This window comes from Oncorhynchus gorbuscha, linkage group LG13 (assembly GCF_021184085.1).
Source record: "Oncorhynchus gorbuscha isolate QuinsamMale2020 ecotype Even-year linkage group LG13, OgorEven_v1.0, whole genome shotgun sequence".
NCBI classification, from domain to species: Eukaryota; Metazoa; Chordata; class Actinopteri; order Salmoniformes; family Salmonidae; genus Oncorhynchus; species Oncorhynchus gorbuscha.
The window spans coordinates 56281565-56569922 of NC_060185.1; positions in this window are offsets into that span (position 1 = coordinate 56281565).

Consider the following 288358-nt stretch of genomic DNA (forward strand, 5'->3'; position numbering starts at 1 on the left):
AAGAAAGCTAAGGTAACTGAGCTAAATGACTACCGCCCCGTAGCACTCACTTCCGTCATTATGAAGTGCTTTGAGAGACTAGTCAAGGACCATATCACCTCCACCCTACCTGACACCCTAGACCCACTCCAATTTGCTTACCGCCCAAATAGGTCCACAGACGATGCTATCTCAACCACACTGCACACTGCCCTAACCCATCTGGACAAGAGGAATACCTATGTGAGAATGCTGTTCATCGACTACAGCTCGGCATTCAACACCATAGTACCCTCCAACTCATCCCTTCCGTCTTCAAGAGAGCGAGAGTTGCACCCCTTCTGAAAAAACCTACACTCGATCCCTCCGATGTCAACAATTACAGACCAGTATCCCTTCTTTCTTTTCTCTCAAACTCTTGAACGTGCCGTCCTTGGCCAGCTTTCCCGCTATCTCTCTCTGAATGACCTTCTTGATCCAAATCAGTCAGGTTTCAAGACTAGTCATTCAACTGAGATTGCTCTCCTCTGTATCACGGAGGCGCTCCGCACTGCTAAAGCTAACTCTCTCTCCTCTGCTCTCATCCTTCTAGATCTATCGGCTGCCTTCGATACTGTGAACCATCAGATCCTCCTCTCCACCCTCTGCGAGTTGTGCATCTCCAGCGCGGCCCACGCTTGGATTGCGTCCTACCTGACAGGTCGCTCCTACCAGGTGGCGTGGCGAGAATCTGTCTCCTCACCACTCGCTCTCACCACTGGTGTCCCCCAGGGCTCTGTTCTTGGCCCTCTCCTATTCTCGCTATACACCAAGTCACTTGGCTCTGTCATAACCTCACATGGTCTCTCTTATCATTGCTATGCAGACGACACACAATTAATCTTCTCCTTTCCCCCTTCTGATGACCAGGTGGCGAATCGCATCTCTGCATGTCTGGCAGACATATCAGTGTGGATGACGGATCACCACCTCAAGCTGAACCTCGGCAGACGGAGCTGCTCTTCCTCCCGGGAAGGACTGCCCGTTCCATGATCTCGCCATCACGGTTGACAACTCCATTGTGTCCTCCTCCCAGAGCGCCAAGAACCTTGGCGTGATCCTGGACAACACCCTGTCGTTCTCAACCAACATCAAGGCGGTGGCCCGTTCCTGTAGGTTCATGCTCTACAACATCCGCAGAGTACGACCTGCCTCACACAGGAAGCGGCGCAGGTCCTAATCCAGGCACTTGTCATCTCCCGTCTGGATTACTGCAACTCGCTGTTGGCTGGGCTCCCTGCCTGTGCCATTAAACCCCTTCAACTCATCCAGAACGCCGCAGCCCGTCTGGTGTTCAACCTTCCCAAGTTCTCTCACGTCACCCCGCTCCTCCGTTCTCTCCACTGGCTTCCAGTTGAAGCTCGCATCCGCTACAAGACCATGGTGCTTGCCTACGGAGCTGTGAGGGGAACGGCACCTCAGTACCTCCAGGCTCTGATCAGGCCCTACACCCAAACAAGGGCACTGCGTTCATCCACCTCTGGCCTGCTCGCCTCCCTACCACTGAGGAAGTACAGCTCCCGCTCAGCCCAGTCAAAACTGTTCGCTGCCCTGGCCCCCCAATGGTGGAACAAACTCCCTCACGACGCCAGGACAGCGGAGTCAATCACCACCTTCCGGAGACACCTGAAACCCCACCTCTTTAAGGAATACCTAGGATAGGATAAGTAATCCCTCTCACCCCCCCCTTAAGTTTTAGATGCACTATTGTAAAGTGACTGTTCCACTGGATGTCATAAGGTGAATGCACCAATTTGTAAGTCGCTCTGGATAAGAGCGTCTGCTAAATGACTTAAATGTAATGATGTAATGAATGCTAGGGAGTGGTGCACGGTGTGCCCGTCTCCGGAGTCTGACCAGAAGACCGCCTCGTTTACCTCTTTTTCGGAGTCGTTTTTTTGGGTCGCTGCATGCGATACGTGCTTCTACACCTGCATTGCTTGCTGTTTGGGGTTTTAGGCTGGGTTTCTGTACAGCACTTTGAGATATCAGCTGATGTACGAAAGGAAAAACATATTCTTGGTCGTACTGATGGTGAGTTGACGCTGATCTTATATTCAGTAGTTCTTCTCGACTGTATGTAATGAAACCTAAGATGACCTGGGGTACTAATGTATCGTATTGCCTGAGTTGATCATGGAGAAGGATCATGCCATGGAGAATTAGCTAGACTGGCTCCTTTGTCACACTCTTCCGCTAAGGTTTCACAAGTTATGGCTGTCACGGGAGTTCACACGCATGCAGACAAAGAGCATTTGGGCATTCTTTCATGCTAATTTCATGGGGTATTGCCTCAATTTATCCCTTTGTGCTACGTATGTTTCTCAGAAAAAGAATATGGTTAGTCGACGTAACTCTAGATCAGATTTTATCTGTAGGATATTATCCACGTTTCCTAGCTGGGTCATAGTTAGAGGCTGTTATTTTGACATTTAAACCTCTACAGGATTGGTGGGTCCCCCATGGCACGGTTGCACTACCGTAGGCTAATGCGATTAGCATGAGGTTGTAAGTAACAAGAACATTTCCCAGGACATAGTCATATCTGATGTTAGCAGAATTTTTGTTGATCTAACTGCACTGCCCAATTTACAGTAGCTATTACAGTGAAATAATACCATGCTATTGTTTGAGGAGAGTGCACATTTATGAACTGGAAAATGTATTAATAAACCAATTAGGCACATCTGGCTGTCTTGATACACATTTTTGAACAGAAATGCAATGGTTCATTGGATCAGTCTAAAACGTTGCTCATACATTGCTGCAATCTAGTTGCAAAATATAAATTGTGCCTGGGCTGGAATAATACATTATGGCCTTTCTCTTACATTTCAAAAATACTAAAAAAATCATGATTTTTCTTTGTATTACCTTTTACCAGATTTAATGTGTTATATTCTTCTACATTCATTTCACATTTCCTCAAACTTCAAAGTGTTTTCTTTCAAATGGTATAAAGAATATTCTTATCCATGCTTCAGGTCCTGAGCTATAGGCAGTTAGATTTGGGTATGTCATTTTAGGGGGGAGCTTTTATTTTTGTATTTATTTTTTTCAATTTTATGTTATTTAAATAATTGTCATTATCTTTTTATTATAATGTTATTTTCTTTTAACAGGGGTTATACAGACAAAAGAGTGCACCACACAGACTAAGTACAATAAAATTAATATGGATATAGCAAAATCTTATGCAAAAAGGCAGTCATAAAAATATATACAAACATCACAATATTAACATGGGCATTTGTGATGTTTTCTACAAAGGACCACAACAAATATAACTTAGGTGAAAAAGCAAATTGTCTACCCAAGATCTTCTGGAGGTGTAAGTGAATATCATTCCAATAAGACTGGATTCTGCTACAGTACCAAAGAACGTGCATGAAGGTGCCAGTGTCCTGTTTACATTTGAAACATAAATGTCATGCATTGGAAAACACTCTGTGAAGGCGGACGGGTGTAAAGTAGGTTCTATGAATTGTTTAAAAATTTAGCTTGAATACTTATGGAGGTGCATTTGGGGTAGACCATTTTGCAGATAGAAGCCCATTCTTCCTCACCAAATGCATGTCCAATGTCTCTCTCCCAAACATGTCTCAACGCATCATAGGATGAGGTACTTCTGTTTGATAAAATAGAATATATGTCAGAGATTAAATCTCTCCGAACAGTAGGATTCGTAAATTGTTTTTCAACTTCAATCATTTGAAAATGTTGCTTATCAACTATCTTCTGACCCTCTATGAAGTGTTTAAGTTGTAGGTACTTAAACTTTTTTTTATCTGTGGGAACGATTTAAGAGTGTCCTGAGTAAATAAAGGCATGAGGTCAGCAAGACCCTTCGACTACCAGTCCAGAGGTCCAATACTCCTTATTTGGGGGTACATCTGGATTAAGGGCAATCGGTGACCAGAGTGATATATGGTCTGGAATCTGCAGGTACCTCCTTGCATCCTTCCAAGCTAAGAGTGTATTATGCATTGTAAAATTGTCAGATAAGGGCTGGATCTTTTCAAAGCTATTAATAAATGGTAAGGAAGCTAATGCTCTTGGATGGCATGCTATTGATTCCATCCCAACCCAAAGTGAGTGGCGTCTGTCTAGGCACCAACTAATCATGTGCTTGATCTGAGCAGACCAGTAATATAGTTGCAGATTTGAGACCCCTCTTGAATTCTTAGGCTTAATTAGTTTGGTAAATTTGATTCTAGGTTTCTTATTGTTCAAGTTATATTTAGATATATTGACATTTATTTTCTGAAAAAAGAAATGATATAGATGGCAGGGCATATTTTGGAACAAATAATTTAGCTGGGGAAGGATATTCATCCTAACGACATTAATCCTGCCAAAAAGAGAGTTTGGTAGGGTAGACCAGTTAATCAGATTCTGTTTAATCCTTGTGAGCAAAGGTATATCATTTGAAGTAAACTGGTCTTTAAGATTTGGAGTATCGTACAAGTATTTTAAGCCTGTTTCAGTCAATTGGAATGGAGATATTGTTTCTAAATTGATTGTAGAGGGGATATTCGAAGGTAATGCCATGAATTTATCCATGTCATTTTGTACCCTGACAAGTTACAATATTCAGATATGATTTCCATTACTGCTGTGACAGAGGTCTCTGGTTTAGACATGTATAAAAGCACAACATCAGCAAATAATGAAATTCTATGCTCTTCATCACCCTTAGAGATGCCCCTGATGTTATTACTAGACCTTATTGCCTCATCCAGTGATTCTATGAATTACGAGAACAGAGCAGGAGATAAAGGGCAGCCTTAACGACAGCCCCTCCATTTGTGTTAACTACAGCTGATGGGTCAGAATAAAGTCATTTGACTAAATTAGTAAAATGGCCACCCAGATGAACTTTTTCTAATTCAGCATACAATAATTTCCACTCAACTCTATCGAAGGCCTTTTCAGCATCGAGAGAGACAATGAGTGGAGCGTCTTTAATTCTGCCAAGGTGGTTTATGATATTCAGAGCACGTCTCACATTGTCCGTTCCAAATAAGGCTTTGACAAAGCCAGTCTGATCAGGTTTAATGAGGTCTGGAAGAGGACCTCCAACCTGCAGGCAAGCGTCTTGGTGACTATTTTAACATCAACTCCTAGAAAACTGATAGGTCTAAACGAAGAGCAGTTTAATGGGTTTTTGTCCATTTATTTAGTGTCAGGCTAATGGATGCAGTTATCCAAGACTCTGGTATGATGTCTCTTTCGAACATATCATTTAGAGCAGGCCTGAAGATAGACCATATCTCAGGCCAGAACTTCTTGTAGAACTCTGCCGGGAAGCCGTCTAGGCCAGGTGCCATGCCAGAAGGCATTGCCTTAATAGTTTCCCAAACCTCTTCAGGAGTAAAGGGAGCATTTAGTCTATTTCTGTGTTCATCTGATATAGTGGGAAATGTTGTCTTATTCAGATATTTTGTCATTTCGTTGTTCGATCTTGTACATTGTGAAGTATAAAGAGATTTATAGCAATCGCAAAACATATTATTGATAAGCAATGGATCATAAGAAGTGGAGCCATCTGCCATTCTTATAGACTTAATACATCTTTAATTTTGTTATTTTTTAAGTTGGTGTGAAATTAGACAGCTCTGTTTCCAAACTCATAATATTTTTGCTTGGTAAAAAAACAAGTAAAAAAATATTATTTGACATGTTTGCATGCTCTAAACTGAGTTTGGCTTTAGCACAAGCTAGTGAATTCCGGTTCGGTTATTATTTATGAAAAAGTTCTAAATGCTTTACTTCAGCCTCCAATTTTTCCCTATTTTCAATTCTAAGCTTCTTGATCAGAGAGGCTTGGGAAATGATATGACCCCTTGTGGTTGCTGTAGCAGCATCCCAGATAGTTGCAGCTGAGACAGGAGAGAGTTGGTTGTCGAGCCAGTAATGTGATAATGTATCTTTTATCACAGAGGAGAATCCTTCATTGTTAAGCAGAGACCTATTAAGTCTCCAATATATTGTTTTGGGAATTGTTTTGCCAATTTCAATATCTATATACACTGGGGCATGGTCGGAAAATACTACAGAACCAATAGCACATGACTGGACAACATGCAGGTAAGTAGAGGGAATAAAAAAATAGTCCCTCTTCAGTTTAGCATGTTCTGTTGCAGATAAATGGGTCTCCTGTAGCATAGCAATTGAAACCCTTTCCTTTTTTAAGAATGTTAAAATGTTCTTCCTCTTGACCACATGCCCACTGCCCCCGAACATTCCAGGAGACTGCTTTAAATGAACTATTTATGTTACAGTATTATTAAAGAAAAACTTAACTCAGACTGAGTAGTGCATCACAAAAACGAAACAATTAATAAGACCTTTGTGTAACTCTAAACCAAAACAAAACATACAGTACAAATAAAGTTTAGAAAACCGCCACTGCCGAGTCTCCCAAATGAAACGACAGACCCCCAAAACCCTGTTTCCTGTCACTTTACTAAGAGGAAGCCCACTAAGGGTTTTTACGAAGAAAAAAAAGTTTCACTATGTCCTATGTTGTATAAAGGGGAAGTAACGTAAATCTATGGACATGTGGACGAAAAGGGAATAACCTAAATCTTTTAAATTGTCCTAAGCATTATCGCTATTGCACTCATATGCAAGTACCCAAACAGACACACCATACAATCACATGTAGCCTATATAATAAAAACAATACAAAATTGCGGGCCTTTAGTCAATTAATATAGCCTAGTAAATATGCCCCTTTGCCCACCTTGAGGCCCGACTTAATGAGCAAATTAACAAGAACATCATTGGGATTTGGCTTGTTAATTCATAAAAAAATAAAAATAGAACCTCACTATAAATGAATAGCTTAGTTAAATTACACCATAAATGAAAAGCTTAGTTACACTACACAATAATGCTTATGAACGATTACTTTGAATACCATGGCATGGTAGATGGTTCTGTCCCAAGGTATTCAGCCATCTATATGTGGTGCATTATCTTGCTAGGGCAAATAACAGTTACTCACATTCATGTCTTTACACTGACCATGTGTGCACCCTAATAACACAATTAGCAACCTTCACGGATCTGGGTTCTGTGCTGCTGTAGAGTGGATGTTGTCCCGGACGAAGGTGATTGCAGACTGGGGATCTTCAAATGTGTAGTTAGCTCCCTGGAAAGTAATCCTCAGTTTAGCCGGGTGTATCAGGCCAAATCTCACTCCAGCCTTATGAAGGTAGGCCTTCACATCTTTGTATGCAGCTCTGCGTCTTGCCAGATCTGCCGAGTAATGTGGGAAGATATGGATCTGATTGCCATTGTAGTTCAGTTGTCGTCTTTCACAGGAGACCCACATTTTTTAAATCTTTGATCTGGAAGTAATGTAGGCGGACCAGCATTGCTCTGGGAGGTTGACCGGGCTGTGGTTTTACTGCTAGAGTGCCATGCATCCTGTCAATGACTGGGGGCCGGTCAAACGTCTCTCTGCCGAGGACTTCAAGCGGCCATGAACTCGGTAGGATTGCGTCATTCTGTCCCTTCTGTGATTCTGACCACACGTATGATCTGTCTCTGGGAACGGTTTTCCTGTTCATCTAGACTAACCTTTAACTTCACGTTCTCGGAGGTAAGCTTGTCGTTTTTTGTTTCCAATTTGGTAAGCCGTTTATCTATGTTGGTCAACGATGTTTCCATATCCTTTATTTTTTGGGTTTGTGTCGCAAAAGTTGTTTGTAGTGTCGGCATAGTTGACTGGACTTCTGTCATAATTCCAGCTCGTAGACTTGACACAGAGGAGCAAAGTTCAGTCATGAAATCAGAGCGTAGTGCAGCCATTTCTTCAAAGTGCACTGTTTTAAATGTAGACCACCAAAGAAATCACCACAGTAAATGAGTAGCTCATCATCTTCAAATAATATTTTTGCAGTAATCTCCTTGCGAATGATTTTGCCGAAGATTGTATCACTGCCGGGCTGGGCAACCTGAGCTTAGAGCAGGGACACAATAACAGGACAGGCTAATATTTTAGCTCAGTAGTACTAGCTCATAGTATTAGAAGGAGTAGTAGAGGGTACGGTGGTGGCTCAGTGGAGGGGCCAGGGGGGCCTGGTGGATGGTACCTGGGGAATGGCCCTATACAGAGACAGAGGCTCCCCTGGCCTGTCCACTGAGCCACCACCATACCCTCTACTACTCTAGGCCCAGATCTGTCTGCTGAGCTGCAGGCTGCTGTCAGAAGGGACCAGGTAGGTCAGGTCTGTCCACCCACAGATATCTCCATCCTGGAGCCCCCTCATGATTTATGGCCCTCCAAATACCACTTCCTATTCCCCCCTCTACTCCTACCCCAAAATGATCTACATTTGTCCAGGCAACTATGTTTCCACATTCAGACCCAGCCAAGTGTCCAGGAATGGAATGCCTGACTGCAGCAGAAGATCACCTTTAAAAGACATCAGTTCCCTGTTTTAGAATGTGGCATTTTTTAAACCTTAGGTACTGGATAGTATGGGTCAAGGCCCATGGAGCATTTCAGTAAACAATAAGGTTTTCTGTGCCCAAGAGTATGGACTGGAAAGCTGGCAGCCTCATGTGCAGGATTATATACTGTTACAGCTCAGCTTCTGCTGCAGTCAAACCAGGAAATTCCTTGATAAAGAATGGTAACACATGGCATTGGTTTCCTCAGTTCATTCACCTATCCTCCAGGAGATGGCTCTCCACTCCACTCAAAATATTTGATGTCCTCTTAGTAGACTGCACAAGGCTACATAACAATATTTCATAAAAGCCCAGAAACTCTGTTATATTTATATACAGTGTGTTCAGAAAGTATTCAGACCCCATTACTTTTTCCACATTTTGTTACGTTACAGCCTTATTCTAAAATTGATTAAATAGTTTTTTCCCTCATCAATCCACACACAATAACTCATAATGACAAAGCAAAAACAGGTTTTTGAAATATTTGCAATGTATTAAAAATAAAAAACAGAAATATCACATTTCCATAAGTATTCCGCCCCTTTACTTTGTACTTTCTTGAAGCAACTTTGGCAGCGATTACAGCCTCGAGTCCTCTTGGGTATGATGCTACAAGCTTGGCAGACCTATATTTGGGGAGTCTCTCCCATTCTTTTCTGCAGATCCTCTCAAGCTTTGTCAGGTTGGATGGGGAGCATTGCTGCACACCTATTTTCAGGTCACTCCAGAGATGTTTGATTGGGTTCAAGTCTAGGCTCTGGCTGGGCCAATCAAGGACATTTGGAGACTTGTCCCAAAGCCATCCCTGCATTGTCTTGGCTGTGTGCTTAGGGTCGTTGTCCTGTTGGAAGGTGAAACTTCGTCCCAGTCTGAGGTCCTGAGTGCTCTGAGCGCTCTGTGCTTTGCTCCGTTCATCTTTCCCTCGATCCTGGCTAGTCTCCCAGTCCCTGCCCCTGAAAAACATCCCCACAGCATGATGCTGCCACCACCATGCTTCACCGTAGGGATGGTGCCAGGTTTCCTCCAGACATGACACTTGGCATTCAGGCCAAAGAGTTCAATATTGGTTTCATCAGACTAGAGATTCTTGTTTCTCAAGGTCTGAGACTCCTTTAGGTGCCTTTTGGCAAATTCCAAGTTGGCTGTCAGGTGCCTTTTATTGAGGAGTGCCCTCCATCTGGCCACTCTACCATAAAGGCCTGATTGGTGGAGTGCTGCAGCTATGGTTGTCCTTCTGGAAGGTTCTTCCATCTCCATAGAGGAACTCTGGAGCTCTGTCAGAGTGACCATCAGGTTCTTAGTCACCTCCCTGACCAAGGCCCTTCTCCCCCGATTGCTCAGTTTGGCTGGGCACCGTCCTCTACGAAGAGTCTTGGTAGTTCCAAACTTCTTCCATTTAAGATTGATGGAGGCCACTGTGTTCTTGGACCTTCAATGCTACAGATATTTTTTGGTACCGTTTCCCAGATCTGTGCCTCGACACAATCCTGTCTTCGAGCTCTATGAACAATTCCTTCGACCTTAGAGCTTGGTTTTTGCTCTGTCAACTTTGGGACATTATATCATCCCCATCACAGAAATTGGAAGATAAAATCAGAGGCCCTGTCTTTCAGACAAGCCCGGAACCCCTCCTCCCTCTCTCTCTCACACTCACGCATGGTCACACACACACTCATCTTATCTTTTCCAGTTTTGCCAATATCATACTCTCCCCATCTGCTGTAAATCCCAGCAACGGGGGAACGTATGGTTGAGATGATTGAAGGTATGATTGTGTTTGGTTAGCCTCCCTCATCTTAGGGATGAGCCCAGATGATGTCATATCAAATGAGTGTATTGCTCTATGGGTAGATTCATAAGGTCCACTGTTGTGTTTGTACTTGGATCAGTTCTCTATTTGAGATCCATGTCTGTGCGTGCTGCTCCGCCTCAGATCTGCCAGTCAAGCCCAGCTGGCTTCTGTGTGCTGTGCATGCCTCCACTGGGCTCTCCCTGGGTGGATTGGGGTGTTGTGCTGATACTCCCAGGCAGATCCATGACTCTCACCTTCTCAACTGACAGCTGCCAATGCTGCAGTCTGTCTCCCCTGGCGAGTGTCCCACTCTGAACCTCCCACGTCACAAACTTAAGCCCCGTTGGCACGTGTTGCCTCCATAAACTTCCCCCACAGCTCACTGCTATCCTCTGGTGACTTCTCTTAGTGGGTTTGGGTATATATCAGATATTTCCTCCCTCATGATTTGGTTTGTTTTCCTCATCTTGTTCTGCATATCCCTGCTAAGGAGAAAGTCAGCACTTCAGTGGTGGTGTTGCTGTTATGCGTGGTGTGGCTGCTCAGTCTGGGGCCAGGGTCCTCTTGTGTTAGAAGGCAGAGAAGCAGGGGAGGTTAACACAGCCTGGTGTGTGCCTGAAGGGGATAACTGTCTGTCCCCCCTGCCACAACATCATAGGGAACACCTACTGTATGTTTACAAAACACTGCCATCTTTTTTTGGAAAGCAAAAACACACTCAAACATGAAAGAGCAGCAGATTTCCATTCAGGCTAATACATCTGTGACCCTCTGAGTCCTCAAAGCTGGGGCAACACAATTATCCTCTAGGACGTGTTTCTCACAGTTTTTCTCATGCCTTGCGGCATGAATACATTATTGCAGTGCTTGTGCTCGTCAAGCCTCTTATGGCAGGGCTCAAAACTGTTACCAAAACACTTGCATTTGCGACTCTTTGACTGGCAGCGTGACACCAATTATTTATTGGCCGCTAGGGTGCCAGTAAAGAAAATGTAGATGGTCATGTACATTTTTGGTTCACAATTTGCTTGCTTTTTTATTATCAAGATTTATTCAAGCAGCAATGGGTATAGGCAACAATGGATCTTCAGATCAGGTATTCAACAAGTTTGATATGAAGTCTTGGTTGAATCTTTGCTATGCGCAACCCCGCCCCCAAAATAAAATCAACGTTGACTGCAAAGTAGGCCTACCTGGCAGAATGATATCATGATGATTTATATCAGTCACGGTGCATTTGTTTTTGCAAAATCTGACATTACATGTAGGCCACAGAAAAACACTGATAGCCAAGCACAATGGTCTCTTGCTAGCTGCTTGATTTAAAAGGCAACTACACCTGACCCTCCACTTTTTATTTATTGTTCCCAGACCTCAAAAGCGGTCTCCTGAAGTGAATAAGAATTTTTCAAAACATCCAATTTGTTTTGTAAAAAAAAAAAGTTTTTGAAAGTGAAAACCTGAAAAACTAGGAAAACTTGGAAACCTGGACAAATACAACCGGGAAAATGGAAATTACCACAGATTTTATAGGGCCCTACAACTATAGAGTGACCGTTCCAAATTGCTAACAACAACACCCTTTGAGATTGCTCAAAGGTTACATTTTTTTCCCTACAAACAATCAATGTAAATATACTATTGTCAATGTAAAATGTAATTATTTGTGAATGGAGGGTAAGTCATTATAGGCTACTTGCTCTGCCCATAAATTAAAGATAACATTTTATGCACACATCATCCACGTTTAGTATTCTTTAAATTCGGGCCACCAGCTTTCAGTTGGCACAGTGCGACTGTCAAATATTTACCTGAATGTCAAGCCCTGCAAGGGCATGCTGATTTAAAAGATGGCAAGTCATTATGGAATACTGGTACATTATCGGACACAGGTCAAGTCATTATCGTTGCACAGCTGATAAAAATTGGTGCGACCAAATGATGTACTGGTGCCATCAACGGAAAAAGTTTGCAGCACTAGTGCCACCAGTAGAAAAAGTTACTCAAGAGCCCTGTATGGTGAAATTATACTAAATTCCTTTGTCATGCAGAGGTCGAACTCAGTTGCAGTTCCTTTTAAGATTGAAAATGATATGCACATATTATAAAAATAGTAATTTTCAGTTGCACAACCTCTGCAGAAATAAACAACAACCCACATTTCAATTTTCTATCATGTGAATTTTCCAGCCAGCCACATTATTTTTACTTGACTGCTCCCTCGTCCTTCACATTACTTACACCGTGTTAATCATTTTGCTTCCAAATGAAAACAGACTCATTTTCATTTCATGGTTTGTTGGCATTCTTGTCTCATTCAGTAGGTGTCGCTGTGTCTCTCTGTTTAACTCATGTTGCCCAGGCGGCACTGCTGTGTACAAAGTTTCTGACCTCTCCAGAAAATCGAACAAAGGGCAGTAACAATAGGTGGGGCTTGAAACTCCCCTTAATCTGACTGATCCCTTTCTGCTGAGTGGAGACCTCTCCTCTGTTGTTGGACCAGCGGTTGTTATTGAACCCTGCTATGCCCCCAGGGCTCTTATAGGTCTGAACCAGGTACATCAGGCTGGGTGCTGGTTAGTGGTGCAAAGGTAGTTACTAGGTAAGGACGGACACTTCCTGACATCATAGCTCTACACTCACCCCATTGTGTAAAATGTGCTATCATTAAAAACCAGAGGGAAATTACAATAACCGCCACCAAGCAAATTCATTACACGCTTCTGCGCCTTCCTTATACTGTGTTATTAACTCTCATTATGAACACAATGCACACTGCGCAGAAGGGGAGGGAGCAGGCTCCACATTTTTTGGCTGCTGAGTGAGGCAAATAAAGTAACATTTTATTTATCACATGCTTCGTAAACAACAGGTGTAAACTAACAGTGAAATGTTTACTTATGGGTAAATTTCCAACAATGCAGAGTTAAAGATAAATAAACAATATGAAGTAAAAAATAAATATTGACATGACGAATAACAATACAATATACAGGGATACAAGGTCATTGATGTGGCTATGGACATACAGTGGGGCAAAAAGTATTTAGTCAGCCACTAATTGTGCAAGTTCTCCCACTTAAAAAGATGAGAGGCCTGTAATTTTCATCATAGGTACACTTCAACTATGACAGACAAAATGAAAATAAAAATCCAGAAAATCACATTGTAGGATTTTTAATGAATTTATTTGCAAATTATGGTGGAAAATAAGTGTATCTCAATACTTTTATATACCCTTTGTTGGCAATGACAGAGGTCAAACATTTTCTGTAAGTCTTCACAAGGTTTTCACACACTGTTGCTGGTATTTTGGCCCATTCCTCCATGCAGATCTCCTCTAGAGCAGTGATGTTTTGGGGCTGTTGCTGGGCGACACGGACTTTCAACTCCATCCAAAGATTTTCTATGAGGTTGAGATCAGGAGACTGGCTAGGCCACTCCAGGACCTTGAAATGCCTCTTACGAAGCCACTCCTTCGTTGCCCGGGCAGTGTGTATGGGATCATTGTCATGCTGAAAGACCCAGCCACGTTTCATCTTCAATGCCCTTGCTGATGGAAGGAGGTTTTCACTCAAAATCTCATGATACATGGCCCCATTCATTCTTTCCTTTACAAGGATCAGTCGTCCTGGTCCCTCTGGAGAAAAACAGCCCCAAAGCATGATGTTTCCACCCTCATGCTTCACAGTAGGTATGGTGTTCTTTGGATGCAACTCAGCATTCTTTGTCCTCCAAACACGACGAGTTGAGTTTTTACCAAAAAGTTATATTTTGGTTTCATCTGACCATATGACATTCTCCCAATCTTCTTCTGGATCATCCAAATGCTCTAGCAAACTTCAGACGGGCCTGGACATGCACTGGCTTATGCAGGGGGGACACGTCTGGCACTGCAGGATTTGAGTCCCTGGTGGCGTAGTGTGTTACTGATGGTAGGCTTTGTTACTTTGGTCCCAGCTCTCTGCAGGTCATTCACTAGGTCCCCCCGTGTGGTTCTGTGATTTTTGCTCACCGTTCTTGTGATCATTTTGACCCCACAGGGTGAGATCTTGCGTGGAGCCCCAGATCGAGGGAGATTATCAGTGGTCTTGTATGTCTTCCATTTCCTAATAATTCCTCCCACAGTTGATTTCTTCAAACCAAGCTGCTTACCTATTGCAGATTCAGTCTTCCCAGCCTGGTGCAGGTCTACAATTTTGTTTCTGGTGTCCTTTGACAGCTCTTTGGTCTTGGCCATAGTGGAGTTTGGAGTGTGACTGTTTGAGGTTGTGAACAGGTGTCTGTTATACTGATAACAAGTTCAAACAGGTGCGTTTAATACAGGTAACGAGTGGAGGACAGAGGAGCCTCTTAAAGAAGAAGTTACAGGTCTGTGAGAGCCATAAATCTGTGACCAAATATTTATTTTCCACCATAATTTGCAAATAAATACATTAACCTCTCTGCGCACCGAACCCGTTAGCGAGATTAAATTCGACAATATAGGTGATCCCTACATAAATAGTCATATTAAACATTCATGAAAATACAAGTGTCTCACATGGATCGAAAGCCTAGAATCTTGCTAATCCAACTGCGTTGTCAGATTTAAAAAATGATTTATTGCGAAAGAATACGCTGTGATTATCTGACCACAGACCTCCATATCAAACTACTTATTCAGCCAGAGCTTGCGTAACAAAATCACAGATTTCATTGAAATAAATTGTTTACCTTTGAAGATCTTGCTCTGGTTGCAATCCCAAGGCTCATTGTTACACAATGAATGGTCTTTTGTTCAGTTAAATCCATTTTTTTATAGCCTAACACAAAACATTTTGAACTCTTATCTCGATGAATTTCGTGTCATTCAATTTTCGACGTAACATCCAACATAAAATAGACAGACTTTCCCTGACTTTATCCAGTCATGTTTGTTTTCCTTGCAATCAACTGTTTGTTTGTAACACAACCAAACCTGATGGGTCATTTTGTGGGACGTATTGACCCCACAAAAAAACGATTGGAAGACAACAAGTGACGAGCCCATTGTGTACCAATTATATGACCACTGTCTCGTTGATTGACTGTCTTTTAACCCAATGACCACTGATCGTCTTGAAATCTAGCTGGGTAGATAGCCAATGAGCAGAGGTAAACTGCAATATCCCATGATTCTTTGTTGCAGGACAAACCTTTCCATTGAACGCTGGCGTAATGACCATTCTTTCGCTATTGCCAATTCAACCGCGAAGGACCAAAGCTTATTACGCACAGCAGTATTTTGGTGACTTGCATCTTCAGCTGTTTATTTATCCAACATCATGGCGAATAAGCCAGGGAAAGCTAATTCTAAGACTAGATATACGAATGTAGAAACAATTTGAGGAAATTCATCGTGAAAGTGAGACAGATCTGCTTTTTGAAGACTCCATTTTGAAGAGTGAAACTGAGGCATCTTTTTTCAACGGAGAGTACATTGTTTTGGACTGGTAAATTGCTCTCATGCTAATGCCGTTGTTTGAAATTAATATAAAATATTATTTGTGATTGTTTTTACATTTTATTTGCAATATATAAAGATGTAATGAAATGGGTAAAGTACACATTAACTAGTCATTGTGAGTGAGGGTCTGTTTGTTTGTATGAGAATGACTTTTGAATGAGAATTTTTTTTGGGGGGGGGCTTAGGCACATCCATGCCTGCACAAATATATTTTGGCAGATGAACACTTGTGGCAGGAGCAGAAGGGACAGGGCTTGGTGCAGTGGTGCTGTAGTCAGCAAGCTCCCTGATGCTCTCTCTAATGTAGACTGATTGGAGATGTATGGGTTTGCATTATACACAATACCATTTTATATAAAATGGGTTTGCATTATACACAATACCATTTTATATAAAATGGGTTTGCATTCTACACAATACCATTTTATATAGAATGTAGAATGCAAACCCACTTGTAGAATGCAAACCCTCATTATGTTATATCTGGAGTACTTTTCTTATCCGGTGTCATGTGTGAATTTAAGTCTGCTCTCTCTTTCTCTCCTTCTTTCTCTCGGAGGACCTGAGCCCTTGGACCATGCTTCAGGACTACCTGCCATGATGACTCCTTGCTGTCCACAGTCCACCCGGCCTTGCTGCTGTTCCAGTTTCAACTGTTCTGCCTGCGGCTATGGAACCCTAAACTGTTCATTTTTACTCTTGCAGTGCTGTCCTGTTGCACCCTCTACAACCACTGTGATCTCCACCCGGCACAGCCAGAAGAGGACTGGCCACCCCTCATAGCCTGGTTCCTCTCTAGGTTTCTTCCTAGGTTTTTTCCTTTCTAGGGAGTTTTTCCTAGCCACCGTGCTTCTACACCTGCATTGCTTGCTGTTTGGGGTTTTAGGCTGGGGCTAAATAAATTGATTTGATTTGATAGAGGACTGAGGGTCTTCAAAATATTGAAAGTGTGTAAATATTTACCCATGTTATTTTGTAAATGTGTATATATATATATATATTTTCCCCTCTTTTTTCATTTTTCTATTTTTTTCCGGGGGGTGTGTTAGAATACCATTTTGGTATTTTGTATATAGTTATTTGTTTCAAAATATATACCTTCACCAATTTGGCCACTTGTGTACATTTGGGCTACTTGTGTGGGGCACCTGGGTGACTTCATGATAAATGTCATGAAGCACACTCATTTTGGAAGTTATCATTCTGAAACTTTGCACAAGTACTGTTGCCCTCTCCAATTTTTCACTGAAATGGTCCCCATCATCCTATCTCAATGTTAGTTTTATCTTGTTCATTTTAAAGATGATGATACAAAAAAAACGTATGGTGTTTTTCATTGAGTTATATTCTCCTACATTCAATTCACATTTACACAAACTTCAGAGTGTTTTCTTTCAAATGGTACCAAGAATATGCATATCTTTGGTTCTGTGCCTGAGCTACAGGCTGTTAGATTTGGGTATGTCTTCATGCGGAAATTGCACAAAGTAGGGGGGAGCTCTAAGAGGTTTTAACAAACTATAGTTTTGGCAAGTCAGTTAGGACATCTACTTTGTGCAGGACAAGTAATTTTTTCAACAATTGTTTACAGACATATTACTTCACTTATAATTCACTGTATCACAATTCCAGTGGGTCAGAAGTTTACATATACTAAATTGACTGTCTTTAAACATATTGGAAAATTCAATAAAATGATGGCTTTAGAAGCTTCTGATAAGCTAATTGACATAATTTGAGTCAATTGGAGGTGTACCTGTGGATTTATTCAAGACCTACCTTCAAACAGTGCATCTCTGCTTGACATCATGGGAAAATCAAAAGATATCAGCCAACACTGCAGAAAAAAAATGTAGACCTCAAGAAGTCTGGTTCATCCTTGGGAGCAATTTCCAAACGCCTGAACTACCACGTTCATCTGTACAATCAATAGTACGCAAGTATAAACACCATGGGACCACACAGCCGTCATACCACTCAGGAAGAAGATGCGTTCTGTCTCGTAGAGATGAACGTACTTCGGTGCGAAAAGTGCAAACCAATCCCCAAACAACAGCAAAGGACCTTGTGAAGATGCTGGAGGAAACAGGTACAAAAGTACCTATATCCACAGTAAAACGACTCGACAAAACCTGAAAGGCTGCTCAGCAAGGAAGAAGCCTCTGCTCCAAAACCACCACAAAAAAGCCAGACTACGGTTTGCAACTGCCCATGGGGACAAAGATGGTACATTTTGGAGAAATGTCTTCTGATCTGATGAAACAAAAATAGAACTGTTTAGCCATAATGACCATCATTATGTTTGGAGGGAAAAGGGGGAGGCTTGGCAGCATCATGTTGTGGGGTTGCTTTGCTTCAGGAGGGACTGGTGCACGTAACAGAATAGAAAGCATCATGAGGGGGTAAAATTATGTGGATATATTGAAGCACCATCTCAATACATCAGTTAAAGCTTGGTTGCAAATGTGTCTTCCAAATGGACAATGACCCCAAGCATACAGTGCCTTGCGAAAGTATTCGGCCCCCTTGAACTTTGCGACCTTTTGCCACATTTCAGTCTTAAAATATAAAGATATAAAACTATTTTTTTGTGAAGAATCAACAACAAGTGGGACACAATCATGAAGTGGAACGACATTTATTGGATATTTCAAACTTTTTTAACAAATCAAAAACTGAAAAATTGGGCGTGCAAAATTATTCAGCCCCCTTAAGTTAATACTTTGTTGCTGCGATTACAGCTGTAAGTCGCTTGGGGTATGTTTTGCACATCGAGAGACTGAATTTATTTTCCCATTCCTCCTTGCAAAACAGCTCGAGCTCAGTGAGGTTGGATGGAGAGCATTTGTGAACAGCAGTTTTCAGTTCTTTCCACAGATTCTCGATTGGATTCAGGTCTGGACTTTGACTTGGCCATTCTAACACCTGGATATGTTTATTTTTGAACCATTCCATTGTAGATTTTGCTTTATGTTTTGGATCATTGTCTTGTTGGAAGACAAATCTCCGTCCCAGTCTCAGGTCTTTTGCAGACTCCATCAGGTTTTCTTCCAGAATGGTCCTGTATTTGGCTCCATCCATCTTCCCATCAATTTTAACCATCTTCCCTGTCCCTGCTGAAGAAAAGGAGGCCCAAACCATGATGCTGCCACCACCATGTTTGACAGTGGGGATGGTGTGATCAGGGTGATGAGCTGTGTTGCTTTTACGCCAAACATAACGTTGTTGACAAAAAGTTCAATTTTGGTTTTATCTGACCAGAGCACCTTCTTCCACATGTTTGGTGTGTCTCCCAGGTGGCTTGTGGCAAACTTTAAACAACACTTTTTATGGATATCTTTAAGAAATGGCTTTCTTCTTGCCACTTCTTCCATAAAGGCCAGATTTGTGCAATATACAACTGATTGTTGTCCTATGGACAGTCTCCCACCTCAGCTGTAGATCTCTGCAGTTCATCCAGAGTGATCATGGGCCTCTTGGCTGCATCTCTGATCAGTCTTCTCCTTGTATGAGCGGAAAGTTTAGAGGGACGGCCAGGTCTTGGTAGATTTACAGTGGTCTGATACTCCTTCCATTTCAATATTATCGCTTGCACAGTGCTCATTGGGATGTTTAAAGCTTGGGAAATCTTTTTGTATCCAAATCCGGCTTTAAACTTCTTCACAACAGTATCTCGGACCTGCCTGGTGTGTTCCTTGTTCTTCATGATGCTCTCTGCGCTTTTAACGGACCTCTGAGACTATCACAGTGCAGGTGCATTTATACGGAGACTTGTTTACACACAGGTGGATTGTATTTATCATCATTAGTCATTTAGGTTAACATTGGATCATTCAGAGATCCTCACTGAACTTCTGGAGAGAGTTTGCTGCACTGAAAGTAAAGGGACTGAATAATTTTGCACGCCCAATTTTTCAGTTTTTGATTTGTTAAAAAAGTTTGAAATATCCAATAAATGTCGTTCCACTTCATGATTGTGTCCCACTTGTTGTTGATTCTTCACAAACAAATACAGTGCTATATCTTTATGTTTGAAGCCTGAAATGTGGCAAAAGGTCGCAAAGTTCAAGGGGGCCGAATACTTTCGCAAGGCACTGTACTTCCAAAGCTGTGGCAAAATGGCTGAAGGACAACAAAGTCAAGGTATTGGAGTGACCATCACAAAGCCCTGACCTCAATCATATGTAAAATTTGATGGCAGAAGTGCGTGCGAGCAAGGAGGCCTACAAGCCTGACTCAGTTACAGCAGCTCTGTCAGGAGGAATGGGCCAAAATTAATCCAACTTATTGTAGGAAGCTTGTGGAAGGCTACCCGAAATGTTTGACCCAGGTTAAACAATGAAAGGCAATACTACCAAATACTAATTGAGTGTATGTAAACTTCTGAACCACTAGGAATGTGAAATTAACTTTGATTTGATGAAAGAAATAAAAGCTGATTAAATAATTCTCTCTACTATCATTCTGACATTTCAAATTCATAAAATAAAGTGGTGATCCTAACTGACATAAGACAGGGAATGTTTACTCGGATTAAAACTGAGTTTAAATGTATTTGGCTAAGGTGTATGTTATCTTCCACCTTCAACAGTCGGTAGGGGTAAAGTGACGAGGCAACAGGATACATAATAGACAATAGCATAACTAACACTGGGTGTCATGTACCTTGTCCCTCTGCTCTGCTGGGACCCTTATCAAACATTGTTTAGTCATCAGACGTGGGCTTTGTCATGGCTAGGTCTGAACTGAGGCAGGGATGTGTCCCAAATGGCACCCTATTTATTTGGTGAACAATAGGCAAGTAAATAAATAAAAAGACAGTGAAAAACAACAGTCGCGAGGCTATAACAGTAGCTAGGCTACATACAGGCACCGGTTAGTCGGGCTGATTGAGGTAGTATGTACATGTAGATATGGTTAATGCATCTGCTGTGTCATATTTCAAAAAAGCTTTACATAAAAAGCAAACAATGCTATATTCTGAGTACAGCACTCAGACACAAAATCCAGCCATGCAGATACCTGCCATGTTGTGGAGTCAGTTAAAGTCAGAAATAGCATTTTAAATATTCACTTACCTTTGATGATCTTCATCAGAATGCACTCCCAGGAATCACAGATCCACAATAAATGTTTGTTTTGTTCGATAAAGTCCATCATTTATGTCCAAATACCTCCTTTTGTTAGCACGTTTAGTAAACAAATCCAGGCGAAAGTTCAGACGAAAAGTTGAAAAAGTTATATTACAGTTCGTAGAAACATGTCAAACGATGTATAGAATCAATCTTTAGGATGTTTTAACATAAATCTTCAATAATGTTCCAACCGCAGGTCTCTCTCACAGTTACACACGTGATCAGCTCATGGCCTTCTTCCAGACCTCTGGTTGAAACAGCTCTCATTCGCCCCCATTTCACAGTAGAATCTCCAAACAATGTTCTAAAGACTGTTGACATCTAGTGGAAGCCTTCGGTAGTGCAATATGACCCCATAGACACTGTATATTCGATAGGCAATTAGTTGAAAAAGGACAAACCTCAGATTTCCCACTTCCTGGTTGGATTTTATTATCTCAGGTTTTCGCCTGCCATATGAGTTCTGTTATACTCACAGACATCATTCAAACAGTTTTAGAAACTTCAGAGTGTTTTCTATTCAATACTACTAATACTATGCATATATTAGCCTATATTAACGTGCCCCCTATCCCAAACAGGTTAAAGTGACTATGTGATGAACAGAGAGTTGCAGTAGCGTAAAAGAGGGGTTGGCGGGTGATGGGTGGTGGGACACAATGCAGATAGCCCGGTTAGCCAACCACTGGTTGGTTTGGCTAATTGAGGTAGTATGTACATGAATGTATAGTTTGTAACAGTATTTTTATTGAAATTTCAAAATTTTCACCCATATTAAGAGATACAACAGAGACAAAGCAGACAGAACAAAAAGAAAAACAGCCCCCACTTACCCATATCTACGTGCATATATATACACATACATACATACACATACACATATACCCATGCATATACACACACCTATGCATACATACACGCACACACGCACACACCTATACACACCCATACATACGCACACCATTTTCCTCTTCCCGCTCTGTGCCTCTCTCACCCCATCACCATCATTGCGTCTCTCAATACATACATTTTAAACAAACTTACAAACAGAAATTAAACAAAAAAGCTCAGTTTAAACCAAGAGGTTAGGTTCCACACATGGAACGTACAGTGTAGTTCTGAAATACATAGATCCCCGCCATTCTAAGAGAATCCTTGCAGCATAATAGTTGATACCTCAGGTTCTAGATAATTTAGATAAGGTTCCCATACTTTGTAGAACTGATCTGTTTTATAATGCAATGTACATGTCAGATATTCCAGAGGCACCCATTCAAATAGTATCTTATGCCAGTCTTTAATAGAAGGAACCTTATCACTAATCCACTGTAAAAGGATGTTTTTCCTCGCTGCGAAGGTAAGGATGTTGTAAAGCCTCCTTTTACAGACAGAAGTAACATGCCTACTAGGGAGACCTAACAGTAAAGAAACTGGGTCCAATTCTAGATCAACCCCTAGGATCTTTTCAATTTCTTGCAGGACACCAGACCAGTATCTTTGTATTTTGGTACATGACCATAAACAATGTGTTAGGGTGCCTGTATCAGTTTTGCATTTAAGACACTGAGGGGAAGAGGAAGTGGGGCTAAAAGCATGTCTGCGATTTGGGGATATATGCAATCTGTGTATTATTCTTAATTGGATTGCTCTAGTATGGTTACATATAGATATTGTTTTTGCATATCTCCAAATGTCCTCCCACATCTCTTCGTCAATAGTAACAGACAATTCTTTCTCCCACACTTTGATTCATCCTCTGTGTGTTGACAGCAGAAAAGGACCTTAAAGTATCATAAAACAGACTTACAGACATTTTCCTTTGTGGGAAAAAAAGCATTCTTTCAATGACAGACACATCAGGGTTACCAATTAAGGTGGTGCTCTCCAGAATATAATGTCTTACTTGTAGGAAGCGGAAAAAGTCCTGCTTTGGGAGTTGATATTTCTCGACCATCTGCTCAAATGACAACAAAATCTTATCAGCAAATAAGTCGTTTAGCCTGCGTATGCCCTTATTAAGCCATAAGTTAAAGCCAGCATCCAGAAATCCTGGGCTGAAATCTGGGTTGTTAAGAATTGGGGTAAGAGCAGAGGTTAGTTTGGACCTTCCCAGGAAGCGTTGAACTGACCTCCATACTTTGAGTGTGTTAAGTGTAACTGGATTATTGCAGTGTTCTTCTACATACTTGAAACTTCTGAAAAATAAAAGATCCTGTAAGAGGTATTTTGAAAGAGAAGTCTCAATGTCTAACCAAACAGAGGAGTCATCATTTGTGATCCAGTCAGAAATATAACAAAGGTGGGCACACCATTGATAGAACTTGATATTGGGCAGGTCCAAGCCGCCCATAGAACTTGGCAGCTGCAATATTGCCATCTTAAGTCTTGGCTTGCGATTACTCCATATAAAGGAACTTAGCCATCCATTTTTATTGGAGAGTAATACTGGGATCATTTGGATTGGGTAAAGTAGTCTAGGTAAAACGTTCATTTTCAAGAGGGATATTCTACCCAACCAAGAAATGGGGAGAGAGTTCCAGCGCTCCAGATCCTGTCTTATTGTATCAAACAAAGGAATAAAATTGGCTTTGTACATTAGCTGGAATTTAGGAGTTACAAATATACCCAGATACATGAAACATGAGGGAGACCATTTAAAAGGGAAGGGGGGAGAAGTATTAGGTACAGAATGCAGGCTACCAAGTGGCATAGCCTCTGACTTAGTAAGGTTAATCTTGTAGCCGGAGAATCCGCTGAATAATTCAATAATATTAATAAGAGATGTAATTGAAGTCTCAGGACTAGAGATGAATATCAGGACATCATCAGCATACAAGCTTATTTTATGGTGAACATCACCAATGAGCAGCCCCTGTATAGCAGGCGTTACCCTGATGGCCTCGGCCAGTGGTTCCATAACGAGTGCAAAGAGGAGGGGGGATAAAGGACAGCCCTGTCTGGTACCTCTGTGTATAGGGAAGCTATTTGACCGTAGCCCATTAGTAAGGACAGCAGCCTGAGGATCATCATATAAAACTTTCACCCATTTTATAAAGTTGTCCCCCAGACCAAATTTATTTAGAGCAAATAATAGGTAAGACCACTCCACACGATCAAATGCTTTCTCAGCATCTAGGGAGAGCACAAGACCATCCACAGCACTTTGTTGGTAGGCTTGAATTACATTAAGAAGCCGCCTGACGTTGTTGCATGACTTACGGCCCCTAATGAAGCCAGTTTGGTCTCCTTTCACAATTAGTGGCAATGAGTCCTCTAATCTTGTGGCTAGAATTTTAGAAAGCAATTTTCTATCCACATTCAGAAGGGAAATTGGTCTGTACGAGGAACAAGACTCTGGACATTTTCCCTTTTTGAGAATAAGTGAAATGTTGGCTTCTCTCAGCATTTGAGGGAGTTGGTCATTTGAAAATGAGTGGTTAAACATATCACGCAATGGCTCAAGGATCAGGCCATGGAACTCTTTATAGAACTCACTACAAAACCCATCTGGTCCTGGGGCCTTACCATTTTGCAGATTCTTAATTGCGAACATTATCTCCTCCTTGGTAATAGGGGCATTGAGGAGGGACCTCTGTAGATAGTAGGGAGCTCAATCTTACCAAAGAAGTTCTCCATTAATTTGGGTGCATCCTTTGGCAGTTCTGAGGCATAAAGGTTTGTATAAAATTTCTTAAATGAGTCACTTATCAATTTATTTTCATATAAATGATTACCATCAGAATCAGTAATAGTAGCAATTGACTGAGAGTCAGCCCTCTTTTTAGCTAGGTATGCCAAGTACTTTCCTGGCTTATCGCCATGTTCATATAGCTTTTGCCTGACAAATCTCATTTTCTTTTCAGCGTCCTGTGTTAGGAGAGAGTCTAACGTTGATCTAATGACTGATATTTCCTTTAATAGGGCAGGAGTGGGCGTTTTAATGTAGTCCTTCTCTTTAGTTCCTAATTCACCCTCTAACATTTTTTGCTTTTCCCGCTTTTTCCGTCTCTTAGTAGCTGTGTATGACATAATCAGACCCCTGGCATACGCTTTACAGGTCTCCCAAAGGAGCGAGGGGTTATCTGTTGATTGAGAGTTAATAGAGAAAAATGCTTTAAACTCTGTTATAAAATATGATGTGAATGTATGGTCTTTAAGAATGGTTGTGTTCAACCTCCAATGTCTTGACCGATTGAATGCCCCGTTGAGTTTTATGTCCAGGATCACCTCAGCATGATCAGATATGACTATGCTTCCTATCCTAGCAGATAAAACAGACTGCAAAGACGTCTTGGGCATAAAAAAATAGTCTATTCTAGTCTGACATCCATGAGGTGCAGAGAAAAAATTGAACTCTCTGTTGGAGGGATGGAAAGCTCTCCAGACATCCGCATACCCCAGATCATCACAAATAACTTTACGTGACTTAGCTTGAGGAGAGAGTGAAGCTATACCGCTGGGAGACTTATCAATACGGGGGTTCAACAAGCAGTTAAAATCTCCTCCGACCACTGCAGTGTCTGAGTTTAATTCTGAAAAGTCTAGAAATGCTTTAGTGAGGAAATCAGGGGGGTGAGCAGGGGGGAAGTAAATATTCATTATGGAAATGTTCTGCCCTTGTAAAGTACCATTAATTATAACAAAGCGACCAAATTTATCTTTCACACAATTCAAGACCTTAAGTGGTAAGTTCTTTTTCACCAGAATTGCTACACCTCTACTTCTGGATGTAAATGATGAGAAAAACACTTGACCAAACCCTCCTTGTTGTAATTTCAGGTGCTCCTTATCATCCAAATGGGTTTCTTGTAACAGGGCAATATCAATATTTTCTTTTTTCAAAAAAGACAATACTTTCTTCCTCTTAATGGGGTTATGGCTCCCTTTAATGTTCCACGTACATACACGCAGTCTGTTATCTGCCATTGTATCTTGACCATTCAATATTCAGACTGGATCCTACTGTAAAAGCGGGGTGGTACCTTTTTCCATGTGTTGAACCATCTCACTGAGCATAAACAAAAAATATGAACCCTGAACTCGAACTATACTGAACCCAAAAATTAAACATGTAAAAATCCAAAAGGGGGTTTTCCCACTAGCTAACATACAGGGGATTTCAACTCTCCAATGTAGACTCTTAAGTCCGCATTGCCGCTCAATAGCCTCATCCTTTATATATATGGAAAATAAAATCAATAGAAGAAGATTGAGGCTCTTCCACCTAGCCTGGGCACCAATATGGATTCACACATATCTCAGCCTGAGCTATAGTGGCTATTACTTTAGCAAGAAAAATAATAAAGATACGAATATTACTGAGCCGGAGTACGTGAGGACTCACACCACTGTTTCATGATCAGATTCAACCAAAAATAAGCAAAGTTATTCAATGCTGTGGAGGTGCAGCTTAGAGTTATTTACCCGAGAGAGTCAATAAACGCAGCAGCCTCTTCAGGTTTGTAGAGCTTTTTAGGTGATCCGTTGACCATAATCTTCAATGTGGCCGGGTACAACAGTGCGTAGTCCATCTTCATTCTCCTGAGTCGAGCCTTCGCCTCATCAAACGCTTTGCGTCTTTGTACAACCGCTGTGGAGTAATCATTGAAGAATGAGACCTTTGGACCTTTATGTTGACTACCAACAGAGCCGATGTTTCTAGCCGCATCCATGACGCGCTGCTTGTCGGTGAAGTTGTGGAACTTTATAACCACCGGCCGTGGGCGCTGATTGGGGCCCGGTATCGGTGCTTGAGAGCGATGGGCTCTGTCCAGCTTCACACGACGAGCCTTAGTGTCCATTTGTAGGTAGCCAGGGATCCATTCCTCAAAGAATTTTACTGAACGTGTCCCTTCAGAATTTTCCGGGAGTCCCACAACACGAATATTGCATCTGCATCCTCGATTATCCAAGTCGTCAATGTGCTCTGCCATTTCGCGCACCTGTTTCTCAAGTGCTTTTATCTTAGCGTCCATAGATGTAGTTGAAGTTTCCACTGCAGCAATTCTTCCTTCCGCCTCAACAACACGTTTCACAACGCTCTGTATTTCAGCTGAATGGCTTGCTATTGCTTCCAAGACCGTTCTTATCTTAGCATCGATCACTTTAGTAATGTTATCAGTCATCTTTTGAATTATCAGGTCCATTGTGCCTGGGTCCGCAATGGTGTTAGCTTTGCTAACGTTATAGCTAGCTCCTCATGCACATCCACAGGGGTGGTGGTTTTGGTCGACTTCTTAGTAGTTCTATTGGGCATGTTGTCGGAGATTTTTGCGAAATAGTCGTCAAGACTCATTATATGGTAACTTATTTAGCCAATTCTACCACTTTTTCAAGCTAGGAGATTAATGTAAGAATATAAATTTACGAATGCCACGAGAGCTCGCTGAAACACCGTGTTCTCTCTATGGTGCCATTTTGTTCCCCACATGAATGTATAGTTAAAGTGACTAATCATATATGATAATCAGAGAGTAGCAGCAGCGAAAAATATGGGTTGGGGGAGGCACACAGAAGCAGCTAGGGAATCAGTCACTAGAGTAACAGAGAAGCAGCCTAGGGGAGTCACAGAGAAGCAGCAAAGGATGTAGTTACTCGATTCACAGAGAAGTGGCTGTTGATTTGGTCAGGTACTCTACCTAGCTACACTCACATGTATAGCAATGCATGTAGTGAGACTTCTTGCTGCCTAGCTGGGTTATAGGACTCCATTCTATACTCTACTTGCCTACTGGTTGGTTACCATGGCACCTGACTGCTTTCATTCTGGTCTCGGGGAGCACAGCAGATAATTAAATCAGACCGTGGTGGGTTGGTGGAGTGGTGGTGGGGGTGGAAAGGTTTTCCTTCTGTTGATGTTATGAACATACTTTGTGTAGGTGAATGCACATCATGTCCCTAGATAGCAGAATTGTGAGTCACATTGTACGCGTGGAGAAGGATGAAATCTTAGGGATACTTTCATTCTACTCTCTGGGTACATAACAACAGCATGAGGCACACAGATTGTCTGACATTGGATCGGCTGGTAAAGGGGGGAAAAAAGCTTTTACATGACAGATTTTCATCACAAAGTGATCGATTTGCTGGGTTTTTCCTTTTGCTCAGTAATGTTGTTGGCTTCTGAAGCTATACACACTTGAGGGGAAATAAATAAATATAACTTTGAGTCAATGGTGAGCTGAATTAATATCAGTTACCTTGGTAACGGGAGGATGTGATATGCAATACGGGGGAATATATTCAGTACAGTCGGCTTGCTGAAGAGCAAAGATTCTCTCTGTTTTTGTTGTAAAAATTCAAGTGAATGTTGCAAAACTTAGACAAGGGAAAGAGATGAATCCAAATCTGTCAGTTTTACAATATCATTCATAACCCCTGTTAACATCCTGGATGCCAATCCCAGTCAATACTATTTTTGATTTCCAATAATCAAGGCCATTACAGGATGCAAGTATAGCTAAATACAATTGAGATGGACAGCTGATACACGTACAGTAACACAATTAGTTAGACTTAATTCAAATATCAACAGATGGAGGAAAAATAGATTAACTGCATATTTTGAGCAACTGTGTGCCAGTGATTGGGGCAAGATTTTTCTCTCTTGTTTTGGAGGGGCAGTCCCCAGGCTGCAGTGACGATGCAGGGGAAGGCCCGTGCCAGGTATCGAACTCCGGGGCATGGTGGGTTTTGGCCCAGACTCTAGCAGAGGGATTGATCGGCACTTCTGCAAGAGTGAAAGAGCAGCCACGCAGTTTATTGAGTGGAGGGTGGGGGTTAGGGAGGATATTGTGCCCAGCTCAGCAACTTTTCACTCCCTGTTTCGGGCAGGCACTCCCCTTTCTACAGCCCCATGGTATTTGGAGCGTAAGCCCGAGAGACGCATGGCTGAGGGTGATAGATTTACTACTTAATGATCTGTCAATGTACAGATGGAGGGACAGGACAGAATTGGAGACAAAGCATGTCTATGGAATCCATTGCAGTGGAAGCAATGAAGAGAAGCAGCAGGACACTGTATTCTATTGGTTTGTTTAAATTCCTTTTAATTAAACTCTTCTTCGACATCGATACACGAAGTAGAGATTTGCTCTTAAAACCCACATCCTTGAGAGCATGAGTCATAATGGTGTTGTTTATTTATTAGCTTGGCAGGGACTTGTTTCAACTCATGCTGTATGATGCTCCAGAAATACCTGGCATGTCAGCCCATTCTCATCCACCCCTAGCTGAGCTATTCTTAGCATCTGATTAAACATGCTCTTTGTGCCAATTGACTCACCCATTTTTTCATACAATTTGTGTTCAGTAGTCGTAGATCTGTAAATGCATTTCCACACCAAGAAACATTGCATTGTGCAAAACCCTGAAAGGCACACGCATGAGTGTAACAGCTGTTGGAAGGAGAGGACCAAGGTACAGCGTGGTACGTATTCATACTTCTATTAGAACTGAACACTGAAATAATAAAGAGAATGAACAAAAACCTAAGCAGTCCTGTCAGGTGCAGAAAGACACAAAACAGAAAACAACTACCCACAAAACACAGGTGGGAAAAGGTTACCTAAGTATGGTTCTCAATCAGAGACAACGATAGACAGCTGCCTCTGATTGAGAATCACACCTGGCCAAAAACACAGAAATAGAAAAAAATGGAACAAAACATAGAATGCCCACCCTAACTCACGCCCTGACCAAACCAAAATAGAGACATAAAAAGGATCTCTCAGGTCAGGGCGTGACAATGAGTGTATCTATCAGAGTTGACATATTTAGGCAGACAAGACACGTAATCCCTTCTTGCATGTAATTCATGTGAGGCGATTTATTTATTTGTGCATGATGACGTCAGAATAAAAAATCCATCTGGCGAACAGAGTTGAAATGATCATGCTCTGGGATATAGGTGGCTAGAAGCCGGAAACGGACATGGATAGCTTTCGGAGGAATGTGGTTATCTTGATTTCATTCTAAAGGCATCCTTTGGGATCCTTTCTCCCTTTTATCAAGGAAGCACAAAGCTCACTGTCGAGGATTAACACAGCGGAAGGTCAATCAAGGGAACTGGAAAGCATTCCCTTTTACTGTCACAAATCAGAGCCTGCGGGACCTGAGCTTGTGTGTGGGCTTTTGTGAGTGTGGTAGTGTGTGTGTACAATATATATGTGTGTGTGTGTGCGTACAGTGTGTGATTGTACTGTTAGGGCTGGCACAATTACTGTATAACATTGTTTTAGGAATGTTTTTAACCTTATTGTTCCACAAAATTCTACTTTATCAGGTAAACACATGCTATGATTTATTGATGATTTTAGTGAAATTGTGAAAATATGTTTGCCTGGCTACTCTATCCCCCTGGTAGCAGTGGTGTGACTACTGGGAGAGAAAGATACAGACAAAGATAAAATGTTTATTCTTATTACACAGGAGTGGACATCAAAGCTCTAGTCTAGAGCACACGCGTAAATTGTGTTTTGGATAAAAAAAATTGGGCCCTCCTCCCATAAACGTCTCTGACCTCATATGTATTCGTGGATTTAAAGTTTAAGCCATCATTCAAATAAAAGCCATCCCCTATTGCTATTTAGAAACGGATTTGTTGAAATGATCCATTCAAAAAAGTGTTGTTTCCTTTTCCATATTGGGCATCTACCGAATAATATCACAGATATAAGTTGATAAATGGCTATGACAGCTTGTCGTCTATCGACATACTCTATATAACTGAACAGGAATATACTGTAAATGCAACATGCTACAATTTTTAACAGGTTTTATCAGGAAATCAGTCAATTGAAGTAAATTCATTATAACCTAATATAAAGTTTCTGGATATTGGTGGGAACTGGAACACGTTGTCATCTGTTGAGTATGCAGGCCATGGAAGAACTGGGACATTTTCAGTTTCCAGGATTTCTGTATGGATCCTTGCAACATGGGGCCATGCATTATAATGCTGAAACATGAGGTGATGGTGGGGGATAAATGGCATGACAGTGGGCCTCAGGATCTCGTCACGGTATCTCTGTGCATTCAAATCGCCATTGATAAAATGCAACTGTGTTCGTTGGCCGTAGCTTATTACTGTCCATAGAATATCTTGCTCCTTTGCACCCCAGTATCTCTACTTGCACATTCATCTTCTGCACATCTACCATTCCATTGTTTAATTAATTGCTGTATTGTAATTACTTCGCCACCATGGCCTATTTATTGCCTTAACTCCCTTATCTTACCTCATTTGCACTCACTGTATATAGACTTTTACTTTTCTTTTGTTCAACTGTATTATTGACTATGTTTTGTTTATTCCATGTGTAACTCTGTGTTGTTGTATGTGTCAAATTGCTATGCTTTATCCTGGCCAGGTCGCAGTTGCAAATGAGAACTTGTTCTCAACTAGTTAAATAAAGGTGAAATAAAAATAAAATACAAATCTTGACATTAGCAAACTGCTCACCAACACAAGGCCATACACAATGTCTACCATCTGCCTGGTACTATTGAAATTGGCAGTCATCCGTGAAGCGCACACTTCTTCAGCAATGCCAGTGGCAATCAAAGGTGAGCATTTGCCCACTGAAGTCGGTTATGACGCCAAACTGCAGTCAGGTCAAGACCCTGGTGAGGATGACAAGTACGCAGATGAGCTTCCCTGAGATGGTTTCTGACAGTTTGTACAGAAGTTATTTGGTTGTGCAAACCCACAGTTTAAACAGCTGTCCGGGTCGCTCGTCTTATGCCGTCCCTCAGTTGAAGAAGCCGGATGTGGAGGTCCTGGGCTGGTGTGGTTACAAGTGGTCTGTGGTTTTGAGGCAGGTTGGATAGTTCTGCCAAGTACTCCAAAATGACGTAAGATGAGGCTTATGGTAGAGAAATGAACAATCAATTCTCTGGCAACAATTCTGGTCGACATTCCTGCAGCCATCATGCCAACTCCACACTCATTGTGTTGTGTGAAAAAACTGCAGATTTTAGAGTGGCCTTTTATTGTCCCCAGCACCAGGTGCACTTGTGTAATCATCATGATTGACATGCCACACCTATCAGGTGGATGGATTATCTGGCAAAGGATATATGCTCACTAACAGGGATGTAAAAATAATTGTGCACAACATTTTAGAGATGGAACATTTCTGGGATCTTCATTTCTGCTAATGAAACCAACACTTTCCATTTATGCTCAGTATTACTTAATTTTTTAAACATTTATTTAACTAGGCAAGTCAGTTAAGGACAAATTCTTATTTATGTTGATGGCCTACCGGGGAACAGTGGGTTAACTGCTTTGTTCAGGAGCAGAATGACAGATTTGAACCTTGCTAGCTCTGGGATTCGATCCAGAAACCTTTCAGGTTTCAGCCCAACGCTAATATAATAATAATAATAATATATGCCATTTAGCAGACGCTTTTATCCAAAGCGACTTACAGTCATGTGTGCATACATTCTAACCAATAAGCTACCTGCCGCCCCAAACATAATATACCCAAGTTCATTGAGGTTTGTCTGTTAGAAGAGCACAAACGGTACATGTCGATATGGTTATTATCCCAGTTCCATTGAGTTCAATAAAATATCTATGTGAGTGATTAATTTGTGTGCGCTATTGATTCTAATAGAAGTAGCTAAAGAATTCCAGTCTAGAGTGACCGCCTGGTAAATATTGGTGCATGTGCAGTTTACAAGGTACTATTTTAGCAAAATACAAGTGTGACACGCGTGTGTAGGAAGTAACTATTATGTATTGGTCTTCACAACTTATTTCAGCATATATATATTATGAATGTGGACATCTAAAACCGATGTTTTGAGACTTGGCCATAAATCAAAAAGCCATGAAAACAGGAAGCAGCAACAATATCATTTTCAATGTGTGTTTTATTTATGTAAATTGTACTTTATACATTATTTTCCAACAGGATTCTACTTTATCAGGTAAAAACTAGCCAAAAAACGTGCTATGATTTATTGATTTTGATTATGTTACAGGCATTATATTCCTCTATGTTTTAATACCCAATTAAAATTAAACACTCTGTCAATTCCTAAGAATTTGTAAGACTCTTATTTGCATAAAATGGACAGAGACCAGTCTCCAAAATCAACCAGCTGCATTTATTCTTGAGAGTACTGAACATGATACAGTTTACCACAGATTATAAACTGAAAATGATGTCATTAGTTTTCGTAACAACTCTAACACATGAGACGGGGTCTCATCAACCAGCAGTACAATGGCTGTATAGTTCTCAAGCCTTCCCACATCGTCTCTCCCTACTAAGATAATTTACGACGCAAGCCAAGGTCTGCCTGTGTAGATAAGCATTCTAGCCAGTCTGGCTATAAATTCATTCATTTCTACCAAGGAACAGACAGTCATTGTTCTACTTCTTGATTATATTTACACACATTATATTCAGTACTAGTGTAAAAAGAAAATTCATACATCTATACAGTAACATAATAGTATTCTGATTAGTCAGTCCTGATTGAAATGTATACATAATTAGTCATTATTGATAAAAAAAATCCCTTAACAGATTATAATTAGTGAAATATATGAAAATAAGTGATGGCTACTCTTTTCCTCTGGGAGCAGGCGTGTTGCTTAATGACTACTGGGAGAGAGATACAGACAAAGATACAAGTTTTATTCCTATTATACAGGAGGGGACATCAAAGCCACACAACCACTGCCTGCATTTCAGAGTGATTTGATTCTCTCATTGTATTCGCAAAAAAATTGACATGTCCACTAACAATGGTCCTGGGGCATCTTTTGAAGTTTCAATTGAGGCATTCAGACATGTATGAGGGAGATTGCACCGCAAGGAAAGCACCGCTTTCCCCACAAATTGTCCATATCATTAACATTGACTTCAGACTTCGAGAATAGGATACCTACCACACATTTCTTTCAGTCCTTGAAAGAGAAACTTGCAGTAATGTCACTCTCCTCCCAAATTCACCACACAGTGCATTCAGGCCCTCTACAGCCAGCCAGCCAGCCATTCAGACAGGGCTTCTCTCTCTTTCTGTGCGTCCCAAATGGTATCCCATATCCTATATTGTCCACTACATTTGAGCCCTACACAAAAGTAGATCACTATACAGGAAATAGGGTGCCATTTGGGACACAGCCTCGTTCATTCACCCAAGAGAGGGGGATTAGAGCCAGTTCCAGGGAGGATCCACTGAACCGGGGAGAGGGGAGATCGGAGTGGTGCCCAGAGCCCAAATAGCCTCTCAGACAGAGCACACCTGGCAGGGTGACAGGCTAATGACAGGACAGCAGGACATGGCTGAGCTGCTGCCTCATATCATAAGGCGTGCTGTTCACTCTGACTCCATCGCACATAGAGCCTCACGTTGATGCTTACTGTCCCTGCTCCGACTGTCCACCAGGCTGGGTTCCTAAACAGAGGTCCCCCTTGCACAATGGTAATTGGCCTCTGTAAACAGAAACAGCAGCCCCTCACTCCCTCACTTCCTTCTCCACCTCCCCCCTCCTATTCCCCCTCTCCTGTCCCTCATTCCTGCAGCAGAGGTGGGAAGTAATTGGATAGATATCCATTGGAAACAGGCTGTAGTGTTGTGCCCAAGACCACATGAGATGCCTGCACCCCTTCCTGGAGCAGTAACACAGCAGGTTGTCTCCTCGCCTTCCTCAACCCACTGGAACTGCTGCAGTGTTCCCTTGCTATACTCTAGGGCTTACTGTACACACACACGCGCCGGATGGACACACACGTGTAAAATATGTCCCAAGAAGACACGAGGACTGACACGAAGACTGGTCTTGAAGACTGTCCAGCCTGCGATCCCAATTGATGGGTGTTTATTCTGACTACAGACAAAAGGAAGCACATTAGATATGCAGGAAAACAGTAATTTAATTACCTTAGATTTGTGATACATTGCTTGCATGTCAATATCAGATGAAACATATCAATGACAAAAATATTACAAAATATCTAAGTACCTGATGAGACAAAAGGAAGCACATTAGGTGTGTAGGACAAAAGTATGTTGATGGCTGTAGATTTGTGATTGGTCTGTTAGCATGGAAATAACTGTGAATTAGCAGGGAGCTAATGCAACCATTACAATTAGAGCATGCTAGCTAACTCGCTCTTACAGCAATAACATACAAAAGCACATCCCAGGAAACTCCCAATATCTAACAGGTACATACACAGTGCTTTCAGAAAGTGTTCACACCCCTTGACTTTTTCCACATTTAGTTGTGTTAGTCAGAATATAAAATGGATTAAATTGAGATTAAATTGGTCTACACACAATGCACCATAATAAGTGGAATTATGTTCATAGAAACTTTTACAAATGAATTAAAAATGAAAAGCTGAAATGTATTCAATAAGTATTCAACCCTGTTGTTATGTTAAGGAGTACAAATTTTCTTAACAAGTCACATAATATGTTGCATGGTGTTATGGGTGTTTGAAGAAGAGGACCAAGGTGCAGCGTGGTATGTGTTCATGATATTTAATAAAACTGAACACTAGAACAAAAAAATAACAAAGCGGAACAGACGAAACAGTCCTGTCTGGTGCAGACACACAAAACAGAAAATAACTACCCACAAAACACAGGTAGGAAAAGGCTACCTAAGTATGGTTATCAATCAGAGGCAACGATAGACAGCTGCCTCTGATTGAGAACCACACCCGGCCAAACACACAGAAATAGAAAACATAGAACAAAACAAAATGCCCACCCCAACTCACCACCTGACCAAACCAAAATGGAGACATAAAAAGGATCTCTAAGGTCAGGGCGTTACAGTACCCCCCCCCCCCCAAAGGTGCGGAATCCGGAAAACCTTAACCTATAAGGGAGGGTCTGGGTGGGCATCTATCCGCGGTGGCGGCTCTGGTGCGGGACGTGGACCCCGCTCCCCCTTAGGCTTGGACCACTTAGGAGGCACCTCTGGGGAGGTGACCCTCGCAGCGGGCTCTCCGGACAGGAGGGAGACTCTGACAGCTCCGGACAGGGGGGAGACTCTGGCAGCTCCGGACAGGGGGGGAGACTCTGGCAGCTCCGGACAGGGGGAGACTCTGGCAGCTCCGGACAGGGGGGGAGACTCTGGCAGCTCCGGACAGGGGGGGAGACTCTGGCAGCTCCGGACAGGAGGGAGACTCTGGCTGCTCCGGACAGGAGGGAGACTCTGGCTGCTCTGGACAGGAGGGAGACTCTGGCTGCTCCGGACAGGAGGGAGACTCTGGCTGCTCCGGACAGGAGGGAGACTCTGGCTGCTCCGGACAGGAGGGAGACTCTGGCTGCTCCGGACAGGGGGGAGACTCTGGCATCTCCGGACAGGAGGGAGACTCTGGCAGCTCCGGACAGGGGGGAGACTCTGGCATCTCCGGACAGGAGGGAGACTCTGGCTGCTCCGGACAGGAGGGAGACTCTGGCTGCTCCGGACAGGAGGGAGACTCTGGCTGCTCCGGACAGGAGGGAGACTCTGGCTGCTCCGGACAGGAGGGAGACTCTGGCTGCTCCGGACAGGAGGGAGACTCTGGCAACTCCGGACAGGAGGGAGACTCTGGCTGCTCCGGACAGGAGGGAGACTCTGGCAGCTCCGGACAGGAGGGAGACTCTGGCAACTCCGGACAGGAGGGAGACTCTGGCAGCTCCGGACAGGAGGGAGACTCTGGCAGTTCCGGACACGAGGGAGGCACAGGACTCACAGGGCTGGGGAGACACACAGGAGACCTGGCTCTGGGAGCAGGCACAGGACTCACCAAGCTGGGGAGACATTCAGGAGGCCTCTTCCTTGGCCAAGGCACCGGATACACTGGGCCGTGGAGGCGCACTGGCGGTCTCGAGCACAGAGCTGGCCCCACCCGTTCTGGCTGGATGCCAGCTTTCACCCGGCAAATGCGGGACGCTGACACCGAGCACACCGGCCTGTGAATGCTCCTCCTCGACACCCATTGCACGGGGCCTGACCTGTCCCATGCTCGCCACGGTAAGCACGGGGAGTTGGCTCAGGTCTACTACCTGACTCTGCCACACTCCCCGTGTTCCTCCCCCCACAATTTTTTGGGGCGGCTGCTTCTTGGGCTTCCTTGTCAGCCGTTTTCGTGTCGCCAACGCCATTCTCTGGTATCCCTGCTCGCACTGTTCTAGAGAATCCCAGTCGGGCTCCGGCACTCTCCCTGGGTCAACCGACCACCTCTCCATCTCCTCCCAGGCTACTACGATAGAAAACTGCCTCTGATTGAGAACCACACCTGGCCAAACACACAGAAATTGAAACCAGAACACAAAACAGAATGCCCACCCCAACTCACGCCCTGACCAAACCAAAATAGGGACATAAAAATGTTCTCTCAGGTCAGGGCGTGACACATGGACTCTGTGTGTAATAATTGTGATTAACATGATTTTTGAATGACTACCTCATCTCTGTACCCCACACATAAAACACAGACGAGGGAGGTTTTCTAATGTCTCACAAAGGACGCCACCTATTGGTAGATGGGTAAATAGCAGACATTTATTATCCCTTTGCGCATGTGGAAGTTATCAATTACACTTTGGATGGTGTATCAATACACCATGTCACTACAAAGATACAGTTGCGCAGAGGATATAAACCACTCAGTGATTTCACCATAAGGCCAATGGTGACTTTAAAACAGTTATTGTTTAATGGCTGTGATAGTTAAAACTAAGGATGGATCAAAAACATTACTCCACAATACTTACCTAAATAGATTGAAAAGAAGGAAGCCTGTACAGAATAACAATTATTTTCAAACACAGGCATCCGGTTTGCAATAAGGAACTAAAGTAAAACTGATAAAAATGTGGCAAAGAAATTAACTTAATGTCCTGAATACAAAGCATTATGTTTGGGGCAAATCCAACACAACACATCACAGAGTACCACTCTTCATATTTTCAAGCATGGTGGTGACTGCATCATGTTATAGGTATGTTTGTCATCTGCAAGTTTTTTTAAATGATACAAATAAATGGATTAGAGCTAAGCACAGTCAAAATCCTAGAGCAAAACCTGGTTAGAAGACAAATTCACCTTTCATCAGGAAAATAACCTAAATTTAAACAAATAATAATGTGCAAATAGTGTACAATCCAGGTGTGCAAAGATCTTAGAGACTTACCCAGAAAGACTCACAGCTGTAAATGCTGCCAAAGATGATTCTAACATGTATTGATTCAGGGGTGTGAATACTTATGTAAATCAGATATTTATGTATTTATTTTCCTATACATTTGCAAAAATATGTAAAAACATGTTTTGACTTTGTCATTATGGGGTATTGTGTGTAGATTGAGAGAAAATTGAATTCAGAATGCAACAACAAAATGTGGGTCATGGGGTATGAATACTTTCTGAAGGCACTGTGTATATCAAGAAATGCATATCGTGACCTCGTACACATTGTAAATAGAATGCACTATTTCAGAATGTGACCTACCACTTGCATGTCAATATCAGACTGAGAATAGTTGACGTTCGTAATATCCCGCTATCTGCAAGCATGAGCAATGGCATAACATCTTATTGATATGTAAATTCAACCAACCAATAGGAATACATAATCATCAAATACATATTTCTGCAGTTTTGAGTGGAAACATAACCAACCCTGTTACACATGCACACAAACACGACACACACATGGGCAAAAAGATACAACAACTATTTACAGTACAAGGCCAGTATGTTGAGAAGGAGATTTCAGCATGGCCCCTTCCACGTCTGACGGATTGTTTCTGTAAATTACAGACTTTTTCTTTGCACTTTTTAGGCCGAAATAAATCACAGGACTTTCTTTCACGCTATGCTGAGGAATGCCTGCTGCATTTGCCAACAAAGGCACAGGCTCTAATTCACTAACTGCTCACACAAAAGTGTGCATGCACTCACATTCAACAGCCAAACCACTTCTGTGCTGTCTTGGTTTGTTGCAGTGGTTGTATTTTTTTCTACAGTCGCCTCTCCTCTCTCCCAATGTTCTGCCATCTTACCCAGGATGAGGGATGCAATGCAGTCTGATTAGGCTCTGCTGTGCTCTGCCATGGCTGTGCCAGTTTAAATAAGGAGCCACACAATTAGGCCCCTCTTGGCCCTGGGCCCCATAACGAATCCCCTAGCAGATGAGTAATGCATTGGCCTGTCTGTCACTTAGGTAACATAACTTTGTCTCCTTTAGCTCTGCACCGGGCTCCCCACTTCATCAACAGACGCAAGCATTCATATAAGCATATTTAGGCTAGCCATGGTTGGATGGTAAGGACCGCAATCCACTAAGTTTTGCGAGCATTAGGCCTACGCCCATAATGAACGCTATCATTCTAGTTCTAGAAAATGATAAGCTGTAATTCCTTCTTTATCTACCTGGACATTGTTTTATTTTAATAATTAGCCTGAGCCCTTTGAGTTTTTTTACTGGTCTCTAATGAAATGTCAAGTCCACCGTCTGCGGCTCCAGAACGAGCCACCAGAGAACTCCATATGGGCCCCTTCAGTGCCCAGAGTAATGATCCTGTCCTCTGTCGCTACAGCAAGATCCGTGTCAATTACCACAGCCTTAATTACACAGCAGTCAGTGAGTCCTGATGCTCTCCCTCCCCCTCATCATCTCTCTGCCCCCGCAGCCTGTTTTCTATCTCAGGCTCATCCATACCCGTTAGTTTACAAATTCTGGCTTTCTTAACATGGTATCAATTTCTTCCTCCATTATCAGACAGTCGGTCCCTATTTAACTGATAACAATTTATAATTTCGAGCAGCCAACACATTTTAAATTAATTCCATCTGAGAATGAATCTGAAAATCATACTTGTAGATCAGCATAGCCATGCCCCCTCACACACGTAAGTATCAGCTTTTGGATGAGGAGGCTCTTGAATCCGACATAGCACAATCCGATTGGTAAATGTAACACTTTGGGTGTTCAATTTAACACTTTGAAGTTTATATATGATAACCATCAGAAAGTGTTTCCCTTTTAACACTGATACTGACAGAGAGAGAGAGAGACACAGCTGCATGTGAGCTCACATTTTTCAACATGTTTTTTTACATGCCTTGATTGCATTACTGCTGATGATATCTGGAAATGTGCATGTACACCCTGGCCCATCTACTGTTGCTAACCCCAATTCTGACTTGTGCTCTGATATCTGCTTTTGTAAAAAGTCTGGATTTTCTGCACGTTAACACTAGAAGCTTATTACCTAAAATGGATCAATTGAAACTGAGAGTTCACAGCTCCAATCCAGATGTGTTGGTCATTACTGAGACGTGGTTAAGGAAGAGTGTTTCGAATACTGATGTTAACCTTTCTGTTTGCAATCTTTACCAAGGATCACCTTCAGTGCTCGGTTGTGTCCACCAAGTCTTTCCCCAAACAATTTGATTTTGTCACGCCCTGGTCTAAGTATTTTGTGTTTATCTTCATTTATTTGGTCAGGCCAGGGTGTGACATGGGTTTTTGTATGTGGTGTGTATGTAGTGGGATTGTAGCTTAGTGGGGTGTTCTCGGTAAGTCTATGGCTGTCTGAAGTGGTTCTCAATCAGAGGCAGGTCTTTATCGTTGTCTCTGATTGGGAACCATATTTAGGCAGCCATATTCTTTGGTTGTGTTGTTTATTATTCTGTGTTAGTCTGCACCAGTTTAGGCTGTTTCGGTTTTCATTACGTTTATTGTTTTGTTGAGTTTGTGTTTTGATTCGTGTTACGTTTGTTTTATTAAACATGGATCGCAATCTACACGCTGCAGTTTGGTCCGACTCTCCTTCACCATATGAAAACCGTTACAGAATCACCCACCACAGGACCAAGCAGCGTGTCAACAGGCAGGAGCCGCAGGAGAAGCAACAAAGGCAGCAACAGTGGCGCAATGAGGAATGGACATGGGACAATATATTGGATGGCAAGGGTTGCTACACATGGGAGGAGATCCTGGCGGGAAGGGATCGCCTTCCATGGGAACAGGTGGAGGCAGCGAGGGGAGCAGAGGCAGCTGGAGAGATGAGCCGGCGATATGAGGGAACACGGTTGGCAAGGAAGCCCGGGAGTCAGCCCCAAAAATGTATTGGGTGGGGGCTCACAGGGAGTATAGCTACGCCAGGTAGGAGACCTGCGCAAACTCCCTGTGCTTACCGGGGGGCTAGAGAGACCGGGCAGGCACCGTGTTATGCTGTGGTGCGCACTGTGTCTCCAGTGCAGGTGCATAGCCCGGTGCGGTATATTCCAGCTCCTCGTATCGGCCGGGCTAGATTGAGCGTCGAGCCAAATGCCATGAAGCCGGCTCTACGCATCTGGTCCCCAGCGCGTCTCCTTGGGCCGGCTTACATGGTACCAGCCTTGCGCTCGGTGTCTCCGGTTCGCCTGCATAGCCCAGTGCGGGCTATTCCACCTCGCCGCACTGGCAGGGCGACCGAGAGTATTCAACCAGGTAAGGTTGGGCAGGCTCGGTGCTCAAGAGCTCCAGCCAGAGCTGTCAGTCTGCAAGGAGCTGCCAGTCTGCAAGGTGCTGCCAGCCTGCATGGAGCAGTCAGAGCTGCCAGCCTGCATGGAGTAGTCAGAGCTGTCAGTCTACATGGAGCAGCCATAGCTGTCAGTCTGCATGAGGCAGCCAGAGCTGTCAGTCTGCATGGAGCAGCCAGAGCTGTCAGTCTGCAAGGTGCTGCCAGCCTGCATGGAGCAGCCAGAGCTGTCAGTCTGCATGGAGCAGTCAGAGATGTCAGTCTGCATGAAGCAGCCAGAGATGTCAGTCTGCATGAAGCAGCCAGAGATGTCAGTCTGCAAGAATCTGTCAGTCTGCAAGGAGCTGCCAGTCTGCAAGGAGCTGCCAGTCTGCAAGGAGCTGCCAGTCTGCAAGGAGCTACCAGTCTGCAAGGAGCTGCCAGTCTGCAAGGAGCTGCCAATCTGCACGGAGCCGCCAGAGCTGCTAGTCTGTAAGAAGCCACCAGAGCTGTCAGCCTACATGGAGCAGCCAGAGCCGCCAGTCAGCGTGGAGCAGTCAGAGCCGCCAGTCAGCATGGAGCAGCCACATCTTCCAGATCTGCCAGTCAGCCAGATTCTTCCAGATCTGCCAGTCAGCCAGAATCTTCCAGATCTGCCAGTCAACCAGACTTTTCCAGATCTGCCAGTCAACCAGACTCTTCCAGATCTGCAAGTCAACCAGACTCTTCCAGATCTGCCAGTCAACCAGAATCTTCCAGATCTGCCAGTCAACCAGACTCTTCCAGATCTGCCAGAACTGCCAGTCGGCCAGGATCTGCCAGTCGGCCAGGATCCGCCAGTCAGCCAGAATCCGCCAGATCCGCCAGTCAGCCAGGATCTGCCAGTCAGCCAGGATCTGCCAGTCAGCCAGGATCTGCTGAGACCACCAGCCAGCGAGGATCTGGTAGATCTATCTACCTGCCTGAGCTTCCTCTCACTCCTGAGCTTCCTCTCACTCCTGAGCTTCCTCTCACTCCTGAGCTTCCTTTCACTCCTGAGCCTCAGTCCCGAGCTGCCCCTCAGTCCCGATCTGCTCCTCAGTCCAGTGGGGTTCTGGGTGAGGACTACTAGGCCATGGTCGGCGGCGAAGGTGGACTATCCAAGGACGCGAGGAGGAGGGACTAAGACAGTGTTTGAGTGGAGTCCACGTCCCGCGCCGGAGCCGCCACCATGGATAGACGCCCACCCGGACCCTCCCTATTGTTTTGAGGTGCGTTCGGGAGTCCGCACGTTAGGGGGGGGGGGTTCTGTCACGCCCTGGTCGAAGTATTTTGTGTTTATCTTCATTTATTTGGTCAGGCCAGCGTGTGTGACATAGGGTTTTGTATGTGGTGTGTATGTAGTGGGACTGTAGCTTAGTGGGGTGTTCTAGGTAAGTCTATGGCTGTCTGAAGTGGTTCTCAATCAGAGGCAGGTGTTTATCGTTGTCTCTGATTGGGAACCATATTTAGGCAGTCCTATTCTTTGGTTGTGTTGTGGGTGATTGTCCTTAGTGTCTTGATGTCCTTGTTCTGTGTTAGTTTGCACCAGTTTAGGCTGTTTCGGTTTTCATTACATTTATTGTTTTGTTGAGTTTGTGTTTTGATTCGTGTTACGTTTGTTTTATTAAACATGGATCGCAATCTACACGCTGCAGTTTGGTCCGACTCTCCTTCATCATATGAAAACCGTTACAGATTTGCTGGTTTTAAGAATTAAACTTTCAAATAGCTCTTTGTTGACTATCGTCTTCCATCAGCACTGGCCTGTGTCCTACCTGCCTTAAACCATCTGACCCAGTCCTAAAGCAATGGAATTCAATTAAAAATTTAAAACAGGTTCAAACTGGTTCGACCGTGATCTTGTAGAGTTACGCCACCTCAAGAATTGCATTTGGCGAAAGGTTCTGCACACGCATACTCAGGCTGACTGGCTCTCGTTCAGGCAAATGAGAAATAAGTGCACTCAGGCTATCCGGAAGGCCAAAGTTAGTTACTTTATGGAGCAGTTCTCTCTCTGTGGGTCTAACCCTAAGAAGTTATGGAAAATGGTTAAAGACTTTGAGAATAAACACTCCTCCTCACAGCTGCCCCTTAATGTTGACGATGTGGTTGTTACTGACAAGAAGCACATGGCTGAGCTCTTTAATCACCACTTCATTAAGTCAGGATTCCTATTTGACTCAGCCATGCCTCCTTGCCCGTCCAACATTTCCTAATCTCCCACCCCTTCTAATGCGACTATCCCCGATGCTTCTCCCTCTATTTCCCCTGCCCCACTACAAAGTTTTTTCCTGCAGGCAGTCACTGAGTCCGAGGTGCTAAAGGAGCTCCTGAAACTTGACCCCCAAAAAACATCTGGGTTAGATGGTTTAGACCCTTTCTTCTTTAAGGTTTCTGCCACTATCATCGTCAAGCCTATCTCCAACCTTTTTAACCTGTCTCTCTTTTCTGGGGAGGTTCCCATTGCTCGGAAGGCAACCACGGTTCGTCCTTTATTTAAAGAGGGAGATCAAGATGATCCTAACTGTTATAGGCCTATTTCTATTTCGCTCTGTTTATCAGAAGTGTTGAAAAACTTGTCAGTAATCAACTGCCTGGCTTTCTTGATGTCTACAGTATTCTCTCTGGTATGCAATCTGATTTCCGCTCATGTTATGGATGTGTCACTAACCTTAAAGATCCTCAATGATGTCATCATTGCCCTTGATGCTAAGCAATGTTATGCTGCTATTTTTATTGACTTGGCCAAAGATTTTGATGTGGTAGACTATTCCATTCTTGTGGGCCGGCTAACGAGTATGGGTGTCTCAGAGGGGTCTTTGGCCTGGTTTGCTAACTTCCTCTCTCGTAGACTGCAGTGTATAAAGTGAGAAAATTTGCTGTCTCAGCCACTGCCTGTCACCAAGGGAGTACACCAAGGCTCGATCCTAGGCCCCATGCTCTTCTCAATTTACATCAACAACATAGCTCAGGCAGTAGGAAGCTCTCTCATCCATTTATATGCAGATGCTACATTCTTATACTCAGCTGGCCCCTCCACAGATTTTGTGTTAAAGGCTCTATAACAAAGCTTTCTTAGTGTTCAACAAGCTTTCTCTACCCTTAACCTTGTTCTGAACACTTCCAAAACAAAGATAATGTGGTTTGATAAGAAGAATGCCCCTCTCCCCACAGGTGTGATTACTACCTCTGAGGGTTTAGAGCTTGAGGTAGTCACCTCATACAAGTACTTGGGAGTATGGCTAGATGGTACACTGTCCTTCTCTCAGCACATATCAAAGCTGCAGGCTAAAGTTACATCTAGACTTGGTTTCCTCTATTGTAATCACTCCTCTTTCACCCCAGCTCCCAAACTAACCCTGATTCAGATGACCATCCTACCCATGCCAGATTACGGAAACATCTTTTATAGATCGGCAGGTAAGGGGGCTCTCGAGCGGCTAGATGTTCTTTACCATTCGGCCATCAGATTTGCCACCAATGCTCTTTATATAGGTCACATCACTGCACACTATACTCCTCTGTAAACTGGTAATCTCTGTATACCCATCGCAAGACCCACTGGTTGATGGTTATTTATAAAACCCTCTTAGGCCTCACTCCCCCCTATCTGAGATATCTACTGCAGCCCTCATCCTCCACATACAACACCCGTTCTGCCAGTCTCATTCTGATAAAGGTCCCCAAAGCACACACATCGCTGCTCTTTTCAGTTCGCTGCAGCTAGTGACTGGAACGAGCTGCAGAAAACATTCAAACTGGTCATGTTTTATATCAATCTCTTCATTCAAAGCCTAAATCATGGACACTCTTACTGACAATTGTGGCTGCTTTGCATATGTATTATTGTCTCTATCGTCTTGCCCTGTTCTTTTGTCTGTGCCCAATAATGTTTATAACATGTTTTGTGCTGCTATCATGTTGCGTTGCTACAATGTTATTATCATGTTGTGTTGCTACCATGCTGTGTTGTCATGTGTTGCTGCCTTGCTATGTTGTCTAAGGTCTCTCTTTATGTAGTGTTGTGTTGTCTGTTGTGATGTGTGTTGTGTCCTATATTTGTTACATTTTTTACATTTTGTTTTTAATCCCAGCCATTCCATTTTATATATATATAAAAAATCATTATAAGAAAACCTCAATGTATCCTATAGATAAGAAATAAACATTTATGGATTGTTAATGCATTGTTTTCTCTTTATTCCACCTGGTTAAGCTACAGTTTCTGGGCCAAAGAGCATCACCAGTATAGTCGATCTATAAGTGACTTCTTGGCAACTGTCCTCTTCTAGATGTACGACTTCCTCCGAAGTCGGTCCCTCTCCTTGTTCAGGTGGTGTTCAGCAGTCAACGTCACCGGTCTTCTAGCCATCGCTGACACACCTTTCATTTTCCATTGTTTTTGTCTTTCTTTTCTACACACCTGGTTTTCATTCAACCAGGATCTCAGCGACCACTGCCTCATTGCCTGTATCCGCTACGGTGCCGCAGTCAAACGACCACCCCTCATCACTGTCAAACGCTCCCTAAAACACTTCTGTGAGCAGGCCTTTCTAATCGACCTGGCCCGGGTATCCTGGAAGGACATTGACCTCATCCCGTCAGTTGAGGATGCCTGGTCATTCTTTAAGAGTAACTTCCTCACCATTTTAGATAAGCATGCTCCGTTCAAAAAATGCAGAACCAAGAACAGATACAGCCCTTGGTTCACTCCAGACCTGACTGCCCTCGACCAGCACAAAAACATCCTGTGGCGGACTGCAATAGCATCGAACAGTCCCCGCGATATGCAACTGTTCAGGGAAGTCAGGAACCAATACACACAGTCAGTCAGGAAAGCTAAGGCCAGCTTCTTCAGGCAGAAGTTTGCATCCTGTAGCTCCAACTCCAAAAAGTTCTGGGACACTGTGAAGTCCATGGAGAACAAGAGCACCTCCTCCCAGCTGCCCACTGCACTGAGGCTAGGGAACACGGTCACCACCGACAAATCCATGATTATCGAAAACTTCAACAAGCATTTCTCAACGGTTGGCCATGCCTTCCGCCTGGCTACTCCTACCTCGGCCAACAGCCCCGGCCCCCCCGCAGCTCTTCGCCCAAGCCTCTCCAGGTTCTCCTTTACCCAAATCCAGATAGCAGATGTTCTGAAAGAGCTGCAAAACCTGGACCTGTATAAATCAGCTGGGCTTGACAATCTGGACCCTCTATTTCAGAAACTATCCGCCGCCATTGTCGCAACCCCTATTTACCAGCCTGTTCAACCTCTCTTTCATATCGTCTGAGATCCCCAAGGACTGGAAAGCTGCCGCAGTCATCCCCCTCTTCAAAGGGGGTGACACCCTGGACCCAAACTGTTACAGACCTATATCCATCCTGCCCTGCCTATCTAAGGTCTTCGAAAGCCAAGTCAACAAACAGGTGACTGACCATCTCGAATCCCACCGTACCTTCTCCGCTATGCAATCCGGTTTCCGAGCCGGTCACGGGTGCACCAGCCACACTCAAGGTACTAAACGACATCATAACCGCCATCGATAAAAGACAGTACTGTGCAGCCGTCTTCATCAACCTTGCCAAGGCTTTCAACTCTGTCAATCACCATATTCTTATCGGCAGGCTCAGTAGCCTCGGTTTTTCGGATGACTGCCTTGACTAGTTCACCAATTACTTTGCAGACAGAGTTCAGTGTGTCAAATCGGAGGGCATGTTTTCCGGTCCTCTGGCAGTCTCTATGGGGGTGCCACAGGGTTCAATTCTCGGGCCGACTCTTTTCTCTGTATATATCAATGATGTTGCTCTTGCTGCGGGCGATTCCCTGATCCACCTCTACGCAGACGACACCATTGTATACACTTTCGGCCCGTCATTGGACACTGTGCTATCTAACCTCCAATCGAGCTTCAATGCCATACAACACTCCTTCCGTGGCCTCCAACTGCTCTTAAACACTAGTAAAACCAAATGCATGCTTTTCAACCGATCGCTGCCTGCACCCGCATGCCCGACTAGCATCACCACACTGGATGGCTCCGACCTTGAATATGTGGACACCTATAAGTACCTAGGTGTCTGGCTAGACTGCAAACTCTCCTTCCAAACCCATATCAAACATCTCCAATCGAAAATCAAATCAAGAATCGGCTTTCTATTCCGCAACAAAGCCTCCTTCACTCACGCTGCCAAGCTTACCCTAGTAAAACTGACTATCCTACTGATCCTCGACTTCGGCGACGTCATCTACAAAATTGCTTCCAACACTCTACTCAGCAAACTGGATGCAGTTTATCACAGTGCCATCCGTTTTGTCACTAAAGCACCTTATACTACCCACCACTGCGACTTGTATGCTCTAGACGGCTGGCCCTCGCTACATATTCGTCGCCAGACCCACTGGCTTCAGGTCATCTACAAGGCCATGCTAGGCAAAGCTCCGCCTTATCTCAGCTCACTGGTCACGACGGCAACACCCATCCGTAGCACGCGCTCCAGCAGGTGTATCTCATTGATCATCCCTAAAGCCAACACCTCATTCGGCCGCCTTTCGGTCCAGTTCTCTGCTGCCTGTGACTGGAACGAATTGCAAAAATCGCTGAAGTTGGAGACTTTTATCTCCCTCACCAACTTCAAACATCAGCTAGCTGAGCAGCTAACCGATCGCTGCAGCTGTACATAATCTATTGGTAAATAGCACACCCATTTTCACCTACCTCATCCCCACAGTTTTTATTTATTTACTTTTCTGCTCTTTTGCACACCAATATCTCTACCTGTACATGATCATCTGATCATTTATCACTCCAGTGTTAATCTGCAATATTGTAATTATTCGCCTACCTCCTCATGCCTTTTGCACACATTGTATATAGACTCCCCTTTTTTTCTCCGTGTTATTGACTTGTTAATTGTTTACTCCATGTGTAACTCTGTGTTGTCTGTTCACACTGCTATGCTTTATCTTGGCCAGGTCGCAGTTGCAAATGAGAACCTGTTCTCAACTAGCCTACCTGGTTAAATAAAGGTGAAATAAAAATAAAAAAAATAAAAAATTCCCCAATTACATGTTCCTGTATTTAACCCTCTGTTTTCACCCGTGCATAATATTTACCTTGTGCCTTTATTTTTGAGTTGCTCACTCATTTTGCTCTCCTGCGCCTGACTTCATGCACCAGCTACACTCACCTTCTGACAAGATGGTTGTAAAGGTTGAGTCACATCCCTTCTAATGGTTGAACTTCCCTGATGATGACTTGTCTGGGTCTCTGAACTTGTCTCATGTGGCTTTGTTGGGGGTGTACATTTTCTTTGTTTGTAGGCCAGGAATTATAGTTTTCAGCCACCCTACCAGTAGCGGCAATGTAATGGTTCCATAGCATTAGACAAGTACTCATCACTGTACTTTGAAACAACAGAAAAGGTTGTGGTTTCATCTACAAAATGTAATATAGACATTTTCTGCACAATGTGTTTGTTGTATTCAGTAGGTTGGAGCTTCTGTTTGTTGAATAATAATCCTGTTGCTTTAAGAATAAATTAATGTCAAGTAATGCTTTGAAGTAAAAACATTTGCATTTGATTACTTTCTGTGTGTTTGTTAGAGTAGTTCAGTAACTTACATAGCCTTTCTTGTATCCAGGCACTCTCAATGACTGGAACATTGATATGATTCGCAATATGTACCTCTCTTTTGTCTGACGACGAGAGAGATGTCAGGACCCAGTTACGAACCCGGGTCTACAGAGTGAGAAACAGTCACTTAACCAACTGAGCCACGAATAGTCGGCAGAACCCAGAAGATGAGGCAGACACAGCAATACTTGAGACGGTGTATTTAATGAAGTAAAAAGTGAAGTTCTTCAGGAACACATGTAACTCCACAACCTCAAAAGGAATCCTCCAAGACAAAAAAGGCAAATCCACAAGGTGGAAGGTAAAGCACAAAAAGCCTCAAAAGATACTCAAAAAACAAACAAACAAGAACAAAAAACAGAATTCCACAAGAGAGTCCACCGGGATCAACAAGAGTTCTCAGAGTACTAGGGCTGGGTGCTAACATACAAACACAGAGCAAAGAACAGAGGAAAACAAAGGGTTTAAATACAATCAGGGGAAACGAGGCACAGGTGCAAATAATAATGGGGATCAAGAGAAAACAAAAGGTCAAAAGGCACAATGGGGGCATCTAGTGACCAAAAACCGGAACAACCTTGGCCAAATCCTGACAAGAGACTCTTGAAAAAAATATCTATGGCAGGTTTAAAGGAATATTATACTCAAAATACAATCTAACATGATTTTATCAGTTACCTTGTCTGTATTCAACTTACCAAGAGAGTTTATATATGCAGTCAAGGCAAATTGAAAAATCATGTTGAATTGTATTCGGTACATACCAAGCACAATAACATCCTGTAATAATCAAAAAATAAAAACATACCCCTCAACTTCTATCATTTGCTGGCCGATGAAATTGTTCCAGTGTCTTCATATTCCTTTATCACTTCTGGACCCCCCAGTTTTGCATCAAGAATGTCTTTTATCATCTGAATAGAAATTCTAATTAGATTTCCAGCAACAAATCAAGCAGCTGATAGCTACTTTCCATGAAAATAGTTGGCAACACTGAGTAAACAAATTTATTTAGCCAAAAGACTCATCAACATTTACTCTTCTTTTCAGAGTGTTGGCTTGTCATGTTTTGTCATATATTGTCTTGTCCTTGTGCTTTCCCTTCTGTTCGTTTCCCCCTGCTGGTCTTATTAGGTTCGTTCCCTTTTTCTATCCCTCTCTCTCCCCCTCCCTCTCTCTCTTCTCTCTATCGTTCCGTTCCTGCTCCCAGCTGTTCCTCATTCTCCTAACTCACTCATTTACTCTTTTCACACCTGTCCCCTATTTTGCCCTCTGATTAGAGCCCTATTTCTCCCCTTGTTTTCCGCTTCTGTCCTTGTCGGATCCTTGTATGATGTTCGCTGTTCTGTGTCCTTGTCTCGCCCTCTCGTGTTTTGTCTCCTTCAGATGCTGCGTGTGAGCAGGTGTCTTAGTCTGCTACGGTCGGTGCCTTCCCGAAGCAACCTGCAGTCAATGGTCGAGTCTCCAGTCTATCCTCGTTACTACGAGTGGATTTAAGTTTTTTCCTGTTTTGTTTTCTTCTTGATTTTTCCAGGATTATTACTTTTGTCATATACTGGAATAAAGACTCTGTTTTCGTTAAGTCGCTTTTGGGTCCTCATTCACCAGCACAACAGAAGGATCCGACCAAGAATGGACCCAGCGACTATGGATTCTCTCTACTCTACTCTCGACTTCCAGGGAGCGATGCTCGGCAGACACGAGCAGGAATTGTCTGCTGCTCGGCATGCCGTTGAGACCCTGGCCGCTCAGGTCTCCGACCTCTCAGGACAGGATCAGAGTCTTCGTCTCGTGCCACCAGCTACTTCTGGGTCTTCCGAGTCTCCGGAACCTAGGGTTAATAACCCACCATGTTACTCTGGGCAGCCCACTGAGTGCCGCTCCTTTCTCACCCAGTGTGATATTGTGTTCTCTCTCCAGCCCAACACATACTCAAGAGAGAGAGCTCGGATTGCCTACGTCATATCACTCCTTACTGGTCGGGCTCGGCAGTGGGGCACAGCTATCTGGGAGGCAAGCGCTGAGTGTACTAACGATTATCTGAACTTTAAAGAGGAGATGATAAGGGTTTTTGATCGTTCTGTTTTTGGGAAAGAAGCTTCCTGGTCCCTGTCTTCCCTATGTCAAGGTAATCGATCCATAACGGATTACTCTATAGAGTTTCGCACTCTTGCTGCCTCCAGTAACTGGAACGAGCAGGCGTTGCTCGCTCGTTTTCTGGAGGGACTCCACGCTAAGGTTAAGGATGAGATTCTCTCTCGGGAGGTTCCATCCAGCGTGGATTCTTTGATTGAACTCGCTATTCGCATTGAACGACGGGTAGATCTTCGTCACCGAGCTCATAGAAGAGAGCTCGCGTTAACTGTGTCCCCCCCTCTATCCGACACTACCATCTTTCCCCACTGACTCAGGTGTTGAGCCCATGCAGCTGGGGGGTATTCGCATTTCGACTAAGGAGAGGGAACGGAGAATCACCAACCTCCTCTGTCTCTATTGCAGTTCCGCTGGTCATTTTGTCATTTCATGTCCAGTTAAAGGCCAGAGCTCATCAGTAAGCGGAGGGCGACTGATAAGCGCTACTAGACTGTCCTCTCCGTCAAGTACCTGTACTACCTTGCCGTTCCATCTACGCTGGACCGGATCGGCAGCTTCCTGCAGTGCATTAATAGACTCTGGGGCGGAGGGCTGTTTTATGGACGAAGCCTGGGCTCGGGAACATGACATTCCTCTCAGACAGTTAGGGGAGCCCACGGTCATGTTCGTCTTGGATGGTAGTCCTCTCCCCAGTATATTATGTGAAACACTACCTTTAACCCTCACAGTATCTGGTAACCATAGTGAGACCATTTCTTTTTTGATTTTTTGTTCACCTTTTACACCTGTTGTTTTGGGTCATCCCTGGCTAGTGTGTCATAATCCTTCTTTTGATTGGTCTAGTAATTCTATCCTTTCCTGGAACGTTTCTTGTCATGTGAAGTGTTTAATGTCTGCTATTCCTCCTGTTTCTTCTGCTCCCTCTTCACAGGAGGAACCTGGTGATTTGACAGGAGTGCCGGAGGAATATCATGATCTGCGCACGCTCTTCAGTCGGTCCAGAACCAACTCCCTTCCTCCTCACCGGTCGTATGATTGTTGTTCTGATCTCCTCAAGAAGCGTTTTGCATCCGCTCCTATCCTTGTTGCACCTGACGTCACTAAACAGTTCATTGTCGAGGTTGACGCGTTGGGGGTGGGCGTGGGAGCCATTCTGTCCCAGCGCTCCGATACTGACGATGGGGTCCACCCTTGCGCGTATTTTTCTCATCGCCTGTCGCCGTCGGAACGTAACTATGATGTGGCTAACCGCGAACTGCTCGCCATCCGTTTAGCCCTAGGCGAATGGCGACAGTGGTTGGAGGGGGCGACCGTTCCTTTTGTCGTTTGGACTGACCAAAGGAACCTTGAGTACATCCGTTCTGCCAAACGACTGAATGCGCGTCATGCTCGTTGGGCGTTGTTTTTCGCTCGTTTCGAGTTCGTTATTTCTTATTGCCCGGGTACTAAGAACACCAAGCCTCATGCTTTATCCCGTCTCTTTAGTTCTTCTGTGGCTTCTACCGATCCCGAGGGGATTCTTCCTGATGGGCGTGTTGTCGGGTTGACTGTCTGGGGAATTGAGAGACAGGTTAAGCAAGCACTCACTCACACTCCGTCGCCCGCGCGCTTGTCCTAGTAACCTTCTTTTCGTTCCTGTCTCTACTCGTCTGGCGGTTCTTCAGTGGGCGCACTCTGCCAAGTTAGCTGGCCACCCCGGCGTTCGGGGTACGCTTGCTTCTATTCGCCAGCGGTTTTGGTGGCCTACTCAGGAGCGTGACACGCGCCGTTTCGTGGCTGCTTGTTCGGACTGCGCGCAGAATAAGTCTGGTAACTTTTTTTCTGCTTCTGCTCCTGGTCTTGCTGGGTCTCAGTCTGTCCCCAGCCACCGCATCTCTCCTCCCCTTGCTGTGTCTCAGTCTGTTCCCTGCCACCGCATCTCTCCTGGTCCTGCTCCTGCACTTGCTGTGTCTCAGTCTGTCCACAGCCACCGCCTCTCTCCTGTTCCTGGTCTTAGCCTTGCTGTGTCTCAGTCTGTCCCTAGTTGTTACTCTCCTGGCCTGTTTGGTCCTGTTTGCTCTAAAGCTTACAGTTCTCTACCCGTGTCTCATTTTTTTAAGAGTAGTAGCCCTAGATTCCCTCTTCTTCGTCTTCCATTACGGTCCTGAGGAGAGGAGTTGGGTTCTTTCTCGGGACGTGCTGGATCGTTTGTGATCTATGATTTCCTCCGTTGCCGCCAGTGTTCCTCCTCGAGTGCGCCAGGAGGCGCTCGGTGAGTGGGGGGGGTACTGTCATGTTTTGTCATATATTGTCTTGTCCTTGTGCTTTCCCTTCTGTTCGTTTCCCCCTGCTGGTCTTATTAGGTTCGTTCCCTTTTTCTATCCCTCTCTCTCTTCTCTCTATCGTTCCGTTCCTGCTCCCAGCTGTTCCTCATTCTCCTAACTCACTCATTTACTCTTTTCACACCTGTCCCCTATTTTGCCCTCTGATTAGAGCCCTATTTCTCCCCTTGTTTTCCGCTTCTGTCCTTGTCGGATCCTTGTATGATGTTCGCTGTTCTGTGTCCTTGTCTCGCCCTGTCGTGTTTTGTCTCCTTCAGATGCTGCGTGTGAGCAGGTGTCTTAGTCTGCTACGGTCGGTGCCTTCCTGAAGCAACCTGCAGTCAATGGTCGAGTCTCCAGTCTGTCCTCGTTACTACGAGTGGATTTAAGTTTTTTCCTGTTTTGTTTTCTTCTTGATTTTTCCAGGATTATTATTTTTGTCATATACTGGAATAAAGACTCTGTTTTCGTTAAGTCGCTTTTGGGTCCTCATTCACCAGCACAACATGGCTGAACTGTCACTGTTATTCTCGCGACTAGATCTTGACTTGACAGTGAAATTGTATCCGTCAAGATGGGTGAGAACTAGGCAAAGGGCACCTCTCAAACAACACAACAGTAAATAAATACTGTATATCTGTATAAAGATTAGGCTACTTTAACAGCAACTCATACGTTTAACAGCGTCTCATGACATGCACTCCCGACAGAGTTAACTCGCGTTCCAGTGCTATTCTCCGGTTGGAACATTATTGATGTTTTATGTTAAAAACATCCTGAAGATTGATTCCATATATCGTTTGACATGTTTCTAAAGGACTGTAACGGAACTTCTCGAGTTTTTGTCTGGATGAAGTGCCTGCTCCTCATGAAGATGGATTACTGGGCTGAACAGGCTAACAACAAGTCGCTATTTGGACATAAATTACGGACTTCATGGAACAAATCAGTCATTTATTGACGACCTCGGATTCCTGTGCGTGCCTTCAGATGAAGATCATCAAAGGTAAGTGAATATTTATGGTGTTGTTTCTAACTTTGTTGACTCCAAAATGCCGGATATTCCTCTGGCTGTTTTGTGTTCTGAGCGCCATTCTCAGATCTTTTTCCGTAAAGTTTTTTGAAATTCGACACAGCGGTTGCATGAAGGAGAAGTCTATCTTTAATTCTGTGAATAACACTAGTATCTTTTATCAATGTTTATTATGAGTAGTTCTGCAAAATCACCAAATGTTTTAGAATCAAAACATTACTGCACGTAAGGCGCCAATGTAAACTGAGATTTTTGGATATAAATATGCCCATTATCGAACAAAACATACATGTATTGTGTAACATGAAGTCCTATGAGTGTCATCTGATGCAGATCATCAAAGGTTAGTGATTAATTTGATCTATATTTCTGCTTTTTGTGACTCCTATCTTTGGCTGGAAAAATGGCTGTGTATTTTCGACTTGGCTCTGACCTAACATAATCATATGTGGTTCTTTCGCTGTAAAGCATTTTTTAAATCGGACACGATGGGTAGATTAACAAGATGTTTACATTTGCTGTATTGGACTTGTTAATGTGTGAAAGTTACATACTTCTAAAAAATATTTTTGAATTTCGCACGCTGCCTTTTCAGTTGTCGAGGGGTTCCGCCTGCCCCAGAAAGGTTAATGAACAGAAGATTGGCAAATACATCCTCGTCTACTTCTGTGCCAGTTGTATCAGTCCAATTGGTTGGTTTCATCACAAATAGAAGACTTCAGTTTCACTGGAATATGAAAAATAGCAAGATCATTTTTAACACACATAGTTAGGATCTTCATCTGTGAACAAAATATCAATGAATACAAGAAATCCTTCAAGAACATGTACGTTGCCTCAGCAAGTTTGATGTGTTATCTTTATCATGATAATGCATTGGAATCATCATTGTGGTTCTGGTTCCAACACCAGTCTATAATGGAAAAATATTTTGAGTAATCATGGTCAAATCAAATCAGTGCAGTAATATCTAACAAGTAATCTAACAATTCCAATTGATGTCGCTCTGATATCCAATAGTTATTCCCAGCTGTATGTAATGACACTTCAGATTTTCTGGGCCATCAGCTAAATAATGCATAGTTTCCCAAGGACGAGAAGGTGAACTTCTCTGTTGAATAGTAAAGGTTTCTTTACCCAAGGGGACATGGCTCGCCATCCAGGACCTCTATAACAGGCGGTGTCAGAGGAAGGCCCTAAATATTCTCAAAGACTCCAGACACCCAAGGCATAGACTGATCTCTCTGCTACTACACAGCAAGCGGTATCGATGTACCAAGTCTGGAACCAACAAGGCGCTGAATAGCTTCTACCCCCAAGCCATAAGATTGCTAAATAGTTAGTTAAATAGTTAACCAATAGCTACCCAAATGATCTGCATTGACCGCTTTTGCACTCACTCTTTTGACTCATCCCATACACTGCTGCTACTGTTTATAATGTATCCTGTTGCCTAGTCACTTTATCCCTACCTATATGTACATATCTACCTCAATTACCTCGTACCCTTGCACATCTACCCAGAACAGTCTTAGTTTGTCAGGGTACAGGAAAGGAAGACCCAGAGTTACCTCTGCTGCAGAGGATAAGTTCATTGTTCAGTGTTAACAGCCTCAGAAATTGCACAAGTGTGCCTTGAATTCTCAATAAATCACAGACAGTGTTACCAGCAAAGCACCCCCACGCCATCACACCTCCGACCTCCATGCTTCACGGTGGGAGCTACACATGCGTAGATCATCCGTTCACCTCCTCTGTGTTTCACAAAGACTTGCGGTTCAAACCAAATATCTCAAATTTGGACCCATCAGACCAAAAGGACATATTTCCTCCGGTCTAATGTCTATTGCTCGTGTTTCGTGGCCCAAGCAAGTCTTCTTCTTATTTGTATCCTTTAGTAGTGGTTTCTTTGCAGCTATTCAACCATGAAGTCCTTATTCACACAGTCTCCTTAACTGTTCAGGAGTCAGAAGTCTCTGCAGGTAACTCTGGGTCTTCCTTTCCTGTGGCGGTCCTCATGAGAGCCAGTTTCATCATATCGCTTGACGGTTTTTGCAACTGCACTTCAAGATACTTTCAAAGTATTAATTTCTTGTGTTATTGTTTTTCTATTATTTTTCTTTTTTTTTCGCTCTGCTTTGTTGAGGTGGGCCCGTAAGTAAGCATTTCACTGTTAGTCTACACCTGTTGTTTAAGAAGGAGGTGGCAAATAACATTTGATTTGAATATCATTTGATTTGACTGTGCTATTTACTATTGACTGTGTTCTTAACCTCCCTGCATCATCAATGCAAACAGAGCTCTCATAAAGAGAATAAGCCCAACAACAAACAAAACATATCCTGGAGCTAATATTTGCAGAGTGTGCGTGTCACATATTTGAACTGGAATGCCTGGGTTTCAGTGGGGTTTGTTGTGCCGAATGCAGTGCAGGGGGTTTGAGCTGGCCACTAATGCGCTTTGTGTTTATGGGGCTGCTGCCATATAATGTGCTGATACATACTGGATGCCTGCCTGTGCCCCTGGGTGGAAGACACACTTCTCAGGCTGCACAATCGATTGGTTACGCATGATTTAAGAGATTTGGGGGGATGGTTATTGCAGATGGAAATCCTAAGCTGTCTTTCTTTTCCCTGTTGAGGCTGTGATTACTGCTGGAAGCACCACTTTGGAAAACATCTGACCTCCACCACTCTGTCAGTGAATACATTTTTCATTCAAGTTAATCGCAACTGATTAGTATGTACGTCTACAGTGACATGTTCTGTTCTTCAACACAGAACATTAATTAATTGATTTTAGCTTGTGCCAGGTACATCAAGTATTTTTGTTGCTGCAGTTCCTCTTGCTGTTCGCACTTCTCACTGTGATGCTCCTATCCCATTTTCAAACCTTGCACAATATGGGCAACATGGGCTTGGTCTTGTCATCTTATTGGTACCCAAAAACAGTAAGGACAGTGGAACCCTTGACAATGAGACACAATATAGGCTGTGGTCCAGTCTCTCCACTCGAGCCTTTGATAATAGGGGCACTTGCAATGATGTGCAATGTCCCATCCTTAGTAACCTAGAACAGTTAGGGGCGCTGCCCTCCTCTTCACTAACAGCACAATAATGACTTTGGTGATCTGAGAGAGCTGACATCTGGTGTTGTTTGGAATAGCAACATGGGGGTAGAGAGGACCCAGACATGGAACCCCAGGAGAGGGGGGGGGGATGTGACAGAGTGCCACTGTCCAATTACGGTGACCTCCCAGTTCTGATGGAGTGGCAGATGATGGGCCTCCATGCCAGATCCAGGCTCCCTGCGTGTGATAGACATTCTATTGATGACGCTCTCCTCTGGGGAGATAGCATGAGGACATGGTCCTTTGCTAGAGTATAATTTTTCGCTCCTTCCACCATGAATCACACACACAGAGAGAGAGAGAGAGAGAGAGAGAGAGAGAGAGAGAGAGAGAGAGAGAGAGAGAGAGAGAGAGAGAGAGAGAGAGAGAGAGAGAGAGAGAGAGAGAGAGAGAGAGAGAGAGAGAGAGAGAGAGAAGGCTGGATAGCGAGAGAGGAGGGATCGCGAAATAGAGAGGGAGATATTTGATCAGAGGCTTTTTTTGTGCTCCAGCTTATAAAGTGTTGAATACACTACAGATGGTAACCGAAAGGTTACTGGTTCGAATACCCGAGCCAACAAGGTGAAAGATCTGTGAGCAAGACACTTAAACATAATTTGCTCCAGGGCACGCTTTACTACTATGGCTGACCCTGTAAAACAACACATTTCAATGCACCTATCCAGTGTATGTGACAAAAGGTTGTATTTGTTTTACAAAACCTCCATTCTCAATTAAAACCATATCAGAGGCCCTTTGAGAAACAACTGGAAATATAGTGTTTTCCATGGAGATACGTTTCATAGCCTTTTTCTAGAATAGCTAAGATACTGTACAAAATGACAATAATTAATAAAACTAGACATACTGCATCTACTTAAGCCACTTACAATGTCTAGCTTGAGGATTTAGTTATCCTTTTGACTAATATTCACACTACAAATACAGGCTACTGATGGAGTAAGATGGCACCAGAGAAGAAGGCTGACGTTTTACGTGTTCCTATCCAATTGTGTTTTTTGTTTGTTTCATTGCGTGGGTTGTAACTTATTTTTTTACTTATTTTGTACATAATGTTGCTGCTACCGTTGCTGCTACTGAAAATAACTTCTGACAGAAACGTTTTTTTCCTTTAACGAATCTGACAAGCCCGACATGAATAATATACAGCTTTCCCGGGTACAGGCCCAGATCCCCGTCATTTGCGTGAAAGAGAAGGCAGAAAAAAGGGGCCGGAGGGCGGGCTTCCTTCGGAGAAGTCATAGGCGATTGAATAAACCGCCAATGCCTTCCGTTCTGCTAGCAAACGTGCAGTCATTGTAGAATAAAATCGATGACCTACACAGAAGATTAAACTACCAACGGGACATTCAAAAACTGTAATATCTCATGCTCCACGAAGTCGTGGCTTAATGACGACATTATCAACATACAGCTGGCTGATTCTACGCTGTATCGGAAGGAGAGAACAGTGGCGTCTGGTAAGACAAGGGGGGCAGACTATGTATTTTTGTAAATAACAGCTGGTGCACGATATTAATGAGGAAGTCTCAAGGTTTTGCTTGCCTGAGGTAGAGTATCTCATGATAAGCAATAGACCACACTATCTACCTAGATAGTTTATCTGTATTTTTCGTAGTGGTCTATATACGACCACAGACTGAGGCTGGCAGTAAGACTGCACTCAATGAGCTGTATTCCTTCATAAGCAAAAAGGAAAACATTCACCCAGAGGCGGCGCTCTTAGTGGCCGAGGACTTTAATGAAGGGAAACAAATCGGTCACACCAAATTCAGCATGTTAAATGTGCACACACTGAGACGCATACAAAGCTCTCCCTCGCTCTCCATTTGGCAAATCTGACCATAATTCTATCCTCCAGATTCCTGCTTACAAGCAAAAATTAAAGCAGGAAGCACCAGTGACTCAATCAAAAAAAGTCTTCAGATGAAGCAGATGCTAAGCTTCAGGACTGTTTTGCTAGCACAGACTGAAATATGTTCTGCGATTCCTCCAATTGGCATTGAGGAGTACACCACATCAGTCACTGGTTTCATCAATGAGTGCTTCGATGATGTCGTCCCCACAGTGACCATAAGTACATACCCCAAACAGAAGCTGTGGATTACAGGCAAAATCTGCATTGAGTGAAAGGCTAGAAACGCCACTTTCAAGGAGCGGGACTCTAATCTGGAAGCTTATAAGAAATCCCGCGATGCCCTCCAACGAACCATCAAACAAGCAAAGCCTCAAATCAGGACTGAGATCGAATCATACTACACCGGCTCTGACGTTCGTCGGATATGGCAAGGCTTGCAAACCATTACAAACTACAAAGGGAAGCACAGCCGAGAGCTTCCCAGTGACACAAGCCTACCAGACAAGCAAAACTACTTCTATGCTCGCTTCGAGGCAAATAACACTGAAACATGAATGAGAGCACAAGCTGTTCCGGAAGACTGTGTGATCACAGTCTCTGCAGTCGATATGAGTAAGACCTCTCTTGGCTAGATGGGACGCTACCGTCCCACCTGACCAACATCCAGTGAGAGTGCAGGGCGCAAATTCAATCTACAGAATGTTAAATATTTAACTTTCTTAAAAATACCCATGCATTATGTAAAAATAAAGCTAAACTTCTTGTTGAGCCAGACATGGCATCAGATTTCAAAAAGGCTTTACAGCGAAAGCAAACCATGCGATTATCTGAGGACAGCACCCCATCAAACAAACACAGACAATCAAAATTAATTCTGCCAGGCGTGACACAAAACTCAGAAATAACAATATAATGAATGCCTTACCTTTGAAGTGCTTCTTCTGTTGGCACTCCAATATGTCCCATAAACATCGCAAATTGTCCTTTTGTTCGATTAATTCCGTTGTTATATCTCCAAAATCTTCATTTATTTGGAGCGTTTGATCCAGAAAAACACTGCTTCCAACTCCCGCAACATGACTACAAAATATCTAATAAGTTACCTGTAATCTTTGTCCAAACAACTTTCCTAATACAACTTTAGGTATTTTTTTAATGTAAATAATCAATAAAATTTAAGATGGGATAAATTGCGTTCAATAGCAGATAAAAACAAAGTCGTGCGAGCTTTCAGGTCGCGCGCCTCAACCACAACAGTACACTAGACTTGACCCTCGTTCCGAAGAGCCCTACTTCTTCATTACACAAAGGAAAAACATCAACCAATTTCTAAAGACTGTTGACATCCAGTGGAAGCGATAGGAACTGCAAGCAAGTGCCTTAGAAATCTAGATCCACATAGAAAACACATTGAAAAGAGAGTGACCGGTGTGTGGGGTGCGTACTCAGTCCCGTCCTGTACTCCCTCTTCACGCATGACTGCTTGGCCAGGTACGACTGCAACACCAACATTAAGTTTGCCAATGACACAACAGTGGTAGGCCTGGTCACCGATAACGACGAGACAGCCTATAGAAGACCTGGCCGTGTGCTGCCGAAAGCACCACACGACCAGGATAACAACCTCTCACTTAACGTGATCAAGACAAAAGGAGATGATTGTGGGCTACAGGAAAAGGAGGACCGAGCACGCCACCATTCTCATCTATGGGGCTGTAATGGAGTAGGTTGAGAGCTTAAAGTTCCTTGGTGTCCAAATCACCAACAAACTAACATGGTCCAAGCACACCAAGACAGTCATGAAGAGGGCATGACAAAACCTATTCCCCCTCAGGAGACTGAAAAGATTTGGCATGGGTCCTCAAATCTTCAAAAGGTTCCACAGCTGCACCTGTAAGAGTATTGGTGCATCACTGCCTGGTAGGGCAATTGCCACGCCTCCGACCTCAAGGCAGAGAGGCAAGGCATTACAGAGAGTAATGCCTACGGCCCAGTCCATCTCACTGGGGCCAAGCTTCCTGTCATCCAGGACCTCTATACCAGGCGGTGTCAGAGGAAGGCCCTAAAAATTGTCACAGATCCCAGCCACCCTATTCATAGACTGTTCTCTCTGCTACCAAACGGTAAGCGGTACCGGAGTGCCAAGTCTAGGTCCAAGATGCTTCTAAACAGCTTTTACCCCCAAGCAATAAGACTCATGAACATCCAATCAAATAGCTACCCGGGACTATTTGGATTGTCCCACACCCCCTGTTTCACACAGCTGCTAATCTCTGTTGTTATCATATATGCATAGTCACTTTAACTCTACCTACATGTACATATTACCTCAATTACCTCGTCTAACCGGTGCCCCCGCTCATTGACTCTGTACCGGTACACCCTGTATATAGCCTCACTATTGTTATTTTACTGCTGCTCCATAGTTACTTGTTACTTTTCTTATTCTTATACAAATGTTTTATTCTTTAAACTGCATTGTTGTTTAGGGGCTCATAAGTAAGCATTTCACTGTAAGGTTGTATTCGGCGCATGTGACTAATACAATTTGATTTTATGAAGTTGAGGAATTGATGCATTTTACAGTCTGACTGACTGAAAGACCACAGATGCATTGAATGCTTTCTCACAGTAGATGGCATGTGCGTGTCTGAGTGCGTCCATATTTTAAATGACACCGTTTTTCCCAAATGAATTGGGGGAAATCAAATTAACGTGAAAAAAAGAGCCTTGGTGAAGTTTGAGCTTTAGAAATAAAAATATTATCCTTCATAAGCTTGCCTGAGGAATCTACATAAGAATGCTGTTTGTTATTATATTTCATAACAGCATTGTGTGTCAGTGTAAAAAGCTCCCCTCTATTCTGTGTGGGCATGGGGAAAGAGATGGGTCTCTGTATTCTAAATGCTGTGGATAATCGGAGCACAAACAAGCCAGTGTTTGAATGAATTACTCACAGCACTCAATGAAAGCTAAATGCCGTTTGAGTGACTGGTCTTGACTTGGAATCAGTAGACAGCCATGCTGTTGCTATGCTACTCGGCTCAGTCATTAGGTGATTACTATGCCTACGTCAGACAGACGAGTGGCCCCAATGGTCCTAGGCATCCTTGTGAATGTTGAAGTGAGCATAACCTGAGCATGTTTCCATTTGCTATGGGATCAATATGAAGTTATTAATCCCTGAGTATTACAATCATGTAATACCACAATATTACATTTATTTATTTTCATTTCAGAAATAAAACACCATGTTGAAATATGTGGTTTTAGGCTGAATTTCTTCTGTACATCGGCTGATGTAAAAAGGGCTTCATAAATTTTTTATTTGATTGATTGAACTATCAATCCCTTGTGTCGTAATGTCAGGTACACTTGCTTGAGGCAGGATGAGCTTCATCTTCGCACGTAGCAGTGTGAACCCAGCCGTACCCCCGGGTGCAATCAAGGCTCCGCCCACAACCGTAAGGCTCTCCAGAAGGTAGTGAGGTCTGCACAACCCATCACCGGGGGCAAACTACCTGCCCTCCAGGATACCTACACCACCCGATGTTACAGGAAGGCCATAAAGATCATCAAGGACATCAACCACACGAGCCACTGCCTGTTCACCCCGCTATCATCCAGAAGGCGAGGTCAGTACAGGTGCATCAAAGCTGGGACCGAGAGACTGAAAAACAGCTTCTATCTCAAGGCCATCAGACTGTTAAACAGCCACCACTAACATTGAGTGGCTGCTGCCAACACACTGACACTGACTCAACTCCAGCCTCTTCAATAATGGGAATTGATGGGAAATGATCACTAGCCACTTTAAACAATGCTACCTACCCTACATTATTCATCTCATATGCATACGTATATACTGTACTCTATATAATCGACTGCATCCTTATGTAATACATGTATCACTAGCCACTTTAACTATGCCACTTTGTTTACATACTCATCTCATATGTATATACTGTACTCGATACCATCTACTGTATCTTACCTATGCTGCTCTGTACCATCACTCATTCATATATCTTTATGTACATATTCTTTATCCCCTTACACTGTGTATAAGACAGTAGTTTTAGAATTGTTAGTTAGATTACTTGTTGGTTATTACTGCATTGTTGGAACTAGAAGCACAAGCATTTCGCTACACTCGCATTAACATCTGCTAACCATGTGTATGTGACAAATAAAATTTGATTTGATTTGAACTATATGAGTAGCCTAATCAACCAACTGTGCTAATATGCACTGAACTTTATTATGATAACCACCAAAGCAATAGATTGTGGGCTGAACGCCGAAATACCGAACTATATAAGGCATGTTACTTGCATATGAACTCATCACTTCTGGCATTCAAAATTTCCTTGGCGTTTAATCTAATATAGCGTTCATAGGAAGCATAGGACCACGCCATCAGTGTGGATGCAGGGACAGAGAGAAGCCGTTGAAGCAGTGCCTATGCGAAATTAATGGCTGCGTATAGCTCAGGAGATAGCCCGCAGCATTGGCAGAAGAGACGGAGCCGTGATGAAAACCAGTATTTCGTCATTGGTTTGCCAGAATCAGTGATGAATAATGGATCAACCGGCGTGGCCAGTGGTTACCATTGCAGGTCGCGTAACATGGAAGAGAGGACAAAATGCAGTGTTAGTTTGAGCAATGATACCTGGCATACATTTACCCTTCCAATTAGTTTAGAAATGCTTTACCAACATGGTGAAAGTGTGAGTGTACACAAATGAATTCAGAAAATCATGAGATCATGCAATGATTAAAGAAAAATGAATACAAAGCGTATTTCCAACCTTAAAAAAACAGTAGAAAGCCATTAGATGACTGCCTCTCATAAAATCATTGTACGAGTTTAAAGACCCTTCCCTTAACGTGAATAAATGTTTTGCATTGAGTGTGGGTGATGGTTAACCTTTGTTATTGCCTGAAGATTGCTCTTTTGAAGCCAATGATACAGAAAGAGCTGTCATCTTGGTGCATGAAGATATTTTACCTATGCAAATAGGTAATAGCCACAGGCTGACAGAACTTTGATCAAATAGCAATACTGCAAGAACTCTGGTAGTTTTCCCAATATCAGAATAAATCAATTGTAACATCATAGCAGCAGAGAATCAGAGTGAAACCAGGCTCAACTGAAAAGCAGTAGTAGTGGCGATGCAGAATTGGGTGCCAATAGCTCAGAGCTAGCCCTCAACACTGACGAAGGAACCAGAGCGGTTATGAGCTCCAGTTTCTTGCCATTCGTTACCAGCATCAATGTTGAACAGAGGTGCTGCCCATGCTCAGCTTGCAGGCAATATAACATATAAATATAAAGCAGTATTAGTTCTAGAGGTCGACCGATTAATCGGAATGGCCGATTAATTAGGGCCGAGTTTCAAGTTTTCATAACAATCGGAAATCGGAATTTTTGGCCTTTATACCTTTATTTAACAAGGCAAGTCAGTTAAGAACATTCTTATTTTCAATGACTGCCTTTTCACCTTGTCAGCTCCGGGGATACAATCTTGCAACCTTACAGTTAACTAGTCCAACGCAATAATGACCTGCCTCTCTCTTGTTGCACTCCACAAGGAGACTGCCTGTTACGCGAATGCAGTAAGCCAAGGTAAGTTGCTCGCTAGAATTAAACCTATCTTATAAAAAACAATCAATCATAAATCACTAGTTAACGACACATGGTTGATGATATTACTAGACTGACTGAGCATACAAGCATACAAGTATCTAAGTATCTGACTGAGCGGTGGTAGGCAGAAGTAGGCGCGTAAACATTCATTCAAACAGCACTTTCGTGCGTTTTTGCCAGCAGCTCTTCATTGTGCATCAAGCATTGCGCTGTTTATGACTTCAAGCCTATCAACTGAGGCTGCTGTAACCGAAGTGAAATGGCTAGCTAGTTAATAGCATTTCAAACGTCACTCGCTCTGATCCTTCAAATCAAATCAAATTTTATTTGTCACATACACATGGTTAGCAGATGTTAACATCTTGCGCCGAGCCATCCCGGATCCGGTATCGTGACTACAGCTTCAAGCTCATTACCATAACGCAACGTTAATGATTTCTAAAAATCACAAATGAAATGAAATAAATATGCCTGCTCTCAAGCTTAGCCTTTTCTTAACAACACTGTCATCTCAGATTTTCAAAATATGCTTTTGAACCATAGAAAATCAATCATTTGTGTAAGAGTGTTGATGGCTAGCTTAGCATTTAGCGTAGTATTTAGCACGCAACATATTCACAAAAACCAGCAAAGGAATCAAATAAAATAATTTACCTTTGAAGAACTTCAGATGTTTCAATGAGGAGCCTCTCAGTTACATAGCAGATGTCCAGTTTTTCCTGAAAGATTCTTTGTGTAGGACAAATCGCTCCGTTTTGTTACTACGCATTTGGCTACCGAAACTAACCAAAAATTCAGTCACCTAAACGTCAAACTTTTTTCCGAATTAACTCCATAATATCGACCGAAACATGGCAATCGTTGTTTGAATCAATCCTCAAGGTGTTTTGTCAAATATCTCTTCATTGATATGCCGTTCGTGGAAGCATGGTTTTTCTCAGAATCCCATGGAAAAATACCAGCAGCTGAGTTTTGCGCACCAATTTCCACGCAGGACACCGTGCAGACACTTGTCAAATGTAGTCTATTATGGTCAATCTTCCAATGATTTGCCTGCAAATACGTCACAATGCTCCAGACCCCTTGGGGAAACGATAGAAAGGGTAGGCTCATTCCTGTCGCATTCACAGCCATATAAGGAGATAATGAAAAACATAGAAATCCTGTTCATTTCCTGGTTGCAGAAACATCTTGGTTTTGCTTGAAGCTTTTGTTCTAGGGCACTCACAGTGAAAATCTTTGCAGTTCTGGAAACGTCAGAGTGTTTTCTTTCCAAAGCTATCAATTCCATGCATAGTCGAGCATCTTTTCGTGACAAAATATTGCGCTTAAAACGGGCACGTCTTTTTATCCAAAAATGAAATACTGAGAGAGGTTAAGGGTTAATCCGTGCATTCTGTACTAACTTGCCAGCTTCTTCCAGATATCTAAGAGAGAGACAACAGCTCACTGAACATTACTCACCCTGGCAGACCTGGTTAGGCTGTTACAGTATGTTATCCAGTGCGTTGGTGACTGCAACTGTGCTGTCAGATTGTCCATTTGTAAATTCCGAGCGCTTTGCGTTCAGAGTGCACACTGGACACTCTGGCCAATAAGTAGGGTTGTTCCGAAAGCTCTGACCTCACAATGACAGTAAAGCACCCATGCTAACTGGCTAACAGTGGCTCGCTACTTCCAGACGCAAAATGAGAGAACACCCCACTGACCATTTTACTCCCCTAGCAGAGCTCGTTAGGCACTATTCTCCAACTAGAATTTACCAGCTAGTATGCCTTTCAACAGTTGCAGTGACATTCTATTTAAATGGATACTTGCATGGAGTCTTTTGTTAAGACATGTAATAAACGCTAACCCCATTCCGTACAAATGGGCGAAACCGCGACATTCAAACGAGGCTGAAAAGAAAACGAATGGGACTGTAGCGACTGTGTTGACATCAAAATCTGGGGTGTGAACTACGTTTCTATTCAAGCATTGATTGACATGGTAATGGCTCTATAGTATTGGAGAAATGTTGAAAAAAACGGTCCCCTCCAACCTGTACGTTACATCGTGATGTGTGTCATGGCGTAACGTACAGCACGCATAAAGCAACTAATATTGTCTTACAGCCTGTCTCCACCAGGTGTAGCACTTCTCTCAACTTTTAGTAACAAGACAGGGACAGTGTGAGTCATATTTTGCGTCATCACTGCAAGCTATCATGACTCTCAAAAGCCACTGCTTACTTCTGAAGATCAATTTAGCACTGCCCTAAAAACCTGATTCAAATTCGACACAAACCTTCAAATAGGTATGTAATGACACGTTATATTAACTCTTTACAGTGTTTTATTTACATTTTAGAGGCGATAAGGTGATAAGTTGGACAGAGTGAAAAAAGCTGTTTCCCCAAGCGAAGCTAAACCTATCACGCAATAGGTTTAGCTTCCCCACCTGCCATTTTTCAAAAGATCCGACGGAGCTCAATGCCTTCTTGAATCATGCAGAGATGGGCATCATGATTTTGTTGGAAAGGGGAGAAATTGTGCTTTACAATGGTATTGATATTACAGTTGATCTGGAAGTATTACGTTTTATGGGCCCTAAAATATGGTTGATTGTACAGACCGGCGTAATGTGCAAAAGGGAGTTACTTTACGTTAGCTAGCTAGCTAAACAATGGACCATAATCTCAACTCATGACATTACTACCCTGCATGAATCTGCATGTAGCTAACCAACCAGGTTCTATGGCATTAAGGTACGAAGAATAAGATCATACAGCCAACTAACGTCAGCTGGCTAACAGTACACTTGAAATTAAACCACTTTCTGTCAAAATTATAAACGTGTAATATTTGAAAATGTAGCTCGCTAGACTATTTTACCAGTACACATCATGGTTGGATGCGTCTCCTGTCTGATGCCATGCGTGGTTGCCCTTAGTTTGACGATGTATTCCAGACTGGTGTTTTCTCCATCTCCTTAGCTATCATACTCAAATTCCACTGATTTCAAAACTTAGTCCTCCAGAAAGTGGAGAGCATACACATAAATTTCGCTAGCAAGCCAGCCAGCTAACGTTAGCTAGCTAACAGTACACTTTAACTTGACATTAGGTTTATGCAGTTTTACTACATGATACATTTAAAAAGCCACGTTTGACACAATTACCTAGACATACTGACCAGCTCCAGTAGACAGACGTGTGCTATATGGCAGAACAATCCAAACTCACCTCTCGGCATGTCCAGCCCGCTCATGATCTCAGCCAATCATGGCTAGTGGGAAGGTTGCTGACCTTTTCTCTGGCTAAACCAACTTGGCTTGTAATTTAACCAACTAGGCTTGTAATTTAACAATTTTATTCATATTTACAAATGGCATACAAGTTTGATATTAAGGCACATGAAAGTGAACATGTTCGAGAAGGCATTTCTGTCAAAAAACACATTTTGGATTTTTTTAAATTGTATGTTCAAACAGCTCTCCTGTGAAGTTGTGACTTGCGACATATGCCTAATTTCCTGAATCGGGTCACAAATATCAGAAAACAGCACTGTAGTGAGAAACATCTAGTTACACAGCAGCGTTGAAAAAATAACAAGAACCAGCCCATAGTAGCAGTAGCTGCAAACGGCAGTAGAATGACAGGGCAGATCTGTAAAGCTTAAATAGCTACCCAATAAGGTAGACGTAATTGATACTAGCCTTTAATTGTTACCATCTCAGCTGATGTGTCAGCTGAGGCGGGGCACTCTGGTTTCCTTTTTGAACTGTTTCCGCTTCATATATGAGGGTAAAAAATCTGAGATGACAAACTGGATTTATGTTCTTGGGCACGTGGGATGTAAATACTAACAAATCAAATACTGACAAAGATTTTGTCCAATATATCTCCTTGGTTACTAAATTCGGTAAGGCTCAGGGGACTTCTCACAAACCTCAGATCGCTTCTCTGTGAAGAAGAGTGATGGAACAGCCAAATTATAATTCCAGACAGCTAAACTCTTGATCTGTCTGCAGCACACTTACCTCTGAGGCTTTGATCCTTGATCTTTCAGCTGAGTTAAAAGAAAAAGAACCATTAAATTAAATGAGCTCACTTGGTCTTTTTTTCACCAAGGAGGGTGAAAAAATCCCATTATATTCTGTTTTGTTTTAAGGGACCCAAAGTCCCAGGCTCATACGGAATACTAGTGTTCTCCCTCCTTCGCTTCCCAGCCCTCCTTTTGGACTGAACGGCTTTATGGAAGCCAGAATTAAAATGTCCCTTCTGACCAAGTTACTTTTTTTAATAGCAAGGCAACATAATGTGTTTAGCTCTATTACCCACATAATGAGTTGGAACATGACACTTGCACGGTATATTATTAGTACACAGATATAGGAAAGGGTGAACACCCGGGAATTATTTTAACATGTGTATATTGGTGATAAGCACATGGCACATTAGGTAGGAGAAGTAGTTCATTATTCTCAGGTGCAATGTATCGTCAGCCCAGGAATCGGTTTTTCATGTTGTCTACCAGCCAGGCTCCTAAACAACAACAAACCTATCTCACAGGGGACTAATTAACCATGAAACCCAGTCCTGAAACTTACCTCTTCTAGCACATTCCACTGACACAAAATTAACAATTGCACTGAAACAAGTGTGCTCTCTATAGGGTCACCAATGGTAAAAGGTATTAACTTCTGACTGAATCATGTGGACTGACTGTAAAATGCTTGAGGATGATTAATGATATAACTACAGTAGGGCTGGCATATGTGGTCTTCTGCTTCTTTTCCACATTTCATTGTTATTTAAAGGCCCAGTGGATTAAAAAATGTGATGTGTGTTTTTATATATATACACTGCTCAAAAAAATAAAGGGAACACTTAAACAACACAATGTAATTCCAAGTCAATTACACTTCTGTGAAATCAAACTGACCCCTTAGGAAGCAACAGTGATTGACAATACATTTCACATGCTGTTGTGCAAATGGAATAGACAACAGGTGGAAATTATAGGTAATTAGCAAGACACCCCCAATAAAGGAGTGGTTCTGCAGGTGATAAACACAGACCACTTCTCAGTTCCTATGCTTCCTGGCTGATGTTTTGGTCACTTTTGAATGCTGGTGGTGCTTTCACTCTAGTGGTAGCATGAGACGGAGTCTACAACCCACACAAGCGGCTCAGGTAGTGCAGATCATCCAGGATGGGACATCAATGCGAGCTGTGGCAAGAAGGTTTGCTGTGTCTGTCAGCGTAGTGTCCAGAGCATGGAGGCGGTACCAGGAGACAGGCCAGTACATCAGGAGACATGGAGGAGGACGTAGGAGGGCAAAAACCCAGCAGCAGGACCGCTACCTCCGCCTTTGTGCAAGGAGGATGATAGAGGAAATTATGGTTGAAATGACTAATTATGTATACATTCCAATCAGAACTGACTAGTCCAAATGCTATAATGTACTGTACATATGAATTTTCTCTCTTGCTCCCTTTCCCAATTGTATATAATGTAGTCAGGAGTTAGTAACAATGAAGGTCTGTTCCTTAGTTGATTCAGTTGTACAAATCTCCAGGTGGTGGGAACGGGCCATCTCCAGATTGTCGGGAATGTTGATTTATGCTGACTGGCCTTGACTTCGTGCTGATAACGCGAGGGCTCAAGAGCTAGAGGGGCCCTCTGTTTGTGAAATGGAACGTTTGGAAAACGCTGACGTCATTTTCAGTTTATAACCTGTGGAAATGTGTGTAAGCATTTAGTACTCTCTTGTAATAAACGCTGTTACTTTTGGCTTTTAAGACTGGTCTCAATCTACTTCATGCATAATTCATGAACTTACAATTAATTAATGAATTAGAAATGAGTGCGAATTGGTTTTGGCAATAAACCATAAAGGAATTTAGAATTCCTCTATCAGAGGATCACTGCCAGAGCCCTGCAAAATGACCCTCCAGCAGGCCACAAATGTGCATGTGTCTGCTCAAACGGTCAGAAACAGACTCCATGAGGGTGGTATGAGGGCCCAACGACCACAGGTGGGGGTTGTGCTTACTACAACCCAACACCGTGCAGGATGTTCGGCATTTGCCAGAGAACTCCAAGATTGGCAAATTCGCCACTGGCGCCCTGGGCTCTTCAGAGATGAAAGCAGGTTCACACTGAGCACATGTAACAGACGTGACAGGCTGGATACGCCGTGGAGAACGTTCTGCTGCCTGCAACATCCTCCATCATGACCGGTTTGGCGGTGGGTCAGTCATGGTGTGGGGTGGCATTTCTTTGGGGGGGCCGCACACCCCTCCATGTGCTCGCCAGAGGTAGCCTGACTGCCATTAGGTACCAAGATGAGATCCTCAGACCCCTTGTGAAACCATATGCTGGTGCGGTTGGCCCTGGGTTCCTCCTAATGCAAGACAATGCTAGACCTCATGTGGCTGGAGTGTGTCAGCAGTTCCTGCAAGAGGAAGGCATTGATGCTATGGACTGGCCTGCCCGTTCCCCAGACCTGAATCCAATTGAACACATCTGGGACATCATGTCTTGCTCCATCCACCAACGCCACGTTGCACCACAGACTGTCCAAGAGTTGGAGGATGATTTAGTCCAGGTCTGAGAGGAGATCCCTCAGGAGACCATCCGCCTTCTCATCAGGAGCATGCCCAGGCGTTGTAGGGAGGTTATACAGGCACGTGGAGGCCACACACACTACTGAGTCTCATTTTGACTTGTTTTAAGGACATTACATCAAAGTTGGATCAGCCTGTAGTGTGGTTTTACACTTTAATTTTGAGTGTGACTCCAAATCCAGACCTCCATGGGTTGATCAATTTGATTTGATTTTTGTGTGGTTTTGTTGTCAGCACATTCAACTATGTAATGAAAAATTTCATTCATTCAGATCTAGGATGTGTTATTTTAGTGTTCCCTATTTTTTTGAGCAGTGTATATATATATATATATATATATATATATATATATATATATATATATATATATATATATATATATATATATATATATATATATATGTACTGTATACAGTACCAGTCAAACGTTTGGACACACCTACTCCAGGGTTTTCTTTGTTTTCACTATTTTCTACATTATTATTCTACAATGAAGACATAAACTATCAAATAACACATATGGAATCATGTAGTAACTGAAAAATTGTATAATTTTATATTTGAGATTCTTCAAAGTAGCCACCTTTGCCTTGATGACAGCTTTGCACACTGTTGGAATTCCCTCAACCAACTTCATGAGTTAGCCACCTGGCATGTATTTCAATAGGTTAAAAGTTCATTTGTGGAATATCTTGAGCCAATCAGTTGTGTTGTGATATGGTAGGGTATACAGTAAGTGGCGCAGTGGTCTAAGGCACTACTCCTCAGTGAAAGCGGTGTCACTACAGTCCCTGGTTCGAATCTAGCCTGAATCACATCTGACTGTGATTGGGAGGTGCACAATTGGCCACAGTGTTGTCCGGGTTTGGCCGTCATTGTAAATAAGAATTTGATCTTAACTGACTTGCCTAGTTAAATAATAATACAAATGTATATTGCATATTTCATGCAATATATGTTACAGGAAAAATAAAAGCTGAAATATACAAAACATGAGAGAAAATACTAAATAATGTCAAACTGAACCACTAAAAAGCACCCAAGGGGAAAGCAAAGTTAAAAATGTGTTTTAAGATCGTTTTGAAATATGTCCAGATTCTCTGTCAGGCTATTCCAAAGGCTGGGGCATAATAACTAAAGGCTGCCTCTCTACGCCTCTTGGTCTATTTAAACAATCAGAATGTCCACAAACAAGGTTCTGGATAGACAACTTGTTTCATACAACTGTTCCCTTAAATTTTGTCCATTTTTTATTTTGTAACTCGATGTCATTGGATAGTTAAAAGGCCAGTGACAGAAGACATGAGGGACCTGCTGGATCCATAACTAAAAAGCATGTCTGACATTTATTTTGGTGCACAATACCAAAATAAAAATCTTTAAATTAATTCTAAAACTCACAGGCAGCCAATTTAGAGAGCTTAAAACCGGTGTAATCTGTGCTCTCTGTTTGGTCTTGGTCAGTACCCATTCTGCAGCATTCTGTATGTTTTGCAGTTGACCTTGGCAATGTTCCTCAGGTGGTAAAACGGTATTTTGGTCACATTCCTAATGTGTGATTCTACATTTATTTCAGAACCTAAAATAACACCTAGGTTTTTTACCTGGTGTTTTGTCTTTAATTCCTGTGAATTAAAATGTGTGGCTAGTCTCTCCCTGTGCTTTGGCCCCAACAATAATTACGTCGGTCTTGTCTTGATTTAGCTGGATGAAGCTGTATTTTAATTCCAGTGGGTCAGAAGTTTACATACACTAAGTTGACTGTGCCTTTAAACAGCTTGGAAAATTCCAGAAAATGATGTCATGGCTTTAGAAGCTTCTGATAGGCTAATTGGCATCATATGAGTCAATTGGAGGTGTAACGGTGGATGTATTTCAATGCCTACCTTCAAACCCAGTGCCTCGTTGCTTGACATCATGGGAAAAATTTAAAGAAATCAGCCAAGACCTCAAAAAAAAATGTAGACCCCCACAAGTCTGGTTCATCATTGGGAGCAATTTCCAAATGCCTGAAGGTACCATGTTCATCTGTACAAACAATAGTAATCAAAGTATAAACACCATGGGACCATGTAGCTGTAATACCACTCAGGAAGGAGACGCATTCTGTCTCCTAGAGATGAACATACTTTGGTGCAAAAAGTGCAAATCAATCCCAGAACAACAGCAAAGGACCTTGTGAAGATGCTGGAGGAAACAGGTACAGAAGTATCTATATCCACAGTAAAACGAGTCCTATATCGACATAACCTAAAAGGCCAATCAGCAAGGAAGAAGCCACTGCTCCAAAACCGCCATAAAAAAAGCCAGACTACGGTTTGCAACTGCACATGGGGGCAAATATGTTACCTTTTGGATAAATGTCCTCTGGTCTGATGAAACAAAAATATAACTGTTTGGCCATAATGACCATCATCCCAACCATAAAGCACTGGGGTGGCAGCATTATGTTGTGGGGGTGCTTTGTTGCAGTGCACTTCACAAAATAGATGGCATCATGAGGGAGGAATATTACGTGGAAATGTTGAAGCAACATCTCAAGACATCAGTCAGGAAGTTAAAGCTTGGTCGCAAATGGGTCTTCGAAATGGACATTGAACCCAAGCATACTTCCAAAGTTGTGGCAAAATCGCTTATGGACAACAAAGTCAAGGAATGGGCCAATATTCACCCAACTTATTGTAGGAAGCTTGTGGAAGGCTACCCAAATCGTTTTACCCAAGTTAACCATTTAAAGGCAATGCTACCAAATACTGATTGAGTGTATGTGTTAGGAGTTTGTATTGGAGGCGAAGTCAGGTGCAGGAGAGCAGAGTGTAGTGAACAGGCGCACTTTTTATTTTTATATGACTAATGTATTTAGGTCATGAGAGACTTGTCAAGGATTATATCACCTCCACCTTACCGGCCACCCAAGACCCACTTCAGTTTGCATACCGCCCCAACAAGTCCAGAGGCGGCACAACACCATCACACACCCCTATCCCATCTGGACAAAAGGAATACCTATGTAAGAATGCTGTTCATTGACCACAGCTCAGCATTAAGCACCACAGTACCCTCCAAGCTCATCATCAAGCTGGAGGCCCTGGGTCTCAACCCCGACCTGTGCAATTGGGTCCTGGACTTTGACGGGCCGCCCCCAGGTGGTGAAGGTAGGAAACAACATCTCCACTTCGCCGACCCTCAACACTGGAGGCCCCACAAGGGTGTGTGCTCAGTCCCCTCCTTTACTCCCTGTTCACCCACGACTGCATGGCCATGCACGCCTCCAACTCAATCATCATGTTTGCAGACGACACAACATTAGTGGCGTTGATTACCAACAACGGCGAGACAGCTTACAGGGAGGAGGTGAGGGCACACAGAGTGTGGTGTCTAATTTTGGATAGAGCAGACATTTCCATCTTTTTTGTTAGCTGCATGTGTGGCAAAACTCCACCAGTCCTATTTATGACAATTTACAAACATTATACTGATTTAAACATTTTTTTTACCCATTTTAAATTCAGGCTGTTTACACAACAAAATGTGGAAATTGTCAAGGGGTGTGAATACTGTCTGAAGTCACTGTATACACACGCAAGCACGAACGCACACACAAACACAAGTCAATTTAATGTGTAACAGATCTCATTCAGATAACCCATACTGTCACGATCGTCGTATGGAGTAGACCAAAGCGCAGCGTGGTTAGAATACATTCTTCTTTATTAATGAAGAACACTGAAACAAAAACAACAAAACGAATAAGACAACCGTGACCGCTACATTACATTACATTTACATTTAAGTCATTTAGCAGACGCTCTTATCCAGAGCGACTTACAAATTGGTGCATTCACCTTATGACATCCAGTGGAACAGTCACTTTACAATAGTGCATCTAAATCTTAAAGGGGGGGGGTGAGAGGGATTACTTATCCTATCCTAGGTATTCCTTAAAGAGGTGGGGTTTCAGGTGTCTCCGGAAGGTGGTGATCGACTCCGCTGTCCTGGCGTCGTGAGGGAGTTTGTTCCACCATTGGGGGGCCAGAGCAGCGAACAGTTTTGACTGGGCTGAGCGGGAGCTGTACTTCCTCAGTGGTAGGGAGGCGAGCAGGCCAGAGGTGGATGAACGCAGTGCCCTTGTTTGGGTGTAGGGCCTGATCAGAGCCTGGAGGTACTAAACATTGTGCTAACATGCAACATAACAGACAATAACCCACGAAATTCCAAAAGAAGATGGCTGCCTAAATATGGTTCCCAATGAGAGACAACGATAAACACCTGCCTCTAATTGAGAGCCAATCTAGGCAACCAGAGACCTACATAAACCCCTAGATGGAAAAAAAACCTAGACAGTACAAACACCCTAGATGAGACAAAAACACATATCACCCATGTCACACCCTGACCTAACTAAAATAATAAAGAAAGCAAAGAATACTAAGGTCAGGGCGTGACAGTACCCCCCCACAAAGGTGTGGACTCCGGCCACAAAACCTAATCTAAAGGGGAGGGTCCGGGTGGGCCTCTTTCACGGCGGCGGCTAGGGTGCTGGACGTGGACCCCACTCCACCATAGTCTTAGTCCACTTTTGTGGCCTCCTAAGAACGGCGACCCTCGCCGCCAACCTAAGACTGGCAGCCCTACTAAAGGACCCCACTGGACTGAGGGGCAGCTCCGGACTGAGGGGCAGCTCCGGACTGAGGAGGCGGACTGTAGGCCTGGTGCGTGGTGCTGGAACTGGTGGTACTGGGCCGAGGACACGCACCTCAGGGCGAGTGCTTTGGAAGAGGAACCGGGAGAACTGGGCTCTGGCAACGCACAGGAAGCCCGGTGCGGGGGGCTGCCACCGGAGGGCTGGTGCGTGGAGATGGCACCGGATAGACCGGACCGAGAAAGCGCACTGGAGATCTGGAGCACCGAGCCTGCCCAACCTTACCTGGTTGAATTTTCCCCGTAGCCAGGTCAGTGCGGCGAGGTGGAATAGCCCGCACTGGGCTGTGCAGGCGAACCGGGGACACCATGCGTAAGGCTGGTGCCATGTATTGCCAGCCCGAGGAGACGCACTGGAGACCAGATGTGTAAAGCCGGCTTCATGGCACCTGGCTCGATGCCCACACGCACCGGGGACACCGTATGCTCCACCGCATAACACAGTGCCTGCCCGGTACAACACCCTCTCTCTCCACGGTAAGCACAGGGAGCTGGCGCAGGTCTCCTACCTCACTTCTCCACACTCCCCGTGTGCCCTCCCCCAATACATTTTTGGGGCTGCTACTCGGGCTTCCAGCCGCGCCGCCGTGCTGCCTCCTCATACCGGCAACTCTCTGCTTTCGCTGCATCCAGCTCTGCTTTGGGACGGCGATATTCCCCTGGCTGTGCCCAGGGTCCTTTGCCGTCCAGAATCTCCTCCCAAGTCCAGAAGTCCTTTGATTGCTGCTGATGTCCGTTACCACGCTGCTTGGTCCATTGTTGGTGGGTTATTCTGTCACGATCGTCGTATGGAGTAAACCAAATGCAGCGTGGTTAGAATACATTCTTCTTTATTAATGAAGTACACTTAAACAAAAAGAATGAATAAGACGACCGTGACTGCTATATAAACAATGTGCTAACATGCAACAAAACATAGACAATAACCCACTTAATACCCAAAGATGGCTGCCTGAATATGGTTCCCAATCAGAGACAACGATAAACACCTGCCTCTAATAGAGAACCAATCTAGGCAACCATAGACCTACATAAACCCCTAGATGAAAAAAAACATAAATCTACAAAACCCCTAGACAGTACAAACACCCTAGATGAGACAAAAACACACATATCGCCCATGTCACACCCTGACCTAACCAAAATAATAAAGAAAACAAAGAATACTAAGGTCAGGGCGTGACACATACTGTATGCTGTTTTCTCATTACATTGGAAGCAGTGCACTTTTATATCACATAACACGCTTAGAGGTGATGGTAACTCTTATGTCCTCAAAATGGTCACCCGCCAGATTGCTTACATTGTTTACCAATGGCAGGCCACAGAATTTTTTAATGGTAAAATGTGTAGCTTTTCTTTTCCAATGCACTCTGTCAGGCTTATCACTGTGCTCAAGTGCATAGGGTGGACAGCTTTAATCTGTGCTGCGGTAGCTGCCATGGCTCCTGCAGGATTTAAAGGCTCACTGCAGCTCCATCCGGACCTGGTTCCTCACCGGCTGCTGGCTCCTTCCTGCGAGCAGAGCAGGGCCCTAAGCTCCTCACATGACATAATGAACAACACATAACGGCGAGCGTAATGTCTATTCACAAAACAAACAAACAAGGGGGACCCAAACAATAATCTATCTGAGAAACATAATTGCGTAATAGATTTATGGGTACTTTGGGGCTTGTTGTTCATTGGGTAGGGGGCGATCTTCGTCTGTTATTTATTCTCTTCAAATAAAATAAAATATTATTGGTCAAATACACATGGTTAGCAGATTGTATTTGATGTGTAGCGAAATGCTTTTGCTTCTAGATCCGACAGTGCAGGAGTATCTATCAGGTAATATCTAAGAACGCCACAAGAAAGCATAATATCTAATACACACAATCAAGTAAAGGAATGGGACGAGGATATATAAGTATAAAATATATGGATGAGCAGTGACAGAGCGGCAAAGATGCAATAGATATTGAAGGATACAGTATACACATATGAGATGAGTAATGCGAGACATGTAAACATTATTAAAGTGGCATTATTAAAGTGACTAGTGATCCATGTATTAATGTGGCTAATGACATCAAGTCTGTAGGTAGGCCTCTGCCTCTCTGTGCTAGTAGTGGCTGTTTAACAATCTGATGGCCTTGAGATTTTCAATCTCTCTGTCCCAGCTTTGATGCACCCGTACTGACCTGGCCTTCTGGATGGAAGCGGGATGAACAGGTAGTGGCTCGGGTGGTTATAGTCCTTGATGGTTTTGTTTGCCTTCCTGTGACATAATCCGTTATTGTCTGTAGACCCTGCCACATACGTCTCTTGTTTGAGCCATTGAATTGCGGCTCCACTTTGTCTCTATACTGACACTTTGCTTGTTTGATTGCCTTACAGAGGGAATAACTATACTGTTTGTATTCGGGCCTTGTTTCCAGTCGCCTTGACATGATTAAATGAGGTGGTACGTGCTTTCAGTTTTGCGCGACTGCTGCCATCAATCCACGGGTTCTGGTTAGGGAAGGTTTTAATAGTCACAGTGGGTACAACATCTCCTATGCACTTCCTTATAAACTCGCTCATCGAGTCAGCGTAAACGTCAATGTTATACTCTGACGCTACCCAGAACATAGCCAAGTCAATGTGATCGAGGCAATCTTGAAGCGTGGAATGTGATTGGTCAGACCAGCATTGGATAGACCTAAGCAAGCGCACCTGTTTTAGTTTCTGCCTTGAGGAGGGGAGCAACAAGATGGAGTCATGGTCAGATTTGCCAAAAGGAGGGCCTTGTATGCATTGCGGAAGTTAGAGTAGCAGTGGTCGAGTGTGTTACTCGCTCCTGTATTGTAATCGATCTGCGGATAGAATTTATGTAGCCTAGTTCTCAGATTATATTTATTAATATCCCCAGCTACAAAAAATGCAGCTTCAGGATATATGGTTTCCAGTTTGCATAACGTCCAGTGAAGTTCCTTGATGGCCGTCTAGGTATCCGCTTGTGGATATGAGAACCAGAAAGTTTGTTTGACTGATGGCTATTGCAGGGCTGACATATGGTGTCTGCTTCCTCATTGATTTCTCCATAGGTGTGGTGTAGATTGGTTCTGGGTCAACGGATCCATGCCTCAAAGTGGTTCCCATCTCAACATGATTTCTCCAGGCATTCAGGGCTCCACGCTGACCTTTTTTACAAGGAGCACGTGTGCGCCAAAGTTGATAAATGTAGGTGCGCACAGAGAAATGTAGGAGAACAATGCCAAATATTTGAGGGAATAAAGCTAGAATCTTAAATTATTTTGGTACTAAATACCAATTCCAGGTCGCACAACAAAATATTTAGGCACATATGAAAGTAAAATGGTTGTACTGTAGATAGACGCAGGAGGGAAGAAAATAGGGTGGATCTGTCAAGTGCACCATATTAATCAGAGACAGGTAGCAGCAGGCCTCACCGCAATGCACGTTTTAGTGATGATTTTCAATTAAACGAATGAAGATCTGGGGGAGTAAAGTTAACCTCTCTGCGCACGGAACCCGCTAGCGGGCTCAAATTCCACAACATACGGTGATCGCGACATAAATAGTAATATTAAACATTCATGAAAATACAAGTGTCTCACATGTATCGAAAGCCTAGAATCTTGCTAATCCAACTGCTTTGTCAGATTTAAAAAAGAATTTACTGCAAAATAATACTGTCACACCCTGACCACAGTTTGCTTTGTATGTTTCTATGTTTTGTTTGGTCAGGGTGTGTTCTGATTGGGCATTCTATGTTGGATGTCTAGTTTGTCTGTTTCTGTGTTTGGGCCTGATATGGTTCTCAATCAGAGGCAGGTGTTAGTCATTGTCTCTGATTGGAAACCATATTTAGGTAGCCTGTTTTGTGTTGGGTTTTGTGGGTGGTTGTTTCCTGTCTTTGTGTATGTTGCACCAGATAGGGTCGTTTCAGGTTTGCCACATTTATTGTTTTGTATTATGTTCATGTTGAGTTTTCCTATATTAAAAACATGAACTATAACCACACTGCATTTGTCCGCCTCCCCTTCCCAGGAGGAAAGCCGTTACAAATACGATGCGATTATCTGAGCATAGAGCCCCATTAAAAAAAAAAATTCACCAGCAGAGGCGTAACATATTCACAAACTGCATTAAAATAAATTGTTTACCTTTGACGATCTTTGTCTGTTTGCAATTCCAATGCTCATTGTTACACAATGAATGATCTTTTGTTTGATAAAATCTGTTTTTATATCCTAACACGAAACATTTTGTGAACCGCTTGTGTTGTGAATTTCATCTCATTCCATTTTTGCCGACACATTCCAGGTAAATAACCCACACAGAACGTGACTTTTCCAGTCATGTTTGGTTTCACTGCAATCAATTGGCTTGTTTGTAACACAATGAAACCTGATGGGCCATTTCGCGGGAGGTATTGACTGAAATAAACTGATTTGAAGACAACAAGTCATGACATCATTGTGCACCAATGATTTGCCCGCTGTTTCGTTGATTGACTGTCTTCTAACCCAATGATCACTGATCATCTTGAAATCTAGCTGGGTAGTTAGCCAATGAGCTGAGGTAAACGGCAATAGGTCATGTTTATGTGTTGCAAGTCCAACCCATGTAGTAAGCTCCAGCGTAAAGAGAGTCCTTCGCTATTGAAGTTTCATACCAGAAGGAGAAAAACATATTGAGCATTGCATTGTTTGGTAAACGTGCAGATTCAGCGGTTTATATATCAATCATTATGGCAACTAAGTCAGGGAAAGTTAAATCTAAGTCTAGATATACAGATGTACACACAATTTTAGAATAAATTGATTGGGAAGGTGAGACAGAGATTGTTGTAGGAGGATTCATTTAGCGATTTTGGAGGAATGTTTTTTGAACGGGAGAGGACATCGTTTTGGACTGGTAAGTTCTTATCATGCTAATGCCCTTGTTTGAAATTAATAATATTTAAAAAAATGATTTTTTTGTACATTTTAGAAGCAATATATAAACATGTAATGTCATTTAATGTGAGATGCGTGTCTGCCGCCCGATCCCAACCCACATGAAATAGCCAATTTGAGGCTGTTGAGGGGAGGGCAGGCCCACACAACAATGGCCAAAGTGAAATGGAGACAGTACATACAGCTGGTCTGTTGTAATATAATAAAGACAGTAGATCGAGCTGGTCTGTCATAATATAATAGAGACAGTAGATCTAGCTGAAATGTCATAATATAATAGAGACAGTAGATCTAGCTGAAATTTCATAATATAAAAGAGACAGTAGATCTAGCAGGTCATAGTAATGTATTCGACCTTATGTTCCCTGTAATCTGTTTATTATACCTGTTGATACAGGGCTCATTTGTGAAACTATTCTAACGGAACATTTACTTTCACAGTGACACTGACTCCGAATGGGAGTCTTATCCGGTGTCCTGTGTGAATTTAAGTATGCTCTCTCTAATTCTCTCTTTCTCTCTCTCTGAGGACCTGAGCCCTAGGACCATGCGTCAGGACCACCTGGCCTTGCCGCTGTTCTGCCTATAATTATAATAATTTTGCACGCCCAATTTTTCAGTTTTTGATTTGTTAAAAAAGTTTGAAATATCCAATAAATGTCGTTCCACTTCATGATTGTGTCCCACTTGTTGTTGATTCTTCACAAAAAATACAGTGTTATATCTTTATGTTTGAAGCCTGAAATGTGGCAAAAGGTCGCAATGTACAAGGGGGCCGAATACTTTCGCAAGGCACTGTATATACTTTTTTTCATATATTTTTTAATCAATAATTCATTTTTCCCTCCATTTTTTTTCTCCATTTTGTTATATACCATTTTGGTATTTTCTATATAGTTATTTGTTTCAAAATGTATACCTTCACCAATTTGGCCACTTGGGTAAATTTGGGCTACTTGCGTGGGACACCTGGGTGACTTAATGATAAATGTCCTGTAGCACACTCCTTTTGTAAGTTATCATTCTGAAACTTTGCACAAGTACTGTTTTTTTCACTGAAATTGTCCCCATCATCCTATCTGGATGTTTGTTTTATCTTGTTCATTTTAAAGATGATATAAAAATTAAAAAACGTATGTTTTTATTCATTGTTTTATCTAAACCAGATCTATTGTGTCATATTCTCCTACATTCAATTCACATTTCCACAAACTTCAGAGTGTTTTATTTCAAATGGTACTAAGAATATGAATATCCTTGGTTCTGTGCCTGAGCTACAGGCTGTTAGATTTGGGTATGTCTTCAGGCAGAAATTGCACAAAGTAGGGGGGGGGGCTGTAAGAGGTTTTAACAAACCATTCAAAATGCAAGTGCACCGAATCTCAATGATCACAAGATCTACAGTAGAAAGGATATTGGGCTTCAGTCCAATTTAGGCACTTCACAACCATCCCCTCCCACCAAGGATGAAATAATGACTTTGAATAACAATGATGGATTTGACAAAGCATGCCATGTGTATTATAGGCTGTATAGCCCTGTCGGACAGGGTTGTCATCATAGGAGCATGAGGAGCAGTAATGGCTTGTGACACAGAGGTCCTAGAGGCCTCACCCCTGGGAATAGGCTAGTCTCAGGAGACTGACTCTTCTCCCTCCTCTCCTCTTCTCTCTTCATTTCTCTTCATCCCTCAGTCAAACCGCCTCCATCTCCTCCACACAGAAGATTAACGCACCAATAAACCACTGGTGCCGTGGCAGATTAACAGCAAGATTAAGGAGAAAATAAAAACATACAAGGCACAGTAGCAGGGGAGAGGATTTGCCTGCTCCTCTCCTTTCCTCAGCCCCCAAGATTTCCCCAAAGGGAGATGGAATGAATATTTGATGTGTATGACCATGACGGGAAGGCTTTCATACAAAATTACAAATTATAAACAATCACCCGACCTCAACAATCAAGATGAATTGGACCGCAGAGTGAAGGAAAAGCAGACAACAAGTGCTCACCATAGGTGATAACACCTTTCAAGACTGTTGTAAAAGCAATCCAGGTGACTACCTCATGAAGCTGGTTGAGAGAATGCCAAGCAGTCATCACGGTGGCTACTTTGAAGAATCTAAAAAATAAAATATATTTCGTTTTTTGAACACTTTTTTGTTTACTACATAATTCCATATGTGTTACTTCATAGTTTTGATGTCTTCACTATTACTCGACAATGTAGAAAATAGTAAAAAATAAAGAAACACTCTGGAATGAGTATATGTCCAAACTTTTCACTGGTACAATATATATACTGTATATATATATAAAATAATAATCCCACACAAAATTAGTGCACTAAGTCTTTATTGCTCCTTAATGAGTGCACACATACACCTAGTAGTTTGAATGGAATCTCATACTCAATCCATCTTGATGATTAAAACTTTAATAGACAGTGAATTGGTTGAGAACACTAGTCATGCCTCGCTACTGCCCCATCCTTCCAACCACCCGCCTCCATTGAAATGGAGGCAGTGTCATCATTCAGGGAGATAAAGACTTTGCTCTGAATGCTCTCTGGATTCAATTTAAAGGTTTACACAACAAACCTCACTACTTTTCAGCCGCTGCAGAGGAAAATATTATTTTTGTAACGAGAACACTAGCAAAGTAGGGACCTTGAGAATTAATCAGAAAAAAAAATATTTAAATACGAGCACGATTCTGATCTTTAAGCTTTTGATGTGGTTGAAAATACAGTGCAGCACATACCTGTACTGCAACAACGGATTCTCTGTGTAACCCTTCATTTGAGAGTCTTGGCTGTTGGGAAATGGATTACGTGACATTGATAATATATTGATTGCTTCTTGTAAAACAAGCGGAAGCAGTGAGATAAGCATGTGAGGGAGGCAGTGTACCAGAGGTTACCTGTAACACTCCAAGCATCATCTATATACCAAACATTCTGAGTCACAAAGTCAGTGGGGTTACATGTCAGTATCTGTCTTCAGACGATTAGCTTGCTGTGTTAGCAGTACTGAGTGGCTGATCAGATCCCCTGACAGTCAACTGTGCTAAGCTACAGGGGGTCTCAACATGTACAGTTCAAGTTAGAAGTTTACATATACTTAGGTTGGAGTCATTAAAACTTTGTTTTTCAACCACTCCACACATTTCTTGTTAACAAACTATAGTTTGGAAAGTTGGTTAGGACATCTACTTTGTGCATGACACAAGGAATGTTTCCAAAAATTGTTTACAGATAGATTATTAAACGTATAATTTTCTGTATCACAATTCCAGTGGATCAGAAGTTTACATACACTAAGTTGACTGTGCCTTTAACCTCTCTAGGGTATGTGGAATGCTAGCGTCCCTCCTGGCCAACATCCAGTGAGATTGCAGAGCGCCAAATTCAAATACAGAAATACTCATTATAATAATTCAGAAAAGACACAACTATTTTACATAGGTTTAAAGATTAACTTCTTGTGAATCCAACCACGGTGTCAGATTTCAAAAATGCTTTACGGCGAAAGCATAACTTACTATTATTTGAGAACATAGCCCAGCAGATCATTACAAACAATAACCAGCCAAGTAAAAGAGTTACACAAGTCACTTGTGGCTTCTCCCATTACCTCACTGCTGAAGGGGGGGGGGACCAGTGCGTCTGCGGGGGTCTGCTGAGACGGACAGAACGTTTTGACGCTTGAGGACTCTGTTTACCGATGCTCCCGTATTGGCTCATCCGGATCCCTCTTTGGCATTCATAGTGGAGGTGGACGCATCCGAGGCTGGGAGTGGAGCCGTGCTCTCCCTTTCTTTTCGAGAAAGCTCAGCCTGGCGGAGTGAAACTATGACGTGAGGGACCGGGAGCTGCGCATCAGGCGGGGCGGGGGTACTGTCACAACTTCCACCGAAGGTGGCTCCTCTCCCTGTTCGGGCGGTGCTAGGTGGTCGTCGTCGCCGGCCTACTAGCTGCCACAGATCCATTTTTCCTTTTTGTTTGTGTCTGTCTTATTGTTTACAGTGGGTATATTTACTTCCGCTGCCTGCTAGTCTTTGTGCAGGGATGTTTTCTGTGGTTACGTTGTTAGGGGTGCGTGTCTGCACCGCAGGGTTTCTTTTCTCATGGCAGTTGTGCCATTTGATGAGTTTAGGAGAAGAGACCTCGTTTGTGCATGTTTCAGTCCCATGTTGTAGTTGAGTTGGGACTGCTCAATAAAATATTGTGCCAAAGGGACTTCCTTGCTCTCCTGCTCCTGATTCCTGCACCTCCCTCCTTTAGAGGGCACGTTAACATTCTCTCTAATATCATTCGGATATTTCACATTCTTAAAATAAAGTGGTGATCCTAACTGAAATAAGACGGGGACTTTTTACTTTTTATTAAATGTCAGGAATTGTGAAAAACTGAGTTTAATTGTATTTGGCTCAGGTGTATGTAAACTTCCGACTTCAAATGTATCTGCTACCTAAAGGCATTTAACCTTTTACTGCACTGGGCTAAATCAGGGTCACACATACTGTTTTTTAATAGTGTTGAACAAATCTACTTTTAAACAAAAGTATACACCTCACAAGCATGGCTATTAAAAAAAGAAGACACAAGTTCAAATTTAGAGTTGAAATGTGTAAAAACAAAATTTGCATCCCAATATTACACTTTATATACATCACAGAAGATTGAAATATAACAAAATTGCTTGACATAGAAACACCAGATTTTTGTGAGGTAAAAAAAAGTTTATTAATTATGAAAAATATGAATAACATTCCACCCATGAGACCACTAAAGGGCGAGTTGGTCATTTGACTGCAGAAAATTAAGGGCCTCAATGGATTCATGTGGGAATGTGGGGAACACTTGAATGAATAAATTAAACAAATGTGAGAGAGCTTCTCTGCAAGCAAAATATATGCTGTCAGTAGTCCAGCTGGGTGTTACACATCTATGTGATGTGTTATTTCCCACCACATTCTGTGCTCTAGAGCTACTAACGAACGCAGTTAAATGGGGACATTTTCTGGTTAAATAGAACCATATTCAACAACCAGGAATGTTGAAGAATTTCCAGCCAACCCAAATGCAGCCTTTCAGGCACAGTATGTGAAACATATCGTTAGGTTCTAGTTTTCAGAGCACCAACTCAACGGACACGATGTTAGCTTTAAATGAAGTTTATTCTGCTCAGAGTGTCAATACAGCTGCATTAGACAAAAACATGGTTTCACCCGTGGTAGTATACATACCCCACTTTGGGTGGAGTCTCCTCCTTATCACTAAACATTGCATCATTATTGCTAGAAAGGGAGCTGAGTGATATGGGCCTTAAAGTGTTCCTCCCCTTATCAGTACAGCTACATGTGATCGTTTTCAATGCACTCAGCCCCTCCCAAGCTTACTTATGGCACCCCTCATGTATCTATTATACCTAATGATTCATAATATATAACGCTCAGAAACCAAACCTATCAAAATGATAGGAGCTTACATGACAGACCCACATCTCTCCATCACTATGACCACGGGCTGTTCGCTAAGATGTTTTGAGTGTTAGTGTCAGGAAGAGCTTCTCAGAATGAGCGTCCCTTCAGTCAGTCTTAGACCTCTATGCTCCTCTGCGGTGAAGGGAAAGCTTTGACGGGGGTGTTGTGAACTGTAGAGATGGTCCTGAACTCTTTCAAGGAGCTGAGCCTATTACAAATCCTTTTTCAACTTATTCTACAACTCCCATCACTTCCTCATCACTCTGTCTGGCCATCTGCCAGGGGACTGAAGGAGTGAGAAGCATGAAGGTGCAGAGGTAATTTAAAGGTTAGGCCTTGTTTCCGATAAGTGAACCAAGTTCATAGGGTTTCCCTTTCTTTCATGCTGTCTTCTATTTCCCACTCATTTTCCACCAACAAAAGGAGATTTTTCCACAGCCCAGCTTGGATAATAGACCTCTTTCCCTTGGGCTCTGTGCTACAGTCAAATTATACATATTCGGTTGAAGTTGGAAGTTTACATACACTTAGGTTGGAGTCATTAAAACTCATTTTTCAACCACTCCACAAATTTCTTGTTAACAATTGTTTTGGCAAGTCGGTTAGGACTTCTACTTTATGCATGACACAAGTAATTTTTGTTTGCAGACAGATTATTTCACTTATAATTCACTGTATCACAATTCCAGAGGGTCAGAAGTTTACATACACTAAGTTGACTGTGCCTTTAAACAGCATTGAAAGTTCCAGAAAATTATGTCATGGCTTTAGAAGCTTCTGATAGGCTACTTGACATAATTTGAATCAATTGGAGGTGTACCTGTGGATGTATTTCAAGGCCTACCTTCAAACTCAGTGTCTCTTTGCTTGACATCATGGAAAATCCAAAAGAAATCAGCCAAGACCTCAGAAATATAATTGTAGACCTCCACAAGTCTGGTTCATCCTTGGGAGCAATTTCCAAATGCCCGAAGGTACCACGTTCATCTGTACAAACAATAGTACGCAAGTATAAACACCGTGGGACCACGCAGCCATCATACCGCTCAGGAAGGAGACCGGTTCTGTCTTCTAGAGATGAACGCACTTTGGTGCGAAAAGTGCAAATCAATCCCAGAACAACAACAAAGGACCTTGTGAAGTAAAATGAAAGAAATATCAGAGGACAAGCAATGTCAGAGTCTGGAATATAAATATAAACAGTGCCTTCAGAAAGTATTTACACCCTTTGACCTTTTCCACATTTTCTTGTGTTACAGAGTGGAATTAAAGTTTGTTTAATTGTAAAAAAAAAAGTATTCTTCAAGCGCTGTCAAGTTAGTCATTTATCATTGCTATACAGCCATTTTCAATTCTTGGTAAGCAAGATGACGAATGTTGTCGTGTATATTTGTCCTTGTGTTTAAGGTCATTGTCCTGGTTGAAAGTGAATTATTCTCCCAGTGTCTGTTGGAAAGCAGACAGAACCAGTTTTTCCTCTAGGATTTTGCCTGTGCTTAGCTCTATTTAATTTATGTGTATCATAAAAAACTCCCTTGCTGATGACAAACATACCCATAACATGATGCAGCCACCACCATGGTTGAAAATATGAAGAGTGGTACTTAGTGATGTGTTTGACCCAAACATACCGCGTTGTATTCAGGACAACAAAATGTGCAAAGAAATCAAGGGGGTGTGAATACTTTCTGAAGTCACAGTATATACACGGAGTGTACAAAACATTTGAGAACACCTTCCTAGTATTGAGTTGCACCCCCTTAGCCCTCAGAACAGACTCAATTCGTCGGGTCATGGACTCTACATTTGTTGGCCCATGTTGACACTAATATTTATAGTTGGCTGGATGTCCTTTGGGTGGTGGACTACTCTTTTCACACACCGGAAACTGTTTGGCATGAAAAACCCAGCAGTGTTGCAGCTCTTGACACACTCAGACTGGTGCACCTGACACCTACATCATACGTTCAAAGGCAACCTCTGAAAGGAACACATACACAATCCATGTCTCAATTGTCTCAAGGCTTACAAATCCTGCTTTAATAACCTGTCTCTTCCCCTTCATATACACTGATTGAAGTGGATTTAATTAAAACAAGTGACATCAATAATGGATCATAGCTTTTACCTGGATTCACCTGGTCAGTCTGTCATGGAAAGAGCAGGTGTTTCTAATGTTTTGTAGACAGTGTATAATGGTGTGTACGCAGTAGCTGAATAGAAAAGTGTGTACATCAGTAGTTATATAGGATGATTCATGACTAGAAGTGACTAAGGTTCAAGGGAGGGCCTTAGAGTTAATGGTAGCGTTATAGGTTTGAGGGTGTGTCAGAAATATTTGTGCTATTTTCACAATGGGAATTATGGGTGCAGTAACTGGCGGTTGAGCGAAAGTGCTTGATTTTGATAAATAAACAAGTTGTGGCTGTGTTGAGGCTTGGCCAATCAGAATTAATGAAAAGACACCTCTGCGATGCTGCTAAACCAGCCTTCATTAAGGGGAGGGTAGACGATGCTTGTTTTTAATGAAATGAAAAGAAATGGGTGGGGAAACAAAATGTTTTGTAAATCTTTCTAAATATGAAAATTACCGGCACAAAAGGCACAACTCTCCTTCAATGGGCACTGTGACGAAGCAGACTTCATGTTACTTATAAAAATGAACTTAATAAATCTTCTTCGGTATCTGTGTCCCTTCCAATGGACAGTTGAGGAGCGGATGCAGTACAGGAGTTCTGTGGTAGCTGGAAGGCCGCCAGCCATATCACCCCTCCTGGCCCTGCTGTTTGCTTTGATGAGTCCCAGTCTGGAGTGCAAAGCCCCTTGCCATTTCCCTCTGGCAGAGTGCTTCAAGATGTTTCTGACAGAGGAGCTGGTGGGAGACATAGTAGAGGAGACCAATCGCTATGCCTTGGAGCTACAGGAGAAGAGAGAGTCAGGGGGAAACTCACTTAATGGGTGACAACCAACATTTGTGAAATGTATCCCTTCCTGGTGACAGTCCTTCTCATGGGAATAGTAAAGAAGAACTCCCTAAGAGAATACTTGAGCACAGATCCTATGTTTGCAAGTCCCTTCTTTGCCACCCTCTTTTCCCAAGACCGCTTCCTAGTTCTGCTGCGATGCCTGCATTTTATCAACAATGCTACTGCCTACCTAAATGGCCCGTTACACAAAATAAGAAATGTTCTTACCAGCCTGACATCAGCATTTGGTCTTTGTGCCATACAAGGACCTATGCATTGATGAGTCCCTGATGTTATGGAGGGGTAGGCTGGCGTTCCGTCAATATATTCCCTCCAAAAGGCACAGGTTTGGGGTCAAGTTCTGACATCCAACATTATGCATGTCCGGGTCCACGGTGATGACCATGCGGGCTCCCCTCCCCATCCAGGCAAGGGACACACCTTGTAACGCCAGGGTAGTGGGTTCGATTCCCGGGAACACCCATACGTAGAATGTATGCACACATGACTGTAAGTCGCTTTGGATAAAAGTGTCTGCTAAATGGCATATATATATATATCATGGACAATTGGTACAGCAGTCCCACACTCTTCCAGCATCTGCTTTCCAACAGCACAGGGGCCTGTGGCACAGCCAGGTTGAACAGGAAGGGGATGCCGGCATTCGGATGCAGAGAGGGGAGGTGGAGTTCAAGGAGAACGGTCAACAGCTGCCAGTAAAGTGGCATGACAAATGAGACGTTCATGTCCTCTCCACTGTCCATACAGCAACCATGTAGGCCACAGGGAAGGTCGACCACCTGACAGGTGAGAGAAAGATCAAACCAGACTGTGTGCTTCACTATAAACTCAAAACATGATAAATAGCTTTGTGGAATGCACTCGGAAAACTACCAAGTGGTATAACAATATATTTTTCACTCTGATCGACACTGCTGCCCTCAAAGGCCACATAGTTCACCGCCAACTAACAGGTGAGATGATTACTGAACACTGTATTTTTTTGTAATTGGACATACAGTTCACATACTGCCTTATCCTCTCCCTTCCCTCATCCTTCCCACTCCCTCTCCCCCATAGGTAATTTAATTACCTACCAAAAGTATGGAGAAAACCTCACGAGAGAGCTGCTGGAGGAGCACTACACCCCTCGGAGCCCATCCACTGGGGGTCGTTCTGCTGCAGACAATCCCCTACGCCTCACTGTAAGGCATTTTCCCTGCGAAGTCCCTCAAACTGCACTATTGAGCACACCTGCAGCAATTACTGACTAACTGACCTAACAGGTGACTTGACAGGTGACTTGACAGGTGACCTGCCATGATACTATGCCTTTAGAGGTGGGGGGTGGAAATGCAGCCGTTGTTCAATCACAGCATGAATATGAAATATGGATTATGCATATTCCGTTTTCTTCCTCTAGTGAAACAAGTTTTTGTGTTTCTCCAACCACCACCAATACCCAAGCCGACAAAGTAAAAACCTGTCTTTCTGCCCCTGAACAAAGCAGTTAACCCAGTAATAGTAAATAAGGCTGTAATAGTAAATAAGGATGTGTTCTTAATTGAGTTACCTTGTTAAATACAAATATGTAACTGTCCTGTTGTGAAACAACCGCTTTTTGGAACAGTGAGCACATTCGGACATCACGGGCATAAAAAACTCATGCTGGGGCAACCGTTAGAGATATTTGGAACTCACATGTGAGAAGGTTTAAGTAATGATGAACTGTTGTTACTCTTTGCTTATTTGAGCTGTTCTTGCCATAATATGGACTTATCTTCTATATACCTGTATACAACCCCTATCTTGCCTCAACACAACTGATTGGCTCAAACGCATTAAGAAGGAAAGCAATTCCACAACTGTCATGTTTTGTCATAGATTGTCATGTCTTGTCCCTGTGCTTTCTCTTCTATTCGTTTCCCCCTGCTGGTCTTATTAGGTTCTTTCCCTCTCTCTATCTCTCTCCCTCTCTCTCTCTCTCTCTATCGTTCCGTTCCTGCTCCCAGCTGTTCCTCATTCTCCTAACTACCTAGTTTACTCTTTCACACCTGTCCCCTATTTTGCCCTCTGATTAGAGTCCCTATTTCTCCATCTGTTTCCGCTTCTGTCCTTGTCGGATCCTTGTTTGCTGTACTGTGTCCTTGTTCCGTCCTGTCGTGTTTTTGCCTTCTTCAGATGCTGCGTGTGAGCAGGTGTCTATGTCAGCTACGGCCTGTGCCAACCCGAAGCGACCTGCAGTCTGTGGTCGCATCTCCTGTTGTTCCCCTCTACTGACTAGAGGATTTCAGTTATTCCTGTTTGGACATTACCAGTGAAAGAATTCAGGATTAATTGTTTTTTGTTAAGACTGGAATAAACTCTGTTTCTGTTAAGTCGCTTTTGGGTCCTCATTCACCTGCATAACATTTACATTTACATTTAAGTCATTTAGCAGACGCTCTTATCCAGAGCGACTTACAAATTGGTGCATTCACCTTATGACATCCAGTGGAACAGTCACTTTACAATAGTGCATCTAAATCTTAAGGGGGGTGGGGTGAGAGGGATTACTTATCCTATCCTAGGTATTCCTTAAAGAGGTGGGGTTTCAGGTGTCTCCGGAAGGTGGTGATTGACTCCGCTGCCCTGGCGTCGTGAGAGAGTTTGTTCCACCATTGGGGGGCCAGAGCAGCGAACAGTTTTGACTGGGCTGAGCGGGAGCTGTACTTCCTCAGTGGTAGGGAGGCGAGCAGGCCAGAGGTGGATGAACGCAGTGCCCTTGTTTGGGTGTAGGGCCTGATCAGAGCCTGGAGGTACTGAGGTGCCGTTCCCCTCACAGCTCCGTAGGCAAGCACCATGGTCTTGTAGTGGATACGAGCTTCAACTGGAAGCCAGTGGAGAGAACGGAGGAGCGGGGTGACGTGAGAGAACTTGGGAAGGTTGAACACCAGAAGGGCTGCGGCGTTCTGGATGAGTTGAAGGGGTTTAATGGCACAGGCAGGGAGACCAGCCAACAGCGAGTTGCAGTAATCCAGACGGGAGATGACAAGTGCCTGGATTAGGACCTGCGCCGCTTCCTGTGTGAGGCAGGGTCGTACCCTGCGGATGTTGTAGAGCATGAACCTACAGGAACGGGCCACCGCCTTGATGTTGGTTAAGAACGACAGGGTGTTGTCCAGGATCACGCCAAGGTTCTTGGCGCTCTGGGAGGAGGACACAATGGAGTTGTCAACCGTGATGGCGAGATCATGGAACGGGCAGTCCTTCCCCGGGAGGAAGAGCAGCTCCGTCTTGCCGAGGTTCAGCTTGAGGTGGTGATCCGTCATCCACACTGATATGTCTGCCAGACATGCAGAGATGCGATTCGCCACCTGGTCATCAGAAGGGGGAAAGGAGAAGATTAATTGTGTGTCGTCTGCATAGCAATGATAGGAGAGACCATGTGAGGTTATGACAGAGCCAAGTGACTTGGTGTATAGCGAGAATAGGAGAGGGCCAAGAACAGAGCCCTGGGGGACACCAGTGGTGAGAGCGCGTGGTGAGGAGACAGATTCTCGCCACGCCACCTGGTAGGAGCGACCTGTCAGGTAGGACGCAATCCAAGCGTGGGCCGCGCCGGAGATGCCCAACTCGGAGAGGGATAACAGAAGGATCCGACCAAGAATGGACCCAGCGACTACGGATCCTCGCAACTCAGCCGTCGAGATCCAGGGAGCGATGCTCGGCAGACACGAGCAGGAATTGTCTGCTGCTCGTCATGCCGTTGAGACCCTGGCCGCTCAGGTCTCCGACCTCTCAAGACAGTTTCAGAATCTCCGTCTCGAGCCACCAGCTACTTCCTGGTCTTCCGAGTCTCCGGAACCAAGAGTTAATAACCCACCGTGTTACTCTGGGCAGCCCACTGAGTGCCGCTCCTTTCTCACCCAGTGTGATATTGTGTTCTCTCTCCAGCCCAACACATACTCAAGAGAGAGAGCTCGGATCGCCTACGTCATATCACTCCTTACTGGACGGGCTCGGGAGTGGGGCACAGCTATCTGGGAGGCAAGGGCTGAGTGTCCCTAACGGAGTGTTAAACGCCGTTTTCCACTCGTCCCCCTCCCTGATGCGCACGAGATGGTAAGCGTTACGAAGGTCCAACTTAGTAAAGAACCTGGCTCCCTGCAGAATCTCGAAGGCTTACGACATAAGGGGAAGCGGATAACGATTCTTAACCGTTATGTCATTCAGCCCTCGATAATCCACGCAGGGGCGCAGGGTACCGTCCTTCTTCTTAACAAAAAAAAACCCCGCTCCGGCGGGAGAGGAAGAAGGCACAACGGTACCGGCGTCGAGAGAAACAGACAGATAATCCTCGAGAGCCTTACGTTCGGGAGCCGACAGAGAGTATAGTCTACCCCGGGGGGGAGTCATTTTGAATACCGGGTTCTGCCGTTCGGTCTCGCTAATGCTCCAGCTGTCTTTCAGGCATTAGTGAATGATGTACTGAGAGACATGCTGAACATCTTTGTTTTCGTTTACCGTGACGATATCCTGATTTTTTCACCGTCACTCCAGATTCATGTTCAGCACGTTCGACGTGTACTCCAGCGCCTTTTAGAGAATTGTCTCTATGTGAAGGCTGAGAAGTGCGCCTTTCATGTCTCCTCCGTCACATTTCTCGGTTCTGTTATTTCCGCTGAAGGCATTCAGATGGATCCCGCTAAGGTCCATGCTGTCAGCGATTGGCCCGTCCCTAAGTCACGTGTCGAGTTGCAGCGCTTTCTCGGTTTCGCGAATTTCTATCGGCGTTTCATTCGTAATTTCGGTCAAGTGGCAGCCCCTCTCACAGCCCTTACTTCTGTCAAGACGTGCTTTAAGTGGTCCGGTTCCGCCCAGGGAGCTTTTGATCTCCTCAAGAAGCGTTTTACATCCGCTCCTATCCTTGTTACTCCTGACGTCACTAAACAATTCATTGTCGAGGTTGACGCTTCAGAGGTGGGCGTGGGAGCCATTCTGTCCCAGCGCTCCCATTCTGACGATAAGGTCCATCCTTGCGCGTATTTTTCTCATCGCCTGTCGCCGTCGGAACGCAACTATGATGTGGGTAACCGCGAACTGCTCGCCATACGCTTAGCCCTAGGCGAATGGCGACAGTGGTTGGAGGGGGCGACCGTTCCTTTTGTCGTTTGGACTGACCATAAGAACCTTGAGTACATCCGTTCTGCCAAACGACTCAATGCGCGTCAAGCTCGTTGGTCGTTGTTTTTCGCTCGTTTCGAGTTTGTGATTTCTTATCGCCCGGGTACTAAGAACACCAAGCCTGATGCTTTATCCCGTCTCTTCAGTTCTTCTGTAGCTTCTACCGACCCCGAGGGGATTCTCCCTGAAGGGCGTGTTGTCGGGTTGACTGTCTGGGGAATTGAGAGACAGGTAAAGCAAGCACTCACTCACACTCCGTCGCCGCGCGCTTGTACTAGTAACCTTCTTTTCGTTCCTGTCTCTACTCGTCTGGCTGTTCTTCAGTGGGCTCACTCTGCCAAGTTAGCTGGCCACCCCGGCGTTCGGGGTACGCTTGCTTCTATTCGCCAGCGGTTTTGGTGGCCTACTCAGGAGCGTGACACGCGCCGTTTCGTGGCTGCTTGTTCGGACTGCGCGCAGACTAAGTCAGGTAACTCTCCTCCTGCCGGTCGTCTCAGACCGCTTCCCATTCCTTCTCGACCATGGTCTCACATCGCCTTAGACTTTATTACCGGTCTGCCTTCGTCAGCGGGGAAGACTGTGATTCTAACGGTTTTCGATAGGTTCTCTAAGGCGGCTCATTTTTTTCCTCTCGCTAAGCTTCCTTCCGCTAAGGAGACGGCACAAATCATCATTGAGAATGTGTTCAGAATTCATGGCCTCCCGTTAGACGCCTTTTCGGACAGAGGTCCGCAATTCACGTCTCAGTTTTGGAGGGAGTTCTGTCGTTTGATTGGTGCTTCCGTCAGTCTCTCTTCCGGTTTTCATCCCCAGTCTAACGGTCAAGCAGAACGGGCCAATCAGACGATTGGTCGCATATTACGCAGTCTTTCTTTTCGAAACCCTGCGTCTTGGGCAGAACAGCTCCCCTGGGCAGAATACGCTCACAACTCGCTTCCTTCGTCTGCTACCGGGCTATCTCCTTTTCAGAGTAGTCTTGGGTACCAACCTCCTCTGTTCTCGTCCCAGCTCGCCGAGTCCAGCGTTCCCTCCGCTCAGGCTTTTGTCCAATGTTGTGAGCGCACCTGGAGGAGGGTCAGGTCTGCACTTTGCCGTTATAGGGCACAGACTGTGAGAGCCGCCAATAAACGTAGGATTAAGAGTCCTAGGTATTGTCACGGTCAGAGAGTGTGGCTTTCCACTCGTAACCTTCCCCTTACGACAGCTTCTCGCAAGTTGACTCCGCGGTTCATTGGTCCGTTCCGTATTTCTCAGGTCGTTAATCCTGTCGCAGTGCGACTTCTTCTTCCGCGACATCTTCGTCGCGTCCACCCAGTCTTCCATGTCTCCTGTGTCAAGCCTTTTCTTCGCGCCCCCGTTCGTCTTCCCTCCCCCCCCGTCCTTGTCGAGGGCGCACCTATTTACAGGGTACGGAAGATCATGGACATGCGTTCTCGGGGACGTGGTCACCAGTACTTAGTGGATTGGGAGGGGTACGGTCCTGAGGAGAGGAGTTGGGTTCCATCTCGGGACGTGCTGGACCGTTCGTTGATCGATGATTTCCTCCGTTGCCGCCAGGGTTCCTCCTCGAGTGCGCCAGGAGGCGCTCGGTGAGTGGGGGGGTACTGTCATGTTTTGTCATAGATTGTCATGTCTTGTCCCTGTGCTTTCTCTTCTATTCGTTTCCCCCTGCTGGTCTTATTAGGTTCTTTCCCTCTCTCTATCTCTCTCCCTCTCTCTCTCTCTCTCTCTCTATCGTTCCGTTCCTGCTCCCAGCTGTTCCTCATTCTCCTAACTACCTAGTTTACTCTTTCACACCTGTCCCCTATTTTGCCCTCTGATTAGAGTCCCTATTTCTCCCTCTGTTTCCGCTTCTGTCCTTGTCGGATCCTTGTTTGCTGTACTGTGTCCTTGTTCCGTCCTGTCGTGTTTTTGCCTTCTTCAGATGCTGCGTGTGAGCAGGTGTCTCTATCAGCTACGGCCTGCGCCAACCCGAAGCGACCTGCAGTCTGTGGTCGCATCTCCTGTTGTTCCCCTCTACTGACTAGAGGATTTCAGTTATTCCTGTTTGGACATTACCAGTGAAAGAATTCAGGATTAATCAATTTTTGTTAAGACTGGAATAAACTCTGTTTCTGTTAAGTCGCTTTTGGGTCCTCATTCACCTGCATAACAACAACTTAACTTCTAACAAAGCACACCTGTTAATTGAAATGCATTCCTGGAGACTACAGCATAAAGCTGGTTGAGAGAATGCCAATAGTGTGCAAAGCTGTCATCAAGGCAAAGGGCGGCTACTTTGAAGAATCTCAAATATAAAATATATTTGGATTTGCTTAACACGTTTTTGGTTACTACATGATTCCATGTGTTAATTCATATTGTTGATGTCTACTATTCTACAATGTATAACATAGTAAAAAAAATGAGAAACCCTGGAATGAGTTGGTGTGTCCAAACTTTTGACTGGTAATGTATACAGTTGAAGTCGGAAGTTTACATACACCTTAGCCAAATACATTTAATCCTAGTAAAAATTCCCTGTCTTAGGTCAGTTAGGACCACCACTTTATTTTAAGAATGTGAAATGTCCGAATAATAGCAGAGAGAATTATTCATTTTAGCTTTTATTTCTTTCATCACATTCCCAGTGGGCCAGAAGTTTACATACACTCAATTAGTATTCGGTAGCATTGCCTTTATATTGTTTAACTTGGTTCTGTCACGTTCTGACGTTAGTTCTTTGGTCAGGGCGAGAGTTGGGTGGGTTGTCTATGTTTGTTTTTCTATGAGTTGGTATTTCTGTGTTTGGCCTGGTATGGTTCTCAATCAGAGGCAGCTGTCAATCGTTGTCCCTGATTGAGAACCATACTTAGGCAGCCTGTTTTCACCCTTGATTTGTGGGTGATTATTTTTACGTTTCAGTGTTTGCACCATTCGGGACTGTTTCGGTTTTCATTTTGATTCTCTTGTTCATTTGTATTCACTTTCCATGAAATTACATTATGGATACATACAACGCTGCATTTTGGTCCTCTAATCCTTCCTACTACTCAAATCAAATCAAATTTATTTATATAGCCCTTCGTACATCAGCGGATATCTCAAAGTGCTGTACAGAAACCCAGCCTAAAACCCCAAACAGCAAACAATGCAGGTGTAAAAGCACGGTGGCTAGGAAAAACTCCCTAGAAAGGCCAAAACCTAGGAAGAAACCTAGAGAGGAACCGGGCTATGTGGGGTGGCCAGTCCTCTTCTGGTTGTGCCGGGTAGAGATTATAACAGAACATGACCAAGATGTTCAAATGTTCATAAATGACCAGCATGGTCGAATAATAATAAGGCAGAACAGTTGAAACTGGAGCAGCAGCACAGTCAGGTGGACTGGGGACAGCAAGGAGCCATCATGTCAGGTAGTCCTGGGGCACGGTCCTAGGGCTCAGGTCCTCCGAGAGAGAGAAAGAAAGAGAGAATTAGAGAGAGCATATGTGGGGTGGCCAGTCCTCTTCTGGCTGTGCCGGGTGGAGATTATAACAGAACATGCCAAGATGTTCAAATGTTCATAAATGACCAGCATGGTTGAATAATAGTAAGGCAGAACAGTTGAAACTGGAGCAGCAGCATGGCCAGGTGGACTGGGGACAGCAAGGAGTCATCATGTCAGGTAGTCCTGGGACATGGTCCTAGGGCCCAGGCCAGTTGAAACTGGAGCAGCAGCATGGCCAGGTGGACTGGGGACAGCAAGGTGTCATCATGTCAGGTAGTCCTGGGGCATGGTCCTAGGTATCAGGTCCTCCGAGAGAGAGAAAGAAAGAGAGAAGGAGAGAATTAGAGAACGCACACTTAGATTCACACAGGACACCGAATAGGACTGGAGAAGTACTCCAGATATAACAAACTGACCCTAGCCCCCCGACACATAAACTACTGCAGCATAAATGCTGGAGGCTGAGACGAGGAAGCAGAAACCCGTTACAGGTTCAAACATTTCGGATAGCCATCCACAAGCTTCCGACAATAGGTTGGGTGAATTTTGTCCCATTCCTCCTGCCAGAGCTGGTGTAACCGAGTCAAGTTTGTAGGCCTCCGTGCTCGCTCACGCTTTGTCAGTTCTGCCCACATGTTTTCTATGGGATTGAGGTCAGGGCTTTGTGATGGCCACTCCAGTACCTTGACTTTGTTGTCCTTAAGCCATTTTGCCACAACTTTGGAAGTATGCTTGGGGTCATTTGTCCATTTGGAAGACCCATTTGCGACCAAGCTTTAACTTCCTGACTGATGTCTTCAGATGTTGCTTCAATATATCCACATAGTTTTCTTGCCTCATGATGCCATCTATTTTGTGAAGTGCACCAGTCCCTCCTGCAGCAAAGCACCGTCACAACATGATGCTGCCACCCCCGTGCTTCACGGTTGGGATGATGTTCTTCGGCTTGCATGCCTCCGCTTTTTTCCTCCAAAAATAATGATGGTCATTATGGCCAAAAAGTTATATTTTTGTTTCATCAGACCAGAGGACATTTCTCCAAAAAGTACGATCCTTGTCCCCATATGCAGTTGCAAACCATGGTCTGCCTTTTTTATGGCACTTTTGGGGCAGTGGCGTCTTCCTTGCTGAGCGGCCTTTCAGGTTATGGCGATATAGGACTCGTTTTACTGTCGATATACAGTGCCTTGCGAAAGTATTCGGCCCCCTTGAACTTTGCGACCTTTTGCCACATTTCAGGCTTCAAACATAAAGATATAAAACTGTATTTTTTTGTGAAGAATCAACAACAAGTGGGACACAATCATGAAGTGGAATGACATTTATTGGATATTTCAAACTTTTTTAACAAATAAAAAACTGAAAAATTGGGCGTGCAAAATTATTCAGCCCCCCTTAAGTTAATACTTTGTAGCGCCACCTTTTGCTGCGATTACAGCTGTAAGTCGCTTGGGGTATGTCTCTATCAGTTTTGCACATAGAGAGACTGAAATGTTTTCCCATTCCTCCTTGAAAAACAGCTCGAGCTCAGTGAGGTTGGATGGAGAGCATTTGTGAACAGCAGTTTTCAGTTCTTTCCACAGATTCTCGATTGGATTCAGGTCTGGACTTTGACTTGGCCATTCTAACACCTGGATATGTTTATTTTTGAACCATTCCATTGTAGATTTTGCTTTATGTTTTGGATCATTGTCTTGTTGGAAGACAAATCTCCGTCCCAGTCTCAGGTCTTTTGCAGACTCCATCAGGTTTTCTTCCAGAATGGTCCTGTATTTGGCTCCATCCATCTTCCCATCAATTTTAACCATCTTCCCTGTCCCTGCTGAAGAAAAGCAGGCCCAAACCATGATGCTGCCACCACCATGTTTGACAGTGGGGATGAGGTGTTCAGGGTGATGAGCTGTGTTGCTTTTACACCAAACATAACGTTTTGCATTGTTGCCAAAAAGTTAAATTTTGGTTTCATCTGACCAGAGCACCTTCTTCCATATGTTTGGTGTGTCTCCCAGGTGGCTTGTGGCAAACTTTAAATGCCACTTTTTATGGATATCTTTAAGAAATGGCTTTCTTCTTGCCACTCTTCCATAAAGGCCAGATTTGTGCAATATACGACGGATTGTTGTCCTATGGACAGAGTCTCCCACCTCAGCTGTAGATCTCTGCAGTTCATCCAGAGTGATCATGGGCCTCTTGGCTGCATCTCTGATCAGTCTTCTCCTTGTATGAGCTGAAAGTTTAGAGGGACGGCCAGGTCTTGGTAGATTTGCAGTGGTCTGATACTCTTTCCATTTCAATAGTGTCGCTTGCACAGTGCTCCTTGGGATGTTTAAAGCTTGGGAAATGTTTTTGTATCCAAATCCGGCTTTAAACTTCTTCACAACAGTATCTCGGATCTGCCTGGTGTGTTCTTTGTTCGGACCTCTGAGACTATCACAGTGCAGGTGCATTTATACGGAGACTTGATTACACACAGGTGGATTGTATTTATCATCATTAGTCATTTAGGTCAACATTGGATCATTCAGAGATCCTCACTGAACTTCCGGAGAGAGTTTGCTGCACTGAAAGTAAAGGGGCTGAATAATTTTGCACGCCCAATTTTTCAGTTTTTGAATTGTTAAAAAAGTTTGAAATATCCAATAAATGCTGTTCCACTTCATGATTGTGTCCCACTTGTTGTTGATTCTTCACAAAAAATACAGTTTTATATCTTTATGTTTGAAGCCTGAAATGTGGCAAAAGGTCGCAAAGTTCAAGGGGGCCGAATACTTTCACAAGGCACTGTAGATACTTTTGTACCTTTTTCCTCCAGCATCTTCACAATGTCCTTTGCTGTTCTGGGATTGATTTACACTTTTAGCACCAAAGTATGTTCATCTCTAGGAGACAGAACGTGTCTCCTTCCTGAGCGGTATGACGGCTGCTTGGTCCCATGGTGTTTATACTTGAGGACTATTGTTTGTACAGATGAACGTGGTACCTTCAGGCATTTGCAAATTGCTTCCAAGGATGAACTCGACTTGTGGAGGTCTACAATTGTTTTTCTGAGGTCTTGACGGATTTCTTTTGATTTTCCCATGATGTCAAGCAAAGAGGCACTGCGTTTTAAGGTAGGCCTTGAAATACATCCACAGGTACACCTCCAGTTAGCCTATCAGAAGTTTCTAAAGTCATGACATACTTTTCTGGAATTTTCCAAGCTGTTTAAAGGTGCAGTCAACTTAGTGTATGTAAACTTCTGACCCACTGAAATTGTAATACAGTTAATTATAAGTGAAATAATCTGTCTCTAAACAATTGTTGGAAAATTACCTGTGTCATGCACAAAGTAATGTCCGCACCGATTTGCCAAACTATAGTTTGTTAACAAGACATTTGTGGAATGGTTGAAAAATGAGTTTTAATGACTTCAACCTAAGTGTATGTAAACTTCCAACTTCAAGTGTATATACATTAAAAAAAATACATATATAATTCTCCTTTACTGTTTTACACTAACCCTACCACCCCTCTCATAATTGGAGTAAAAGATTGAACAACAACACTAAGGCTTCTACTTCCAGCTTATACATGCTAAACTCAGGAAAAAAAGAAACGTCCTCTCACCGTCAACTGTGTTAATTTTCCGTTCCATTTCATGTCCGTCAGCTAATAAACCTTTACTCCCTGTAGCTGCTTCTCATCTCCTGCGTTGCTCCCGTAACAATATGTGACAGCATCAGCAGTTTCACATGTTGTGTCAGTCACTAACAGTCATGTAATTAGCCATCTCCGAAAAAATCATAATTGGTAGTTAGCTGGCTAAACTATCTAAACTTTTCGTAATCATGGCCGAATACTGACTGGGCAGGCAGGACACGTGCCCAAGGGGATCTGACCTCCAGGGGGCCCCTATTGATTTTGTTAGTCTATCTCTCTCAAATATCATATTAGCATGGCATAAGTCATTACAAACATGTAGAATTGCAGTAAATTAGCTTTAAAACGGCATAATTTCTCTCCACCCCATGGCAAGTGGGTGGAATTGCAAAAATGATCTGCATTGTGGCAAAATGAGTAGAATTGCATGACATTTGCTATGTTTGCAAAATGTGTAGAATTGCAGAAAACTCCAATTCAGCCTGCCTCGCTTTGTACAAAATACTCAAATGCAGTACGACAGGATATTTCTTAAAGTAACTCTTTATTAGCTAGCTGTAACTAGCATGTTCACGTGTCTCATACCATGATCAACTGACCATGATCTCACCACTTGGGAGGTCTTAACCAATCATAGCGCAGTATGATAAGACGGTAAAATGCATCCAATTACAATTCAGTATGTTTACACATATTAATATTACACAGATGTTTTTATCTCAATATCAATGCATTTTTGGGTAAAAATGAAGTAATCTTACTGTGATTGTTTTCAAATTTAAAAAATGCTTCTTGGGGCATCCCGAATGGCGCAGTGATCTAAGGTACTGCATCACAGTGCTATCTGTGCCACTAGAGAGTTGCGGCTCAGACGCAGCTGGCCGCAAACGGGAGTCCCATGGGGCTGCGCACAATTGGCCCAGCGTCGTCCGGGTTAGGGAGGGCTTGGCCGGCAGGGATATCCTTGTCTCATCGTACACTAGCGCCTCCTGTGACGGGCCGGGCGCAGTGCACGCTGACATGGTCACCAGGTGTACGGTGTTTCCTCCGACACATTGCTGCGGTTGGCTTCCGGGTTTAATGTTCATCGTGTCAAGAAGCAGTGCGGCTTGGTTGGGTTGTGTCCGCACGGGAGTTGCAGCGATGAGACAAGACTGTATAACTACTACAAATTGGATACCATAGAATTGGGGAGAAAAAGGGGTAAAAAATGTTTGAGTGGGGAGGGGATAACCAAAAATGTTCCATTATTGTAAGCGAAGTTTGGAACTCTTGGTCTTTTATCTCATTTACAGCATGGAAGCCCAAAACGCCATCCACCAAAACAGGCTGAACTTTCAGGTAGTCTATTCAAATAGCTCGTACACTAAAAGAGCGTTATTATTATGTTCAGAATTTCACAGTGTTATTCCAACTTCTGTAGCTCAGTTGGTAGAGCATGGGGCTTGTAACGCCAGGGTAGGGGGTTCGATCCCCGGGACCACCCATACGTAGAATGTATGCACGCATGACTGTAAGTCGCTTTGGATAAAAGCGTCTGCTAAATGGCATATATTATTATTATATATTACAGGAAAAGCACGTTTTCGACAGCACCAGGCCTTTTTAAACGGAAAAACTTTCTCTACACCCCGTGGCAAAATGTGTAGAATTGCAGGAAATAAACTTTTAAATAAATCTCTTTTACCGTCAATCGGGTGGGCCACGAACCAAATCTTGCTTAGGTTCCCCAAAAGGGCCTCTCTGGAAAAGCCATGACAATGTTTTCATTAACTCACCCAGTCTAAATAAGTACCTTTCCCCTCTGTTCTCCCCTAGTTCCTGCATGGTCAGCTGTTTAGAGTATGCAGTGCCTCTCCATGCCAGGGAACACTGCACAGCTTTTGTCATACTGTGTGTCCCAAATGACACCCTATTCCCTAAATAGTGCACTAGTTTGACTAGGGACCACAGGGAATATGTACTATTTAGGTAATATTGTGCCATTTGGGACTCCTCCTCTGTCTCTCTGCCCCCAACTTCCCACTACCTGCAGGAGGGACCTGTGTCTCACTCCTCTATCCTGTGGTTCCCAGTACTTGGGAATGAGGTACTCCTCTCAGTCCCCTGGCTGGAGGTATCGAGAAGGGGCAGGCAGTCTCTCAATGAGCTGCGGGTGGCGGGGAGTAATGGAAAGTGGAAGGGAGGAGGGAAGCCAGAGGCCATGCAGTTCATCAAGTAGACAGCTGCTTCACTCGTCTTGTTCTCCTGCACACATTCTGTCCGTCGCTTAATTATACTGGCTAGTGTGGGCAGCTGGGATGAAAGATTAGAACTGTGAGTCTTTCCACTGCTCCTGTTGCAAATGCTCCCAGAACTGCCTCTGCAGCTATTGGAGTGATGTTTTTATTGGTATGGTTTCATGTCAGTGTACGATTGTAATATGATTGAGAATGAAGTAGACACTTGGTAGTTCAGGGATAAGTTTCTTGACCAATACCTAATGCTCACAGCTGGCTGTCCAATTAGTTTAGGGTTGCTACAAAAATTGTGTTGCATGGTAATCTCAGCTAATTTCACTGACAATTATAAAACATGGTCATTAAATGTCATCAGTGATAGCTTGTCAGAGAAAAATACTTTAATACATAAAAATTAAAAGAGGAAGACAAATAATGGCACATTATGTAAAGAAGTGTGTCTACACAGATGTTTTGAACAACACAAAAGAACCCCCTGACACTAATTACAGCCATCAATGAAGATGGAGAGCTATAACACAAATGACTAGGAAGAAATACACTGGCCATCAGGGGACATACACACTCATCCAGCTGTATTCTGGAGAGCCAGTTACTTTCCTTGATAATGTGTTGTCAATAGAGCTTACGTAATGCACTCATAAACATTTAGGTTCTTTCTTGACAGAATTTTTTTTTTTTCTGCAGAAGTAGTGTCAATATTTGGTTGGCAATTTATTTTATTTAACTAGGCAAGTCAGTTAAGAACAAATTCTTATTTTCTAGGTCTGGCAGTATGAGGGTCAGAACAGATTTGTACCTTGTCAGCTCGGTGATTTGATCTTGCAACCTTTCGTTTACTAGTCCAACACTCTGACCACTAGGCTACACTGCCGCACCATAAACTATATGTGACATGCATTGAAATATGAGAATTTAGATAATGAAGACAGTCCTAAAGGATTGTCAAAAAGCGTAATTAACAGAGTTGACAGAATTCAGCTGGTTTGCTGGTTCTCTTCCACTGTTCTTGGCCTCCCGTCGAGATGGACAATTTCCTCATCCTGCCAGTCCAGTCAACACGCTGAGACATTTCTTAGTCTCCTTGTTTGATCCTCGTCCAGCTCCTTTCTTCTGCGTCAGGATTACCTCCACTTCCCCTAGCACATTCTTCACGCTACAAGCCACAACGTGGCACGCCACGGAGTGAATTGGAGAACTCCGGTTCACTGTGCCCTCAATCTGCTGCCATGATCATCCATCTCTGTCAACGGGGGAATGATCTTCCCCTGAGCCGATTCTCCTCCTGTGAAGGAGATGCTTTCCACCTCCGGCTCCCAGCGCCCAGCTTTGTTATATCAGGGAGCAGCTGTAGAAAGAGCAACAGGGATGAGGGCTATCCTCCCTCCTCCTCATTTCATGTCTCATCGCTTAAGACCTTTTTCTCCCTTAAATCCAATTACTGTGCAGTCCCCCCCCCTGCATGGAGGGATGCTAGTGGAGGGGGTAAAGGTTGACTCCTGAGATATTCAATACCTAACTTTTTATTATTTCTGGAAATAACTTCCCGTTCTAATAAGGAAGGCACAGCGGGGGGGGGGGGGGTGTCACATAAGACTAAATGGGAAATATACTGAACAAAATGTAAATGCAACATCCACAAATTTAACATATTTTACTGAGTTGTAAATGCAACATTCCAACAATTTAAAAGATTTTACTGAGTTGTAACTCAGTAAAATCTATTAAATTGTTGGATGTTGCATTTACATTTTTGTTCAGTATATTTGCCATTTAGTCTTATGTGACGCACACCCCGCTGTGACTTCCTTAATAGAACGGGAAGTTAGGCGAAAGCTATGATCCCATATTGTCATTTCAATCAGTGTGGATCAAGGGGAGGAAACAGGTTAAATAAGGATTTTTAAGCCTTGAGGCATGGATTGTGTACTGTATATGTGAAATTCAGAGGGTAAATGGGCAAGACAAAATATTTAAGTGATTTGAACGAGGTATGGTAGTAGGTGCCAGGCACACTGCTGGGTTTTTCAGTCTCCCATTTCCCATTTGTTTTGAGGCTGTTCTGAGGGCAAAAGGAGGTGCAAATCAAAATTAGGGAGGTGAAATGTATTTTCATCAAATTATACATTGATAGTCGAATTTCTGGCTTTTTAGACTCTGCTAGAGGAAGGGGCATTGCAGTGAAGAGCAGAAACCTGCCTCATCATAAATGTCTGCAAGATTTTGCTTGCTGGCAGTGACAAGGATGGAGATAAAAAAGACAGAAAAAGAGAGGGAAAGAGGGGGCGTAATGAGTCTTGGCCTGCGTGTTTCTCTGTCTCTCCCCCACTCCACCAAGGGGGGACCTAAAATCCTGACCCAGATACTCCTCCCTCTCCCTTCATGCGCTGCTCTGATCATGGGCCTGATCCAGTCAGCACTGTGAGTTTGTCAGGCCCAGCAAGGGGAGCCTTTGATAACAGCAAACACCCACCAGGAACCCAGCTGGTAACAAACCAACAGAGAGAGATGGAGGGAGATTTCAGTGGCGAGCACAGCTGGGCTGGGCAGCCCAAAGAGAGAGATCAAGGGATGGGCGGGAGGGGGGATGATGATGATGCCCAGCTGTCTGAGGTTTTGGAGTGGAAGAGGACAGCGTGATCATGGACTCTCTCAGAGTTGAGTGTTCGCTTGCCTTCATCCTCCTCCGCTTCTCCTCCTCCTTGTCTTTAGACATCCAGAGCACATTGTGGTCCTCATGCAGAAGGCCTGTCAGCAGACATACCCAGTTGTTTTCTGCCATTCTCATTGGATTTATTACCAGGTCAAAGAACTCAGAGAAGAGTGGGTCATTGACTACAGTGTGCTTTTCCCTCCCTCAAAGGGCCAGTCATTCCAAGAGATGCTAACTGACCCTACAAATGTATGAGCAACAGAGTCTACTGAGGCACTCTCTATCGATTGTCAACTGAATCGTCAGCATGTCAACAGAAACATTATTTTTAGCCCCTCGTGTCAAAAACAGGGTCTGAATGATTTTCATGGTGTCTCATACGAACTGGTGCAGCAGAGAAGTCATCTTACAGTGTCTGTAATAAAACATGGGTTAACTTACAGAACAGACAGTTTGAGGTCTCGGTTGAAGAGGATTTGTCTTGTGTTGAGACAGACACAAAAAAGTACTGCTGGGCTGCTTTCTAATTTTGCATTCTGGGGCAGCTAGGTCCTTACTGGTGAGGACGGAGACAAGGCTAAGACTCCGGAAAAGAGGCCAGGGGTATTGCACCATGAGCAGCACAGCACCCACAGCCACTGCCATACAGCCTTCACAGACAATAAACCAGGCCTCCTGGTTAAACATAGGCAACATAGTCAGATTTACTACTCGCCATGTCTGAGCTTCCGAGACGGTAGCCATTATGGTCGCCAATGTTCAACATTATGCCTGCTCAATTAAGTGCTTATTGGATGAAGGGCATTATTTGATCAAGTGCCTCTGGGGAGGAGGACCGAAAATCTGGAAAATATTTCAGAGCTCTCCAATTCTGCAGAAAACAGCATTGACTATGGCAGTGACAGGGGAACAGCTGACCTGTCAGTTATAGTCAGATATTATTGAAGCTGGATGATCCATTGGATTTGTGCTGTGCAGTACATACAAGCTCAGAGGGAGAGAAGCTACATTCCCTGCAAGCCCAGGCAGCTTGGCTGCAGCACAGTAACACGGCCAAGCCAACAAATCAAATCAAAATCAAATCAAATTTATTTATATAGCCCTTCGTACGTCAGCTGATATCTCAAAGTGCTGTACAGAAACCCAGCCTAAAACCCCAAACAGCAAACAATGCAGGTGTAAAAGCACGGTGGCTAGGAAAAACTCCCTAGAAAGGCCAAAACCTAGGAAGAAACCTAGAGAGGAACCGGGCTATGTGGGGTGGCCAGTCCTCTTCTGGCTGTGCCGGGTAGAGATTATAACAGAACATGACCAAGATGTTCAAATGTTCATAAATGACCAGCATGGTCAAATAATAATAAGGCAGAACAGTTGAAACTGGAGCAGCAGCACAGTCAGGTGGACTGGGGACAGCAAGGAGCCATCATGTCAGGTAGTCCTGGGGCACGGTCCTAGGGCTCAGGTCCTCCGAGAGAGAGAAAGAAAGAGAGAATTAGAGAGAGCATATGTGGGGTGGCCAGTCCTCTTCCGGCTGTGCCGGGTGGAGATTATAACAGAACGTGGCCAAGATGTTCAAATGTTCATAAATGACCAGCATGGTTGAATAATAGTAAGGCAGAACAGTTGAAACTGGAGCAGGAGCATGGCCAGGTGGACTGGGGACAGCAAGGAGTCCTCATGTCAGGTAGTCCTGGGACATGGTCCTAGAGCCCAGGCCAGTTGAAACTGGAGCAGCAGCATGGCCAGGTGGACTGGGGACAGCAAGGAGTCATCATGTCAGGTAGTCCTGGGGCATGGTTCTAGGGCTCAGGTCCTCCGAGAGAGAGAAAGAAAGAGAGAAGGAGAGAATTAGAGAACGCACACTTAGATTTACACAGGACACCGAATAGGACAGGAGAAGTACTCCAGATAAACAAACTGACCCTAGCCCCCCGACACATAAACTACTGCAGCATAAATACTGGAGGCTGAGACAGGAGGGGTCAGGAGACACTGTGGCCCCATCCGAGGACACCCCGGACAGGGCCAAACAGGAAGGATATAACCCCACCCACTTTGCCAAAGCACAGCCCCCACACCACTAGAGGGAAATCTTCAACCACCAACTTACCATCCTGAGACAAGGCCGAGTATAGCCCACAAAGATCTCCGACACGGTACAACCCAAGGGGGGAACCCAGACAGGCCGACCACAACAGTGTATCAACCCACCCAGGTGACGCACCCCCCAGGGACGGCACGAGAGAGCCCCAGCAAGCCAGTGACTCAGCCCCGTAACAGGGCTAGAGGCAGAGAATCCCAGTGGAAAAAGGGGAACCGGCCAGGCAGAGACAGCAAGGGCGGTTCGTTGCTCCAGAGCCTTTCCGTTCACCTTCCCACTCCTGGGCCAGACTACACTCAATCATATGACCCACTGAAGAGATGAGTCTTCAGTAAAGACTTAAAGATTGAGACCGAGTTTGCGTCTCTGACATGGGTAGGCAGACCGTTCCATAAAAATGGAGCTCTATAGGAGAAAGCCCTGCCTCCAGCTGTTTGCTTAGAAATTCTAGGGACAATTAGGAGGCCTGCGTCTTATGACCGTAGCGTACGTGTAGGTATGTACGGCAGGACCAAATCAGAGAGGTAGGTAGGAGCAAGCCCATGTAATGCTTTGTAGGTTAGCAGTAAAACCTTGAAATCAGCCCTTGCTTTGACAGGAAGCCAGTGTAGAGAGGCTAGCACTGGAGTAATATGATCAAATTTTTTGGTTCTAGTCAGGATTCTAGCAGCCGTATTTAGCACTAACTGAAGTTTATTTAGTGCTTTATCCGGGTAGCCGGAAAATAGAGCATTGCAGTAGTCTAACCTAGAAGTGACAAAAGCATGGATTAATTTTTCTGCATCATTTTTGGACAGAAAGTTTCTGATTTTTGCAATGTTACGTAGATGGAAAAAAGCTGTCCTCGAAATGGTCTTGATATGTTCTTCAAAAGAGAGATCAGGGTCCAGAGTAACGCCGAGGTCCTTCACAGTTTTATTTGAGACGACTGTACAACCATTAAGATTAATTGTCAGATTCAACAGAAGATCTCTTTGTTTCTTGGGACCTAGAACAAGCATCTCTGTTTTGTCCGAGTTTAATAGTAGAAAGTTTGCAGCCATCCACTTCCTTATGTCTGAAACACATGCTTCTAGCGAGGGCAATTTTGGGGCTTCACCATGTTTCATTGAAATGTACAGCTGTGTGTCATCCGCATAGCAGTGAAAGTTAACATTATGTTTTCGAATAACATCCCCAAGAGGTAAAATATATAGTGAAAACAATAGTGGTCCTAAAACAGAACCTTGAGGAACGCCGAAATGTACAGTTGATTTGTCAGAGGACAAACCATTCACAGAGACAAACTGATATCTTTCCGACAGATAAGACCTAAACCCGGCCAGAACATGTCCGTGTAGACCAATTTGGGTTTCCAATCTCTCCAAAAGAATGTGGTGATCGATGGTATCAAAAGCAGCACTAAGGTCTAGGAGCACGAGGACAGATGCAGAGCCTCGGTCCGATGCCATCAAAATGTCATTTACCACCTTCACAAGTGCCGTCTCAGTGCTATGATGGGGTCTAAAACCAGACTGAAGCATTTCGTATACATTGTTTGTCTTCAGGAAGGCAGTGAGTTGCTGCGCAACAGCCTTCTCTAAAATCTTTGAGAGGAATGGAAGATTCGATATAGGCCGATAGTTTTTTATATTTTCTGGGTCAAGGTTTGGCTTTTTCAAGAGAGGCTTTATTACTGCCACTTTTAGTGAGTTTGGTACACATCCAGTGGATAGAGAGCCGTTTATTATGTTCAACATAGGAGGGCCAAGCACAGGAAGCAGCTCTTTCAGTAGTTTAGTTGGAATAGGGTCCAGTATACAGCTTGAAGGTTTAGAGGCCATGATTATTTTCATCATTGTGTCAAGAGATATAGTACTAAAACACTTGAGCGTCTCTCTTGATCCTAGGTCCTGGCAGAGTTGTGCAGACTCAGGACAACTGAGGTTTGGAGGAATACGCAGGTTTAAAGAGGAGTCCGTAATTTGCTTTCTAATAATCATAATCTTTTCCTCAAAGAAGTTCATGAATTTATCACTGCTAAAGTGCAAGTCATCCTCTCTTGGGGAATGCTGCTTTTTAGTTAGCTTTGCCACAGTATCAAAAAGGAATTTCGGATTGTTCTTATTTTCCTCAATTAAGTTAGAAAAATAGGACGATCGAGCAGCAGTAAGGGCTCTTCGGTACTGCACGGTACCATCCTTCCAAGCTAGTCGGAAGACTTCCAGTTTGGTGTGGCGCCATTTCCGTTCCAATTTTCTGGAAGCTTGCTTCAGAGCTCGGGTATTTTCTGTGTACCATGGAGCTAGTTTCTTATGAGACATTTTTTTCGTTTTTAGGGGTGCAACTGCATCTAGGGTATTGCACAAGGTTAAATTGAGATCCTCAGTTAGGTGGTTAACGGATTTTTGTCCTCTGGCGTCCTTGGGTAGGCAGAGGGAGTCTGGAAGGGCATCAAGGAATCTTTGTGTTGTCTGTGAATTTATAGCACGACTTTTGATGTTCCTTGGTTGGGGTCTGAGCAGATTATTTGTTGCAATTGCAAACGTAATAAAATGGTGGTCTGATAGTCCAGGATTATGAGGAAAAACATTAAGATCCACAACATTTATTCCATGGGACAAAACTAGGTCCAGCGTATGACTGTGAGAGTGAGTGGGTCCAGAGACATGTTGGACAAAACCCACTGAGTCGATGATGGCTCCAAAAGCCTTTTGGAGTGGGTCTGTGGACTTTTCCATGTGAATATTAAAGTCACCAAAGATTAGAATATTATCTGCAATGACTACAAGGTCTGATAGGAATTCAGGGAACTCAGTGAGAAACGCTGTATATGGCCCAGGAGGCCTGTAAACAGTAGCTATAAAAAGTGATTGAGTAGGCTGCATAGATTTCATGACTAGAAGCTCAAAAGACGAAAACGTCATTTTTTTTTTTTGTAAATTGAAATTTGCTATCGTAAATGTTAGCAACACCTCCGCCTTTGCGGGATGCACGGGGATATGGTCACTAGTGTAGCCAGGAGGTGAGGCCTCATTTAACACAGTAAATTCATCAGGCTTAAGCCATGTTTCAGTCAGGCCAATCACATCAAGATTATGATCAGTGATTAGTTCATTGACTATAATTGCCTTTGAAGTAAGGGATCTAACATTAAGTAGCCCTATTTTGAGATGTGAGGTATCATGATCTCTTTCAGTAATGACAGGAATGGAGGTGGTCTTTATCCTAGTGAGATTGCTAAGGCGAACACCGCCATGTTTAGTTTTGCCCAACCCAGGTCGAGGCACAGACACGGTCTCAATGGTGATAGCTAAGCTGACTACACTAACTATGCTAGTGGCAGACTCCACTATGCTGGCAGGCTGGCTAATAGCCTGCTGCCTGGCCTGCACCCTATTTCATTGTGGAGCTAGAGGAGTTAGAGCCCTGTCTATGTTGGCAGATAAGATGAGAGCACCCCTCCAGCTAGGATGGAGTCCGTCACTCCTCAGCAGGTCAGGCTTGGTCCTGTTTGTGGGCGAGTCCCAGAAAGAGGGCCAATTATCTACAAATTCTATCTTTTGGGAGGGGCAGAAAACAGTTTTCAACCAGCGATTGAGTTGTGAGACTCTGCTGTAGAGCTCATCACTCCCCCTAACTGGGAGGGGGCCAGAGACAATTACTCGATGCCGACACATCTTTCTAGCTGATATGCACGCAGAAGCTATGTTGCGCTTGGTGATCTCTGACTGTTTCATCCTAACATCGTTGGTGCCGACGTGGATAACAATATCTCTATACTCTCTACACTCGCCAGTTTTAGCTTTAGCCAGCACCATCTTCAGATTAGCCTTAACGTCGGTAGCCCTGCCCCGGGTAAACAGTGTATGATCGCTGGATGATTCGCTTTAAGTCTAATACTGCGGGTAATGGAGTCGCCAATGACTAGAGTTTTCAATTTGTCAGAGCTAATGGTGGGAAGCTTCGGCGTCTCAGACCCCGTAACGGGAGGAGTAGAGACCAGAGAAGACTCGGCCTCTGACACCGACCCGCTGCTTAATGGGGAGAACCGGTTGAAAGTTTCTGTCTGCTGAATGAGCGACACCGGTTGAGCGTTCCTACAGCATTTCCTTCCAGAAACCGTGAGAAAGTTGTCCGGCTGCGGGGACTGTGCCAGGGGATTTATACTACTATCTGTACTTACTGGTGGCACAGACGCTGTTTCATCCTTTCCTACACTGAAATTACCCTTGCCTAACGATTGCGTCTGAAGCTGGGCTTGCAGTACAGCTATACTCGCCGTAAGGCGAGCACAGCGGCTGCAATTAGAAGGCATCATGTTAATGTTACTACTTAGCTTCGGCTGTTGGAGGTCCTGACGAATCGTGTCCAGATAAAGCGTCCGGAGTGAAAAAGTTGAGGAAAAAATAAATATATGAACGGTAATTAAAAAGTGAAACCCGTAAAGTTGTCAGGTAGCAAAATAGGTTGGCAACAAAACGCACAGCAATTTGAAAACAAGCCTGCAAGTTGTGACCGGAGCAGAGAGCACTTTAGTCACAATAGGTCCCCATCATAATAGGTAACGTAATTACTATTTGTAAATCCTTCTTCTGGCAGTAGACACTCTGTTTCCCCCACTCTAGATCTTTCCCACTCTCCTTTTTTTGCAGTGGGACAAAAATGGACAAGCCCATGGAACACGTTCCATTTCCATCTCCCTATAGATGAGGTGGGCATTGAGCAGTGAGATAATGGTGGGATCGCCATGGCAATGCCTGTCATTGGCCCCGTTTCCCTTTAACCTGTTGCGACGAGCAATCCCGTATTCGGGATCCTATTTATAGCCTCAAGCTCATTACCATAACGCAATGTTAACTATTCATGAAAATCACAAATGAAATGAAATAAATATATTTGCTCTCAAGCTTAGCCTTTTGTTAACAACACTGTCATCTCAGATTTTCAAAATATGCTTTTGAACCATAGCTAAACAAGCATTTGTGTAAGAGTATTGATAGCCTAGCATAGCATTAAGCCTAGCATTCAGCATGCAACATTTTCACAAAAACAAGAAAAGCATTCAAATAAAATCATTTACCTTTGAAGAACTTCAGATGTTTTCAATGAGGAGACTTTCAGTTAGATAGCAAATGTCAGTTTTTCCAAAAATATTATTTGTGTAGGACAAGAAAATGGAACGCGCATGGACTACGCAAGATTACGCAATAATTTAGACGGAGGACACCGGGCGGACACCTGGTAAATGTAGTCTCTTATGGTCAATCTTCCAATGATATGCCTACAAATACATCACAATGCTGCAGACACCTTGGGGAAACGACAGAAAGTGCAGGCTCATTCCTGGCTCATCCACAGCCATATAAGGAGACATTGGAACACAGGGCATTCAAAATCTGGACCATTTCCTGTATGAAATTTCATATTGGTTTCGCCTGTAGCATTAGTTCTGGGGCACTCACAGATAATATCTTTGCAGTTTTCGAAACAGAGTTTTTTCTTTCCAAAGCTGTCAATTACATGCATAGTCGAGCATCTTTTCATGACAAAATATCTTGTTTAAAACGGGAACGTTTTTTATCCAAAAATTAAGAGCGCCCCCTATCTCGAAGAAGTTAATGATGTGACAGATCCACTGGGCTGCTGCCAATAAAGCAGCAATAATTATAACAGTCCAATGAGAGATCCAATTCTACAGGCTGCTTGGATGGGAGACACTGAGCTGCTACTACTGCATACTATAGCTGATGCTGAACGGGCATGATGAGGCAGGGCAGCTGAGGGGGTTGGAGGGGAGTAGCTCCTTATTCATGAAAATTGTTGGGTGAGTATTGCTGTGTGAATGGGAAGGAGATATGTTGAGTTAGTATATCAGACATATGTATTTGTCTCTTGAATTTCTTTTCAGAGAGTGGCTTATTAAAAGTCCATAAGAATTCTAATAGATACAATATTGGCTAGTAATATGGTACTGGATCACATGGATTTTATAATGTTACTATACAGTACTAGCCACATACAGTATGCCCCTGCATTTATCTAATCTGAACGTCCTTCAGGGGTGTGGCTTCAGCTCTGGTTATATATCCTTTCCTCCAATGTGAAAAGGTGACATTTGGAAGGCGAAGACAGATAATTACATTTACATTTACATTTAAGTCATTTAACAGACGCTCTTATCCAGAGCGACTTACAAATTGGTGCATTCACCTTATGACATCCAGTAGAGCAGTCACTTTACAATAGTGCATCTAAATCTTAAAGGGGGGGGGTGAGAAGGATTACTCATCCTATCCTAGGTATTCCTTAAAGAGGTGGGGTTTCAGGTGTCTCCGGAAGGTGGTGATTGTGTCATGTTTTGTCATACATTGTCATGTCTTGTCCCTGTGCTTTCTCTTCTATTCGTTTCCCCCTGCTGGTCTTATTAGGTTCTTTCCCTCTCTCTATCTCTCTCCCTCTCTCTCTCTCTCTCTCTCTCTATATATGCCATTTAGCAGACGCTTTTATCCAAAGCGACTTACAGTCATGTGTGCATACATTCTACGTATGGGTGGTCCCGGGGATCGAACCCACTACCCTGGCGTTACAAGCGCCATGCTCTACCAACTGAGCTCTCTCTCTCTATCGTTCCGTTCTTGCTCCCAGCTGTTCCTCATTCTCCTAACTACCTCGTTTACTCTTTCACACCTGTCCCCTATTTTGCCCTCTGATTAGAGTCCCTATTTCTCCCTCTGTTTCCGCTTCTGTCCTTGTCGGATCGTTGTTTGCTGTACTGTGTCCTTGTTCCGTCCTGTCGTGTTTTTGCCTTCTTCAGATGCTGCGTGTGAGCAGGTGTCTCTATCAGCTACGGCCTGCGCCAACCCGAAGCGACCTGCAGTCTGTGGTCGCATCTCCTGTTGTTCCCCTCTACTGACTAGAGGATTTCAGTTATTCCTCTTTGGACATTACCAGTGAAAGAATTCAGGATTATCGTTTTTTGTTAAGACTGGAATAAACTCTGTTTCTGTTAAGTCGCTTTTGGGTCCTCATTCACCTGCATAACAGATTGACTCCGCTGTCCTGGCGTCGTGAGGGAGTTTGTTCCACCATTGGGGGGCCAGAGCAGCGAACAGTTTTGACTGGGCTGAGCGGGAACTGTGCTTCCTCAGTGGTAGGGAGGCGAGCAGGCCAGAGGTGGATGAACGCAGTGCCCTTGTTTGGGTGTAGGGCCTGATCAGAGCCTGGAGGTACTGAGGTGCCGTTCCCCTCACAGCTCTGTAGGCAAGCACCATGGTCTTGTAGCGGATGCGAGCTTCAACTGGAAGCCAGTGGAGAGAGCGGAGGAGCGGGGTGACGTGAGAGAACTTGGGAAGGTTGAACACCAGACGGGCTGCGGCGTTCTGGATGAGTTGTAGGGGTTTAATGGCACAGGCAGGGAGCCCAGCCAACAGCGAGTTGCAGTAATCCAGACGGGAGATGACAAGTGCCTGGATTAGGACCTGCGCCGCTTCCTGTGTGAGGCAGGGTCGTACTCTGCGGATGTTGTAGAGCATGAACCTACAGGAACGGGCCACCGCCTTGATGTTAGTTGAGAACGACAGGGTGTTGTCCAGGATCACGCCAAGGTTCTTAGCGCTCTGGGTGGAGGACACAATGGAGTTGTCAACCGTGATGGCTAGATCATGGAACGGGCAGTCCTTCCCCGGGAGGAAGAGCAGCTCCATCTTGCCGAGGTTCAGCTTGAGGTGGTGATCCGTCATCCACACTGATATGTCTGCCAGACATGCAGAGATGCGATTCGCCACCTGGTCATCAGAAGGGGGAAAGGAGAAGATGAATTGTGTGTCGTCTCCATAGCAATGATAGGAGAGACCATGTGAGGTTATGACAGAGCCAAGTGACTTGGTGTATAGCGAGAATAGGAGAGGGCCTAGAACAGAGCCCTGGGGGACACCAGTGGTGAGAGCGCGTGGTGAGGAGACAGATTCTCGCCACGCCACCTGGTAGGAGCGACCTGTCAGGTAGGACGCAATCCAAGCGTGGGCCGCGCCGGAGATGCCCAACTCGGAGAGGGTGGAGAGGAGGATCTGATGGTTCACAGTATCGAAGGCAGCCGATAGGTCTAGAAGGATGAGAGCAGAGGAGAGAGAGTTAACTTTAGCAGTGCGGAGCGCCTCCGTGATACAGAGAAGAGCAGTCTCAGTTGAATGACTAGTCTTGAAACCTGACTGATTTGGATCAAGAAGGTCATTCAGAGAGAGATAGCGGGAGAGTTGGCCAAGGACGGCACGTTCAAGAGTTTTGGAGAGAAAAGAAAGAAGGGATATTGGTCTGTAGTTGTTGACATCGGAGGGATCGAGTGTAGGTTTTTTCAGAAGGGGTGCAACTCTCGCTCTCTTGAAGACGGAAGGGACGTAGCCAGCGGTCAGGGATGAGTTGATGAGCGAGGTGAGGTAGGGGAGAAGGTCTCCGGAAATGGTCTGGAGAAGAGAGGAGGGGATAGGGTCAAGCGGGCAGGTTGTTGGGCGGCCGGCCGTCACAAGACGCAAGATTTCATCTGGAGAGAGAGGGGAGAAAGAGGTCAGAGCACAGGGTAGGGCAGTGTGAGCAGAACCAGCGGTGCCGTTTGACTTAGCAAACGAGGATCGGATGTCGTCGACCTTCTTTTCAAAATGGTTGACGAAGTCATTTGCAGATAGGGAGGGGGGGAGGGGGAGGAGGATTCAGGAGGGAGGAGAAGGTGGCAAAGAGCTTCCTAGGGTTAGAGGCAGATGCTTGGAATTTAGAGTGGTAGAAAGTGGCTTTAGCAGCAGAGACAGAGGAGGAAAATGTAGAGAGGAGGGAGTGAAAGGATGCCAGGTCCGCAGGGAGGCGAGTTTTCCTCCATTTCCGCTCGGCTGCCCGGAGCCCTGTTCTGTGAGCTCGCAATGAGTCGTCGAGCCACGGGGCGAGAGGGGAGGACCGAGCCGGCCTGGAGGATAGGGGACATAGAGAGTCAAAGGATGCAGAAAGGGAGGAGAGGAGGGTTGAGGAGGCAGAATCAGGAGATAGGTTGGAGAAGGTTTGAGCAGAGGGAAGAGATGATAGGATGGAAGAGGAGAGAGTAGCGGGGGAGAGAGAGCGAAGGTTGGGACGGCGCGATACCATCCGAGTAGGGCCAGTGTGGGAGGTGTTGGATGAGAGCGAGAGGGAAAAGGATACAAGGTAGTGGTCGGAGACTTGGAGGGGAGTTAGTGGAAGAACAGCATCTAGTAAAGATGAGGTCGAGCGTATTGCCTGCCTTGTGAGTAGGGGGGGAAGGTGAGAGGGTGAGGTCAAAAGAGGAGAGGAGGAGGCAGAGAGGAATGAGTCAAAGGTAGACGTGGGGAGGTTAAAGTCGCCCAGCACTGTGAGAGGTGAGCCGTCCTCAGGAAAGGAGCTTATCAAGGCATCAAGCTCATTGATGAACTCTCCGAGGGAACCTGGAGGGCGATAAATGATAAGGATGTTAAGCTTGAAAGGGCTGGTAACTGTGACAGCATGGAATTCAAAGGAGGTGATAGACAGATGGGTAAGGGTAGAAAGAGAGAATGACCACTTGGGAGAGATGAGGATCCCGGTGCCACCACCCCGCTGACCAGAAGCTCTCGGGGTGTGCGAGAACACGTGGGCGGACGAAGAGAGAGCAGTAGGAGTAGCAGTGTTGTCTGTGGTGATCCATGTTTCCGTCAGTGCCAAGAAGTCGAGGGACTGGAGGGAGGCATAGGCTGAGATGAACTCTGCCTTGTTGGCCTGCCGATCGGCAGCTCCAGAGGCTACCGGATACCTGGAACTCCACGTGGGTCGTGCGCGCTGGGACCACCAGATTAGGGTGGCCACGGTATGGAGCGTTTGTATGGTCTGTGCAGAGAGTAGAGAACAGGGATAGACAGACACATAGTTGACAAGCTACAAAAGAGGCTACGCTTATGCAAAGGAGATTGGAATGACAAGTGGACTACACGTCTCGAATGTTCAGAAAGTTAAGCTTACGTAGCAAGAACCTAATTGACTAAAATGATTAAAATGATACAGTACTGCTGAAGTAGGCTAGCTGGCAGTGGCTGCGTTGTTGACACTACACTAATCAAGTCGTTCCGTTGAGTGTAATAGTTTCTGCAGTGCTGCTATTCGGGGGCTAGCTGGCTAGCTAGCAGTGTTGTTTACGTTACGTTGCGTTAAAAGAACGACAATAGCTGGCTAGCTAACCTAGAAAATCGCTCTAGACTACACAATTATCTTTGATACAAAGACGGCTATGTAGCTAGCTATGTAGCTAGCTACGATCAAACAAATCAAACCGTTGTACTGTAATGAAATGAAATGAAAATGTGATACTACCTGTGAATGCGACCGGGTTGTTGAGTCCTATTCGGTAGACGTTGGCTAGCTGTTGGCTAGCTGTCGGCTAGCTGTTGGCTAGCTGTTGGCTAGCTGTTGGCTAGCTAGCAGAGTCTCCTACGTTAAGGACGACAAATAGCTGGCTAGCTAACCTCGGTAAATTAAGATAATCACTCTAAGACTACACAATCTAAACTACACAATTATCTTGGATACGAAGACAGCAAAGACAGCTATGTAAGCTAGCTAACACTACACTAATCAAGTCGTTCAGTTGAGTGTAATAGTTACTACAGTGCTGCTAATCGGTGGGCGTTTGCTAGCTGGCTAGCTGCTGGGCAAATAGCAGTGAAGACTATGTTAGGACGACGAAATACGATAATTATGCAATTATCTTTGATACAAAGACGGCTATGTAGCTAGCTAAGAAGAAATTGCTAAGATTAGACAAATCAAACCGTTGTACTATAATGAAATGTAATGAAATGTAATGAAAAAGTTATACTACCTGCGGAGCGAAGTGCCGATGCGACCGCTCGCTCCAACCCGGAAGTAAATAAAAAAATAAAAAATAAAAAATAAAAAATAAATTAATAAATTAATAAAAATAATGGTGGATTATCATGGGTTCCAGACCTTGTCTGTGCCAAGACATGGATAGAAACACCCAGATCCCTGTACCTTCATTATACAGCATCACTAAATCAACATTATAAATACCTCTTTGTCCAAGTAATGAATTATGCATGTGGGAGTACCATGCCTATGTGCAAATAAATCCACCACAGGCTTTCCAATATTTTAAGTGTTTATCAAAGACAACATATGCCCTTGGCATAAAAGAGTTGGTGTCAGAACCACCAATTCATCTTAATTCCTGGACTTAGAGCGGCCATCACGTTTTACATTTTCAGTGAGAGGCAGTTGCCTGGTTAGCTTGCGGGAAGAGCTTGATCATTGGACTTGTTTCTCCACCAGGCTCTGCTCTTTCTATCATTTCCACAGCTAAAACCCTCTCAGTCCTCACTCCCCCTATCTAAGATATCTACTGCAGTCCTCACTCCCCCCTATTTAAGATATCTACTGCAGTCCTCACTCCCCCCTATTTAAGATATCTACTGCAGCCCTCATCCTCACATACCACACCCATTCTGCCAGTCACATTCTGTTAAAGGTCCCCAAAGCACACACATCCCTGGGTCGCTTGTCTTTTCAGTTCGCTGCAGCAAACACTCAAACTGGACAGTTTTATCTCAATCTCCTCACTCAAAGACTCAGTCATGGACACTCTTACTGACAGCTGTGACTGCTTTGCATGATGTATTGTTGTCTCTACCTTCTTGCCCTTTGTGCTGTTGTCTGTGCCCAATAATGTTGCTACCATGTTGTGTTGCTACCATGTTGTAGTCATGTTGTTGCTACCATGCTGTGTTGTCATGTGTTGCTGCCTTGCCATGTTGTCGTAGATCTCTTTATGTAGTGTTGTGTTGTCTCTCGTCGTGATGTGTGTTTTGTCCTATATTCATATATTTTTTCATCCCAGCCCCAGTCCCCGCAGGAGGCCTTTTGCCTTTTGGTAGGCCGTCATTGTAAATAAGAATTTGTTCTTAACTGACTTACCTAGTTAAATAAAAGTTAAATAAATACATATAAAAAAATGTTTTCAGCATGCAGTGTCTTTCTCTCTGTGAATGACTAATACGTTCAATTGGGCGTTGAGGGGATTTTCAATGACATGGGGCCTCTAGGGGAAAAATAAAACAACCCAACTAATATCTTAGAAAATATTTAGCTCATCTGTCAGGGCTGAGACCTCTCTGGTGGCTGAGGCAGAAACATAGGTCCCATGTCGTGGGTCTTGGAGCCCACGGCAGGTGAGGCAGTGGTGGATATCCTGGCCCATATGACGAGTGGACATTGAGTTAGTGAGCTCCCCCTCCTGGGACTGATTGGAGCAGGAGGTCGAAGTGACATTTAATCAATTGATTGCATTGGCTGGTGCATAATGGCCCCCCCATCTTCAAAGATAATGGGCTTTCAGGGAGAGAGGGAGAAGATAAGAGTGAATAGATGGAAGAGAGAATGAGAGACAGTCTGTCAGAAACAAGATGTGTATGGATTGATGGAAAAGGGATAGAGGGAGAATGGATTAGGTGAAGTTACACACATTAACATTTCTAAAAATGCTTACACATCCATAAGTAGGCTACTCTCACATACATTTAAGTAATTTGGCTGCTGCGCTTATCCAGAGCAACTTACAGGAGCAAGTAGGGTTAAGGGCATACCTACAGATTTTTCACCTAGGAGATTCAGACCAGCACAACCTTTCGGTTACTGACGCAAATCACAATGTAGATACAACAAACAGGAATAACTGTTGAAAAATACAATGTGTATACTGTATATGACAGTGTACTAAAATGTGTGACTACTTGTAATGCAAATACAGTCAGGTTAACAATTACTGGCACCCTTGATAAAGATGAGCAAAAAGGACTGTAAAATAAATACTGAGCTATAATATATAGTCCAATTTTTTTAAATATTATTTTATACAAATACAATTGCTTAGAGATTTGTCCAATAATTATGACCACTATATGTTTGGAAGAAAAAATATAGCTGTTACAAAATATTTTTATCTGAGCAATTAGTATAGTATTAGTATAAAATAATCAAATTGTCCCCTTGCAAGGATAAATGCGCTGAGACATTTTCTAAAATGTTTGTTTCATGAGATTGGAGAACACATTGGGAGGGATCTAAAGCCATTCCTACATACACAATCTTTCCAGATCCTTGATATCCTTTGTCTGTGCTTATGGACTGCCTCTTCAATTCAAATCCCAGGTTTTCAATGGGGTTTAAATTCGTAGACTGAGATGGCCATTGCAAAATGTAGATTTTTGTGGTCAATTAACACTTTTCTTGTGGATTTTGTTGTGTCGTTGGGGTTATTGTCTTGCTGGAAGATCTACTTGCGACCAAGTTTGTGCTAAAATATCCGGGTGCTAGGTAAAGTTTATAACAAGTGCCCCAGGACATGTGTGTGTGTGTGTAACTTTTATTTAACTGGGCAAGTCAGTTAATTAACCTGTTGCGTCGAGCAATCCCGTATCCGGGAGCGTAATCATAGCCTCAAGCTCATTAGCATAATGCAACGTTAACTATTCATGAAAATCGCAAATGAAATGAAATAAATGTTGGCTCACAAGCTTAGCCTTTTGTTAACAACACTGTCATCTCAGATTTTCAAAATATGCTTTTCAACCATAGCCACACAAGCATTTCGTGCACCACTCCCTAGCATTCTTCTCGCCAATGTCCAGTCTCTTGACAACAAGGTTGATGAAATCTGAGCAAGGGTAGCATTCCAGAGGGACATCAGAGACTGTAACGTTCTTTGCTTCACGGAAACATGGCTCACTGGAGAGACGCTATCGGAGTCGGTGCAGCCAACTGGTTTCTCCACGCATCACGCAGACAGAAACAAACATCTTTCTGGTAAGAAGAGTGGCGGGGGTGTATGCTTCATGGTTAACATGATGTGGTGTGATCATAACAACATACAGGTACTCAAGTCCTTCTGTTCACCTGATTTAGAATTCCTCACAATCAAATGTCGACCGCATTATCTACCAAGGGAATTCTCTTCGATTATAATATCACAGCCATATATATTCCCCCCCAAGCAGACACATCGATGGCTCTGAACGAACTTTATTTGACTCTTTGCAAACTGGAATCCATTTATCCGGAGGCTGCATTCATTTTAGCTGGGGATTTTAACAAGGCTAATCTGAAAACAAGACACCCTAAATTTTATCAGCATATCGATTGCGCAACCTGGGCTGGAAAAACCTTGGATCACTGCTATTCTAACTTCCGCGGCGCATATAAGGCCCTGCCCCGCCCTCCTTTCGGAAAAGCTGTCCACGACTCCATTTTGTTGATCCCTGCCTACAGACTGAAACTAAAACAAGAAGCTCCCGCGCTGAGGTCTGTTCAACGCTGGTCCGACCAATCTGATTCCACACTCCAAGACTGCTTCCATCACGTGGACTGGGATATGTTTTGTATTGCGTCAGAGAACAACATTGACGAATACGCCGATTCGGTGAGCGAGTTCATTAGAACGTGCGTTGAAGATATCGTTCCCATAGCAATGATTAAAACATTCCCAAACCAGAAACCGTGGATTGATGGCAGCATTCGCGTGAAACTGAAAGTTTCGCCTGTAGCATCAGTTCTGTGGCACTCACAGATAATATCTTTGCAGATTTGGAAACGTCAGAGTGTTTTCTTTCCAAAGCTGTCAATTCTATGCATAGTCGAGCATCTTTTCGTGACAAAATATCTTGTTTAAAACGGGAATGTTTTTTTATCCAAAAATTAAGAGCGCCCCCTATATCGAAGAAGTTAAGAACAAATTCAGTTTTGGAAACTTTAGAGTTTTTTCTATCCTAAGCTGTCAATTATATGCATATTCTAGCATCTGGTCCTGAAAAATAGGCCTTTTACTTTGGTAACGTTAATTTTTCCAAAAATAAAAATAGTGCCCCCTAGCTTCAAGAGTTAAAAGAGATGGGTGGGGATAAGGTGTGAAATATGCTGAATGGGTGTAGACAATGAAGAGCTATCCACTAAGTGTACCAAAACAATGAAGGGCCATTTTCTCTAAAGTGGGGTTACAAGTTGATCAACTTTCAAAGCAGAATTATTTTCCTATTGTGCCTCAACTGCAGTGTATGATATACCCTTTTCTAGCTGTGAGCCTTTACTTTTATCCAATGTAAAAACACAATTTCAAATGTTGCTACATAAGACTGAATCGAGGTAGTGGGTGACATTTTGCAATGGGGAGTATAGAAATTGCAGCAATTTTATAAGAGATTTCAGGCAATTCCACAGAGAAAAATGTGCAGTTTTACAGCAAATGTTCTGCGGTTTTACACATTTTGCCGTGACTTATACCATCTCAATATGACATCTGAGTGAGAGTGACCTAACAAAATGCCCTCCGTGCCCAGTCAGTAATTCGGCCATGATTTCTACAAGTTTAGCCTGATGAATGTTAAGTGGATGGCCGTATAAAACATACTGTATCTTCATGAGAGGGCCATGAACATTACCTAGTGGTTCTTTCTGTAAAAGTTGCATAATACCACAGCATTGACACGTTATTTAATTGTCAGTCACTGGTGCAATTAATACTGGTTAGTGCTAGTTTGACCGCCAGAAGGCATCTTTGAGAAGCATTTGATAGTCTTCAATATTGGCTGTACTAGAGAATTTAAAACCTTTTTTTGTAAAAACATATTATATGGGATTAATTTGATTAATATTCAGGGTTTCCATCAAGAAAATATGGCGCTGTACAACCTGACAATCGAGAATAGGCTACAATACTAAGAGCATAACATTTCCACACCCTAATTGGAGACTAATGTCCTTACACAGCACTCTGGTTTTGGCAATTGTGGAGAGGTTGGAATCTGTTTGATTGAGTGTGTGGTCAGGTGTCTTTTATACAAGTAACGAGTTCAAACAGGTGCAGTTAATACAGGTAATGAGTGGAGAACAGGAGGGATTCTTAAAGAAAAACTGACAGGTCTGTGAGAGCCGGAATTCTTACTGGTTGGTAGGTGATCAAATACTTATGTCATGCAATAAAATGCAAATTAATTACTTAAAAATCATACAATGTGATTTTCTGGATTTTTGTTTTAGATTCTGTCTCTCACAGTTGACCTACCTATGATAAAAAAATTACAGACCTCTACATGCTTTGTAAGTAGGAAAACCTGCAAAATCGGCAGGGTATCAAATACTTGTTCTCCCCACTGTATGTCGATGGAAGGGGGTAAGGCCTATGGTTTGGTATTGATGTCAATGTAGCCAGACGAGGATGGGAGATAGCTGTCCTCCGGCTACACCATGGTGCTACCACAGACAATGCTGTTAAAGTTATTTTAGACCTTCATTGCAAAACAGTGTATTTTAATAAATTATTTGGTGACGTATGTATCTTTTGTATAGTTTTAGGACAATTTTTTCAATGTTTCATTATTTTTTATGAAATTTCACTGAGGATGGTCCTCCCCTTCCTCCTCTGAAGAGCCTCCACTGATCTACATATACTCACAATCAACTTTACAATTAACATGCTACAAGATTTCAGCTGCCTTATTATTGTAATCATTTTTTATGTAACTAGAGGTCAGGGAAATCCTACTAATTTCCTGTTGCTCTGCTCTCATTCATTGTTGTCTATCCCCCCTGTGAACTAATCTACTGATTAGCCACAATCTCAGCTTTCATCTAATATAAAGTGATGAACACAAAGTGGTTTTGTTACACATTTTCAAATTGTGTTCGTTTTTATTTCTGAAATTCGATATAAATCGATGCGTGTTTGTCATAGAACAATAGGATCACTGCAATAGACTCTTGGCTATGCAGTTTGCATGCCTGTGATGTATCATTCTGGCACAAATTGACGGACAGCCCAATCAGCAAATGAGTGTTAAGGTGGGACTCCCAAGCATCCAATGGCTGTGGATATGTAACCCGAGACCCCAGAGTCCTTCGAGGCCAACTGAATTGAAGTATGAAAGCGGGGCTGTTAGCCAGAACTGTCGTGAAGCAATTTGGCCTAACTGCAGTTGATCTAAGCAAATTACCTTTATATGCCTTGATAAAACAATGAAATTATAACGGAATTCACATTTATTAGACAGCTGGCTAGATTAACTTACCGATTAATACATTTTTCGTAGACTTTTTGGGAAGGTCAGGGCCCCCTAGCCTCCGCTTATGTCACTTAGTGGCTAGGGCAGGTTCTGATGGTAGCCGTATGATGTCCCCAGGGATTTTTTAAAATCAACAGCATGCCACCTGGAGTTCCCACTGAAACTCCTTTCTTACAACTGTTCTATAAATCTGTCCTGCAGAGTGTGTTGTCCTTTGGCCTGGAAACATGTGAGCGCAAGACCAGGTCGAGCTTCAGGACAGCGGGAAGGATAATTGGTATAGATCAATAATCAGTCACCAACCTGTGCACAAAACTCATCCTCCTAAAACTTGAAAGAATTTTACAGAACAGTACTCATCATCTCCACTCAAAACTCAGTCACAGCAGCAGCTGGACAAGGGTAAAGAGACTTCTTCAAAATCAAATCAAAACGGATAGATATGGGGACTCTTTTATTCCAACAGCCATTAGGCTGTATAAGGGTTCGTGTGATGGTCCCTTGAGTATACAGTATATTGCACTTACACTTTAAATGTGTAGCTATAGCACGTTCAATTAATTATATTGTGTAGTTTCTGTGTTTTCATGTTTTATGTGCTCTATTTTTAAGAACATGACCAAATGAATTTCCCCCTGGTGGGATAATGAAGTTGATCTGAATCTGAAAATACTGAAAAAGTACTGCCTGGAAAAGGTCAATTATGGTTTGAAATCTTTTCAAATCTCACCCATTCATACTTTAGACCAGACCTGCAGTCATAAAAACATTATTTTTCAAATGTAATATTAAATGATGATGTTCTATAACAATTTTCACTTTGCAAACATTTGAACAAATTATATCTGCAGTGCTTATTTGTCCTTTATTAACTTTGATTGAAAGTTTGGGCAGTGCTTTTTAAGTTTTTAAGAAGAAAAATGAATTATACAGACACCTGGCCATAGTTGGCTGGCCTAAGAAAAACAATAACTGTTCCATGGAATTGGAAGAAGCACTGCAAAATACACAATAATTTAGACAATATTAAAGGTGAGCAAAGCAATACACATTAAATATATGTTATGTTTGAGCAGTGGGGGGTTAAAGTAAGAGGTTTAAGATATTGCTTACTGGAGTTTCTCTCATGAACTCTAACACATTTCTTTCATTTAAAAAGTGACTAGCTGCATCATCGCTGACCGGTATTGGACCATAAATATGTTTTCCGCAGCTTCTACTTGTGGGTGACTCAGTATCTGGAGAAGTCCCAAAAGGAACAGCAGACCGAATTTAAGTATCAGTTTGTGAGATTGCCAAACACATTTGCAGTAAATGATAAAACATAATGCGCTGACGAGAAAATGCCCACTCTGACATGAAAAAAAATGGCGAACCCACTCCCTTCCATTAGCATTGCCCTTCAGGACTATTTAAGTTGAGGCCTGTTGAAAGCCGGCCATGAATCAAGATCTCTACAAGGTTGGTGGTAAGCTCCCAATATGTATGCCTGGCCTAGCCCTCTGTGTGTACTGAACAGAGGGGAATGAAATTAGTAGTTCCCAACACTCAATTGACCTGTTATCTGGAGTTTAATACAGGTGAATACCACACTTCAATTTGGTCCCAATGACTGACTAATTTTACTGGTGCCGAGAAATATAATGCAGGTGCTCCATTTTAAATTAAACAGCCAAACCTGGTTTAATGCATGAAGACGTGAGCAGTAAGATCCACGTTATTAAAAAGACTGATAGTTTGAAGATACCAATATTATTACAGGAGAGATTACTTCTTTATTAAAACAAAACTATAATTAGTCCATAAAAAGAGACATTATGTGGAGAATCACCCTTTGAAGTGGTCAGATGTGTCGCTTTTGTGCTCCGCATTTCCCCGACAAGGTAATTGGGAAGTCATTTGCAATGGACAATGATCAAGTAAAGGACTTCAGAAACCCTCTAACCATAAGATTCCCCACCCAGGAGTTAGCTAGGATTTTTAAAAGAGTAGTGTTTAAAAGATACTAGATATTAAGATTATTACTCATTGGAGCTCATCCACCACCCTCTTAAAGTCGTTACATCACACCTCCTCTGAGTTTGCTTTTGAATTCATTCAATGCCATTGTCCAGAAGGAATCAGATAGATCCATTTTAATTACCGTCGATATCATCTTTATTCCGCATAAAATGTTTAGTTTGCTTTAAGGCATAAAGATGACTTGCTTGGCAAATCTTCCACTAGACTTTATCCTGAAAGCGCAGCACAGCGCTGGTTGTGGCAATTTGCTTTAATATGCAAATTATTCTTTGATAAAGGCAATGGCTTTGTATACCATTAATTTATATTACCAGGCACTTCCATAATATATTACTGAGATACAAAGTACAAGAGTGATCCCTGTATTATTGGGGAGTTGGGATAGAGACAAAGTAAATCTTTGCTGTGGCTGATTGGTTGCGCTTCTGAGATTGGCTGTCAGATCTTTAAGATCAACTCCCAATCATCTTCGGACCTTGGAGTTATTAAAGGCTGAATCTTCTTATGACTCTCCAATTAATTTCACTGCTGGCTATGGCATCGCTGCTGCAAAAATATAGTTTAATCTTTTATCAACTATTGTCAGGTGTGGAATAAAGATGAGAAAATGTGTCTTGTGCAATGATCATCCCCTCCAATGAAGATCAGGCCAGGCATTGCTGCCGCTGAAATTTGCAACTGCTCTCTCACTCGGCCTCTTTTCTAGAGACATTATACTTTGGAGCCTTATTATGCAGTGAAAGTCTATATACAGTGCCTCCCGATAGTATTTTTTCCACATTTTGTTAGGTTAAGGCCTTATTCTAAAATTTATGAAACCTCATCAATCTACACACAATACCCCATAATGACAAGGCAAAAATAGATTTCTAGATATATATATATTTTTAAACAGAAATATCACATTTACTTAAGTATTCAGACCCTTTACTCAGTACGTTGTTGAAGCACCTTTGGCAGCAATTACAGACTTGATTCTTCCTGGGTATGCTGCTACAAGCTCGGCACACCTGTATTTGGGGAGTTTCTCCCATACTTCTCTACAGATCCTCCCGAGCTCTGTCAGGTTGGATGGGGAGTGCTGCTTCGTGGCTATTTTCGTGGCTATTTTCAGGTTTCTCCAGAGATGTTCTCCAAAGTCCGGGCTTTGGCTGGGCCACTCAAGGACATTCAGAGACTTGTCCTGAAGCCACTCCTGCATTGTATTGGCTGTGTGCTTAGGGTCATTGTTCTGTTGGAAGGTGAACCTTTGTCCCAGTCTGAGGCCCTGAGTGCTCTGGAGCAGGTTTTCATCAAGGATCTCTCTGTACTGTGTGCCATTCCTCTTTGCCTAGATCCTGACTAGTCTCCCAGTCCCTGCCACTAAAAAAACAGCATGATGCTGCCACCACCATGCTTCACCGTAGGGATGGTGCCAGGTTCTTCAGACCAAAGAGTTGAAATTTGGTTTCATCAGACAAGAGAATCTTGTGTCTCGTGGTCTGGGAGTCTTTAGGTGCCTTATGGCAAACTCCAAGCGGCTGACATTTGCCTTTTACTGAGGAGTGGTTCTGTCTGGCCACTACCATAAAAGCCTGATTGGTGGAGTGCTGCAGAGATGTTTGTCCTTCTGGAAGGTTCTCCCATCTCCATAGAGGAACTCTAGAACTATGACAGAGTGACCATCGGGTTCTTGGTCACCTCCCTGACCAAGGCCCTTCTCCTGTGATTGCTCAGTTTGGCTGGGCGGCCAGCTCTAAGAAGAGTCTTTGTTGTTCCAAACTTCTTTAATTTAAGAATGATGGAGGCCACTATGTCCTTGGGGACATTCAATGCTGCAGATTTTTTTTGTACACTTCCCCATATCTGTACCTATACAACAATCCTGTCTCAGAGCTCTACGGACAATTCCTTCTACCTCATGTCTTGGTTTTTGCTCTGATATGCACTGTCAACTGTGGGACCTTTCCAAATGATGTCCATTCAATTGAATTTACCACAGGTGGACTTGGTGGATGATCATCCTGTTTCCATTGATCACAGGTGGATGATCAATGGAAACAGGATGCACCTGAGCTCAATTTCGTGTCTCATAGCAAAGGAACTGAATGCTTAAGTAAATACGGTCTCTGTTTTTTACATTTAATACATTTTCAAACATTTCTAAAAACCTATTTTCTCTTTGCCATTATGGGGTATTATTTGTAGATTGCTTTGGATTTTTAAAATATGTAATCAATTTTAGAATAAGGCTGTAACGTAACAAAATGTGGAAAAAGTCAAGGGGTCTGAATACTTTCCAAAAGCACTGTACCAGTATGCTTTTTATTAGCCATTCACTATCAGATTGTGGTCAAAACACGTGAAAATGCAGCGTAGTACAGTACATCACTCCTATAGCTAAGTCACTGAGAGTAGGGTGTCGGGTGGCAGCAATGAAATGGATAGAGATTAGAGCTTTATGCAGAGGGGAAGAGGCATCTGAAGCTATTGACCCTCTCTGAAGTATTTATTAACGTTTTTCATCCAAAAATGAAATACTGCCCCCAGAGGTTCAAGAGGTTAATGCAATTGCAGACAGAAGTTAACCGGATCCGGGATTGTGACTACAGACTCCAGCCCATTACCATAACGCAACGTTAACTATTCATGAAAATCGCAAATGAAATGAAATCAATATGCTAGCTCTCAAGCTTAGCCTTTTGTTAACAACACTGTCATCTCAGATTTTCAAAAATATGCTTCTCTACCATAGCAAACTAGCATTTAGCATTAGCATTTAGCATTAGCATTAGCGGGCCACATTTTCACAAAAACCAGCAAAAACATTCAATAAATAATTTACCTTTGAAGAACTTCAGAGGTTTTCAATGAGGAGACTCTCAGTTAGATAGCAAATGTTCAGTTTTTCCTGAAAGATTTTTTGTGCAGCAGAAATCGGTTCGTTTGGTGCGTCACGTTTGGCTACCAAAAAACCCCGAAAATTCAGTTATCCAAATGCCAAATTAACTCTATAATATCGACTGAAACATGGCAAACGTTGTTTAGATCCAATCCTCAAGGTGTTTTTCACATATCTCTTCAATGATGTATCGTTCCTGGAAGTATGAGTCTCCTTCTGTAACGCAAGGTACAATGGTTGCCACTGGGAATTACGCACCGATTTAGACAAAGGACACCGGACGGCCCCTGGCAAATGTCGTCTCTTATGGCCAATCTTCCAATGATATGCCTACAAATATGCCACAATGCTGCAGACATCTTGGATGAACGGCAGAACGCATAAGCTCGTTCACAGCATATTCACAGCCATATAAGGAGACGTCAGTAAAACACAGCGTCAAAAATCCTGTTCATTTCCTGTTTGAAGTTTCATCTTAGTTTCGCCTGTAAGATCAGTTCTGGGGTACTCACAGATAATATCTTTGCAGTTTTGAAGACGTCAGAGTGTTTTCTTTCCAACGCTGGCAATTATATGCATAGTCGAGCATCTTTACGTGACAAAATATTGTGCTTAAAACGGGCATGTTTTTTTATCCAATAATGACATAGCGCCCCCATAGGTTGAACAGGTTAACAATTTAAACACAGCATGTTTGTCTCAGAGTAAGTTCTGCAACCAAGCAAAGGGCACAGCTGATTATATACTTATGATCACTCACTAATGGTGTGATCATCTACATCAATGTATATGTGCAGCAATAAGCTGAGGTTACCTTATAAGGTAACCTAGAACCTTATCTTCTATCTTCTTCTATAAGTATCATTTACATTTTCCACTGTCACATGAGATCAAAGTGTCAAAACCAGACTGTGTTAACTTCTCATCTCTTTACCTAGTTCCGGTCTGACTCACACCCAGCCTGCAGGCACACTCTTGCAACAGCTAGGGTGTAATCGCAAAGACTAATATAGATAGCTTGTGCAAAGTATAGTGGCAGAGTTCCAGACACATAGCAACAGTATAATAGTGAGACCTGCTATTATAAGGCCTGCAGCAAGCAGATGAATCCTAAGGTCCCCATAATCAATAATGGGGGGGGGGGTCTTTGGGCCCCTCCCATTATTGATTAAGGGGACCTTAGGATTCATATGCTTGATAAGTAAATTATTAATTATTACCTCAGTCTCATAATTCTTGAACATCTGCACAAGCTCTAACCTAAGTGATGATCAGCGATACACAAATTATTAGCTAACTAAATAATACCACACACATACATGAGATAAAAGTCCCTAGTGGACTGACACGATATCGTGGCTTGTTACACAATGGAAAGGGAAAGAGGAAAGATACAGAGCGGGAGAGACAAAGAGAGTGGACTTATCGTACATATATTTGAAAACTACACTACACTCACTGTAAATATGACAATTTAGTACCCTAACAATTGCTCATTCAGATTAGAAATGCAACATTCCATTTCCCAAGCTAGGCCCCAAAACAAATTGTCTGCTTCCTATGGTTTACGATCAACGTGGGGTGTCATAAAACCCCCACATCCATCCATCTCCCCTCTAAGGGAGAGAGAGAACTCTGTACAGCTGATCCACTGTAACCTGGTCTTTTGGATCATCACATGAGAGTCATGACACTTTCCATTTTTTACTACTCAGTGTATTTAGTAAATATTTTTCTTAACTCTTATTTTTCTTCAAAATGCATTGTTGGTTAAGGGCTTGTAAGTAAGCATTTCATGGTAAGGGCTACACCTGTTGTATTCGGCACACGTAACAAATACAATTTGATTGTATATGTGATCCATGTTAGGTAACTAGGCGTATGTTGCAGGTCATTACTTCAGAGGAGAGCCACAGAAAAATGGACAGAAAAATGCCTTCTTGAACTTGTATATGCCTTGATAACAAACGTGTATGCCATCTGGAAATACAAATTCAATTGTTAAATTACGAGCCTAGTTGGTTTAACCAAAGTAAATGCCAGCAACCTTCCTGCTAGCCATGATTTTCTGAGATAATGAGTGGGCTGGAGTTGCTGAGAGATGAGTTTGGATTGGTCTGCCATATAGAACGTTTCTGACTATTTGAGCTGGTCGGTATGTCTAGGTAATTCTGTCTAACGCAGCTTTTTATTATTATTCTTTATGTGTTGTGTATTAAAACTGTGTTGCTCTACACTTTCTGGAGGACTGAGTTTTGAAATCAGTGGATTGAGTATGATAGCTAAGGAGATGGAGAAAACAGATTCTCCAGATTAAATCTTCAAACTAAGGGTAAACATGGCATCCGACAGGAGACGTCCAACAATGAATGATGTATATGCGTAACATAGTTTAGCTAGCTACGTTTTCAGATATTACACATTTCTAGTTTTGACAGATTGAGCCATTTGCTTCGCTAGCTATAGCCTAATGTTAACTATCTAACATTGAACCTGGTTATGTTCTGAGTTTGATTATGGTTAATTTGTATACCTAGCTAATGTTAGCTAGCTGGCGTTACATGTATGACCTCGTTATTCATCTCTCAGAGCCATTTGCTAGGCTAGCTATAGGCTAATGGTAGCTAGCTATCATTTAACCTGGTTGGTTAGCTATCTGCAAATTCATGCAGGGTAGTAACGTCATGAGTTGTGATTATGGTTCATTGTTTAGCTAGCTAGCTACATGTCTGAACAAAAGTCTCCACTATGCAAGTAACCATTGTGGGTGTGTTCTTAAATTCAGTCTGGCCATCTACCCCCATTTCAGAGCACTCTCATCTGAGTGTGCCAGAGAGTACAGAATAATTGATGAACATACGAACGCTCAACACCCGTTGAATATGGCCGGTGTCAGTAAACGTTGGCAAAAAAAGAGTCATTAAACTGTTGCCAGCAGCACGGTTACAGTCACCAATGCTCTGGATAACATAAAAACAGCCCAACCAGCTCTGCTAGGGCGAGTAAAATGGTCAGAGTGGGGCATTCTCTCATTATGTGTCTGGAAGTAGCTAGCAAGTTAACTGCAGTTGTTAGTACATTCAGACCAACCATTAAAGAGATGGGTGGGGCTAAAGCTTAAGAGGGTTTGAACAATGTTGAATTGGTGTAGACAAAGAAGGGCTCTTCAATAGTAGTACCAAAACATTCAAATGCCACAAAGTTTATCTACTTTCAAAGCAAAATTACTTTCCCATTGTTCCTCAACTGTAGTGTATGATATAGCATTTTGTAGCTCTGAGTCTCTATTTTATCCAATGTAGAAAATACAATTTCAAGACCGTTTTGAACCGGTTGGTCACATATAGATTTTTTTGTGGTGTGGTTTTCATAAACCCTTGGGCTTGCAACCACATCTAGACCACTTTTTTTGTTTTAATCTGTATTTGTTGTTTTTCACATGTTTAGTCCAAATAAATTAAATTATAAAAAAAACAGCCACTCCCTAGTCTCTTAGATCACTAAAAAAATGTAGCTAATGTCATATGTTGACAACATTGACGCTCAATATACAGTGGGACAAAAAAGTATTTAGTCAGCCACCAATTGTGCAAGTTCTCCCACTTAAAATGATGAAGCCTGTAATTTTCATCATAGGTACACTTCAACTATGACAGACAAAATGAGAAAAAAAACACACCGCCCGGGCAACGAAGGAGTGGCTTCGTAAGAAGCATTTCAAGGTCCCGGAGTGGCCTAGCCAGTGTCCAGATCTCAACTCCATAGAACATCTTTGGAGGGAGTTGAAAGTCCGTGTTGCCCAGCAACAGCCCCAAAACATCACTGCTCTAGAGGAGATCTGCATGGAGGAATGGGCCAAAATACCAGCAACAGTGTGTGAAAACTTACAGAAAACGTTTGACCTCTGTTATATACCCTTTGTTGGCAATGACAAAGTACTGAGATAAACTTTTGTTATTGACCAAATACTTATTTTCCACCATAATTTGCAAATAAATTGATTAAAAATCCTACAATGTGATTTTCTGGATTTTTTTTCTCATTTTGTCTGTCATAGTTGAAGTGTACGTATGATGAAAATTACAGGCCTCTCTCATATTTTTAAGTGGGAGAACTTGCACTATTGGTGGCTGACTAAATACTTTTTTGCCCCACTGTATTTTGGTTCTCAGCCATGTTCAATATTTAATTCAAGCCAGATAGCCTGCATTTTTACAATTTTATCTGTTCTTGTAAATTGGCATTGTAACATTAGTTGCTCAGTAGTTAGCTATCTCAGTAGCCAGCCAGGCCCCAGGTTTCACATCCCGTCCGGGAACCCAACAACAACACAACAAAGATTCGCTGCAGGTAGCCTAGCATTGGACAAGTAACCGAAAGTTTGCAAGATCAAATCCCCGAGCTGATAAGGTAAAAAAAATGTTGTTTCTAACCCTGAACAAGGCAGTTAACCCACTTTTCCTAGGCCGTCATTGAAAATAAGAATTGACTTCCCTAAAGGTAAAATATAAAGAGACCTCTATAGCTAACGTTAGCTAGCTAGCTCGAGGCAAGGCAGAAGCAGAGTCACTCTTCATCAGCACAAATCAGAACTATTGTTGAGAAAATGACATTACCACTTTGTTTCCAATTCAAAGAACTAGACCAGCTAGTTCACATCAATAACAGATGGTCAGGAGGGGCTGCACGGACAAAAGTGATAGTCACTGAAGCTGCTGAGCTAACGTTAGCTGTTGAACATTTTGAACATGAAATTTTTCAAGCAACCTAAAGCCAGGAAGTAAGCTAGCTATTTTCCAATACAGGCATTTGTTTGATAACACAACTTAGGTAGATAAGTGGCACAGCGGTCTAAGGCACTGCATCTCAGTGCTTGAGGGGTTACTTTAGACACCCTGGTTTGATTCCAGGCTGTATCATAACCGTCCGTGATTGGGAGGCCTGTAGGGCGGCGCACAGTTGGCCCAGCATCGTCCAGGTTTGGTCATAAAAGCCAACATGAAATCGCATCTGCCTGACCTCTTAGCTAATCAAAACAATCCTCGTCTTGCACTAACCCTGATGTTGTATCGAACACTACACCAGTGAGGTTCAAGTCCTGTGCTTGCTTTACTTTCTGGCAAGTGTAATTCATAAACAACTTCTTGAAATGCAAGAGGCAGGTGATGAGACCAGTTATAGAAAGTAGACAATACCAAAACATAACCTTTTCAAGTCAACCTAAACAACATTGTAATTGAGTACTCTGTATAGTCCACAATAACCTACTGGACCTTACATGTAGCACAAATAATATGTATTAACAAAGATTAATTATTGTTAATTATGATATAATGGTGCATGAATCAAACATTGAATGACTTTGTGAAATGTGGTAGAATGAAGGGGTCTCTGTTTTCATTCGTCTCGGTCCCTTAGTGCAGTGGAGATCACCTTGGAGTAGGCCAAGCTTCAGGCAATGTCATGTTGCAGTGATAAGACAATGCTGGATCTTAAGTGGAATCTGAGACCATTGACTCTGAGCCTCTGGTTGGTACCTGGATCTGGTCATCCTCATACAGCTTTATCCCCTTACACTTGTGTCTATAAGGTAGTAGTTTTGGAATTGTTAGCTAGATCACTTGGTTATTACTGCATTGTCAGAACTAGAAGCACAAGCATTTCGCTACACTCGCATTAACATCTGCTAACCATGTGTATGTGACAAATAAAATTTGATTTGATTTGGTAGACTGCCACCATGATCATATGAAAAACATATGTTACAATACATTTGTTTTGCAAATGGTAGATTTAAGAACCAATTAATGATACCCCCACAGTCCAAGTACACTACATACTGTAAAAGGCAAAAATGACGAACCTAATCTTGCTTGTTGTATCATGTACAGGTTTCTCTGGACGACACTGAGGATGAGGGGGTGGGGCTACAGGAAGGCGAGGACATTTAAATGATTTATCAGGAATGCCTGCACCATTTATATGATTTTATCAGTATAAATACAGGAGTACCTGCAGGGAATGGGGTGTTTGTCGAGGTAAATACGGCTATTAAACTCTCTAAAAATAGAATAACAAGCTGAAGGGAGGATACTGAAGTGACACTGAAAAACATCTCACTGCATCCCAGACATTAGACTGACAGAGAGAGATAAAAGTGAATGGTGGTTGGTGTGTGTGCGTATGTTGCCGTATCCTCTGTCCCATCGCTTCTGTATCACCCCCAACAAGCTGATTGTTGCGTCTGTGAAAGCATCCGGACACACAAACATTTTAATCTTCAAGACTCATATGTTTTGTACAATATTCAGTCCACATTAGTTTTTCTCATAAGTACAGCTCATGGGTACATGACGCTCACACACTCAGTTCATCAGTCTCACTCACTATGACTGACACACACACTTACATGCATTCTAAATAGTTTTCTAGTTGTCCCTCTAATATATTTTGAAGATGGTGTACGCTTTGAATGCCAGGATGTCATTCTTATAGATGAAGACTCACAACTACAGCTGTGAAGAAATGAAGCATCCAGTTGTTGTTGTAGAAACCTTCAAACACCTGCGATTCGCAAACAGAAACCATGTCCGACTTTAAGTATTGTATGGACCTCTATTTCATAGCTCCCTAAAACCTAGCAGCTACGCTTCCAAGTGTAGATGTCTCAGTCACTAACATATACACTAGTTATACAAAAGTATGTGGACATGCCTTCAAATTAGTGTATTTGGCTATTTCAAACACACCTGTTGCTGATCGAGCACACAGCCATACAATCTCTATAAACAAACATTTACAGTTGAATGGCCTTACTGAAGTGCTCAGTGACTTTCAACGTGGCACCGTCATAGGATGTCACCTTTACAAAGTCAGTTTGTAAAATCGTCTGTCCTCGGTTGCAACACTCACTACTTCTGGTAGCAACGTCAGGACAACAGCTATTTGTCGGGAACTTCATGAAATTGGTTTCAATGGCCGAGCAGTCGCACACAAGGCTAAGATTGCCATGCGCAATGCCAAGAGTCCTCTGAAGTGGGGTAAAGCTCGCTGCCATTGGACTCAGTGAAAACATGCTTTCTGGACTGATGAATCACGCTTCACCATCTGATGGATGAATCTACATTTGGCGGATGCCAGGAGAACGCTACATAGTGCCAACTCTAAAGGGCTAGGCCCCTTAATTCCAGTGAAGGGTAATCTTAACGCTACAGCATACAATGATATTCTATGCTTCGAACTTTGTGGCAACAGTTTGGGGAAGTTCCTTTCCTGTTTCAGCATGATAATGCCCTCGTGCACAAAGCGAGGTCCATACAGAAATGGTTTGTCGAGATCGGTGTGGAAGAACATGACTGGCCTGCACAGAGCCCTGACCTCAACACCATCTAACACCTTTAGGATGAAATGGAAAGCCGAATTGCGAACCAGGCCTAATTGCTCAACTTCAATGCCCGACCTCACTAATGCTCGTGGCTGAATGGAAGCACGTCCCCTCAGCAATGTTCCAACAGAGAGAATATTTGACCGACCGGCTCGATCTTATGTAGCACATAAACCTCACTTTTGAGAAAATGGCCCTTGAATGTTATGGTGCCTACTGGAGAGCTCTTATTTGTCTACAGCCATTCAGCATCATTCACAAGAAGCTTTAGCCACACCATTTCTTTAAGGATTCACATGTGAGGCTATGTACTAAACTTAAACTACGGTACATTTAATCTGGAGTGCCAGAGTGTGCTCTGGGCGTTCGTAAACTCAGGATGTTGTCAGGTTGTAAATTCAGAGCGTTTCGCTCTTGGATTGTTCAGAGCACAAACTGGACACTTTGACCAAGGAGAGTAGGGTTGATCCGAGCGTTCTGATCAAACAGCAGCATTCAAGCAACCAAGGTAACTGACTAATTCCAGACACAAATGAGAGAACAGCTCACTCTGACCATTTTATTTGCACTAGCAGAGCTGGTTAGGCTGTTATGTTATTCAGAGCATTGGTGACTGTAACTGTGCTGCTGGTAACAATTTACTTTTTTGTCAATGTTTAAAGACACCGGCGATATTCAACTGGTGTTGAGCACTCTCTGTCACTCAGATGAGAGTTCTCTGAAATCGGAGTAGATAGCCAGAGAGAATTCACCAGCTATGTCTATTGACAGTTGTCGCAGTGACATCATAAAACATTCTATTGAAATACTTACTTGTATAGTGGAATCTTTTGTTTAGACATGTTTATTTTTTATATTTTTATTTCACCTTTATTTAACCAGGTAGGCTAGTTGAGAACAGGTTCTCATTTGCAACTGCGACCTGGCCAAGATAAATCATAGCAGTGTGAACAGACAACACAGAGTTACACATGGAGTAAACAATTAACAAGTCAATAACACAGTAGAAAAAAAGAGAGTATATATACATTGTGTGCAAAAGGCATGAAGAGGTAGGTGAATAATTACAATTTTGCAGATTAACACTGGAGTGATAGATGATCAGATGGTCATGTACAGGTAGAGATATTGGTGTGCAAAAGAGCAGAGAAGTAAATAAATAAAACAGTATTTTTATTTTACCTTTATTTAACCAGGCAAGTCAGTTAAGAACATATTCTTATTTTCAATGACAGCCTGGGAACAGTGGGTTAACTGCCTGTTCAGGGCAGAATGACAGATTTGTACCTTGTCAGCTCTGGGGTTTGAACTCGCAACCTTACAGTTACTAGTCCAACGCTTTAACCAATAGGCTACGCTGCCGCCCCATGGGGATGAGGTTGGTAAAATTGGGTGGGCTATTTACCGATAGACTATGTACAGCTGCAGCGATCGATTAGCTGCTCAGATAGCAGATGTTTGAAGTTGGTGAGGGAGATAAAAGTCTCCAACTTCAGCGATTTTTGCAATTCGTTCCAGTCACAGGCAGCAGAGAACTGGAATGAAAGGCGGCCATGTAGAAAGCTAGCTAAACAATGAACCATAATCCCATCTCATAACGTTACTACCCTGCATGAATCTCGAGATCGCTAACCAACCAGGTTCAATGTTAGCTAGCTAACATAGGGCTATAACGAACAATGCAAATGGCTCTGAGATACGAATAATATTACTACACAGATCATACACGTAATGTTAGCTAGCTAACAGTACACTAACTTTAAATGAAAACGACTTTGACAAAATTAGAAACGTGTAATATCTGAAAATGTAGCTAGCTACCCATTTAGATGGATAGACACTTCTCCCTCTGTCACCGATGCCATGTTTGCTCTTAGTTTGAAGATGTTATCTGTGTGTTCTCCTCAGCTATCATACTCTAATTCCACTGATTTCAAAACAAGGTCTTCCAGAAAGTGGAGAGCAAACACTTTCAAAAAAGCTGCATTAGAAATGATTACCAACACATACTGACCAGCTCATATTATAGTTTGAAGTGTACTACATGGCAGACCAATCCAATCTCATCTCTCGGGATGTCTAGCTCACTCATTATCTCAGCCAATTAGGCTAGCGGGAAGGTTGGCACTTTCTCCATGGCAACCAACTAGGCTCATAATTTAACAATTGTATTCGTATTTACAGATGGCTTACAAGTTTGTTGGTAATGTTCACATGTTCCGTAAGACATTTCTGCCCCCCAAAAATGAATTTTGATAAAATGAAGTGACGTGCAACATATGCCAAGTTTCCTGAAACAAGTCACATATAGTAGACGGTTGTTGTCAAAAAGTGATTGATGTGTCCTTTGGTTGTCCTGTGGTTGATCTTTTAACCTTTTCACACGTACCAACAAAATGGGTGTGATCATTCTGCTGTGGTCAATCTTTTCATCAGACCAGATAATCTTATTTCTCATGGTCGAAGTCCTTTAGGTGCCTTTTGGCAAACTCCAAGCGGGCTGTCATGTGCCTTTTAATGGGGAGTTGCTTCAGTCGGGCCATTCTACCATAATGGCCTGATTGGTGGAGTGCTGCAGAGAAGGTTGTCCTTCTAGAAGGTTCACCCATCTCCACAGAGGAACTCTGGAGCTTTGTCAGAGTGAAGGTTCATTAGGTTCTTTGACACCTCCCTGACCAAGGCCCCTTTCCCCCGATTGCTCAGTTTGGCTGGGCGGCCAGCTCTAGGGATGATCTTGGTGGTTCCAAAATTCTTCCATTTAAGAATGATGGAGGCCACTGTGTTCTTGGGGACATTCAATGCTGCAGAACTGTTTTGGTATTCTTACCCAGATCTGTGCCTCAACACAATCCTGTCTCGGAACTCTGTGGGCAATTTCTTCCATCTCACGGCTTGGTTTTTGCTCTGACATGCACTATCAACTGTGATACCTAAATAGACAGGTGTGTGCCTTTCCAAATAATTTCCATTCAATTGAATTTACTACAGGTGGACTCCAATGGAAACATTATGCACCTGAGCTCAATTTCGAGTCTCATAGCAAAGGGTCTGAATACTTATGTAAATAAGGTATGTTTTTATTTTTAATAATAAACATTTATTTAAAAAAAATATTCTAAACTTGCGACCAACTAGGCTCATAATGGGTAAATGTATGCCAAATACAAAAGAGACGGCAACACATCCACCTTTAGGACCAGAACTTTGCCCATAAAAGACATACCTAGCTTTCCACATTGCTAGCTTCCTCTGTACCACTGCGATACGCATGTTCCAGTTTAGCGTCGCTGAGCCGGAGGTCTCAAAATGGACCCCGAGAATCCTCAGGGCCCCCTCACAGAGAGATAACCCCCCAGGCACATCCGTTCTACCGCGCCATCTTCCGAAAAACTTGACGGAAGACTTTGCATGGTTCAGAACTGCTCCCGACACTCGGGTGAAATCCCCAAAGATGGCAAGGGACCTTGTCAGGCACGAGTCCTTGCACAAAAGCAAGGAAGTGTCGTCGGCGTACTGCGTCATCTTAACACGCAGCCCACCACTTCCAGGGATCAGCAAACCTTCCACCCCTGTGTCTGCCCTAATGGCAGCCCCCAGAGGCTCCATGTACAGAACAAAGAGGAGAGCCGAGAGTGGGCACCCCTGCCTGACCCCAGACGAGAGGTCAAAAACGTCACCCAAGTGACTATTTACACTAACTCGGCACCCCGCTCCGACATATAATGTACGAATCCATCCTATAAACTTCTCCCCAAATCCTAATCGACCTAACACTCTGAATAAAAAGGATCTATTCACGCGATCGAAGGCTTTCGCCTGATCTAGCGCTGCTACCATTAAAGGAAGACCTCTATCTTCAACCCAAGCAATGGAGTCCCTGATTAACTGTAGGTTCCATCTCATAGAGCGGCCCTCTACCCCGCACGTCTGATCCTCATGAACGACGTAGGGAAGGGCTGTGCGCAACCGGTCTGCTAAAACCTTTGCAAGTAGCTTGTAATCTACACACAGCATGGTCAACGGCCGCCAGTTGCCAAGGTCTGTTACTTCCCCCTTCTTATATAAAAGTGACAGCACACCAACAGCCATTTATCCCCCCGGGACCCCCGTCTCAAGGATGGCCTTCAAGACTTCGAGGACCACTGGACCAAGTATACCCCAAAACTTGAGATAAAACTCAGCCGGCAGCCCATCTATCCCAGGCACCTTCCCTTTTCCCATCCTCCTAAGAGCGCTCTCAACCTCTTCTAGTGAGATCTGGGCCTCCATCACTTCTCTAATGTCCTCCGGCAACCGCCTGGACAAGTGTTCTAAAAACACATTTCCCTGCTCTACATCTATTTCCCTTTCCTTAAATAAACCTTGGAAATGATCAGTTGTCACCCTGACCATATCCTCTGGTTCTCTAACTATACTACCATTTTCTTCCCTAACACCATGCATTACCTTCCTACTCTGTCTTGCCCTAACCAACTTAAAGAACATAGCAGAACAAGTCTCATTATGTTCTAGAAAGCCACTATGCGCATGCTCAAGGAAAGCTCGAGCCTTCCGCTCCTACAACTCCCTGAGCTGCGGCTTTAGGGTTGCGGATCTCTCCCAGTCAAACGACCCGCCGAGGTTGCCTGCCTCGTATTCGAGTACAATTAACCTCTGGATACGATCCACCTCCCTCCTCTCCTCCCTTTTTTCCCTCTTGCAATACCCTATTATAAAAGCCCTAATCCTCACCTTAACTAATTCCCACCACTCTAACACCCCCTCGCACATGGACCGGAGGCCCTCAAGCCTCCAAAAGAAACCATAAAACCCATCAACAAAAGCCTGCTCCTCCAGCACATCCCGATCTTCCAGTACCCTCTACCAAAGAGGCAGACTGGCGACCCCACGTGCAGGAGCACCCCGTCGTGATCCGAAAAGAAAACAGGCAACAGCCGCCCAGACAACTTACCCAAAGACCTGGGTACAAAAATATAGTCGAGCCTCCGCTCAACCCCCCTAGAGTTGCGCCATGTAGGACCGTCCATTTTCGGAGTAGTGTGCAGACCACCATCTACCAGACCATGGCAAGCCATTAGCCTGGCAATGGCGCCCGCACTGCTATCCCCCCCCTCTTCCTAAATCTGTATTAAAATCTCCCCCTATCACTAATTTCCTATTTGTGACACACAGGGGCGTCAGACAGTCCACCATCTCCCTCCTGTCTGCCACCACCTGTGGCCCATACACCACCACTAATCTAAATTTACAATCCCTTATCGTGACATCTACCCCTATAACCCTCCCCTGCATTACCACAAAAGAATCCTCCACTTTTACCTCCCTGTGCCCACACAAAATCCCTAACCCCGATAAGTGCACCCCCCCATCACCCCAAACCAACTCCCCCTTGTCCCACTCCCTCTTAAACCTAATAACATCCCCTCCATCCCTCAGGTGAACCTCCTGTAAAAAACAAAAATCAAACCCCACACCCTCCAAATAACTAAAAACCGCCCTACTCTTAACAAAATCCCTTAAACCCCTTACATTTAAACTAACAAAAGTAAAATTAGACTCCATGAAAAAATGGAGAAAAAAAAACATGTAATACACTCAAATTCTAAACCCAGACAGAAAAAAACATAAGCAGGAGACTCACCCGATGCTCCCCTGCTCCATATCTACCGGTGAGAACACCATCCGTAATCCCGACATCCCCCACTCTTCCTCCATCACACCATCCCAGGATGCAGGAATAGTGTTTGGCTCCGGGGTGCCCTGCACCCTGGGTCTACCCCCACAATCCTCCCCCTCCCCAGTGTTGCAGCTGGTTTGGAAAAAAATTGGGGAGGCCGAGTCTCCAAACAAAAAACTCCCCACCTCCTCTTGTACCCAGTCCTGAGTCTTGTTATGTGTGTCCCCACCCAACAGAAGTTGAGGGCCTGGGGAAACCAGCAGCAACCCAGAGGTTTCTCCCACCCCCATCACTCTCTTGGCCATCCCTTCCCCCTCACTGTCGGCCAATCGACCCCTCCTCTTCATACTCTTCTTTGGTGATGGCGGCAGTGGAGAGATACGACCCTCCCCCCCGCCAGCTCCTCCACCATACCCCTCATCTCTTCCACCAGGGCACTTTCCCCCCAGTCCACTTTCTCTTCCACCATCTCCACCACTCCTCCCTCGCTTTCTTCTCTCTCATGCTCCTCCACTGGGTTGCCTTCTTCCACCGCTTTTTCTGGTTCTCCTACTCCCGTGCCTTCCGTTTCCTTCTCTCTTCCATCCGCCGCTTCTGGCTCCTCCTCCTTCCTTGTGGCCTTCCCCTCTGGACCTGAACTCTGGTGATGAGGCGTGCTTCCTTCCCCTCCTCTTCTTCCCCCATCACCCGCTCCTGCTCCCCCCCCCCAGCCGCAGACGCATATGACCTCTGACGGGCCGGGCACCCCCTCCACAGGTGTGCTGACGAGCCACACCCATGGCACGTCTTAGGCTTGTCACAATCCCTCGCCTCGTGATCCTCAGATGCACAAAATCTGCATTTTCTTGCACTGCATGAGGCGAATATGTGACCGTAGGCCATACAGCGCCTGCAAAATGGGGGCTGACGTGCATAAAAGAACTTCCCCCTGTCAGCCCCTAGGGAGAACATAGCAGGAGGATGGAGGTAGCCACCATGTCCCCTTGGGTCCTCTCTGAGGAGGGCCTGGAAGCCTCTCCTCCCATTCCAAAACCCAAGGGAGTCTTTGAGGTGCCTTGCTGAGGAGACGTTATCCATGTATCTCCCCAGAAAAGCCCTCACCTCTTCGTCCTTAACATAAGGGTTGTAAATGTTGACAGTTACAACCCTAAAGTTATTCTTCGCCAGGCTTGTTATTTCGTAGTGGCCCATCGGCCTCTCACCTCCCACCGCTCTTGCCCTTCTCAGGATATCATTGTGTTTTTCCTCTGTATATAGCGCCACGTCGTATGCTCCCTCCAACGAGTTGCCTTGGAAACAAAACACGTCCTTCACTGTCAGCTTTAGAATCCCCATCAATATTATCCTTCCAAACGATTCCCGTCCTAAAGACTCCAACTCCTTTTCCTTCCAAGCAAACCGAATCGTGTTGGCCAGCCCAATCCCAGGGACCGACCGTGTTGATGTATTTAGCACCATCTCCACAATGAGAATGGCGCTCGTTCTCTTCTCTTCCAAAACAAGTGAAAAGAAAAACCAAAGTGACCGCGCCTATCTGGTGACTACAACACAGAGACAGGTACAAACACCCACAAAATACAAAGTGAAACTCAGGCTACCTAAATACGGTTCCCAATCCGAGACAACGAGAATCACCTGACTCTGATTGAGAATCACCTCAGGCAGCCAAGCCTAACTAGACACACCCCTAATCATTCACAATCCCAATAATACAAAAACCCCAATACGAAATACCACAACAAAACCCCATGTCACACCCTGGCCTGACCAAATATATAACGAAAACACAAAATACAATGACCAAGGCGTGACAATTAATCTCTTCCTCCATATCATACACTGTATGGATATATATGTAATACATAAAAATAAGTGCTGATGAAAAACATTCATGATTCCCCCTCAAACTCAGGGTATTTTAGTGGAAAGGAGAGGTTCCAGAGAGCTAAAGCTGAAGAAACAGGAAGCAGTGACCGATTTGCTAGCAGAGCAGGATGCTTACACTTTGCATAAACCGGTGCAAAAACAATTTCCTCTAAGTTAATTTTTTTCTAATCATTTGTGACGTGCAGGCACATGCCAATAAACATTATGGAAATCGATAGAGGTTGACTGCAGACATTTTCGATAAAATAGCTTTTGTAAGGGCCTTAAAAAAATAAGAGTGGGGCAGAGGTGACCAGGGCCTTTGACTCTTAACTTTGAGGAAGGAGGAGCAACCAAGAAAGCGCAGACTGATACTTAAAAATACTCTTTAGAAATTCATGAAGAATCACAATATCATACATTTTGCTTGAGGCTCGGATTTGAAGGCTTCCGTGGTTGAACGCTTTAACAGGACTTTGAACAAGAGGATCTGGAAATAATTTACAGCTCACAACACCCCGTAGATATGTGGATATAGCTTACGATTTTGTAAAGGGCTATAACTACCACAAGAGTATCCGTATCAAGCCCTCTGAGGTGTCTTTGGTAAACTCGTTTCAAAATAACACTGGCCCCAAATGTTCCTCAGTTGGGTACTAGAGGAAGAGGTAGTGGAGGCAGGGGGCGTAAACTTAAACCCACAAAACACCTCCATTCGAGTGTACACTGAAGGGCGTCATGGAACACAGCAGATTTTTACCTTACCCTCCCCAGTAATTTGTCTGCAGGTTTATCAAATCATGAGCGCAAACCACACACAAGTCAGAGTTAGTTATCAATGTCCATCTTTAATTATTTGAGCTCTATCACAACCCTGTGACTCACAGGCAATTCAGTGTCTATGAATGAATTCTCTGAGAGCCCCTTCTACATTGCAACTGAGATCCTTTAATAGCAAAAAACACACATAGTCAGACAGCATAGACATAATAAATCGTTCAGCTTTGTCTCCTTACTCAAACACAGAACCATAAACCAATCCTCCATATCAACAGGCATATATCAAATTGTCATTTAGATACAACCAATTCTAAATACAACCAATCTGGACAAACTCACGGGGAGCATAGAATGATTCCAGACACTGCCACTCTCCTCTCCCCGATGGGAAAAGCAGGGAGTGACTGGCACACAGACACAGTGGAGCAAAAGATATGTTTACACATGATGACAACTTGACCTCTCCCCTCTCTGCGGCCCATGCAACTTAGTCTTGACATAGAACAGATAACTGCAACCCCGCCACAGTATTATGCAAAAATAACATTCTGATGAGAAGTGACTTACAAACATATGATGAATATAAAACATCTTCCCTATGTTACCAACCAATTCTGATTATTTCCCAACAGTAGATCTCAGCGGGATCACATACCCACATAGTTGGTATAGTGTCAACGAAAAGGACTGTGATTTTTATTTTAGAAGGATATCTGAACCCCCTAAATTTAGTAGATTCTATATTACTTTAGAGGATCATCTTTGAGATGAACACCCTCCTAGCCGTGAACCATATGCAATCATTATTGAACTACAACCATGTTCAAAAACGTGTACAAATCACGGGGTATGATGAGCTAGCTATACAGACTCCAGGATGCTGACCTTCTAGGCAGAGTTGCAAAGAAAAAGTAATATCTCAGACTGGCCAATAAAAAGGAACGATTAAGATTGGCAAAAGAACACAGACACTGGACAGAGGAAGCCTAGAAGGCCACCATCCTGGATTCGCCTCTTTACTGTTAATGTTGAGACTGTTGTTTTACGGGTACTATTTAATGAAGCAGCAAGTTGAGGACTTGTGAGCCGTCTGTTTCTCAAACTAGACACTCCTAAGGTAGTTGTCCTCATGCTCAGTTGTGCACTGGGGCCTCCCACTCCTCTTTCTATTCTGCTTAGAGACAGTTTGCACTGTTCTGTGAAGAGCGTAGTACAAAGCTCTGTACCAGATCTTCATTTTCTTGGCAATTTCTCACATGGAATAGCTGTCATTTCTCAGAACAAGAATATACTGACGAGTTTCAGAAGAAAGTTATTTGTTTCTGGCCATTTTGGGCCTCTAATCGATCCCACAAATGTTGATGCTCCAGATACTCAACTAGTCTAAAGAAGGCCAGTTTTATTGCTACACAGTTTTCAGCTGTGCTAACATAATTGCAAACGGGTTTTCTAATGATCAATTAGCATTTTAAAATTCTAAACTTGGATTAGCTAACACAACATGCCATTGGAAAACAGGAGTGATGGTTGCTGATAATGGGCCTCTGTCCGCCTGTGTAGATATTCCATTAACATTCTGCCGTTTCCAGCTACAATTGTTATTTACAACAGTCACAATGTCTGCACTGTATTTCTGATGAATGTATGTTATTTTAATCAATAAAAAAATGTGCTTGTCTTTCAAAAACAAGGATATTTCTAAGTGACCCCAAACCTTTGAAAGCTAGTGTACATGCAGGGTTTTACACCATGTTTGTGCATACCGACATCATATCCTATCAAAGGGTAGGAGACAACTGCTAACAGTTCACATAGATGGAGATGATGGGGATGTAGTCACTGTTAACTATGACAAGCCACACAACGTACCAGTAAGCAAGAAATGTATTGAAAAAAATCCAGGTGTGGCCTCCCGAGTGGCGCAGTGGTGTAAGGCACTGCATCGCAGTGCTAGAAGCGTCACTACAGACCCGGGTTTGATCCCAGGCTGTATCACAACCGGCCATGATAGGGAGTCACATAGGGCGGCGCACAATTGGCCCAGCATCATCTGGGTTAGGGGAGGGTTTGGCCGAGGGGGCTTTATTTACTGCCCGCAGGCTGACTTCGGTTAACAGTTGAACACTATTTCATCAACCTTCGTTTCTCGAGCCCAATGTAGAGTTGCAGCGATGACACAATATTTAAATTGGGGAGAAAAGCAGGGTAAAAAACTAAAATTGAAATATTGTTTACTTATGGTAATGTGATTGTAAAACTCCACTTTAGACCTGTCAAAGCTTCTCTACATATCTAAAAAGACACAAAAAATAAATAGAAAATGATTATCTACAATCATAACAAAAATGGTTACGCTACACAACCACCATCTCGATCCTAACTGCTACGTATATCATACTATTTTGAGTGGGTAATGGATTACCCGGTTCTCATGGAACCCCGACTATGTTTGGGTCGGAGATAGGGGTATATTTCGTAACCTCTTTAGAATGTTTATACTCTTTATGAAGAGAGGCATTTGCAGAGCCAAACCTAATTTAAAATCAGCCGTCAAAAAGAGACTTCCGTGTTGAAGACGTACTCCCGCCCTTAAAAAGTGGAGAAATTCAGTAAGTCAGACTACGTAAAATGAGGTCTCGACCAAAAACGGCAAAAATAATACTCAGAAGCATTTTCTAAATGAACAATCAACATGGATGTTTTACACTGCATGTCCTCTGAAGCTAGAAAGACAGAGCTCGAGCTTTTCACAGCCCCCTTACAGCCCCCCAGTGCTGATGGCAGACTTTCCCGTGACTTGGCTAGCCCTCTGGTGAGAATCTCCAGTGTTATCGGAGTAGCCATAGAGGGTGGGATGGTCACAATCTTTGGTGAAGTTGCTTTGGCACAGTGCAATGTTTGTTTAGTTGATTTTTCCAAAGCATGTGCCTGGTTTGTTCATACTATTGTGGGAGACGAGAAGCAAGTACAGGGAGTGAATATTTAATAAATAACGGATATGAAACAAAACAGGGACAGTGTCCGGACAAAACAACATTAACTGCAGACACGGGGATGAAACTGAGGTAGTGATAGATAAAAGGTTAGGCAATCAACAAATTAATAGAGCTCATGTGACTCCCCTGAAGTGGTGATGCTCGTAACGATGGTGACAGGTGTACGTAATGATGCCTGGTGCCCTTGAGCACCAGAGAGGGGGAGTGGGAGCAGGAATGACAGCCCGACGGGCCTACTGAGGCATGACGTGGGATGAGAGCCTGATGAGCCAGCTGGGGCGTGGGAGCCTGACGAACCAGCTGATGCAACCCTGGTTCCTTCGGCAGTGGCACCCGGACCCGGCATTACCAACCCCAACAAAAAATAAAAACTCCCTATATTGGTGTCTGCATTCTGTGAGGACAGGCGCTGGGAGATGAGAAGCAAGTACAGGGAGTGAATATTTAATAAATAATGCACATGAAACAAGGAGAACAAAATTACATTAATGTAGACACGTGGAAGAAACTGAGGAAGTGACAGCTATAGGGGAGGCAATCAATAAGGTAATAGAGTCCAGATGAATCCCATGAAGTGTTAAAGCACGTAACGATCGTGACAGGTGTGCGTAATGACACTCAATTCCTGAGTACTTAAATGAGCTTTTGAGGTAATAAGAAATACAAATATCGGCAAAATGAACAATAATGTTTTTAAGGTACGGCCGTGGATCATAGGACCAGTCAGTTTCTGGTGTGACCAACATTTGCCTCATGCAGCATGACACATCTCCTTCGCATAGAGTTGATCAGGCTGTTGATTGTGAAGTTGCTGGATATTGGAGGGAACTGGAACACCCTGTCATACACGTCAATCCAGAGCATCCCAAACTTGCTCAATGGGTGCCGTGTCAGGTGAGTATGCAGACATTTTCAACTTCCAGAAATTGTGTACAGATCCTTGCAACATGTGCCGTAAATGATCATGCTAAAACATGAGGTGATGGCGGTGGATGAATTGCACAACAATGGGCCTCAGGATCTCGTCACGGTATTTCTGTTCTTATGCCTGCACATACCTTGATCCCACTGCCACCATGGGGCACTCTGTTCACAACATTGACATCAGCAAACCACTAGCCCACACAACACCATACATGCTGTCTGCCATCTGCCCAGTACAGTTCAAACCTGGATTAATCCATGAAGAGCACACATCTCCAGTGTGTCAGTGGCCATCGAAGGTGAACATTTGCCCACTGAAGTTGATTACGACGCTGATTTGCAGTCAGGTCAAGACCCTGCTTAGGAGGATGCGCATGCAGGTGAGCTCCCTGAGACGGTTTCTGACAGTTTGTGCAGAAATTATTTGGTTGTACAAACCCACAGTTTCAACAGCTGTCTGGGTGGCAGGTCTCAGACGATCCCGCAGGTGAATAAGCCAGATGTAGAGGTCCTGAGCTGGCGTGGTTACACTTTGTCTGCGGTTGTGAGGTCAGTTGGACGTACTGCCAAATTCTCAAAATAACTTTGGAGGCGGCTTATGGTATAGAAATGAGCATCCAGTCATGTGGCAACCGTTCTGGTGGACATTCCTACAGTCAGCATGCTAATTGCACACTTCCTCAAATTGAGACATTTGTGGTATTGTGTAGTGCGACAAAACTGCACATTTTAGAGTGGCCTTTTACCCCAGCACAAGGCACACCTGTGCAATGTTACTGCAGTTTAATCAGCTTCTTGATAGGCCACACCTGTCAGGTGGATGTATTATCTTAGCAAAGGAGAATTGCTCACTAACAGGGATGTAAACAAATTTGTGCACACAATCTGAGAGAAATATGCTTTTTGTGTGTGTGAAAAATGTCTGGGATCTTTTATTTCAGCTCATGAAACATAGACCAACACTTCACCTGTTGCGTTTTATATTTTTGTGTGTAAAACACTTTGGAACATTCATATAGAAATATGCTAGAACAAACACCCCTCCCTCCCTGTCAGGTAAAATATGGAATCATGTTGACATATCTATCCATTCGGAAAATATTCAGACCCCTTTCCTTTTTCCACATTTTGTTACTTGACAGCCTTGTTATAAAATGGATAATATTACAAAATGTAGAAAAAAATTACGTTGTTGAATACTTTCTGAATGCACTGTAGAAAGATGGATAGAAATATGGTTAGATGGATAGATGGACACGTTATTATACACTGCTAAAAAAATAAAGGGAACACTTAAACAACACAATGTAACTCCAAGTCAATCACACTTCTGTGAAATCAAACTGTCCACTTAGGAAGCAACACTGATTGACAATAAATTTCACATGCTGTTGTGCAAATGGAATAGACAACAGGTGGAAATTATAGGCATTTAGGAAGACACGCCCAATAAAGAAGTGTTTCTGCAGGTGGTGAGTGTGACTCCAAATCCAGACCTCCATGGGTTGATAAATTTGATTTCCATTGATACATTTTGTGTGATTTTGTTGTCAGCACATTCAACTATGTAAAGAAAAAGTATTTAATAAGAATATTTCATTCATTCAGATCTAGGATGTGTTATTTTAGTGTTCCCTTTATATATTCTAGTTATATTCTAGATTCAAGCTTTTTTTAAGGGCTCGTAAGTAAGCATTTCACGGTAAGGTCGACTACAGCTGTTGTATTCGGTGCATGTGACAAATAAAATTAGATTTGAACATGAATGGCCACAGATAATAGCCACATTGTCTGTCCTTTCCACCCATGTTTCACAGAGCAAGATAAGCAGGGTTTAAATGGTTACATTCAGTCAACTGTCAATCAACATATGAACGTGTGACAGAAAAGGCAGTTGCTGTGCTAGTCTAGAGGCGAAAGAAACACACACCTATTTATGCGAGGTGCTGGCTCGTGGAGTGGAACACTTTAAAAAATAAAGGAGAGCCGCACACTAGTAGCTTAGATGCAAAAATGTTTATGTCCAATGTTTCGACAGACAAGCTTTCTTCATCAGGGTATCAGGGTCTAGTTGCTGTACTAGACCTGATATAAAAGGTACCCAGCTATCAGGAATAAATTGAACATGTCACCGCCATAAAATATTACAATATTTTATGAAGTTTGTCTAAATTTAGACGTATGCCTGGTAAGATGTTGGCATCCCTGGCAGACTTGTGTTTGTGGTTGTTGTATACTAAATCAATGAGCAGTGTCCTTTGGATGAAAACTGCCCACATAGAGATGCACCCAGTGAAGTTTCCCTCAGAGTTCATTCAATTTCAGTACTTTGCACATACAGCACAGGAGCCACTTATGAAGGGATTGTCTTCAATATTTAATGGAGACTTCTCCACTGGTATGCCTGGGTTTGCAGTGGAAATTGCTGTTGTTTTATGAGGTGAGGCTTTATCTCTCCCTTGTTCAGCAGTACAAGAGTAAACATACCTGATAAAAATAACATACTGTTTACCAGTAGATATAGATATCTTACGACCATGACCTCGACTGAATCGGAAGGAAAACACATGGTAATTCCAGCTTCATACAAACACCATCAGTGAGTTGAGTATAGCAATATAGAGCTGGCGTTACTTAAGCAATAAGGCCCGAGGAGGTGTGGTATATGGCCAATATACCACGGCTAAGGGCTGTCCTTAGCATGACAATGCAGAGTACCTGGACACAGCCCTTAGCCATGGTATATTGGCCATATCACAAACCCAGAGGCGGCTTATTGCTATTACAAAACTGTTTACCAACAGAATTAGGGCAGTAAAAATAAATGTTTTGTCATACCCATTGTATATGGTCTGATATACCACGGCTGTCAGCCAATCAGCATTCAGTGCTCAAACCACAGTTCATAATGATGAACACACCAGTGTGAGTATGTCATACATTGCTACACAGACAGAATATCAATAGCTACATTGAGATTATAATTTCTCTTAATTTTATTGCAAAATTTACATTCAACATTTTAATCCCCGCAATGTAATACTATATGATTAAACCGACATCAATTCCTATTTTGCCAGATCATTTAAATTGAAGCGTGTCTCTTCAATAGTCTTCAGTATGTGTTGTTGGCTCCAGTCTCTCTGCCCCACATTTTCACACATTCAGCACATTGTAAAAGATTACTATTAAAATGGAGATTTCTGGAACTCCTCTAAAAAGGAACATATAATGTTAACTAAACTAGTTAAATTGAATGTTAGCCGAACATCTCTCTCTCTCCCCTCTTCCAGACACTAACCTAGACCAGTGTGACTCACAAGCTTCCATCCCAGTGTCTTCAGAAAGTACTCATACCCCTTGACTTATTCTACATTGTGTTGTGTTATGGGGTATGAAAAGTGAAAACATGAATGTTTTTTACATGTTGCACATTTATTGAAAATGAAATACAGAAATATTGTATTTACATAAGTACTCACACCCCTGAGTCAATACATGTTAGAATCAGCTTTGGCAGCAATTACAGCTGTGAATCTTTCAGGTTAAATCTGTACAATATTTGCACGTTATTTTTTTCAAAATTCTTCAAGCTCTTGTCAAATTTGTTGTTGATCATTGCTAAACAACCATTTTAAGCCTTGTCATTGCTTTTCAAGCAGATTTAAGTAAAACTAACTCAGCCACTCACTGTCTTCTTGGTAAGCAATGCCTTGTGTTTTAGGTTATTGTCCTTCTGAAAGGTGAATTAATCCCCCAGTGTCTGGTGAAAAGCAAACTGAACCAGGTTTTTCTCTTTAATTTCGCATTTGCTTAGCTCCATTCTGTTATTTTTTTTCATTAACAATTACAAGCATACCCATTACATGCCCACCACTATGCTTGAAAATATGGAGAGAGGTACTCAGTAATGGGTTGTATTGGATTTGCCCCAAACATAACACACTTTGTATTCAGGAAAAAAGTTTATTGCTTTGCCTTATTGCAAACAGGATTCATGTTTTGGAATATTTTTTTTCACTCTGTCAATTAGGTTAGTATTGTGGAGTAATAACTACAATGTTGTTGATCCATCCTCAGTTTTCTCTTATCACAGCCATTAAACTCTAACTGTTTTAAAGTCACAATTGATCTCATGGTGAAATCTCTGAGTGGTTTCCTTTCTCTCCGGCAACTGAGTTAGGAAAGACGCCTGTATATTTGTAGTTATTGGGTGTATTTACAGTTTTTCCCAATTGTTTACACACTGAAATTGGAACTTGAAACACAATCACCAAAACCTGAAACTCATGTACCAAATATCTAAACCAAGTCTGCAAAATTGCAAGCACAATTCCTGCTTTACACTCCGTTTTCAATTCTATATCACACTTTTTGAAAAACACTACACACAGTTCTCTATATTAGGCACAACATTCAACATTAATCTCTTTAGTCCTTTTGGAAAGCAACACCAATCACAATGTCAAGCTCTATATACCAATTGGCAACACACACTCCTCACAGGTGTAAACACTAGTTACTGAATTGTTCACTTAGAAATCAGAGCTTTAGCACTATAAAAGGCCACAGATGAGCTCCCCTGTTTTGGAGGAAAATGGTGAAACAAGAACTAGAGGTGAAGGATCATCTACACTATGCTCTTTATGTATATAAACTGTAGTATACTGCAGTCCGACATACAGTGGGGCAAACAACTATTTAGTCAAATCAAATTTTATTTGTCACAAACACATGGTTAGCAGATGTTAATGCGAGTGTAGCGAAATGCTTGTGCTTCTAGTTCCGACAATGCAGTAATAACCAACAAGTAATCTAACTAACAATTCCAAAACTACTGTCTTATACACAGTGTAAGGGGATAAAGAATATGTACATAAAGATATATGAATGAGTGATGGTACAGAGCAGCATAGGCAAGATACAGTAGATGGTATCGAGTACAGTATATAGATATGAGATGAGTATGTAAACAAAGTGGCATAGTTAAAGTGGCTAGTGATACATGTATTACATAAGGATGCAGTAGATGATATAGAGTACAGTATATACGCATGCATATGAGATGAATAATGTAGGGTATGTAACATTATATAAGGTAGCATTGTTTAAAGTGGCTAGTGATATATTTTACATAATTTCCCATCAATTCCCATTATTAAAGTGGCTGGAGTTGAGTCAGTGTCAGTGTCAGTGTGTTGGCAGCAGCCACTCAATGTTAGTGGTGGCTGTTTAACAGTCTGATGGCCTTGAGATAGAAGCTGTTTTTCAGTCTCTCGGTCCCAGCTTTGATGCACCTGTACTGACCTCGCCTTCTGGATGATAGCGGGGTGAACAGGCAGTGGCTCGGGTGGTTGTTGTCCTTGATGATCTTTATGACCTTCCTGTAACATCGGTTGGTGTAGGTCTCCTGGAGGGCAGGTAGTTTGCCCCCGGTGATACGTTGTACAGACCTCACTACCCTCTGGAGAGCCTTACGGTTGTGGGCGGAGCATTTGCCGTACCAGGCGGTGATACAGCCCGCCAGGATGCTCTCGATTGTGCATCTGTAGAAGTTTGTGAGTGCTTTTGGTGACAAGCTGCGCCTTCTTCACGATGCTGTCTGTGTGAGTGGACCAATTCAGTTTGTCTGTGATGTGTATGCCGAGGAACTTAAAACTTGCTACCCTCTCCACTACTGTTCCATCGATGTGGATAGGGGAGTGTTCCCTCTGCTGTTTCCTGAAGTCCACAATCATCTCCTTAGTTTTGTTGATGTTGAGTGTGAGGTTATTTTCCTGACACCACACTCCGAGGGCCCTCACCTCCTCCCTGTAGGCCGTCTCGTCGTTGTTGGTAATCAAGCCTACCACTGTTGTGCCGTCCGCAAACTTGATGATTGAGTTGGAGGTGTGCGAGGCCACGCAATCGTGGGTGAACAGGGAGTACAGGAGAGGGCTCAGAACGCACCCTTGTGGGGCCCCAGTGTTGAGGATCAGCGGGGTGGAGATGTTGTTGCCTACCCTCACCACCTGGGGGTGGCCCGTCACGAAGTCCAGTACCCAGTTGCACAGGGCGGGGTCGAGACCCAGGGTCTCGAGCTTGATGACGAGCTTGGAGGGTACTATGGTGTTGAATGCCGAGCTGTAGTCGATGAACAGCATTCTCACATAGGTATTCCTCTTGTCCAGATGGGTTAGGGCAGTGAGCAGTGTGGTTGAGATTGCATCGTCTGTGGACCTATTTGGGCGGTAAGAAAATTGGAGTGGGTCTAGGGTGTCAGGTAGGGTGGAGGTGATATGGTCCTTGACTAGTCTCTCAAAGCACTTCATGATGACGGAAGTGAGTGCTACGGGGCGGTAGTCGTTTAGCTCAGTTACCTTAGCTTTCTTGGGAACAGGAACAATGTTGGCCCTCTTGAAGCATGTGGGAACAGCAGACTGGTGTAGGGATTGATTGAATATGTCAGTAAACACACCGGCCAGCTGGTCTGCGCATGCTCTGGTGGCGTGGCTGGGGTTGCCGTCTGGGCCTGCAGCCTTGCGAGGGTTAACACGTTTAAATGTCTTACTCACCTCGGCTGCAGTGAAGGAGAGTCCGCATGTTTCCGTTGCAGGCCGTGTCAGTGGCACTGTATTGTCCTCAAAGCGGGCAAAAAAGTTATTTAGTCTGCCTGGGAGCAAGACATCCTGGTCCGTGACTGGGCTGGTTTTCTTCTTGTAGTCCGTGATTGACTGTAGACCTTGCCACATGCCTCTTGTGTCTGAGCCGTTGAATTGAGATTCTACTTTGTCTCTGTACTGACGCTTAGCTTGTTTGATAGCCTTGCGGAGGGAATAGCTGCACTGTTTGTATTCGGTCATGTTACCAGTCACCTTGCCCTGATTAAAAGCAGTGGTTCGCGCTTTCAGTTTCACGCGAATGCTGCCATCAATCCACGGTTTCTGGTTAGGGAATGTTTTAATCGTTGCTATGGGAACGACATCTTCAACGAACGTTCTAATGAACTCGCACACCGAATCAGCGTATTCGTCAATGTTGTTATCTGACGCAATACGAAACATATCCCAGTCCACGTGATGGAAGTAGTCATGGAGTGTGGAGTCAGCTTGGTCGGACCAGCATTGGACAGAACTCAGCGTGGGAGCTTCTTTTTTTTGTTTCTGTCTGTAGGCAGTGATCAACAAAATGGAGTCGTGGTCAGCTTTTCCGAAAGGAGGGCGGGGCAGGGCCTTATATGCGTCGCGGAAGTTAGAGTAACAATGATCCAAGGTTTTACCACCCCTGGTTGCGCAATCGATATGCTGATAAAATTTAGGGAGTCTTGTTTTCAGATTAGCCTTGTTAAAATCCCCAGCTACAATGAATGCAGCCTCCGGATAAATGGATTCCAGATTGCAAAGAGTCAAATAAAGTTTGTTCAGAGCCATCTGTGTCTGCTTGGGGGGGATATATATACGGCTGTGATTATAATCGAAGAGAATTCTCTTGGTAGATAATGTGGTCGACATTTGATTGTGAGGAATTCTAAATCAGGTGAACAGAAGGATTTGAGTTCCTGTATGTTTCTTTCATCACACCATGTCTCGTTAGCCATAAGGCATACGCCCCCGCCCCTCTTCTTACCTGAAAGGTGTTTGTTTCTGTCGGCGCAATGCGTGGAGAAACCCGCTCGCTGCACCGCCTCTGATGACGTCTCTCCAGTGAGCCATGTTTCCATGAAGCAAAGAACGTTAGTCTCTGATGTCCCTCTGGAATGCTACCCTTGCTCGAATTTCATCAACCTTGTTGTCAAGAGACTGGACATTGGCGAGAAGAATGCTAGGGAGTGGTGCACGATGTGCCCGTCTCCGGAGTCTGACCAGAAGACCGCCTCGTTTCCCTCTTTTTCGGAGTTGTTTTTTTGGGTCGCCGCATGGGATCCATTCCGTTGTCCTGTTTGAAAGGCAGAACACAGGATCCGCGTCGCGAAAATCATATTCTTGGTCGTACTGATGGTGAGTTGACGCTGATCTTATATTCAGTAGTTCTTCTCGACTGTATGTAATGAAACCTAAGATTACCTGGGGTACTAATGTAAGAAATAACATGTAAAAAAAACAAAAAACTGCATAGTTTCCTAGGAACGCAAAGTTAGGTGGCCATCTCTGTCGGCGCCGGAAGTGTAAACAGCCACCAATTGTTCAAGTTCTCCCACTTAAAAAGATGAGAGGCCTGTAATTTTCATCATAGGTACACTTCAAATATGACAGACAAAATTAGAAAAAAATCCAGAGAATCACATTGTATGATTTTTTAAATGAATTAATTTGCAAATTATGGTGGAAAATAAGTATTTGGTCACCTAAAAACAAGCAATATTTCTGGCTCTCACAAACCTGTAACTTCTTTAATAGGCTCCTCTGTCCTCCACTCGTTACCTGTATTAATGGCACCTGTTTGAACTTGTTATCAGTATAAAAGACACCTGTCCACAACCTCAAACAGTCACACTCCAAACTCCACCATGGCCAAGACCAAAGAGCTGTCAAAGGACACCAGAAACAAAATTGTAGACCTGCACCAGGCTTGGGAAGACTGAATCTGCAATAGGTAAGCAGCTTGGTTTGAAGAAATCAACTGTGGGAGCAATTATTAGGAATGAAAGACATACAAGACCACTGATAATCTCCCTCGATCTGGGGCTCCACGCAAGATCTCACCCCATGGGGTCAAAATGATCACAAGAACGGTGAGCAAAAATCCTAGAACCAAAGGTCTGTGAGACCTTTAATCTAGAACCACATAATTGCAGACAACACAATATTCAATAACATTCACCAAGTTGGTTTGTCTACATTGGACCATGTATTACAGCACAACCAAATCCGGATGAAATAGGTCTACAGGGTGCCATTTGAGAGAGGATTAAAGAACAGCGCCAGGAGTAAGTATTATACTGTGAATGTACTATCATATCAGCACTGTATAGACACATTACAGTACTGTAATCCAGTGTATTGTACCTCACCATATTGTCTTTTTGTCTGTTTCAGAGAGTCTTTGAGCTGGATGCCGCTGCAATTCAGCATGTTTATATTTACATTAATGAGGTTGGATTCAAGCTAGTCAAAAGAAGGGGACGGGGACGGGTCATTATTGGCCACCGTGCCATTGTGAATGTTGCTGGACAGCGTGGAAGAAATATTACCACGGTAGCCAGCAAGGCGTCCTCTATCACCATGCCAGCCTTGGTCACTACAACACCGCCCTTCTAAACGGTCCTTCTGTAGCTCAGTTGGTAGAGCAGGGTGCTTGTAATGCCAGGGTAGTGGGTTCGATCCCCGGGACCACCCATATGTAGAATGTATGCACACGACTGTAAGTCGCTTTGGATAAAAGCGTCTGCTAAATGGCATATATTATCAACACAGTCCTGGACACACTACATGGCATCTTCATTCCAGCCGAGCAGAGGGGTGGATCAGAGCAGGCCAGGTATGTTGTCATCTGGGACAACATGAGTTTCCACTGGGCTGTTCTGGTCCGCAACTGGTTCATCGACCACCCACAATTTATTGTTCTACACCTCCCACCATATTCCCCATTTCTAAACTCAATTGAAGAGTCTTTTTCTGCATGGCGATGGAAGGTGTATGACCGCCATCCCCTTCTCCAGGCAATGGAGGATGCATATGGTGGAGTTGATGTGGGGGCTTTCGGCGGCTGGATCCTTCACTCCAGAAGATTATTTATCCGCTGTTTAGCCAGGGAGAAAATTGCGTGTGATGTAGATGAGCTGCTGTGGCCAGACCGAAATAGGTGGCAGCCCGAATGTGTTTTTTCTTACATTTTGCATGTCTTTTTGTGTTTGGAGTATTGAAAGAATGAGACGCCTTAATTTTTGTACAGAAAATAATTCATCTTCTGAATGTTTTTCCTGGTTTTCTCCTGTTGGGTATGGAAAGTGTTACATACAAAACACAAAGGGTTAAAAAATACTGCATTTTGGAAATAAATAAACTGTATTGCGTTTGTGTGTGTTCATGTATATTTGAGTAGGTATACATTACTGTAACAATCTTCTACAACCGGCAACAGTGTAACACTGGAAATGCAAAAGACAAACCCACTGATGGGATATTCATAGCAGTATTTTGTATTGAGCACACCAGTGCGTTGTTGGTTGGTAGACAGATCTATTCATATGATGCTTGTGTGTTAGTCATTTTGATGCAAAAAAAAACATTTTGGAAAGAGATAAAACAGTTTTGAATGTAGTGTTTTGCTTTTGCTAGAGATTTGTAGTTTTGCATTTAGAGTTTTGGGAAAATGGCCCAAAGATTCAACAAAGAAAACAATCGTGGAAAACTGTATACACCATCCAAAGTGTAATTAATAACTTCACCAAGCTTAAAGGGATATTCAATGTCTGCTTATTTACATCTTACCCGTCTACCGATAGGTGCCCTTTGCGAGGCATTGGAAAAACTCCCTGGTCTTTTTGGTTGAATCTGTGTTTGAAATTCACTCCTAGACTGAGGGACCTTGCAGATAATGTATGTGGGGTACACAGATTTGATTGTCATAAAAAAATGATGTTCAAAACTGTTATCACACACAGAGCATGTGACTTGTTGAGCAATTTTAAAAAATCCATATTGACTCAAGACATTTCAGCTTTTCATTTGTAAAAATGTCTAAACATAATTCCACTTCGATATTATGGGGTATTTTGTGTAGGCCAGTGACAAAAAAATCCAAACGTAATCCAATATAAATTCAAGCTGTACAAGGTGTGCCAAGCTTGTAGGGTCATACCCAAGAAGAGCAGAGGCTTTAATTGCTGCCAAACGTGGTTCAAGAAAGTATAGGTAAAGGGTCTGAATACTTATGTGATGTTTCAGTCTTTAAGCATGGAATTGACTTTATAGCACAGGTACTTCCTGTTTGTGTTCCTGCCTATAGAAAGGGAGGAGCAAAATGAGTGGTGAGCTGATTTGCTGAAGGGAGGGCAGGGGGAGGTCCTTGTAGCCATTCTGGAATGGAGAGTAACAATGGTCAAGAGTTTTTGAAGTGCGAGTACTGCAGGCAATGTGCTGAGAAATTCTTCATATTTGCATTATTAAAGTCCCCAGCTATAATAAATGAGGCCTCGGGATATGCGTTTTCCAGTTTGCACAAGGTCCAGCGTAGTTCCTTGAGATCTGTCATGTTATTGGCTTTATGGGGAATATACATGGCTCTGACGATCAACAAAGAAAATTCTCTACAGAGTTAATGTGGACGGCATTTGATTGTCAGGTATTCTATGTCAGATGATCAAAAGGACTTCAGTTCCTGTACATTACCACAATTACACCATGACTAGTTAAACATGAAACATACACCTCCGCCTTTCTTTATTCCTATCCAGACAATGTATTAAGAACCCAGCTGGCTGTATCGACTGGGACAGTATACCAAGAGAGAGCCATGATTCCGTGAAACAGAGTATGTTACAGTCCCTGATGTCTCTGTGGATGGAGATCCTCACCCTGAGCTCATCTACCTCACTGTCCAGCGACTGAACATTAGCGAATAATATAGTCGGATGAGGTGGATGGTGTGTCCACTCTGAATACCTCTTCTCTGCTGCCAGCATCTTGGAGCAGCCCCTGGGATAAGTTCAAACACCTTGAAAGGTACGAACCAAGGATCCGATTCAGGAAAGTCGTATTCCTGGTCTAAATGCTGGTGAGTTACTGCCCCTCTGAAATCCAAATGTAATTTCCAGCTCTATGTAATAATGCAAAGAACGTTCTGGGATAGTAATGTGAGAAATAACAAAAATAAATACAACATTCTGTAGATTTGCGTAGGAGCCTGCAACAAGGTGGCCATGTCTGTCAACGCTCTTACTTCTGTAGCTCAGTTGGTAGAGCATGGCGCTTGTAACGCCAGGGTAGTGGGTTCGATCCCCGGGACCACCCATACGTAGAATGTATGCACACATGACTGTAAGTCGCTTTGGATAAAAGCGTCTGCTAAATGGCATATATTATTATATTATTATATAATATTAGCAGTCAACAATTTCTGTAGACAATGATAATGTCGTTCCTCTGACATCTCATTCTTCCAATGAGGCCATTGAGGAAATGGGTGAGGACAGTGGTCAGGACTTTAATGAGCAATTCATGGATGCTTTGATGGACACTGGTAATGTAGGAGAGGGGGTTGTTCAAGATGAGGTTGATGATGATGTTGAGGATAAGGTTGATGAGGTTGAATGTCCACCAGATCATAGCCTTATAGGCAGCTTGGTGGATTGGGCTTTCGAGTTTGGAATCACATTATTTTCCTTTCCAACACTGCTCTCAATTCTGAGGTTCCATCATCCAACCTTGCCAAAAGACACAAGGACCCTCCTACAGAGTTAAGATAGTTGCTGGTGGCACGTTTTATTGTTTTGTTATTCTGAGCTCACTATCTGGCATGCTTGGGAAATGTTTGCAAAAACTTCCAAACAACTGAACTTTGATGGGCTTAAGATTTTTCAAAAGATCTTGTTTAGATCTTATCTGTCGGAAAGATATCAGTTTGTCTCTGAATGGTTTGTCCTCTGACAAATCAACTGTAAATTTCGGTGTTCCTCAAGGTTCCGTTTTAGGACCACTATTGTTTTCACTATATATTTTACCTCTTGGGGATGTTATTCGAAAACATAATGTTAACTTTCACTGCTATGCGGATGACACACAGCTGTACATTTCATTGAAACATGGTGAAGCCCCAAAATTGCCCTTGCTAGAAGCATGTGTTTCAGACATAAGGAAGTGGATGGCTGCAAACTTTCTACTTTTAAACTCGGACAAAACAGAGATGCTTGTTCTAGGTCCCAAGAAACAAAGAGATCTTCTGTTGAATCTGACTATTAATCTTAATGGTTGTACAGTCGTCTCAAATAAAACTGTGAAGGACCTCGGCGTTACTCTGGACCCTGATCGCTCTTTTGAAGAACATATCAAGACCATTTCAAGGACAGCTTTTTTCCATCTACGTAACATTGCAAAAATCAGAAACTTTCTGTCCAAACATGAAGAAAAATGAATCCATGCTTTTGTCACTTCTAGGTTAGACTACTGCAATGCTCTACTTTCCGGCTACCCGGATAAAGCACTAAATAAACTTCAGTTGGTGCTAAATACGGCTGCTAGAATCCTGACTAGAACCAAAGAATTTGATCATATTACTCCAGTGCTAGCCTCTCTACACTGGCTTCCTGTCAAAGTAAGGGAATACCCCCCTGTATTGGACAAAAATGAATGGGAAGTCATTGGCATCGGACAAACCATATACACATTGTCCAATACCACCCAATTCAGCGTTGATTCATGCAAAGTGTATTGCAAATGCCATATGGCAATTGCCAGTTGTAACACTTAAAAAATTCAACAGGGGGCGAATCCGCTCCACCGTGGTTTTTCATATTGGAAATGTAACGCAAGTCAACGTCCAAAAGCAAAATTTTGAAAAAATGAATTTTTTGTCAAAAACTTATCACCCCTTAAAAAAGTGCTTTCTGGACCGTTTTTCGAAATTCTTTCGATTTTTTTGTCAATTACACATGTGTAAGAACTGTATGAATATACTTTTGTCCAATTTTATTATCATAATTTTTTTTTTTTACATGCGCATAAGGAATATGTTTTGTCCAATTTCAATATGATTTCATAGGAAGTCAAAATTCAAAAGTCAAAAATGTCCAAATTTTGTAAAAAACTTCACACACCCTTAAAAAAGTGCTTTCTGGACCGTTTTTTAAAATTCTTTCGATTTGTTTTGTCAATTACACGTGTAAGAACTGTATGAATATACTTTTGTCCAATTTTATTATCATATATATATTTTTTTAATTAAAATTGTGCATAAGGAATGTTTTTGTGGGCCAAATGCCGTAAGAAAAATCCTGCAGAAATGCAAAATTGACTGGCCTGATGAACTCGGGATGGCCGGGCAGTGATAGTTGTTCCTTTCCATCACTCGTTGTGTTGATTACATCATGTCCATTTTGTGATGTTTTTTCACTATAGAATCATGTTGCAAATGCACGTGCATTGTTGTGCAACTGGTAACCCAAAAATAAAAATATGGTTGTAAATGCATTTACCGGGACTCCTATTGTCCATGCCCGCTATGGGAGTACCCTACTACGGCCCTCTATCTATGGGGTCCATACTGAGTGCTTTATGGACTGTTTAAAATATTCTGATGGATACGCATGTTGTGCAACTGGTGATTGAAAATAGGCACCTGGTAACCCCCCCAAATATATGCTTGTAAATGCATTTACCGGTCATTCTGATATTAATGCTCGCTATGGGAACACAGGATGGCCGGGCAGTGATAGTTGTTCCTTTCCATCACTCGTTGTGTTGACTTCATCATGTCCATTTTGTGATGTTTTTTCACTATAGAATCATATTGCAAGTGCACGTGCATTTGCAATATGGTTCAATGGACAATTACCATATGAAATTTGACATGCTCAAAAATCCTGCAGAAATGCAAAATTGACTGGCCAGATGAACTCGGGATGGCCTGACAGTGATAGTTGCTCCTTACCATCGCTCGTTGTGTTGACTTCATCATGTCCATTTTGTGATGTTTTTTCACTGTTGAATCATATTGCAAATGCACGTGCATTTGCAATATGTTTCAATGTGCATTTACCATATGAAATTTGGCATGCTCAAAAATGCAAAATTGACTGGTCTGATGAACACAGGATGGCCGAGCAGTGATAGTTGTACCTTTCCATCAATCGTTGTGTTGATTTCATCATGTCCATTTTGTGATGTTTTTTCACTATAGAATCATATTGCAAATGCACGTACATTTGCAATATGTTTCAATGTGCATTTACCATATGAAATTTGGCATGCTCAAAAATGCAAAATTGACTGGTCTGATGAACACAAGATGGCCGAGCAGTGATAGTTGTACCTTTCCATCACTCGTTGTGTTGATTTCATCATGTCCATTTGTTTATGTTTTCTCACTTTTGCAAAGTCACTGTGCATTTGCAATATGGTTCAATGGACAATTACCATATGAAATTTGACATGCTCAAAAATCCTGCAGAAATGCAAAATTGACTGGCCAGATGAACTCGGGATGGCCTGACAGTGATAGTTGCTCCTTACCATCACTCGTTGAGTTGACTTCATCATGTCCATTTGTTTATGTTTTCTCACTTTTGCAAAGTCACTGAGCATTTGCAATATGGTTCAATGGGCAGGTACCATCACAAATTTGTCATGCTATAAAAATCCTGCAGGAATGTGAAATTGACTGGCCCGATGAACTTGGGATGGCTGGGCAGTGATTCTGGTTCATCTCAATGGCTCGTTAGGGTTGATTTCAGAATGTCACTTTTGGTGATGGTACCTCACTGTTTAAACATATTGCAAATGGACAAGAGTCACCAGCAAGTCACCGTCCATCAGTCAATTAGATATCATTCTGACACCAAACGGATACAAACTGACACTAAACCCACTTTTTCCAATTCGTTTAGTAGCCAACTATCACATACTTCAGAGCTGGCCCAAAATTCACAACGCCTTTGGTTCAAACAATAAAAAAACATAAAACACGTAGTTATGTTCTAGCTGCGGGTCCATTTCTTATGTTATGTGTAGGCCTAGCTGAGGCGACCCCGAATCCCAAGTTTCGGCTCGATCGGTCATTTGGTGTCCGAGCAAAACCCTAATTGGTGCTGAAAATCCTCTTTTTTTCCATGACTTGCTACGGGGTCCTTGAATGAGCTATCGGACAGAAACGTTGGGGTCTGTCTATATGGGCCGAGACGGTCGCAATGCACCTAGTCTTGTGTCTCTGAGACATTTCTAAATGTCGCCATTTTCGTAATGGTCAAAATGAATTGAAGTCATTGCAAATGTACAAAGCTGTTTCTCGGTCCGAGAACCGTCTAGAGCCACGTAAACTCACCACGCACTATCGACCTGAGGTCTAGAACAGGATTCTAAAGTTTCAGAACTCTAGGTCTGACGGTTCTTTAAAAGTTCCAACAAGGTTAACTAATGCAGGCAGTGTATGTCTCTACGCACCCCAATGGGTCCCTACTTCCAAGCTGTGTGTATGTGTGATTTAGTTTTCCTTTGAAATTTTATGGGAAAAATGACTGATTTACAGTTCATGGGGGTTGCCTAATCACCCATATGAAGTTTTGGACAGATCTGACTTTTTTAACCCCTCGAAACAGCCCCTGAGACACCAATTAAGGCACTTGCGGTTGGCACAGGAAGCTATAAGTCAAGACATATCCTCACTGGGGTATGCTTTTACAGAATCCTGAGTTTTAAGTCCTTACGTTAAGAATTGACTGATTTACACAGGGTTGAATGCACTATGTCTATCAAACTGCAGGCAGGTAATGGGAAAAACTTTTAGGGTGATTTTAACCACTTCCGGTTGGTCCAGGAAGCTTAGAATCAACACAGGTAGACCTCATACTGGCCTGATGGACTGTTACCAAAGACAGGTTCATACGGCATTCATAACCCATATAGACTTCAGGTTGAATTTAGGGGTGCAGGCAATGTATTCCTATGGGGAGAGAAGTCAATGCAAACTCTTTGAAGTAAACACATTCTTTTAACTATTAAGGGTTAATGCCACACGGTCAATGTTAGGCTTGCACGGATCGGGAGGACGTTAGCAACGTACCTGAGGTCGAATTGTGCTTCTCACCCTAACGGTTCTCTCACTGTCACCCAAAAGCAAATGACGTTGTGGGGCAGGCTTCATTTTGGGCCTACTTTTCTAATGGTCGCTGCGCTCAGACCGAGCGAGCTACGGTCAAGCGGGATATCTCGTTGAACTCGGCACGGCCTAGACATTATGTTTATGCAATTGCCTGCTCTCTGTGTCTTTAAGCACCGCACTTTTTAACTCCATCCTTGCTGTGTGTGCATGTGAGAGCTTTTCTTTGACATCTGCTGGGAGAAATGACTGATTTACAGTTTAGGAGGGTTACCTGGTCACACATATGAAGTTTTGGAGAGATGTGACTTTTCTAACCCTTCAAAACAGACAGTGTGACCCAATTAAAGGCACTTCCGGTTGGCACAGGAATCTATAAGTAAACACGTCTTGATTGACATAAACACTTACAGAATCCTGAGTTTTAAGACTAAGTTAAGAATTGACTGATCTACGATCACAGTGTTGAATGCAGTCATTTTCACCTTTGAAGGTTATGTACATCAAAACTCCTTTTGGGTCAATTTAACCACTTCCGGTTGCTCCAGGAAGCTTAGAATCGACACAGGTAGACCTCATAGTGGTCTGATGGACTGCCATAGAAGACAGGTTCATAAGGCATTCATAACCCACATAGGCTTCAGGTTGAATTTAGAGGTGCAGGCAATGTATTCCTATGGGGAGAGAAGTCAATGCAAACTCTTTGATATAAACACCTTCTTTTAACTGTTAAGGGTCAAGGTTAGGCTTGCACGGATCGGGAGGACCTTAGGAATGTACCTGAGATCGAATTGTGCTTCTCACCCTAACGGTTCTCTCACTGTCACCCAAAAGCAAATGACATTGAGGGCCAGGCTTCATTTTGGTTCTGCTTTTTTTCAAGGTCACTGCACTCAGAGCGAGCTACGGTCAAGCGGGGCGTCTCGTTGAACTCGGCACAGTCTGGAGACTATGGTGATGCCATTTTTTGTGTTGATTTCAGAATGCCATTTTGGTGATGGTCCCTCTTCGTTTAAACATATTGCTAATGTACAAAAGTCAACAAGCAAGTCAGTGTCCATCAGTCAATTAGATGTCATTCTGACACCAAACTGATACCAATTGACACCAAACCCACTTTTTAGGCTTTGTGTGTCTTTAAGCACCGCACTTTGTCACTCCATCCTTGCTGTGTGTGTGTTTCTGTGTGTGTGTGTGTGAGAGAGAGCTTTTCTTTGACATCTGTTGGGACATCTCCTCCCCGCTGATCCTCAACACGGGGGGCCCCACAAGGGTGCGTTCTGAGCCCTCTCCTGTACTCCCTGTTCACCCACGACTGCGTGGCCACGCACGCCTCCAACTCAATCATCAAGTTTGCGGATGACACAACAGTGGTAGGCTTGATTACCAACAACGACGAGACGGCCTACAGGGAGGAGGTGAGGGCCCTCGGAGTGTGGTGTCAGGAAAATAACCTCACACTCAACATCAACAAAACTAAGGAGATGATTGTGGACTTCAGGAAACAGCAGAGGGAACACCCCCCCCTATCCACATCGATGGAACAGTAGTGGAGAGGGTAGCTAGTTTTAAGTTCCTCGGCATACACATCACAGACAAACTGAATTGGTCCACTCACACTGACAGCGTCGTGAAGAAGGCGCAGCAGCGCCTATTCAACCTCAGGAGGCTGAAGAAATTCGGCTTGTCACCAAAAGCACTCACAAACTTCTACAGATGCACAATCGAGAGCATCCTGGCGGGCTGTATCACCGCCTGGTACGGCAACTGCTCCGCCCTCAACCGTAAGGCTCTCCAGAGGGTAGTGAGGACTGCACAACGCATCACCGGGGGCAAACTACCTGCCCTCCAGGACACCTACACCACCCGTTGTTACAGGAAGGCCATAAAGATCATCAAGGACATCAACCACCCGAACCACTGCCTGTTCACCCCGCTATCATCCAGAAGGCGAGGTCAGTACAGGTGCATCAAAGCTGGGACCGAGAGACTGAAAAACAGCTTCTATCTCAAGGCCATCAGACTGTTAAACAGCCACCACTAACATTGAGTGGCTGCTGCCAACACACTGTCATTGAAACTGACCCAACTCCAGCCATTTTAATAATGGGAATTGATGGGAAATGATGTAAATATATCACTAGCCACTTTAAACAATGCTACCTTATATAATGTTACTTACCCTACATTATTCATCTCATATGCATATGTATATACTGTACTCTACATCATCGACTGCATCCTTATGTAACACATGTATCACTAGCCACTTTAACTATGCCACTTTGTTTACTTTGTCTACACACTCATCTCATATGTATATACTGTACTCGATACCATCTACTGTATGCTGCTCTGTACCATCACTCATTCATATATCCTTATGTACATGTTCCTTATCCCCTTACACTGTGTATAAGACAGTAGTTTTGGAATTGTTAGTTAGATTACTTGTTGGTTATCACTGCATTGTCGGAACTAGAAGCACAAGCATTTCGCTACACTCGCATTAACATCTGCTAACCATGTGTATGTGACAAATAAAATGTGATTTGATTTGATTTGATTTGAGAAATGACTGACTTACAGTTTATGGGGGTTGCCGAATCACACATATGAAGTTTTGAAAAGATCTGACCTTTTTAACCCTTGGAAACTGCCACTGTGACACCATTTACGGCACTTCCGGTTGGCACAGGAAGCTATAAATAAACTCATATCATGATTGGGGTATGCCTTTACAGAATCCTGAGTTTTAAGTCTCTACGTTAAGAACTGAATTATTTACGGAGGGTTTAGTGAGTGTGTGTTATTTCAGAAAATCATAGAAAATCACAGAAATCTCGCAGAGCTCCGCAGCACACTTTAAAAAGATTCGTAAGAACACCCTGCAACTGGATCTGTAACCGTTGAAAAAAAACACCTATCCGTGAACATCACCAAGGTGTCGTTGTACGATTTCTCTTAAATGACGATAGATAAATGGCTGGTTCTTTTTTTATTGACACCGGAGGCTCCTTGACTTTGACGTGAAGTGGAAAAATAATTTCTCTATTTTCATTTTGGAACTTTAATCCCAGATAAATGGCCATAACTCAAAAACCGTTGAGGCCTAGACGCCATCTTGTTCGGGGCCAACTGCCCATTATGCCGCCCCTACGCTCACCGAGTTTCGGCTTCTAAATATTTTCAGTTTTCGAGATAAGGCCCCGTCGTGAATCGTGATGTTTTGTCCAATAGCAATATGATTGCTTATGCCCTCTTGTGGGAATTTCCGGGACAGCGGAAAAATGACCAAAATCTTATTATTTTTGTAAAACGGAAACCGAATGTCCGACAAAGTTCATTTGATGACTTCCTGGTAGGTCCGGCCCTGCCGCTCGGCCCGACGCCGTCCGCGAATTTTACAAACGATATCGGACGTCTAGTAAGGGACCGTACATTTGCAATATGGACTTTCTCACTAACCATACAGGTACTGCCGAATTCTTCCCTTAAGGTATGTAAGGGCTGATTTCAAGGTTTTACTGCTAACCTACAAAGCATTACATGGGCTTGCTCCTACCTATCTCTCTGATTTGGTCCTGCCGTACATACCTACACATACGCTACGGTCACAAGCCGCAGGCCTCCTAATTGTCCCTAGAATTTCTAAGCAAACAGCTGGAGGCAGGGCTTTCTCCTATAGAGCTCCATTTTTATGGAACGGTCTGTCTACCCATGTCAGAGATGCAAACTCGGTCTCAACCTTTAAGTCTTTACTGAAGACTTATCTCTTCAGTGGGTCATATGATTGAGTGTAGTCTGGCCCAGGAGTGGGAAGGTGAACGGAAAGGCTCTGGAGCAACGAACCGCCCTTGCTGTCTCTGCCTGGCCGATTCCCCTCTTTCTGGGATTCTCTACCTCTAACCCTATTACAGGGGCTGAGTCACTGGCTTACTGCGGCTCTCTCATGCCGTCCATGGAAGGGATGCGTCACCTGAGTGGGTTGATTCACTGATGTTGTCATCCTGTCTGGGTTGGCGCCCCCCCTTGGGTTGTGCCATGGCGGAGATCATTGTGGGCTATACTCAGCCTTGTCTCAGGATGGTAAGTTGGTGGTTGAAGATGTCCCTCTAGTGGTGTGGGAGCCGTGCTTTGGCAAAGTGGGTGGGGTTATATCCTTCCTGTTTGGCCCTGTCCGGGGGTGTCCTCGGATGGGGCCACAGTGTCTCCTGACCCCTCCTGTCTCAGCCTCCAGTATTTATGCTGCAGTAGTTTGTGTCGGGGGGGCTGGGGTCAGTTTGTTATATCTGGAGTACTTCTCCTGTCCTATTCGGTGTCCTGTGTGAATCTAAGTGTGCGTTCTCTAATTCTCTCCTTCTCTCTTTCTCTCTCTCGGAGGACCTGAGCCCTAGGACCATGCCCAAGGACTACCTGACATGATGACTCCTTGCTGTCCCCAGTCCACCTGGCCGTGCTGATGCTCCAGTTTCAACTGACCTGAGCCCTAGCACCATGCCCCAGCACTACCTGACATGATGACTCCTTGCTGTCCCCAGTCCACCTGACCATGCTGCTACTCCAGTTTCACCTGTTCTGCCTTATTATTATACGACCATGCTGGTCATTTATGAACATTTGAACATCTTGGCCATGTTCTGTTATAATCTCCACCCAGAAGAGGACTGGCCACCCCACATAGCCTGGTTCCTCTCTAGGTTTCTTCCTAGGTTTTGGCCTTTCCAGGGAGTTTTTCCTAGCCACCGTGCTTCTACACCTACATTGCTTGCTGTTTGGGGTTTTAGGCTGGGTTTTTGTACAGCACTTTGAGATATCAGCTGATGTACGAAGGGTTATATAAATCAATTTGATTTGATTTGGTTTGCAGCTTTGGTCCATTTTGGGACTGGTGCAGGGATTTAACATCAACAAAGCCTGTCTAATTGCCCTTTTTGGTGCAACATCCAAAGCAAAATCATTGGCAAAGCAGCCAACATATTTTGTAAAATAAATTAGACTTACAATCTGTCTTTACATTCAAAGGGAAACAACTCTTTATTACACTTACTTCAGTAATGCGTGATGCCCCTGCACAGGGTTTTCATCAAGACAAACAGGCTACACTGGTTGTGACAAATGTACAACATATGGTTTACATATTAAAAGTAGGATGACCTTTCCCGAGACCAACTGTGCCTTAATTACTGATAGGTGTTTTACATTACAGTCTGATGAGGAAAATCACAGAGACATTCCCACAGCTCAATAGATTTTGGTATGGGAACAGCATTCCCCTAGGACTACATACACCTTGTATGTCTTGGAGTGACAAGAAACTGCTAGCACTATGGAGCGGTGGCATTGGTCTACTTCAATGCCGTTTACCATCTCAATTGTCTCAATCTACTTTCTCCAAAGAGCTGCATTCTACTGCACATGTCAAACTCATTCAATGAAGGGCAGAGTGTCTGCAGGTTTTTGCTCCTCCCTTGGACTTGATCGATGAATTAAGGTCACTGATTAGTAAGGAACACCCCTCACCTGGTTGTCTAGGTCTTAATTGAAAAGAAAAAACAATAACCATTAGACACTAGGACCTCCATGGAGAGTTTGACACCCTTGCACTTGAGCCTAGGGCTGCTGTGTAACGACTAAGCATACTGTAGATGGAAAGCTACCGAATTCAGACAGTTTTTGCTCTATACTGGTCCAGTAGTGCTGTATACTGTTTTGAGTGCACCAGTGTTCAATAATTTAATGTCTTTCTCGTTTGCCATCTTAATTCTAGCCCAATTTGTTCAAATGTGCGAGTTCTCAAAAACTTTACCTTTGTCTTTTGTGGATAATTTTGGCCAGCATTATGGTAAAGAGAATTTGGTGTATAATGAGCATGGCCTTATAATGCATCTAAGAGATGTAAAAATACACTGTCACCCACGTACTCTCTCAGGGTTTCCCTTGAAAACTTCTTAGGTAAAAAAACAACATTTTATAAAGGCCATATAATGAGTTCACTTCTGTCAAACTTTTTGGACTACCCAATGAATTCATGTCAGGTTGGGAGCCTTCTCTCATATATAAGCTAAGATCTGAAATGTGTGAATTTCGATACACCTCTTCAAGTACTTGCTCCTGCCAACAAATTTGTTTGTATGCCACTTTAATATTAAAAAGTTGCAATTCATAATCCAACAAATATTGATAACTTTACTTACAGTACTTGTATTTTACTGAAACTGTGCTGACAGATGAAAATAGGATGTAGTGTAGGCCTATATTCATTTAAAACATGACATCTCTATCGGCAATGTACAAAAATGTTTGGCAACTGAACGTGGCCCTAGTCAGTCAGTGCAAAGGAGGACAGCTATTTTAAAGCAATTGAGATAGTGCTTTGATCTCAGACTGTAGATTTTGTATTATTATTGTATGTTTACCACCGTGCATCCCACTGTTGACTAGCCTCTGAAGCTAAGCAGGATTGGTCCTGGTTAATTCCCTGGATGAGAGATCAGATGCTGCTGGAAGTGGTGTTGGAGGGCATGAAGGAGACACGCTTTCCTCTGGTCTAAAAAATTATCCCAATTCCTCAGGGCAGTGATCGGGGACATATGTGGCGTGCAGTCTTTTGGATGGGACCACAAAACACGTGTCCTGAAGTTCTGTGGTCACTAAAGAACCCATGGCACTTATCGTAAGAGAGTAGGGGTGTTAACTCCTGGCTAACTCCTGGCTCCCAATCTGCCCCTCGTACCATCATGGCTACCTAATGATCTCCAGCTTCCAATTGGCTCATTCAGCCCCCCTCCTTTCCCCTGTAACTATTCCCCAGGTCGTTGCTTTAAATGAGAATGTCTTCTCAGTCAAGTTACCTGGTAAAATAATGGTGTATAAGAGAACATGGCTGTTGTGGATGTGTGGCTCAGTCTCTGCTCCCTACCATGTGATTTGATGAATGAATTAGCGGTCAGGGGGGGCGGGCTGGCTAAACAACTGATGAGAGTGTGAAGTAACAATAGCGTAGACAAAAATTGACCTTTGTCCAGGGAAAGACACAGAATGTGCCACAGCACTGTATAACAATAAAACCAAAATCTAGCTTGTCTTTGAGCCTTTCTACACGTGTCTTCCCATCCCTCTCTGCTACCAGACAGCTAAGCTGTTTACCCGCGTATCCAACAAAAGAAAACAGAATTTCAACAGATTTGTCCTGACTTGGGTCAGGTCTATGGCCAAGTAACAGCCAGTAGGTTCCTGTCTAGTTGGGTTCGATATCCCTCCCAGTGTTGGAAGGCCCTTGTCACAAGAATTATGTTCTCAATGTTCATAACCCAAATAAATTATACTACAGTCTGCAACCCAGAATTTGTAAGATACTGGTTGAAATGAAACAGACAGAGGCCCAGCTACGATAGTCAGAAAGTTTATTTACGAGAGCGCTCGTTAGTTGTACAAAACCATTCATTTTATACTGGCTTCTTACGCACATACTTTCACACACAAACATTAGGTATCCTACGCACATACATACACACCATACATACACACACAACCCAGCCAACAAAGATTAGGGACCATGAGAAGCACTCCCTGTCCTCCCTCAAGATTATGGAGTACTCACTGCCCTCTCCCAAATCTCTGAGGCCCCTAGCAAGGTCGGCACCGAATTTTGCTCAGACACTCTGTGTTTAAGATACTGTGAAGATGTATTGTACATATATATTGTTTTACCCTAATTCTGACTAAAACTACACACATCATTAATTATACTTTTACTGACTAAACCTAAACAGGCCCATCAGATGCTACATGTCTGATTCTAATCAACTTCATACAGCTATAAGGTTTCAGAGTGGGAATTATTTCATCATTATCTTTCAACATTTAAATTACTTTAACAGCCCTGCATGTCACCTCTTGAAGCTCCAGACCAAAAACAGATCTGGCCAAAGCCAGGTTACAACACCCACGACCTAATCTACATGTTGATTAAATGCAGGTGTGTGTAATTAGGCTCTTACACTTCCGGGCCATTCTCTCTCCTGGTCAGCAGACGTAGCTAATGAGCAATTGTAAAAATATCTTTCCTGTTAAAATAATAAAAAACTATAAATTAGTAAATGTTTACTTGTTCATTGTTTATCTTCTTATGGTTCGATGTGTCTCATATGGGCAGAAAGCTTAAATTCTTGTTAATAATCTAACTGCACTGTTCAATTTACAGTAGCTTTTATAGCGAAAAAATACCATGCTATTATTTGAGGAAAGCGCAAAAAGAAAACACTTATCACGGCGACAGGTTTGATACATTTCACATCTGAAGGTAAATAATTTATTTACATTCTGAAATCTTGCTCTGATTTGTCATCTAAGGGTCCCAGAGCTAACATGTAGTGTAATTTTGTTTGATAAAATCATTTTTCATATCTTAAAAAGGCCCATATAATATGCACGATCAATTTTGTATTTCCACTCGCTCAATGTAGTTTCAACCAATCATATTATGTTCATATTTATTCCTCAGACGCTCTAAAAAGTAACCAGCCTTCGCTATATCATTCTGTATTTAGTATATCCACTGGAAAGCCAATTTTAGCCAGGAAGGCACAATATCATTGCGCGCCACTGACACGGGCGGTGTTCACTTGACTGACTGACTGTATCTTTGTCAAATGACCACCTATAATTTTGAAACCTAGCTAGCTAGATAGCCAATGAGCTGTGCTTTATGCAAGTAGGTGGAAACATCTGACTCGAGTGGCCTTTGGATATTCATGCAAAATGTGAGTTATGAAAACTAAGTGTTTTGCTAATATTGAACTTACAATATGGCTACTAATACTGGAAAAGCTAAATCAAAGTCCAGGTATACAGATCTGGACGATATTCTAGCAGAAATCTACCGGGAAAGTGTCACGTTCTCAGTTAGTGAATTCAGGTTAGACAACAGGAGAGGACGCTACCTTAGACTGGTAAGTGAAATACCAGTCTTTAAATTATATTATAAATCCAAGCAAATTAAGTTGTTTCAATGATTGCATAGTATTAATTTGAGAGATTTTCTTTTATATATATATATATATATATATATATATATATATATATATATATATATATATATATATATATATATATATATATATATACACACACACACACACAGATGAAGTCAGAAGTCTAAATACACCTTAGCCAAATACATTTAAACTCAATTTTTCACAATTCCTGACATTTAATCCAAGTAAAAATTCCCTTTAGTAGGTCAAATAGGATCACAACTTTATTTTAAGAATGTGAAAAGTCAGAATAATAGTATGGAGAATTGTAGAGAGAATTATTTATTTATTTCATCACATTCCCAGTGGGTCAGAAGTTTGCATACACTCAATTAGTATTTGGTAGCATTGCCTTTAAATTGTTTAACTTCAGTCAAACGTTTTGGGTAGCCTTCCACAAGCTTCACACAAAAAAAGTTGGGTGAATTTTGTTCCATTTCTCCTGACAGAGCTGGTGTACCTGAGTCAGGTTTGTAGGCCGCCTTGCTGGGACAGAGTAGGAGGCAGTTCAGTTTGGGCACACTATTAATCCAAAAGTGAAAATGCTGCTCCCTACCCCAAACAGGTTTAGTCAAAGACCAATTGATCAGATATTAAAATACCTGAAAAGTTATATTAGGAAAATTATAACTTTTCAATCTGAATATTTTCCTTGGTGCCCCGACTTCCTAGTTAATTATATTTACATGATAATCACATACGAATATGTACAGAGAATATATTTGAAAAACTAACATTCTTCAATATAATGATGCCAAAATGTAACGGCGTTCTTCGTTTGTCGAAAGAGAGTCGGACCGAAATGCAGTGTGGTTGTTACTCATGATCTTTAATGAAGGAAAACGGAACGATACATGAAATAACTTATACAAAATACAAAACAACAAACGGAACGTGAAACCTAATTACAGCCTATCTAGTGAAACTACACAGAGATAGGAACAATCACCCACGAAATACACAGCGAAACCCAGGCTACCTAAATACGGTTCCCAATCAGAGACAACGAGAATCACCTGACCCTGATTGAGAACCGCCTCAGGCAGCCAAGCCTATACAACACCCCTACTCAGCCGTAATCCCAATAATAACAAAAAACCCAATATGAACCACAACATATAAACCCATGTCACACCCTGGCCTGACCAAACATATAACGAAAACACAAAATACAATGACCAAGGCGTGACACAAAGACACGACACGGCAGACTCAACAGCCTTGGTGTCTCAAATAACTGCCTCGCCTGGTTCATCAACTACTTCTCATACAAAGTTTAGTGTGTCAAATCGGAGGGCCTGTTGTTCGGACCTTAGGCAGTCTCTATGGGGGTACCACACGGTTCAATTCTCGGGCCGACTCGTTTCTCTGTATATATCAGTGATGTCGCTCTTGCTGCGGGTGATTCCCTGATCCACCTCCACGCAGACGACACCATTCTGTATACATCTGGCTCTTCTTTGGACACTGTGTTAACTAACCTCCAAATGAGCTTCAATGCCATACAACACTCCTTCCGTGGCCTCCAACTGCTCTTAAACGCTGCCCAAACCCACCCGCCTGACTAGCATCACTACTCTGGACGATTCTGACTTAGAATATGTGGACAACTACAAATACCTAGGTGTCTGGTAAGACTGTAAACTCTCCTTCCAGACTCATATTAAACATCTCCAATCCAAAATTAAATCTAGAATCGGCTTCCTATTTCGCAACAAAGCCTCCTTCGCTCACGCCGCCAAACATACCTTCGTAAAACTGACTATCCTACCGATCCTCTACTTCGGCGATGTCATTTACAAAATAGCTTCCAATATTCTACTCAGCAAACTGGATGCAGTCTATCACAGTGACATCTGTTTTGCCACCAAAGCCCATTATACCATCCACCACTGCGACCTGTATGCTCTAGTCGGCTGGCCCTTGCTACATATTCGTTGCCAGACCCACTGGCTCCAGATCATGTGTAAGTCTATGCTAGGTAAAGCTCCCCCTTATCTCAGCTCACTGGTAACGATAACGACACCCACCTGTAGCACGCGCTCCAGAAGGTATATCTCACTGGTCATCCTCAAAGCCAACACCTCCTTTGGCCGCCTTTCCTTTCAGTCCTCTACTGCCAATGGCTGGAACGAATTGCAAAAATTGCTGAAGCTGAAAACTTACAGTATATTTACCTCACTAACTTTAATCATCAGCTATCTGAGAAACTAACCGATCGCTGCAGCTGTACATAGCCCATCTGTCAATACCCCACCCAATCTACCTGCTCTTTTGCACACCAGTATTTCTACTTGCACATCATCATCTGCTCATCTATCACTCCAATGTTAATTTGCTAAACTGTAATTACTTCACTACTATGGCCTATTTATTGCCTTACCTCCTCACGCCATTTGCACACACTGTATATAGACTTTCTTTTTTTTCTATTGTTTTATTGACTGTACGCTTGTTTATTCCATGTGAACTATGTGTTGTTTGTGTCGCAAAGCTTTGTTTTATCTTGGCCAGGTCGCAGTTGTAAATGAAAACTTGTTCTCAACTAGCCTACCTGGTTAAATAAAGGTGAAATAAAACATTTTTTGAAATAAAAGACACCAACAATTCATTAACAACACACTTACGCGGCGTTTAGACAGGCATCCCATTTCTGATCTTTTTCCCACCAATTTGTCTTTTGACCAATAACATCAGATCTTTTCACATCAGATCTTGTTCAGAGCTGATCAGATTGGTCAAAAGACCAATTAGTGAAAAGAATATCAGAATTGCGCTGCTTGTCTATACGCAGCCTTAGGGGCCCTGTGGAACCAGCAGGCTTAAGCAGAGAAGACAGGAAAAAATGTTCAGAAAAATCACTTTAGCCAATACAATACATCCAAGTCTTGTCTGGTCCAAATCTAGTTCTACCTAGGTAGAAGCTGTAGGTTTACAACAAACAGAAGTCCCCTGGATAAATCTGTCATCTTCTAATTGGCAATCGTCAGAGGTGAGCCCGGTTGATTAAGGTGGTAAAGTCACACAGAACTTTTGCCAGATTTTCTGTTCATATAAAAACATCAGTCATGCCAAGCAAAAGCACACACTCTCCCACACTGCAAACAAAAAGCCTGAATATCAACAAAGTGTGCATATCAGCAAGTGGCATCTTTAAAATATGCATACAAGTAAGCTTTGGGACACTGTCCAACACTGGAGTTTATGTTAGTGCATCGAAAGTGTTTGATGGTAAACATAAGTGACCTTTCACTTCAGACTCATTGGGGACAGGACATAATACAATTAGCTTAATATGCAGACCAGGCCAAATTAGATGATTAAATGTTGTATAATTTGCACAACTTTTTGGTGTTATAGCTCATATTGCAATGTTTTACTTTGCATAATATCTCTCATAGCTATTATTAATTTTGTATGACTCGCTAGAAAGCATATTTCCTCTGTGTAGGGCATCAGATTACAGTATTATTGCAACCACGCCCTTGGTACAACATCAGCAACTGCAACATGAGGTTTTGACCTCTTGGCATAATGCTTTGGATGTTGACTTGACAACTTCTTTATTATGGGTCCCACTCGGCACATGCATAAGCTACATTTGCTACAGTACTTTGAGTGGCTAGCAGCTCAAAGCTAAGTTATCAGCAGGGATAGAAAAGCACCAAATGTCATCTGTGCCATTTTCAGCTGCACTGTTATTTTACATTTACATTACATTACATTTAAGTCATTTAGCAGACGCTCTTATCCAGAGCGACTTACAAATTGGATGTGTAGCCAAGGGGCCAGAGTTGTACTGACACTGAGACTTGTTTAGCATATCCCTGCCCCTGGCCACTGAAGAGACAGAGATATGCAGACACAGTGAATGTGATGCATGGCTGATGCTGTGAGGAGAGGAGAGTCTGTGCAGAGAGGGCCTCTTTACTCAAGGCCGCCTTTCATCTGCCTCGTGTGCCCGCTGTTTGAGCATGAGCTGAAGAGAGACCACAGACGACTTCAGTGGTGGACTGTAGAAGCCCTGTTGATTACAAACCTGCTACAAGAGAAAGGAAAAGAGATAGAGAGTGTGGTGTTGAGCACAGGGAGAGGAAGAGAGATGAAGATGCAAGAAATCAATACATTATCTCTGTTCCCATGCTTTAAATCCCTTCATGATTATTGCAGCTAGCGCTTTTTTAGTGCCAGAGCAATTGATTGGATTATTCAATTCATGCATTTCTCATTACAATTACAAACCTTATCCCACATACTTTGCTTACCTGCATTTGAAGTGGGTTGTTTTTTGTAAGGGAGAAAAAACTGCAGTGATGTTAATGAATTCTTCCTCAAAGATGTGTTTTAAGATCTCTTTTATGTCTACAGTTTCAGCCCCCCTTGGTGTCTCTGGCAGGCTATTTCAGAGGCTGAACGCATAATAACTAAAGGCTGCCTCTCATTGACTCTTGGTCCTAGGCTTTGGGATAGTTAAAAAGCCAGTGCCAGAGGACCTACTGGGTGCATGACTTAAAAGCATGTCTGACGTATTGGGGTGCACAATCGTGGATTGATTTAAAAACCAATAGAAGTTAATTATAAAACTCTCAAGCAGCCAGTGCAGAGACCTTAAAAGCTATGTAATGTGTGCTCTTTGTCTTGTCTCGGTCAGTATTCGTGCTGCAGCATTTGCAGTCGATGAATGGCTTTCTTGTGTGGACCAGACAGGAGAGCATTACAGTAGCCAAGTCTGCTTGTAATAAAAGCATGGATGAGTCTCTCTGTATCAGCCTGTGAGAGAAACGACCCGACCTTGGCAATGTTTCTCAGATGGGAAAAAGCTATTTCGGTCACATTCCCAATGTGTGATTACATTTTTTTTCATTAATATAAAATAACACCTAGGTTTTTTACCTGGTGTTTTATCTTTCGGGTATGACCTAGATTTTCCGTGCTTTGCCTCCAACATTAAGGTCCTCGGTCTTGTCTTGATTTAGCTGAAGGAAGTTGTGAGCCATCCAAATATTTAAATCACTAATACAATCTAATAATTTATCAGTGGAACTAAACATCCTCTGTCAACACAGAAATGTAAAAGTTGGGTATTGTCTGCGCAGCAGTGAAAATCAGTGCTGTGCTTTCTGATAACAATACCACGGGGTAACATATATAAACTGAACAGTACCAGACCCAAAATTGAAACTTGTGAAACACCACGTGATATGTATTTTCTTATGTTCTACAAGGGTGACAAAAAAAGTCTTCACTGGTTAAACCAATTTAGAACTGGAACGGAGACGCCAAACCACCTCTCCAGTCTGTCCAGAAGGACATCATGGACAACAGTTTTGAATGCAGCATTTAAATCTAAGAGTACACGGAGAGCTGTTAACATCTGTGTTGGCTCTAAGATCATGTAGGCCATCATTGTAAATAAGATTTTGTTCTTAATTGACTTGCCTAGTTAAATAGAGGTTAAATAAGATAACAAATATAAGAATGTTTATCACTAACTAAGGCTGTCTCTGTGCTGTGGTGGACACGAAAAACAGATAGTCATTTTTCAGAAATACAGGTGGCACTTAAAAAGTCTCTCAGCTGTTTGAACATACATTTCTCCAGAATTTTGCTTAAGGATGGAAGGGTGGAGATTGGGCGTAAATTGCTAAGAGCTGAAGAATCTAGATGACTTCACCATAGCAGTTTTTAGTGCAGTGGGGAAAGTGCCAGTGAATAGGGAGTGATTAAGAATAGCTTGCACTTCTTCAGATATCGAATCGGGAAGGCAGGTAGAAGGCTTAAATTGTGCTATAACTTTGCTGAGCATGTCTGTGTCAACCAGGATTTTTTAAAATCTATAGTGCCTTTGCTTGGTAGGCTTGGGCACATATCATCACACTTCTAATCAGGTATTTCTTGACTGATATCCAGCCTAATGTTGGTTATCATATCTCTGAAATATGCTGCCAACTCATCACATTTAGATGTGGAGGAGAGTCCACATAGGTTTGCGGGGATAGGATTTACCAGATTACTAGATTAATGGTCATGAAGAGCACTCAAATTATTCTGATTAATAGTGGTCAAGTTAGAAGCCCGTCTGTCATTTCTAATTGCCTTGTTATAAACAGTGGGGCAAAAAAGTTTTTAGTCAGTCACCAATTGTGTATGTTCTCCCACTTAAAAAGATGAGAGAGGCCTGTAATTTCCACATAGGTACACTTCAACTATGACAGACAAAATTAGAAAAAAGAATCCAGAAAATCACATTGTAGGATTTTTAATGAATTTATTTGCAAATTATGGTGGAAAGTAAGGATTTTGTCAATAACAAAAGTTTATCTCAATACTTTGTTATATACCCTTTGTTGGCAATGACAGAGTTCAAATATTTTCTGTAAGTCTTCACAAGGTTTTCACACACTGTTTGCTGGTATTTTGGCCCATTCTTCCATGCAGATCTCCTCTAGAGCAGTGATGTTTTGTTGCTGTTGCTGGGCAACACAGACTTTCAACTCCCTCCAAAGATTTTCTATGGGGTTGAGATCTGGAGACTGGCTAGGCCACGCCAGGACCTTGACATGCTTCTTACGAAGCCACTCCTTCGTTGCCCGGGCAGTGTGTTTGGGATCATTGTCATGCTGAAAGACCCAGCCACGTTTCATCTTCAATGCCCTTTCTGATGGAAGTAGGTTTTCACTCAAAATCTCACGATACATGGCCCCATTCATTCTTTCCTTTATACGGATCATTTGCAGAAAAACAGCCCCAAAGCATGATGTTTCCACCCCCATGCTTCACAGTAGGTATAGTGTTCACAGCATTCTTTGTCCTCCAAACATGACGAGTTGAGTTTTTACCAAAACGTTATATTTTGGTTTCATCTGACCATATGACATTCTCCCAATCTTCTTCTGGATCATCCAAATGCTCTCTAGCAAACTTCAGAAGGGCCTGGACATGTACTGGCTTAAGCAGGGGGACACGTCTGGAAATGCAGGATTTGAGTCCCTGGCGGCGTAGTGTGTTACTGATGGTAGGCGTTTGTTACTTTGGTCCCAGCTCTCTGCAGGTCATTCACTAGGTCCCCCCGTGTGGTTCTGGGATTTTCTTGTGATCATTTTGACCCCACGGGGTGAGATCTTGTGTGGAGCCCCAGATCGAGGGAGATTATCAGTGGTCTTGTATGTCTTCCATTTCCTAATAATTGCTCCCACAGTTGATTTCTTCAAACCAAGCTGCTTACCTATTGCAGATTCAGTCTTCCCAGCCTGGTGCAGGTCTACAATTTTGTTTCTGGTGTCCTTTGACAGCTCTTTGGTCTTGGCCATAGTGGAGTTTGGAGTGTGACTGTTTGAGGTTGTGGACAGGTGTCTTTTATACTGATAACAAGTTCAAACAGGTGCCATTAATACAGGCAACAGGTGGAGGACAGAGGAGCCTCTTAAAGAAGAAGTTACAGGTGTGTGTGAGCCAGAAATCTTGCTTGTTTGTATGTGACCAAATACCTATTTTCCATCGTAATTTGCAAATAAATTCATTACAAATCCTACAATGTGATTTTCTAAAACATTTTGTCTGTCATAGTTTAAGTGTACCTATGATGAAAATGACAGGCCTCTCTCATCTTTTTAAGTGGGAGAACTTGCACAATTGGTGGCTGACTAAATACTTTTTTGCCCCACTGTATGTCCAAGTTGCTGTCTCAGAATATCATAATGGACCTGAAACTTTGACTTTCTCCACTTCCACTCTGCCTTTCTGCAATTTGTCTTTGATTAATTAGTTGACTGTCTCCCTCCCTCTCTGTCTCTGTCAAAGGTACTGAATGATCAGCTCATTGTTCCAATCCAAGCAGGACCTTGACACTCCATCCCTGACTGCCATGGAGGGTGCCCATGGCTACAGATTTAGGGTTGTACCTGGTAGGTTCCTTGATGATTTGTGTAAGATTGAGGGCATCTAGCTTAGATTGTAGGATGGCCAGGGTGTTATTAAGCATGTCCCAGTTTAGGTCACCTAACAGTACGAACTCTGAAAATAGATGGGGGTCCATCAATTCACATATGGTATCCAGGTCACAGCTGGGTGCTGAGGGGGTTTCTATATCAAGCGGCAATGGAGAGAGGCTTGTTTCTGGAAAGGTGGATTCTTAAAAGTAGAAGCTCAAATTGTTTGGGCACAGACCTGGATATTATGACAGAACTCTGCCGGCTAAGTCTGCCCCCTTTGGCAATTCTATCTTGTCGGAAAATGTTATAGTTAGGGATGGAAATTTCAGGATTTTTGGTGGTCTTCCTAAACCAGGATTCAGACACGGCTTTGACATCTGGGTTGGCGGAGTGTTCTAAAGCAGTGAATAAAACAAACTTAGGGAGGAGGCTTCTAATGTTAACATGCATGAAACCAATGCTTTTATGGTACAGAAGTCAACAAATGAGAGCGCCTGGGGAATGGGAGTGATGCTGGGGGCTGCAGAGCCTGGGTTAACCTTTACATCAACAGTGGAACAAAGGAGGAGTAGTAGGATGAGAGTACGGCTAAAGGCTAAAAGAAGTGGTCGTCTAGTGCTTTCGGAACAGAGAGTAAAAGGAGCAGGTTTCTGGGCGCGGAAAAATCGATTCAAACCATAATGTACAGACAAGGGTATGGTAGGATGTGAGTACAGTGGAGGTAAGCCTAGGCATTGAGTGATGATGAGAGAGGTTTTGTCTAGAGGCAACATTTAAGCCAGGTGCTGTCATCGCATGTGTGGGGGGTGACACATAAGGGCTAGCTAAGGCATATTGAGCAGGGCTGGAGGCTCTACAGTGAAATAAGACAAAAATGACTAACCAAAACAGTAATAGACAATGCATATTGACATTTGGGAGATACACGTGTAGCCGAGTGATCATAGGATCCAGTGAGTAGCTAGGCGAGCTGGAGGCACGGCGATTCAGACAGTTAGCAGGCCGGGGCTAGCAGCAGGCTAGCAGATGGGTCTCAGGGGAACGTCGCAATGGGAGACCCCCTCGGACGGTTACGTTGGCAGACCAGTCATGATGGATCGGCGGAGCTCCATGTCAGCAAAAAAGGGTCCAGGCCAATTGGCAAAAGAGGTAATTGCAGCCCAGGGATTGCTTGATTGATCTCTTCGGCTAGTCAGGAGATGGGCCTAGTTCAAGGCTAGCTGATGCTTGCTTCAGGACAGAGACATTAGACAGGAGTTGCCACTCGGATAGGAATCCGGAGATGTAGTAGAGAAAAGCAGTCCGATATGCTCTGGGTAGATTTTGCGCTGTGCAGGCTGGCAGGAGTTGTCCGGCCTGAGGCTGGCAGTCCGAGTTAACGGTGATGACCGCTAGCAGTGGCTAACTGACTACTAGCTAGTAGCTAGTTAGCTGGCTAGCTTCAAAAGTGTAAAAATAGCAGATTCATACGACATTGGGTGGGGCTGGTTGTGGGAGAGTATGTTCAGTCTGTAGACGGAAAATGAGATTAAAAATAATAAAATATATACAAAGAAAAACGATATATATAAAAGGGACGGGATAAGACAATCAAAACAGACAACACACTTCTACGCCACCACATACACGCAACATTAGCTAGGGAGTCAGCCAGCAGTTAGCTACTTTCTGTCAAAATTAGAAACGTATAATATGACAATGTAGCTAGTTAATGCTAGACTATCTATGGACGTGTCTCCGGCACGGATGCCATGCCACGGTTGCCCTTAGATTGAAGATGTAATCCGGAGAAAGATGTTTTCTCCATCTCTTTGGCTATTATACTCCAATTCCACTGATTTCAAAACTCGATCCCCAGAAAGTGGAGAGCAACACTTATGCAGCTCTACTACACAATATATATATTTTTTAAGCTGCGTTCAACTTCACAATGTTTTTAAAAAAAGCCGCATTCAATAGGATTATCAACACAGACTGACCAGATCAAATAGACAGAAGCCCTCTATTTGGCAGACCAATCCAAACTCCTCTCTCGGCATGTCCAGCCCACTCATTATTTCAGCTAATTGTGGCTAGTAGGAAGGTAGCTCACTTTTTCTGTGGCTTAAACAACAGGTCTCATAATTTAACAATTATATACGTATTTACAGATGGTATACAAGTGTAACTGGTGCACTGAGAGTTGGGAAGCAACTAATAAATGAATGAAAGACACAACACAAACAACGCACCTACATGAAAACAGAGTCAATAACACCTGAGGAAAGAACCAAGGGGAGTGACAGATATAGGGGCGATAATCAAGGAGGTGATGGATTCCAGGTGAGTGTCATGAGGGGCAGGTGTGCGAGACGATGGTGACGGGTGTGTGGGATAATCGGCAGCCTGATGACCTAGAGGCTTGAGAGGGAGTACATGTGACAGTACCCCCTCCCCGACGCAGGACACCATCAAAGGGGACAAACCCAGGGATCAGGAGCAGACCGGTCACCCTTGCTGATGTGCGAGTACCTGTCATGCCAGCTGAGGCATTGGAACCTGTCAAGTCTGCTGTGGTGTGGGAACCTGACAGATCGGTTGAGGCATGAAAGCCCGACGAGCCGGTGGAGGCATGAAAGCCTGGCGAGCCGGCGGAGGCATGAAAGCCCTATGAGCCAGCTGACGCATGGGAGCCTGGCTGTCCGGCTGACGCATGAGAGCCTGCTGAGGCAGGGGAGTCTGGCAATCTGGTTGAGGCACGAGAGCTTGTAGCAGTTCTCAGACCCAACGTCATTAAAATGAAATAAAAAACACTCCCGGATGCTTCCCTTAGGTGAGGTGTTATTCTGCAATGAGTGCGCTGAGATTTGGGAAGCATCAGGGATGCTGTAACGAGTGTTTTAATAAATAAATAATGGATAAACACGTAATACAAACAACACACCGACATGAAAACAGAGTCAATAACAGCCTTGGAAAGAACCAAGGTGAGTGACAGATAAAGGGAAGAAAATCAATGAGGTGATGGAGTCCAGGTGAGGCACATGTGCGTAAGACGATGGTGACAGGTGAGCGGGATAATCAGCAGCCTGATGACCTAGAGGCCAGAGAGGGAGTATATGTGACAACAAGTTTGTTTTTAAGGCACATGAATGTTCTCGGTCCAGAAGGCATTTCCTCCAAAAAAAGGCATTTTGAAAAAAAAAATGTAAAAATGGCTATCCTGTTAAATCGTGACTTACGACATAAGACTAGTTTCCTGAAACGGGTCACATATTCCCATGGTCTAGTAAATAGATGACATGGTGTCTTCACTCTGTACACAGTCTTTGGAGTAGATAAAAAATACATCATGGCAGGAGAGGACAGAGGGGATGAGAGGGCGTTTTGGACCCATCCAGAAGTTCCTGCTTCTACTTCTAATCAAAGCGATGTGAAAATGCAAATTTTGTTGAAGATCAAACCCTCTGTGCCCTGGGAGAAGTCAGAAATGGACTGCTTTGTGACGTGAATTGTCAATATCTGGAACAGCCCGTAGAGCGGGGGTGATTGGTCATAGGATTACATTGGAGACAACGGGAAAGTTTACAACCTGGCCTGGAATTGTATAGGTAAGTATTGTCCAGTACATCACAAACGCTTGCGCGACTGTCATTCTGTGCATCAATGTATCTCATCTGAATGACTCCTGTTTTAACTGGCTATGAAAATACTTCCATTTCTCTTTTTGTTCAGTTACCAAGGTTACTACAATGTTACTCTGTCCCTCAATTGACTGACCACTTGTATACCTTTTGCAAAAGCAAGCTACACAGAAACGTGTGGGAAGGCATTTAGACACACAGCATGAACACTCATGTATATTTTCATCCACATCAGTGTGGGTTTGACACAGCTAATATGGAGCTGTAGTGTATAATGTCATGTTTTCGATATTTAACCAACAGTGATTAGTCTTGGCAAGCCAGTAAAGGAGAAATGACATATAATTAAAAACACTTTAATAGAAATGCACTGACACATAATTATCCACAACATCAACCATAGAAGATATGCTAAACAAGATCAATCATAAAATCCCAGTGATTTTGTTTTCAAAATTTTGTCAACAGCAGTGAAGTTTAATATTTGGTCTCTCTCTAGAGACACTATCCTGTACTGTATCAAATTGATATATATATTGATTTTGTCCAAGATTGAGGAGCTACCACATAGCCACAAGGGTTTGGCATCCAACTCTTTCAATACATTGACTGACTGAAAGAGCACCCTTTGGAGTCAGATACAAGAAAAAAATAAATGGTGTAGAACTTTTTGCCACTATTTTGCTCACAGGACATGACATCATTTTTAAGACCACAAAACACGTTTCTAGGACGATATCACACAGTTGTACCCTTAGCTTTATTATATATGTGGGTTTTCTCATTTTCCCTTTCTGGTTTCTGCAGACTTCAGAGTGAGAATAATTTCCAATTTGATAATTTTGTTTCACCTTTGATTTTGGACTCTAATTCTGAGATTTGATATTTTGCCAAAAGCTATCATAACTCAAAGTTAGAGAGGTCTTGATAAAAATATTGTTTTCTTCTGAAACTGTATCATGATTAAATTTGTTTTCCTATATAGAGTATATGTCTGCCTCTCTATTAAGTTACGTGTGTGTCCAGCCTATAGCCACTCACTGTTGCAAGCCTGTATCCACTCACTTTTCATGGTCCTTTCATTTTGGACTTTATAAAACTTTATATAGTTGCCTACCGAGATCTGTAGAGGGTAAACTATCTACAGGCGGTCAATTTTGTTTCATACAGTGCATTTGGAAAGTATTCAGACCCCTTTAATTTTCCCACATTTTCTTATGGTACATCCTTATTCTAAGCATAAACAGGTTTAGGAATTCAGGAAAATGTATAAAACATTTCAAATGGAAATATCACATTTACACAAGTATTCAGACCTGTCCCGCCAGTTCGTGGTGGAGGCCAATGCTTCGGATGTCGGTGTGAGGCTGTCCTGTCCCAGCCTTCTTCTTCCATCGCTACGGAGAGGAACTACAATGTGGGTAATCGTGAGAAATGTTTTTGGTGGCCTACTATGGTTCCTGACAACTCTGCATTTGTCGCCAAATGCAATCTACAGAACAAGACTCACCGGCAAGCTCCGGCTGGTCTCCTTCAACCTCTGCATGTTCCTCACCATTCCTGGTCTCACATCTCCCTGGAATTTCTCACGGGTCTCTCCCAGTCTGATGGCAACACCGCCATCCTGAACGTAGTGGATCGGTTTTCCAAAGCCGCCCACTTCATTCATCTCCCCAAGAGAGCCTCTGCCAAGGAGATGTCCCAGCTCATGGTGCAGCCATGCTTTCCGGATCCATGGACTCCCAGTGGACATGGTCTCTGACCAGGGTCCTTAGTTCTCGTACCGGTTATGGAAAGTGTTCTGCACACTCATTGGGTCGTTGGCCAGGCTGTCCTCCGGGTTCCACCCCCAGTCCAGCGGCCAGTCGGAGCGAGCCAACCAAGACCTGGACATGACTCTCCGCTGCCTGGTCTCCGCCAACCCCACCACCTGGAGCCAGCAACTCATGTGGGTCAAATATGCCCACAACACCCTTCCTTGCTCTGCCATGGGTCTCTCGCTCTTTGAGTGTTCCCTGGGTCGGCATACCCTCGGACCAGATGTTTGTCCTCCCCTGTTGTTGTACCTGGAGGAGTGCCCGGTCGGCTCTTCTCAAGACCACCGCCAGATATCGACGACAAGCAGACCGCCACCGGACCCCAGCTCTCCGGTATCGTCATGGGCAGAGGGTATGGCAGTCCACCCGAGATCTGCTGCTCTGGGTGGAGTCCCACAAACTTTCCCCCCGGTTTATCAAGATCATTAGCCCCTCTGCTGTTCGTCTTCTGTTGCCCCGTACCCTCCGTACACATCACACTTTTCATGTGTCTAGGATCAAACCCATATGTCTCACAGCTCTTTGTCTCCTGTTTCCAGGCCCACCCCTCTCACCGTCTCATCGACGACCAACCGGAGTACCATTATACTCTTAAATCAATGTCATAATCTAGCAACATGTACTATAGGGTAAATTTCACAAAAATGAAGAACCAATTCATATTTTGGTAAACAGCAGTTAGTGTATTGTATATTCTGGAGAATATGGCAAATTTATGTGCCTGGTTTCATCAGTCTTGTCATTGTCAAATGAAATATAAAATCGGAGACATTTACCCTCAGATTGAAAAACCTTGAGTTGGGTGAAGCTGTATCCCTCCCCCTCAGACTTCTTGTTAGCAACAGTGTTGTTATGGAGGACACACTGTGGATGGCCAAGGGTTTCCTCAGCAAAGGGCTGAAATGTCAACTCAGTGGCGCCAGGCACAGCCACAGATAACATGTTCTCGGGGTAAAGGAACTGGGTTGTAGCAGAGCTCTTCCAGAGCTACGGACCCATATTTATAGGTATCAGGCTCTGCATGTAAATGAAAGAGATAATTATTGAAAGTACCATGAGGTATTGGTTGAAACCCGGGAGTGTAGTCTGAATAGGCATAGGATGCACATGGATGGAGAAACAAAACAAGAACTGGGTTCTTGTGGTTCACAGAGGAATAGAAAGCATTGTGTTATTTTTTAAATAACTCTAATTTACATTGAAATGGATCTCTGGTTGGTAGTTTGTCATTACTTTTGTGTGACTCGCTGCTTCAGCTAAACAAGTCAGTTGAATACCTTGGCTGGAGGTTGCTGTCTATATCCAGGAAGTATCAATCAAACTGCATTGGCTGAATAGAGTAGATAACATGGATATGAAAGTCCCCTCTGCATCTCCAGGCGCTGTTTCATAAATCACCAGATGACTACTGTCTAAGCCGCATTTGGGAATCAATGTTGCTTCTCAGCTAAAGCAAGGTGATATGAACAAAAATCCATAATCTCGCATGATAAATTGACTGAATTATCACAATAATGATAAATTGAATATGTTTTTTTTACCCGACTTTGAATATTGTAGTTATCAATTGTCCCATTAACAATCAGCCACAATAACAAACATATTTAATTTCATCCTTGACATGTATCTACAGTAGTAGTACCCTATAGGTTATTTGCTGTAATGAATGATGTCAGCAAAATGTCCACAATAAATGGATGATTTGGTCGATGTCGATAATCTATGGTTTATCCTCCCAGCATTAGTTTTAGCAATAGGTTCCCCTGTGAGATATTTGGTGGTAAACAATCCCAGGTCATTGCTGGTTAACACTGATTGATTATTTATTCCATAGCAACCAGATGCATGTGAAAGTCTCCCACTAGGATGTTCTGAACCTGAGTGTGAACATATCATGTAATATCAGCCAAAAAGACTACTGGCATTACTTTTTTGTCTGCTGTACTAGCTACAACACAACATCATGAAAACTGCAACCAACCTTTCTGAGACCACGCACAATTTGAAAAGGTGGAGATGCCATTGGGGTATATTTGTACACCTACAGTTAAAGTCGGAGGTTTACATACACCTTAGCCAAAAACATTTAAACACATAGTTCCTGACATTTAATCCTAGTAAATATCCCCTCTTTTAGGTCAATTAGGATCAGCACTTTCTTTTAAGAATGTGAAATGTCAGAATAACAGTAGAGAGAATGATTTATTTAAACTTTTATTTCTTTCATCACATTCCCAGTGGGTCAGAAGTTTACATACACTCAATTAGTATTTGGTAGCATGGCATTTAAATTGTTTAACTTGGGTCAAATGTTTTGGGTTGCCTTCTACAAGTTTCCAACAATAAGTTAGGTGATTCAGTTCTGCCCACAAATTTTCTAGAGGTAAGGGCTTTGAAATGGCCACTCCAATACCTTAACTTTGTTGTCCTTAAGCCATTTTGCCACAACTTTGGGGTCATTGTCCAATTGGAAGACACATTTGCGACCAAGCTTTACCTTCCTGACTGATGTCTTGAGAATATGCTTCAATATATCCACATCATTTTCATTTCTCATGAGGTCATCTATTTTATGAAGTGCACCAGTCTCTCCTGCAGCAAAGCACCCCCACATGATGCTGCCACCCCCGTGCTTCACGGTTGGGATGGTGTTCTTCAGCTTGCACACGCTTTTTACGCCAAACATTTGATGATCATTATGGCCAAACAGTATTCATTTTTGTTTCATCAGACCAGAGGACATTTCTCCAAAAAGTACGATATTTGTTCCCATGTGCAGTTGCAAAGCATAGTCTGGCTTTTTTATGGAGGTTTTGATCAGTGGCTTCTTCCTTGCTGAGCTGCCTTTCAGGTTATGTCGATATAGGAGTCGTTTTACTGTGGATATAGATACTTTTTCTGTATCTGTTTACTCCAGCATCTTCACAAGGTCCTTTGCTGTTGTTCTGGGATTGAAATCTGTGTTAAGATTGTGAGGACAACAACAGATAATGGCTCTATCTTCTTGAAAGCTTTCCATGTTTTTGGAGAAGATGAAAACAACGAGACAGTGGAAGGAGTGGGTGGTCAGGAAGATGATGGAGAGGAACAAGAGGTGAGTGAAGAAGTGGAGATTGTTGATGTGGCAACGATCTTGAATGAAGATGAAGCGCCAGTGCTTTCCACCTACTCACCTTAGTATCTACAGTCGATGCCCTGAAAGCAACATTCACTGAGGCTTACAAAAAAGTGTCCCTCACCAAGCACTTTGGAACAAGTTTGGAAGATCCACACTTGCAGCCGAAACGGTTAAAGATGCTTGCGACCTCCAGCTGCTGCGCCAGAATGCTACAAGGTGGAACTCCTGGTTCATGGCTGTAGAAAGACTCCTGAGGATCGTTAAGACAAATGAGAGGTGGCCGTCAAGTTCTCTGCACAGACTAAGTAAGAAAGGATGATGTATTATTTTGTCATAATTTAAGGTCTTGAATGTTGTCTAAATCTGTTGCACTGTTTCCTAGACCTTTTCTTGGACTAATAACTGTTTCACATACACTATCATTGATCCATTTAGTCAACTATTCATCCAGCCATTGATTACTGTAGTTAAATCAGGTGAAATGTTTTGTGGTCCCCTTTGTTTTATTATGATATATATTTTTATTCCTAGGTTTAATCTAGCTGAACTCATAGAGTATGTTGCCACCATGAGCCCAGTTGCAAAGGCCATCAATATCCTGCAGGCTGAAACCAATGTTCAGATGGGGTTGCTACTTCCAACTATCAACCTGCTGATCACAAAACTTGACCGAATCAAGTTGTCCCTGAAGTACTTTAAGCTCTGATGGATGCGCTACAACTGAGACTGAAGAAGTGCTTCAGCCCCATGTTTCACGGCCCTGAGCTGATAGCAGCTGCAATCCTTCTCCCCAAATTTAACATAAAATATCAATAATGTTCCAACCAGAGAATTCCTATGTCTGAAGAAAAGCACTGGAACGAGAGGTAACTCTGTCGGGAGCACGCGTCATGAGACCAAGGCACTCTGCCAGACCACGGACTCAAAGAGGTCTCATGAGCCCCTCCTTTATAGTAGAATGCTCATTCAAAATTCCAAAGACGGTTGATATCTAGTGGAAGCCGTAGGAAGTGCAACTTGACTCCATAGACACTGTGTATTCGGTAGGCAAAGCTTTGAAAACATACAAACCTTTTCGCCTGCCATTTGAGTTCTGTTATACTCACAGACATCATCCAAACAGTTTTAGAAACTTCAGAGTGTTTTCTATCGAATACTAATAATACTATGCATATATTAGCATCTAGGACAGAGTAGGAGGCAGTTCACTCTGGGCACACTATTAATCCAAAAGTGAAAATGCCCCCCCTATCCCAAAAAGGTTAAGGATGCAGGCCATTTAGGCAATCATGCAGCTGCCATAGAAGAAGGGAGCAAGGGACTTGTCATCAAATGAAGGTAAATCTCTACCCCGCCATGACTTTTAAAATGACCAGGAATAGTGGTCTGTTCAGCATGGGACATTATCATTACTGTCAAGTACAAATGTGTGCTTTTCAAATATGGCTCCAATATGGCTAATTGTAGCTGAGTATTCTGGGACGTGCACCAGTGTTTATGGCCCCGTAGCAGCCCAGAATTTTTGTGCCTCCATGACACGCGATTAAGAGAACTGTCAGATAACTATTGCATTTCTGTTAAAATAGTGGAATAACATAGATATGCTCTCCCATACTATTTCAACTCAGCGAGGGAGATCTGCATACTGTTCTTGCCCATTTCTCAAGCATTCAGCCACACATATGGTAAAGTGAATAAAGAGACTTGTAAATGTGGTAGCAAAGCATACTCCAGGCTCAGCGCTCACTGACAGAAAATAAAATGAACATGAAGCATTGCAGTAGAAAGGAGCTCTACTCCGACTTCAGTATTTTGTGTGTTCTTGGCTGTCTATTTTGACTTTGTTTAGATATACATACAATCACAAAGATAACCATAAGAAAGAGTGAGAGAAAATCGTAGATTGAAGAACAGGAAAGGAAATATCTCCACAGGCAGGCATACTGCAGAAATGCATTACATCACCATCAATCTTGTACATTTAATATTTCTCATGTAAATGAGCTTGGTTCTGCTGGTTCTATTTGGAGGACAAACTCAAGACCAGGGGCAGAAGCAAGGTAAAGAGGCTGTGCTCTGGAACTGACCAGCCTCCTGAGTGGCATCTTCCTGGACACAAAAACCTTGGACAAGCAAAACCATTAGTTATTTTTGGGGAATGGCATTCAGCGCAAATGCTTTCATTGACAAAGTACCGAAAGAGGGATTTGAGTGCTGCTGGGCAAAATGAGGACAAATAAATGTAGCACCCTTGACTCAATAACATTGACAGTACAGGCAAGTATATGCTGGCCGCAGTGGGCCTTTTCCAACCCAGAAGTGATCCATAACTACAGCCAATGTGGCAGTAGGTCTCATACCGCAGGCCAAGTAAGACAATGTTACATCCATGAAGGAATACCTGCTCAGGAGACCTTACCGAGCAATGCCTGCTATCCAAAGAGTAGCAGGCTACAGCCGGAGCACAAAATATTGTCTCTTAAAGTGGAACTGACAGTGTTTTAGCAACATGAAATCGTATTAAAATGTGATCATATACACCTCCAGGAAGAATATTACACTTTTTAAAAAATCTTAAGCGAGCACATTTTCATAAATTCATATAATGTTTGGGAATTAGGTATAGTAAGGCATTTGTGAAAATACTTTAGCAAAATAGACTGGCAAAGTAGACGTGCATTTCGACAATTAATACACATCGCAATAAATAAAACGGGACCTGAGACTACGCAGACTGATGGGCCATAGCCAATCAGAGCTACAGTAGACCTACATGGAAATAAACCATTTGCCACATGGGCCTGATTGCAGGCAGTAGCAACAGCGCGACTTTAGATCATTAGAATGCATTCACAAATGCGTTCTAGTTGCCTATGCACATAAACAACAACAACAACTAAATATATAATTTGACCTTTATTTAACTAGGCAAGTCAAGAGCACATTCTTATTTGCAATGACAGCCTACACCGGCCAACACGGGCGACGCTGCGCCAATTTTGTGCCGCCCTATGGGACTCCCAATCACAGCCGGTTGTTATACAGCCTGGATTTAAACCAGGGTGTCTGTAGTGAAGCCTCTACCACTGAGATGCAGTGCCTTAGATCGATGTGCCACTCGGGAGCCCAAGATCAACAACTAGCTAATGCTAGCCAGAACAAGATGAGCTAAAATCTAAGGAGGTAACATTAGATAAACCCTCTCATATGTTTTCAGCCTAGGCAATTGCTCAAATGTTGCTGTTATAGGCCTACATGTTTCTCCTTTGCATAGTGTTTTGTTGCAGGTTTAGTTTTTTGGTCACTTTCCATCCGATACCCGCTGTACACAGAACACAGGAAAACAGTGCAACAAGTTTTTATTTTTATTTTATTTTTTATTTATCCGTTATTTTACCAGGTAAGTTGACTGAGAACATGTTCTCATTTGCAGCAACGACCTGGGGAATAGTTACAGGGGAGAGGAGGGGGATTAATGAGGCAATTGTAAACTGGGGATTATTAGGTGACCATGATGGTTTGAGGGCCAGATTGGGAATTTAACCAGGACCCCGGGGTTAACACCCCTACTCTTACGATAAGTGCCATGGGATATTTAATGACCTCAGAGAGTCAGGACACCCGTTTAAGGTCCCATCCGAAAGACAGCACCCTACACAGGGCAGTGTGTAATTGCCCTGGGGAATTGGGATATTTTTTAGACCAAAGGAAAGAGTGCCTCCTACTGGCCCTCCAACACCACTTCCAGCAGCATCTGGTCTCCCATCCAGAAACTGACCAGGACCAACCCTGCTTAGCTTCAGAAGCAAGCCAGCAGTGGTATGCAGGGTGGTATAAGTTGAATTCACCAATGTGAACACATAGGGTGTAATTTCATAAAGTAGATGACTCAGCTGTTGACTGATTTATACTCACTTGTGTGTCCTAATTTATACCTGCGTGTGAGTCCTTATATTTTATAACTTTTTGACCACCAAGGTGACATTTTATGTAGGTTACAGCAATGATCTTTTGGAACCGGAACTTGGCATAAACATTTAGTCTACAACAACTTTAAGCTTCCGGTCCAGTTGAAGATTCGGTCAGTACCATTAGTGATAATATGATGCTGGCTTATGTGTGGGTCTGGGAGGAATTTGGCAATGCTTGCTGTGACTTGTAGTGCAGCGCAATCAGGTCGGTATGGTAGCAGGCCAAAATGATTTGACAACCCAAATCATTGCGCGGGGCGGGTCGAAATGTGTCACACCTTGTGATTGACATGAGTGCTAAACTATTACCCACAATATGACTGACTTGTGACCATTGCCCTCCCTAGTTTGATTGTATTGACATCCCCAGCCTTAGTTACAGTCGTCCATTTTTGTTCCAAGATATTTAGTCATTGAAATGTAAACAGTGCATCCCAAATAGTTGGAGGTAGCAAACAATGCTTTGATTTACAACCTGATAGCAATATTTTTTGGACTACAAAGAAATGTTTTGGGGAATTGTATTAATCATGCATTGAACTGCATCTATCTATTCTGCCAACAATGGCTTTGTCATGAATGGCTGTGTCATCAATGGCTGTGTCATGAAATTTTGAGTCAATAGAACCTATTTTTAAAACCTCTTATGAAGTTGGTTTTGTAGCATGAATTGGGAATTTTATATTTTTGCATGCTATTATGATTGTCTGTTTTATATCTGCAAAGTAGTTCGACCTCTTGAGACTAGGGGGCAGTATTTTGATGTTTGGATGAAAAACGTACCCAAATGAAACGGCCTATTCCTCAGGCCCAGAATCTAGAATATGCATATAATTGTCAGATTAGGATAGAAAACACACTAAAGTTTCCAAAACTGTCAAAATATTGCCTGTGAGTATAACAGAACTGATATTGCAGGCGAAAGCCTGAGAAAAATCCAATCAGGAAGTGACTCTTATTTAGAAACCTCTGCGTTCCTATGCGTCCCTATTGAGCAGTAAATGAGATATCAACCAGATTCCTTTTTCTATGGTTTCCCTAATGTGTCTAGTGTCACAATACATAGTTACAGGCTTTTATTTTGAAAAATGAGCCTGAACGTCAACATTGCGTCAGTGGTCAGCTGAAGTCTCTCAGAGTGTTTTGTGCATAAAGAACAAATGCGGCCATTATTCCTCTCTTTGCTACTAAGAAGCCATCTGTCCAGGTTGATATATTATCGAATAGATATTTGAAAAACACCTTGAGGATTGATTATAAACAATGTTTGCCATGTTTCTGTCGATATTATGGAGCTAATTTGGAATATGTCTATATTATGGAGCTAATTTCCGGTCGACTTCTCAGCCAAACGTGAAGAACTAACGGAGCTATTTCGGCTACAAAAATAATATTTTTGGAAAAAAGGAACATTTGCTATCAAACTGGGAGTCTCGTGAGTGAAAACATCCGAAGCTCATCAAAGGTAAACGATTTAATTTGATTGCTTTTCTGATTTTTGTGACCAGGTTGTCTGCTGCTAAGCTAGGCATAACGCTATGCTAGGCTATCGATAAACTTACACAAATGCTTGTCTTGCTTTGGCTGTAAAGCATATTTTCAAAATCTGAGATGACAGGGTGATTAACAAAAGGCTAAGCTGTGTTTCAATATATTTCACTTGTGATTTCATGAATAGGAATATTTTCTAGTAATATTTATGTCCATTGCGTTATGCTAATTAGTGTCAGTTGATGACAACGCTCCCGGATCCGGGGTGGTTAGTACCAAGAGGTTTTAAACTGAAGAAAACGGAACAAAACGTGGATTTGTCCAACAGAAACTCTTTGTTTGCAACTGTTGGACCAGTGATTGCACCCTAGATCAGCCAGATGCAGGCAAGAGTGTGCAAGGCGGTATTGAATGTGTTGCTGTTTGTCACCTTGATTACTCAAATTCTTCTGACATGTGCACCTACATTGTAAACTTTCATTCATATGCTGGGTTGTAACAACCTCATAGTGGTTATAGCGGAAATTTGAGTATCATGTAGTAGCCTAACTCTATCGCTGTTACATTGAGCTGTGTGAATGGAAAATGAATCACAGTCATCTAATATGATGTAATAGAAATAAAAATATATATATTATCCTCATCTTAAACGGCACTGACCACCAATGATTGACAGAGAGAGCAGGATAGATAGTTAGTTAGACTAGTAAACTATTTTGACCTGTGGTAAAGTCAGCGAGCAGAAAACTGTTGTGCATACGGGAAGTACCAAACCTCCTTGATAGAGGCGCATGCAAGCATATGAGGAAATTTGGCTAGGATGTAAGAAATTATATAGTAAAACCTGCAAAAGACCAAATGTAAACTAGGGAAATCCTCACTACCCTCCCCTGTGCCCAATAAAAAAAACACACGAACCTCACCTATTTTGGACCCTCCCAGTAAATTTCGATTTGTCCCTAATGAACAACAAAACCAATAGTTATTTAAGGGTTGTTTATCAAAGTTAGATGGCTAACTAATTGATTCAGCGTTGTATTATACCCCTCTGGACTCTTGCATCAGCCTGGCAGATATAGTTAATTAGCTTATGTTGTCATGTTCATAATATATTCATTCGTACATTGCCAGAGTACCTTCTTCTGATAGTTTGCTTAGTTGGGTTGGAATATTCTGGACATTCAATTTTTTCTGTTGTCTAGAGGAATGGATCTGTTCTAATCTGGGACTGTCAGGATTTGGCCAGGATTGTTCCGGTTTTGGCCACTAGATGACCCCATTGTGCTTTTTTGACCCTTTTGTTTTCCCTTGTTTCCAGTCATTATTTGCACCTGTGCCTCGATTCCCTTGAATGTATTTAAACCCTTAGTTTTCTTCAGTTCTTTGCTCTGTGTTTGAAAGTTAGCACCCAGCCCCAGCGATGCTGTGAACATTTGTTACTCAATTTGGACGCTCTTGCGGTACTCTGTTTTTGTTCTCGTTAATTTATTTTTGATTATCTTTTGAGGCTTTTCCCCTGCTGTACCTACCACCTTGTGGATTTATTTATTTTTGACTTAGAGGATTACCTTTTTCTCTTGGTATTACTTTTGACGTTGTGGATTCATATTTTTGCCTGAAGAACCTTCCTTTTTAATTTATTAAAACACCGTCTCAAGAACTGCTGTGTCTGCCTCATCTTCTGAGTTCTGCTGACTATTAGTGGCTCAGTTTGCTAAGTGACTGTTTCTCACACCGGAGACCCAGTTTGCTAAGTGACTGTTTCTCACACCGGAGACCCAAGTTCGTAACTGGGTCCTGACACTTAACTGTGTCATGATGCTGTGAACTCTATTGACCCCTGCCTCATTTTACCCCGAGTTCCGACCAGGCAGCCATGACATCTCTTAGGTGGGCACTGATAGCTCTAAATGGAGGATTTGGTACAAAGATAGACATGTGGACTCAATCATTTGAGTAAATCACAGTATTTGGTGGACTCAGAGCGTACGAATAGTGCTCATTAAATGCAAATTTGGATAACTCTTATGACCCTGTCAGCACTACATCTCAATCATATTTCCCCTCCGATAGTTGGCATATTGTTTTGGAATCCTGATTTATGGCGGAATAATAAAGTCGGGAACTGACTTTCTGAATTAATAATGTTGCAGGGAATAAGGGTTTCTATAGTGGATGTAACTCTGCATGTCAATGACTCATAAAGAAGGGAAGGGTTTTTTTGCCACAGGGAAGGTATTCTTCGTGCTTTGCAGGAGAGATGCCTGGGCTGGGAGACAGCAGTCGGAAGCAGGATTCCCTCTTCTCTCCCTTTGGATAATGGGCTTTAAAAGCTGGTGTGGACCAGCACTCATTTAGCCCAACAAACAGGGACTGTACGGTAGTGGGGAAAGCCTCTGCCACATTGAAATGGGTACTTCCAAGGAGAAAATAGTACAGCCTATCAATTTATGGATTCCTCCCTCCCCCCACTCATGGTCTGGGCTCATTTTGTGACAGATGAAGGTGAAACAGACATGGTATGGAAGCAATCACATTTTGTAGGAAATTTTGTAGGAAAGGTTTTATGTTCAGTTAGTTCAAAGTCAAAGCTTATAGATTTCGTCCTGATCTCTTTTATAGAGCAATTATAAATATAATATATATAATTATAAAGTGTCAATGGCAAATATGTTGGAGAGTTGGCCTTCTCTCTAGCTCCAATTTTGCTCCGGTACCGCTCAGACATGAGCTCTTGGCATGCTTTGCCCAGCATTTTTAATTTCCTTCATTACTGTTCTTTTAATTAGACGTATTCTGTTGTCTTTATTTAGCCTACCCCAACACTAATGAGCTGATGTTGATATGAGTCGACCAATAAATAGGTCATACAGCCTGCGTAATTAATTGTGAGATAACAAATGAGCCCATGCAGCACCTCCGTAGATGTTTAGATCTCTAGGCTATTGTAAGAAATAAACAAACTCATACAAATTAGTTTTTAAGTGTGCTTAAGTTGTCTTCAACTGTAAAAAGTGAGTTTCACAGTTACAACTGAAGTATTTGACCATCAATAGATTATAGAAAAATTTGTAATAAGTTATAGCTTACATTTTGTGTGACTTAACTGTATTGTTGTACATTTGCTAACTTAAGTATACATTCAACCCATGGCATAGAAGGATGTGCCAGCAGTCTCTTGGGAAATTAACTGGGACCTCTTCATCTGCAGACGGGCTTTCACAAATCTCCATATCTGAGGACAGACAACATCACAATGAAACAGCCTTCATTATATTACAATTAGACCATTGCTTTGTCTGTCGTCATAGTTATCCTCTAGGGACTAGAACTGGAGAATCTATTCATAATGTCCTCCCAAATCCTGCCCTAACTAACTAGTACACCTACTCCCTTTTCTGACTGCTGGAGCAGCAAATCCTTTCACCCACTTCTATTACCGTCATCTAGGCCACATGACAGTTTCTCAATTTCTTTTAAAGATTTGACTGCTCAGTGGTAGTCCCTGTTCTCCTGCATTCTTGTTTTACTTTTGTAAGTACAGTTGTGGGTTTGTTGAGAAGAATATCAAGGAAATATTTTCTAGCTTGCAAATGTCAGGGAACACGTTAGCTCTTTGGTTACTCCTCCATCGACATGGTGCGTAAATATTTTTACCTGTTGTAGCCGTTGGTTGTAGCTAGCTAGCTAATGTTTGAACATGCTGATTTCCGCTTAGTTAATGACAGTAAATGTGTATGATGAGGTTTTCTAAAGTGTGTATGTTCTGTCTGTGTGTGTGAGAGAGAGATGATCACAAGATTAGAAAACATTGTCATGTCAACATTGAGTCATGCTAGCTGTGTGTGAGTAAGTGTGTGAGAGAATACACATATAGGAAACATTGATTGTTTGTGTACAGTGGTTTTTCATGTAAAAGTTATGAGCTTATGCTGTGACCTTTAGTGGTAGATGGTGGCATTCTGTCATTGCACCACACTATCACAAGGGTGAGTTAGAATACTGATCTATCGGTAGTCTAAACTGTGGCAATTAATGGCAACCTTTTGTTCCCTGTACTCTATATATATATATATCTATTTATTATACCTGTTGATACAGGGCTCATATGTGAAACTATTCTAACTGAACATTTTCTTTCACAGTGACACTTGACTCCGAATGGCAGCCCCCAAGGCCAAGGTTTCCATCCCCCACTGAAGCTGGTTCATCCAGCTCCTGCCACAAGTGGTGTTCATCTGCCCAAATGTATTTCTGCAGGCATGGATGTGCCTCAGGGCCAAAAGGGCACAGCATGGAGGCGTCGCTGTGTTCTTTGCAAAATTACGTCACCCATCACCTGCGCCACATGCTTGGTGACCCTATGATTTACAGCAGAAAGAGACTACTGAGGCACCTGGCATCAGCAGCACAATATTGAGCAGAGATTTGGCAGAGTGGGTGGGGTTATATCCTTTCTGTTTGGCCCTGTCCGGCGGTCTCATCGGATGGGGACACAGTGTCTCCTGACCCCTCCTGTCTCAGCCTCCAGTATTTATGCTGCAGTAGTTTGTGTCGGGGGGCTAGGGTCAGTTTGTTATATCTGGAGTACTTCTTCTGTCTTATCCGGTGTCCTGTGTGAATTTAAGTATGCTCTCTCTAATTCTCTCTTTCTCTCGGAGAAGGACCTGAGCCCTAGGACCATGAGTCAGGACTAGCTGGCATGATGACTCCTTGTCGTCCCCAGTCCACCTGGCCTTGCTGCTGTTCCAGTTTCAACTGTTCTGCCTGCGGCTATGGAACCCTAAACTGTTCACTTTTACTCTTGAGGTGCTGTCCTGTTGCACCCTCTACAACCACTGTGATCTCTACCCAGCACAGCCAGAAGAGGACTGGCCACCCCTTATAGCCTGGTTCCTCTCTAGATTTCTTCCTAGGTTTTTGCCTTTCTACTGAGTTTTTCCTAGCCACCGTGCTTCTACACCTGCATTGCTTGCTGTTTGGGGTTTTAGGCTGGGGCTATATAAATATATTTGATTTGATAGAGGACTCAGGGTCTTCCAAATATTGAAAGTGGGTATATATATATATATATATACATTTACAAAATAACATGGGTAACTACTTACCCACTTTCAATATTTGGAAGACCCTGAGTCCTCTATCAAATCAAATATATTTATATAGCCCCAGCTATTTTTCTCAACAAAAATTATTTTTTTAGGGGGGGGATGTTAGAATACCATTTTGGTATTTTGTATATAGTTATTTGTTTCAAAGTGTATACCTTCGCCAATTTGACCACTTGGGTACATTTGGGATACTTGTGTGGGACACCTCGGTGACTTCATGATAAATGTCTTGTACCACACTCATTTTGGAAGTTATCATTCTGAAACTTTGCACAAGTACTGTTGCCCTCTTATATATTTAACTGAAATTGTCCCCATCATCCTATCTGAATGTTTGTTTTATCTTGTTCATTTTAAAGATGATACAAAAATAAAAATAAATAACGTATGTTTTTTTCCATTGTTTTATCTAAACCAGATGTATTGTTTTATATTCTCCTACATTCAATTCACATTTACACAAACTTCAGCATGTTTTCTTTCGAATGGTACCAAGAACATGCATATCCTTGGTTCTGTGCCTGAGCTACAGGCTGTTAGATTTGGGTATGTCTTCAGGTGGAAATTGAACAAAGTATGGGGGAGCTGTAAGAGGTTATTAAAGAAAATAGTGATAAATAAAAATATAAACCAGTTTCATTTAAGGACCAAAGAATTGACAGCTGAGCCATGTAGATTGCAAAATATGTAGTTGGGAAGAGATTTCCGATGTACTGATTCCATGGCACGTGGTTTATGAATTGACACACAATATCCTGTTCATTATAACCTACTGCAGGCCTAAAACCTATGGGTTTAACCTTCTAAATTAATGATTATATTGAAGATAGAAGCCGCTTCTTAATGAGTTCCAAGAGGCAATCTGTTATCCAACTATTATTATTACTGAATGACAGAACATGGGAACTGGTCTTGATAAATCAATGAGATTTTTATTTGGAAATGTTTTGCTCTTCACGTAGTAGTTTAGGCCTACAGTACTCTCAACCAGTCCCGTTGTACAGCGCCATATTTCCCTAACCGAAACCCTTAATTAAATAGCTTTAGCCATGATTTTAAAATGAATCAGCTGATGCATTGTAGAGCCAGGTGGTATTGGCAGAGAGTCACGTCATTGGAGGATATTCAGGAGGCATTGGCGGAGAGTCAGGCAGAGAATGACGTGTTGAAGAGGGCGAGGAACAAGATGGAGTCACATTCCATGCCAGGCACACCTGTGAGCTCCTGTTTGTGGACTCAACATGTCCATGGTGAAAATACGTGTATATTTGTGGAAAAATCACCCGCATGAACTCTTCAGTCATTTCACAGTTTACCTATTTGCTTATGGTTTTGCCTACACCTCGCGACCTGTTTTAAATTATATGAGCAAAAAAAATGTAACTTTATTTGGAAGAGCAAGCCAGACAAAATTAAAAAGGGCGTATTTATAAATTATAATGAATTGAATTCGGAGGGCAGAAATTAGAAATTACTTTATCAAGTGGAAGTAGTCTATCGGCCCAGCAATAAAGACCAAAATTTGTTAAAGAAAATTGTGATAAATAAAAATATATACCAGTTTAATTTAAGGATTTAAAAAAGTACAGCTGTGCCATGTAGATTGCAAAACAGTTGGGAAGAGATTTGCGATGTACCGACTCCATGCACATGGTTAATGAATTGACACGCAATTTTCCATTCCTCCTGAAAGCCCTAATACTAAAAACAGTCAAATTCATTATCTCCGTTTCCCACACACACTTTAAACATTTGGATAATAATGTTTAAAGTTTGACTTTGGTTGATTTGAATACTTCTGATAGCCAAAATTCGAACTCCACCCATAACTTTTAAACATTCACAGGACGCATGGATTATTATGACCTACTTCAGGCCTAAAACCTGTGGGTGCTAACAATGTTTCCATGATGGGCTATTAGCAGGACAATAGACTTTCGCCTTTTCAAAAGGATAGCTCGGGCTTGCTGGGAAAAAATATCCTTGCAATGTATTAAGTACTCTGTTTTACATTTCTAACGACAAACATCATGTTGGGTAAAGCATATATATACTGACTATTTCTTCATCAACATCTTCATGCTTTCGTTAATAAAATAATAATATAAATACTCTTTCAAAATGCACTATCAGAAGGACAATAGACTCTTGCCGAGTTTATAAATATCATTGAATGACAGCATGGAGACCGGTCTTGATAAATCAATCATGGGCCTATTTATATAATGAAAAAAAATCATAGGGCAGAAATGATTACATTTCTTAGCATTAGACCTCTCACAAAAGTTATACTTAAATCCAAACTGTTTTTTCAGATTGCACAGTGCTTTGTTTGTCAGACTAATCATTGGGTCGAAACTACAGAACAGTACAAAACAAAACACATGGTTAATGTTCTGGAATTTAAATATATATATTTTTATATATATTTAAAATGTCTTCCAGAGCATTTCCAAGCAAGGGGACTGGTCTTGATAAATCAATGAGATGTTTATTTTCAGACCAGACAGTCGTGGCCAATGTTAAGAGTAAATGAGTGAAGAGGTGTGGAGTCAGGCGCAGAGAGCAAAAGATGTGGGAAAAACAACACGCTTTAATGTCCCGGAAACATATCATGAACAAAAGTGGAAACACAAATGAACAGAAACCCATGCTGCAGCGTAGCCTAGTGGTTAGAGCGTTGGACTAGTAACCGGAAGGTTGGACTAGTAACCGGAAGTTTGCGAGTTCAAACCCCCAAGCTTGACAAGGTACAAATCTGTCGTTCTGCCCCTGAACAGGCAGTTAACCCACTGTTCCCAGGCTGTCATTAAAAATAAGAATATGTTCTTAACTGACTTGCCTGGTTAAATAAAGAAGAAAAAAAGAAATGCCAACAAAATACACTCAAACAAGGAAACAGGAGAACAAGCCCGCACGAAACAGAAGCGGGCTGAACAGACTATATATAACCCTATCCTAACAACCAAACAAGAAACAGGTGCTACCAATTAGACAGAACTAAACGAACACAGAACAACGGATTGGCGATAGCTAGTAGACCGGCGACGACGACCGCCGAGCGCCACCCAAACAAGAAGGGGAGTCACCTTCGGTAATATTCGTGACAGCCAAAAGTTGAGAATGACACAAATATAAATTTTCACAAAGTCTGCTGCCTCAGTTTGTATGATGGCAATTTGCAAATACTCCAGAATGTTATGAAGAGTGATCAGATGAATTGCAATTAATTGCAAAGTCCCTCTCTGCCATGCAAATGAACTGAATCCCCCAAAAATATTTCCACTGCATTTCAGCCCTGCCACAAAAGGACCAGCTGACATGTCAGTGATTCTCTCGTTAACACAGGTGTGAGTGTTGACGAAGACAAGGCTGGAGATCACTCTGTCATGCTGATTGAGTTCGAATAACAGACTAGAAGCTTCAAAAGGAGGGTGGTGCTTGGAATCATTGTTCTTCCTCTGTCAACCAAGGTTACCTGCAAGGAAACACATTCCGTCGTTATTGCTTTGCACAAAAAGGGCTTCACAGGCAAGGATATTGCTAACAGTAAGATTGCATCTAAATCAACTATTTATCGGCTCATCAAGAACTTCAAGGAGAGCAGTTCAATTGTTGTGATGAAGGCTTCAGGGCGCCCAAGAAAGTCCAGCAAGCGTCTGAAACCGTCTCCTAAAGTTGATTCAGCTGCGGGATCGGGGCAACACCAGTATAGAGCTTGCTCAGGAATGGCAGCAGGCAGATGTGAGTGCATCTGCATGCACAGTGAGGCAAAGACTTTGAGGAAGGACTGATGTCAAGAAGGGCAGCAAAGAAGCCACTTCTCAGGAAAAACATCACAGCCAGACTGATATTCTGTTAAAGGTACATGGATTGGACTGCTGAGGACTGGGGTAAAGAGTTATTTTCTCTGATGATTCCCTTTTCTGATTGTTTGGGGCATCCGGAAAAAAGCTTGTCCGGAGAAGACAAGGTGAGCACTACCATCAGTCCTGTGTCATGCCAACAGTAATCTTGAGACCATTCAAGTATAGTGTTGCTTCTCAGCCAAGGGAGTAGGCTCACTCACAATTTTGCCTAAGAACACAGCCATGAATAAAGAATGTTACCAACACATCCTCCGAGAGCAACTTCTCCCAACCATCCAGGAACAGTTTGGTGACGTACAATGCCTTTTCCAGCATGATGGAGCACCTTGCCATAAGGCAAATGTGATAACTAAGGGAACAAAACATGAATATTTTGGGTCCATGGCCAGGAAACTCCCCAGACCTTAATCCCATTGAGAACTTGTGGTCAATCCTCAAGAGGTGGGTGGACAACCAAAATCCCACAAATTCTGACAAACTCCAAGCATTGGTTATGCAGTAATGAGCTGCCATCAGTCAGAATGTGGCCCAGAAGTTAGTTAACAGCATGCCAGGGTGGATTGCTTAGGTCTTGAAAAAGAAGGGTCAACACTGCAAATATTGATTCTTAGCATGAACTATAACAAATAAAAAGCCTTTGACACTTATGAAATACTTGTAATTCTACTTCAGTATTCCATAGTAACATCTGACAAAAATATCTAAAGACACTGACGCAGCAACTGTGGAAATTAATATTTGTGCCATTCTCAACTTTTGGCCACGACTGTATAACCCTAAGAGTTGGGCACATGTAACGTATTTCTGCAGATTGTACACATTTTTGTTTGGCTTTTGAAATAATATTTTTTTACCACGTTAGATGCTGTGTTTTTAGTTGATGACCAATGTAAAAAGGTCAAATGCATTTGTGAATTCATTCGCTTTATTGTTTAATTATTATTTATTTTCTCTTCTCTATGGAGTTCTTTTAAGAGTAAAGTTGGCTAATGAAGGCCACAAATTGTTGCTTACTGGAACAAGAAAGTTGGGCAACTTTTCAACACCGTTAGCATTATTTTGGATTATTTTGCTCTTCACTTACAGTCACTTAGTAGCCTACACCCGACCGGTCACGTTGTACAGTGCCAACATTTGAAAGCCAGTCACTGTTCCCCTCCATGTAAACAAAACTTGTTCTTCCTTTCTTATTCTCTTATTATCTTCTCGCTAAATAAAAAGGTACTGTAGTTGTCCAGCGGCTTCCCACCTTTCCCTCAGATACTCAGCAAAAAAAGAAACGTCCCTTTTTCAGGACTCTATCTTTCAAAGATAATTCCTAATAATCCAAATAACTTCACAGATCTTCATTGTAAAGGGTTTAAACACTGTTCCCCATGAACCATAAACAAGTAATGAACATGCACCTGTGGAACGGTCGTTAAGACACGAACAGCTTACAGACGGTAGGCAATTAAGGTCACGTTTATGAAAAGTTAGGACACTAAAGAGGCATTTCTACTGACTCTGAAAAACACCAAAAGATAGATGCCCAGTGTCCCTGCTCATCTGCGTGAACGTGCCTTAGGCACGCTGCAAGGAGACAGGAGGACTGCAAATGTGACCAGGGCAATAAATTGCAATGTCCGTACTGTGAGACGCCTAAGACAGTGCTACAGGGAGACAGGATGGACAGCTGATCATCCTCGCAGTGGCAAACCATGTGTAACAGCACCTGCACAGGAACGGTACATCCGAACATCATACCTGCGGGACAGGTACAGGATGGCAACAACTGCCAGAGTAACACCATGAACGCACAATCCCTCCATCAGTGCTCAGACTTTCCGCAATAGGCTGAGAGAGGCTGGACCGAGGGCTTGTAGGTCTGTTGTAAGGAAGGTCATCACCAGACATCACTGACAACAACGTGACCTATGTGCACAACCCACTGTCGCTGGACCAGACAGGAAAGGCAAAAAGTACTCTTCACAGACGAGTCGCGGTTCTGTCTCACCAGGGGTAATGGTCGGATTCACGTTTATTGTCGAGGGAATGAGCATTACACTGCTTTACACCGAGGCCTGTACTCTGGAGTGTGATCGATTTGGAGGCCCCAGTTATGGTCTGGGGCGGTGTGTCACAGCATCATCGGACAGCTTGTTTTCATTGCAGGCAATCTCAATGCCGTGCGTTACAGGGAAGACATCCTCCTCCTTCATGTGGTACCCTTCATGCAGTCTCATACTGACATGACCCACCAGCCAAACTGCTCGTTCTCTGCGTGATTTCGTGCAAGACAGGAATGTAGTGTTCTGCCATGGCCGGATCTCAATCCCATTGAGCACGTCTGGGACCTGTTGGATCGGAGTGTGAGGGCTCAGGCCATTCCCCCCAGAAATGTTCAGGAACTTGCAGGTCCCTTGGTGGAAGAGTGGGGTAACATCTCACAGCTGGCAAATCTGGTGCAGTCCATGAGGAGGAGGTGCACTGCAGTACTTAATGCAGCTGGAGGCCACACTAGATACTGACTGTTCTTTTGATTTTGACCCCACTTCTGTTCAGGGGCACATTATTCAATTTCTGTTAGTCACATGTCTGTGGAACTTGTTCAGGTTTTTTCAGTTGTTGAATCTTATGTTCATACCAATATTTACATGTTAAGTTTGCTGAAAATAAACGCAGTTGACAGTGTTTCTTCTTTTGCTGAGTTTACATCCATGACTCTTCCTATAACATCTACATCCATCTAATCCTTGTTTAGTGTTACTGAATCAGGCTCTGTCTGTCTTGGAATGGAAACACCATTATATTAATCAAATAAGCTAAGTTTCTTAAAATCAATCCCATATACTATGTTCTTACAAAAAACTTTAAATTCTCTAGTACAGCCGATATTAAAAACCGTCAAATGCTTCTCAAAGATGCCCTATGGTTGTCAAACTAGCACTAACTAGCACTAATGGCAACAATGGCTGACACATAAATAACGTGCCATAGAATAAGGCAAGCTGTGCTGCAGTACGACGCAAGTTTTAAATGAAGAACCAGTGTACATCAAAATAACACGCAAATATAAAGCTGATGATATTTCATTTCGCCATAGTATGTAACTTTAGCTAGCTAGCAGTTTATTAGCCTACACACAGTGGTCTGCTATAGGTAGCTAGCTAATAATACTCTGTTTTTTTATATTTTCAAAACGTATTTACTTACTTGAATAGTTTTATGCCCACGCCCACAAAGCGGACAATCCTTTGGACCGAAGCATTGTCAAGCGGAGGGGTCGGTTCTGGTCAAAATGTATTGTGAGCAATTTTTTTGCGGAGTGGTGGAAAGGGTGTTGAGCATGGGAGCGGGCTTTTCTTGAGCGATGAGTGGGATTTCCGAAGGCTCAAATCCCACGCATAAACTATTTAGTCAACCTTCCTGTGAATTTACAGTAGTCGTTGCATGTGCAGTTCATATTGTGTGAATTTTCTGTATAGGAGTGTTTACATGTGCTGTGTAGTTAGTATATATACAGTGCATTAGAGAAGTATTCAGACCCTTCCCTTTTTCCACATTTGGTAACGCGCATCCTTTTTCCATTGATCATCCTTGAGATGTTTCTTGAACTTGATTGTAGTCCACCTGTGGTAACTTCAATTGATTGGACATGATTTGCAAAGGCACACACCTGTCTATTTGAGGTCCCACAGTTGACAGTGCATGTCATAGCAAAAACATTTACATTTACATTTAAGTCATTTAGCAGACGCTCTTATCCAGAGCGACTTACAAATTGGTGCATTCACCTTATGACATCCAGTGGAACAGTCACTTTACAATAGTGCCCTTGTTTGGGTGTAGGGCCTGATCAGAGCCTGGAGGTACTGAGGTGCCGTTCCCCTCACAGCTCCGTAGGCAAGCACCATGGTCTTGTAGCGGATGCGAGCTTCAAGTGGAAGCCAGTGGAGAGAGCGGAGGAGCGGGGTGACGTGAGAGAACTTGGGAAGGTTGAACACCAGACGGGCTGCGGCGTTCTGGATGAGTTGTAGGGGTTTAATGGCACAGGCAGGGAGCCCAGCCAACAGCGAGTTGCAGTAATCCAGACGGGAGATGACAAGTGCCTGGATTAGGACCTGCGCCGCTTCCTGTTTGAGGCAGGGTCGTACTCTGCGGATGTTGTAGAGCATGAACCTACAGGAACGGGCCACCGCCTTGATGTTAGTTAAGAACGACAGGGTGTTGTCCAGGATCACGCCAAGGTTCTTAGCGCTCTGGGAGGAGGACACAATGGAGTTGTCAACCGTGATGGCGAGATCATGGAACGGGCAGTCCTTCCCCGGGAGGAAGAGCAGCTCCGCCTTGCCGAGGTTCAGCTTGAGGTGGTGATCCGTCATCCACACTGATACAGAGATGCGATTCGCCACCTGGTCATCAGAAGGGGGAAAGGAGAAGATGAATTGTGTGTCGTCTGCATAGCAATGATAGGAGAGACCATGTGAGGTTATGACAGAGCCAAGTGACTTGGTGTATAGCGAGAATAGGAGAGGGCCTAGAACAGAGCCCTGGGGGACACCAGTGGTGAGAGCGCGTGGTTAGGAGACAGATGCTCGCCACGCCACCTGGTAGGAGCGACCTGTCAGGTAGGACGCAATCCAAGGGTGGGCCGCGCCGGAGATGCCCAACTCGGAGAGGGTGGAGAGGAGGATCTGATGGTTCACAGTATCGAAGGCAGCCGATAGGTCTAGAAGGATGAGAGCAGAGGAGAGAGAGTTAGCTTTAGCGGTGCGGAGCGCCTTCGTGATACAGAGAAGAGCAGTCTCAGTTGAATGACTAGTCTTGAAACCTGACTGATTTGGATCAAGAAGGTCATTCTGAGAGAGATAGCGGCAGAGATGGCCGAGGACGGCACGTTCAAGAGTTTTGGAGAGAAAAGAAAGAAGGGATACTGGTCTGTAGTTGTTGACATCGGAGGGATCGAGTGTAGGTTTTTTCAGAAGGGGTGCAACTCTCGCTCTCTTGAAGACGGAAGGGACGTAGCCAGCAGTCAGGGATGAGTTGATGAGCGAGGTGAGGTAAGGGAGAAGGTCTCCGGAAATGGTCTGGAGAAGAGAGGAGGGGATAGGGTCAAGCGGGCAGGTTGTTGGGCGGCCGGCCGTCACAAGACGCAAGATTTCATCTGGAGAGAGAGGGGAGAAAGAGGTCAGAGCACAGGGTAGGGCAGTGTGAGCAGAACCAGCGGTGTCGTTTGACTTAGCAAACGAGGATCGGATTTCGTCAACCTTCTTTTCAAAATGGTTGACGAAGTCATCTGCAGAGAGGGAGGAGGGGGGGAGGGGGAGGAGGATTCAGGAGGGAGGAGAAGGTGGCAAAGAGCTTCCTAGGGTTAGAGGCAGAAGCTTGGAATTTAGAGTGGTAGAAAGTGGCTATAGCAGCAGAGACAGAAGAGGAAAATGTAGAGAGGAGGGAGCGAAAGGATGCCAGGTCTGCAGGGAGGCGAGTTTTCCTCCATTTCCGCTCGGCTGCTCAGAGCCCTGTTCTGTGAGCTCGCAATGATTCGTCGAGCCACGGAGTGGGAGGGGAGGACCGAGCCGGCCTGGAGGATAGGTGGCATAGAGAGTCAAAGGATGCAGAAAGGGAGGAGAGGAGGGTTGAGGAGGCAGAATCAGGAGATAGGTTGGAGAAGGTTTGAGCAGAGGGAAGAGATGATAGGATGGAAGAGGAGAGAGTAGCGGGGGAGAGAGAGCGGAGGTTGGGACGGCGCGATACCATCCGAGTAGGGGCAGTGTGGGAAGTGTTGGATGAGAGCGAGAGGGAAAAGGATACAAGGTAGTGGTCGGAGACTTGGAGGGGAGTTGCAATGAGGTTAGTGGAAGAACAGCATCTAGTAAAGATGAGGTCGAGCGTATTGCCTGCCTTGTGAGTAGGGGGGGAAGGTGAGAGGGTGAGGTCAAAAGAGGATCGGAGTGGAAAGAAGGAGGCAGAGAGGAATGAGTCAAAGGTAGACGTGGGGAGGTTAAAGTCGCCCAGAACTGTGAGAGGTGAGCCGTCCTCAGGAAAGGAGCTTATCAAGGAATCAAGCTCATTGATGAACTCTCCGAGGGAACCTGGAGGGCGATAAATGATAAGGATGTTAAGCTTGAAAGGGCTGGTAACTGTGACAGCATGGAATTCAAAGGAGGCGATAGACAGATGGGTAAGGGGAGAAAGAGAGAATGACCACTTGGGAGAGATGAGGATCCCGGTGCCACCACCCCGCTGACCAGAAGCTCTCGGGGTGTGCGAGAACACGTGGGCGGACGAAGAGAGAGCAGTCAGAGTAGCAGTGTTATCTGTGGTGATCCATGTTTCCGTCAGTGCCAAGAAGTCGAGGGACTGGAGGGAGGCATAGGCTGAGATGAACTCTGCCTTGTTGGCCGCAGATCGGCAGTTCCAAAGGCTACCAGAGACCTGGAACTCCACGTGGGTCGTGCGAGCTGGGACCACCAGATTAGGGTGGCCGCGGCCACGCGGTGTGGAGCGTTTGTATGGTCTGTGCAGAGAGGTGAGAACAGGGATAGACAGACACATAGTTGACAGGCTACAGAAGAGGCTACGCTAATGCAAAGGAGATTAGAATGACAAGTGGACTACACGTCTCGAATGTTCAGAAAGTTAAGCTTACGTAGCAAGAATCTTATTGACTAAAATTATTAAAATTATACAGTACTGCTGAAGTAGGCTAGCTGGCAGTGGCTTCGTTGTTGACTTTGTAGGCTAGCTGGCAGTGGCTGCGTTGTTGACACTACACTAATCAAGTCGTTCCATTGCGTGTAATAGTTTCTACAGTGCTGCTATTCGGGGGCTAGCTGGCTAGCTAGCAGTGTTGATTACGTTACGTTGCGTTAAAAGAACGACAATAGCTGGCTAGCTAACCTAGAAAATCGCTCTAGACTACACAATTATCTTTGATACAAAGACGGCTATGTAGCTAGCTATGTAGCTAGCTACGATCAAACAAATCAAACCGTTGTACTGTAATGAAATGAAATGAAACATGTGATACTACCTGTGGAGCGAAGCGGAATGCGACCGGGTTGTTGAGTTCTATTCGGTAGACGTTGGCTAGCTGTTGGCTAGCTAGCAGTGTCTCCTACGTTAAGGACGACAAATAGCTGGCTAGCTAACCTCGGTAAATTAAGATAATCACTCTAAGACTACACACTCTAAACTACACAATTATCTTGGATACAAAGACAGCAAAGACAACTATGTAGCTAGCTAACACTACACTAATCAAGTCGTTCAGAGATCAAATTTCAATATTGCAACAATGCAAATGTAAGAGATAATGTCTAGATGCTTTTAAAAATGTATTTTATTTATTTAACCTTTATTTAACTAGGCAAGTCAGTTAAAGAACAAATTCTTATTTACAATGATCGCCTACCAAAAGGCAAAAGGCCTCCTGTGAGGACGGAGGCTGGGATTAAAAATACATATTTTTTAATAGAATATATATATATATATAGGACAAAACACACATCACGACAAGAGACAACACAACACTACATAAATACAGACCTAGACAGACATATACATATTAGCAGCATAAAACAGGGTACAAACATGATTGGGAACAGACAACAGCACAAAGGGCAGATGGTAGAGAAAACAATACATCACGCAAAACAGCCAAAACTGTCAGTAAGAGTGTCCATGATTGAGTCTTTGAATGAAGATATTGTGATAAAACTGTCCAGTTTGAGTGTTTGCTGCAGCTTGTTCCAGTCGCTAGCTGCAGTGAACTGAAAAGACGAGCGACCCAAGGATTTGTGTGCTTTGGGGACCTTTAACAGAATGTTACAGGCAGAACAGGTGTTGTATGTGGAGGATGAGGGCTGCAGTAGATATCTCAGATAGTGGGGAGTGAGGCCTAAGAGGGTAAACAAGCATCAACCAGTGGGTTCTGCGACAAGTATACAGAGATGACCAGTTTACAGAGGAGTATAGAGCATTGGTGGCAAATCTGATGGCCGAATGGTAAAGAACACCTAGCCGCTCAAGCACCCTTTCCTGCCGATCTATAAATTATGTCTCCGTAATCGAGTATGGGTAGGAAGGTCATCTGAATCAGTTTGGCAGCTGTGCTGAAAGAGGTTTGATTACAATTAAGGAATCCAAGTCTAGATTTAACTTTAACCTGCAGCTTTGAAATATGTTGAGAGAAGGACAGTGTACCGTCAAGCCATACTCCCAAGCTCTTGTATGACGTGACTACCTCAAGTTCTAAACCCTCAGAGGTAGTAATCACACCTGTTGGAAGAGGGGTATTATTCTTACTTAACCACATGATCTTTGTTTTGGAGGTGTTCAGAACAAGGTTAACCTTTTTGGGATTTTTGGCAGCATTTTCACTTTTGGATGAATAGCGTGCCCGGAGTGAACTGCCTCCTAATATGTCCCAGATGCTAATATATTCATATTATTAGTAGTATTGAATAGAAAACACTCTGACATTTCTAAAACTGTTTGAATGATGTCTGTGAGTATAACAGAACTCATATGGCAGGCGAAAACCTGAGAAAAATCCATCCAGGAAGTGGGGCATCTGAGGTTTGTAGTTTTTCAAAGCTTTGCCTACCGAGTACCATTTGACATATGGATGAGGTTGCACTTCCTAGGGCTTCCACTAGATGTCAACTGTCTTTTGAAAGTTGAATGAGGATTCTACTATAAAGGAGGGGCTCATGAGACCTGTTTGACTCAGTGGTCTGGCAGAGAGCCTCGGTCTCATGACGGGAACTCCTGACAGAGTTACCTCGCGTTCCAGTGCTTTTTCTGAAGACAGGAATTCTCCGGTTGGAACATTATTGATGTTTTATGGGAAAAACATCCTAACGATTGATTCCATACATCGTTTGACATGTTTCTAAAGGACTCGCGCCTCATGAAGATGGATTACTGGGCTGTACATGCTAACAACAAGTGGCTATTTGGACATAAATGATGGAACTTTATGGAACAAATCAGTCATTTTTTGTCGAACTGGGATTATTTATGGTGTTGTTAAATATTTATGGTGTCGTTTCTAACTTTGTTGATACAGAAATGGTGGCTATTCCTCTGGCTGTTTTGGGTTCTGAGCACCGTTCTCAGAATATGCTTTTTCCTGAATGTTTTTTAAAGATCTGACACAGCGGTTGCATTAAGGAGAAGGCTATCTTTAATTCTGTGAATAATACTAGTATCTTTTATCAATGTTTATTATGAGTATTTCTGCTAAAATAACACCCCAATGTAAACTGAGATTTTTGGATATAAATATGCACATTATCGAACAAACACACATGCATTGTGTGTGACATGATGTCCTATGAGTGTCAGCTGAAGTGTGATAATGTGATAATGTGTGAAAGTTACATCATGTGTGACAGTTACATATTTCCAAAAAATATGTTTGAATTTCTCGCGCTGCCTTTTCAGCGGAATGTTGTCGAGGGGTTCCGGTAGAAAGGTTAAGGGTAGAGAAAGCTTGATGGACACTAAGACAGCTTTGTTGTAGTTAATTTACCACAATATCCGGCGAGGGGCCAGCTGAGTACAATACTGTATAATCAGCATATAAATGGATGAGAGAGCTTCCTACTGCCTATGTTATTTATGTAAATTGAGAAGAGCGTGGGGCCTAGGATCGAGCCTTGGGGTACACCCTAGGTGACAGGCAGTGGCTGAGACAGCAGATGTTCTAACTTTATACACTGCGTTCTTTGAGAGAGGTGGTTAACCTTTTGTGACTAGGGGGCAGTATTTCCATTTTTGGATAAAAAAAACATTCCCGTTTTAAATGGGATATTTTGTCACGACAAGATGCTCGACTATGCATATAATTGACGGCTTTAGATAGAAAACACTCTGACTTTTCCAAAACTGCAAAGATATTGTCTGTGAGTGCAACAGAACCGATGTTACAGGCGAAACCCAGATAAAAATCCAATCAGGAAGTGCCTCATTTTTGAAAGCGCTTCATGCCAATGACTCCTTATATGGCTGTGAATGGGCTACGAATGAGCTTACGCTTTCTACGTATTCCCTAGGGCAGGGGTGTCAAAGTCAAATGGACGGAGGGCCAAATAAAAAATTTAGCTACAAGCCGAGGGCCGGACTGTTCGAATGTTCATTGAAAAATTTTTAAATGACGCATATAGTCTAGTGAACCTAATTGAACCTACTGAAAACCTAACAAATATATTCCAATATGATCAGATAAATAAAGCAATATTTTCTTATGGCTCTGTCAGTAATCTTTAATTTTCAACAGACACAAAAGACAAATTTCCTTTATATAAAAATCCCCATAACATGAACATTAAATGAAAGAAACCGGTATTCAAGGCACCATCAGTAGCCTATATTTTCTATTTTAGCAAAAGTGGGCTAAATTTACTTCAAAGAAAAAAACAATAATAGCAATTTTCTATCATCCACTCAACTGAAATATTTTTAAAATATAATTGGATTGAAATACAATAAAATAAAGTGCAAAAATCTATTAATCAAAAACAACACTTTGTTTAAGGAGAAGTAACATGCAGTGAAAACAAATATTAAACTTTAACTTTTAAACTTGAACTGAGTAAAAACTCTAAATATGTGATTGCACAGTAATGTTCACTTGTTTGAGGTTGAGGGTGATACTTGGTGGTGTCCCATCTTTTCCACAAGTTCATCAATGTTCGGGGTAAGGCTCTGAGCTGAGGAAATCCTCAGAATTGAGTGGAGGTGTTCAGCAGTAAGTCGACTTCTGTGTGATGTTTTGTTCAAGTTCATCAAAGAAAACAGTTGTTCACACAGGTATGTGCTGCCAAACATAGACAACGTTTGAGCAGCCTGGATGCGCAGCTGGGGCATTGTGTCGGGGAGGAAACGGGCGAACTCCGCAGCACCCACTGCCGCATATTTTGCCCTCAGTGCATCATTGCATTGGAGGTCAATCAACTCCATTTGGAGGTTTGGTGGTGAGCTTTCCACGTCAACAGCAAATGGGTTACCGAGCAGTTCCAACCTGCTTTTTTGTGCTTCAAAGTCAGCAAATCGGCGTCGAAAGTCAGCGGCAAGCATACCTATTTTATCAGCCAACTGTGCGCTCGGGAACGCACTGGTAGAGAGCTTCTCTTTCATGGTCTGGCAGCTGGGAAAGTGGCTCAAATTTTCTTTCCGCATCTGCGTCTCCCACAGAGTCAGTTTGGTTTTAAATGCCTTCACTGTACTGTACATATCAGAGATGACACGATCCCGACCCTGCAGCTGCAAGTTCATTGCATTCAGATGACTCGTAATGTCACACAGAAAAGCCATTTCACACAGAAACATTTCGTCTCGGAGTTGTGTTGTGTCTTTCCCTTTGCTGTCCAAGAACAGACAAATCTCCTCACGAAGCTCGAAACATCTTTGAAGCACCTTTCCCTGGCTTAGCCATCGCACCTCTGTGTGATAAGGCAAATCACCATGCTCCGTTTCTAACTCCGTCAGAAATGCCTTGAACTGGCGGTGATTCAAACCTTTGGCTCTGATAAAGTTAACTGTGCGCGTGATGATGCTCATTACATGCTCCATTTTCAAGGCTTTACCGCACAACGCTTCCTGGTGTATGATACAATGATAAGCTGTCAGCTCACCTGTCGCGTTTTCCTCTTGCATCTTTTCCCGTATCTTTTCCACCAGTCCGCTCCTGTGTCCACACATCGCAGGTGCTCCGTCGGTTGTCAAACCCACAAGTTTTTCCCAAGGCAGCTCCATCTCATTTACACATCTTGACACCTCTTCATACAAATCATGCCCCGTAGTTGTGCCATGCATAGGACGTAAAGCCAAAAACTCCTCTGTCACACTTAGGCTGGAGTCCACTCCGCGGATGAAAATTGACAACTGGGCAATGTCAGAAATGTCGGTGCTCTCATCCACAGCCAAGGAATATGCAATGAAATCTTTTCCCTTTTTCACAAGCTGCTCTTTTAGATTGATGGACAACTGGTCTACTCTCTCGGCAATGGTGTTTCTGCTCAGACTCACATTTAAAAAGAGTTGCCTTTTTTCTGGGCAAACTTCGTCACAAACTTTAATCATGCAGTTTTTGATGAAATCCCCCTCCGTAAATGGCCGGGCTGATTTAGCGATCTCTTCTGCCAAAATAAAACTGGCCTTGACAGCAGCCTGGCCTTGTGATTTGGCTTTTTGAACAGAGCCTGTCGAGATTTGAGGCCTCGTTTTAATTCCTCTGCCTTTTGTAGCCTTTGTTCCATGTCCATATTCTTGTTTTTGTCCGCGTGTTTCGTTTCATAATGTCGTCTCAGATTATACTCTTTCAGTACCGCCACACTTTCTCTACACAGAAGACACACAGGTTTTCCAGCTACCTCCGTGAACAAATACTCCGACTCCCACCTTGTTTGAAACCCCCGGTTCTCAGTGTCCACCTTCCGTTTTGCCATTTTTGATGGGTATCTGAAAGTTAATTTTACTGTGATGCTGACAACTGCTGTGCCAATAAATATTGAAATGAAGCAGCCTACTGCTCGGTGCGTCACCGTTGCATTGTGGGAAATGTAGTATTGGTGCGTGTAAAAGATCTGCGGGCTGCCGGCTTGCTGCGGTCTGCGGGCCGGTTCTAATAATAAATCAAGATCATCCCAGGGGCCGTAAAAAACCTTCTCGCGGGCCGGATGTGGCCCGCGGGCCTTGACTCTGACATATGTGCCCTAGGGTGTCTACAGCATTGTGACGTCTTTTTACGCATTTATGTTGAAGAATTGAGCAAGTGGTCACATGATGGCTCCTGCAGAAAATCTTGCGTAAAGTACTGAGGTAGCCATTATTCCAGAAACCATGGGAAACCAATTGTCCCGGCGGATATATTATCGAATAGATATGTGAAAAAAACCTTGAGGTATGATTCTAAACAACGTTTGCCATGTTTCTGTCGACATTATGGAGGTAATTTGGAAAAAAGTTTGCCGTTGTAGTGACCACATTTTCCGGTCGATTTCTCAGCCAAACGTGAAGAACAAACGGGAGCTATTTCGCCTACAAAAATAATATTTTGGGAAAAAAGGAACATTTGCTATCTAACTGGGAGTCTCCCGAGTCTCCCGAGTGAAAACATCCAAAGTTCTTAAAAGGTAAATGATTTAATTTGATTGCTTTTCTTATTTTCGTGAAAATGTTGCCTGCCGCTAGCAGAACCTAGCATAGCATTATGCCATGACGAACTTACACAAATGCTTGTCTAGCGTTGGCTGTAAAGCATATTTTGAAAATCTGAGATGACAGTGTGATTAACAAAAGGCTAAGCTGTGTCTCAATATATTTCATTTGTGATTTTCTAGGGAGATTTATGTCCGCTGCTTTACTCTAATTAGTTTGAGGCGATGATTACGCTCCTGGATCCGGGTTTGAGAGTCGCAAGAAGTTTTAACCTGTTAAGACTCTAGGGGCAGTATTTCATTTTTGGATAAAAAGACGTGCCCGTTTTAAGCGCAATATTTGTCACGAAAAGATGCTCGACTATGCTTGGAATTGATAGTTTTGGAAAGAAGACACTCTGACGTTTCCAGAACTGCAAAGATTTTCACTGTGAGTGCCATAGAACAAAATCTACAGGCAAAACCAAGATGTTTGAGTGACCAGGAAATCAACAGGATTTCTGGAGGCACGTTTTCCATGATCTCCTTATATGGCTGTGAATGCGACAGGAATGAACGGACACTTCCTATCGTTTCCCCCAGGTGTCTGCAGCATTGTGACGTATTTGTAGGCATATCATTGGAATATTGACCATAAGAGCCTACAATTACCAAGTGTCCCGCACGGTGTCTGCGTGGAAATTGGTGCGCAAAAGTCAGGTACCAGTATTTTTCCATCCGAATCAGAGAAGAATGCACGCTTCCAGGGAAGGCATTTCAATGAAGAGATATATGACAAAACACCTTGAGGATTGATTCAAACAACGTTTTCCATGTTTCAGTCGATATTATGGAGTTAATTCGGAAAAAAGTTTGACGTTTAGGTGACTGAATTTTCGGTTCGTTTCGGTAGCCAAATGCATAGTAACAAAACGGAACGTTGTGTCCTACACAAGCATCTTTCAGGAAAAACTGGACATCTGCTATGTAACTGAGAGTCTCCTCATTGAAACATCTGAAGTTCTTCAAAGGTAAATTATTTTATTTGATCCCTTTGCTGGTTTTTGTGAATGTTGCGTGCTAAATGCTAACGCTAAATGCTAAGCTAGCTATCACCACTCTTACACAAATTGTTGATTTTCTCTGGTTCTAAAGCATATTTTGAAAATCTGAGACGACAGGATTGTTAAGAAAAGGATAAGCTTGAGGACAGGCATATTTATTTCATTTCATTTGCAATTTTCAGAAATCGCTAATTTTGCGTTATGGTAATGAGCTTGAGGCTGTAGTCACGATCCCGGATCCGGGATGGGGCGGCCTAAGAGGTTTAACAAACCAGTCCAAAGACACCAATACTCCTTAGCCGGCCCACAAGAATGGAATGATCCAGCGTATCAAAAGTTTTGGCCATGTCAATAAAAATAGCAGCACAACATTGCTAAGAATCAAATGCAATGGTGACATAATAGTGACACATCCATAACTTGAGTGGAAACCAGATTGCATACCTGAGAGAATACTCTAGACGTCAAGAAAGCCAGTCACTTGTTTTTCCAAAACTTTTGATAAACAGGGCAAAATAGAAATAGGTCTATAACAGTTAGGATCAACTTGATCTCCCCATTTAAATAATGGATGAACCATGGCTTCTTTCCAAGACATGGGAACCTCCCCAGAGAGGAGAGACAGGGGCAGCAACCTTAACTTCTTGCGGCGACCCATCCCGGTTCCGGGATCGTGACTACGGCTCAAGCTCATTACCATAACGCAAAATGTAAAAAAATATTCTTAGAAATATTTAACCTCCACACATTAACAAGTCCAATAGCTCAAATGAAAGAAAAACACCTTGTTCATCTACCCAGCAAGTCAGATTTCTAAAAAGTTTTACGGAGAAAACATAGCACATATTTATATTAGACCACCACCGAAACAAAAGACGAGAGGCAGCCATTTTGTCCCAGAAAATATAAAATTATAAAAGCAGGATTAAAAAATGAATCATTCATTAACCTTTTGAAAATCTTCATCAGATGACAGTAATAGTACATGTTACACAATACATTTTTTTTCAATAATATGCCATTTATATCCATAAATCTCTGTTTACAATGACGACATTTTCAAAAAATGCTACTCAAATGTCCGGAGAAATGATGATTGCTCCGACAGATAACGTCAGATAACAAGCAATAAACATGACTAAATATACATGTTCTACACATATTTACAAAGATACACTTCTTCTTAATGCAACCGCTGTATTACATTTATTTTTAACGTTACAGACATCGTTCACTGGGCTATACTATGAGTCAGCGCTCAGATATTAGCACTATGTCTCCTCTACGTTTGGAGTCCACAGAAAACCCAAATAACCACATAAATATTCCCTTACCTTTGATGTTCTTCGATCAGAAGACGTAGAAGGAGTCATACTTACCCAATACATCGTTTGGTTTCACGTTGTGTGTCTCTGTATTAGCATATGCTAACAGCTTCAGCTGAAATGCACCCAAAATGACTTCTGGTCCCGCACCCTTGCGCATCAAAACTTCAAAATTACATATTATATGTCGACTAAACTGGTCAAACTATGTGCAGAATCGAGCTTTATGATGTTTTTAACATGTAAAACAATGATCAGCGCGAACAGACAAACCGCCTTCAATTGGTGTTTCTTGGAAAAGAATGTGCCCCATATCGGCCACGCGCAATAGAGTGCATGTATTTGAGAGTGACCCGAACATTTTTTAGCCCGCCAAACGACGAGGGCTCGCGAGATTCTCACAATGAACGCTCCATTTGAAAGCAGACATCGCGCTGAACAAATACATACTGTTCCCAGATCGGTAGCTGCCTGGGAAGGGTGGGGGCGATGACGTCAAAGTTGACCCAACTTTTCTCTTGACAAGAGAGAGTTTGGGGGAAAGGCTGCCCTGAGAGTTCTGCTTTACATACAGACATAATTTAAACGGTTTTAGAAACTTTAGAGTGATTTCTATTCAATAATTATTATTATATGCATATATTAGCAATTTTGGGAAAAAATATTTTCAGTTTACTATGGGCACGCACTTCCTCCAAAGGGGGCAGTATTCAGCCCTATCTCCAAGAGGTTAAACCTGTTGAGGTTCAGTGTTCCCATTTGAGAACTACCCCTCCCACGTTCAGCTGGAATGTGGCGCATGGAACGCAAAAAATATTCTTTAAAATATTTAACCTCCACACATTAACAAGTCCAATCGCTCAAATGAAAGATAAACACCTTGTTTATCTACCCAGCAAGTCAGATTTCTACAATGTTTTACGGTGAAAACATAGCACATATTTATGTCAAACCACCACCGAAGACACAGCTAATTTCCATAGGCAAGTTGAACAAAATATGCAATCAACAAACGCAGGATTAAAAGAAAAATAATTCACTAACATTTTGAAATCTTCATCAGATGACAGTAATATAACATGTTACACAGTACATTTATGTTTGTTTCAATAATATGCTATATATATCCATAAATCTCTGTTTACAATGACGCATTGTTCAAAAAATGCTACTGTCCTGAGAAATGACGATAGCTCCGGCAGATACCGTCAGCTAACAAGCAATACACATCATAAACTTTGACTAAATATGTATGTTCTACATATATATAGAAAGATACACTTCTTCTAAATGCAATCGCTGTGTTACATTTATTTTTAACGTTACGTTTACTAGGCTATAATATGAGTCGGCGCTCAGAAATTAGCATTATGGCTCCTCTATCTTGGAGTCCACAGAAACCCAAATTTACCATATAAATATTCCCTTACCTTTGATGTTCTTCCATCAGAAGACCTGGAAGGAATTATACTTACCAAAAACAGCGTTTAGTTTTGAAGTCTGTGTCTTTCGGTTATCAAACACGACATATTTCGGTTGAAATGCAGCCAAAATTCAAGTGGATGCGCACCAAAACGTCAAAATTACATATTATATGTTGACTAAACTTGTCAAACTATGTTCAGAATCAAGCTTTAGCATGTTATAAAGGTGCACAACAATCCTGAGCACGAACAGAAACACACGCATCGTTTAATCAATCTTGGAAGAGAGAGATCACCGGAGCAGAGCGCGTATGAGAGTAACCTGTTTTTTCGCGTCACCGGAAGGTTTCGGCCCGCCAAAAGTCTCGTGAGCACGCGATTCTCACAATGAGAAGCCCCATTGAAAGCAGACATCGCGCTGACGACATGGAAACTGTTCCCAGGTCTGTAGGTGCTTGGGCAAGGTGGGGGCGATGACGTCAAAGTTGGGCCAACTTTTATGATGACAAGAGAGAGTTTGGGAGAATGGCTGCCCTGAGAGTTCTGCTTTACATACAGACATAATTTAAACGGTTTTAGAAGCTTTAGAGTGTTTTCTATTCAATAATTATTATTATATGCATATATTAGCAATTTTGGACAAAAAATTATTATGTTTACTATGGGCACGCAATTCCTCCAAAGGGGGCTGTAGTCAGCCCTATCTTTAAAAAAGTTACTATAAAGATTTTGGGGGATTAAACTTCCTACAGGCTGCACACATTTGCTGATCAAGAAGGAGGCATCAACCAGTAATTTACATTTTCTGTTCAGTTAATGTCACGTCCTTAATCTGAGCTGTGGGACAACACATGGGAAAATCGATTTCTTATATCACCCATAAGGTGCATTATATGAGTTTGGAGACAAATCTCCACTTTCTACTTACAAAGTCAAATAGTTCTTCCCCATACTGTATCATTGCGCTCTAATTCATCCATTATCATCAAAATGGCGAAAAAGTATTATTTGAAAGTGGTCCCAGCATGGCTAAATCAATGAAAATGTACAGTGCCTTCAAAATCTATGAACACCCATGTACTTTCTTCTTCTTATTTTTTACATTTTGTTGTGTTACAAAGTAGGATTAAAATGGATACAGTATGCAGACATTCAGATTAAAGATGTAGTATGCAGACATTCTAATAATTCAGCTAATTTCAGTTCATGTGACAAAACAAGCAAGTCTATTTTTTAAACGTATTGAGATCCCCATTAGCCAATGTCAATGGTGACAGCTAATCTTACTTTAGCTGTCGCCATTGACATTGGTGTTGGTGGTCCAACAGAAAATACATTACAATCAAAATACTTTGCAAGTTATATACATTTAAAAATATTAACATGTTGTGTGTGTGTGCCTCTATAAGTTACACATGCATGCCAGTACATACACACAACAAGTAGGTCAAAGGGGGAGAGGTGTTGTGCCGTGACATTTATTTGTTTTTTGAAACCAGGCCTTTTCCATTTTTAGCTGTTTGAAGCTGGTGTAAAAGATACAGCCGAAAGTAAAAGACACAGCATAGAAATAGCGCACATAGAACAGATCTACTGCTTCCTAGACTTCCTTTCAATGAGAATGAGAGATCTATAACTGCCACATTTTTATGTGAATTTGGTCGGGTCACCCAAAAAGTTACATATTGCAGCTTTAATTGTCATTTTTTATCAACAATCTACACAACATTGTCACGTTCTGACCTTTATTTCCTGTGTTTTGTATTTAGTTAGTATGGTCAGGGCGTGAGTTGGGTGGGCAGTCTATGTTTGTTTTTCTAGGTTTTGGGAATTTCTATGTTTCGGTCTAGTATGGTTCTCAATCAGAGGCAGGTGTCATTAGTTGTCTCTGATTGAGAATCATACATAGGTAGCCTGGGTTTCACTGTGTGTTTGTGGGTGATTGTTTCTGTCTCTGTGTTTGCACCAGATAGGACTGTTTTAGGTTTTCTCACGTTTGTTGTTTTTGTTAGTTATCTCATGTGTAGTTTCTTTATAAATTAAAGAACATGAATAACCACCATGCTGCTTTTTGGTCCGCTTCTCTTTCACCAGAAAACCCTTACAAACATACTCTAATGTCAAAGTGGAAGGACATTTCAAAAAAATAAAACACGAATTTATTTTTATTAGATAAGTATTCAACCTTCGGAGTCAATATATCTTAGAATCACCATTGGCAGCGATTTTAAGCTGTGAGTCTTGGCCAGTAACCGAAAGGTTGTAGATCGAGTCCCAGAGCTGACAAGGTATAAATCTGTCGTACTGCCCCTGAATAAGGCAGTTAACCCACTGTTCCTAGGTTGTTATTGAAAGTATGAATTTGTTCTTAACTGACTTGCCTAGTTAAATAAAGGTACAATTTAAAAAACAAGTCTCAAAGTGCTTTTGCACACCTGTACATGTACAATATGTACATATCATAATTTTTAAAATGTCTGTCAAGTTGGTTGTTGATAATTCCTACACAGCCATTTTCAAGTCATGCCATAGATTTGAAGTCAAAACAGTAATTTGACCACCCAGGTCAACGTCGTCTTGGTAAGCAACTCCAGTTTGGCTTTGTGTTTAAGGTTATTGTCCTCATTATCAACCCACGTTGCTGACAGATCTTGTTTCTTTTTTTAAAAATGACTACTTCCTGTGTACTACTTCCTTTCTCATTGAATGATGAGATCATGATCAAACAGTAATAGCGCTCGCCAGCTTGTAGTCCTAATTCCCAGAAATATGTGAATTTGTCTCCCGGTGTCTATTGGAAAGCAAACTGAACCAGATTTTCCTCTAGGATTTTTGCTTGTGCTTAGCTATGTTGGTCATAAAATACTCCCTTGTCCTTGCCGATGACTACCATACCATAACATGATGCAGCCACCACCCTGCTTGAAAATATGAAGAGTGGTACCCAGGTACCCCACCTGACCCTGCTCTCCACCTGAAAGACTGCATTTATCAATACTCTGGAACGGCTCACAGACTGTCAGTGTGTCAAAGCTTGCTGAATTAGTTTTTTGTTGGATTTAAAATTAATTTCCTGGACACAATTTTTGCATTTTTTTACTTTAGTCACTTTTTGCAAACAAAAAAAGAAATTCCACAAATTAACTTTTAATAAGTTACACCTGTTAATTGAAATGCATTCCAGGTGGCTACCTCATGAAGGTTGAGGTATGTTGAGGGAATGCCAAGAGTGGCAAAGCTATCATCAAGGCAAAGGGTGGCTATTTTGATGAATCTCAAATATAAAATATATTTTGATTTGTTGAACACATTTTTGGTTACTACATGATTCCATATGTGTTATTTCATAGCGTTGATGTCTTCGCTATTATTCTACGATGTAGAAAATAGTAAACAGAAAGAACAACCTTTGAATAAGCAGATATGTCCAAACTTTTGACTGTTTTTATGTTGTTGCCTGTTTTGCATGTTATTTTGGCACTAATACGTGTCACATATTAGTCACATAACAGTTTGCAAACAATGTTGAATAAAAATCACACAATCATGGTCTCTTTTTTTGCTTTCTGGAGTAAGGTGTTTCATCCTAGCTCGGTGGTGGGTTAGCCTGCGGATAATATGTAACAAAGCGGTTGGTAATGTTCTCTAGTTGTGCCGTGATTGGCTCAGTGTTCTGTCACTCATGGGGACACTACGTCACCGCAAAATCTACAGGTAGAAGTCGAACATTCAAGCCCCTTGGGTGCTGCCATAGAGTTACATTAGAAGTGCCCATCCAAGAAGGCTCAAGGTTATTGGCCACAGATAAAATCTCTACTGTAGCTTTGATTGGACTGATCATGTCAACATCAGACTTTCAAAATCTTAGCTATTCATCATCATGAATCAAGTTGACAATCTACGGGCAAATCCTTTTCAATCCTTGTCATATGAAGATCATTTTTAAGATAAAGTATAGATACAACTATGCTGCTTATCGGCCATTAGACAGAAACAGTACACAACAAGTTGGAAATCGCAAATTCAACAATGAGTGTTTTGGAAGGAATCAGTTGCTATCTGCAAGCGTTGCAAAGCAATCATTTGCCTGCTATTCAGTGGATTGGGCGTGTGGTCCAAGTCTGTTTTTAAGGGTCTCTTTTCCAAGCTTAAAATGACAAACATTCAACATTATGGGCCATAAAAGGTTAAATGAATTGGCCATGTTGTCAATCCAGCATGACTTCTGGAAGCTTGGAACTGGGAAATCTCAGATTTCAGTGAGTTCAAGACAACTGGGAATTCTGGGAAAATACGTCATCCAACTCGGAATTCCAAGCTGGGAAGTCGGGCCTCTTTCTAAAGCTCTGACCTGAAGATCACTGACGTCATGATTCAACCTTGTTTTTTTCCGAGTTCCCAGTTATCTTGAAAGCACCATAAATCCAGAGAATGCCAGACTTTGATGACACAGTTTGATGACAAAATTTGCCCACGGAGACTGCCGCGCCACTTTCCTGTTCAGCACAACAAAGTGAGTCCAAAAATGTATTGTATGCTGCTGCATAAATGTTATATGCCAGGGAGATATGTATACTGTAGCTAAGAAAGAAATACTAAGTGTATGTTGTGTAGCAAGCTGTTAGTAGCCCATGTACCTCACCCTAATCATTTGGTCCCTTTCCCACTCATAATTTAGCCTACTACTTGGTGGTACACATGTAGCCAACAGTCTGTTTTCTAGAAATGTTATCATCGGATATTGTAAGAACTTTCATTTGCTGCTTTCATGCCCCCTTTATTTATCCTACAGTTCTGACTTGGTGTACAGGGAGAATACTGTAATATCAACCCATGTTCTGAATTCTGTCGCTGTACATTTCAGAAGTGCTGAACAAATAGTTATATGAAATAATTATGTCCTAGCTCGCTTATTAATGTCTTAATCGGAATTACGGATTGCCTTTTATCCACTCGTCGCCCACTTAATTCATAGTTTGTACACCTCAATTGTCAGTACAAACCACATTTGTTTAAGCAAGTCAACCATGTCAGCTATGTTTTTTTTGAAGGCAGTAAATGAGGCTGAATGAACTGTTTCGCTGCCAGACAAGGCTCTGATGATTGCCAGGTGTAGCAGTGGTAAGGATTCACTCCATGGTGCTGAAAAGAATGCTCTGCTGTTGGGACAACTTTATATAGGCCCTAACAGTTTGTGTGCACCGTTTGTCACGTTTTTTTGCCCAATCAAGTTTTTCATGCTAAAATCGGCACTTGTCCTTTACACATTACCCCCTTCTCAGTGCACTGGATGTCTTAGTCGCTACTTATTTACCACTGTGAAACATGTAACTCATAATTGTGCCTCTCTCGAGGGCGGACCGCATGCTCTTTGTTTCCTGGGAAACGGAGTGGCAGGCCGAGGTGGGGTGAAAATGGATGGCTTGCATGAGACTGACAAACATGCAATTTAAAATATGCCATCATAACCTCACAGCACGGGAGTGACTCTCTTGGATTATCCACAGAAAGCCTATTCTACTGCCAGAGAGGCATTATTTGATTTCCCTCTCGTCTTCTGGCCAGGTAGCAGCCCCACTGAAGCTAAAGTGTTGCGATTGGTTACTCACCGCTAGTCTCTAGAATCCTCCTGATTGGCCAGCTGAAGAGTGCACCAGGCAGGAACCAAACACACCGTGATATAGCTTGCTAGCTGCGTTGCTGTCTACTAGAAAATAAACTACTAGTAAACTCTAAAGGGACAGGCAGACTAATTTATTTGTATCCACGCTAACAGACACAATGTGTGGTGTCTACAGAGAGCAATGCATTTTTATTGCTTTTTCCCCCTTAGCAATAAACACACAGATCAACAACTCCATTGGATCAGCTGGTTTATGCATCCTAAAATGCATTTTGAAACCAAACGTCTTATCGTTCTGAACAAAAATTCTACCTTGAATTTGCTGAACATGGTAACAGAATGTACCAAATAACAGTTTGCAAACAATGTATTGTACTACAGGTGCAATGCTCCACAGAGGAACTCTGGAGATCTCTGAGGTTCTTGGTCACCTCCATGACCAAGGCCCTTCTCCCCTGATTACTCAGTTTGGCCGGGTGGCCAGCTCTTGGAACAGTCTTGTTGGTTCCAAACTTATTCCATTTAAGAATAAGGGACTCCACTGTGAAATGCAAACTTTGCAAGGTGGAATTGAGCCACATTGGCACTACAGGTGCAATGCTTAAACATATTGCAAATGTACAAAAGTCAACTAGCAAGTCAGTGTCCATCAGTCAATTAGATGTCATTCTGACACCAAACTGATACCATATGACACCAAACCCACTTTTTCCAACTCATTCAGAAGCCAATTATCACATATTTCAGAGCACCTTCAGCACCTTCAGTTGAACCTTTTGTGACTAGGGGGCAGTATTTTCATTTTTGGAAAAACAATGTGCCCGTAGTAAACGGGATATTTTGTCAGGACAAGATGCTAGAATATGCATATAATTGACAGCTTAGGATAGAAAACACTCTCAAGTTTCAAAAACTGTAAAAATATTGTCTGTAAGTATAACAGAACTGATGTTGCAGGCGAAAGCCTGAGATAAATCCAATCCGGAAGTGCCTCATGTTTTGAAAGCGCTGCGTTCCAATGCGTCCCTATTGAGCAGTGAATGGGCTATCAACCAGATTACTTTTTCTCCGTATTCCCCAAGGGGTCTACAGCATTGTGACGTAGTTTTACGCATTTATGTTGAAGAATACCCGTAAGCGGCTACATTGCGCAAGTGGTCACCTGATGCTCCCAGAGAGATTCTTGCGTAAAATACAGAGGTAGCCATTATTCCAATCGGTCCTACTGAAAAACTAATTGTCCCGGTGGATATATTATCGAATAGATATTTGAAAAACACCTTGAGGATTGATTATAAACAACGTTTGCCATGTTTCTGTCAATATTATGGAGCTAATTTGGAATATTTTTCGGTGTTTTCGTCACTGCAATTTCTGGGCGATTTCTTAGCCAAACGTGAAGAACAAATGGAGCTATTTCGCCTACAAAAAATAATATTTTGGGAAAAAAGGAACATTGGCTATCTAAAAGGGCGTCTCGTTAGTGAAAACATCCGAAGCTCATCAAAGGTAAACGATTTAATTTGATTGCTTTTCTGATTTCCGTGACCAAGTTACCTGCTGCTAGCTGAACAAAATGCTATGCTAGGCTATCGATAAATATACACAAATTCTTGTCTAGCTTTGGTTGTAAAGTATATTTTGAAAATCAGAGATGACAGGGTGATTAACAAAAGGCTACTCTTCTGTGTCTCAATATATTTCACTTGTGATTTTCATGAATAGGAATATTTTCTGGTAATATTTATGTCCGTTGTGTTATGCTAATTAGTGTCAGTCGGTGATTTACGCTCCCGGATCCGGGATGGGTAGTATCAAGAGGATTCCTATTTGACTCCCTTTCCAACATTTCTTCATCGCCCACCCCTTCTAATGCGACTAGCCCCGATGCTTCTCCCTCTTTTTGCCCTGCCCCGCTACAAGTTTCTCCCTGCGGGAAGTCACTGAGTCTGAGGTTCTAAAAGAGCTCCTGAAATTTGAACCCCAAAAAACATCTGGGTCAGATAGTTTAGACCTTTTCTTCTTTTAAAAGTTGTGACGATCCGGGATCGTGACTACAGCCTCAAGCTCATTACCATAACGCAACGTTACCGATTTCTAAAAATCGCAAATGAAATTAAATAAATATGCCTGCTCTCAAGCTTATCCTTTTCTTAACAATCCTGACGTCTCAGATTTTCAAAATATGCTTTAGAACCAGAGAAAATCAAGAATTTGTGTAAGAGTGGTGATAGCTATCTTAGCATTTAGCGTTAGCATTTAGCACGCAACATATTCACAAACACCAGCAAAGGAATCAAATAAAATAATTTACCTTTGAAGAACTTCAGATGTTTCAATGAGGAGACTCAGTTACATAGCAGATGTCCAGTTTTTCCTGAAAGATTCTTGTGTAGGACACATCGTTCCGTTTTGTTACTATGCATTTGGCTACCGAAACTAACCGAAAATTCAGTCACCTACACGTCAAACTTTTTTCCGAATTAACTCCATAATATCGACTGAAACATGGAAAACGTTGTTTGAATCAATCCTCAAGGTGTTTTGTCATATATCTCTTCATTGAAATGCCAGTCCTAGAAGCCTGCATTCTTCTCTGATTCGGATGGAAAAATACTGGTAGGTGACTTTTGCGCACCAATTTCCACACAGACACCGTGCGGGACCCCTGGTAAATGTAGTCTCTTATGGTCAATCTTCCAATGATATGCCTACAAATACGTCACAATGCTGCAGACACCTTGGGGAAACGCTAGAAAGTGTCCGTTCATTCCTGTCCCATTCACAGCCATATAAGGCGATCATGGAAAACGTACCCTCAAAAATCCTGTTCATTTCCTGGTCGCTCAAACATCTTGGTTTTGCCTGTAGCTTTAGTTCTATGGCACTCACAGTGAAAATCTTTGCAGTTCTGGAAACGTCAGAGTGTCTTCTTTCCAAAACTATCAATTCCAAGCATAGTCGAGCATCTTTTCGTGACAAAATATTGCGCTTAAAACGGGCACGTCTTTTTATCCAAAAATGAAATAATGCCCCTAGAGGACTAACAGGTTAATGTTCCAACTGGACAATTCCTTTGTCTGTACAAATGAAGTGGAACGTGACTACCTTTCACGTGAGTGCACCAGACCAAGGCTGTGGCACTCTGCCAGACCACTCACTCAAAGAGCCCTTATGATGCTCAAAGTCCTATCACTTGTTGTCTGCTGTATTCTTGCCAACGAGAGGACCTTTCCCTGTTTGTGACCTATTGTATCACATATCTGCATACTGTATAGTACCAGTGATGTGAAAGACAGTGGTGGTGCTACAAAGTACTGAAATTATTTCAGGCAAACGAAAACTACTGAAACTACTGAACTACTGAAACTCGAAGATCAACAGTAACAATGTTTTTGACCCATTGTATCACATGTCAGCATACGTTACAGGAGCAGTGGTAAGATAGAATGTTATTGTGCCAAATGAACCAATTAAATTGCTGTAAGGACAGGTTTAAAGACCCCAGAGACTGTCAATTTGGTCTTAAAAAACGACTGCATGTAGTGAAATACTTTGCTGAAGCAAGTATATTCTGTTTTATGAGGTCTGCCTACAGACAGAATACTGTGTCAAACCAACTTTGATTTGCATTCTGTACATCATCGATACATCCCCCTGCATGAAACCCATTTGGAGAGACTTGTCACAAAAAATGAGATATATGGAAAATCTATAAAACAACTAGCAGCACCACCTTATGAATCTAAAAGCCAATGACGATGCATAAATCTTCCAATCATACCTAAATATGGGCCAAATGGAAGGCAGATGAGTCATTGCGCAAGATACATTTACATGTCACTGATATAAAATTATGTAACAAAACAATAATAGCTCTCGGGGGCAGAACCAGTGAGTGGACGCGGAGCCACGTTGGCGTCTGTCTTTTCCCTCTGTGGGTTAGTAGAGTTAGTAAATCATTTATTATTGCACTAACCTGGAGCTGGGAGAATCATACAAGGCTTGATTCATGGAGGGACTGCAGAGGGAAACGAATACTCTAAAAAGCAGAGAAACGTGTCTTTTGTTTAGAGAAAGCTTGGGTGGGAATTTTACTGTTGTGCATTCTAGATTTTGAGGCAAAAGATCCGGGTGCCGCACCAAGCTTGATGACAGAGCGGCCTCTTTCTAGGAGTGGGACTCTAACCCAGAAGCTTATAAGAAATCCCGCTATGCCCTTTGATGAATCATCAAAAAAGCAAATCGTCAATACAGGAATAAGATCGAATCGTACAACACCGGATCTGACGCTCATCTGATGTGGCAGGGCTAGAAAACTATTACAGACTACGAAGGGAAGCACAACCGAGAGCTGCCCAGTAACACAAGCCTACCAGACGAGCTAAATAACATATATGCTCACTTCGAGGCAAGTAACAATGAAACATGCAATGAGAGCATCGGCTGATACGGATGACTGTGTGATCACGCTCTCCTCAGCGGATATGATTAAGACTTTTAAGCATGTCAACATTCACGAGGCAGCTGGGCCAGACGGGTTACCAGGACGTGTACTCCGAGCATGCACTGACCAGGTGGCAAGTGTCTTCACTGACATTTTCAACCTCTCCCTGTCTGAGTCTGTAATACCAACATGTTTCAAGCAGAACACCATAGTCACAGTTTTCCTGTACTCCCTGTTCAGTGTTGACCATAGTTTGCTTTTTATGTTTCTATGTTTTGTTTGGTCAGGGTGTGATCTGAGTGGGCATTCTACGTTGTGTGTCTAGTTTTTCTGTTTCAATGTTTGGCCTGATATGGTTCTCAATCAGAGGCGGGTGTTAGTCATTGTCTCTGATTGGGAACCATATTTAGGTAGCCTGTTTGGTGTTGGGGTTTTGTGGGTGATTGTTCCTGTCTCTGTGTTTGCACCAGATAGGGCTGTTTTGGTTTTTCACGTTTCTTGTTTTGTTCATCTATTCATGTATAGTTCCTTTATTAAAGAACCATGACTAATAACCACTCTGCGTTTTGGTCCGCCTCTCCTTCGACTCAAGAAAAACGTTACACAAGAACACTAAAGTAACCTGCCTAAATGACTACCGACCCGTAGCACTCATGTCTGTAGCCATGAAATGCTTTGAAAGGCTGTGTCATGTTTTGTCATTGATTATCATGCCTTGTCCCTGTTCTTCTCCTTCTATTCGTTTCCCTCTGCTGGTCTTATTAGGTTCTTTCCCTCTTTCTATCCCTCTCTCTCCCCCTCCCTCTCTCACTCTCCCGCTCTCTCTTCTCTCTATCGTTCAGTTCCTGCTCCCAGCTGTTCCTATTCCCCTAATCAATCATTTAGTCTTCCCACACCTGTTCCCGATCCTTTTCCCTGATTAGAGTCCCTATTTCTCTCCTTGTTATTCGTTTCTGCCCTGTCGGTTCCTTGTCTAGAATTCACCGTGCTGTGTTTGTGTATCGCCCTGTCGTGTCGTGTTTTCCTCAGATGCTGCGTGGTGAGCAGGTGTCTGAGTCTGTTTGGTTCAAGTGCCTTCCCGAGGCAACCTGCTGTTCACCTGCTGTTCAAGATCGAGTCTCCAGTTTGTCCTCGTCATTTCGAGTGAAAGTTGTGTTTTTTTGATTGTATTTACTTTACTGGATTAAAGACTCTTTCGCCAAGTCGCTTTTGGGTCCTCTTTCACCTGCATGACAGAAGGAACCGACCAAGGAATGGACCCAGCGACTTCAGACGCTCGTTACACTGCCGTCGAGATCCAAGGAGCCATGCTCGGCAGACACGAGCAGGAATTGTCTGCTGCTCGCCATGCCGTGGAGAACCTGGCCGCTCAGGTTTCCGACCTCTCTGGACAGTTCCAGAGTCTTCGTCTCGTGCCACCTGTTACTTCCTGGCCTGCCGAGCCTCCAGAACCTAGGGTTAATAACCCACCTTGCTACTCCGGGCAGCCCACTGAGTGCCGCTCCTTTCTCACGCAGTGTGAGATTGTGTTCTCTCTCCAACCCAACACATACTCTAGAGAGAGAGCTCGGGTTGCTTACGTCATTTCACTCCTTACTGGCCGGGCTCGAGAATGGGGCACAGCTATCTGGGAGGCAAGGGCTGATTGCTCTAACAAGTACCAGAACTTTAAAGAGGAGATGATTCGGGTTTTTGACCGTTCAGTTTTTGGTAGGGAGGCTTCTAGGGCCCTGGCTTCCCTATGCCAAGGTGAACGGTCCATAACGGATTATTCTATTGAGTTTCGCACTCTTGCTGCCTCTAGTGAGTGGAACGAGCCGGCGCTGCTCGCTCGTTTTCTGGAGGGACTCCACGCAGTGGTTAAGGATGAGATTCTCTCCCGGGAGGTTCCTTCAGATGTGGACTCTTTGATTGCTCTCGCCATCCGCATAGAACGACGGGTAGATCTTCGTCACCGGGCTCGTGGAAGAGAGCTCGCATCAACGGTGTTTCCCTGCTCCGCATCGCAACCATCTCCCTCCTCTGGCTCAGAGACTGAGCCCATGCAGCTGGGAGGGATTCGCATCTCGACTAAGGAGAGGGAACGGAGGATCACCAACCGCCTGTGCCTCTATTGCGGAGTTGCTGGACATTTTGTTAATTCATGTCCAGTAAAGCCAGAGCTCATCTGTAAGCGGAGGGCTACAGGTGAGCGCAACTACTCAAGTCTCTCCATCAAAATCCTGTACTACTTTGTCGGTCCATCTATGCTGGACCGGTTCGGGTGCTACATGTAGTGCCTTGATAGACTCTGGGGCTGAGGGTTGTGTCATGGACGAAGCATGGGTTCGGAAACATGACATTCCTTTCAGAGAGTTAGAGAAGCCTACGCCCATGTTCGCCTTAGATGGTAGTCATCTTCCCAGTATCAGATTTGAGACACTACCTTTAACCCTCACAGTATCTGGTAACCACAGTGAGACTATTTCTTTTTTGATTTTTCGTTCACCGTTTACACCTGTTGTTTTGGGTCATCCCTGGCTAGTATGTCATAATCCTTCTATTAATTGGTCTAGTAATTCTATCCTATCCTGGAACGTTTCTTGTCATGTGAAGTGTTTAATGTCTGCCATCCCTCCCGTTTCTTCTGTCCCTACTTCTCAGGAGGAACCTGGCGATTTGACAGGAGTGCCGGAGGAATATCATGATCTGCGCACGGTCTTCAGTCGGTCCCGAGCCAACTCCCTTCCTCCTCACCGGTCGTATGATTGTAGTATTGATCTCCTTCCGGGGACCACTCCTCCTCGGGGTAGACTATACTCTCTGTCGGCTCCCGAACGTAAGGCTCTCGAGGATTATTTGTCTGTGTCTCTTGACGCCGGTACCATAGTGCCTTCTTCCTCTCCGGCCGGGGCGGGGTTCTTTTTGTTAAGAAGAAGGACGGTACTCTGCGCCCCTGCGTGGATTATCGAGGGCTGAATGACATAACGGTTAAGAATCGTTATCCGCTTCCCCTTATGTCATCAGCCTTCGAGATTCTGCAGGGAGCCAGGTGCTTTACTAAGTTGGACCTTCGTAACGCTTACCATCTCGTGCGCATCAGAGAGGGGGACGAGTGGAAAACGGCGTTTAACACTCCGTTAGGGCATTTTGAGTACCGGGTTCTGCCGTTCGGTCTCGCCAATGCGCCAGCTGTTTTTCAGGCATTAGTTAATGATGTTCTGAGAGACATGCTGAACATCTTTGTTTTTGTCTATCTTGACGATATCCTGATTTTTTCTCCGTCACTCGAGATTCATGTTCAGCACGTTCGACGTGTTCTACAGCGCCTTTTAGAGAATTGTCTCTACGTAAAGGCTGAGAAGTGCTCTTTTCATGTCTCCTCCGTTACTTTTCTCGGTTCCGTTATTTCCGCTGAAGGCATTCAGATGGATTCCGCTAAGGTCCAAGCTGTCAGTGATTGGCCCGTTCCAAGGTCACGTGTCGAGTTGCAGCGCTTTTTAGGTTTCGCTAATTTCTATCGGCGTTTCATTCGTAATTTCGGTCAAGTTGCTGCCCCTCTCACAGCTCTTACTTCTGTCAAGACGTGTTTTAAGTGGTCCGGTTCCGCCCAGGGAGCTTTTGATCTTCTAAAAGAACGTTTTACGTCCGCTCCTATCCTCGTTACTCCTGACGTCACTAGACAATTCATTGTCGAGGTTGACGCTTCAGAGGTAGGCGTGGGAGCCATTCTATCCCAGCGCTTCCAGTCTGACGATAAGGTTCATCCTTGCGCTTATTTTTCTCATCGCCTGTCGCCATCTGAGCGCAACTATGATGTGGGTAACCGTGAACTGCTCGCCATCCGCTTAGCCCTAGGCGAATGGCGACAGTGGTTGGAGGGGGCGACCGTTCCTTTTGTCGTTTGGACAGACCATAAGAACCTTGAGTACATCCGTTCTGCCAAACGACTTAATGCCCGTCAAGCTCGTTGGGCGTTGTTTTTCGCTCGTTTCGAGTTTGTGATTTCTTACCGTCCGGGTAGCAAGAACACCAAGCCTGATGCCTTATCCCGTCTGTTTAGTTCTTCTGTGGCTTCTACTGATCCCGAGGGGATTCTTCCTTATGGGCGTGTTGTCGGGTTAACAGTCTGGGGAATTGAAAGACAGGTTAAGCAAGCACTCACGCACACTGCGTCGCCGCGCGCTTGTCCTAGTAACCTCCTTTTCGTTCCTGTTTCCACTCGTCTGGCTGTTCTTCAGTGGGCTCACTCTGCCAAGTTAGCTGGTCATCCCGGTGTTCGAGGCACTCTTGCGTCTATTCGCCAGCGCTTTTGGTGGCCGACTCAGGAGCGTGACACGCGCCGTTTCGTGGCTGCTTGTTCGGACTGCGCGCAGACTAAGTCGGGTAACTCTCCTCCTGCCGGTCGTCTCAGACCGCTCCCCATTCCTTCTCGACCATGGTCTCACATCGCCCTAGACTTCATTACCGGTCTGCCTTTGTCTGCGGGGAAGACTGTGATTCTTACGGTTGTCGATAGGTTCTCTAAGGCGGCACATTTCATTCCCCTCGCTAAACTTCCTTCCGCTAAGGAGACGGCACAAATCATTATCGAGAATGTATTCAGAATTCATGGCCTCCCGTTAGACGCCGTTTCAGACAGAGGCCCGCAATTCACGTCACAGTTTTGGAGGGAGTTCTGTCGTTTGATTGGTGCGTCCGTCAGTCTCTCTTCCGGGTTTCATCCCCAGTCTAACGGTCAAGCAGAGAGGGCCAATCAGACGATTGGTCGCATACTACGCAGCCTTTCTTTCAGAAACCCTGCGTCTTGGGCAGAACAGCTCCCCTGGGCAGAATACGCTCACAATTCGCTTCCTTCGTCTGCTACCGGGTTATCTCCGTTTCAGAGTAGTCTGGGTTACCAGCCTCCTCTGTTCTCATCCCAGCTTGCCGAGTCCAGCGTTCCCTCCGCTCAAGCGTTTGTCCAACGTTGTGAGCGCACCTGGAGGAGGGTGAGGTCTGCACTTTGCCGTTACAGGGCACAGACTGTGAGAGCCGCCAATAAACGCAGGATTAAGAGTCCAAGGTATTGTTGCGGCCAGAGAGTGTGGCTTTCCACTCGCAACCTTCCTCTTACGACAGCTTCTCGTAAGTTGACTCCGCGGTTCATTGGTCCGTTCCGTGTCTCCCAGGTCGTCAATCCTGTCGCTGTGCGACTGCTTCTTCCGCGACATCTTCGTCGCGTCCATCCTGTCTTCCATGTCTCCTGTGTCAAGCCCTTTCTTCGCACTCCCGTTCGTCTTCCCTCCCCCCTCCCGTCCTTGTCGAGAGCGCACCTATTTACAAGGTACATAAGATCATGGACATGCGTTCTCGGGGACGGGGTCACCAATACTTAGTGGATTGGGAGGGTTACGGTCCTGAGGAGAGGAGTTGGGTTCCGTCTCGGGACGTGCTGGACCGTTCACTCATTGATGATTTCCTCCGTTGCCGCCAGGATTCCTCCTCGAGTGCGCCAGGAGGCGCTCGGTGAGTGGGGGGTACTGTCATGTTTTGTCATTGATTATCATGCCTTGTCCCTGTTCTTCTCCTTCTATTCGTTTCCCTCTGCTGGTCTTATTAGGTTCTTTCCCTCTTTCTATCCCTCTCTCTCCCCTCCCTCTCTCACTCTCCCGCTCTCTCTTCTCTCTATCGTTCCGTTCCTGCTCCCAGCTGTTCCTATTCCCCTAATCAATCATTTAGTCTTCCCACACCTGTTCCCGATCCTTTTCCCTGATTAAGAGTCCCTATTTCTCTCCTTGTTATTCGTTTCTGCCCTGTCGGTTCCTTGTCTAGAATTCACCGTGCTGTGTTTGTGTATCGCCCTGTCGTGTCGTGTTTTCCTCAGATGCTGCGTGGTGAGCAGGTGTCTGAGTCTGTTTGGTTCAAGTGCCTTCCCGAGGCAACCTGCTGTTCACCTGCTGTTCAAGATCGAGTCTCCAGTTTGTCCTCGTCATTTCGAGTGAAAGTTGTGTTTTTTTGATTGTATTTACTTTACTGGATTAAAGACTCTGTTTTCGCCAAGTCGCTTTTGGGTCCTCTTTCACCTGCATGACAGGCTGGTTATGGCTCACATCAACACCATTATGCCATAAACCCTAGATCCACTCCGATTTGCATACCGCACCAACAGATCCACAGATGATGCAATCTCCATTGCCCTTTCCCACCTGGACAAAAGGAACACCTATGTGAGACTGCTATTCATTGACTACAGCTCAGCGTTCAACACCATAGTTCCCTCAAAGCTCATAACCAATCTAAGGACCCTGGGACTAAACACCTCCCTCTGCAACTGAATCCTAGACTTCTTGACGAGCCACCCCCAGGTGGTAAGGGTAGGTAACAACACATCCGCCACTCTGATCCTCAACATGGGGGCCCCTCGGGTGCATGCTCAGTCCCCTCATGTACTCCCTGGTCACTCATGACTGCACAACTCCAACACCATCATTAAGTTTGCTGATGACAGTGATGAGACAGCCTATAGGGAGGAGGTCAGAAACCTAGCCATGTGGTGCAAGGAAAACAACCTCTCCCTCAACGTGATCAAGACAAAGAAATGATTGTGAACTACAGGAAAAGGAGGACCGAGCACACCCCAATTTTCATTGACAGGGCTGTATTGGACCAGGTTGAGAGCTTTAAGTTCCTTGGCGACTACATCACCAACAAACTAACATGGTCCAAGCACATCAAGACAGTCGTGAAGAGGGCATAACAAAACCTATTCCCCCTCAGGAGATTGAAAAGATTTGACATGGGTACTCAGATCCTTGCATCACCGCCTGGTATGGCATCTGCTCGGCCTCTGACCACAAGGCACTACAGAGAGGAATGCGTACGGCCCAGTACATCACCAGGGTCAAGCTTCCTGCCATCCAGGACCTCTATACAAGGCGGTGTCAGAGGAAGGCCCTAAAAATTGTTAAAGACTCCAGCCACCCTAGTCATAGACTGTTCTCTCTGATACCGCATGGTAAGCGGTACCGGAGCACCAAGTCTAGGTCCAAGAGGTTTCTAAACAGCTTCTAGCCCCAAGTTATAAGACTCCTGAAAAGCTAATCAAATTGCTACCCAGACTATTTGCATCCCCCCATGCTGCTGCTACTCTCTGTTATTATCTATGCATAGCCATTTTAATAACCCTACCTGCATGTACATAATTACCTCAATTACCTTGACTCCGGTGCCCCCGCACATTGACTTTGAACCGCTACCCCCTGAATATAGCCCCACTATTGATATTTACTGCTGCTCCTTGATTATTTGTTTTTCTTATCTTTTACTTTTTTTAAAGTATTTTCTTAGAACTGCATTGTTGGTTAAGGGCTTGTAAGTTAAGTATTTCACTGTAAGGTATACACCTGTTGTATTGTGACCATGTGACAAATACAATTTTATTTGATATAGTGGGTAGGGGGGGGAAGTCTTTGGCTGTTCGGGCTAAATTTGATCAGTGGTGTCTGTCGCTCCTACTCCCCAGTTACTCCCTACCTCCCCCATTGTGCTGTACTCTCTCCTCTCGCTCTCAAATTGGTTTAAGTTAATAATAAGAGATACCCGTTCTTTCACCTTGTGTATTCCCTACTCTTCCTTTCCTGCATTTCAGTTTATGGAAATACACCCCAACGGCACTCAGGGATACTACCTTTGCAAACTCTTCTGATAACATTCAATGGTAAAGTTTTGAAAGTAAACAGTAGAGTGCTGAGAAACTTCACAGAGTAAATTAAAGGGAGAGAGTCCAGTGAACTCCAGGCAAGTTTAGGGAGGCAAAGGAGAGAAAGAAAAAAACTGACAGCCTCAGTCATAGCAATGATGAGAAAGTCGGATACAAACAGAAGTCTCTGCCTTGCTCCGACTTGTTCCTTAACCTGAACGCACACAGACATGGTTCTCAAGAGTACAGAGAAAAACTGAGGAAGAATACTAATCCTGTCATTTTCATATTAATGGCACAGAATAATCATTGGACATCTGTTGTTTCCTCTGAAGACAAAACAAGATCGCATTCAAATGTCAGCAAATATTGAAAACATTTAAGCCCACATAGGACACTAGGAGCTGAATAAGGGAATTGGAAAAGTTTGCTGTGGTGTTGCAACTCTTTCACTGGCCAGTTGGCAGGCCGGTGCTTTGTTTGCAGAGAACTGACCGCATTGTGTCTTCAGTAGCCACTTTGACAAAATGGCACTCCTACAGTGAACTGCAGCATAACATAATTTCTCACTCATTTGCATTGCTGAGATATGGGACTGAACTGTCACACAGGGAGTACTCCGACGTACTTCCTCATCTAAATATGTCCCTCCAATTTGTTCCATCTCTAGGCGGTGGTGGGGTGGAGAGCTACAGTGGTGGCAAAATAAAGGCATTCATCCGTTTTACTCTCTGGCTCCTATAGTGCTGCTTCTCTCCAATGAATGTTACAGCATGTGGCTTTGTCTCTAAAAATGTCCCTATCGAATTCATATTTAATGACTATATTAATTTACATTTGCATATGTATTATATGTGAGGTTATAGCAGAATAGTCTGAAAGTCAATGCAGCTACCCACCAACCTGCAAATAACTTATAGAAAAGCACTTCAAGGCTTGTTCTAATGAGTTTCTAAATATATGTGACCCATTTCAGGTAGCTAGGCATTTGTCGCAAGTCATGACTTCCCAGGACAGCTGTTTGAACCAAAAATGTTTTTCTTCCAAAATAGTTATTTTGCCAGAAATGCCTTCTTGAACAGATCATGTGAACTTTCATGTGCCTTAATAAGAAGCTTATATACCAAGTTCTTGGGGTAGCAGCGTAGCCTAGTGGTTAGAGCATTGGGCTAGCAACTGAAAGGTTGGAAAGTTCAAATCCCCGAGCTGACAAGGTTGTTCTGCTCCTGAGCAAGGCAGTTAAACCACTTTTCCTAGGCAGCAACATTTTTAAATAAAATCTGTAAATACTGACACCGGGCTGGATATGAGGAGGATTGGTCTGCCATAGAAGCTCGTCAATCTGTGTTGGACATCCTGTCGGACGTGGCTTTTGAAAAAATGTATTGTTTCGTGTTGCTCTCCACTTTCTTGAGGATCAAATTTTGAAATCAGTGGAATTAGAGTATGATAGCTAAAGAGATGGAGAAAACACCTGTCTCCAGATTACATCTTGAATGTAAGGGAAATTGTGGAATGGCATTCCTGACAGGGAGACATGTCCATGTATAATGATGTATTTTTTCAGGTATTACACGTTTTTATATTTTGACAGTAAGTGGTTTCATTTCAAGCTAAAGTGTACTGTTAGCTAGCTAACGTTGGCTGGCTGGCTCCCGAGCTGACGGTATTATTCGTTTCCGGGAACGTTTGCTCTTCTAGTAAGAGCCTAATGTTATCTAGCTAACATTGAACATGATTGCTTAGCTCCCAGCACTGTGGCATTGTTGGCACTGTTCATTGTTGTTTAACTAGCTACCGGGTGTACAACACCCATTGAAAATGGCCGGTGTCAGTAAGCGTCTGCAAAAAAAGCGTAATGAAATTGTTGCCAGCAGAGCTGGTTAGGCTGTTTTCATGTTATCCAGAGGTAAACAAATCATCAGCCCGAGTATCAAGTGTGCGCTTCGAGAGTGAAACAAGATGGGTGGGGCTAAAGCTTAAGAGGGCATGAACAATGCTGAATGGGTATAGACAAAGGAGAGCTCTTCACTAGTTAGCAAAACATTCAAAGGCGATGTTTATCAAAAGTGAGTTTACAAGTTGATCAACTTTCAAAGCAGAATTGCTTTCCCATTGTTCCACAAATACAGTGTATGATATACCATTTTGTAGCTCCGAGTCTCTACTTTCATCTAATGTAAAAAAAAAACACACAATTTCAAATTTTTCTACATAAGACCGAATCCAGGTTGTGAGGCACAAATATACTCTCAACAATGAAACTAACGAATATCACTTACTGTACTGTTTGTTGAGGTTGCACTGTATACTCACACTAAACTGACTTTTTCTCACTTAGAAAAGCACAAAAGACATTCTGAAATTTTTGCACCCCTTGAAAGTTCAGCCACACGACTAAAGCCTATAGATTCCTTCTCCAACTGCATTCATTTTTTCGTTACTTGTTTTACTCTGGTTGGTGTTGTCACTTTAATGTTTTGTTCTGGTGGTATTGTGTTTCTGACTTTGTCTGTTGAATCATAACAGTTATTGGGCACTAGAGGGAAGGCGGTTTGAACAGATGCTGCAGATGAAAAGAGGCACACCCAAAATCCATCCAACACATGAGGAAAATTAAAGCCATTCTCTGATACTCTCTACCATCCATCATCGGTGGAGAATGAACCCCAAAGAGCGAGGTTGATTGTAAACATATCCTAATGATCTCCGTTGTGAAAGACAGTGAAGATTATTGCATCTCTGAATAGATCACATTTTAATTAAGGCAGATAGCATGCTGAGATTACAGCAGCTGCCAAGTAATTTTTTATAGATAGACTTGCATGGCTGGTGTAGTCCTCCTAGCACAGCCATTGCTCCCAGCCCTGTCAGGGTACACCACCCTGTACCAGGGACTCATTGTGCTCCCCTTTGTGCATTCTCCCTGAGGGGAAAGATGTGTCCTGCCTCCTGCCCCCGGGCTGTGTGTGGCACCACGGGTTCCACTGAAGCAGATGTGCCTTTGATGCACAATGGGACACATGCTTTGGTTGACAATGTTTTATTAAACAAGGCTAAAAACAGAAAGAAAATATTATAAAATAACAAACTGGCTTTATTTACCGCAGTGTGGAAAGAGTGATAGCCCCTCTACACTGCCTTTGGAAAGTATTCAGACCCCCTTCACTTGTTTTCACATTTTGTTACATTACAGCTTTATTCTAAAATTGATTTAAAAAATCAATCATCCATCTACACACAATACGCCATAATGACAAAGGGAATTGTAAAAAAAAAAAAAAACTTGTTAGGGCTGTTAACCTTTTGTGTGTAGGGGCAGTATTTTCGTTTTTGGCTAAAAAAACATACCCATTTGAAACTGACTATTTCTCAGCCCCAGAAACTAGAATATGCATATAATTGTCAGATTATGATAGAAAACACTCAGTTTCCAAAACTGCAAAATATTGTCTGTGAGTATAACAGAACTGATATTGCAGGCGAAAGCCTGAGGAAAATCCAGTTTGTGCCTCTTATTTTGAAACCTCTCTGTTCTTTTGCATGCATATCCTCCATTTAAAGGGATATCAACCAGATTCCTTTTCTATGGCTTCCCTAAGGTGTCAACAGTCTTTACAGAACTCAGAACTACAGAACTCAAATGGCAGGCAAAAACCTGAGGAAAAATCCAACCAGGAAGTGGGAAATCTGAGGTTGGTCATTTTCCAACTCATTCCCTATTGAAGATACAGTGGGATTTTGGTCATTTTGCACTCCCTAAGACTTCCACTAGATGTAAACAGTCTTTAGAACCTTGTTTGATGCTCGTTTACGTGAGAGCGATCTCTGTTCCATTGCATTTCTACCGACAAAGGAATTCTCCAGTTGGAACATTATTGAAGATTTATGTTAAAAACATCCCAAAGATAGAATCTATGCTTCGTTTGACATGTTTTTTCGGACTGTAACGGAACTTTTTAACTTTCCTTCTGCTCCTAGTGAACGTTATTCCTAGTGAACGTTATTAATGTTATTTCTGATTCTCTGTTGACTGCACAATATGACTGTTTGGCTGTTTTGGTCTCTGAGCGCCATACTCAGATTATTGCATGGTTTGCTTTTTTAGTAAAGCTTTTTTGAAATCTGACACAGATGTTGCATTAATTAAGGAGAAGTGTATCTAAAGTTCCATGTATAATACTTGTATTTACATCAACATATATGATGTATTTCTGTAAATTGATGTGGCTCTCTGCAAAATCATCGGATATTTTTGGAACTACTCAACATAACTCGCCAATGTATACTGAGATTTTTTAAATATAAATATGAACTTTATCGAACAAAACATACATGTATTGTGTAACATGAAGTCCTATGAGTGTCATCTGATGAAGATCATCAAAGGTTAGTGATTAATTATATCTCTATTGCTGATTTTTGTGGCTCTTTTGCTGGAAAAATGGCTGTTTTTCTGTGACTTGGCTCTGACCTAACATAATCATTTGTGGTGCTTTCGCCGTAAAGCCTATTTGAAATTGGACCCCGTGGTGCAATTAACAATAATTGTATCTTTAAAATGGTGTGAAATACTTGTATGTTTGAGGAATTTTAATTATGGGATTTCTGTTGTTTTGAATTTGGCGCCCTGCACTTTCACTGGCTGTTGTCAATTCGATCCCGTTAGCGGGATCTCAGCCATAAGAAGTTTGAAGCTTATGCCTTGTATAATGTATATAATACACTTGTATTTAGAATTCCATTCTTGATTGCATATTACTGTAACACAATTATAGCCTCTTGCATATTGCTAAATCATATCATGGAGTCAGATAATTAATTTAATAAACTTTGTTAACATACAAATGGCATTGTCTTATCATAGGTCACATGTGAGGTGTATATATTTGACTAGTTTCAGGAAACTAGGCATATGTTGCACATCACTACTTCACGGTAGAGGCATTCGAACGTAAAACAAATGTTTTGATCAAACTTAGTTTTTTGGCAGAAAGGCCTTCTGGAACATGTGAACATTCATGTGCCTTAATAACAAACTTGTATGCCACCTGTAAATATAAAAACAATTGTTCAATTACATGCCTAGTTGGTTTAGCCATGGAAAAAGAGGGGAACCTTCACCCTAGCCATGATTGGCTGAGATAATGTATAGGCTGGACATTCCGAGAGATGAATTTGGATTCGTCTGCCATGTAGCGCGCTTCTGTCTATAACATGAGCTGCTCAGTATGTGTAGATAATCCTTTCTAACATGTTTTTTTTTATATTTCATGAAGAACTGAAAAGTGTTGCTAATGCTCTCCACTTTCTGTGGAGAGGACCGAATTTGGAAATCAGTGGAATATCCGGTGGAAGCAGAGTATGATAGCTAAGGAGATGGAGAACATTCTGGCATTTGATAGCACATATATGCGGAGGGAGTCAAAAAGAGAACACACTGTTGTATAGGCTGTTGTATAGAACACCTGTCTCCAGATTACATCTTCAAACTAAGGGAAACCATGGCATCCGTGACAGAAAGGGAGAAGCGTTCATCCATGTATATGGGTAAAAGAGTCTAGCTAGCTACATTTTCACGTATTATATGTTTCTGATTTTGTCAGAAAGTTGCTTTCATTGCAAGGCAAAGTGTAAAGTTAGCCTGCTAGCTAATGTTAAATGCATGATCTGTGTAGAACTATTATTAGTATGTCATTGCCATTCATATTGCTATTTATAGCCTAATGTTAGATAGCTAGCTAATATTGAACCTATTTTGTTGAATCTAGGGGGCACTATTTTCATTTTTGGAAAAATAACGTTCCCAAAGTAAACAGGCTATTTTGTCAGGACAAGATGCTAAAATATGCATATAATTGACAGCTTAGAATGGTAAACACTCTAAAGTTTCCTAAACTGTAAAGATATTGGCTGTGAGTATAACAGAACTGATATTGCAAGTGAAAGCCTGAGAAAAATCCAATCAGCAAGGCACTCTTATTTTGAAAGCTCTGCGTTCCTATGCATCCCTATTGAGCAGTGAATGAGATATCCACCAGATTCCTTTTTCTATGGCTTCCCTAATGTGTCTAGTGTCACAATACATCGTTTCAGGCTTTTATTTTGGAAAATGAGCCTGAACGTCAACATTGCGTCAGTGGTCAGCTGGAGTCTCTCATAGTGTTTTGTGCATAAGAGACAAATGCGGTCATTGTTCCTCTCTTTCCTACTAAAGAAGCCACCTGTCCCGGTTGATATATTATCGAATAGATATTTGAAAAACACCTTGAGGATTGATTATAAACAACGTTTGCCATGTCATGACCGCAATTTCCGGTCGAATTCTCAGCCAAATGTGAAGAACTAACGGAGGTATTTCGGCTAAAAAATTATATTTTTGGAAAAAAGGAACATTTGCTATTTAACTGGGAGTCTTGTGAGTTAAAACATCCGAAGCTCATCAAAGGTAAACAATTTAATTTGATTGCTTTTCTGATTTTCGTGACCAGTTTGCTTGCTGCTAGCTAGGCATAATGCTATGCTAGGCTATCGATAAACTTACACAAATGCTTGTCTTGCTTTGGCTGCAATGCATATTTTCAAAATCTGAGATGACAGGGTGATTAGCAAAAGGCTAAGCTTTGTTTCACTATATTTCACTTGTGATTTTCTGAATATTTTCTAGTAATATTTATGGCTGTTGCGTTATGCTAATTAGTGTCAGTTGATGACAACGCTCCCGGATCCGGGATGGGTAGTTACAAGAGGTTTTAACTAACTGCAGATTCATGTAGGGTAGTAACGTTATAAGGTGGGATTACGGTTAGCTTTACATTAACTTAAACGTAAATAATGATCTTGTGCATTTATTTTCCTGTAATATTGAATACAAATTATTTAAAGTTAAGACGTTGTCAGCTATATGATATGGTCATTGTTATAACTACGCCGATAGATGTTGTCTAAACCAGAATTTTGTCTTGAAATCTTTGGGTGTTTAGTACACTAGCATACTCACTCTGTTTAGCACATGGCCTAATGTGAATCCTTAAAGAGATGGTTGGGGCTTTGGCTTAAGAGTGTGTGAATGCTTCTGGATAGGTGTAAACAAAGAACTCTCCAGTAGATATAGCAAAACATTCAAGTTCCATTTTCTCAAAAGGGGTTATACAAGTTTATCAACTTCCATAGCACAATTCCTATTTCCTATTGTTCCTCAACTGTAGTGTATGATATACAATTTTCTAGCCTTGAGTCTATACTTTTATCTATTGTAAAAATACACAATTTCAATTGTTGCTACATGATACCATATCGAGCAGGTCGGTATGCTATGATAAATATTACCACACTCCATATGCATTTGGTTCAAGCACAAGCCATAAAACAGTTAATCAAATGACTACCCGGACTATTTGCGGACTACCCGGACCAAATGGCTACCGGACTACCTCTTAATTTTATTCAAATATATTTAAAACTCTTGCACAGGCTCGATGTACACTCACTGGACACTAACCACACACTAACACATACTACACTGACACAGACACATACACACACACACATAGAGTCCTGTATAATTAACCTTGTGGGGATACACAATTCAGTCCCATTCTAAATCCTATTTTCCCTAACTCTAATCTTAACCCAATTAACCCCAACCTTAACCCTAGCTCCTAAACCTAACCTTTTGATGGTTTACTACTTTTGTGGGGCCCAGTGGTACAGTTAACAAGTCCAATACAGCAAATGAAATATAAACTTCTTGTTAATCTACACATCGTGTCCGATTTAAAAAAGGCTTTACAGCGAATACACAAATGATTATGTTGGGTCAGTCCCAGGTCAAAAGAACACAGCCATTTTTCCAGCCAAAGCTGGGAGTCACAAAAAGCAGAAATACAGATGAAATGAATCACCAACCTTTGATGATCTTCATCAGATGTCACTCATACGATATCATGTTACACAATACATGTATGTTTTACATTGGTGTGTTACGTGCAGTAATGTTTTGATTCCAAAACATCCGGTGATTTTTCAGAAATACTCATAATAAACATTGATAAAAGATAAGTGCTATTCACAGAATTAAAGATAGACTTCTCCTTAGAGATAGGGGGCAGCATTTCTACTTTTTGATAAAGAGCGTGCATAATTTAATCTTCCTGCTACTCATGCCAGGAATATATTATATGCATATGATTAGTATGTGTGGATAGACAACACTCTGAAGTTTCTAAAACTGGTTCAATCATGTCTGTGACTATAACAGAACTTATGTAGCAGGCCCAGGGAAAAACTGTTCAGAACTGTTCAGAAAAAAAAACTAAATAATCCCTCTGACAGTTCCCTGAATTGTCTTTGTCAAGGCTTTAACATAAAAACATATTACAGCTCAAAAACCCACTCAATTGCTTGGAGCCTCCTGATGTTGAAAAGGTTTCCATCCAGCCTGAAGTCCACCACAACCTCACTGCTGTCCTCAAGCACCTTGTCATGAAGCTGGGCACTGATTCCTGCCTAGGGCTGTGGCGGTCACCAAATTTTGTCAGCAGGTGATTGTCAAGCAAATAACTGCTGGTCTCACGGTCACCTAGCCACTGTGCTTCTACATTTTAGGCTGGGTTTCTGTATAGCACTTTGTGACATTGGCTGATGTAAAAAGGGCTTCATAAATACATTTAATTGATGGACTATTTACCGTTAATTAACAAACACATTTAACACATTCTGCTGGCTTCCACACATAGCTGTAAGTCTTGTCAACTGCAGAAGGAGAGGAGGACCAATGCGCAGCGTGGTAAGTCTTCATATTTTAAATATTTTAATGAACACTGAAAACAAAACAATAAACAAACAACAAACATTCCTGTAAGGTGCAACACAACACTAAACAGAAAATAACCGACCACAAAACACAATGGAAAACAGGCTACCTAAATATGGTTCTCAATCAGGGACAACGATTGACAGCTGCCACTGATTGAGAACCATACCAGGCCAAACACAGAAATAGAAAATCATAGACAAACTGACATAGACAACCCACCCAACTCACGCCCTGACCATACTAAAACAAAAGACAAAACAAAGGAACTAAGGTCAGAATGTGACAATAGCCTAGAAGCCACTGATGAAGACCATTGGAGGATCTACATTTTAAAAACTCTAAATCCATGTAATATAGATAGCCTACATCTTCACAATAAATCAATTATTTATTTTCGACAGGTCTAAAGAAGCATGATATGAAGAAAATATAATCTATTCAGAATAACAGAATAGCATACTCTGTTATCCTTACGTTAGGTGCTGATCTGACTATGCCATATGGCTGTAAGCTACACTCTTTAGCAGACAAGATTTGCTTAGAATTCCGTGGCATTATTTTACAGTATGAAGAATACAATTGAACAAAGCTGAAAAAATTGAATGGACATTTTCTCTTAATGATTTGAGGGAGTGAGCACGTGGTTATTCTGTGTTGAGTGGTTAAAAAAGTAACAGGTATGCTTAATTTTGAGTTATTTATGTAACTTTAGTTGTGATACAAACATTGGGCTATAAGTTTTGATTTTTAATACATTCTAAGGCTGGGTGATGTAACTCTGATGATTTGATAAAAGTTGCATTAACATGTGCAGGCTGTACACACTTCATCAGTCTTTCATTCACAATTTGACAAGCACTTGATAATGCCTAATATTTTCCGGCGGCATCTCAATTGTGTAGCCGAAATGCCCCCTAAAAAAATAATTGCCTTTTTGGGCCAGTGGTGTTGTGTCCTTGAGCTGAATATAATACTTTTTATTCGCTTCTCCCTGCATGCCTTGTGCTCCGAAGCACCTCTCTCTCACATGGCTCTCCGTCATGTGATTGGGTCTTTTTCCCAGGCTATAAGTGAAGAAAGACACATCGGGCATGCAATTGCGTGCGTCCTTATCCATTTCCGAGGTGCATATTGAAGATATTGGAAGAACTGTCCACATTTTCTTTTCACCAGCCAACAAGATGAGTAGGCCTAATGAACAGCAAAAGCACTAGCCCATGTCCATCTAATATCCCCCATAGTACAAAAGTAGACCTATTCTGTGCGAGAAATAAATATTCCAAACATAGTCTGTGAAAGTTGTGGGATGCGATAGATCCGAAGTTAATACAAGTTAATAAAAACTTTTTTACGCAATGATGCTGATGCAAAAGATCAGAAGGTTTAGTTTAAAACGTTAATAAACTGTTAGGCTATTTCTTCACATTATAAGCACAGCAATGCGCTCATGGCAGTAGGCTATAAGAACGAATGTTTAGTGGGAAAACACCATTATCAAAGTGACCGCAAATGCGATAATGCATGGAATGCTTTTATTATAAGGGTGCATTTTTTTCACGTGCTGTGTTTGTATACCAGTTAGGCTCTACAGTACATCCATTGTAAAGTGGATTAATGTGCTTAATTTTAAGAAGTTATTTGGCCACTTTAGTTGTGATACAAACCTTATCAAAAAACATATCTCTGATCAATTTGATGTTATTTTAATGGACAAAAAAAATGCTTTTCCTTCAAAAACAAGGACATTTCTAAGTGACCCCAAACTTTTGAACGGTAGAGTAAATATAGTAGGCCTAGCCTATAGAAAGCTGATGGGATCCTCCTCTTTTTAATAGAAGCCATAACTCTGTTTTCTCACACAATTGCATAACCCATGGAAATGTTGCACAACATGAGCTCATGGGCTCTCATGAAGTGTTTGATTAGATTTTCAATCACATTTGCATTAATGTCAGAGTGATTAGAGGGACAATAGAGTGCTGAGTACCAGGCAGTTGGCACGTTTGGTAGGCTACTAATGACCATCATCAGCATCAGAGCTTGGAGAAGCCTAATTACCATTTCTAAATGGTCATGTGGAATTTGACTGCCTTCATGACTCATGACCTGGGCGATGTGGCGGCAATTCGGCCACCGTAATAGCCCTACTCCTGCCCACTTATGGCAACCGAGCCATCATCCCACCATGGAACTGGCAAAGGATGTTGACAAATTTGTCTGGAGAGCCACATTTGAGTAGAATGCCCCATATAACAGTGGTTCTTCTTTTAAAATTTGAGTTTATGTCTCAACCGTTTGTGGTAAATGGCTGACACTTAAATAACGGACCCTGCAAGCTGTGCTGCATTACGCCACACCTTTTAATGGAAGAACCATTGTAGATCCTTGCTCAAAGTGTCGAAGACCTTGGACGGGTCAACAAAGGTCATGGAAGGTCCTGATGTTGTTCACACCACTTCTCCTGGAGTTGCAGTGCTGTGAATATCATGTTGACTGTACTCCGGTTCTTTCTGAAGCCACAATGTGGATGCTGTCAGCGCCAGGAGTCTTGTTGTTCTTGAGGGAACGAATAGCTAATAACACCTCTTGAAAGGTTGGGGAATGGTGGTCTGTCGGAGAGCGCTGATGGAGTAGTGCTTCAAAGTGGTCAGCCCACCTCATGAGGATCTGATTTTGGTCCTTCAAGAGAGTCAGACCATCTGCTGTTTTCAGGGGGGTGATAGAGCAACTTCTAGGGCTATAAATAGTTTTAGCTGAGTTGAAGAAATTGTGCTTTTGTTGTTTTTGTTGCTATAAATTTGCATTTCCTGTGACTTATTCGTCCACCATTAATTCTGCAGAGCATGCAAGGTTGCATGCACTTCCTTGCGTCATGCATGCCATTGCTGGTGGAGGGTAGCAGATGTGAGGCTGTTGAGAGTAGCTCTTTGTACATTGCATATTGTCCAGTAAGTTTGTGATGGTGTCTGAGTTCTCATCAAAGCAGTCATGATGTTTCTTACCTCGGTCGCCAATGGAGTGGGCCGCTGCCTGATAGATGCACTGAGTTGATAGATGCCCTCTTCATGGACTACTCTGCGCACAGAGAGGCTCAGTCTTCCTCAGCCTTTCAGCGAGAGAGCGATGGAACTCGTCCCTTGCTGCAGCTTTCTCATGCAGGATACAGTGCACACTCATATTGGACTTCTGCAGGCATTTGGGGATACATATTCTCACCTGGAGTTTATGTGGTGCCCCTCATGGCACGTATCAAGAAGGACATCATTAGTGTCAGATTGTATCACTATCAAGTAGTCGATCAGGTGCCAGTGTTTGGAGTGTGGGTGCATCTATGATATTTTATATTTTTTCTTCTGCTGCAACAAGGTGTTAGTGATGATGAGATCATGCTCGGCACATAGAGGTAGCAGTCTCATGCCGTTCTGAATGACCTGGCCAACACCATGCCTACCCAGCACTCCGCTCCATATCCTGTTGTTCTGTCCCACCCTAGCGTTGAAGTCAACCAGCAGAAAGATCTTGTCATTCCTGGGGACGCGGTGAAGGGCCACATCTAGTAACTGGTAGAAGCAGTCCTTTGCCTCATTTTCAGATGTTAATGTTGGTGCGTATGCACCAAGACATAAGAGAAATGAGTCTTTCACTCATTTTGGTGAGGCTGGGTAAAAGACTGTTCTTAAGAGAGGCTAATTACTTAAAACTCTTTAAAGGCCACAACATGATATCCAACATTCCTTCAGAGACATCTCCTGTTTGACAGGCTCTATAAAAGACTGACCCAAAACTGACCTCAAAGAGAGAGAGACAGCTGCATATGTGCGCTCACATTTTTCAACATGTTTTTTACAAAAGGAAATATTTGGAGTTAGATAAACGTGGATTTTTCAGCAGGTACATGTGCAGGATGCTACCCTCCACAGCATGGCCTTTGCTCCAGATCAAAACTCCAAACCTACAACCTAATTTTGATCAAAATGAACATTTTTGGGATAGGGGGCAAGATTTTCACTTTCTGATGAATAGGTGTCCAGAGTGAACTGCCTCCTACTCTGTCCCACATGCTAATATATGCACATTATAATTTGTATAGGATAGAAAACACTCTTTTCACTCTGACGTTTCTAGAACTGTTTAAATGATGTCTGTGAGTATAACAGAACTCATATGACAGGCGAAAACCTGAGAAAAATCCAACCAGGAAGTGGGAAATCTGAGGTTTGTAGATTTTTCAAAGCTTGGCCTATCGAATACAGTGTTTATGGAGTCAAGTTGTACTTCCTACAGCTTCCACTAGATGTCAACTGTCTTTAGAAACTTGAATGAGGATTCTACTATAAAGGAGGGGCTCATGAGACCTGTTTGAGTCAGTGGTCTGGCAGAGTGTCTCAGGCCTGTGACGTTAACTCCCGACAGAGTTAACTCTCGTTCCAGTGCTTTTCTTCAGACATATGAATTCTCCGGTTGGAACATTATTGATGTTTTATGTTAAAAACATCCTAAAGATTGATTCCATACATCGTTTGACTTGTTTCTATGACCTGTATCGGAAATGTTCAAGTTTTGGTCTGGACGAAGTGCTCGCGCCTCTTGAAGATAGATTACTGGGCTGAACACGCTAACAACAAGTGGCTATTTGGACATAAATTATGGACTTTATGGAACAAATCAGTCATTTATTATCGAACTGGGATTCCTGGGAGTGCCTTCTGATGAAGATCATCAAAGGTAAGTGAATATTTATAATGTTATTTCTACCTTCTTTTGACTCCAAAATGGCAGATATTTCTCTGGCTGGATTGGGCTCTGAGCGCCGTTCTCAGATTATGCTTTTTCTGGAAAGTTTTTTTGAAATCTGACACAGCGGTTGCATTAAGGAAAAGTCTATATTTAATTCTGTGAATAACACTTGTATCTTTTATCAATGTTTATTTTGAGTATTTCTGCAAAATCACCGGATGTTATGGAATCAAAACATTACTGCGCGTAATGTGCCAATGTAAACTGAGGTTTTGGATATAAATATGCACAATATCGAACAAAGCATACATGTATTGTGTAACAGGATGTCCTATGAGTGTCATCTGATGAAGATCATCAAAGGTTAGTGATTCATTTTATCTATATTTCTGCTTTTTGTGACTCCTATCTTTGGCTGGAAAAATGGCTGTTTTTCTGTCTTGGCTACGACCTAACATAATCATATGTTGTGCTTTTGTTGTAAAGCATTTTTGAAATTGGACACGATGGGTAGATAAACATCTTGTTAACCTTTCATTTGCTGTATTGGACTTGTTAATGTGTGAAAGTTACATATTTCCAAAAAATATATTTTGCTAGCGGAACGCCTGCGCTAGAATGTTTAACCGGAGAGATTACTGCTTCCAATGTTTTCTTTTTCCAAGTTATACGGAGGGTGCTCTAGCAAACAAACAGCAGAGACCTGAGGACAGCATCCAACCTGGAACTGAGTAAGTCGTGTTTGATCTGATGCTATATTGAAAGGTAAGAAGAAAAATAAAAATGAATAATAAAGTTCATTATAATGATATAAAATTGAAGTCGGAAGTTTACATATAGTTTGGTTGGAATGATTAAAACTCGTTTTTCAGCCACTCCACAAATGTCTTGTTAACAATCTAGAGTTTTAGCAAGTCGGTCAGGACATCCACTTTGTACATGACACAAGTAATTTTTCAAACAATTGTTTATAGACCTGATTATTTAACTATAATTCATTATATCACATTTCCAGTGGGTCATAAGTTTACATACACTAAGTTGACTGTCCCTTAAAACAGCTTGGAAAATTCCAGAAAATTATGTCATGGCTTTAGAAGCTTCTGATAGGCTACTTGACATAATTTGGGTCAATTGGAGGTGTACATGTGGATGTATTTCAAGGCCAACTCAGACGCGTTCAGTCTCTTAGAGATTAATTTACTTTGCTGCAAAAAGTGCAAATCAATCCCCGAACAGCAGCAAAGTACCTTGTGAAGATGCTAGAGGAAACATTTACAAACGTAATTATATCCACATTAAAACGAGTCCTATATCAACATAACCTGAAAGGCCACTCGGAAGGAAGAAGCCACTGCTCCATAAAAAGCCAGATTACGGATTGCAACTGCACATGGGGACAAAGATCATACTTTTTGGAGAAATGTCCTCTGGTCTGATGAAACAAAAATACAATTGTTTGTCCATAATAACCATCGTTATGTTAGGAGGAAAAAGGGGGAGGCTTGCAAGCTGTGAACTGTGAAGCACGGGGGTGACAGCATCATGTTGTGGAGGTGCTTTGCTGCTGGAGGGACTGGTGCACTTCACAAAATATATGGCATCATGAGGCAGGAGAAATATGTGAATATTTTGAAGAAACATCTCAAGACATCAGTTGTTATTAAATCTTGGTCGCAAATGGGTCTTCCAAATGGACAATGACCGTAGCATACTTCCAAAGTTGTGTCAAAATGGCTTAAGGACAACAAAGTCAAGGTTTGGAGTGGCCATCACAAAGCCCTGACCTCAATCCTACAGAAAATGTGTGGGCAGAATTTAAAAAGCGTGTGGAGCAAGGAGGCCTGCAAACCTGACTCAGCTACTCCAGCTCTGTCAGGAGGTATGGGCCAAAATTCACCCAACTTATTGCGGGAAGCTTGTGGAAGGCTACCCAAAACGTTTGACCCAAGTTCAACAATTTAAAGGCAATGCAACCAAATACGTGAGTGTGGGTAAACTTCTAATCCACTGGGAATGTGAGGAAATAAATAAAAGCTGAAATAAAAAATTCTCTCTACTAATTATTCTGATATTTCACATTCTTAAAATAAAGTGGTGATCCTAATTGACCTAAGACAGGGAATTTTTATGTGTTCATGATTAAATGTCAGGAATTGTGAAAAACTGAGGTTAAATGTATTTGGCTAAGGTGTACATAAACTTCCGACTTCAACTGTATTTTTTTGCTCAATTTAGGTTCCCAGGCTTGCAAGGACAGACCAGATAGAAATTCAACTTGCACTAAGGTGTGAAGCTTTGGGCACAACAAGTGGCAGGAGTCTTTGAAGCATCCTATGAAGCCCCCACCTGCTGTTCAAAGAGCAAGAAATCTGCCTCCAGAAATAAAAGCTTCTACCAAGTGGGTGTGACACCTACTCCCTTGCCTGCTGCACTGCTGCTTGGATTCTACTTGGTGAATTGTTCACTGTCTGCCCTGGTCAGAGTGCAATTGAGTGAATGAGACATGGAGTGGAAAGGGATTTTGGGGAGAAGAACGCTGTGATGCTTGGCTTGGTTTCTTTTTTGTTGTGCCTCGCAAATGCACATGTACAGATGGAACACCAGAGTCAAAGGAAATTACCGTTCCCTTGAAGACAACATTTGACTTGCCCGTTCGGGCAGCCACAAATCACATTCCACCCCCCAAAAATGTGATCTCTGGTTAAAGAATGAGCTTTGACATCCGTTTGAGTACTCAAGTACTCTATTACTCATACCCATCTCTAATCTGCACTACGACACTGGATATTGCTCATCCACCTGCCGCTAACTCTAGCAGCCTTGTAACTGTGCATGCATGTCATACATAGTTAGTCGAATGCTGAACTCTTTATTGAGACAATGTTGAAACATAAATCCATGGGATAGTCAGTGCCACATTTTCATTTTTGCCAAAATGAAAGAAACGTCATCTTGCATATTCAGCAGGCTTTAAGAAGTGGCATCTACATTTGATTTTTTTTATCGTTAATGTCTTTGGTGTGCTTGTCAATGCACAGGCACCTTTTTTCCCCACTCCCGTATATATATATGTTTTATTAAGTAATACAAAAGTGTTACATTGCCTGACGTTTAAAATGCATTCTGTCATTACCTGATTCAATATTTTATTAAACTAATGTAAAATATCACTTTTTAGCAACAACATGTTTAATCAATCGTCTTCCTCAAGTGAAGGGAATGATGACGCGAGAGGGAGGGAATCTGATTTAATTGGTCCTCAACCCTCGGATCCATCATTTCATTCAGGGTTAGTGGAGTTAGCCGTGATTTAGCCTGCCCAGGAGCAGGGCTCGTTTCATGATAGAATTTAGGCTTAGTGTTTTAACGATGCATCTTTCCTACAACGGCCGATGATGTAACATGCGTTTCCCAATCACCACGCAGAAAGAATGTTCATTAAGTGTGTCATTGGAGAAGGTATTGATACTGATAAGGTCGAAAGAAAGGCAGAGCTGCTCTTTCATTGAAATCTTACCTGAATTAACATTAGAATTGTTTCACAATACCGACAACAGACAATCTCAGAGAGAGATATTATCACCCAATTAATGGCCGCAAATATTGATGCGGATTATTCTAATGCTTACCCTATAATAATGCACTCAATCACATATTCATTTGGCACATCATTGCGCACATATTACACGTGAAATATATTGATGCAAAAATGATAGACAGTGTAGCCAGTGTAGCCTATAAATTACTGAACATAAAATTCATTTCAATGTGAAATAATATAAATATATAGGATATGTAGCCTATCGGCCGGCTGTAGGTGCAAAGATATTGGCAACTTTGTTTGTTGTAGTTGTCACACCCAATCCAGCTCCCCTCTCCAGTGCTCGACGCTGGTCTACTAACCACTGGTCCTGCACCATCATTATGCGCTCCTGGATCTCTTCATCACCTTGATTACTCTCCCTTTCTTTAGCCCTCAGTAACCTCAGTCATCAGGCAGTATTGGTTATGTCTCGTTCAGTGCACTTCATCTGATTTTGTTTATTATTTTGTGATATCCAATTGTAAGTTACAGTCTTGTCCCATCGCTGCAAGTCTCATTCAGACTGGGGAGAGGTGAAGATTGAGAAACATGTGTCATCTGAAACACGACCCTGCCAAGCCTCACTGTTTCTTGACACACTGTTCGCTTAACCCAGAAGCCTGCCGCAACAATGTGTCAGAGGAAACACCATACAACTGGCGACTGAATTCACCGTGCATGCGCCCATCTTACCACAAGGAGTCGCTAGAGTATGATGGGACAAGGTCTTCCTGGCCGGCCAAACCCCCACTAACCCAGATGTCGCTGGGCCAATTGAGTGCCGCCTCATCGGTCGATTGCGGGTCTGTAGTGATGCCTCAAGCACTGCCAAGCAGTGCCTTAGACCGCTGCACCACTCGGGAGGCCACTGTTTTGTTTATTCTGACTTTTATTATTATTAAACTTACCTTCTGGAGTGCTGCACCAGATGACTTGCCCTCCACAATCACCCAAACTCAACCCAATTGGGATTGTTTGGGATACAATGGACTGTAGAGTGAAGGAAAAGCAGCCAAAATGTGCAAAAAAAGGAAAAGTATTCCAGGTGAAGCTGGTTGAAAGAATTTCAAGAGTGTGCAAAGCTGTCATCAATGCCAAGGGTGGCTACTTTGAAGAATTTAAAATATAAAACATATTTTGATTTGTTTAACATTTCTAGCGCAGGGGTTCCACTAGCGGAACACCTCAACAACATTCAGCTGAAAAGGTAGTGCGCAAAATGCTAAAATATTTTTGGGAAATATGTAACTTTCACACATTAACAAGTCCAATACAGGAAATGAAAGATAAACATCTTGTTAATCTACCCATTGTGTCCGATTTAAAAAATGCTTTACAGCTAAAGCACAACATATGATTAGGTTAGATCACCGCCAAATCGAAAAAACACACAGCCATTTATCCAGACAAAGATAGGAGTCACAAAAAGCAGAAATATAGATAGAAGTAATCACTAACCTTTGATGATCTTCATTAGATGACACTCATAGGACATCATGTTACATCATGTTTTGTTCGATAATGTGCATATTTATATCCAAAAATGTACAAAGTTTACATTGGCGCATTACATGCAGTAATGTTTTGATTCCAAAACATCCAGTGATTTTCCAGAAACACTCATTATAAACATTGATAAAAGATACAAGTGTTATTCACAGAATTAAAGATAGACTTCTCCTTTATGCAACCGCTGTGTCAGATTTAAAAAAAACTTTCCGGAAAAAGCATAATCTAGGAACGGTGCTCTGAACCCAAACAGACAGAGGAATAGCCACCATTTTGGAATCAACAAAGTTAGAAACAACACTGTAAATATTCACTTACCGTTGATGATCTTCACCAGAAGGCACTCCCAGGAATCCCAGTTCGACAATAAATAACTGATTTTTTCCCATAGTTTTCCAAGTTCCTTCATTTATGTCCAAATAGCCAATTGTTGTTAGCGTGTTCAGCCCAGTAATCCATCTTCATGAGGCGCGAGCATTTCATCTAGACAAAAACTCGAAAAGTTCCATTACAGGTCGCAGAAACATGTCAAACGATGTTTGGAATCAATCGTTAGGATGTTTTTAACATAAAACATAACATAAAACATCAATAATGTTCCGACCGGATTATTCCTATCTTCAGATGAAGCACTCTGTCAGTAACGTCATGAGACTGAGGCACTATGCCAGACCACTGACTCAAACAGGTCTCATGAGCCCTTTCTTTATAGTAGAATCATTCAAGTTTCAAAAGACATTTGACATCTAGTGGAAGCCATAGGAAGTGCAACCTCATCCATATCTCAATGTGTACTCGGTAGGCAAAGCTTTGAAAAACTACAAACCTTAGATGTCCCACTTCCTGGTTGGATTTTTCTCAGGTTGTCGCCTGCCATATGAGTTCTGTTATACTCACAGACATCATTCAGAGTGTTTTCTATCCAATACTAATAATAATATGCATATATTGGCATCTGGGACAGAGTAGGAGGCAGTTCACTCTGGGCACGCTATTCATCCAAAAGTGAAAATGCTGCCCCCATCCCAAAATTGTTAACAGCTTTTTGGTTACTACTTGATTCCATATGTGTTATTTCATAGTTTTGATATCTTCACTATTATTCTACAATGTAGAAAATAGTAAAATAAATAAAAACAGCCGTGGGAAGAGTGAGCTGTTCCCTCATTTGTGTCTGGAAGTAGCTCGCAAGCTAGCCAATGTCAGCCAGTTAGCTTGGGTGATTCACTGCCATTTTCTCAGAAGTGAGTTTACACGTTTCTAAACTTTCAAAGAAAAATTACTTTCCAATTGTTCCTCAACTGTACTATATGATATACCATTTTTTAGCTCTGTCTCTAGTTTTATCCAATGTAAAAAACATAATTTCAAATTTTGCTTCATAATACCGATTTGAGCTGGTCAGTCACATATATATTCTTATTTTTTGTCAAAAGCAAAAGCTTTTTGACCATGTAAAATGTAACATGCCTTCATTACAAACTTGTATGGGGATCTGTAAATAAAAATATGAATGATCTGTCAGGATTTGGCCAGGGTTGTTCCGGTTTTTGGTCACTAGATGCCCCCATTGTGCCTTTTGACCTTTTGTTTTCCCTTGTTCCCCATTATTATTTGCACCTGTGCCTCGTTTCCCCTGATTGTATTTAAACCCTTTGTTTTCCTCAGTTCTTTGCTCTGTGTTTGTTTGTTAGCACCCAGCCCTAGTACTCTGTGAACACTAGTTGATCCCGGTGGACTCTTGTGGAATTCTGTTTTTTTTTGTTCTTGTTTGTTTGTTTTGGAGTATCTTTTGAGGCTTTTTGTGCTTTACCTTCCACCTTGTGGATTTACCTTTTTTGTCTTGGAGGATTACCTTTGTTCTTGTAGGATTCCTTTTGAGGTTGTGGAGTTACATGTTTTCCTGAAGAACTTCACTTTTTACTTCATTAAATACACCGTATCAATGGTGCTGTCCCACCACCAGGAGACTGTCCAACGCCACGAAGCTGCCCTGGTTCAGCAAGAGGCCTTAATGGCTAGACATTCTCATCTTCTGTCGGAGAGGCTGACTTCCATAAAGCAGATATCTGATCGACTTACCCCGGCAACAGTTCCCGTCCCAGTACCTCAGATTCACGTACCCATGGCAGTTAACCCTCTGGCTGAACCTCGTCTACCACCTCTCCAACGGTTCTCAGGTGATCCAAGTGCTTGTAAAGGGTTTCTCACCCAATGTTCTCTCTCCTTTGAGCTGCAACCCTTGTCGTTCCCCACCGACCGGTCTAAGATCGCATATATCATCACCCTGCTGTCCGAAAAAGCCCTGGCCTGGGCTACTGCTGTGTGGGATGCCCATAGTTCCTGCTGTGCCAGCTACTCTGCCTTTGCTGAGGAATTCAAACGAGTGTTTCAAGGCCCAAGCAGTGGTCCTGACTCAGCCAAACAGCTCCTGACTCTTCACCAAGGTCGGCGCAGCGTGACGGGCTATGCCATCCAGTTCCGCACGGTGGCAGCAGCGAGTGGCTGGAACAACGAGGCGCTCACGGTGTGCTTTCTGAAAGGCCTTTCCGACACTATCCAAGATGAACTGGCCACTCGGGAACCACCGGACAATCTAGAGTCCCTGATCAAGTTGGCCTCACGCATTGACCAGCGTCTGAGAGAGAGAACTCAACCGTAGACCTCTAGCCCCTATCAGTCCCAGCTCCGAGTCCCCACCTTTATCCTCGCTGGCTCCACCGGAACCCATGCAGATTGGACGCATCTCCCAGGCTGAGAGAGACCGCCGGATGAGGGAGCGACGCTGTCTATATTGCGGCAAACCGGGCCATTTCCGTTCCACGTGTCCCGGGCTCCAGGGAAACTGTAACGGGAAACATAACCTCCTCCCATCCGTCCAACTCCCGTCTGCTCATTCCAGTCACACTTTCCTGGGACAACCACAAGCTTCACCTTCAAGCCTTGGTAGACTCTGGAGCCGCAGGTAACTTCATGGATGGTGTCTGGGTGAAGGAGAATGGCGTTCCCTCTGAACCTCTAAGTGACCCCATGAGGGTTACTACATTGGATGGAAGCCCTTTGGGATCTGGACTTGTCACTCATGTCACTACCTCCTTGCGACTTTCAGTTTCACAACACCAGGAATTGATTAACTTTCATTTGATCTCCTGTTCCGAGTTCCCTCTCGTCCTTGGATACCCCTGGCTTCACAGCCATAACCCTCACATCAACTGGTCTGTGGGCACTATCAAGCAGTGGGTTCCTACGTGCCAAGCTACTTGTATTTTCCCGAATTCCCCGAGTTCTACTCCCGAGTCTTTAGAATCCATCGACCTGACCCGAGTTCCCGAGTGTTACCATGACCTCAAACTGGTATTTAGCAAACAGAGGGCCACCATGCTACCACCCCATAGACCTTATGATTGCCCCATCGAACTGTTTCCGGGCACTTGCCCTCCCAGGGGTCGGATCTTTTCCCTATCTCCACCCGAACGAGCTGCTATGGATACCTACATCAATGACGCTCTGGAAGCAGGCCTCATGCGTCCATCCACCTCCCCGGCGGGAGCAGGGTTTGTCTTTGTGGCCAAGAAAGACTGTGGATTACGTCCTTGCATCGACTACCGGGGACTCAATGCCATAACCGTCCGTAACCGTTACCCGCTACCCCTTATGGCCACAGCCTTCGAGCTGCTCCAGGAAGCAGTTGTTTTCACTAAACTTGAACTGCGGAACGCATACCATCTTGTGCGGATCAGACCTGGTGACGAGTGGAAGACCGCTTTCAACATGCCTACTGGTCACTATGAATACTTGGTGAGATGCCCTTCGGCCTGACCAACGCCCCCAGCGGTGTTCCAAGAGCTCATAAACGATGTGCTTAGGGATATGCTTAACATATTTGTGTTCGTTTACTTTGATGACATCCTCATCTTTTTGAGCTCTCTTCAAGAACACACTAAGCATGTCAGACAAGTACTCAAACGCCTCCTAGACAGCCATCTGTACGTTAAGCCGGAAAAATGTGAATTCCATTCATCCCGAGTACAATTCCTGGGATTTGTAGTGGAACCCGGTCGAGTCCAAATGAACCCCAGGAAGGTAGGGGCGGTAGCGGATTGGCCCACCCCCAAATCCGTTAAGGAAGTTCAGCGTTTCTTGGGCTTCACTAACTTTTACCGCAAGTTCATCAAGAACTTCAGCTTGGTGGCAGCCCCTCTCTCAGCTTTAACCAAGGGTGGCAATGCAAGGTTTTTGTGGGGAAGAGAAGCTGAGACGGCCTTCCAAGGACTCAAGCAGCGCGTCCTCTCTGCTCCCATCCTGACACTACGCCTCAGAGGGTTGGTGTTGGAGCTGTCCTGTCTCAGAGGGGTGAAGACAAGAAGCTTCATCCGTGCACTTTCTTCTCACACCGGCTTACCCCGGCTGAGAGGAACTACGATGTGGGGGATCGTGAACTCCTAGAGGTTAAGATGGCATTGAAGGAATGGAGACACTGGCTCGAGGGGGCTTCTCACCCGTTTCAAGTGCTTACGGACCACAAAAATCTGGAGTATATCCAGCAGGCGAAGCGGTTGAACTCTAGACAAGCTAGATGGTCTCTTTTCTTCAATCGATTCCAGTTTATCCTCACCTATCGGCCCGGGTCGAAGAATCTCAAACCGGATGCCCTGTCCCGAGTCTACGCTCCTGCCATTCGAGATGACACGGACATGCCTGTCCTTCCTGCTGCTAAGATCGTGGCTCCGATCTCGTGGCAAGTTGAGGATACCGTGAGACGAGCTCAAGCTATTGAACCGGACCCGAAAGGAGGTCCTGCCCATCGGTTGTTTGTCCCCAAGGCAGTGAGGACTCAGGTCCTTCTGTGGGGGCACTCCTCTCGCCTTACCTGTCACCCCGGCGTAGGTCGCACCTTGGAGTTCATCCAGCGTAAGTTCTGGTGGCCTACCATAAGAGAAGACGTTGCCACTTTCGTCAATGCCTGCCCCGTGTGCTGCCAGGGCAAATCTTCTCACCTCCCCCCGCAAGGACTCCTTCACCCTTTACCTGTTCCCCACAGACCCTGGTCCCATATCTCGTTGGACTTCATTACTGGCCTTCCTCCATCCCATGGCAATACTACTATCCTAGTCATTATAGACAGGTTTTCAAAGGCGGCCAGGTTCGTCCCTCTGACTAAGTTACCTTCTGCCAAGGAAACGGCTGAGTTGGTAATTAATCATATGTTCCGAGTCTTCGGCATTCCTCAAGATATGGTTTCTGACAGAGGTCCCCAGTTCGCCTCTAGGTTTTGGAAGGCCTTCTGCCAACTCATGGGGGCTTCTGCCAGTCTATCTTCAGGGTACCATCCGGAGTCCAACGGCCAAACTGAGAGGATGAATCAAGAGCTGGAAACCACCCTCCGATGTATGACTCGTAACAACCCGTCCACATGGTCGTCCTTCATTGTTTGGGCCGAATACGCGCACAACACCTTGCGCTCCTCCTCCACTGGTATGTCCCCGCACGAGTGTCAGTTTGGCTATGCCCCTCCATTGTTCCCGGACCAGGAGGCAGAAGTCAGAGTGCCTTCAGCCTTGAAGTTCGTCAGACGCTGACGGCTTATGTGGAGGAAGACCCGTCTTAATCTTATGCGTTCCTCACAGAGGTACCAACAACAAGCCAACAGACGTCGCCGTACCGGGCCTACCCTGCGCCCCGGCCAGAGAGTCTGGCTCTCCACTAGAGACTTACCACTACGGGTGGAGTCTCGCAAGCTGTCCCAAAAATACATCGGTCCCTTTAAGGTTGCCAGGAGAGTTAACCCAGTTTCTTATCGCCTACACTTACCCAGATCCCTTAAGATTAATCCCACGTTTCACATTTCCTTATTAAAATCTGTTGTTTCTTCTCCCCTTGTCCCGGCAGACAGACCTCCCCCTCCGCCTCGTGTCATTGGAGGCCAGCCGGCTTATACCGCCCATCGGATACTGGATTCCCGCCGGGTGCAGCGGTCCTGGCAGTATCTGGTGGACTGGGAAGGCTACGGTCCCGAGGAGCGCTCCTGGGTTCCTGCCAAAGACATACTGGACCCTGACCTCATTCGTCAGTTCAGGGCCCTCCACCCTGAGAGAGCTGGTAGGAACGTCAGGAGCCGTTCCTAGGGGGGGGGGGGGATTCTGTCAGGATTTGGCCAGGGTTGTTCCGGTTTTTGCTCACTAGATGCCCCCATTGTGCCTTTTGACCTTTTGTTTTCCCTTGATCCCCATTATTATTTGCACCTGTGCCTCGTTTCCCCTGATTGTATTTAAACCCTTGTTGATCCCGGTGGACTCTCTTGTGGAATTCTGTTTTTTTTGTTCTTGTTTGTTTGTTTTTGAGTATCTTTTGAGGCTTTTTGTGCTTTACCTTCCACCTTGTGGATTTACCTTTTTTGTCTTGGAGGATTACCTTTGTTCTTGTAGGATTCCTTTTGAGGTTGTGGAGTTACATGTTTTCCTGAAGAACTTCACTTTTTACTTCATTAAATACACCGTCTCAAGTACTGCTGTGTCTGCCTCATCTTCTGGGTTCTGCCGACTATTTGTGGTTCAGTTGGTTAAGTGACTGTTTCTCACTCCGGAGACCCGGGTTCGTAACCGGGTCCTGACATGATCAGCCTAGTTGACTGAAGGAGCAAGCATTGAGCTATACAGTGAGAAAGACATAATCCTTCCCTTCTTGTCATGATTGCCTGAAATAAGGAGAGATGAATCCTGATTGGTTTGTCATGTCACAGGCTTCTGTCTATAACAGAATGGGCTCTTACCTGATCCGTCTATACATATACATTACCTTCTGAAATTCTTAAAACCCCTTTACGTTTTCCATATTTTGTTACGTTACAGCCATATTCTAAAATTGTTTGAAATATATACATCTACACACAATACCCCATAATCACGTGGCACAAATTATATATTTTTTAAATATTTTTGCTAATTTATTAAAAATGTATCTGAAATATTACATTTACATAAGTATTCAGACCCTTTACCTCAGTACATTGTTAAAGCAACTTTGGCAGTGATTACAGCAGATTGAACTATTTGGCCTGAATTCCAAGGATCATGTATGGAGGTACCTGGCACCATCCCTATGTTGACGTATGGTGCTGGCAGCATCATGTTGTGGGGATGTTATTCAGCGGCAGGGACTGGGAGACTAGTCGAGATTGAGGCAAAGATGAACGGAGCAAAGTACAGAGAGATCCTCGATGAAAACCTGCTCCAGAGTGCTCAGGACCTCAGACTGGGGTGAAGTTTCACCCTCCAACAGAACAACGACCTTAAGCACACAGCCAAGACAATGCAGGAATGGCTTTGGGACAAGTCTCTGATAGTCCTTGAGTGTCCCAGCCAGAGCCCCGACTTGAACCCGATCTAACATCTCTGGAGGGACCTACAAAGACCTGTGCAGTAAAGCCCCCCCTCCAACCTGACAGAGCCTGAGAGGATTTGCAGAGAAGAATGAGAGAAACTCTCCAAATACAGGTGTGCCAAGCTGGTAGCGTCATACCCAAGAAGATTCAAGGCTTTAAATGCTGCCAAAGGTGCTTCAAGAAAGTACTGAGCAGAGCGTCTGAATACTTATGTAAATGTGATATTTCAGTCCCTCTCCAGGACTCAGGTCACTGCTTCATGCTGTCAAATCCAGGCCTAATATCTGCTTCTATTCTCCTACCGTCCACTCTCTCTGTCCATCAACTCATCTTGAATGTCACTCAAATGAAGCCCTGAGAATTAAATAGGACTCGGATCTACTTATGAGAACCGATTACTTTTTATACAGAAACATTTGTTCAGTGTAGGATCACCTATCTAGTAATTTCCCCATTGTTAATTACCAACCTCAATCTTCCTTGTTAGGCAATTAAATAAGTCATTAGCAAGATATTTTCCAGCTTGAAGAAACACTTTCAAGAAAAAAACGTAATCAGTGTCTCCTCAGATGTGTGGAAACAAACAGGCAACTAGGGCGTAGTAATTATTTTAAAGTGCAAGCGATAGGTACATATTGGTCAGGTCATATCTCTATCCTTATTTTATCTGCATTTCTATTCACGCATTAAGTCAATTCATTATTTATTTATTTTGTTTTTTTCTGTGTGTTTGTAGAATTCTGTCGATCTTTTTTATACAGATTCTCAGCCAGTATGTTCTAACTGCCAAGTCAGTTCTTTAGGTGATGTCTCTGTGAGAATTCTTCCAACATTTTGCATCACATACAGACATGGTTCTGCACAGGTTTCCAGGGAACAGGACAATGCAATTTGTGATTAAGCTGAACACCTGGTCATTCACTGGACTGTAAATATGCACCAGTGTCATGTAGTCTCTCTCTAATAAACCACAAAATGTGTTGCTCGACAAACATACACGTAAGCCTAACAGGACATTGGATAACAACATGGCTGATGCATTTTAGGGCTGGTTGCTCTGACATCCTCTACATTTCTTCATAAAGATACATTTTGTTTGAAAGCAGGAGTTTTTGTATGAATATATTGCAAATGTGCAGCACATTATTCATAACCCACAAACCTAAAAACTGGAACATGCCTCTGTACTGTTCATTTTCATAGCCAGCTCATGGTAACTGTAATATTTTAAGAAAACCAGTTACATCTGTACAACAGAGGAACAAAAGCAACCCGGAAATCGATGGGAGGCCTCTCTGCCTCCCTCCTCTATGTTTGAAATCTGCTGTGAGTCAGAGTTGAGTGAAGCGGATTGCTAAGGGGCCTTGGTGAATCCAAAATCTGTTATAAATAACCCAGTGCAAGGGAAGGACAAGGGATCACACAAATCATTAACATAAAAAAGGCTGCCATGGCAGAGGGTCAAGCTAATTGAACACATGAATGGATGAGTGTGAATAGTAAGGCAAGAAATTGGTGTTGCTCTGTATACTGCAACTTCTGTAAACTTTTGAGATATTTTGTAGTGACGTTGCACAATTTGGAAGCTGTTTTTTTCTGGATCAAACGTGCCACATAAATGGATATTTTGGATATATATGGACGGAATTAATCGAACAAAAGGACCAATTGTGATGTTTATGGGACATATTCGAGTGCAAACAAAGGAGCTTGTCAAAGGTAAGGCATGTTTTATATTTTAATTCTGTGTTTTGTGTAGCACCTGCAGGGTTGAAATATGCTACTCTCTTTGTTTACTGTTGTGCTATCATCAGATAATAGCTTCTTATGCTTTCGCCGAAAAGCCTTTTTAAAATCGGACATGTTGGCTGGATTCACAACGAGGGTAGCTTTAATTTAGTATCTTACATGTGTGATTTAATGAAAGTTTGATTTTTATATAATTTTATTTGAATTTGCTGCGCTGCATTTTCCCTGGCTTTTGGCAAAGTGGGACGCAAGCGTCCCCTATACCATAAGATATGAACCTGTAAAAATTTCAAAAAGCATAATTCCACTTTGACTTCATGGGGTATTGTGTATAGGCCAGTGATGAAAAATCTCAATAACCAATTTTAAACTCAGTCTGTGACACATCATAATTTGGAAAAAGTCAAGGGGTGAAAGCACATGGACGCATACACACCTCAGAAGAGTTTCACCCATTAAAGACTAAAGATGACAATATTGTGTGCAACTTATCAGAAAAGCAGGAACAGTTGCTTTAAATATGACAGCAGAAGTTAGACATTATTTTTTCCCCCAGTCCTTAGATGACAGTAATTACCTTCTATCTCATTCTTAATCCAGCTGTATCTGCAGCTCAGAGACCCCAGTACGAAGGCTCATTAACATAACAAAAAAACAGAGAGTGGTTGGTTACAGAGTCCGTGTCCTAATACACATACTTCTGTCTTAATTAGTAGGCCATTTGAGTATGCAAAATATATTGTGTCTGTTTTTCGGTATTGGATGCGTCTCAATCCACCGCATCCGCCTATGTAACACTTCTGCATCTGCTGTGAAAGGTGACAGAGCTAGAGCAGTGTTTTTAAGACCATGAGACATTCCAAAAAATGGTGTTCTCACAATATCATCTGTAGCGTCCGAATGGATAGGCATACAACTATTATGACCCCTCTATGGAAAGATGAGACTCTCACAAACATGTACATGTTGGTTTTGTTCTAGGACGCCCACAGGCTTCACAAAGCTCATCTGAAGGTCCCCCGGTACCAGTCGAAGAAATTACTGGAAGTATGTATGGAGACTGTTTAGTGACAAAATAAGGGGTTAAATACATATTTAAAAAAATACATGTTTCCTGATCTATCTTATGTCTCTCAGATATAGGATAGACACTTCAGAACAAAGTTCCCGTAGATTGTCACAACTTCCGCCGAAGTCTGCCCCTCTCCTTGTTCGGACGGCGTTCGGCGGTCGACATCACCGGCTTTCTAGCCATCCCCGCTCCATTTTTCATTTATCCATTTGTTTTGTCTTGTTCCCTGCACACCTGGTTTTCATTCCCCAATCACACTACATGTATTTATTCCTCTGTTCCCCCTCATGTCTTTGTTTTATGTTACGTGTCTGTTGACGCGCTTTACTGGTATACGTTTATTCTGTGTTTTATTTAACGAGGTACGTTATTGTGTTTATACAATATTATTGTGACTGTGTGCGTTTGCACTTTTGCAGTGGCTGAAGGTTTCGCCGCTGTGGCGTCTGTCTGTTGGTTTCTCCTGCCTAAATAAAGGGTGTGCCTGTTCACAACTCTCTGCTCTGCTGCTCCATTCCCAGTACGCAGGCCATTGACTTAGTCCCCACCCCCCAAAAAAATCTCTGCTGTGCCATGTAGTGAATTTGCTATTCAATGCGTTGTTATAGGCTAACAGCAGTAAGGTCAAAAATACTTTTTATAAAATAATTAAAAAATATATATTTTCCTGGCTTAGACAGGATTTACACTTATGGGTTAATAGAATATGGCTTTTGAAAATCTAGTAAACCTTAATAAATGCCTGGATGTCATACTCATTTTGACTTTGATACAGCTAATCAATTATATACGGGGATGCGTTACCAAAATCAACGAATAGCGGGAAACAATGCAATTGCACATGACGCATTCTCAGTATGTAAAAATAGAACGTGTTATAGATAGTATGTGACATTTTGAAAATGGAGTTTGCTTCAAATGCCAGGATTTTAGTCTGAATATATTTTTCTTGCCAACTAAAACCCTCATAAACTTTTACAGATGCACAATTGAGAGCATCCTGTGGGGCTGTATCACTGTCTGGTACGGCAACTGCACCGCCCGCAACCAGAGGGCTGTCCAGAGGGTGGTGCAGTCTGCCCAACGCATCACCAGGCGCAAACTATCTGCCCTCCAGGACACCTACAGCATCAGATGTCACAGAAAGGCCAAAAAGTTCATCAAGGATGACAACCAACTGAGCCACTGCCTGTTCACCCCGTTTTGATCCACAAGGCGAGGTCAGTACAGGTGCATCAAAGCTTGGACCGAGAGACTTAACAACAACTTCAATCTCAAGGCCATCAAACTGTTAAATAGCCGCCCTATATTCATAGACTTGAAGTCGCTGGCCACTTTAATAATGGAAGACTAGTCACTTTAATGATGGTTACATATTTTGCATTACTCATCTCATATGCATATACTGTATTTTATTCCATTCTAGCCTACTGTATTTTAGTCTATACCTCGCCGACATTGCTTGTCCAAATATTTATATATTTTTAATTACTTTTAACTGATTTGCCTGGTTAAATAAAGGTAAAAAAATGTTTTTAAAAAAGGCAAGGGTAGTGTGAATACTGAATACAGTGTGAGTTATTTTGTGTTTTTTTACCCCAGAGTTCACTTTAAAAAGAAATGAGATCGGTTATTTTAAAGAGGACTATACAGTGGGGCAAAAAAGTATTTAGTCAGCCACCAATTGTGCAAGTTCTCCCACTTAAAAAGATGAGAGAGCCCTGTAATTTTCATCATAGGTACACTTAAACTATGACAGACAAAATCATAAGAAAGAAAATCCAGAAAATCACATTGTAGGATTTTTAAGGAATTTATTTGCAAATTATGGTGGGAAAAAAGTATTTGGTCACCTACAAACAAGCAAGATTTCTGGCTCTCACAGACCTGTAACTTCTTCTTTAAGAGGCTCCTCTGTCCTCCAGTCGTTACCTGTATTAATGACACCTGTTTGAACTTGTTATCAGTATAAAAGACACCTGTCCACAACCTCAAACAGTCACACTCAAAACTCCACTATGGCCAAGACCAAAGAGCTGTCAAAGGACACCAGAAACAAAATTGTAGACCTGCACCAGGCTGGGAAGACTGAATCTGCAGTAAGTAAGCAGCTTAGTTTGAAGAAATCAACTGTGGGAGCAATTATTAGGAAATGGAAGACATACAAGACCACTGATAATCTCCCTCGATCTGGGGCTCCACGCAAGATCTCATCCCGTGGGGTCAAAATGATCACAAGAACGGTGAGCAAAAATCCCAGAACCACACGGGGGGACATAGTGAATGACCTGCAGAGAGCTGGGATCAAAGTAACAAAGCCTACCATACCTTAAGGGAAGATTTCGGCAGTACCTGTATGGTTAGTGAGAAAGTCCATATTGCAAATGTACGGTCCCTTACTAGACGTCCGAAATCGTTTGTAAAATTTGCGGACGGCGTCGGGCCGAGCGGCAGGGCCGGACCTACCAGGAAGTCATCAAATGAACTTTGTCGGACATTCGGTTTCCGTTTTACAAAAATAATAAGATTTAGGTCATTTTTCCTATGTCCCGGAAATTCCCACAAGAGGGCATAAGCAATCATATTGCTATTGGACAAAACATCACGATTCACGACGGGGCCTTATCTCGAAAACTGAAAATATTTAGAAGCCGAAACTCGGTGAGCGTAGGGGCGGCATAATGGGCAGTTGGCCCCGAACAAGATGGCGTCTAGGCCTAAACGGTTTTTGAGTTATGGCCATTTATCTGGGATTAAAGGTCCAAAATGAAAATAGAGAAATTATTTTTCCACTTCACGTCAAAGTCAAGGAGACTCCGGTGTCAATAAAAAAAGAACCAGCCATTTATCTATCGTCATTTAAGAGAAATCGTACAACGACACCTTGGTGATGTTCACGGATAGGTGTTTTTTTTTTCAACGGTTACATATCCAGTTGCAGGGTGTTCTTACGAATCTTTTTTAAGTGTGCTGCGGAGCTCTGCGAGATTTCTGTGATTTTCTATGATTTTCTGAAATAACACACACTCACTAAACCCTCCGTAAATAACTCAGTTCTTAACGTAAAGACTTAAAACTCAGGATTCTGTAAAGGCATACCCCAATCATAATATGAGTTTATTTATAGCTTCCTGTGCCAACCGGAAGTGCCTTAAATGGTATCACAGTGGCAGTTTCCATGGGTTAAAAAGGTCAGATCTTTTCAAAACTTCATATGTGTGACTAGGTAACCATCATGAACTGTAAATCAGTCATTTCTCCCAACAGATGTCAAAGAAAATCTCTCACACGCACACACAGCAAGGATGGAGTGAAAAGTGTGGTTCTCAAAGACACAGAGAGCAGGCAATGGCATAAACATAATAATCTCTAGGCTGTGTCGAGTTCAACGAGATATCCCGCTTGACCGTAGCTCGCTCGGTCTAAGCGCAGCGACCATTAGAAAATTAGGCCCAAAATGAAGCCTGCCCCACAACGTCATTTGCTTTTGGATGACAGTGAGAGAACCGTTAGGGTGAGAAGCACAATTCGACCTCAGGTACGTTCCTAAGGTCCTTCCGATCCGTGCAAGCCTAACGTTGACCGTGTGGCATTAACCCTTAATAGTTAAAAGAAGGTGTTTACTTCAAAGAGTTTGCATTGACTTCTCTCCCCATAGGAATACATTGCCTTTACCCCTAAATTCAACCTGAAGTCTATATGGTGTGGCAAAGAAGGGGGTCGAGTGATAAGTGGCAGATATGTGAGAGCAGAGCTAGTAAACGGGCTCTGCCCGATCACTAAAATGGCCACCCCTGTCAGAACTACAGATCACAAAATGGCCGACCGCCAAAACTACAAGTCCCAGAAGCAAGGGGAACCCTCAGAAGGTGGAGCCGACTCACAGATAAAGGGTCAAGAGAAACCAGGAAGAGGAAGAGAGAGGGCTGGAAGGAGCTATGAACAATAGAGAAAGAGACTATAGAGATTGGCTGGATTTACCGTGTATGAGCTGGATTGTTTGGACTTACCTGTTGGCGTTTGGACCTGGACCTACCGAGAACCCGATTCGTGTACCGAACCCTGCTATCCTTGACCTCGCCTAAGGCCTGGGTGGACCAGGACGGAGAAACAAACACACAGGTACTGTCCTGTTCGAAAGAACTCTCATTCTTGGGTGATTTGGTGACAGTTTACCACTTAGTTTGTGACAAACGCTCCTAACCTTGAAGAGGTTTGCCACACGTGGTGGAGGATGCAGGTATGGACTAACATACCACTGGTTAGATAGAAGGAAAAAATAAATAAATGTTCAGTTAGCACTCCAAGGGGAGTCAGGTTTTTTTTTGTTTTGGCTTTGTTTGGTTAGGACAGTTTTTCAGGAAAATGAGTATGGAGGGAGCCATACAGGCCCTGTTACAAGCGGCGGCAGCCCAACAAGAGGCAACTAGAGCTCAACAAATAGTTCATCAGGATGCAATGCGAATGTATCAGGACACGTTACAGATCCAGCATTGCACCAACCAGCTGCTCATAGAAGAGCAAGAGAGAAACACCCGGGAGTTAAGAGAAGGCCTAAAGGGGCTAGCGGACCAAATTGGGGCTCAATTACCAGCTGCAAATACCCAGAGGAGGGCCAATCATTTTCTTCAAAAAAATGACAGCGCAGGATGATGTGGAAGCATATCTTACCACCTTCGAAAGGACGGCAGAGAGGGAGAAGTGGCCGAAAGAAGAATGGGCAGGGCTTCTGGCACCATACCTGGCAGGGGACGCTCAAAAAGCGTATTTCGACCTGGAGTTGAAAGAAGCACAGGATTACGATAAACTAAAGGGGAGATCCTGACTAGACTGGGAGTGACAGATACCGTGAGGGCACACCGCTTCCACCAGTGGTCCTACCGACCGGGACAACCCCCACGAACACAGATGTTCGACTTGATTCACCTGGCACGGAAATGGTTGCGACCAGAGACCCGGTCATCCGCCGAGATTGTCGAGACCATCGTACTCAACCAGTTTCAGCGAGGTCTACCCCAAGAAGTGAGACGATGGGTTGGCCAGAACGAGGTATTTTCCGCCGACCATCTCGTGGGCCTGGTTGAACGGTATTGTACGGCAAGAACAGCTGAGCATGCACAGGAGGAAAGATTCCCGTTCCCCAGGCATGGGCGAACCAGCGGACAGGGTAAGGCTGTCCCAACATATAGAGGGGGAAGAGAGCAGCGTGTGGCCATGAGGAAAGAATCAGATTCAGGCCAAGACACTAAGGGAAAAACGGAAACCGGGACTGGGTGTCGAGGGGGTCTCCCCGAACCCCTATTATCTGTTACAATTGTAATCAACCAGGACATATTGCAGCCTATTGCCCTATTAAAGAAGAGCCAATGCAATGTAACCTCGGTGAAAATGAAGATGATATACGGTATGCATGTCCTGTTGTAACCACTGTACTTGAAAGATCAAGAAACAAACATATGTGCAGGGTGAAGATTGAAGGGAAAGAGGTTGAAGCACTGCTGGATTCCGGCAGTATGCTAACCCTGGTCGTTGCAGGCCTAGTGCCGAATCATAAACTGGATACAAGACAGGATATCAGTGTTACATGCATTCATGGGGATACCCGTCTGTACCCCACGGCCTTAGTGAGCATACAAACAGAGGACGGTCTGCTGGATTATGAGGTCGGCGTGGTCCCAAAGATGCCATATGATGTAATATTGGGTAGAGACTTTCCTAACTTTGCGAAGTTAGGCCACAAGAATGGCATATTTGAGAATCCAACAACCCTGACCAAGCAGGAAGAAGCATGGGGCCTTCAACCAAAGCCAAGAAAAGAGGTCTCCCAGGGGACAACATCACAGGTGCTAGTAGGGGAGGAAGACGATGAAGTGACAAACCTCGCTGATGACGAACAGCCCGGTACTAGTGGGGCTGGGGTTGATCTGACTCCAGAGGACGACGATATAGAACCAGCAGACCTGGCAGAGTCCTTGACTAATTTTGGGACGGCCCAAAACCAGGATCCAACCCTGCAACAAGCCAGAGCAGATGTGCAGGTCGTAGATGGTACTCCCATAAATGGTGGGATGATGCCTAATAGTTTTCCCCACTTCATCATGAAAAAGGGTTTGGTGTACAGAGTCTCGAAAATAGGGGTTGATGTGGTGGAACAGTTGTTGGTTCCCACTCGGTACCAGAGGACAGTACTGGATCTAGCTCATGGGCACATTCTGGGTGGACACCTTGGTATCGATAAAACCCGAGACCGGATTGTAAGGAGGTTTTACTGGCCAGGAATTCAAGCTGAAGTGGCTCGGCATTGTGGAGAGTGCCCGGAGTGCCAGTTAACAGCTCCCCGACCAGCTTTTAGAAGCCCGTTAGTGCCACTCCCCATAATCGAAACGCCATTTGAGAGGATAGCGATGGATTTAGTGGGCCCACTACCCAAATCCGCCAGAGGGCACCAATACATTCTGGTCATTCTAGATTATGCCACTCGCTACCCAGAAGCCATTCCCCTTCGGACGATGACTTCCAAAAATATCGCAAAGGAATTAGTGCTCTTGTTCACCAGGGTAGGGGTTCCAAAGGAGATCCTTACCGACCAGGGGACCCCTTTATGTCCCGCCTTATGGCGGACCTTGTAAACTGTGGCAGGTGAAACAGTTGAGGACATCGGTTTACCATCCTCAGACGGACGGGCTGGTTGAGAGATTCAACCGAACCCTGAAGTCAATGCTCAGGAAGGTAATCGATAAGGATGGGAAAAACTGGGATTGCATGTTGCCGTATCTGATGTTTGCCATTAGAGAGGTTCCTCAAGCCTCGCTGGGGTTTTCTCCCTTTGAGCTGGTATATGGGAGGCATCCCCGGGGAATCTTAGACATCGCCCGGGAAACCTGGGAGCACCAATCCACCCCGTATACTAGTGTCATAGAGCACGTCACGGCAATGCAAGACAGGATAGCCACAGTCATGCCCATCGTCAGAGAGCACATGAGACAAACACAAGAACACCAGCGGCACACTTATAACCGGCAGGCTACCCTGAGGGAATTTCAACCGGGAGATAAGGTGTTAGTGCTGATCCCCACAGTTGAGTGTAAACTACTAGCCACATGGAAAGGGCCATATGAAGTACTGGAGAGAATAGGAGAAGTCAATTATCGGATCCGACAGCCAGGTTGACGGCCCCAGGAACAGATTTATCACATAAACCTGTTAAAAGCATGGAGAGAGAGAGAAACATTAATGGTCACATACCCCACACACATTCAGGAGACAGCCGAAGTAAATATTTCACCCACTCTGTCCCCAGCGCAAGTACAGGAAGTAAAGACCCTGATCCAGAAAAACAGAGATGTGTTTTCAGAGGTACCTGGCCGAACTGAGGTTACGGCTCATGATATCGTTTCCCTACCAGGGAGAAAAGTGAGTATGAGGCCATATCGGGTACCCGAGGCTCGACGGGCCGCGATTAGAGCAGAGACTGAGAAAATGTTGACAGCTGGAGTGGTTGAAGAGTCACATAGTGAGTGGTCTAGCCCAATTGTGATGGTCTCCAAGCCCGATGGGTCGTTGCGGTTCTGTAACGACTTTCGGAAGGTAAATGAAATCTCGAAGTTTGATGCCTACCCCATGCCCCGAGTAGATGAACTACTGGAGAAAATTGGTCATGCTCGGTACATTACGACCCTTGATCTGACAAAAGGGTACTGGCAAATTCCTCTGACCCCCAGGGCCAAAGAAAAGACAGCCTTTGCAACACCTGACGGTTTGTTTCAATACACTGTCATGCCATTCGGCTTACACGGGGCCCCAGCAACCTTTCAACGGCTCATGGACAAAGTCCTAAAACCGCACAAGGCATACGCCGCAGCTTATTTAGATGACGTGGGGATCTACAGCCCAGATTGGGAATCCCACTTACCCCGGGTACAGGCAGTGTTAGATGCCCTTAGAAAGGCAGGGCTCACGGCAAACCCTGCCAAGTGTTATGTGGGGTTAGAGGAAACAGAGTATCTGGGATACACTGTGGGAAGAGGGTTAATCAAACCCCAACATAAGAAGGTGAAGGCAATTAGAGAATGGCCGAAACCAGTAAATAAGAAGCAGGTCCGAGCCTTCCTAGGGCTGACCGGTTACTACCGGAAGTTCATCCCAAGTTATGCCACAGTGGCCGCCCCACTTACCGACATGACTAGAGCCAGAGGGCCAAACATGGTCAAATGGGATGAAAGGGCCACCAAAGCATTTAGGACATTACAGGAGGCTCTCTGTTGTAACCCAGTGCTGGTGGTACCAGACTTTGAGAGAGAGTTTGTGGTTCAGACGGATGCCTCAGAGGTCGGCTTGGGAGCAGTGCTATCCCAAGAGGTAGAAGGGGTGGAACACCCCATCCTGTTTTTAAGCAGGAAGCTGGAACCACGGGAAACCAACTACTCAGTCGTTGAGAAAGAGGCGCTGGCAGTAAAGTGGGCTCTAGAAAGCCTGAAGTACTACCTGCTGGGGCACCACTTCACCCTCATCAGTGACCATGCCCCACTCACCTGGATGCATAGGGCTAAAGAGAAGAACGCTCGGGTGATGCGGTGGTTTTTGAGTCTCCAACCGTTTCATTTTGACTTGAAACACAGAGCAGGGAAGGAAATGGGAAACGTGGATGGGTTATCCCGCATGCACGCATATTTTGCTGCGGTAGCCCGACCTAGGGGTCGGATCTAGGGGAGAGATATGTGGCAAAGAAGGGGGTCGAGTGATAAGTGGCAGATATGTGAGAGCAGAGCTAGTAAACGGGCTCTGCCCGATCACTAAAATGGCCACCCCTGTCAGAACTACAGATCACAAAATGGCCGACCGCCAAAACTACAAGTCCCAGAAGCAAGGGGAACCCTCAGAAGGTGGAGCCGACTCACAGATAAAGGGTCAAGAGAAACCAGGAAGAGGAAGAGAGAGGGCTGGAAGGAGCTATGAACAATGGAGAAAGAGACTATAGAGATTGGCTGGATTTACCGTGTATAAGCTGGATTGTTTGGACTTACCTGTTGGCGTTTGGACCTGGACCTACCGAGAACCCGATTCGTGTACCGAACCCTGCTATCCTTGACCTCGCCTAAGGCCTGGGTGGACCAGGACGGAGAAACAAACACACAGGTACTGTCCTGTTCGAAAGAACTCTCATTCTTGGGTGATTTGGTGACAGTTTACCACTTAGTTTGTGACAAACGCTCCTAACCTTGAAGAGGTTTGCCACAATGGGTTATGAATGCCGTATGAACCTGTCTTTGGTAACAGTCCATCAGGCCAGTATGAGGTCTACCTGTGTTGATTCTAAGCTTCCTGGACCGACCGGAAGTGGTTAAAATCACCCTAAAAGTGTTTTTCCATTACCTGCCTGCAGTTTGATAGACATAGTGCATTCAACCCTGTGTAAATCAGTCAATTCTTAACGTAAGGACTTAAAACTCAGGATTCTGTAAAAGCATAGCCCAGTGAGGATATGTGTTGACTTATAGCTTCCTGTACCAACCGGAAGTGCCTTAATTGGTGTCTCAGGGGCTGTTTCGAGGGGTTAAAAAAGTCAGATCTGTCCAAAACTTCATATGTGTGATTAGGCAACCCCCATGAACTGTAAATCAGTCATTTTTCCCATAAAATTTCAAAGGAAAACTAAATCACACAGACACACAACTTGGAAGGAGGGACGTATTGGGGTTTGTAGAGACAGACAGTGCCTCCAATAGTTAGCTTTGTTCGAGCTAAAAAAGAACCGTCAGACCTAGAGTTCTGAAACTTTAGAAACCTGTTCTAGACCTCGGGTCGATAGTGCGTGGTGAGTTAGGTGGCTCTAGAAGGTTCTCGGACCGAGAAATAGCCTCGTACATTTGCAATGACTTCAATTCATTTTGACCATTACGAAAATGGCGACATTTAGAAAAGTCTCAGAGACACAAGACTAGGTGCATTGAAACCGGCTCGGCCCATAGAGACGGACCCCAACGTTTCGGTACGATAGCTCATTCAAGGACCCCATAGCAAGGCATGGAAAAAAAGTGGATTTTCAGCACCAATTAGGGTTTTACTCGGGCACCGAAGGACCTATCGAGCCGAAACTCGGGATTCGGGGTCGCCTCACATAGGCGTTCACATAATGTCCGACCTGGACCCGCAGCTAGAACGTAACTATGTGTTTTACGTTTTTATTATGTTTTAAACTAAAGGCGCTGTGAATTATGGGCCTGCTCTGACATATATGATAGTTGGCTTCTAAATGAGTTGGAAAAAGTGGGTTTGGTGTCAATTGATATCAGTTTGGTGTCAAAATGACATCTAATTGACTGATGGACACTGACTTGCTAGTTGACTTTTGTACATTTGCAATATGTTTAAACGGAGAGGGACCATCACCAAAATGGCATTCTGAAATCAACACAAAAAATGGCATCACCATAGTCTCCAGACTGTGCCGAGTTCAACGAGATGCCCCGCTTGACCGTAGCTCGCTCTGAGTGCAGTGACCTTGAAAAAAAGCAGAACCAAAATGAAGCCTGGCCCTCAATGTCATTTGCTTTTGGGTGACAGTGAGAGAACCGTTAGGGTGAGAAGCACAATTCGACCTCAGGTACGTTCCTAAGGTCCTCCCGATCCGTGCAAGCCTAACCTTGACCCTGTGGCATTAACCCTTAACAGTTAAAAGAAGGTGTTTACATCAAAGAGTTTGCATTGACTTCTCTCCCCATAGGAATACATTGCCTGCACCTCTAAATTCAACCTGAAGCCTATGTGGGTTATGAATGCCTTATGAACCTGTCTTCTATGACAGTCCATCAGCTCACTATGAGGTCTACCTGTGCCGATTCTAAGCTTCCTGAAGCAACCGGAAGTGGTTAAATTGACCCAAAAGGTGTTTTGATGTACATAACCTTCAAAGGTGAAAATGACTACATTCAACCCTGTGTAGATCGTAGATCAGTCAATTCTTAACTTAAAGACTTAAAACTCAGGATTCTGTAAGTTTCTATGTCAATCAAGACATGGGTTTACTTATAGCTTCCTGTGCCAACCGGAAGTGCCTTTAATGATGTCACAGTGGCAGTTTCCAAGGGTTAAAAAGGTCAGATCTTTTCAAAACTTCATATGTGTGACTAGGTAACCCTCATGAACTGTAAATCAGTCATTTCTCCCAACAGATGTCAAAGAAAAGCTCTCACACGCACACACAGCAAGGCTGGAGTGAAAAAGTGCGGTTCTCAAAGACACAGAGAGCAGGCAATGGCATAAACATAATCTCTAGGCCGTGCCGAGTTCAATGAGATATCCCGCTTGACCGTAGCTTGCTCGGTCTGAGCGCAGCGACCATTAGAAAAGTAGGCCCAAAATGAAGCCTGCCCCACAACGTCATTTGCTTTTGGGTGACAGTGAAAGAACCGTTAGGGTGAGAAGCACAATTCGACCTCAGGTACGTTCCTAAGGTCCTCCTGATCCGTGCAAGCCTAACCTTGACCGTGTGGCATTAACCCTTAATAGTTAAAATAAGGTGTTTACTTCAAAGAGTTTGCATTGACTTCTCTCCCCATAGGAATACATTGCCTGCACCCCTAAATTCAACCTGAAGTCTATATGGGTTATGAATGCCGTATGAACCTGTCTTTGATGACAGTCCATCAGGACAGTATGAGGTCTACCTGTGTTGATTCTAAGCTTCCTGGACCAACCGGAAGTGGTTAAAATCACCCTAAAAGTGTTTTTCCATTACCTGCCTGCAGTTTGATAGACATAGTGCATTCAACCCTGTGTAAATCAGTCAATTCTTAACGTAAGGACTTAAAACTCAGGATTCTGTAAAAGCATACCCAAGTGAGGATATGTCTTGACTTATAGCTTCCTGTGCCAACCGGAAGTGCCTTAATTGGTGTCTCAGGGGCTGTTTCGAGGGGTTAAAAAAGTCAGATCTGTCCAAAACTTCATATGTGTGATTAGGCAACCCCCATGAACTGTAAATCAGTCATTTTTCCCATAAAATTTCAAAGGAAAACTAAATCACAGACACACAACTTGGAAGGAGGGACGTATTGGGGTTTGTAGAGACAGACAGTGCCTCCAATAGATAGCTTTGTTCGAGCTAAAAAAGAACCGTCAGACCTAGAGTTCCGAAACTTTAGAATCCTGTTCTAGACCTCAGGTCGATAGTGCGTGGTGAGTTACTTGGCTCTAGACGGTTCTCGGACCGAGAAACAGCTTCGTACATTTTCAATTCATTTTGACCATTACGAAAATGGCGACATTTAGAAATGTCTCAGAGACACAAGACTAGGTGCATTGCGACCGTCTCGGCCCATATAGACAGACCCCAACGTTTCTGTCCGATAGCTCATTCAAGGACCCCGTAGCAAGTCATGGAAAAAAGTGGATTTTCAGCACCAATTAGGGTTTTGCTCGGACACCAAATGACCGATCGAGCCGAAACTTAGGATTCGGGGTCGCCTCAGCTAGGCCTACACGTAACATAAGAAATGGACCCGCAGCTAGAACGTAACTACATGTTTTATGTTTTTTTAATGGTTTGAACCAAAGGCGTTGTGAATTTTGGGCCAGCTCTGAAGTGTGTGATAGTTGGCTACTAAACAGGTTGGAAAAAGTGGGTTTAGTGTCAATTTGTATCAGTTTGGTGTCAGAATGACATCTAATTGACTGGTGGACACTGACTTGCTAGTTGACTTTTGTACATTAGCAATATGTTTAAAGGGTGAGGTACCATCACCAAAAGTGACATTCTGAAATCAACCCTAACGAGCCATTGAGATGAACCAGAATCACTGCCCAGCCATCCCGAGTTCATCGGGCCAGTCAATTTCACATTCCTGCAGGATTTTTATAGCATGACAAATTCGTGATGGTACCTGCCCATTGAACCATATTGCAAATGCACAGTGACTTTGCAAAAGTGAGAAAACATAAACAAATGGACATGATGAAATCAACACAACGAGTGATGGAAATGTACAACTATCACTGCCCGGCCATCCTGTGTTCCCATAGCGAGCATTAATATCAGAATGACCGGTAAATGCATTTACAAGCATATTTTTTGGGGGGTTACCAGGTGCCTATTTTCAATCACCAGTTGCACAACATGCGTATCCATCAGAATATTTTAAACAGTCCATAAAGCACTCAGGACGGACTCCATAGATAGAGGGCCGTAGTAGGGTACTCCCATAGCGGGCATGGACAATAGGCGTCCCGGTAAATGCATTTACAACCATATTTTTATTTTTGGGTTACCAGTTGCACAACAATGCACGTGCATTTGCAATATGATTCTATAGTGAAAAAACATCACCTAATGGACATGATGAAATCAACACAACGAGTGATGGAAAGGAACAACTATCACTGCCAGGCCATCCTGTGTTCATCAGGCCAGTCAATTTCACATTCCTGTAGGATTTTTATAGCATGACAAATTCGTGATGGTACCTGCCCATTGAACCATATTGCAAATGCACAGTGACTTTGCAAAAGTGAGAAAACATAAACAAATGGACATGATGAAATCAACACAACGAGTGATGGAAAGGTACAACTCTCACTGCTCGGCCATCCTGTGTTCATCAGACCAGTCAATTTTGCATTTTTGAGCATGTCAAATTTCATATGGTAAATGCACATTGAAACATATTGCAAATGCACGTGCACTTACAATATGATTCTATAGTGAAAAAACATCACCTAATGTTCATGATGAAATCAACACAACGAGTGATGGAAATGTACAACTATCACTGCTCGGCCATCCTGTGTTCATCAGACCAGTCAATTTTGCATTTTTGAGCAAGGTCAAATTTCATATGGTAAATGCACATTGAAACATATTGCAAATGCACGTGCACTTGCAATATGATTTATATAGTGAAAAAACATCACAAAATGGACATGATGAAGTCAACACAACGAGTGATGGAAATGTACAACTATCACTGCTCGGCCATTCTGTGTTCATCAGACCAGTCAATTTTGCATTTTTGAGCATGTCAAATTTCATATGGTAAATGCACATTGAAACATATTGCAAATGCACGTGCACTTGCAATATGATTATATAGTGAAAAAACATCACAAAATGGACATGATGAAGTCAACACAACGAGTGATGGAAAGGAACAACTATCACTGCCCGGCCATCCCGAGTTCATCAGGCCAGTCAATTTTGCATTTCTGCAGGATTTTTGAGCATGTCAAATTTCTTATGTCATTTGGCCCACAAAACAATTCCTTATGCACAATTAAAAAAAATATATAAAACAATATGATAATAAAATTGGACAAAAGTATATTCATACAGTTCTTACACATGTGTAATTGACAAAAAAATTGAAAGAATTTCAAAAAACGGTCCAGAAAGCACTTTTTTAAGGGTGTGTGAAGTTTTTTACAAAATTTTGACGTTTTTGACTTTTGACTTTTGACTTCCTATGAAATCATATTGAAATTGGACAAAACATATTCCTTATGCGCATGTAAAAAAAAAAAAAATATGATAATAAAATTGGACAAAAGTATATTCATACAGTTCTTACACATGTGTAATTGACAAAAAATCGAAAGAATTTCGAAAAACGGTCCAGAAAGCACTTTTTTATGGGTGTGTGAAGTTTTTTACAAAATTTTGACATTTTTGACTTTTGACTTTTGACTTCCTATGAAATCATATTGGAATTGGACAAAACATATTCCTTATGCGCATGTAAAAAAAAAAAATATGATAATAAAATTGGACAAAAGTATATTCATACAGTTCTTACACATGTGTAATTGACAAAAAAATTGAAAGAATTTCGAAAAACGGTCCAGAAAGCACTTTTTTAAGGGGTGATAAGTTTTTGACAAAAATTTCATTTTTTCAAAATTTTACTTTTGGACATTGACTTGGGTTACATTTCCAATATGAAAAACCCCGGTGGAGCGCATTCGCCCCCTGTTGAATTTTTTAAGTGTTACAACTGGCAATTGCCATATGGCATTTGCAATACACTTTGCATGAATCAACGCCGAATTGGGTGGTATTGGCCAATGTGTATATGGTTTGTCCGATGCCAATGACTTGCCATTCATTTTTGTCCAATACAGGGGGGACTTCCCTTACTTCAGTAACACACTACGCCGCCAAAATTACAGACCTCTCTCATCTTTTTAAGTGGGAGAACTTGCACAATTGATGGCTGACTAAATACTTTTTTGCCCCACTGTATGTCACAAGTCACGACTTCACAGGAGAGCCGTTTGATAGTTTTTTTTGTCAGAAATGCCTTCTCGAACATGGGAACTTTCATGTGCCTTACTACCAAACATGTATGCCATCTGTACATATAAATAACATTGTTAAATTACGAGCCTTGTTGGTTAAGTCACAGAAAAAGTAAGCAACCTTCCCACTAGCCATGATTGGCTGAGATAATAAGTGGGCTGGACATGTCAAGAGAGGAGATCTTCTGCACTATAGAAGTCTTATGTCTATTTAAGATGGCCAGTCTGTGTTGGTAATCCTGTCGAACGCAGCTTTTTTAAATGTATTGTGTAGTGAAGCTGCATAGCTAAGTGTTGCTCTCCACTCTCTGGAGGATCACATTTTGAAATCAGTGAAATTAGAGTATGATAGCTAAAGAGATAGAGAAAACACGTGTCACTGGATTATATCTTCATACTAAGGGCAACTGTGGCATGGCATCCATGACAGGGAGACACGTCCATCATGCATGATGTTGTATACAGGTAAGATAGTCTAGCATTAGCTAGCTACATTTACAGATTTTACACATTTCTAATTTTGACAGAAAGTGGTTTCATTTCAAGCTAAAGTGTAATGTTAGCTAGCTAGCTAATGTTAGCTGGCTGGCTCCTTAGCTGATGGTATTATTCATATCCCAGAGCTGTTTTCTTAGCTATCTAGCACTTTGGCTCTAACTAGCAAACTTTGAACCTGTTAGGTTAGCGCCCAGCATATTCATGCAGTGTTGTAATGACATGATTTGTCAATATCTTGATTGTTGTTTAACTAGCTAATGTTATGTGGCATGTGTGATTTTACACGTTGTTTACCAAGCTAGGTTCATTGTTTGCCTAGCTAGCTAGCTTTAATAATATAAATAATATAATAATATAATAATATATTTATATATATACTGTTAGCTGTCATCCATGACAGGGAGACACGTCCATCATGCATGATGATGTTTTCAGGTAAGATAGTCTAGCATTAACTAGCTACATTTAAAGATATTACACGTTTCTAATTTTGACAGAAAGTGGTACTGTTAGCTAGCTGGCTGACGTTAGCTGTCTGGCTCCCTAGCTGATGTTGTTATTCATATCCCACAGCTGTTTTCTTCGCTAGTTAGAACCTAATATTAGCTGGTTAACATTGAACCTGTAACAACATGATTTAGCATTTTGTTCATTGTTGTTTAACTAGCTAACGTGTGTGATCTTACACGTTGTTTTCCAAGCTAGGTTCATTGTTTACCAAGCTAGCTACATGTCTTAACCTTTTCAGACGTGAGTTCCAAATATCTCTCATGGTCGCCCCAGCATGAGTTGTTTTATGCACGTGATGTCAGAATGCACTTACTGTTCCAAAAGATCATTATTACGCAACAGGACAGTTAACACGCGCTGCCCGCTAATTATCTATACGCTATGTTTCAACTTGTCAATTTCAAATAATTTCCCAAAAAGTTGTATTTTCTAATAACAGTTTGAATTGAGGTGTGTTATGCCTCCTTATTAATTCACATAGAAGTAGCTGAATTTATTTTTGAGGCTTTACTAAGCTGGATAAACTTGTCTCTTCAAGGAGAGCCCACCACACTTCACTCATGTTTGCACAGATCAAGTATGCCTATTCCTCCTCAGACTTGCAAGAATTGGAACAATTTCTTGCTGGCGCTCGCTTTGCCTTTGTTGTTGTTTTCCTTACAAATAATAACTTTGGACATGTGTGCTTTGTTGCTTTGTTTGCAAGTTCCTTATTTTCGGTATATTGTGTTGTCGTTTCTACTGTAGGTGCATACGGTATGTATGTATGTATGTATGTATGTATGTATGTATGTATGTATGTATGTATGTATGTATGTATGTATGTATGTATGTATGTATGTATGTATGTATGTATGTATGTATGTATGTATGTATGTATGTATGTATGTATGTATGTATGTATGTATAGAGCATGATGTAGTTTAATTCACATGTTTTTAAGTACTTGTGACAAATAATGCATTCTGATTATTGCATCTATTGTAATGGACACCTACAGTATGATGTGTGTAAAGTACTTTTTTGAAGGTTGTACTGATGATAATGAGCTAAGCTATTTGCCAGCTATGTGTGGCGCCATGTTTGCTGAAACTATACAATGCATTCTGGGTGTCACGTAATCTGTCAGACCAAAGAGGTTATAATGAGGCGAAGGAATGGTTCACTCATC